Source organism: Ochotona curzoniae, unplaced genomic scaffold (assembly GCF_017591425.1).
Source record: "Ochotona curzoniae isolate NIBS_2020 unplaced genomic scaffold, NIBS_Ocur_1.0 contig_66, whole genome shotgun sequence".
NCBI classification, from domain to species: Eukaryota; Metazoa; Chordata; class Mammalia; order Lagomorpha; family Ochotonidae; genus Ochotona; species Ochotona curzoniae.
In genome coordinates this window covers 8,294,655-8,576,537 of record NW_024466512.1, presented here as the reverse complement: position 1 = coordinate 8,576,537, position 281,883 = coordinate 8,294,655, and the positions used below count along the sequence as shown (strand labels likewise).

Sequence of the window (281,883 nt, the reverse complement as noted above, 5' to 3'; positions counted from 1 at the left end):
GAGGGTTCTGCTAAAATGATTTAGATAGTTCTCAAATGCTGTCAATCTTACCAATCCAAGGATGAGAAAATCCTTCCAAGGTCCACTGGCTGACATAGTCCACCTCAGGGTCTCCATTTGCCCAGATATTTGCTGTTACCACTTGGCTAAAGTAGCTGTCCAATTTGTTCCCCCCTCCTCCCTCTGCTGTCCTCAGATGTCCTCTGCAGACCCCTATGAGCTGCCATATCCTCTGTGTGCATCTGGGCCCACCAGCCACTGTTCGGTCTTTTTCCATTGAGGAGGTCCAGTTCTGACACAGGCACTCTATGGTCAGACCACTCAACCTGGACATGGACCTGGACACTCAACCCAGACCCCTCCAAACCCACACACCAAGCCCCAATAAGCACCCAGCTGGGCAGCCAGTGGGCATGACCCAGAGCCAATGGCACCCAAGGCCACCTGACCTAGGCCCCACTGGACACCCCCACCACCAGGAATTCGGAACCTGTCACCCACCACCAGGCAGGCCAAAGGACCCAGGCCAGGTGCCACAGGCTCTGCTGGACCCCAAACCTCAAGACTAACTGATCTGGCATCCCCTCCAACATATCTTTAGAAAAAAAAATAGAATATGCTAGGCAACTATGCTGGCACATTGGTATTGTTAACACAGATTTGACACTAACCAAGCCCAAGGTACCTGCCAGCTATTAGCTGCTCTTCTCCCAGCAGTGTAACTTGTCTAGGTACAATGCAACATAGGCCATTGCCCACAGCTGGGGACAGAATTTTTATTTTAATGACATTTTTCCTGCTAAATTTCTTTTTAATGTAATACAATTACAGTGCTGGGTTCTTGGTGTCCCCAAACTTAGAGGAACACAAGAAGCACAGCTGCTTCTGGGGAACGTTCTGGAAGTTCACCTATGCTGGAAGTCAGCTATCTGTCAGGATAGAAAGGGGAGCGAATGAAGCTTCTTTGAAGCCTGAAGAATCTTCCACGGATGTTCCAGTTCCCAGGTCCCTGGGAGCCAATGTAGCTGTTCTTTTTCTCCATTCTCATCACTGAATTTAATCAAAAAATGGGGCACAGAGGTGTCACAGGGTAGCACCCCATGTCCACACGCCCGATTGGTGTGGACTTTTCTAATATGCCCATTTCCCAGATGCCACAGCACCTTGCTTTTTTCTCGGGAGCACAGAGCAAACAGACTGCATAGCAAAGAGCCAGTCGGCAGGCCTGAGCTTGGCTTAGGCTGCTGGCGTCGCAGGCGCTTGGCTGAAACCTGGGAACTTGGACTTGAGTGGTGTTCTCACTGTTCCCGGAACTGACATGTAATCATTGCAGCCTCAACTATTAGTGCAAACAACGGAGCTTGTGCCAAGGGTTTGGAATTTGGATAGGCACAAAGGGTGCCACAACTCTTGCCCTTCCAAGTATTTTAATTGTTTCAGATTTGGAATATATATAGGGGGGCCTAGCAGCTGAAGTCCTTGCCTTGCAAGAGTCGGAATCCCATATGGCAACCAGTTCTAATCCCAGCAGCCCTGCTTCCCATCCAGCTCCCTGCTTGTGGCCTGAGAAGGCAGTTGAGGACAGCCCAATGCCTTGGGACCCTGCAACTGCATGGGAGACCTAGAAGAAGCTCAATAAATATATTTTTTGAAGTGAATAAATATTTTTAATGAAATACATATGTGTAAGCAATCTACTGATATGGGCCCCTGATTAGAATCTGTGCACTGACTTCTAGTGAGTGTCCTCAGGTGTTGTCACCCCTTGTTACTGCTGAGGTAAGTGTGTGCCATTTGACTCTCCTGGACAAGGACTCCGAGCTCGGGCCTGGTCTCCTCTGGGGGCACCGTCCCTGCTCCCCTGACACTCTGCACCTCTCTGACTGTAGAACTGTGCTGCTCTCCAGCCTTGTAAGACATTGCTGGGTCCTGAGGTTTTCTGAGGGACCCTCTCCCGCACTGAAGGCTTGAGTTAGCCTGAAGATTTTTCCTGTTTAAAGTTCACTGTGAGAGGCCTGAGAAAAGACAGGCGAGCCCCACCGCAGCACTGAGGAAGTCCAGTGCTTAGGACAAAGGCTTGGGGCGTGCAGGCTGAGCGTCCGCAGCCTCAGCAGTCAGGTGTTCTCAGGCTTAGGGCCAGTACTTCCCTCTCTCCCCACCCCCACTCCTGCGGACCTGTCCAGCGGGTCTGCCAGCCCAAAGTGGTGAAATCGGAGGCGGGCCGGGTTCACCTCGGGCATCCTCCCACCTTCCCATAAATACCTTCTCCTATGCAACTCTGGGACCCAGCCTCTGGGAACCCGGGCAGAACCCTCACTACCCTTACTCTCCCTGCATGCAACACCCCTGTAAATCCTCCCAGTGGATATACAGAGAGGAGGAGAGACACTTTCCAATAATAAGTAAATCTTTAAAAAAAAAAAAAAAAAGAAAACTGATGATTAACATTTGAATATTTTCCAATGCTTCTTAGGCTTTTTAAAAAATTTTCTATTTTATTTTTATTGGAAAGTCAGATTTACAGAGAGGAGAAACAGGAAGATCTTCCTGTCCACTGATTCACTTCCCAAGTGGCTGCAAGGGCTGGTGCTGAGCTGATCCGAAGCCAGGAGCCAGGGGCTTCTTCCAGGTCTCCCACACGGGTTCAGGGTCCCAAGCCTTTGGGCTGTTCTCGATTGCTTTTCCAGTCCACGAGCAGGGAGCTGGATGGGAAGTGGAGCTGCTGTGGTTAAAACCAGTGCCCATATGGGATCCTGGTGCTTGCAAGGTGAGGACTTTCACCACTAGGCTACTGCATTGGGCCCTTATGCTTTTTGGGCCCTTTTATCCTTATTTGAAAGGCAGATTTACAGAGAGGAGGTTTACAGAGGTTATGTTATTTATATAGGTATGGGCATATATATATATATAATCTTTATATATATGTAGGTATGGGGATATATATATGGGAGGGTAGAGAGAGTGTGTCTTTTTTTTTTTGCTGAATGACACTGCGGAAAAGCCCAATCAACCCTTACCCACTCCAATTTCTGCTTGTACCAGTCGGAATAGTCAGCTCAACCTGGCTTCTCCTTGATCTAGTCCACATGAGGCCCACGGGTGCTATAGCCCTGCCTGGCCTGGTCTGCCCCCATCCCAACCCACGCTCTCCAGTGGGAGTAGCTGTCCAGCAGGGGAACCCTCCACATTCCCCCTGTTGGCTCTGCTCCCTCTCTCCCTGGTTCTCACGCGTGCTGCTTGGGCACTGTGGCCACATCTGATACGGGTCACCTCACCTTGGCATTCTGTAATGTGCACTGGTTTTTGTCACGACCAAACCTGGTTCAACCCACACTCTGTTCCGGTGCTCAGATTTGCCAGTGGGTAATGTAAACTGGTTCAGCCTAGTCTGCCCCCGACCCATGCCAAATGTATGCCAGTGGGAAACTTTATATGGCCCGTTCTGGGCTGTTTCCTATCACGCTTCTTGCACTTACCTGCAGGGTCTGTGTCCTGCCAGAGGAGTTGCCCAGGCTCCTCCATCAGAACCTCTCCCAATGCCAGATTTCGCGCATACGGTGGGTCCATGAGCCAGCCCTACTCAGTTCACCTCCTGTCTTAGCAGGAACAGTGACTTTTCCTAACTGGCTTTCAACCCATTCTGGTTCTTATTATTGGAAGTTTCAGCCCAGCCACGGCTTGTCCATACTGACATACAGCTCACACATGGTTCAGTAGGGGCTGAGACCTAGCCTAGTCTGTCCCACATCTACCCTGGTCCTCCAGGACACCAGAGGGTGTTGGAGTCTGGTCCGGCTCGGTGTGCCCAGTCCCAGTCCACACTTGTGCCAAGGGAGACTACAATCCTATCCTGATCAGAACGAAGCCCCCATTCCAGCCCCCGCGCTCTTCGGCGGGAACCTCAACTCAGCTTGGGTGTCCCCTTGGCTCCCTAACCGGGACTGTTCCCAGCCATAGGTCGCGCGCATGCTAGTGGTTGCTCTGACTCAGCCTGCAATAGTCTCTCGCTTGTCCAGGACCCTGTCTTTGGACTCAGCGCCAAGGACCCAGGAAGAGCACGCCCGGATCCGGAAGTCCGGGGGCGTGGCCCACCGTGGGGGCGTGGTCGGTGGGGGCGGAGCCCGGCGGCGGAAGATGGCTGCGGCCGAGGTGGCGGACACTCAGCTGATGCTTGGAGTGGGGCTGATCGGTGAGGACGCAGGCGCCCTGCCCCGCAGGCCTGCGACTCTCCTGGGCCCTCGGCGGCCCTGGAGGCCCAGGAAGGCGCGGCCCCTTCCAAGTGTGGCCTCGCACGGTCCCCGGGGACCCGGGGCCCAGCTGACCGCAGGGCCGGGCGGGGCAGGGGCCTCGGGGTGTGGGTCCACGGGACTGCGGGGGCCGCGCTGGGTGTGCGCTGGGTAGCGTAGGGTGGGGGCCAGGGTCCTTCGCCCTGCAGCCCACACAGCTCGCTCCCGCACTCCCGAAGTATGCGAGGTTGTGGGGGTCCAGGCCGGGAGTGGGGTTTCACTGGGGTCTCCGGACAGTCTGGTGGGAGCCGGCAGCTGCGTTTCAGGGGTGCGCTGTTCTTGTAGGTCCCCCGTCGCATCCTCCCCAGGTTTTTACACGCCTGTCAACCCCAGGAGCCATTCTCAGGCTTAGCTAAACTGCAGAGCTGCGCTCATTATTTTTCCGTGTCTCACAGGAGGGCGGTACCTAAAACTTTTTAATATTTATTTTTATTGGAAAGGCAGAATTTTTTTGAAGGTTTATTTATTTTTATTGGAAAGGCAGATATACAGAGACAGAGAGGAAGATCTTCCGTCCGGTGGTTCACTCCCCACGCAACCACAATGTCTGGGGGTGAGTTGATCCAAAGCCAGGAGCCAGGAGCTTCTTCCGGGTCTCCCACATGGGTGCAGGGTCCCAAGGCTTTGGGCCCTCCTCCACTGCTTTTCCAGGCGCAAGCAGGGAGCTGGATGGGAAGTGGAGCCGCCAGGATTAGAACCGGAGCCCATATGGGATCCCGGTGCTTACAGGCATAGGATTAGCCAGTTAAGCCATTGCACCCATCCCATTTCTAAATGTGGTGTTAAAACTGCCTCAAAGCAGAATCAAAAGCTCCTACTGTCTTAGTTCTGCCTTGAAGGTGCTGAATACAGCTCAGTTAAACTGTGGCTTTATCTGAGAACAAGGAAGAAAAAAAATGGTCTGTGACCAGATGTTCAATTCAGCAGCTTTTACATTTTTTTTCATATAACTTATTATTATTTTATTCACTTATTATTATTTTATTTATATATTTTAAATACATGTAGAAGTGTTTGTTTAGGATGAGATAGAGAGGAACTCCACTCAACCCCTAGGGTTCAATGTTTTCACTCAGGATTTGTTGTAAGAGTTTTTCACTCAAGTGACCTAAAACTCAAGGAGTGGAGGGTGGGAGCTGGACGCGGTAGGGGTAAGGTGGCATTTGCCGGCTGCGGGCTCTGCTTTGGCAAGGGGGTGCTTCAATGGATTGCACCGGTGTGTGGTGCTTCGAGGCCATGCTGCCTGGCGAGCGTTCCACAGTGAGCATGTCTCCACCTCAGAGAAGGACACGAACGGAGAGACTCTGTGGGTGTGGTGCTACCCTCGCACCACGGCCGCCCTGCGGAGTCTGCTGCTGAGGAAGTGCTGCCTCACCCAGGATGCCGCGCCGCTGCGTCCCTTCGTCTTCGGCCAGTACCGCAGAACGTGGTTTTACATCACCACAGTTGAAGTTCCTGATGCCTCGGTGTTGAAAAAGGTATGACTGCGAGGCTGGGCAAGGAAGCCCAGGTGAGGGGAGAGCGTGCAGGTGGCTTCCTGTCACGCCCAGTGCTTCGGGGATGCTCTCAATTTCACTGAGAGCGTACTCTTCAGCGCTCATTTCTTCTAGAAATATTCTCCACGGTCTCCATTACATGACGCCTGTCTCAGCCTGTCACCCTCTCAGCATGTTTCAGAATTTTCAAAACAAAATAGCAAGGTAAAATTCTTACAAGGAAACAAAATTGAGGAGCCAGGCGTTAGCCACCCCTGGGGATGCCATTTCAGAGTGCCAGTTGGAGTCCTGGCTCTGCCGCTTTGCATCCTGCCACTGTGGGTCTGTATGAGGCCGCGCTGGCAGCTCCAGTGCTTCGCCTGCTGCGGCATTGTGGGAAACCCAGACTGCGTTCCGCTCAGCTCGCATCAGGCTAGTCCAACCCTGGCTGTTGTGGGCACTTGGGAATGAGCCAATAGAAAGAATATATTTCTTGAATTTTATTTTTTATGATGTTTACACAGTTGATTAGAGTGGGAAGAGTTGAGGACTAGGGAAAGCGAGTGGAACGACTGTTTGTACAACTTCCTTATAGGATGAATATCTCTGTCACTTTGCCTTTCAAATAAGTAAATAAAAAAATTGGAAAGAATAATTAAGAAAATTCATGTATGAAGCAGGGTGTTTGGTATATTCACATACCCAATATCAGTGTGCTGTGTGGAAAATTATATATGGTTGGGCTCTGTGCTACAGCCCAGTGGCTGGGGTACTCGCCTTGCATGAGCCTGGATCCCATATGGGCACTGGTTTGTGTCCTGGCTGCCCCGCTTCTATCCAGCTCCCAACTTGTGGCCTGGAAAAGCAGTCGAAGACACCTGGGACCCTGCACCCGTGTGAGGGACCAGGAAGAAGCTTAGCTCCAGGCAGCTTTGGCTACTTGGGCAGTGAACCAGAGGATGGAGGATCTTTCTCTCTGTTTCTCCTTCTCTTTTATAGATATGACTTTCCCATTAAAATAAATAAATAAGTCTTTTAAAAAACATCATGCTTTGAATGGCGAGATTGGCAGCAATTCAGAACTGTTGAAATATCAAAACCACTTGATCAGTGCCCTCAGAGTATGCCTCATGTTGGAGACCTGGGATGGGTGGGAGGCTGGGTGGGGCTTCTCCCTTTATCTCCCCACTTCCCCCAGATACAGGAAAAAGAGAGAGAATGTGGAAACAGTGGTCTTACCTGCTTTCCTGTAGCCCTTGACCCTTTGTGCCCTAATCAACTATGTAAAGATCATCAAAATAAAATAATAATAAAAGAAAATAAAGTATATATGGTTGTTGTGGACTTTCCTAAGTCAGGCAGGTTTTTCAAACAGGAGCATAGTGAATGAAGGTGCTGTGCTATGCTGGAATACCAATTTAAACATGCAGAGTTGTGTTTAAGGAAGGCAGCAGTGCAGGACTGTGCTGGCTCGAAGACAGAACAAGACAGAACGGAGCCTCAGGAGGAAATGTGAATCTGGAAGAAGGTCTCCCTCTGCTGTGGCTCCTCAGCTCTCCACCCGAGGGCGTCCTGCGGGAAGCCTGGCTGCTGCCCACTGCCATCCTCCCAGGCTCCGCCTTCCAGCAGCGCCAGGGCCATGTCTGTGTCTCCCAGTGTTTTCAAGAGTATATTTCTGGATTGTGTCTTGTTGATGGGAGTGTTATGTGTGTGATCAAAATCCTGGGGCGTTTACTTGGGTCACACTCACTGTGACAGGAGCCTAGTTAGAGTCTCATTCATAAATACCAGGTGCTAGCATTTCTAAAAAAATGCATTTATTTTTATTGGGAAGTCAGATTTACAGAGAGGAGGAGAGACAGAAAGATCTTCCATCTGCTTGTTCACTCCCCGAGTGACTGCAGTGGCCACAGCTGAGCCAATCCAATTCCAGGAGCCAGGAGCTTCTTCTGGATCTCCCATGTGGGTGCAGGGTCCAGAGCTTTGGGCTGTCCTCGACTGCTTTCCCAGGCCACAAGCAGGGAGCTGGGTGGGAAATGCAGCAGGCGGGATATGAACTGGCACCCATAAGGGATCCGGACGCTTGAAGATGAAGGATTAGTTTGTTGAGCCATGGCAGTGACCCACATGTTTTGAAAATGTCTTAAGAATGTTGCTTTCTTAAGGAGAAAATTGAATATATGTAAGTAAATACATGTGTGGACACTTATGCAAACATAAAGTATAAAGAAGTAAGTGGGGACTCTGCCATTTTTGGTCTTCTTGGTACTGATATATCTTGTTCAAAGGTTTGCTAGAATGTAGTAATATGAATTCATTCTACAACAGTATGTTTAAAACATGTACTTTTTTTGTTTCTTTTGGGACAGGTGACTCATTTTTCTATTGTTCTGACCGCCAAAGATTTTAACCCAGAGAAATATGCCGCCTTCGCTAGGATATTGTGTAGGTCTGTATGAAAACTATTAAATGCTTATTTGCCAGAGTAAAGATCTCGCTCAGCACTGCACATAACCAGTTTGCACACTGAGGAAGCATGTTCAGCCCCTTCTGCCCAGCCTAATGGCTAATGGCCCTTCGGGGACGGTTACGCAAAGGGGAACTTGTCTGGGACCTTGCTGACACTGCTCTTACGTGGGAAAACCACATCTTGGTGAAGAGAAAAAGGTTTGCAGAGCTCCTGTAGTGCCTGCTTATGTGGGGACACTTGACACTTTTGGTCTGTTACTTTTCCTCTCTGCCCAACTAGAACTTTGCTTGGCAAGGTGGATAAATCTCTTCTCAGGTGGTCCATACATGTCGTGGTCAGCATGTTACAGTCTTCCTGGAGAAAGTGGAGATTCTTGATAATGCGAAACACGGAAACATTTCCTAGCTGGAATGCCCCTCATGAGGGTATTAGTCAGTCGAGTTAACTGATTAGTTGTGGTTGAAGTAGATTCCTCTGGTTTCATCCCAGCTGTAGAAAACACATATCTAAAATCAGCAGTTTGCTCTCCTGCCTTGGCATTAATGAAATTATGCCTTTGGTTTAAGGCATTGGGTCTTTCTGAAAGCTTTTGCAAAGTTTAATTTTGGGGGAATTTTGTGTTTGTTGCCTGTGTTACAGGATAGAATTAAAATTCTAGATGTCGTGTGTGGCCTTGAGCTCTGAGGCGCTTGCCCAATAAGTAACTGTTTATGCTTTTCCCTGTAAGAAAAGTAAATGGCTGACCATTTGCCATTTTTGCGCTTCTACATGCATAGACACATGCACTACACACACGATCCAAAAGAAAAGACCCTTGTCAGAATATGTGCTTGTTACTTAAGGGCTGCGGTTAACATTGCACTGGGACTGAATGAGGCTTTACTGTTTTTGCAGCCAGCTATGGTAACAAAAACTTACTGTGTAAGATAAAGTCCACATAAACTATGTGGCTCACGCTGGAATGTAAGCAGTTGTCAGCTAATGTGGCCCTGGCACAAAGGGAAATGATCATTGCTTGTGGAGACACTGTCTAGAGACCATGAGTTCAAAACACTGCAGGGTGTTTTTAAAGCACTGGACCACGCTGCAGTTGACTGAGTCAGAGTGAGGCTACTGACGGCTCATGGGGGGAATGTTCTAGGTGCAGAAGGCAGAGTGGCCTCCAGCCCCATCGCCTGCCCAGGAGGAAGCCTGGAGGATTCCTGGAGGCAGCTGCAGGGCCGTGGTGTCACTGCACACTGGCTTCTCACACAGTGCTGCAGGAGGAGGAGGGGCTGGGGGCTCCTGTCAGCCGCCAGCCCTGCCCCATGCCCCTCGGGCACCTGAGGGTCATCCCGTGTGCCTGCACGCCATGTGCCCCTGCATACATCCTGCACAGGTGTCTGCGTGCCCACGCATGGCCTCGTAGACAGACAGTTGCATGGTGGTGAGGTCATTGTGGATGGAGTTGCCGTTCTCTGTTCCTGGTGAGAGAAGCAAGCCAGTGTGCCCAGTGGCAGGGGAAGCCACACAGAGATTGCCCCTGCCCCCTCAGGCCCTGCAGGTCGCCTTCATGCAGCTCCCGGGACCCCCACCAGAGGCTGTTTCCTCCATGTTTAAGTATGTGAGTTCTTAGGTTTGCATGTATTTGCCTTACAAGAGAACTTACAGTATTCCTTATTCTTTACCTTCTTTCTCAATGTGTAAATTCAAAAGAAAGACTCTGATAATTGCCAGAATTTCCAGGTTGTTAAAATATTCGATCTTAAACTTAACATGGAGTAATCTGATATTCAGATTATCTGTCTCAAAGGATCAGTTCTATTTCCTCCCCACTTTTCTTTCATACGAGCTGGTGAAAGGCCCGAATGGACCCAATCCTGTTTCTCAGGCACAGTTTATTTTTAGTCGCTCATCGGAAGAGAAGTCAAGGGGAAGAGACTGGCTCCACACGTGAGCTCTGAATGCAGACAGTTTCCTGTCAGCATTTTCTGGAAGTTTTGACTTGATTATGAATGTCTCTAGTAACACATTTATCCCTGGAAACTTTAGAGTTTTTATTTCTTAATTATCTAAATATAGCTACCCCTGGGAACTCTGATGATAAGTATGGGTTCTACAGCTAATGACTGCTTTCTGTGTGAACAATGCATAAAACTGCTGTCTTGTCAAAGGAAACCCCAGCCATAAAACAGAGCTGGGTGACTCAGAGCGCCAGTTGGGAGGATCAGGTGTGAGAAGAGATGAGTAAGCGATGTTCCCTAGAGCACTAGTTCTTCCTGCTGCCTCGGTGGGGTGCAGCAGGCCTCCCAGTGTGGGCAGAGAGCCGATTTGATGGGAAGAATGGTTGGAGAGCTGTCACGTGGGGTTTATTCAACATATTCTCTAGCCACACTCAGGCAGGAACGTGGGCACACTCACGTGTCACGAACAGGTGCAGGAGCCTGCAAGGGCAGTAGTAATGGCTTTGCAGATGACCTGTGCCTACCTGGGTGCCTCTCCAAGTGACTGAGGTCAACGAGGGGCATGGTTGCTTTTTGTCCTTTCCTGCAGGATGTACCTGAAGCATGGGAGCCCAGTGAAGATGATGGAGAGCTACATTGCCGTTCTCACAAAGGGAGTATGCCAGAGTGAGGAGAACGGCTCTTTCCTCAGCAAGGACTTTGATGCCCGGAAGGCGTACCTTGCAGGCTCCGTTAAAGGTAACGAGAAAGGAGGGAAGTGGGAAATTCGCATAGCAACACTGGAATCCCTGAGCCCAGAATAATCTCTCCTTGAACTCGGGTGCACTCTCTTTCCAGCTGCCGTTCTGTCACCCTTGCTTTCCACACAGGACATTACTTTAGCTTCTGTTTTTCCTCACTCAAAATTCTATCAGAGAAAAACATTTTTATATTATTCTATTATTACAGAAATGTTCTTTTTTTTTTAATGTGTTTATTTATTGTAAAGACGAAGAGCGATAGAAGGGGAGATCTCCCGTCTACTGATTGATTCTCCAGTCCACACAAGCGCTGGTCCAATCTTAAATCAGTAGCCAGCAGACACAAAAAGATTGTCCATCTGCTGCTTCACTCCCCAGGTGGCTGCAGCAGCTGGAGCTGAGTCGATCCAAAGCCAGGAATAGCTTCTGAGTCTCTCACATGGGTGCAGGGTCCCAAGGCATTGGATCATCCTCTGCTGCTTTTACAGGCCACAAGCAGGGAACCTGATGGGAAGTGGAGCAGCTGGGACACGAACCCATGCCTGTCTGGGATGCCAGTGCCACAGATGGAAGCTTAACTTGATATGCCATAAGATCAGCCCCATCACCTGCTGCCCCTTAGCATCTGCCCTGACACAAAGCTGGCTCTAAGATCTAGGCACCCAAGTGACCTCTTAACCGCTATACCAATGCCTGTCTGTGGGATGTTTGATCAACCAGCTAGTTTGACAGCTCAAGGCCTCCACTGTTTGCCCATGGTTTTCTCTCTTTAAGCCTTAGCCGTGCTGTCTTCTACCTGCAGACATCAAGCCTTGGCCCAGAATTCTTAATTCAGCTCCCAGTCAGAAAATGCAAAGTGGCAGAGCCAGCCCAGAGCTAAGGTATACAGTTCAAGACGGTTCAAGACTCTAGAGCAGGAGAGGGAAGCGCTGAAGGTGACTCCTTCTCCTAACTTCTTCCCAGTCACCTGGCTTTGCTCTGGATCCTGCTACCTGTTGTGGTTTTTAAACATCCCTGTGAAGGTGTTAGGTCAAAATGATTTAAGTAGTGGTGCAAGCAAAGGGGTTAGTAGTTAGTCTTTTTCTTTAAAGATTTATTTATTTTTATTGGAAAGGCAGATATACAGAGAGGAGGAGAGACAGTGAGAAAGATCTTTCGTCCCATGATTCACTCCCCAAATGACTGCAACGGCCGATGCTATGCCGAGCCAAAGCCAGGATCCAGGAATTTCTTCCACGCCTCCCACACGGGTGCAGGGTCCCAAGGCTTTGGGCCATCCTCTGCTGCTTTCCCAGGCCACAAGCAGGGAGCTGGATGGGAAGTGGAGCAGCTGGGACATGAACAAGTGTCCATCTCGGATCCTGTATAATTTATGAGGTTGAATGATTGTTTGCTTCAGTGTCATCCTGTTCTGTTTCCAATCCATCTTCCTAACACACCTGGGAGAACTGTAGATGCTAACCCGAGCACTTGGCGCTGCCAGCCTGGTGCACTGGGTGGGCTTCCAAGTTCCTGGCTTTGACCTGGACGTGCCCTAGCCGTTACAGCCGTTTGTGGAGTAATCCAACGTGGGAAAAATTCTCTCTCTCTGCCTTTCAAAAATGTCCATACATACATAAATCTTTTCTTTTAAGGAATAATATTTGCTCCTTTTTTAAATTTAAGATTTATTTATTTTTATTGCAAAGTTAGATATACAGAGAGGAGGGGAGACAGAGAGGAAGATCCTTCATCCGATGATTCACTTCCCAAGTGACTGCAATGGCTGGAGCTGAGCCAATCCAAAGCCAGGAGCTTGGAGCTCTTCCGGGTCTCCCACTCAGGTACAAGGTCCCATTCCTTTGGGCCATCCTTGACTGCTTTCCCAGGCCAAGTAGGGAACTGGATGGGAAGCGGGACTGATGGGATTAGAACCGGAACCCTGGCATGTTCAAGGTGAGAACTTTAGCTGCTAGATCACCACGCTGGGTCTAATATTTGCTTTTTTTAGGGGAAAGGAGATAATGTGACCTACCATTTAAGACACTAGTGGGAAACCCACATCCCACAGTACTTAGCTAGGGCTCCTGGTACTAACTTCTTGATAACGCCAGCCCTGGGAAGCAGTGATGGGTGCCTAAGTAATTGGGTTCCTGCCCCCCCAGTGGGAGAGCTGGATTAAGTATCTGACTTCTGGTTTCAGCCTGGCTAGTCCCCATCACTGAGCTCAGTTCAGAAGGGCACTAGTAGATGTTAGCTCATATGTGGTCTGTTCCTGAAATAATACAAATACATTTGAAAAGTCATTTTTCATTTATGTGATAAATTCCTTTTGATAAAAAGTTCTGTGTCTTGGGCTGATGTATCAGTCAGTTCCATTTGGCAGGCCCACACCTACCAGTGTGCCTGGGTGAGTTCTGGCTCCACTTATAGTTACAGCTCTGTGAGACACAGCAGCTCACGGCCAAGACTTGGGTCCCTGCCAGCCACACAGGGAGGCTTGGGTAGAGCTGCAGGCTCCAGGCCTTGGCCTGGCCCAGCCTCTGCTGTTGCAGTCATTTGGGGAGTGAACCAGTGTGTGGGAGACATGTCTATTTCTTTCAAATAAATACAAATTAACTGTATTCATTTTTAAATGCTTATGTTCTTACATACTATCTAATGTGTTCATTTCTTTTTTAAAGACATTGTCTCTCAGTTTGGAATGGAAACAATCATCTTACACACTGCACTGATGCTGAAGAAGAGAATTGCTGCTTATCACCCCAAAATAGAAGCTGTCCAGGAATTTACCAGGTACTGGCTCTAAATATTCAGAAGTCGGAGCTTCCTTGGTGGCTTGTTGCATGTTTGATATAAATACAATTTGTTAGTGTCGGGGGAAATACCATTTTGGTCTGATGTTTCAGTTAAGATCTAGTAGTTCAAGGTCAACTGAATTTGGACAGATTAATTTAGGACTAGGACTGTTTGAGTGCAGGGAGTTAACAGACTGGGTGCCAGACACTTAAATATGTTAGGTCTGTAAGCCGTATTATCTCTGAGCCAGGCTCTCAACTGTCCGGGTAACACTAAAGCACCCATGTTAAATGAATGGGCATGGCTTGTTCAGAAAACTTTATTTAGAAAGATAGGCAGCTGGCCCACAGGCCATGGCTTGCTGTCCTTATTTGAGGTAAATCGTTCCTTCTGTTCTCTTTGACCAAAGACTTTTTTATTTTTGATACATATAAAAGTTTTTTTTTAATTATACATTCCTGTAAATATATATATGAGCTTACCAAGTTTTAACTTGCTTTTAAATCTTTTTTTTTTTTTTAACGCAATGGTGGTTGGCATTTGTGCTGTATTTACCATGTGCTGGGAGTTATATAAGACATCTTAAATTATTAAATTTAGTCGTGACAAGAACCCTATCAGGAAGTGTGTAATACTCTATTTTATGAATGAGAAAATGGGTTAGAGAGCCAGAACTTTCCCTCTCCGCTCTCTGGCTCCAAGCCCTTGCAGTCTTCTGCCCGGTCAGCTTGTTCCCACAGGTTGATGCTTCCTGCACACGTGGGGAAGGAACCCAGTCCCTGTAAGGCACACCTTGGAGGAAAGAACAATTAAAAAACGCATAGCAGGGCCTGGCGTGATGGTGTAGTGGTTAAGGTCCTCGCCTTGCACGTGCCAGGACCCCATATGGGCATTGGTCCTAATCCCAGTAGCCCTGCTTCCCATCCAGCTCCCTCCCTGTGGCTTGGGAAAGCAGTCGAGGACAGCCCAGAGCTTTGGGACCCTACACCCGCTTGGGAGACCCAGAAGAAGCTCCTGGCTCCTGGCTTCGGATTGACTCAGATTCAACCGTTGCGGCTGCTTGGGGAGTGAACTACCGGATGGAGGATCTTCCTCTCTGCCTCTCCTCCTCTCTGTATATCCTCTTTTTCAGTTAAAAAAAAAAACTAGGTTAAAAAAAAACTTCATAGAAAGAATTAAAAAAACACACAGACACACAGCAACACCGGAATTCCTAAACCAAGAACGATCTCTGGGATGGGGAGCAAAAAGCCCCAGATATATTTGGCACGTTTAAAAAACTGAAGGTTTTTTAGGAAATCCAACATGGCTTGCAAACTTGACTGGAATTTTAGATGTAGCTGGGAGACTTCCCGAAAGGTTCCCCCTCCCCCAAGAGTTTCTTGCTGCAAGAGGGTCATGCTGTGCTTTCCCCCCAGACTCCCTCGCCATGGCAGCCCGCAGGCTGTGTTGTCGGGAGGAAAACTTTGTGTCACTGCCTGCCACTGTGGAGGTCTTTGGAAAATTGACGAGCTGTTCGTAGCTCATCTGACCAGAACACATTTTTTTTTTTTTAAAGAAATTCATTTTACTTTTGATGGTGCTTACATAGTTGAGAAGGACGCATGCCCACATGGACCAGTCAGGGTGGGAAGGGTCGAGGAATGGGGGAAAGTGGATGAGACAATTGCTTCCTTTTTTTCCTTCCTGTATCTGGGTGCTGTGGGGAGCCAGACAGAACTTAAGACATGGCGTTGCTTTAATCTCAAGCTGGGAGGTGCTTGCCGGTGAAGTTGGGGTGTGGCTTCCCCCTGCCTGATGAGGCCTGCACAGCCCGGGCAGGAGGAGGCAGAGCAGCCAAGGGCTAGGCCAGCAGCCATTTGGGTTCTTGCCTTGATTTCCCCAGGACTCTGCCTGCCCTAGTGTGGCACCGACAGGACTGGTCCATCCTGCATCCCTACGTGCACCTCGATGCCGACGAGCTGGAAGCCTTGCAGACATGCCCAGGTAGACCAGAGGACCCGGGGAGGGAGTCATCGGGATCGGGGGAGGGGGTTGTTGTTTCGTTGTTTTTATACATATTGATTATTAACCTTTTTTTGGCAAATGCAGTTCACTTTTTATCTCTTTTTTAAGATAGATTTATTTTCGTTGGAAAGTCAGATTTACAGAGAGAAGGAGAGACAGAGAAAAAGATCTTCATCTGCTGGTTCATTCCCCACATGGCCGCAATGGCCAGAGCTGAGCCAGTCTGAAGCTGGAAGCTTCTTCTGGGTCTCCCACACAGGTGCAGGGTCCCAAGGCTTTATGCCATTCTCGACTGATTTCCCAGGCCTCATGCAGGGAGCTGGAAAGGGAGCTGGAGCAGCTGGGATATAAGCTGGTGCCCATATGGGATCAGGGCATGCAAGGCGAGGACTTTAGTCACTAGGCTACTGTGCTGGACCCCATTTTTTATTTCTTAAAAAAAAAAAAAAAAACTCCTGGGTCTGGCATAGTGCTATAGAGGCTAAGCCTCCGACTGGAATGCCAGCATGCCATATGGGCGCTGCCGTGAGTCCCAGCTCTTCCACTTCCAATCCAGTTCCCTGCTGATGTGCTGGGAAGACTGTGGGAAGACGGAGCAGGATGGCCCAAGTACTCAGGCCACTGCAGTCGTGTGGGAGAAGCTGGAGCTGGATTGGAAGTGGAGTATCCAGGACTGGAAGTGGCACCCCTGTGGGACACTGCTGCTCTGGGCAGCAGCTTCCCGTGCTGCACCGCAGCGCCAGCCCGGTGCTCGAGCCAGTCTGTGTGCAGCAACTCTGTGCCACTCAGATCTGAACGGAGGAAGCACGTTGACCAAAGTGGATCCTGCCACCCCCTGCTGAAAGGAAATGTTTGTCTTCAGCCCTGCTCCTCGATGTTGCAGTGTAATTTCTTTCTTTCTTTTTTTTTTTACGATTTATTTTTTAAAGATTTTTAAAATTTATTTATTTTGTTTTTGTTTTTGTTTTTTAAGTTTTATATCATCCAAGTCTTATAAAATTTATTTATTTTTTGTTGGAAAGTCAGATATACAGAGAGGAGGAGAGACAGAGAGGAAGATCTTCCATCCCGATGGTTAACTTCCCAAGCGGCTGTAATGGCTGGAGCTGAGCCAATTCAAAGCCAGGAGCCTCTTCCAGTTCTCCCACACGGGTGCAGGGTCCCAAAGCTTTGGGCTGTTCTTGACTGCTTTCCCAGGTCACAGGCAGGGAGCTGGATGGGAAGCAGGGCTACTGGGATTAGACCTGGCACCTATATGGGATCTGGGTGCGTTCATGGCCCTACATGAATGCTACGCTATCATGCCAGACCCTTATTTTTTTAAATGTATTTTTATTTTGAATTTTGAATTATGTGGTACAGTTTCATATAAACTGGGATTCTACCCCAAACTCCCATCCCTGACAGATTTTCCCCATTGTACTACAATGGTGTAGTCTTTCACAAAGAATCATAATTCTGTCAGTCTCTTATTTAAGTGTACCCTGACATTGCTGGTACAGACAATGTCAGCCAGTCCAGCATCCCGTTGTCTACACATGTCCAACAGTTTCATTGGGAATCCAGCTTTCGTCTGGAAGCAGGGATGCCTGTTGCATTATACTCCCACATCTGGATATGGTAGACCCCAGTACTCCATCACTATACATTTCCATAATTGAGAAGCCATGAAACAAGGTCAACAACTGGTATGAGTTAGAACAGCCACAACAACAGCAGCATCAACAACAAATTACAGCACCATGAAAAAAACGCCTCGCTGAGTGACCAACACATGAGTGACAGAAAGCAAACACAAAGGTGTCTTGGGAAAATGATGCCACTGAGTAACATGAGCCAGTGATGAATTCGACAAGAGAAAAGGGATTATTTGGAATAAACCAAACTGAAATAAAAAACATCAAAACACATGGATACAATCAAAAAATAAGCAAACAAACAAACAAAAAACAGTATGGATTGGATTATTGAAGTTACACTTTCCATGCTGGTTTTCTTAGATAAGAGAAAACAAATGGTATTTGTTCTTTAGTGACTGACTCATTTCACTGAGCAAAATGGTCTCTAGTTGGGACCACCTAGTTGTAAATAGTATGATTTCATTCTTGTTAATAGCTGAATAATATTCCATGGAGGAGAGGTACCACAGTTTCTTTAACCACCCTTCTTTGACCGCACATCTGGATTGTTTCCATGTCTTTGCTACTGTAGATTGTGTTGCTGCAAATATGGGATTACAGATCCCCTTCTCATATGCAGATTTCACTTGTATTGGGTGTATTCGTAGGAGCGGGGTAGCTGGGTCCTATGGCAGGTTTCTATGCAATTCTCCAAGCACCCTCCCTACTGATTGCAGTGTAACTTTGGAGCAGTCGATTGTAGGAATTTGTTCACGCAGTGTAATGCTAAGAAATGCTGAGGAGACTTAGTGTCTTGTGAATAAAGAAAATGGAGAACCACCTGCAGCTGATGACCTTGCGCACTTCCCCCTCTTGGGGCCCGGTCCTTCTGGCTGGGCGGCCTTGGTGCCCTCTGCACTGCAGGTTACGTCGCTGGCTTTGTGGACCTGGAGGTGAGCAACAGGCCGGAGCTCTATGACGTGTTCGTGAATCTGGCGGACAGCGAGATCACCGTGGCTCCACTGGCGAAAGGTCGGTTCTCCTCTGCTCCCCACCCGAGGTGTAAGCGGCTGTGGCTTTCAGGCTGATTGTTTAAGGCCAGTATTGGGGAACCTGCCAGAGCTATTTTTTTTCCAATTAAAAAATTTATTTTATTTTTGATGATGTTTGCATAATTGAGGATGCATGCCCGTGTGGCCCACTGAGTAGGGCAGAAAGAGACCAGGACGGAGAGAGAGTAGATGAGACAGTTGCTTCCAGTTTTTTTTCCTTCCTGTACTGGCGGGGAGGAAGGGAGAAGGGGAGAGGGCCGCAGTGAGCAGTTTAACCGCATCAGAACCGGCGGCTTCCTGTGCTCGTCTGGGAGGGCTTTAGTACCTCGAATGCTCAGCTGGCTGCCGGACTGTCAGTGCTGCTGTCGCAGCGATGCCTCCAGGAAGATAAATTCTTCTGCTGCTTTTTTTCTTTTTTAAGATTTATTTATTTTTATTGGGAAGGCAGATATCCAGAGAGGAGGAGAGACAGAGAGAAACATCTTCCGTCCTCTGGTTCACTCCACAAGTGGCTGCAACGGGCGGTGCTGCACCGATCCAGAGCCAGGAACCAGGAACCCCTTCTGGGTCTCCCACATGGGTGCAGGGTCTCAAGGCTTTGGGCCGTCCTCGACTGCTTTCCCAGGCCACAAGCAGGGAATGAGATGGGAAGTGGAGCTGCAGGGATTAGAACTGGCATCCATATGGGATCCCAGTGCATTCAAGGCGAGGATTTTAGCCACTAGGCCATGCTGCCAGGCCCCAGGAAGTTCAGTTCTTAACTGTGAAGACCTGAGCACGTCAGGCTCTTGGCTTAAAGAAAGCCATTTGCTCATCAGAACTTTTCCCTCGATTTTGTTTGGGAAGGAAAATAAAAAATTCTTATTGGGTGGAGGGGAGATTGCTTTGGTATTGATGTTTTCTTGGTGATGGTGTGTGCCCTGCTGCTCGTGGCCGTGTTTGTGGCCAGTAGTGAATGGGAAGGTGGGAGTGGTGGGTGATGTTCTGAAAAGTCCCTTCAGTTTGCAGGTAGAGGGGATGATTGTTTTTTATTTTTATTTATTACATAAACATCTCACTGTTCATGTGACATCTTCCTGCTCTCTCTAGAGGCCATGACGATGGGCAAGCTGCACAAAGAAATTGGGCAGCTGATCGTTCAATCTGCAGATGACCCAGAGAAGTCGGACAGCCAAGTTATACAGGTTTGTCTCTAGTCTTCCCACCTGGCAGCGATAAGTGAATCCCGCACTGGTGGGACAGGGGTTGGGGGACGGTCAATATGTGACAGCGCTGGTCACAGCTTCTGTGCCCACGTGCAGTGAAGGGACAGAGGGCTCCACCTGCCGTGCCCATGCACAGTGAAGGGGCAGAGGGCTCCATCTGCCATGCCCATGTGCAGTGAAGGGGCAGAGGACTTACACCTGCTGTGCCCATGCGCAGTGAAGGGGCAGAGGACTTACACCTGCTGTGCCCATGTGCAGTGAAGGGACAGAGGGCTCCACCTGCTGTGCCCATGTGCAGTGAAGGGACAGAGGGCTCTACCTGCTGTGCCCATGCGCAGTGAAGGGGCAGAGGGCTTACACCTGCTGTGCCCATGTGCAGTGAAGGGACAGAGGGCTTACACCTGCCGTGCCCATGCGCAGAGTGAAGGGACAGAGGACTTACACCTGCTGTGCCCATGCGCAGAGTGAAGGGACAGAGGGCTTACACCTGCTGTGCCCATGCACAGAGTGAAGGGGCAGAGGGCTTACACCTGCTGTGCCCATGCGCAGAGTGAAGGGACAGAGGGCTTACACCTGCTGTGCCCATGCGCAGAGTGAAGGGACAGAGGGCTTACACCTGCCGTGCCCATGTGCAGTGAAAGGGCAGAGGGCTTACACCTGCTGTGCCCATGTGCAGTGAAGGGACAGAGGGCTTACACCTGCCGTGCCCATGCGCAGTGAAGGGACAGAGGGCTCTACCTGCTGTGCCCATGTGCGGAGTGAAGGGGCAGAGGGCTTACACCTGCTGTGCCCATGCGCAGAGTGAAGGGACAGAGGGCTTACACCTGCTGTGCCCATGCGCAGAGTGAAGGGACAGAGGGCTTACACCTGCCGTGCCCATGTGCAGTGAAAGGGCAGAGGGCTTACACCTGCTGTGCCCATGTGCAGTGAAGGGACAGAGGGCTTACACCTGCCGTGCCCATGCGCAGTGAAGGGACAGAGGGCTCCACCTGCTGTGCCCATGTGCGGAGTGAAGGGGCAGAGGGCTTACACCTGCTGTGCCCATGCGCAGAGTGAAGGGGCAGAGGGCTCCACCTGCTGTGCCCATGCACAGAGTGAATGGTCAGGGGAACAGCCACTGGGGGCTGTGAGGGAATTGCACTGTGGCCTTGGTGTGATGAATGATCGAGTGTGGTTTACTATGGGGTCTTAGTAACATGTAATCACAGGTCTAGGGTCCCTGCCTAGTGCCAGCCAGAGCTTTCCCTCTCCTTTGAGAATGTTCAGGGAGCAGCAAACCGTGGAGCCAGGGTTGCTGCTGAACGTGGGAACAGATTGTCAGCCTGTATCCCATTAGACCGACTGCCCTCACACCCCATAGCCAGGCTGGCCAGAGTGTCATGTTCTCCAGCTGGCACCCTCTCTCTGTTCCTGCAGAGCCACCTGGCCTCTGCCTGAGTGCAGCTTAGCAGGACTCAACCCTCTGTCTGCTGCCTCTGTTTGGCCTGGTCCCCGCTCCTCTGGACACACCCTGAGCCCCTCCTGGGCCTTGCTCATCTGGAAGCCGGCCTTCCGCTCCATGGCGGGGATTGTTTGCCCAGTCTGCACCTGTGCCAGGCGGGTGCTGCTTATCTGGCCTGACCTGGCTCATTTCTTCACTTCTCCACTGAGCACTGGGCACGTGGGTCCAGAGGTGAGCATGGTCTCTTGGCCTGCAGAACCTGCACGTTAGTGGAGTGGCTGAGCGACAGTATACCTGGAAGTCATGGCAGAGCCAGGGCAGGCATGTGGGCAGGAGGCTCTGCAGGGCTTGCCTGGGACTTCCCAGCTGTGCTTTCTGTTCGGTGCCATGACCTGCCCAGCCACGGCCAGGGAGGGTGGACGGGTTCTGTCCCAAGGACCTGGCTTTTGAGGCTCTGTGGAGAACCTTTTTCCATTCCCTCCCAATGGGGGTTATTGTTGCCACCCTTCCTCCCATCCCAGGGGAAAGAAACTCCAGATGAAATATGGGATCCTAAGGTTTTTCTTTTTCTCCTCTCTTTTTTTGTTAAGATTATTCATTTATTTGAAGGCAGAGTTAAAAAGAGAAGCAACAAATGGGGAGATCTTGCATCTGCTAGTTCACTCCCCAAATGGTCACAGCAGTCATGGGCTGTGCCAGGCCGAAGCAGGAGCCTAGAGCTGCTGCTGCTGCTGCTGCTTTTTTAAGATTTATTTATTTTTATTGTAAAGTCAGATATACAGAGAAGAGGAGAGACAGAGAGGAAGATCTTCTGTCCGCTGATTCAATCCCTAAGTGGCCGCAACAGCCAGAGCTGAGTCAATCCGAAGCCAGGAGCCCGGAGCTTCTTCTGGATCTCCCATGCAGGTGCAGGGTCCCAAGGCTTTGGGTTGTCCTCAACTGTTTTCCCAGGCCACAAGCAGGGAACTGGATGGGAAGTAGAGCTGCCGGGATTAGAACCGGCGCCCATATGGAATCTCAGTGCATGCAAGGTGAGAACTTTAGCCACTAGGTTACTGCGCAGGGCCCTAGCCTGGACCTTCTTCTGGGTCTCCCATGCAGGTGCAGGGAGCTCAGCACGTGGAAGTACAGCAGCTGGGATGTAAACTAGCACTGCAGGGTGCGGCTTACCCTGCTGTGCCGTAGTGCTGGCCGGCCCCTCTAAGCTTTGAACACTTGTGTTGTTCATGGAGTGCGACTGGTGCACAGGTGACTCAGTGCAGTGCCGGGTCCTGGGCGAAGGGGAGTGACAGCGCTCAGAGGGCACAGGGGTTCAGAATGTCTGAAAGAACTAGTGCCATCAGTGAGCCAGGACAGACAGTCTGCGGTGCCCCCAGAAGGAACACACGCCCTAGGGGAGGGAGATATGTGTGGAAAAAACGGACAGCTTCTCAAAGAGCTAAAGATCGAATTTCCATATGGCCTAGCAGTTCTACCCAGGGTAGTACCGGTCCCAGTGGCTAAAGTCCTCACCTTGCAAGCACCAGAATTCCACATGGGTGCTGGTCCATGTCCTGGCTGCTCTACTTCCCTTCCAGCTCCCTGCCTATGGCCTAGGAAAGCAACAACAGATGGCTCATAGCCTTGGGACCCTGCACCCACATGGGAGACCCGGAAGAAGCTCCTGGCTTCAGATCAGTTCAGCTGTTGCAGCCACTTGGGGAGTGAATTAGCAGATGGAAAATCTTTCTCTGTCTCTTCTTCTTTCTGTAAGTCTGCCTTGTCAATAAAAACAAATGTTAAAAAAGGAAGAGTGGAAAGCAGGGACTCAAGCAGATCCTGGCGTGCAAATATGCAGAGGGACGTCATTCTTAATAGCCGAGAAGTTGGAGGAGCCTGGGTGCCCCCGGCAGATGAGTGGGAGCCACAGTGTCGTGGGTCTGCCCCGTTAGTCACTCAGCTGCAGATGAGCCCTCAGCATTTGTACTTGAAAACATCTAAAGTGTTAAAAAAAAAGTCTGTGACATTGAATTTTAGGTTTATGATTTTATAAAACTAATCTGATAAAAATGTAAACTAGCAGAAAAAATTCTAGAGAATGCTCCTCCAATTTTTTTGTTTGTTTTTGTTTTGCAAGATCGATTTGTCCTGAAAGGCAGAGTTAGAGAGAGGGAGAGCTGGGCGTTCTGTTCATCAGCTGGTTCACTTCCCAAGTGACCAAAACAGCCGGTACTGGCTGGTCCGAAGCCAGGAGCCAAGGGCTTCGGAGGGAGCCTGCTCCCGTGTGGGAGCCAGGAGCCAAGGGCTTGGCCCATCTCCTGCTGCTTTCCCAGGACCATTAGCAGGAAGCTGGATGGGAACTGAAGCAGCAGGGCCACAACCAGCACACCTAGGAGATGCTGGTGTCGCCGATGGCAGCTCTACCTGCCGCATCACGGGCCAACCCCAGCTGTTCTGATTTCTGGATACGAATGTATTACATATTTGCTTGTTCTGTTAAAGGACATTGCCCTGAAGACAAAGGAAATCTTCACCCACATGGCACCGTTCTCAGAAGTGTCGGACGATGGAGGGAAGGTGGTCCTCAATGTGGAGGCCTTGCGGCAGAAGCGGTTCCCACCAGCCACGGAGAACTTCCTGTACCACCTGGCGGCGGCCGAGCAGATGCTGCAAACCTGATGGCAGGTGCCCTGCCGGTGGCTGAACTGGAGCCCTGTCACTCTGACTTCCCATGAACCATGTAAAATATCAAAATTAGCAGAGAAAAGGTTATATTTCTAATGATTTACCTGAAGGCTTGAGATTTGACCCAAACACTGAAACCCATGAACACACCTGTGATTGCCTCCCAGCGGATCAGCTTCCTGCCCGTGGTCAGAGGTGGACAAAGTGACGTCACAGAGTGGCCCAGTGTCCTGGAGCCCAAACACAAGCCGTGGCTGCTGGGGCAGCCTTCGCCGCCCCTTCCCGTGGGTCTCCGGGCATAGGGCCCCGTCGCAGCTGCCTGCCACTTGGCCCTGCGTCCTCCTGGACAGACTGTTTCCCAGCAGGGCTGCCAGGTTGTCTGCAGAACTATCGAGAACATGTCTGGAGGTCCTGGCAGTCTCACTTTCTTGGCCTTTGAACATTTTGTCTTATAAGGATGTTGCGCAGGTTTTATACCTGAGTAGGCAGCTTTGATAATCCATATTTCTCTGGCCGCAGCAGCCTTGGTGACGACCTTGGGGTGTCACCCCCCGTTTAGCACTGCTGCTGGCAGTCCCTTTGGAAGACGCCAGTCCTTGTGTGACAGGAAAACCGGAAGCCCGTGGCGGGGCTGTCTGCTGCGAGCAGTGACTCCGGGTGAGGAAGTGCATCTTCACTTCCTGCGGGGGCCAAAACCAGACAGTGTCTTCCAGCCATGTCAGCAGAATCTGCCCACGCGTCCCGGCTACCTGTTCTTATCCAAGGGGGTACCCCTTTTTCATACTTGGAGACCTTGAAAATGCCGAGTAAGCGTGGAGGTCTGTTACCTGCTCGTTATTCTAGTCCATGTGTTTCTGTTCTTGTGGAAAGATGATTTTTCACTCAGTACTGCTGTCTGCCAAGTCTTACCTGGAAACACATATGTTTGCTTGAACTTTTGCTTTTTCTTGGTTTAAAAAAATTAGTCTTTTCTCCCTCCTTTGGGTGGGGAGAGGGGAGGCTCCAAAATGAGAGTTTACTAAGGCACCCAGCTGGGATTGACACCTGCACTTTATGAACATGAATACTAACATTTCTCACCCTTTTTTGGCATTATTCACTAACAAAATTGTTAAAATTAAAAATTTATGCTGTACAAATAAAATGAAAATATTTTGATCACAAAGTTTTAGTCAAGAACTGTACCCTCTTCCCCCCTAAATCTCCCGGTGTGTCAGAAGGGAACCCCTTCCCTCCACCTGCCACCCCTTGCGTGGGCCCTCTCCCCTTCAGCCACCCAGCCTCTGTCTGCAACCTCTGACTCTCTGGTTCTCTGCATTTTTCTTAGTGTGAGCCGGCGGCTGGACCAAGCCACATGGCAGCCCATGCACACCCATTCTATCTACAGATTGTGGGGACCCGGTCTGGAAAAAGCCGGGTCCAGGGCCAACTGAAAGTCACGGTGCTTGCTTTGGCTACTGGGAGTATGACATTCTGGAAGCAGCGCCCACACAGGAGGGGTGGGTGCTGTCTGTACCGTGTGTGCCATCCGGGGCTCTCATGGGCAAGGCAGGAGCTGCTCTGGAGGCTTGAGTGGCCTGTAGGGGAACAGGACTCACTAGTGGCTTTTGCAATAGCGTGGTCAGGGCTAGACCAGACATAGGAAGCAGGGTACTATGAGAGCACAAAGCAGGAACACCTAATTCAGTACCACGCCTCTGAGGCAGCAATTGGTGTCCACAAAAGACCTGAAGGTAAGCAGAAGGAACAGCCTGCATGAAGGCCTGGAAGAATCACAGCGCCTGCGAGGAGCGGAACGTGGATCCAGCGCTGGGAGAGCCAGTGTCAGAAGGTTAAGGCCCTTGTCTGCTGCGATGAGGGTCTGGGCTTGTTCCTGACTTCGGGGCTACTTAAGGCTTCCAAGCCAGTGTGGTCTAAGACAAGCTGGGCAACGGATAGAGGGGGCTGGGCGGCAGGAGGGAGCAGGACCAGCAGAGGGCGCTGTTGCACCAAGCCAGGCAGCGGCAGCCACATGCAGCAAATTCTGGGACTGGACCCTATCCCGCTGAGTTAGGGAGGGGTACAGGGAAGGAGGGACACAGCTGGTTCAGTGGGGGTACAGTTTCCCATCATAGAGAGCCAATCTCCAGTGCGGATGCGTGCAGTTTGTGGTGCTGTGGGAAGTCAGAAAAGCCCAGCAGGTTGCAGCATCCATGGTCATGGATGACCATGAAGGGGCAGGAGACAGGACAGACAACTCCAGTCTGACTATGCGCAGGTGGTTTTTTTTTTTCTGCTGATTTATTTGAATGGCAAAGACAGAGCTCTCATCTGCCGGTTCACTCCCCAGATGTCCTTACAGTAAAGCCGGAAGCCAGGACACAGGGCACGACTCCAGTGTGGGGTGGCATGGACCTAATCACCTGAGACAGCACTGCTGCCTCGGGCCCTGCGCCGGCAGGAAGGGCTGGAGCCAGAGACTGAATCCAGACGCCCAGAAATGGGATTAGCTTAACCACAAGGCTTAACAGTTACCTTGCTCATGCTTTTCCAATAGGCCAGGTAACTGTAGCAATTTATTGAACACTTATTTATTTGAAAGGTGGAGACAGAGAAAGATCTTCCACCTGCTGGTTCATTCCCCAAATGTCCTCAACAGCAGGGCTTGGGCGGGACGAATCTAGGAATGCAGATGGCATGGGACACAAGGAGCCATCGCTTACACCTCCCAGTGAGCACACTTCTTTCTTAAACAATATCGAAAATTTGGAACAGCTAAAATGACATGAAGAGGGCCAGTGCAATAGCATAGTGGTTGGGATCCTCGTCTTGAACACGCCAGGATCCCACATGGACGCCGGTTCTAATCCCAGCAGCTCCACTTCCCATCCAGCTCCCTGCTTGTGACCTGGGAAAACAGTCAAGGATGGCCCAGAGCATTGGGACCCTGCACCTGCATGGGATACCTGGAAAGAAGTTCCTGGCTCCTGGCTTCGGATTGGATCAGCACCGGCCGTTGTGGTCACTTGGGGAGTGAATCACCAGACGGAAGATCTTCCTCTCTGTCTCTCCTCTTCTCTGTATATCTGTCTTTCCAATAAAAATAAATCTTAAAAAAAAAAAAAACTTAAAAAAAAATGACATGAAGAAGCCAGCAGGAGGCTGGAACCAGAAAGGACCACAAGCCACACAGGAGGACCCAAAGTCTGGGGGACAACTGACCACACACGGGGACAGACTGGCTATGGGTCAGGGAGGCTTGCCAGCGGAGGACACTGCTGGCCCTTGGCCTGGGCTTTCGTGGTAAGAGAGGAGCCAAGGTTGAACATGAGGAAGAAGGAGCTGGGAGGAGCTGGCAAAGGCGTTCAGAGTTGTCCACAACGCGGGACGCTGAGTGGGCAGCAGGTGCATGTGGGCAGGAGGCTTCAGCCGAGGTTCACCATGTCCCTCCTGAGATGGGCGACCACCTTAGCACCTGTGTCCTGAGCATGGATGGCCATTCACTTTATTTGTCCAAGTTCTCAGACAAGTTTATTAGTAATTTCAGTTTTCTTTTCCCAGGCTGACTCCCATCACCCACCTGCCTACTGCCTCTCTGGCAGCCTCAAAAGCCCAGACCTGGCTGGCCTGGCCAACTGTCTGAGCACGTGGCGTCATAAGACACCTGTCACAGGTGCCTGTGGCATCTCTGGAAGCCCACTGGCAGAGGTCTCTAAGCTGGAACTGCCCCCTGAGGTCGGCAGGTGAGATAAGCCGCTACACACCCCTGTGATAGAAGAGTTCTGCTTCTTCTGTCAGCGCCTGGATTTCCTCCTCAAGCTTGGCGCGCTCGATCTGCAACCAAAGGCACACTGCTCAGAGGGACTGAGTACACTCACCTTCCAGAGGCAACCATCTCACGGTCATCTCCAGTGATGCCTAGTATATAGCAAAAATATCTTTTTAATAATTCTTATTTGTTTACTTGAAAACAGAGTGGGGGCATGGCACAAGGGCTCCATCGGCTGATTCTCTCCCTGCGAGCACCACTTGGGCGCTGGTTCATGTCCCAGTGGTTCCAATTCCTTTCCAGCTCCCTGCCTGTGGCCTGGGAAGGCAGTGGAGGATGGCCTGGAGCCTTGGGTGTGGGAGAGCTGGGGAGGCTCCTGGCTTTGGATCAGAGCAGCCACAGCTGTTGCAGCCATTTAGTGGATGGAAGTTCTTTGTCTCCTTTCTGGAAATCTGCCATTCCAATGCAAATAAACAAATCTTAAAATCAAAGAAGGAAAGGTAGAGTGACAGAGAGGGAGGGTGAGGTGTTCCATCCACAGTTCACTCCCCACAGCAAAGGGCTAGCTGCCAGTCAGGGCCCCAGGGGTACATCCCTCCGGCTCCATCTGTGGGTGGCTGGGGCTCAAGGACGTGGGTCTATCCAGGTGCGTCAGTAGGAAATGGATTGGAAGTGGAGTAGCCAGGGCTTGAACTGAGGCTCCAAGAAGGGAGACTGGCATCCCAAGTGGTGGCTTTACCTGCTGTGCCACAGTGCCAGCCTTCTCACCCAGCTTTTGGGGTGGAGAATTTAAAATATAAATTAAGGTAGAAAAAAAATGCAACATGCCCTCATGTGTTCACACCTGCAGGCACCATGCACAATTGCTGATCTTATTTCTACAAGCATCCCCCATGGAGGATGAGGTGTTTCCTTGAATCATTTTTTTTTTTTAATTGAGAAGAAATTTGCAGAGAGAAGGAGGAGAGACAGAAAGATCTTCTATGTGCTGGTTCACTGCCTAGGTGACCACAAGAGCTGGAGCTGAGCTGATCCGAAACCAGGAGCCAGGAGCTACCTCCAGATCTCCTGCGTGGAATCCCAACAGTTTGGGCCATCCTCTACTGCTTTCCCAAGACATATGCAGGGAGCTGGAAGGGAAGTGAAGCAGCTGGGGTATGAACCAGTATCCATATGGGATGCATCGCATGCAAGGTGAGGACTTTAGCCACTAGGCTACTGCTCCGGGCTTTCCTTGAGTTTTAAATTAGGAGAGACAAAGAGAGAGAACTAACTAGATCCCAGCAACCAGAAATCCCACCAACTTGAAAGGCTTCTGTAAAAGGGCTACCCTAGCCTTATGTGCGGGTGCTGATGCAATCATAAACCATGTTTTTTGTTTTGTTTTGTTTTTTAAGATTTTATTGCAGGGCCTGGCGGCGTGGCCTAGCGGCTAAAGTCCTCGCCTTGAACCGCCGGGATCCCATATGGGTGCCAGTTCTAATCCCAGCATCTCCACTTCCCATCCAGCTCCCTGCTTGTGGCCTGGGAAAACAGTCGAGGACGGCCCAAGGCTTTGGGACCCTGCACCCACGTGGGAAACCTGGAGGAGGTTCCTGGTTCCTAGCTTCGGATCGGCACAGTACCAGCCGTTATGGCTCACTAAGGGAGTGAATCATCGGACGGAGGATTCGTAAGCAGTATTTATGTGGAATAGGGCTTTTTACATCAAAGTGTAACATTAAGCCATCTACTTAGAAAACGTGGCTTCTGGGCCCACCTTGGTGACCTAGCGGCTGAAAGTCCTTGCCTTAATGCGCCGAAATCCCATAAGGGCACCAGTTCTAATCCCAGCAACTCCACTTCCCATCCAGCTCCCTGCTTGTGGCCTAGGAAAACAGTGGAGGATGGCCCAAAGCTTTGGACCCTGGACCCATGTGGGAGACCTGGAAGAAGCTCCTGGCTCCTGGCTTCAGATTGGCTCAGCTCCAGCCACTGCAGCCATTTGTAGAGTGAACCAGCAGATGGAAGATTCTCTCTCTCTGTAAATCTAACTGCAATAAAAACCAAAATAAATCTTGCAGCTTTTCCCCTTCTCTCCCTTTCTCCAGATACAGGAAAAAGAAAAAGAAAAATTGGAAATAATGGTCTCACCCACCTTGCCCTGTTCCTCAACCCTTCCCACCCTAATTCATGGTTCACATGGGCATGCACCCTTCTCAACTGTGCAATCATCATCAAAACTAAACTTAAAAAAATAATAAAAGTAAATATAAACATTTAAAAAAAGAAACTTATTTATTTGTTTAACTGTCACCACCACAAGATTTGTAAGAAAACTCTGGGATGGGGCAGGGGAGGGGGGAACACTTACCCGGCCGACCTGGGGAAACATGCTGAAAGAACCTGGCACCATCAGTCCCATGGCCAGGATGGTACAGGACAGCTTCAGCGGCCACAACGACTGGGGGTTTTTCAGGAAAACCTGGGTCCTATAGGAGACAAAGTGGAGCTCAGGAGGGCAGCAGGATAACAGGGCTGGGCTCTTCTGGCTGGCCTCGCCAGGGCTGGCTAATCCCGCCTGGCCCTGCTCACAGGCCCACGCCTTGGTCCCCACTTGGTCCCCAGAAAGGCAAGGCAAGCCTCATGGGCTGAGCGGCTCGGGATGCGTGAGGTGGGGTGCTGAGTACCTCCCACACCGGCAGGCCCCCAGCCTTGGGAAGTCTGCATTGCCATCGCGCAAACACAGCTCAAAATGGACATTGACCTTGACATTGACCTTGGTAAGGGGCTGTGACCTGGGTGAGGTTCTACAACTGACTGTTTCCTCGGCCAGCCCCTTTCTCCCTTTGAGCCCTGTGTTTTTTCACACACAGAGATCTGCGAAAGTCACTGCCACAAGGACCATATGGCAGCTCTGGGATGGCACATTTGTGAGGTCGCCAGCTGGCCCGTCCTATGCCCACTGGAAGCATTAGGCAGCCTGCACCATGCACAGAACAGAAGCCCAGCTGTCACAAGAGTTGCAGCTTTGAGGTCCTCCTGGTCCAGGAAGTATCTGACTGAGCAGGTGTCTGCACTCAGCCAGCCCCATCACCCATGAGAAAGCAGGGCTGGGCTGACCTGCACGCTGCTCCTGCTTCTGGGAAACACGGCCCATGTGCAGCTCCAGCAGAAGCTTCCTGGACTTGTCACACTGGAGGGAGGACTGGAGCAGCAACAGGCATGCGAGCCAGCGTGCCCGCAGAGTGTGGATCTGGGAAGGGCCTGGGGCGCCACATCCCACCAGGGAGTGCCAGCTCTGGCCCCTCACTGCCACTTCCTGCTTACACGGACCCTGGAGGCAGCAGTGACGGCTCAAGAGACGGACAAGCTGGAGAATTCCCGGCTTGCAGCCCCTGCTCCACTGCTGCAGGTATCTGGGGAGGAACGCTTTGTCTCTGTCTCCAAAACATAAATATTTCTTTTATTTATTTATTTATTTTTTAATTGCAAAGGCAGATACACAGAGAGGAGGAAAGACAGAGAGGAAGATCTTCCATCTGTTGGTTCATTGCCCAAGTGACCGCATTGGCCGATGCTGTGCCAATCCAAAGCCAGGAACATCCTCCAGGTCTCCCACGTGGGTGCAGGAACCAAGGCTTTGGGTTGTCCTCGACTGCTTTCCCAGGCCACAAGCAGGGAGCTGGATGGGAAGTGGGGCTGCCGAGATTAGAACCGGCGCCCATATGGGATCATGGCATGTTCAAGGCAAGGACTTTTAGCCGCTAGGCCACGCCACACTGGGGCCCCCCAAAAATAAATATTTAAAAGAAGACAAAATTGCTCCCCTGGGAGTCTGACCTGTGACGTGGTTTGCTGTGTTAATGTCTATGATAGAGGCAGGACGGAGGGAGGCAGGGTACAAACTGGATTGCTGGGTGCTCGTGTCCAGGACAGGGCAGCCAGAGGTCAGACCGACACCACAGAGGCGAGGAAGTGGGGAGCATCCTGCAGTGAAGCCTCTGCCGGGGCTGCCAGGGGTTCCACTGAATGCCCCTGCCTGGCACCTACACAAGTCCCTTCGGGCCTCAGCTCCTGCAGGTGGAACAGCACCCACTGAGGCCCAGGGGACCCCTGGCCACTTCTAGACCATCCTCACAAGCAAGGATTGTCCGGTGAGTCGGGGGCACTTGGGCTAATTTGGACTGTGCTGGGAAGTAGTATCAGCAGTTGGGGGGTAGGCTGGAGCACTGTTCATAGCACCTTGGAGATGGGAGAGCTGCAGATCATTCTAGAAGAAAGGGCATGAGCCTCTGTGTCCACGCCAAGGACACAGAGCCCTGCTAGGCAGTGCCAGGCTAACTGGAATTTGCACTTCTGGTGTTCTAACCTGCCTGCCCCTATCGTCACCCCACCCCAGTGTAATGACAGAATCTGGAGGTCACTGAGGCACTCCCTGCCACCTGGGGGATCACTCCCCAGGGAGATGAGTGTACCCCTTACCGCTTGAAGAAGTACATGAAGACCTCGGGAATCAAAGCTGAGGTCCCAAAGAGCACCACCCTGGACAGCGCTGTTTCTCTCACGGCCTGGAGGAGACGAAGCAAAGTGGCTTAGCACGGACCGCAAGTGCATCCCCAGGGGTCCTATGGCCACACACACTCACACACACAAACAGCTCCTGCATGAGACACACACACATACACACACACACACAGCAGCTCTCCCTTCTCATGTGCAACAACAACAATAAGAAATTTGCACAACTCCGACAGAGGCACCTCATGCTCCCCCTTCCGAGCTGGGGAGCCCCCTCATCCCACAGTGTCTGTCAGGCAGCCAGATTCTCCACGAAGCTTCCCATGTGTGCAAAAGGCACAAGCCAAGGAGGCACAGAGGGTTCTGGTGCAGAACCAAACGGTAGCCTCGCTGGCAGGAATGCTGGGGGCCACTCTGGGATCCTGCTCTCCCCACCCAGTACTCTGCCACTGCCCCCCAACCATGGCTCTCCAGGGGGCTCCATCCTATGGTGGAGGAATGCTTGGAAGTCCAGCTCTGAGTATGCCAGGGTCCGCCTGTGTGTCCCTAACTGCCTGTCTATCATTAAAATGCGGTGCCGTCAAACACTGCTGCACGTGCATCAGTATCTACAGCTTACCTCACTCTGCCATCACTGGCTGCACTGCCTGAGTCCTTATGCTAAACATGAAACTATACAGTAACCACTGCTTCTGACCCTGGGCAATAGCCTACTGCCTAACTCCTCACCTTGCATACTCCAAGATCCCATACAGGCACTAGTTCATATCCCAGCTGCTCCACTTCCCATCCAGCTCCCTGCTTTGTGGCTTGTCCCAAAGTCTTGGGACCCTGCACTTGCATGGGAGACCTGGAGCAGGTTCCAGGCTCCTGGTTTGGGAATGGCACAGCCCTGGCCGTTGTGGTCACTTGGGGAGTGAACCAGTAGATAGAAGATCTATTTCTCTGTCTTTCCTCTCTATAAAATCTGCCATTTATAAAAGTAAATACATCTTTAAAAATCAATCAAACAAACAAACAAACAAACAACCCCTGTTTCTTCACTAGACAGAACTCCCTGGTTTATTCCCCAAACACCCATCATGACCAAGACTGAATCAGGCAGAAACAACAAGGCAGGAACTCACTCCGGGTCCCCCGCATGGCCAGCAGGGACCCAGTTAGCAGGCAGCTGGAATGGGAGCAGAGGTACAACTTGAAGGCAGGCACTGCATTGTGGCATGTGGGCATTTTTACCACCACCACCAGCCTGGTATATGACACATCTGAACATATAATTTACTGTATAATTATATATGCAGAAAACCACAGATTTTTGAGGGCCAGTTAAAGGAAAATTTGCCTCTCGAAGAGCTTACGTGTTGCCTTCAGGATCCAGCTCAGGGCAAGACAAGTCCACAAGCTGCAGAGGGTTCTGTTCACAGCTGACAGGTGCCAGTCCCCACCCTGCCTGGAGCTCCAGTCCTTCCGCTGCAGCCTTGGTGACTTGGCTGTAGCCATTCATCTGGGACCGGCTCTCCGCTCATGCCATGGCCTGGCAGTGGAGCCACGCAGGACCTGCCAGCTCTGTACTTTGTCCTGCCCCCACAAGGGCAGCCAACGCCGGGGAGCGGAGTTTATGATGACTGCTTCAGGGACAAAATCAGCTGTGTCCACACACACGGGCTGTGTTCCCAACAGGACACTCGTCATCAGGGGCTCTAGGAGACACTTCCCAGGGTGCCACGCGGTGGCAAAACCACACGGGCCAGCTTCCTTGAAACAGGGTCAGAGGGGCCCTGTTACAATCAGATACCGCTGGTTACGCACTTTCTGAAATTCTAGCCAAAGAACATAAACTTTCCCACGACAACGATAAAGGAAGGCAGGTGCTTACGCACAGCTGGAGATGCTCCTTTCAGAACAGAAACATAAACTTCACTCTCAGGCTGAAAGCAGATCGTCAACTCTTACTCTAAACTGGGCCTCACCCACATCAAGTCCCTGCAGGGGAGATGGGCTCCAGATAATCTACAGGGCGTGAGGCCACAGCCCATGGGCAGCCCAGTGCCCGGGAGGGAAGGGATGCCCACAGGAGAGGGCTGGGTGCCCAGAGGCCAGCACAAGGCCCGCAGGCAGGTGGACGGGCAGCACTGGGCAGCCCCGGGTGGACTGAACACCGCCTCACTCTCCCGGCTATACCCACACCCACAGGTGGAAACAAATGCACGCACACAGTGTCTAGAGTCTGTGTGTAGACCAGCATTATGTACTATGGCCAAAGCTAGACACCATCAAATGCCAACCTCCCAGGGAACAAACAGACCGCAGCACATCCACGCAATGATGTCACGCGGCAGCAACAGGAGCAAGCGGCTGCCGGACAGCGCGAGCGAGAGCAGCCAGACCGATGGCCGCTGCCCTGACTCACGCGGATGAACTCTCAGGGGAGACACAGAGCAGGTGGCTGCTCCTCTGGGGCCGAGGCTGACTAGGCAGGCATGCCGGGAGGGTTCAGGCTGATGAAAATGTTCTATAATCGAACTGTGGTGCTGGCCACACGGCTTTAAATCGGCTAAAATTCATCATATAGTACATAATTTACTAACTCCTATAAAACTATGAAAAATTAGTATTTCTTGTGGTGCATATAGTCAAGCCCATATTGAAATTTCTGGTAGCATTTCCTAACTATTTATAACTACTCTGCCCCTGTTGTAATTCACTGAGAAAATGGAGCCATGCTACCTCAGAGGGAACAGCGGGAATACTGCGCACGCACCTCATGGGTCGTCGTGCAGCTCTGCTAACCAGATTCTGAGCTGAGGGATGGTTAAAAAAAAAGGTACAAATGAATGTCATAACGAAGTGTGGGGGAGGGTAGGCTGCCCTATGGAAGAATACACCTGGCTCAAACTGACGAGCAAGCTTTCCCACTCGGGGTCCCACGTTGTAGAGCAGCCAGTTAAGCTGATGCCTGCCACCAGTTCTGTCTTGGCTGCTCCACTGCCCATCCTGTTCCCTGCTAATGCTCCCAGGAAAAGGCAACAGAAGACACCGCAAGAACCTGAGCCCCTGCCACCCAGACAGGAACCTGGATGGAGTTTCGGGGTCCTGGGATCAGCCTGGTCCAGCCCCAGCTGCCACAGCCTCCCTGTTACTCTGCCTTTCAAATGAATACATCAAATCTTAGAAACAAGACCTCCCACTCTGCGAGGGAACCCATGCTAGACGCTCTTCTGTGACGTCAGCCTGGCACACATGCCGTTACTTCTTTAAATTGTGAACGACAGTTGCTGGGAGTGCCATTTCACCATGGGATGTCAGCTGACTAAGTGCGCTGGCATCACTCTCCCCCTTGGGGACAGACCCCACCCCGTCAGCTGGAAAAGCCACCAAACACATAAGTTTCCCAGAGGACAGCCCAGCGCCTGAGCATCCCAGCCCAGCCCCGAGCATCCCAGCCCAGCCCCGAGCATCCCAGCTGGCCTCCCACCCCCACCCCACAGCACAAGCTAATTCCTCAAGGTAAAGTTCTCAGCAGGTGTGTACCTCCATCCCAGGAGTTCTGCTTCCTTTGGGAACCCACCCGTCTACACTGGATGGTGGGGTCAAGAGTGCACACGAGGCTGTCACTGACTCATGAGCGGACAGTCCGTTCTCGGCCCACGGGGGCCACGGCGACAGCTCCGCCAGTCGTCTCCCTTACCTTCTTTCCTGCTCTTCTGGACTGGCCGAGGACGTTGCCTTCCTTGTCCATCACCTCAATCCCACGAACAGGCTCAAAACTTCGGGATGCAAAAACATTTAGCCCGCTCACTTGCGCTGTGGGCGTAGAAGATGAGCAGGATGAGTTTTGGATCCACCAAGGGGACATCTTTTCAGAGGTCTGTCACTTGGAGCTACCTTCCCGGGGTCACCTGCCACAGACTGCAGGTGTGACCACAGCCCAGGGCCCAGCCCAGCTCCCCAGCAGGTTTAAGCGAAACTGTAGGGTCCTGGCGATGCAGCCCCATCTGTGTACGCCCATGGAATCACACACTGCAGATTCCCCAGCTGACGGCCTCTTGCCAGCTGCTCGGACTGCGGGTTCCTACCGCCAGCTCCGAAACACTACGACCCAAGGGCACGCAGGCAGCGCAGCAGGGTGCCCAGCTCGGATCTCTGTCACTTCCTGTGAAGTGTGAGGATCCCACGTGCTGGCCCCAGGACCGTGGATGAGCTGTTGAACTTGCCTGGGCCTTAGTCTATAGATGGACATCTGTAAGAGACTCCTGCTAGTTCCTGCCTATGAACAGCTGTCAGGATTAAGTGAAATACGGTATGCAAAGGGCTTGTATGGCCAATCTCTAAACAGCACTAGTGGCGCAGGCACAATGGCTCAACTGGCCAATCTTCCTCCAGCAAGCGCCAGCATAACATTTGCATGCTGGTTCTTGTCCTGGCTGCTTCACTTCCAACTGAGCTCCCTGCCTCTGTCTTGGAAAGGCAGCAGAGGATGACCCAAAGCCACAGGCCCCTGTACTTGTGTGGCAGAATCAGAGGAAGCTCCTGGGTTCAAAACAGCCCAGCTCCAGCCATTTGCGGCCATTTAAGGAGTGAATCATGGGATGGAAGATCTTTTTGTCTCTTGTCTCTGCAGATCTGCCTTTCTAATAAAAACTTTTTTGTTTGTTTTTTTTAAAGATTTATTTTGTTTTTATTGGAAAGGCGGCTATACAGAGAGGAGGAGAGACAGAGAGGAAGGTCTTCTATCCCATAATTCACTCCTGAAGTGACTGCAACGGCCAATGCTGATCCAAAGCCAGGAGCCAGGAACTTCCTCTAGGTCTCCCACGCAGGTACAGGGTCCGAAGACTTTGAGCCATTCTCAACTGCTTTCCCAGGTCACAAACAGGGAGCTGGATGGGAAGTGGGGTTGCTGGGATTAGAACCGGCGCCCATATGGGATCATGGCACGTTCAAGGCGAGGACTTTAACTGCTAGGCCACAACACCAGGACCTCTAATAAAAACTTAAAAAGTCACTTGTATATTTCAGGCTTCTGGTCACCCTGGGACCACCAAAGGGGACAGAAAATATCATTTGTTAAAACTAAACCCTGATGTGGGTCCGGGGCCCTGGCAGGCTGCCAATGGCAGGTGTCACAGGTCACATGGTGGCCAAAGGACCCACGGGAGAGGCTCAGAGACACCAAGACAGCCCAGGGCACCTGCTCCCAGCACTTCTGCTCACCGATGAAGACAACAGGCAAGACTCTTTTGACCAGCAGGTTATCCAGGGGATACCTCATTCGGGCCAAATGAGGAATTAACTAGAAAAGAGGAGAAAACGAGCATTAGCGCCTGCGACCCAACCTTCAGTTGAACACACAGTTGCCAGCACAGCACCAGGCCTGATTCGGCTCCTGTCACCACCCAGGGCTCTCTGCCGCTTCTGCTTTGGTTCTTACTGCAGGAGGCACTGCCCCCAGGAGGGAACAGGAAACACAGCGTATGTTTCAGTCCAAGGTTGGCTGAGCCTGCAGGTGCCCATCTGTGGATATGGGAACAGGTGTACTCCCCTGGAAACCCTGGCTATTAACCTGATTATTTGGGGATGACAAGACGACAGGTGATTTTCCCATGCTTCCTATTCATGCATTCTGAACTGTTCAAGTTGGAACATAATAGGATGAACTTGCGATCAGAACAGTTTTTTGTTTGCTTCATGCTGGGAAGAAAGGATCCATCAGGGTTTAACACACCTACCCCAAAGAAGGCTGAAGAAACAAAGGCTCCTGCCCCAACGAAGATGCTCTCCAGGGAACTGTGGCTCTACGGAGAAATAACAGTTACAGAAATAGCAGCTGTGGTTGTGTTACAGTGGGTTAAGCAGCCACCTATGGTGCTGGCATCCCATGTGGGCGATGATTCAAGTCCTGGCTGCTCTACTTCCCGTCCAGCTCCTTGCAAATGCACCTCGGAAACGCAGTGCAAAATGGCCCAAGGTTCCGGCCCCTGAAACCACATGGGTGACCCACATGAAGCCACTGGCTGTTGGCTTCAGCTTGTCCAGCCCTGACTACTGAAGCCTTTTGGGGACTGAACCAGCAGATGGAGAATCTCTCTCTCTTTCCCTCCCTGACCCATTCTCCTATAACTCTTCCTTTCAAATCAGTAAATAAATAAGTAAACCCATGTTAAAAACATAAGTATTTAACATAGATGACAAATTTCTCCAAGAATAATTTTCTTTAAAGATTTATTTATTTTCATTGGAAAGTCAGATACACAGAGAGGAGGAGAGACAGAGAGGAAGATCTTCCACCCGATGATTCACTCCCCAAGTGACCACAACAGCTGGAGCTGAGCCGATCCAAAGCCAGGAGCTCTTTCAGGTCTCCCACTCGGGTTCAGGGTCCTAAGGATTTGGGCCATCCTTAACTGCCTTCCTAGGCCATAAGCAGGGAGCTGGATGGGAAGCAGGGACGCTAGGATTAGAACCGGTGACCATATGGGATCCGGGCGCATGCAAGTTGAGGGCTTTAACTATTATGCTATCACATCGGGCCTGATGCATTTATTTTTATTGGAAAGGCAGACATACAAGAGAGAAGGAAATACAGAGAGAAGTAACTTCTGTCTAATGACTTACTCCCCAAGTGGTCGCAACGACTGGAACTGAGCTGAACTAAAGCCAGGAGCCAGGAGCTCCTTCCAGATCTCCCACGTGGATGCAAGGATTCCAAAGGAAGGCTGACTGCTTTCCCAGGCCACAAGCAATGGGCCAGATGGGAAGTGGAGCAACTGGGTTTAGAACTGATGCCCATAGGGGATTCTGGCGTGTGCAAGGCGAAGACTTTGGCCACTAGGCTACCATATTGGGCCCAAAAATAAATACATCTTTAAGAAAGAAAAGAATAGACATTTTTCTCATTTGATGATTTGAGAGTTTTTAAAATAATTTTATTCCAGAAAGCAAGTATAAACTTTGAAGCAGATCACTAAGCACTGTGCGAGGTCTGCACACTGTACAGAATGGTGGGATCAGCCGGCCCTTGCTCACAGCGCTCTACCGCTGCTGAACTCTGCTCTTTCTCTGCGTGGGATTCTGTGGAGTACTGAGTGTTGGACCTTAATGTCAATTAAAAGCATGCTATCTCAAAAGTTAAAAAAAAAATTTTTTTAAGTAAAATAAAAGATACAGAGACACACAGAAGGCTCTGGGATACGTACGTAACTGGTGTTGCCATTGACAATGTTGAAGGCTGACGTGTAGGCGTGGAAGGAAACCTACGGAGGGAGACAAGGGCACCCGGTCACATCTCGGTTGCAAACAACAGAATCAGGAATCCCAGATAGAACCACTGCTCACCTGGGGTAAAACCAACGACTTCAGCCCTCTCGCTGGCATCATGGAGAAAAACACCTTTAAGAAGACAGAAGAGAAACACAGGAGGGCGAGCTTGCAAGAGTAAAGAACTTTCCAGAGGAGACATGGGACTGAGCTGGGCAGGACAGGAAAGTGGGTGCATGGCAATGCCAGACAGTGGCCAAGCTGGCACTGAGCCAGCAACGCTGAGGCTCCAAGGACATTTGGGATGCCCAGGGGTCCTGTCCCCTAAAGTCTGTAGTCCAGTAGGGCAGCTCTGTAGGGCACATCCACCAGGGGAGGCAGACATAGGACAGGTGACAGGCCAGTGTTGTGACTAGAAGCTCTTCCTGGGAGCCCAGGCAGGTGGGCTCCTTGGTGGTGACTGCAGGTGCGGGGCTAGACGTGGCGGACCTGGGCACAGCAGGTCCGATGACACGTGGGCTGTGACCAGTCAGGTTCTTTGTGCAGAACAGGGTTTTAAAATAAGGAGGATTGTGTGACATGGTGACCCCGAGAGGCCCCGGCACCCAGCTAGGTGGGGGTAGATACAGGACCACAGACATGGATCACGGGAGGGGTACAAGAACATGTTTTGGCACAGCCAGGAACTGAAGGCTCACGGGGTCAGGAGGCAGGCAGCGGCGGCTCACTCACCAGGGGCGCCGAAAGAGGCAGGAAAGCTGGCGGAGACAGAAGAGGCATCAGAGACGGCCATAGCCACAGCCCATGGGCACCGCCCTCCACAACCCCCTCCCAGGATCCCAGCGCAGGTGGCATATGCCTCCAAGGTTGTCCGGCTGCTCTTAACTTCCCAATAAGACCCACATGCACAGGGCAAACGACCAAAGCAGCATGGCTCAGACCAACCTTGTCAGAGACTGACCCCCTCTTCCAGCCCTGGCTCCCGGGACAACTCAAATGTTCTCCCACACACCACCCTTAGTGACACAAGGACAAGCCACAAGCTCAGATCTTCTTCCTTCACACTAGTTCTGCCATTTTCACAGGAACTGCCTGAGCAGGACGGGATTTCCCCCCCGCCCCACGGCCTGGGCCCTGCTTCCCAGTGCCCCACTTCCCAGAGCCCTGCTTCCCAGAGCCCCTGCTTCCCAGTGCCCCACTTCCCAAAGCCCCTGCTTCCCAGAGCCCCTGCTTCCCAGAGCCCCTGCTTCCCAGAGCCCCTGCTTCCCAGAGCCCCGCTTCCCAAAGCCCTGCTTCCCAGAGCCCCTGCTTCCCAGAGCCCTGCTTCCCAGAGCCCCTGCTTCCCAGAGCCCCTGCTTCCCAGAGCCCCTGCTTCCCAGAGCCCTGCTTCCCAGAACCCTGCTTCCCAGAGCCCCTGCTTCCCAGAACCCTGCTTCCCAGAGCCCCTGCTTCCCAGAGCCCCTGCTTCCTAGAGCCCTGCTTCCCAAAGCCCCTGCTTCCTAGAACCCCATTCCCAGAGCCCTGCTTCCCAGAGCCCCTGCTTCCCAAAGCCCCTGCTTCCCAGAGCTCCTGCTTCCCAGAGCCCCACTTCCCAGAGCCCTGCTTCCCAGAGCCCCTGCTTCCTAGAACCCCATTCCCAGAGCCCTGCTTCCCAGAGCCCTGCTTCCCAGAACCCTGCTTCTTACAGCCCCGCTTCCCGCAGCCCCGCACCAGGCTCTGCACTCCATACCTGGTCCTCTCCACCCTCAATCCCACCCCACCCGTTCTTTCTGTTTACATTTTATTTATTTCTTCTTTGAAAGACAGAGAGACCAAGATCTTCCGTTCACTGGTTTACTCTGCAAATGTCTGCAGCAGCCATGGCTGGACCCGGGAGAAGCCAAGCGCCTGGTGCTTGCTCTGAGTCTCCAGTGGGTGGCAGGGACGGACTACCTGAGCCGTCACCTACTGCCTCCTGGGATGTACATGAGTGGGAGGCTGGAATAGCGCGAGCACAGCTGGGTGTTCAACCTAGGCACCAACAGGAGATCCTGGCCACCCCAAACATGTCTTAACCACATTCTTTCTAAGCTGAGCTTTTCTGACTCACCAACTGACATCCTTCCAGGAAAACAACACTGAAACCACTGAGCAGTCTTGCCATCTTCCCCACCTGCCTCTGGCAATCGGAGCCAACTCACCCGCTGGCCGAAAAAGAACAGGGATCAGCTTGCCGCTGTCGGGATGCACCGTCGACTACAAGGTGACATGGAAGCTGAGTGGAATGCTCGCTTTTGTTTTCTTAGAGAAATTTAAAAATTAGAAAGGGGATGAAACTTACAAGACTCCTTTTCCATGCTTCTTGTACCTAAAAAGAGGAATAACAAATAACAGCTTCAAAAGGCAGCCTGAGGTCCAGTATGATAACCTAGTGGCTAAAGTCCTTGCCTTGCGCCTGCCAGGATACCATTCAGGCGCTGGTTTGTGTTCCGGCTGCCCCACTTCCCATCCAGCTCCCTGCTTGTGGCCTGGGAAAGCAGTCGAGGACGGCCTGCAGCCTTGGGACCCTGCACCTGCATGGGAGACTGGGAAAAAGCTCCTGGCTTCAGATCGGCGCAGCTCTGGCCTTCGCAGCCACTTGAGAAGTGAACCAGTGGATGGAGGATCTTTCTCTCTCTTAATCTCCTTCTCTCTGTATATCTGCCTTTCCAATAAAAATAAAACAAATATTTAAAAAAGGCAGTGTGGCAGGGATGCCTCCTGGTGAGACTTGTTGCTGGCGCCAGCTTGGTGCCACCTTTCCAGACAGAAGGCTGGAGCTGCTCTCGTCAATGTGGGTGGAACAAAAACAAGTAATGTGCAGGGCTGGCATTGTGCCACAGTGGGTTATGTCGCTGACTGCTACACCAACGTCCCTCGCCAGAGAACCAGTTTGAGTTCTGGCTACTCCACTTCCAGCCCGAATTCCTGCTAACGAGCATGGGAAGAAAGCAGACAACGGCCTCAAGTACTTGGGTCTCCTGGACCCACCGAGAGATCAGGATGGAATCCCCAGCTCCTGCTCGAAACCCGGCCTAGCCCTGGCAGTTGCGGCCATTTGGGGAGCGAACCACGAGACGGAAGATCTGTTTCTCCTCTCTATGGCTCTGCCTTTCAAATAAATTAAAATAATAATAAAAAATAAAAAGAATCAAGAAAAAGAAACTAAGAAAGAGATGCTTGAAGAAACTGACTTGCTGTTGCAGCCCCAGAGAAGACAGGCCCCCGAGGGACCTTCAGCAAGTCCCAGAGACCAGTTGCCCCCGTTCTTGGAGGCCCATGACACCACGCCGGGAGCCAACTCACTTGCAAGAGAGGCACACTGCGGGCACAGAGGCCCCAGGCGGCACTGAGAACAAGTTAAACTTGCGAGCCTGCCCCAGGCTGCCCCAGGGCCCGGGCTTGTGAGCCACAGGAAACAAGAGCACTCCAGGGCAGAGGACAAAGGTGGTCACCGTGGCCTCCTGAGCTGTACCCACCGAGTTGGCCGGTGGGAAAAGCCTGAAAAATGAAGTTATCCATATAGAACATGGACAGATTCCTTTTTTCCCTTGGCATGATTCCATAAACAACACAGTATGACAACTATTTACGCCGCATTCATGTTGCATTAGGTACTATGAGAAATCTAGAGACGACTGTATGCTGGTGATCTGTAAACACTAGGCCACTTTATTTTTTAATGTATTATTTTTTAAAGATTTGTTTATTTTTATTGGAAAGGTAGATATACAGAGAGGAGGAGAGACAGAGAGGAAGGTCTTCCGTCTGATGATTGCAAGTGGTTGCAATGGCCAGAGCTGAACCGATCCAAAGCCAGGAGCCCAGAGCTTTTCCAGGTCTCCCATACGGGTACAGGCTCCAAAGGCCTTGAGCCGTCCTTGACCGCATTCCCAGGTCACAAGCAGGGAGCTGGATGGGAAGCAGGGCCATTGCGATTAGAACCTGTGCCCATATGGGATCCCAGTGTGTTCAAGGTGAGGACTTAAATCATTACGCTATTGTGCTGGGCCCAGGCCACTTTGTTTTTTATCTCAAGATTTATTTACTTGAAAGGCAGACACAGGGAGAGGAAGAACGAGAGAGAGAGGAAGATTTTCATTCACTATTTCACTACCAAGATGCCATCAACAGCCAGGGTCTAGCTGGGCCAAAGCTAGGAGCTGGGAACTCCATGCTTGTCTCCCACACGGTTGACCTGAGCCCAGGTACTTGCACCATCCTTTGCTGTCTTCGCAAATGCAGTCGCAGGAGGGTAGATCAGAAACAGAGAAGCATGGGAATCTCAGGCCCTACGTAGTGGTACCATAAAATTAACAACAACAAAAAACCCAGAGCAGCGAGACCCGAACCAGGACTCTAACACAGATGCTAGCATTGCACATGGCAGCTTCACCTGTGGCACCCCAAAACAGGCCACACTTTGTCATTTTATAAAAGGGACTTTAGTATCCGTGGCTTTGGGTATCTGTGGGAGGTGCCGGCTTGGCTGGAGCCACTGTCCCATGGACATCAAGGGAGACGGCTGCACCCAGCCGTGACCGGACACCTGGGTACCCAACACCTACCCTGCAGTCTGCTGAGTCAGGTTTGGAGGCATCGCCATTGGAGAACAGCAGTTGCCGCGACTTTTCTATTTTCTCCTGTAATCACAGAATCGAGAACAGGCTGAGCCATAGACTCAGGACCCACAACTTGCTCACCAGCATAGGCTGTGTGTCAGCCACAGCACACCTGTTCTCCCTGCAGCACCCAGCCTCCGTGGCTCCTGCTTGCTCTCCCTGCTTCCTCCACGGTTGCACACGACCCTCTCTCCTGCTGCCCTCTACACTCTGATCGCAGTGGGCTCAGGAACAGTAGGCACGGCCACCCAGAAGCAACAACCAGACAGTTGCTGACATCTCCCACGCCTGTGTGGCCCTCAGTGGGAGCTGCCAGCCACGGAGGCCAGCGTATGTCGTCCACTGCACATCTGTCTATGTTGTACACACACATGTATGTGGGCTCTTCGAAAAGTTCATGGAAACAGTATATCAAGAAAAAACGATGCATGAATTTCAAGTTGGTTTTTTACAAATCTATATAATAAAATACTTTTTCTTTTAAAAATAAATTATTTGGTTCAATCTCCCACATGCTCGGGAGCCAGGAACTCCAACCAGGTTCCCCACATACATGGTGGGGACTCACACACTTGCTCCATGACCCAGAACGGGCATCAGCAGGAAGCAGAGCCCAGAAACCCAAACGCAGGCACCCAATAAGGGGTGAGCACCCCACCCAGCATCTTAACTCTTGTATCAAACATACACTCTATCAAATATGTTGAATTCCATTTTCCATGAACTTCTTACAGTGGCCTCTTCCTGAACATATGCGCCCATAAACGAAGGGCTTTCATTTGTTGTAACTTGTGCAGAGTGCTATATTTGACATATCTTAGGCTTCCTATTATCTAGCACAGGCATCAGTCACTTCCATTTAACGTTACACTGATAACTGGCTCTTCAGTGTTAACAGCCAGGCATCATCCCGCACCATAAGCACCCCACATCATGCTGTTCTCCAACATGCACAGGCATTCGAGTTGCTCCTTGGAGGCTCTGGTCCTAGGGGTAACCCCCCTGCAGCCCCAAATCTTCACCTGTCATGAGGTCAAACAAGCCATCCCGGAGTCACAGCCCTGCCCTGAGTCCCATCACTCTCCACGGGGCTACCAAAGACCTGTGGGACACCACCTCATCCCTGTCCACCACGGATACGAGGGACAGACAAGGCCCCATAAGACCTGACTCGGGCCCTGCACTCTAAGCTCCTGGCCGAGGTGATCAGCTCTCCTGCTCATGGCTCGGCCTGCAGTCGCCTCTGCCTGTCTGTGCTGCCCCTCCTGGCTCAGCTGCCATCCCAAGTGCCCCCAAGTGTTCCCAAGTGTTCCCATCTCTAAGTGTTCCCTTAGAGCCCCAGCCAAGCTGTGTGCTCAGCCTGCCCTGCCTCATCCGCACAGAGCAACCATGTAGATTCTCTTTTAGCCCCCAGCACCTGAACCGGGTGTGGTAATAAACAGATGCACTGCTTTGTTTTTTTTTTAAATCTCCTTTCCAACGGAACACACTCCTTCAAAACCAACACATGAAGTTTCTGTCATGTCAACTGCTTTCTACAGGGTCACAGTCTTCAAGTTGCAAAGTAAAACACGAGACTCACTCTCTCCAAAAAGAATACTTACAACCGAGAGGACCAAATTTGTAGGATCTAGTATTTCCGTCCACTGAAGAACTCTTCGCACAAAAGACTTCCAAGAAAGGCATCAGAGAGGTTAGAGGCAGCAGGAGAGACATGTGGCAATGCAACAGTTGACATTCATGGAGAACACACCCAAGTCCATTTCCTGGAATCCTCACAACACGCCCATTTCACAGGTGAAGAAGCTGAGGCCCAGAAGGGCAGGACAGGGCTCAGCTCTCTGTGCGATCTCAGTCTCAGAGTAAAACTGCTGGGGCCTGAGGCTGGTATGATGGGTCAACAGGCCAACCCTCCACCTCCGAGGGCCAGCATCACATACAGACGCCGGTTCATATCCCAGCTGCTCTATGTCCCATCCAGCTCCCTGCTTACAGCCTGGGAAAGCAGCAGAGGACAACCCAAAAGCCTTGGGACCCTGCATCCGTGTGGGAGACATGGAAGAGGTCCCTGGCTCCTGGCTTCAAAGCAGTTCAGCTACAGCGCTGTGGCCATGTGCAGAGTAAATTGGGGGATGGAGGACCTTCTGTCTCTCTGTAAATCTGCCTTTCCAATTAAAACAAATATATATATTTTTAATAGTTGCTGGGGCCTGTGTAGTGGCAGACAGATTAAGTATTAGAATGCTCATCTGAGTCCCGGCTGCCCTGTTTCCGATCCAGCTCCCTGCGTGTGTACCTGGGAAAGCCGAGGAGGACGGCCCCAGTGCTGGGCCCCTGCCACCCACGTGGGAGACCCAGATGGAGTTTCAGGCTCACAGGCCTCGCCCTGATCGTTGAGGCTGTTTAGTGAGTAAACTAGTGGGAGATGGCGGGCAGATCTCTATCCCTCAGCCTTTCAATTCATAAAAACAAATCTTTTTAAAAACAGGAAATGGATGAGTGCATCCCGGCTGGGTCTGGAGTAAGGAGCCTGGCTTGCTCTAAGCCCTCAAACTTGGAGCAGTGGCTGCGGCTTCACCGTTTAGCAACATCCAACAACTTGAGCTCTCTGTCCCTCCTCAAATTCACCTAAAAAATGAAAGAAGCAGCCTGAAAGGGAATGATTGCTGTGGAAACAGGGCTGGCCTGAACTGAGATGCGCCCCAGCATCCCTCAGCCTTTACACCCAAAAAAGGTCTCCCGAATGTGTGCCGATCATTCGTTGAAACGCTCACACAGCGCACCTCGTGGGCAGGCTGTCCTATTACAACCCACAGCACCTGTCTTCCCGGTGTTCGCCAGCCTCCAGCACTTGAAAGGCTCCCACCCGATTTCTACTGGCAGAGTGGCAGGGCCAGGGCTTCCGCTCCAGCGGCTCGGCCTCCCCAAGGCCGCCTGTGGGAGCCAGCAAGGTGAGGGCTCCTAGCAAGCTCTGCTGCTCAGCAGCTGTCTGGAATTCTCCACTGGATCCTAGTGCGGGTCACCTTGTGGAGCGCCACCCGGGGTACGCTGCTGCACCGCAACATACTAGGCGCCTTCGCCTCCAACCGGGCGGCGGGCGGTGCTCATCCAAGGCCAGTTCGGGGTGGAGGAAAGGCGTACCCGCAGGGCAACCACGTGGCCTGCCCAAGGTCACCTGGCCAGCCCAGCGCCACACGGCGCGGCCCCCACCCGACAAGGCCCCAGACGCGCAGGGCCCGAGCCGTACTTGGCGTTCGGCAATCCAGAAGCGCAGGTTGGGCTCCATGCGGGCGGCGACGCCACGCTTGCTCCTCCTCCTCCTCTTCTTGGGGCCTGCGCGGTGCTTGGGGTGGCGTAGGAGGAGCCGGCGGCGCGCCCCGCCCCGGCCGCCGTTCAGCTGCCGTTCCCGCCGGGCCCGCGTGCCCGCAGCCTGCCAGGTGCGGTCGCACCGCGGCTCCCAGTGTCAGACAGGGCAAGGCCTCCCAACCCTTCCGTGCGCTGCTGCGCCCCTAAGGGCATCCAGGGGCTGCCTGGCAAACGGGGATCATTTATGGAAACGCCACAGTAGGGCACCTCGTGCGAACACTCTGGAAAGCGCTCTGGAGTCCCTGCCTTCCTGCTCCCCTTACCTGCACTAAACTTTTGAGAATTCTCCCGAAAATCTCCTAAGTTGCCCATAAACTTAAGTTGTACACAACAATGCTGGGTACAGTCAAGCTGGCTACATAATCATAGCGCAGTGAAAACGTAGGTGCCCATTATCAAATATCATTGAGAATTTTTTAAAAAGATTTTTATTGGAAAGGCAGATTTTACAGAGGAGAGACAGAGATGAAAGATCTTCACTTCCCATGTGGCTGCAACGGCTGGAGCTGAGCCCATACAAAGCCAGGAGCCAGGAGCTTCTTCCTGGTCTCCCATGTGGGTGCAGCGTCCCAAGACTTTGGGCCATCCTCGGCTGCTTTCCCAGGCCACAAGCAGGGAGCTAGATGGTAAGTGGAGCAGCTGGGATATGAACTGACACCCATATGGGATCCTGACACATGCAAGGTGAGGATTCAGCCACTGAGCCATTCACTGGGCACATCATTGAGAAATTTTTTTAAAGATTTTATTTTTACTACAAAGTCAGATATAGAGAGAGGAGAGACAGAGGAAGATTTGTCCGATGATTCACTCCCCAAGTGACCACAACGGCTGGTGCTGTGCCAGTCTGAAGCCGGGAACCAGGAACCTCTTCCAGGTCTCCCACGCAGGTGTAGGGTCCAAAGCTTTGGGCTGTCCTTGACTGCTGTCCCAGGCCACAAGCAGGGAGCTGGATGGGAAGCAGGGCCGCCGGGATTAGAACCGGCACTCATATGGGATCCTGGTGTGTTCAAAGACTTTAGCCGCTAGGCCCAAGAATTTTTAAAATGTAACAGGGTAACATGAAACCATACTTGGGGCAACACTGCCAATGCCCTCCCTCAACAGCTCCCCCAGTGCTGGAGCAAATCCTGTACTTACAGTACCAGGGCAAACAGGACTGATTGTGACCAAGAACTCCCATGCACTGGCTACTCCCAAATGCCTGCCATGGGCAGCTGGGCTAGGCTGCTGGAATCTCTAGGTCTCCACACAGGCTCTGAGGATGCAGCCAACTGCCAAGGTCATTACCTGCTGCCTCCCCCTGTACTGACAAGCACACCTGAGCAGGAAGCTGGGGTCCAGAGCAGCTGCACAACTGGAACCCAAACAATCCAATCTGGGATGTGGGCATCCAATGGGCAGCTTAGCTACCAGGCAAAATACCTGACCCTGGTAAGCGCTGTCAGAGATAAACGCTTCTGTTGGTGGGTACTGTGTGTGTGAATCGTGCTTCCACCAGCATCATGGAAGGCACAGGTGTGCTTAGCATATCCTGGGGCTTAGCATATCCTGAGTTCCAGGCTGGGAACCCCGGTACCCCACATAAGGAGTAGCCTGTCATGTCTACCTCTAGGTGCCTCTTCTCATCTGTACATGTGGACAAGTGCACCATCTAGGGTTTTCGCCGCGGCTCAAGGCAGGCCAAACCTGTGCGGGCTGTTCCTGCCCTCAGCAGCCCCTCAGGAACACACAGCCAGGTCTCTCCAGGTGACTAACTCCTCTAATCTCACATGTGCTTGGTTCGCCTGACTCACCCTCCTCTAGCCTTGTAGCATGCCCATTATGTCCCAAAAGCACACCTGCCACACCCCAGGATTTAGCACACTGAGTTACTCTTTTGGGCCTTTGGTTCTATCTTTATTTAATTGAAATTCAGAGTTGGAGTTTCCATCAGCTGGTTTACTTCTCAGATGGCCACAATAGTCACGCCAAAGCCAGGACCTTGGGTCTCCCATTGGGTGCGGGGGCCCATGGGCTCATCCTTTACTGCCTTCTCTGGCGCATTAGCAGGGAACTCCATAGCTACACCGTAACATCAGGCTACCCGTGGCCTAGTTTTAACAAAGGAACCTCTTGGACCACTTCTCGCCCGACTCTTCTTGGGAAATTCCCCTTGTTTCCTATCCCACAACGGAGTTCCAGGCCCCACTTCTCTGCAGACCCCTCCTGAGATTTCCCCAGTCCCAGCGGCAGCTCTTAACTCTCGCTTGCCTCAGCGTCTTTGCACTGGCCACACCCTCTGCCTAAAACTCTAAACTCCCAACGCTCACTTTGTACGTATTCTTGCCCACTTGAGCCTCAGCAAAATCCTTTTTGTCTTTAAATGTATAGGAAAGGGGATAGACACCAAGTGGGTTTTTTGTTTGTTTGCTTGTTTTTGGAAGGCAGCGCAGCAGAGGGAGGAAGTGGCATCTTCCACCTGCTGGCTAACTGCCCACATGGGGAACAGACACCTCTGACGTGCACCCTGGCTCCACCCCACTTTCCTCTTCACAGGGCACTAGGATGCGGGTGTGTACATCAGGGCCTCATCCTCTCTTCATCCTCTTGCCTCTGAAACAGCGTCTGCCTGCCACGCAAGGATCTGGGGAAGTCACTGAGTGCGGGCCCACGTCTGTTTCCTGGTGTGGAACCGGCATCCTGCTGGCCTCCATGACAGTGACCATGTGCTGACGCCCTCAAGGGAGGAAAAGCGGGGCTGGCATTAACCGTCCCCACAGCTGCAGGCATTAAAAACACGAGAATTTTAAAATATGTTTATTCGATATCTTATATTCAATACTTCAAGAAAGATTACCATGATTTCAGAATGCCATCCCTGGATTCAATAAATATCCATTGTAATTACACTTCATCAGAATCTGGAGATGCACAGAAAACACCGAGAGAGCTAGAGGGTGCTCGGGGCGAGCTGCAGGCTCAGGGCTGGGGGCCGGGCTGGTGCTCAGTGGGACTGTGAGGCGAACTGCGGGCTCAGGGCTGGGGCCGTGCAGGGTCAGTCACCGCACTCTGCCGCCATGGCTTTGAATGACACAATTCATATTTGTTTCCACATCATTGCAGGAGTTAAACATGACTGCTGATTCAAACAAGTTAAAACTAGAATCTTTGAGATCTTAAAAAAAATCAGCTTACTACAAAGAAATTCAGGGAAAAACTTCCAGGACCCTTGATCAGAAGTTTGTCGTCTGGTGTGGACGAGGCACTGGATTAGGCTTGCACAGAGCGTGCGCCCCCCGCAGGAGCTGTGAGCTAAGGAGAGGGTGGACGAATGAGGGCTTCTGTACGAACAGACCAGCCCTCCCAGTGTTCCAGTACAGGCTCCTTGTGTCTGCAGCTAAGCACTAACTACCGAGCCGGTGTTCCAGAAGCAGAACGTTTAGATGGACTGTTCATCAAGCTAAGCAGAGCTGCCTTTTCGCCTTCTACAGCCCCCCACCTTCACAATGATAAGAGTGGGTACCAGGCGTGGGTGGGTTCTGATTATCTTCCGCTGTGACAAGGTGCAGGTACACATGGGATGGGCTACTGATGGACCTTCTCAAAGTACTCCTTGGAAGCAGTTGGATTTGGCTTGATCTGAAAATATAAAAAATATCTAACTGGGTGGGCAACAGGGACTTTGTGGTGCTAGCCTCAAAAGTTAAGTTGAACACTCCCAAACTCTGATGTGAAGTCTACAGTCTGTCAGATGGGGACCTGTTTCTTGATGTAATGCAGACCGGAGTACCAGGAATCCAAGAGGAATTACAGGATGCATTCCTACTCCCGAATAAAACGAGGCCCTGAGAAAACTGTTAAGTATACCTTGACGACAAAGTTCTAGAATGTTTACCGTTGTTTATACCTACAGTGTCATGACACATGTAAAGAACAGAATGCTGGAGTTACTACTACAGCTGAAGGACTAAGTTACTGCAAACCACAGGGGACCGTGGGAAGAGAAGGGGACCGTGCGAAGAGAAGGGAACCGTGGGAAGACGAGAAGGGGACCATGGGAAGACGAGAGGGGACCGTGGGAAGAGGAGAAGGGGACCATGGGAAGACGAGAAGGGGACCATGGGAAGACGAGAAGGGGACCATGGGAAGACGAGAAGGGGACCATGGGAAGACGAGAAGGGGACCATGGGAAGACGAGAAGGGGCCGGGTGAAGAGGGAGGGAAAGGGGGGAAGCCCTATACCTACAAAACTGTAAAACAGAAGGTGGGCCTGTTTCTTAACAGCCTGCCTGGCCCTGGTCATTCACCCTCCCCATTCCCCCATTGTCCCACCTCTTGGGCCCTGGCCAGGATCGGTCCCCTGCTGTCCTACCCCGGGCAGACAGCACCTGAATCTCCTGCTGGAGTCCTGTGATTTGGGGAGGTTAAGAAAAGGACCTTACTGTGGGAGAATTTGGTGTCCAGTTGGCCGGGCACACCTCGCCGTGGGTCTCCACGTACTGGAACGCCTTCACTAGGCGAAGGGTCTCCTCCACACTGCGGCCCACTGGCAGGTCGTTGACACTCAGGTGCTTGATGACCCCATTGGGGTCAATAATGAAGAGGCCTCTGCAGCAGAAGTGATCCCGTTAGAACCTAGAACGACTGGAACTAGGCACGGTGCATCAGGTCCCACCAGAGGGTTTAACAAGGGACCCTATAGCCGTGCAGGAAGCAGCCCCTTTGCCTCTCACTGAAGGGTGGGGCAGTCCAGCAGCAGGTGTCCTCGGGGGTATAGAGTATGCTCAAGTTTACAGAACTGCAGGAGAGAGGGCTGCTCTGCCTCTGAGTCGCTGCGGCAAGCCTGGCAGGCTTCCTCAAGCGAGGGAGAAGGGCCGGGGATGGCATCTCTGTGGCCTGCAGATCTTGAGCAAGTACGCAAAGAAGAGGGAAAAGCCCACAGGAAAATCTGTGCAGCCCACTGCTGAGCAGTGCAGTGCGAGCTATGGCTTGTCCCACCATAGGGTTCATCCGAGTGCATGATACACGCAGGTGGGTTGACGCACAGGTCTTAATCTGGCTTCAAGATGTAGGGAAGCCTGAACATTCATCAGTGCAGGACAGGGCAGGTTAGGAGAAAACCTCTCTCTCTGCGTGGCACCAGGGCTAGGCTTAGGGACCAGATCCTGTGGGGACCTGGGCCTGGAGCCAGTGCAGGCTGCAGGGCAGGGGCGGAGCTGGGATGGGGCCGCTGTGAGGCAAGGAGGCATCCCTTGGTGGCCATGCAGAGGCCCCCACGTGAGACTTGTTGGATGTCTGAATGCTCTGGTAAGCTCTGCACATGTCACCAGAGTGGATGCTCAGAGAGGGGGAGCCTCACCTCAGTGCCACCCCGGAGCCCTCCAACAGCACGCCGTAGTCTCGGGAGATCTGTTTGGTTAAGTCTGACAGCAGTGCAATGTTCATGTGGCCCAAGCCGCCGTTCTGTCAGAAAAAAAAAAAAAACAAAAAACAAAAACACAACACTGCTGAAGTGCTCGTCCCAGTGCCCCAGTGCGTACGACCCACCAGCAGGGGAAGCAGGTGAGGACCAAGGTCCCCGCACTGCTAGCAGTTCTATTCAACTCTGGAGGAGTCCAATTACTGCTGCCACCTTACAAGTGAGGCACCTGACACCCTCCAAGGTTGAGGAGTTTTTCTCAGGTCTTGGCTAGAGAGGGACTGAAATCAGCTAATACAAAGACCTTTCTCTAATTCTTCCTCTTCTTTTTTAAATGGTTGCAATGGCCAGAATTGGGCCAGTCCAAAGTCAGAAGCCAGGAGCTTCTTCCAGGTCTCCCCACGTGGGTGCAAGGGCCCAAGGCCTTGGACCATCCTCTGCTGCTTACCTGGACCGTTGACAGGGAGTTAGATTGGAAGTGGAGCAGCAGGACTTGAACCAGTGTCCATTCGAGACACCAGTCCTGCAGATGGAGCACTGACTTGCTGTGTCACACCAGGCCCTCTGCCTGATTCTTCCAGTGAACTCTCTGCTGAAGCTAACTTCTCAAACACAAAAATAGAATCCCTTTGTTTCACCAGGGGTCTGCAGCGAGCCCAGGGGAAGCAGGGAGAAAACACCCGTTTGTGACAGACCTGCCGAGCCTGACCCTGTCGTCCACCCGGAAGCCCAAGTGTACCTGTCCCTGTTGTCCATCTAGAAGTGTAGCTGGCGGGATATATACAAGGTACTTCAAGAAACTAATGGAAAATGACAGGAAAAGTTAACTTATTCTAAAATCCATGTCTAGCTTTTTCATAATATGCGTGCTTGGGGCAGTGGGGCACAGGCACGAAGCACCTGCTCTGGACGTCCACACCCCAGACCAGAGTGCCTAGAACCGAGTCCCACCTGTGCTTCTAGCTAATGCTCTAGCAGATGCTGGCCCAAGTGCTTGGATTCCTGCCGTTCACATGGGAGGCCCAGATGGAGCCCTTGGCTCCTGGCTCCAGCCTTGGCAGTTGTTTCAGAGAATGAGTCAGCAGATGGAAGAGATCTGTCTCTCAGCCATCAATAACTACCCAGGCTTTCCACGGGCTCCTTCCTGGTTTTCCAATCCCAAGTGCAAAGGTCTGTGAGCGTGCCGTACCTTGCGGGGCGTGTTGATCCAGGCAAGATGGCTGAAGTGGGAATCCACGGAGACGGCGACAACTTCACAGTTCACATCGTGAAACTCATTGGCTTTGTCACTAAAAGCCACGATTTCTGTAGGACACACAAAGGTGCTGCAAAGGAGAGAACAGAACCCAGAACACAGAAAATGTGAGAGTAAATCCTCTAAAACCAGCACCTTCCGCTTAGATGTGGGACCAGCAAAATGGCTACCCTCCCTTGCTGCACTCTAGGTACTGCTGGAAAAAACAAAAAACACCTTCTGTCATCTTTAAAGGAATTGCATCAAAAACCAAGAACAAAACAAATGAGGTTTCTATAAAGTAGCTTGGGGAGAGGTGGCAGAGCAGCTGAGACGTGCCCTGGAGATGCCTGCATCCCAGTCCCAGCCTGGCTTGCACGGGCTCTGCTCCCAACGCCAGCCTCTCAGCACAGAGCAGGGGGCAGCTGGTGATGGTTCGAGTTGCCAAGTCCTTGCCATCCTCCTGGCAGATTGGCACCCTTCTCCCAGCACCCAACTCAGGACGTCACAGGCATCTGGGAGTGAAACGAGACAAAGGAGATCACTTCTGTTTTCTACCTTCCAAATAAAAACATAAAATAAAGCAGCTTGGTGAAATTTTTCATTTTATTATCTTTAAAGACTTATTTATTTTAAAGACAGAGACAGAAGGAAAGACAAAAAGATGGAGAGAGGAAGAGGAGGAAGGAGGAGGGAGGGAGGGAAGGGCGAAAAAGAGAGGGAGAGAAAGAGAGAGACTTCCATCTCGGCCCTCCACACACAGCCTCTTCATCCTTCCTCAATGTTCTTTCCTCCAGGGGCTGCCAATAACCAAGTCTGGGCCAGGAGGAAGCCAGGAAATTCCATCTAGATCTCCCACTTGAGTGGCAGGAATCCCAGTACTTGGGCCACCTCCTGCTGCCTTCCCAGGCACATGAACAGAAAGCTAGATGAGCAGAGCACCTGGACCCTGACACCTGTCGAGGGCATCAAAGTAGCAGCTTAACCCACTGCGCCATGCCAGCCCTGCCAGCCCCTAGCCTTTCTTCCATGATTTTTTTTTCAGCAGAGCAGGGAAAATTTCTTCAGACCAGCTCAACGAACCACCGCTCCAAAGCGTAATCAAACTTCGGCACCTCAAGGAGAGCCCCCAGCCTGCTCCTCACTTGGAAATCAGCCAAGCAGTGACCAATGGGCTCACTAGCAGCAGACAGAGAATCGTCACCAGGAGACAGGGGATGCTGGGGGATGAGGGGGAAAACGGGAGCTGCTGGACAAGGGAGGTGACAGCACACTTACAAATCCAGCGGGTAGAAGAAAAGCACCAAGTATTTCCCCTTGAAGTCATCGAGGCTTAGGTCTTTGAACTCGCCATTGACGACGGCCGTACCCTTGAAATAGGGCGCGTGCTGGGTGACTGCGGGAACATGGTACGAGGAGCCTGGAAAGCAGAGAGCCGTGTGTGCACGTCATCAGCTGCTGCACCGAGCACCTGCACGGCTGCATTTAGCCTCGCCTCATGACCAAATGTCTACCAGCAGGATCGAGCCAAAGACGGCACAGGGTGGGGGCGTGTGGCCCAGCAGCCGAGACATCCCGGGGACACCAAAGTCCAGCTCCCAAGGGCTGCTGGGAGACTCGGCTTCAGTTATCTTTGTTGGCAAGGCAGATCAGCTTTTAATATGGAAGAGAAGGTGAGACAGATAGACAGATCTTTCATCTGCTGGTTCATTCCCCAAATGGCAACAACAGCCAGAGCTGAGCACATCGAAGCCAGGAGCCAGCAGCTTCTTCCTGATCGCCCATCCAGGTCCAGAGTCCCAAGGCTTTGGGCCATCCTTGAATGCTTTCTCAGACCCCAACCAGAGAACTGGATGGGAAGTAGAGCATCCAGGACACAAACTGGTGCCCATATGGGATCCTGGTACTTGCAAGGTAAGGATTTAGTCACTAGGCTATTGTGCCAGGCCCTCGGCTTCACTTCTAATCCACCTTGTCACTAACTCACATCCTTGGAAAGCAGCAGTGAGGGCTCCGAGTTCTGCTGCCCCCGCGGGAGATCAGCATGCAGGTGTGGGCTGCTTATTGCCACCAGCTGGGGACATCTGCAAAGCAGTGGAAGGAAAACCTCCAATTCTGCCTTTCAAATAAATAAAAACACTCTTTTTATTTATTTATTTCAATAGGAATGGAATTAAAGAAGACATGAGGCTAGATATGTATGGTCTAGCTGCTAAGATACTCCTGTTGGGGCTTGCGCTGTGGTGTAGTGGGTGAAGCCACCACACATGATGTTAGCATCCCATATGGGCTCTGGTTGGTGCTCCAGCTGCTCTACTTCAGATCCAATTAGGGAAAGCAGAAGATGACCCAATTAACTGAGTCCCTGCTATCCCCATGGGAAACCTGGAAGAAGCTTCTGACTCCTGCCTTCTGACTGGCCCAGCTCTGGCCATACAGCCATCTGGGGAGTGGACCAGCAGATGGAGGATCTTTCTCTCCCTCTCCATAACTCTTTTAGATAAATGAATAAGTTAGATAAGTATTTTTTTCAAAAAGGAATACTCTTGGGCCTGGCACCGTAGCCTAGTGGCTAAAGCCCTCATCCCATGTGCCAGGATCCCATATGGGCATCGGTTCTAATCCTGGCAGCCCCATTTCCCATCCAGCTCCCTGCTTATGGCCTGGGAAAAGCAGGTGAAGATGGCCCAAAGCCTTGGGACCCAGCACCCAGTGGGAGACCCAGAAGAGGGTCTAAACTCCTGGCTTCGGATCAGCGCAGCTCCAGCCAATGCAGTCACTTAGGCAATGAACCAACAGATGGAAGATCTTCCTCTCTGTATATCTCACTTTCCAATTAAAAAAAAAAAAAAAAAAAAAAAACAGGAAAAAGGTACTCTTGTCCTACACTGTATCCCCACGGGAAAGCCTGGATTCCACAGCTGTGCCTGCCCCCTTCCCCGACCCAGGCCCTCCTCCCCCTTAAGTAACAGATCCAGCCACTCACATGAATGAACTGCATGAGTTCCTGGCTCCTGGCTTGGCCCATCTCAGGCCCAGCTGCTGCAGCTATCCGGAGGATAAGCTGGAGCTCTCTCTTTCTCTGTCAACCTCTCAAATAAATACTTTAAAAATCTTAAGCAGCTTCAGATTTTGTCCAGTTGAGGTAGGAAATCAGGCATGTGCCCTCCATTGTCCCCTGCCCCCTCCAGCCCCAGGGAGAGGCGGAGGGGAAGGGCGCAGAGGGAATGGCAGTGGGGAAGCGAGCGGCCGAGGCCAGGGTGAAGGCTGGGCAGTGAGGGCCGTCACTATGGGCTGCCGAGATAACGAGGCAAGGTGGGAGGGATTTGACGGAGGAGATAGGAGAGGGGAAGGCTGTTTCCAGGAAGATTAGTACGGGAAGGGGGAAGAGACGCAGGAGGAGCCATGATGGACGCTAGGTGATTTCATTATCTCAGCGAGCACTGCAGAGGGGAGGGATGGGACAGAGAACGGAAAGGAAGGGACACAGGTGTGGTGTGGCATGGCCACAGCAGCGCAGGTGGCAGTGGGGGTCCGGCATGCAGGGCGTGGGACACAGAACCCATTTACTTTAATATGCATTTTACACTAGGCTGAAGTGATCTTAGGCAAGCTTTTATTTTTTTTTTCAATTTTTTTCATTTTTCTAAAGGGCAGAGAGGAGAAAGAGCTCCTACCAGTCGGTTCATTGCCCAGGTGCCTAGAAAACAGCCAGGACAGGGTTGAGCTCCAGCACAGAGCCAGGAACTCAACGCAGGTCTCACACCTGGTTGGCAGGCACCCAAGCACTGGAGCCACCATCCCCTGCTGCCTCCCAGGGTGCAGAAGGGTGGAAGCTGGACTCGGGTGCAGAGCCAGGACTCAAACCTGGCTTTAATACGGAATGTGGGCATTTCAAGCTGTGGTTTGTCTTGCTGCACTACACCCCTGGCCCTGAGTAACAATTGTAGCAATTCAAGTTCATGGAGTGGGATCTTTGCTCTGCATGGAGTCAAGGTATCACGAAGAATTTCAGATTTTTGGGTGGGGGATGCTCCACCTTGTGAGAAACATTTGAAAGTTCCAAAAGCAGCAAATTGCACGACTAATTGTTTCCTCCTGAAGGCTCTGAGTTTGTTCCTTTCTGTCCTCGCAGAATTCCTAACACATGAGACATATTAAGAGGAGACATTTTTCAATACCATAGGTATCTGCACCTGGCCTTGGCAAAGTTCACATCCTGGGTCACAGCTAGAGCTCACTGGGCTCCCACAGGATTCCAGCAGCTTCCACTGGCAGCCCCTCCAAACACAGCGAGCCCACAAGGGTTTCCACCCCGCCCACTCAAAGCAGGCAGCTGATCCTGGCGATTCTCAGGCTGCCCAGGGCAATCACCTACGCCACCTGGGGTGTGCCCAGCTGCACTTGGGGTAAGGCAGGATCAGAACTGCTGTCCTGCCCACAGAGGATGAACATGGCTGCCTTCACCTGAGCCCAGCCAAGGCAACACACTTACTGGTGCTGAAGGCGAGTTTTGCCTGAGCGGACCCACACCAGGAGAGGCTGGCCCAACAGGATCTTGCAGATGTAACAGGTCTGGGGGCTGAGAAGGCAGAAAGGCCCCGAGCAAGGGCACCCACCTGCCGGGCGAGCTGCGAGGAGAGAGGTGGCCAATTGGTAAGTTTTGCAAGAATGGTGACTGCAGGCTGGCTCTGCTGACAGGGCATGGCGCCAGGGGTGGCTAGCGCTCCATGTCCCTGAACCAAATGCCAACCCCACTCCACCCCTGCCACACTCTCTAAGGGTGGGGACCCAGCTTTCCGCACCGTTTCCCTCTCCTTTCAGACTCTGGGTTCAGCACGCAGGGTTCCTTGGTCAGGCCGTGGGGCTGCCACCCTTTCCCAACTCCATCGCCTACCGTGCCAAGCCTCTCAGCAAGGACTTGCTCCCCCCCAACCCCAGTTCCACACCGCGCAAACCCCGGGGGCAAGGTGCAGCTCCCGGAGGGTTTGGACCGGGCCCCAGGGGGCTGTCAGCTCGACTCCAACGCCCGGCACGACGTGGGGAGAACGGTGGTGAGAGGCCGCGGGCTCAGGCCAGCACAGCGGGTCATCTCTGCCTCCCGCCAGTCCATGCAGCAGGTGTGCGGGGCTCCCGTCCACACCCCCAGGGCAGAAGCGTGAAGGAGGCTCAGCAAAGCGAGCCTGCCCTCCTGCATGCAGGGCTGGACGGACCGGCCACTACGGGCTGAGCGGGGACCGTGGACAGGCGGCCCAGCGCAGGCGCAAGGTGCCTTCCCGGTGGGGAGGCCTGCGGATCCGTTACCCGATCCGACCTTCCAAGGGCAGCGACGGCCCTGCAGGATCAGAGCAACGCGACCTCGCCCGGGAAGCGGTTCCCGGAGTCCCCGCACCGAAAGTCCGCCTGTCCCCACTCAGCAGCACTCACCGAGGCCCGAAGCAACCTTCCTGCAGCAGCCGCCATCTTCAATGCACGCGGGCAGCCGCGGGGACGACCGGAGACCGAAAAGGCAAGGCCTGCGGGGAGGCGGAGCCTCCGGAGGGGCGTGGTCTCGGCGGGCGGCCCGGGCTCCGTGGGCGGAGCCGGTGGAGGGAGGCCGGGGCTTCGTGGGCGGGCCTCCGGGAGGGGCGTGGTCCCGGCGGGCGGCCCGGGCTGCGTGGGCGGGGCCTCCGGGAGGGGCGTGGTCCCGGCGGGCGGCCCGGGCTGCGTGGGCGGGGCCTCCGGGAGAGGCGTGGTCCCGGCGGGCGGCCCGGGCTCCGTGGGCGGGGTAGGACGTGCGGAGAGGCGGGACCTCGCGGAAGGGCGTGGTCTCGGCGGTCTGCGTGGGCGCGGCCAGGCGGTGTTTGCGCTGCGCGATCTCGCGGGAAAATGTCGAAGTTGAGCGTGCTGTCCTCTTACGGGTCGGCCGGTCCTGAGGAGAGCGCCCGAGGCGGGGATCCGGACGGTCATTCCTACGTTTCCCCCTGGTTTTGCCCGTGACCCGGGTGTGGGTCACCGTTTCTTCCTTTTCTGTGAGGTGACCATTTCCCTGTTTGGGCTACAGCTAAAGCCTTAACATCAGCGTGAGGTCAACTTTGTTATTCGTGCAGTTCTAGTCCTAGGGTAGAACACCCTTGTGGGAGCCTCTCCAAATGAGGAAAATCGGAACAAATGTGACAGCCGGGGTCCCTGAGCGCGTGTGGCCGCTCGCGTCTGGTTCCAGCTTACCGCTAATGGGCGTCGGGGGAACGAGCCAGCGGGCGAAGGTCTCCCTCCGTCTCTGGCTGCCTGTCAAAGCAAATGAAAATGAATAGATTTTAATTTTTGTTAATTCCTAGCCCTCCCACACCCCAGCGGAGAGGAATGGGAGTTTGAAGCAATCGCTTGGAGCGTGGAAGTCACACGGAAACATTAGCTGCAGGTGACAAATTTCAACTCCAAGTGTTTTCCCGCTGGTCATTCCATCCCCAACTTAGTTTTTCAGTCTGCACCACCTGGAGAGTTACTGTTGCCTTGAAACAGACTCACTGTTGAAAATTTAAGTGAATTTAAAAAGGGAATGGTAAGTGTAAAGTGTTGCCACCATAAATACTAAGTAACTTAAAATCAATACATTATTACCCAGGGTCATTGAGTTCGGGTTACAAACCTGCCCGGCGCAGGGAGTCCTTGCCTTGAACACTCCAGGACCCCATATTGGCATTGGTTCCCATCCAGCTCCCTGCTTGTGGCCTGGGAAAAGCATTTGAGGATGGCCCAAGCCTTGGGACCCTGCACCCACGTGGGAGACCTGGAGGAAGCTCCTGGCTCCTGGCTTCAGATCCGCAATTGTTGTCACTTGTGGAGTGAATCATCGGACGGAAGACCTTCCTCTGTCTTTCCTCCTCTCTGTATATCTGACTTTACAATGAAAAATAAATGAATCTTTATTATTATTATCTTTTGGCAATCTTTACATTGTTGATTAGGGCATAAAGTTACAAGGGCTGAAGGAAATATTGAGGCGAAGCCCCACCCAGTCTCCTACCCACCCCATGTCCCGGATGTAGGGCATGCTCTGAGATCCTTGCTCAAGTGGTCCCGGTAGTTCACCAGTTATGCACCGCTGCCAATCTCGCCTCTTCAGACACAATGAGGCCATTGAATAATCCACTGATTGACATAGCCCATCATAGAGTCTCCCTTTGTCCAGTGTTTCGTTGCCAATATATAGCTGTGGTGGTTGATTGACCTGTTCTATCTTCCATCTTTTCTTGGTTAAGGTTCTGAGTTCGCCGTTTCGATTGAGTGGATCCCCAAAGAAACTTTGAGGTGTTCCCAGACCAGATTCCTGTATGTACTAGCAAGTACAGGGCCCGCCACAGTCCATCTGCCTGATCAGCTGGTGGTTGCAATTGCTGGGTTGGCTCCGTCTTCTGCCCTGGCTTTCACTGGAACCAATGGGTGTTACAGTCAAGAAAGGGAGAGGGAGGAAGGAGGGCGAGTCAGGGAAGCCCCGCCTCTGGATGCAGAGGATGCCACAGGATGCAGAGGCATCTGACACCTCTTATCCTTCGTCATTTCCTCCAGCGTCTATTTCCTGAAATCATCTCGAGGACCAGCAGGTGTCACCCCCTGGGTGCCTGCCCTCAAGGTGGAGGAACACCTGTGCCTGGACCATGGCCCTTGGAGCCAGCCTGCCGGGACTGAGCAGGTGCCTGGAAAGGAGCAGAGGCCCATGTGGGAGACTCAGAGTCAGTGGAGCAGCACTCAGCTGTGAACTGGAACCAGCGCTGACAACCAGGATAGACCTCAACAACACGGGGCTTAGCAAGAGGTGCCAGACATGGCGGGCTACCTTGCAAACATTGTTTTTCTGTGAACTATCTAGAACTATCTAGAATAAACCAGTGTGCAGGGACAGTAAGCAAACTGCTAGCAGCCAGGCACAGGGAGGATGGCAGACGGAGGCTGACTTCAGCGACCCAGATGGCTCAGGGGCTGGTCATTGAACATCATGAATCTACTCCATGCCATGGGATCCTTCGCTTTACAGTAGTTAACACTAAGCTATGTGAATTTTACCTCAATTTTCTTTTTTAATGAAAAGAGGATATGGGGACTGTCTCTTCCATGAATTGTCTCTTCTGAAACACAGGGCCCAAGAAGTTTTTGTTTTAAAAGATTTATTTTAAAAAAAAGGTTTATTTTTATTGAAAAGTTAGGTATACAGAGAGGAGGAGAGACAGAGAGGAGGGTCTTCTGTTTGATGATTCACTCTGCAAGTGACCGCAATGGCCGGTACCACACTGATCCAAAACCAAAAGCTTCTGTCCTGGTGTCCTTGCGGGTACAGAGTCCCAAAGCTTTGGGCTGACCTGGACTGCTTTCCCAGGCCACAAACAGGGAGCTGGATGAGAAGCAAAGCTACCAGGACAAGAACCGGCATCTGTATGGGATCCTAGCATGTGGAAGGTGAGGACTTTAGCCACCAGGCTACTGCATCGTGTAATTCTTATCTCCATAAATCCAGGCATTCTTCACTTTGTCAACTCGTGTATGCTCAATGGTGTTTGGCTCTTTGCCTCACGCTGGGCACACATGCCCACACCCGGGGGCCTCCCAGACCTCCCTGCCACGGGAGATGAAGTTTCACTGCTTATCACTCCTGGGCCAAACAGGAAGCTGAGGCAGCAGCCTGTGGTTAAACAGCTCACCTCAGGCTGTGCCAGGGCACTTAGGCTCAGGCAGGCCTAAAGCCTGGCGCTCTCCAGGGTATATAGTGGGTGTCCTGACTTGGCAATCTCTGCTGCTTAACTTGACAGGAGCGAAATGGCCTGGAATCTGTGGCTTAGAGGCACAGAAGGAATTTTGTACGAGAGCCTTCTGATGGGCTGCTGGGATCCGCGGAGTGAGGGGCTTCCCGCTGGCCTCTGACTTTGACTGAGTTGAATGACCTCTCCTGGAAGCATCCAGATGATCTCCCTTTCTTTACCCAAAGGTCTGTTTTTTTTGCACTTTGCTTTGTGGGGAGTCAGCCCTGCTCTGCCACAGCTGGATCAGTCTGCCTGGTGTTGCTCTAACAAACTCCCGGAGGCAGGGTGCTTTATAAAGAGTTTAAAGGGCCTGGTGAGAAAGTCTAAGGCTAAAGTCCTTGTCTTGCCCATGCCAGGATCCCATAAGAGCATCAGTTCTAAACCTGGAAGCCCCACTTCCCATCCAGCTTCCTGCTTGTGGCGTGGGAAGGCAGTCGAGGACGGCCCAGGATCTTGGGACCCTGCACCCATGTGGGAGACCTGGAAGAAGCTCCTGGCTTTGGATCGGAGTTACTTGGGGAGTGAATCATCAGACGGAAGATCTTCCTCTGCCTTACTTCCTCTCTATATATCTGACTTTCCAATAAAAATAAATCTTTAAGAGTTTAAAAGGGACGCAGGTGGAGGGTAGAATGGAGGCTGACACTATGGTATAGCAGGCTAAACCTCTGCCTGTTTGAGCTCCAGCTGTTCCACTTTGGATCCTTCCCATTGCTAATGCACATGGGAAATCAGGGCAAGATGGCCCAGGCGTTTAGGCCCCTGCATGTGGAAGACCCCGAAGGAGCTCCAGGCTGCTTGCTTGGGATGACCCCGCCCTGGCCACTGAGGCTATTTGAGAAGTGAAGCAGCAGATGGAAATTTCTGTCTCTCCTCCTGTTTCTATAACTCTTTCAAATAATATAAACCTTTTTCTGTTTTTGTTGTTAAGGGTTTTATGTAGCTCACAGTCTTGGGTAGGGGGCTGAAAATCTAAGATCAGGTAGTCCCACGGGCTCAGCCTCTGGATAGAGTTTAATGGCCTCCAGCACAGTGTCACATTCATGGGAGGGCACAGCGTAACCTGGGAAGGCAGAGGGATTTGCGGTCAAGCACACTCCCTTTCTTTCTTCTTCTTCTTTTTAGATTCATCTGTTTCTATGGGAAAAGCAGATCCACAGAGAAAAGAGACAGAAAGGCAGAAAGATGCTCCTTCTGGTGCTTCACTCCCTATGTGACTACAACAGCCAGAGCTGAGCTGATCTGAAGCCAGGAGCCAGGAGCTAGGAGCTTCCTCCAGGTCTCGCACACAGATGCAGGGTCCCAAGGCTTTGGGCTGTCCCCAACTGCTTTCCCATGCTACAAGCAGAGAGCTGGATGGGAAACGGGGCAGCCAGGATTAGAATCAGTGCCCATATGGGATCCTGGTACATGCAAGGCGAGGACTTGAGCCATAAGGCTACTGTGCCAGGCCCTCTATTCTTAAAAAAAAAAAAAAAAAAAAAAAGATTGGAAAGGCAGATTTACAGAGAAGAGAGACAGAAAGATCTTCCATCTGTTGTTTCACTCCGCAGATGGCTACATCAGCTGGTCTGAAGTCAGGAGCCTTCTCCAGGTCCTCCATGCGGGTATATGGTCCCAAGGCTTTGCCATCCTGAACTGCTTTTCCAGGGCATAATCAGAGCTGGATCAAAGTGGAGCAGCCAGGACATGAACCAGTGCCCATATGGGATCCCTGTGCTTACGAGGCGAGGACTTTAGTTGCTAGGCTACCACACTGGGCCCCAGGCTTACTCTTTTAAGAACCCAATCTTTGTCTGTTTCTCTCTGTTAAGTTTTATTTATTTATTTAAAAGCCAGTCTGAGAGGGAGAGAGGGATAAAGAGAGAGGAGGAGAAAGAGAAGCTCCACTCAGCACCGGTTCACTCCCCACAGGGCCACAATAAACAGGACTGGGTCACTGTGAGCCAGGAGCCCAGAATTCCATTTGGAACTCCCTGGTGGCTGGCAAGGGTCCAGAACTCCAGGAGCATTAGCGGTGAGCTGAGGAAGGAAGGAAAAACGGAAGGAACAAAAGAAGAAAGGAAACGGAGCAGCTAGTACTCGAACCAGCACCCATATGGGATGCTGGTGTTGGAAGCAGTGACTTGATGTGCTACACCACGCTAGCCACTGTAACAGCCCATTCCCGAAGGAGCCAGAATGAATCCCTTTTCGGGATTAATTTCAGGGTGATGCCCATGACCTGATTACCTTGAACTGGACTCCGCTTTCTAAAGCCCCTCTACCCCCTTCTCAGCATAGACACGCTGAGCGCTCAGTGTCCAGTACGTGAACCTGCCTACATCCCAAAGCACCCACTGCAGTTGGAGACCTTTTTCAGGAGTCTGGAACATGCCTCTCCCTCCCAGGGCCCCCATCCTGTGGCACTGGAGCTTGCTGCTGCTTTGCCCGGAGTATCGTGGGAAGCTCTTGAGGCTACAACTCAGGTCTCGCCCACCTCTGGCCTCCTGGGGCTGAGCTCATGGCTGGCTAGGTGCAACCACCCAGAAAAGTTTGTTGAGTGAATCAGCTGCGGCTCGCGATGTGGCCAGTGGCCAAAGCGTTCTTTCCACACTCATTCTGAAAGAAACGGGGGCATAGGTTGTTCCTTCAGAGGGTGAAGCAACACTGAGCTTGATTAATGCAAGAGTTGAAAAAGCACAGAACATCTGTCCCTCTGAGTGAGGAAGACCGACCCACCCTTGGACCTAGCGGAGGAGAAGGCAAATGAAAGGATCTGTGCCCTGCTTTATGATGATTAGGAAAATACCCCCCTGCAACCACAACTTAATGTTCTGGTGGCCCAGGCTGTAATTAGAGATGGCAGCCATTCCTCTGGGTTTCACCGAATTCTTCCCCTTTCCATGGCAGAACACATTCCGTTTTTCTTTTCCATTTTTTTTCCCTACCATTGAAGAGGTCAGCTCTGTCTGGGGCTCAGGGAAGGGGAGGCCTTGAGACAGAGGCCTGGCTTTGCAGCCTCACCCAGGGTGTCCTCGTGTGGCACCTTTCCCTGTTCAAGGTAATCATGTCGAATGTCCCCCCGAGACCCACATGTTCAATATCCGGCTCTCTCCCCTGGATTTTGCGTTAATGGTACTAAGAGGGCTCCATGATGGTGTTTGAGGATGGGGCCTGTCAGAGGTGACTGGGTTGCATTGGGTGGCTGGGGTGGGGCCCTCTGGCTCAATCCTGGCAGCTGTGTGAGGACCCCATAGATGGAGGCAGACATTTCCTGCCACCATGTGGCGTTCTGTGCCACGTGGGAACTTCAGCCAGTGGGGACTTCAGCCAGTGGGACCACCTGCTCTTGGCCTGTGAACTTTCAGAGCCATGACCAAAATAAGGCTCTTCTGTCTACAGTCAAGTTTTCTCAAATACTTTGTTACAGGGATGAAGACCTGACCAATAATATGTCTTCTGAAAGACGGACAGGGAAGCATGCAACGAGTTGAGTGGGCCTCCGTTGAGCCCCCACGAGGCATTTCACTTTGCAGACTCAGAGTGTCCCCCTGAAACCCACTCACCTCCTTGGCTTTTGTGTAGACCTGCCACTCAGTGGGCCCCACGTGTTGTCCCTTTGTGCTCTCTGGTCCCGTTCTCTTCCCTCCCCCAGTACATCTAGGCATTCCCACTTCCTCTCTTCTTCCCTATCCTTCTTGTACCCTCCACTTCTTAATTACACTTTATTTTTCATGAACTTACTTAATCACTTTATTTCTAAGGTAGAGAGATGAACACATAGAGACAGAAATTGCCTATCTACTGGTCCACCTCCCAAATGCCCGCGATGGCTGGGGCTGGTCCAGGTCAAAGTTCGCAGTCAGGAACTCGCTCTGGGTCTCCCTGATGGGTGACAAGGCCCCATCTACTGCTTTCTCCCCGGGTGGGAGTTAGCAGCAGGCTGGAATGGAGAGCAGGGTAAGGAGTTGAACCGAGGAATACTAAAAACTTTTTTGGAGCAGTCTGAGGCTCACGGTAGAATTCAGCAAAGCACAGAGTTTTTGTAGACACCTGCCACCAGCCTCCCCTCGTCTTGGCATCCCACACTACTAGTGCCTGTTTAATACAATCAAGGCACTTGCATTGATGCCATCTTCCAAACCCACACTAAATGTGCCTGAGGGTTCGCTCTTGGTGTCGCCTGTTTCCTGTACTTGACAATGTGTGAGTCACTGTTACAGCATCACACAGAACGCTGCCCTAAGACGCCCTTGTGTTTCGCCTCTTTGTCTCTCCTTCCCCGAGTCTCTGACAGCTAACCTCCTTTCAGGACTTCGTCTTCAGCCCAACCACTCACTTTCCCCATGCGGATGTCTTAACAGGCCTGAAAGCCAACTCTTTCCCTTGCTCCTCAAACCTGCTCCCTGTAACCTCCCTTCCCTTCTTTCCCCCAGCTCAGTAAGCCTCCTGTACAGCCGCTCAAGGCAGAAGCTAGGAGTTGCCTTGGTTCTTACGTGACTCTATGTGGCACTATGGCATTAGCGGGAAGAGGTGATCTTCTCCCCTGAGGCCAGCAGAGGACGCTCTGGAGACCCTCGCTGCTGAGGTGCCCCATATCCTGGGGAAAGGAGCATCCTAGCTCTGGGGAGACAAGGACCCAGGCAGAATCTGACCTCACAGGCCCTTCTGGGCCCTCACCTCTGCTCCTGCTGACAACTGTTAGACCACATCCTGTTCCTCCATGCCTGCACCGTTGTCCGCTTGTCATCAAACTTAAGCACAAAAATACACACATTTCCTCTTTGCTTTGGGGCTTTATGTCTGAAGGCCCCTGTGAAGAAAACAAAACTTTCAATTGTCATGCCAGAATCCCACGTGGGCACTGGTTTGTGTCCTGGCTGCTCTGCTTTTAAACCGACTCCCTGTTAATGTGCCTGGGAAAAGCCACCCACATGGGAGATCCAGAAGAAGCTCCTGGCTCCACCCTGGTGATTGTGGCTACTTGGAGAGTAAACCAGTGAGCAGAAGATTTTTGTCTCTATGTTGCTTTGACTTTCAAATAAATAAACAAATTTAAGATTATGGGCCCAGCACAGTAGCTAAAGTCCTCACCTTGCACACGCCCTGGGATTCCATATGGGTGCCGGTTCTAATCCCGGCTGTTCCACTTCCCATCCAGCTCCCTGCTTATGGCCTGGGAAAGCAGTCAAGGACGGCCCAGAGTCTTGGGACCCTGCACCCATGTGGGAAACTTGGAAGAGGCCCCTGGCTCCTGGCTTTGGATTGGCTCAGCTCTGGCAGTTATGGCCGCTTGGGGAATGAATCAACAGACAGAATCTCTCCTCTCTGTATATCTGACTTTCCAATAAATAAAAATTATTTATTTTTAATTTCTGTTTTGAGAGACCGAAAGAGAGCTCCCATCTACTACTTAAACCTTTGTGCCATAACACCAGACCCAGTCATATTTTAGTTTTTAAACCTCCTGTGATGCTGGTTCTCGTTAGCAGATTGAATAACTGTTGTCAAAATAAAAGCCCTTCTGTACCTGAGCGTGTTTTCCAAGGACAAGGATGCTCCCTAAAAGAATCCCAACACCATAATGCTCAGACTCAGGGACTTCAGCTCTGGCGCCCAATGTTAGCACAATCCACGTTGGCCTTTCACTAGCTGTCCGAGCAGTGGCCTTCAGAGCAGCCAGGAGCCCCCACAGAGCCTCACACTGCGGTGGGCTGTCGTGTGCCCTTCGGCTCCTATCCTCTAGACCAGCCCCTCAGCCCTTGACCCTGGCAGTTTGTCAGAGTACGGTCTAACTCTCTTCTCGACTGCCCTCAGCTGGCTCAACTGGTGTTCTCTTGTGATTAGATGATTTTCGGTGCGAATGCCACTAATTCTCTTAACCCACCTGTGATGGTATTGTTGTATTTTATTCCTCATACTCCAACCTATTGCCATGGTTTGAACAGGATTTAACAAACACTTAGCTCAGACACTTCTACAAAGTCAGAAGTTAATGGCATTGGAAGGTGGAACTTCAAGATGCTGCTGCTTAGGACAGGGTCCCAGTGGGAGACCCTTCAGCCATTGCTTTCCTCCACTCCAAATCAGAGGTCTGAGCTAAATAAACCTAAATCAACCTTCACAAACAGCGTGGCCCAGGCACTTCATTGCAGTAGTAAGGAACTGGCTGATACACCTGCAATGCTCTTTTTCAAAAAGATTTATTTATTTTTATTGGAAAGGCAGGTTTACATAGAGAGAGAGAGAGAGAGAGAGAGAGAGAGAGAGAAACATCTGTCCACTGATTCACTCTCCAAGCAGCCACAACAGCCTGGAGCTCTGCCAATCTGAAGCCAGGATCCAGGTGCCTCTTCTGGGTTTCTCATGTGGGTGCAGGGTCCCAAGGCTTTGGACCATTCTCTATTGCTTTTCCAGGCCACAAGCAGGGAGGTGGATGGGAAGTGGAATAGTCAGGACACAAACTGGCACCCATTTGGGATCCCGGCGCATGCAAGGTGAGGATTCAGCCATGGAGCCATTGTGCCAGGCCCTATAATGTGCTCGTTTAAAAAAACATTTCTTCTAATCTACTTGCAAACAGAGTGACAAGATATGGGAGAGGAAGATATAGATTTTTCATCTGTTGTTTCACTGTCCAAATGACTCCAATAGCCAGCTTGACTAGGCTGAAGCCAGGAACCATCATCTCTGTCTAGGTCTCCCATACGGGTAACAGGTACTTGAGCCATCCTCTATGTCCTTTCAGGGTCCATTAGCAGGAAGCAGATTGCAAGGGAACAACTGGGACTGGAATCAGCACTGAGATCTGGGATGCCAGTGACCCAAGCAGTGGGTTAACCCAGTGCACCACAGATGCCCATCCTGCCCCTACAGGGACCAAGCTCTCATCCACCCAGCTCTCCATCCAGGCCTGCTCTTCACCGTGGCTTTGCCCACCACGAAGCGCACCTGCTCTGGGCCTCTCCACTCCCCTCTTGCTTCTGCCCTGGGAGCTTCTCCATGCCACTGTGCCCACAGGGGTCAGCTGCTTCTCGCTCAGTTTCTTTGCTCTCCCCTCCTTCTAGATCTGTCAGTTACTGGGCACAGAATCCAACTAAAAACATGCAACTTTCTGGGAGCCATGTTGGGGTAATTATCTTGTGTTTTATGAAGTCTGAAAACTGAATTGAACTTGGTGTACCTTGTTTCCTTTGAAATGGTGAGTTAGGGTGCTGGCCCTGTGACATAGCCAGTTGCTGAATGCCTCACTCTGTGTGAGGTGCTTGCTAAGAACTGCAGGCACGGGAATCCAAAGATGAACTAGGTTAGGTGGGATGTTGTGGGGCAGTGGGTTTGACTACCACTGAGGACAGCTGCCTCCGTTATCCAAGCCCTGGGATCGAGTCTGACCTCCACTGCAAGTGCAGCTTTCTGCGAAGGCACTTGGGGGATAGAGGTGATGGTGCACGTCCTTTAGTCCCTGCCACCTGCATGGGAGGATGAGATGGGTTCCTGGCTCCAAACCTCAGCCTGGCTCAGCCTTGACTGTTGCAGGCACTTGGGGAGTGAGCCAGTAATAGATGGCAGATAGCTCTCTTTTTGTTTCTCTGTTGAGTAACTAAAAAAGAGAGAGAGAGAGAGAGATTAAAGAGGACAAATGGTTGGCACGGCAGAAAAGTCAGCACTTGGGGTGCCCATATCCCATCTCAGAGTGCTTTGTTAGAGCCCCAGCTGCTCTTCTTCTTCTTCTTTTTTAAAGATTTATTTAATTTTTATTGAAAAGTCAGATATACAGAGAGGAGGAGAGACTGAGAGGAAGATCTTCCATCCGATGGCTCACTCCCAAAGTGACTGCAATGGCCAGTGCTGCGCCAATCCGAAGCCAGAAGCCAGGAACTTCCTTCAGGTCTCTTACGCAGGTGCAGGGTCCCAAGATTTTGGGCTGTCCTTGACTGCTTTCCCAGGCCACAAACAGGGAGCTGGTTGGGAAGTAGAGCTGGTTGGGAAGTGGAGCTGCTGGGATTAGAACTGGCGCCTATATGGAATCCCAGGGCGTGTTCAAGGTGAGGACTTTAGCCACTAGGCCATGGTGCTGGGCCCTGCTCTTCTTCTAATTCAGCGTTTTCCTAACACACATCCTGGGAGGTAGCTTAAGTACTTCCTGCTACCTGTACTAGACCCAGATGGTGCTCTGGGCTCTTCGGTCTAACTTAGCTCTGGCTATTTGGAGCATTTGGAGAGTTGAACCAGCAGATGAAAGGTTCCTCTATCTTTCACATAAAATGAAAATAAGTTTAAAAGAAGTTAAATGGTGAGAGGTCAAATTGATAATTTTTTTTTTTTTTAAACCGAGAGAAGTATCAGGCCTTGGAGTAGGAATGCAGATGCCTAAATACCTAGCTTCTCTAATTGCACGCTTGCCAGCTGACCTTGGGCGTCAGAGCTAGTTCTCGGAGGCTGGGTTTCCTCTACCTGTACTGGCAGTGAGTGTGTTCCACACCGGTGTCTGCCTCCTGTGCCGGGCCGGGAGCAAAACAAGTCCCGAGCACAGAGGTGGGATGGGTGCTAGGGAAGGCCCTGGGTGTGGACTGAAAAGCCTGCCTCATTAAATGATTTATTTTGGAGTTATTTATTATTTATTTATTTGCAAAAGTGACAGAGAGTGAGGGAGAGAGATAATTCTTCCATTCACCTGTTCTCTACCCTAAATGGCTGTGACAGTTGGGGTTGGGCCAGGTTGAAATCAGGTTGAAACTCCATCCTGGTCTCCAATGTGGGTGGCAGGGGCCACCCACTCAGGCCACCTGCTTTCCCAGGCCCAGGAGTAGGGAGCTAGATGGAAGTGGAGCAGGTGGCACTGTTTGGCAGGCGATCGCAAGCAGCGGCTTCACTTGCTGTGTGCAGCATTGGCCCCTGTCTCACAAACCTTGCACCAACACAGGGGCCCAGCAGTCTGCTGTAGGGACTAACCTAACCTGCCAGGCACCAGGCAGAGCAGACTTTGCTTTCCACTCAAGAGGACCAGGATAAATTGCTGTGGTGCCAGGAGGGAGACCACCTGCAGACCAGAGCATCTCAGCAGGGTGCCCTCCTCTGAATCTAGTGAGAACAGATGCCAAGGAGCTGCCCTGTGCAGTCTTGTTGCAGAGCTGGGTGGTCAGCCATGCGCTGACAGCCACCACCTGGGAACCCGGGAGACAGGTCAAGATTGGTCTTGAAACCAGAGGTGGCAACATTGTACACACGGCTGAGTGTGATCCATGTACAATTCCTCCTGTTCCCATAGCTATGGGAGAGGTGGTAAGGGAGAGTGGTGTGGCAGGCTGGGGAAGTCACCGGAGATGCTCGCATCCCAAATGAGCAAGGGTTTGAGTTCTGGCTGTTTCATTTACGATCCAGCTCCCTGCTAATGGGTCTGGGAAAGCAGTGGAAAATGGCCCAAGTGCTTAGTTCTGCTGTCACCTCTGTGGGAGACCCGGAAGAAGCTCCTGGCCATTGTGGCCACCTGAGGAGTGAACCAGTGTATGGAAGATTTTCTCTCTGTATGTAATACTTTTAAGTAAATTGTAAAAAAAAAAAAAAGTTTTAAAAATGAGTTTAGTTAAGTCAAAAGAAAAACAATGAGTGCTCTAGAGCAGGATACGTATTTCAAATATTTTGCTCCTGGCTTCTGGCTCAGCTCCAGCCGTTACAGCCGGAAGTGAACCAGTAGATGGAAGATCTTTCTCTCTTTATCTCCTCTCTGCAAATCTGCTTTTCCAATAAAAATAAATAAATCTTGAAAAAGGAAAGAAATGGGTTGGCTGGTGACCATGACCTTTAAAGCTCCGTCCAACACAAGCGCTTCCTTACTTGTGGGGAAGCCATGAGGGCTCCTCGTTCTCTTTGGCCTCACTCTGGTGGGGGTCTGAGGGCAACTCTGCAGGCAACTGATTGTCAGCTGAGTGTTGTTCACATGTGGTCCCGGGTTACCAGCACTGGGAGGTAGCGGGACCTTCAAAAGGCAGAGGTGGGTCCAGCGCGATGGTCAATGGCTAAATTCTTGCCTTGCAAATCCTGGGATCCCAGATGAGCATTGGTTCATGTCCCAGCTGCTCCACTTCCCTTCCAGCTCCCTGCTTGTGGCCTTGGAAAGAAGTGGAGGGTGGCCCAAAGCCTTGGGACCCTGCATCCGCATGGGAGACCCGGAAGAGGCTCCTTCATCCTGTCTCCAACTTCCGCCATTGTTGCTACTCGGGGAGCGAATGAGCAGATGGAAGATCTTTCTGTCCAACAACAACAAAAAAAAAATCTTTAAAAAAAACACCTCTGACTCACTAGTTATATCTGTGATTCAGCAGGAGAAGATAAGATGCCCTGTTTGTTTTACAAACCCTGGCCTCCAGTCACCAAGGATTTCCATTCTTGCTCTCAGCTGGCCCTACCCTACTGATTTTCCCCCTAAAGAACCTTTTTATTGACTTGAAAAGCAGAGTGACACAGAGAGAGGGAGGGACCGAGAGAGAGAACTTCTGGTTTACTTCCCGCGTATGTGAAACAGCTAGGCTACACTGAAGCCATGAAGCTTGAACTCCATCCTGGTCTCCCATGTGAGTTTCAGGGAGCCAAGTACTTGGCCCATCGTCTTCATCTTCTTTACAATAAATTTATTTTATTTCTGATGATGTTTACGTAGTTAAGAAGGATGCATACCCATGTGGACCACCGATTAGGATGGCGGGTCAAGAAATAGGGAAGAGTAGATGAGACAACTGCTTCCAATCTCCTTTTTTCATCCTCTATTGGTGGGAAGAGGGGAGAGAAAGGGAGAGGGGCGCTCCCAACAGCCTAACTGCATCAATGCCCGAGAATGGGGGACAGCCACCCAGGGTCCCCAAGGTGGAGCATGCTCCAAAGGTACTGCTTAAATTGTTTAGACAGTTCTGAGATGCTGCTTTCATTGTTCCAAGGTTGAGGAAATCCTTTCAAGGTCCATTGGCTGACACAGTACTTTAGAGTCTCCGCTTGCCCAGATACTGTCAAGGCTGGTCTGGGAGAGCTGTCCAATTTATTCTGCCCCTCATGGCACTAGACATCCTCTGCAGGCCTCAATGAACTGGCTGTTATGTCCCCCGTGAGCATCTGGGCATGCCATTGGACTAGTTTTTGTTTCCTTCCCAGGTGCGTTAGCAGGGAGCTTGACCTGAAAGCTGGGTCACAGGGGCTTGAACTGGCAGTCACATGCATGCCAACACTGCATGCCGGCAGTCCCAATATTGAATGGATTATTTTTTCTTGAGTCAAACTCATTAAAAAATATTTACTTATTTATACAAAGATTTATTTTTTTTATTGGAAAATCAAATTTATAGAGAGAAGGGGAGATAGAGAGAAAAATCTCCATCTTGTGATTCACTCCCCAAGTGGCTGTAACGGTTGGAACTGAGCCAACCTGATGCTAGGAGCCAGGAACTTCTTCTGGAGCTCCCATGCAGGTGCAGGGTCCTAAGGCTTTGGGCCATCCTCGACTGATTTCCCAGGCCACAAGCAGAAAGATGGAAGTGGAGCAGCTGGGATATGAACCAGCACAGTGCTTGTGTGGGATCTCAAGGCAAGGACTTGAGCCACTGGGCCAGATTCAAACTCATTTTTAAGAGAACTGTGTGTTGTTAGTTCAGATAAGTAAAAGGAATGAAACCACAATGGTGAAACTAAAGACTGAGTGCAAAGCTCCTTGTGTATTGGCCATGCTGACAGCACAGGTTTGCCATGGCAGCCCAATTCCCAGAAGAGTGACAATCAACTTGTACCAGGCAGCCTGAGTGAGCCAGGTTAAATTCATAGATGCTTGGGTCTGGCATGATAGCCTAGTAGCTCCATCTCTCCTTCAAAAAAGAAATAAATAAATCTTAAAAAAGAAAAGTTCATAGACTCTTAAGTCAGACTGTGGGGTTCCAATCCCAGGTCTTCTACTTATTAGTTCTGTGACCCCAGACAAGTTATACAACCTCCCCTTATCTTCAAAACAGGGCTGTTTCCTGTCCCATGTGGATGTTGTGTCCGAGGAGATACCACGTCAAAGACACAGCACATGGCCTGGCCCACAGTGGCTGCCGAGTAAACGCTGGCCCTTATCATTCCTTTCTCTATCAGGATGGCCTTATTTCCTTCAAGAAACACAGATAACCAGGCATAGCCATTTATTCTTCAGGCAGGACACATGACCTTGTTGCGTAGAGGGACCAGGATGGGCTGGCTTATTAGTAGTGGACTCACTTCTCCCTGGGTCAGTATGGGTCCCGACGTCCCAGATGCAAACCTCTCGGAGGTCGGACAGGTGACCTGAAGGCCACACAGCAGCTGTGGAGTTTCTGCTCCTAGCTGGGGTATACTGACTGGCAGGACAGAGTGTACCCTGGAGTCTGTGGGGGAAAAGGCCAGAACCTCAGGACCCACCCAGACTTAGCTAAACAGAACCTTCATTCTGACTACATACCCCTGGTGTGACTGAATATACCTTGAAGATTGAGAGTCTGGAGTCTGAGCTATCTCATTCAATTACATTCATTCATTCATTCATTTATTTGTATTGGAAAGTCAGATATACAGAGAGGAAGAGAGACAATGAGGAAGATCTTCCGTCTGATGATTCACTCTCCAAGTGAGTGCAATGGCTGGAGCTAAGCTGATCCAAAGTCAAGAGCTTCTCCTGGGTTTCCCACACAGCTGCAGGGTCCCAAGGCTTTGGGCTATCCTCTACTTCTTTCCCAGGCCACAGGCAGGGAGCTGGATGGGAAGTGGGGCAGCTGGGACACAAACCGGAAGCCACATGAAATCCTGGCACATGTAATGCAAGGACTTTAGCTAATAGACTACTGTGTCAGGACCCTCATTCAATTAACAAAAGAAAGAATAATGTTTATTAATTATTTCAATGGCAGAATGACAGAGAGTGACACACACACCGTGATCTTCCATCTCCGGACTCATTTCTCCAATGGCTGCACCAGCCAGGCGTGGGCTAGGATCTCCCAGGAAAGTGGCAGGCTCCTGATCACTGTGCACCAATCTCAGACCGTATTCCCAGGTCCACGAGCAGGGAGCTGGAGCTGAAGTGGGGTTAGTAGAACAGCCGGGATTCCACCCAACCCGGGGCTCCGTTACTTCCTAATGGCCAACCAAATAAACTGTGTGCTGTGGGAGGCCGGGGCTGCCGCCAAGGCAGCACTACACCTGATGCTGAACGATGCCGCCAGCTCTGTGACCTGCTCCTGGGAGACAAACGCGAGTCTGCCTTGCCTGTCTGCGGAGCCCTGCCTTGACAGGCCTTCTGCTGCTGCCGCTTTGCAAACAGGACAAGGGCGGCCCGGGCAGACCGTCGGATGCCCAGGCATACTGGCAAGCCACGGTGGGCACGCTCCAGCATTGGGAAGGAAGACCCAACGGTGGGAATGGGCAAGCTTCGCTGCGTGCAAGGCTTGGAAAGCCTGTTCCTTCATGCTTTCTGACGCAGAGTCAGTGATGGTTGTTCGTTTTTTTTTGTTTTTTCCGGTCACCTCCCGGCTGCTTCCCGGCAGCCACGGGGACAGAGGTGGTCTCCTCCGCCGGTCTGCAATACACAGAGGTGGCCAAGGCCTCAGTGTTCCCGGGACAGCCCGAGGACACAGTCCCCGGTAGAGCCCCTTTCCTGGGGCCAGCTGGTCCTGCACCGGGGCGAGTCCCGCTCGCTCCTGTGGACCTGGACGAGTTCGGTGGTCCGCAGAGTCGCCGGCCTTGCGGGATCGTAGCCTGTTACCTCGAGCACCCGCCTCCCAGACGCGGACCCCGAGTCCCGGGCGGCGTGGACTCGGGCCGCCGGAGGGCGCTCGTGCCGCGCGCGGCTCCCGACGCGGGACTCGGCGCCGGGTGGCTGCGCCTCTCGCAGCCCCTTCCCGCCCTCTGAGGAAACAAAGTACACCTTTGTCCCGGACCTGGCGCGGGCGCGTGCGAGCCGCCGGGCCGGGGTCAAGCCTGCCGCTGGGGGCGAGCGGCCCGAGCTCCCCCCACCGGGGCTCAGCCGCCTCGGGAGCCCGCTGGGGCTCTGAGGAAGCGGCCTCCGCTTCCGAGCACGCCCCGGCCCCGCGGACTCCCGCTTTCCGGGCTCCGGCGCGGCGGGGCCGCCCTAACTCTCGGCGCCGTCTCGGGGCGGATTCCCACCGCCGCGTGCCAGCCCGGCCCCGCCCCGGCCCCAGCCTCGCGAGCCGCGCGGCCCGGGGAACTACAAGTCCCAGCAGCCCCCGCGGCGCGGCGCCGAGGCGGGAGGCTCGCTTCCCCCCACCCCCCAGCGGCTTTCCCGTCCCCCCCCCCCCCGGCCGGCGCCGGCGCAGTGGCGCGGCCTGAGGCGGCTGGTACCACACCCCCGGGAGGGCCGGAGGGGAGCCAGAAGCATCCGAGGCGTCGAAGCATCGAGGCGGCCGGAGGGGAGGAGAATGGAGTGACAGAGGCTCGCGGAGGCTGGGGGGTGGCGGGGAGCCGCGGAAGGCGGGGGCCGGGCGCCCCGGAGGGAGGAAGGAGCGGCGGCGGCGCGGCTGGCCGCAGAGGGGCGAGCTCCGAGCGCTGCGAGCAGGAATCATGCGGTAGAGGCGCGGCGGGCTCCCAGCAGCGGCAGCCCCGCAGGCGCTGACAGCCCCGCCGGCCGGCTCGCGCGCTGCCCGCCGGCTGTCAATGGAGCTGGAAAACATCGTGGCCAACACGGTCTTGCTGAAAGCCAGGGAAGGTAGGTGAGCGCGGGGCGGCGCGGGCCGGGCCGGGGATGCCGGGGACGACCGGCCGGGGTCGGGGTGAGGACGAGGCGGCGGCCGTGGGTCCCCGACCCCAGCGCAGCTGCTGCCGAGTCCGCCCCGGCGGAGTCTGGCTCCGGGCAGCGGGCGGGCGAGCGAGCGCGCGGGGCGAAGCGCGAGCTCCGAGGGGCCGCACCGGCCGAGGCTCGGCGTGCGCGGCCGGCGCGGACACCGACCCCGACTGGGCACCGGCCGCTTCTCTGGGCGCCCCCGCGGTGTGCGAGCAGGGAGCGGTCGGCCGAGGCGCGGCGGGATGGCCGTGCCGGTCACCTGGAGACGCATTCCCGCTCTCAGTTTCCTTGCTGCGCGGCCCGAAGAGTGTGATGAGCTGCTGCTGGTGGCGGTGGCGGTGAGGGCGGCAGATGCTTGGACTGTCTGGGCTCACTTCGGAAGGGTGAGAGTGTGTCGCTGCGTGAAAGGGGCTTCGGATGCAAATCGTCCGGTTTCCTGCGCTCAGCTGGCAGGAAATTGCGAGTCAGTGTAGCTGGTAAGACCCCGTGAGTAAACCTGTGAGCACTCGTTTCCCAGCCTCTTTAGGCTAAGGGAAAGAAAAGCAGCCGGCAGCCCAGAAACTTAGGTGCTCTGGAGGTGAGTGGGGTGTGTGTGTGTGTAAACACATGCGCTCAGGAACAGTTGGAATTTATGTAACACCTCTCCTGCCAAGGGTGCAGCTGTTCTGGGAAAGGGGAAGTGGTTTTCCCCTTTTATGGATTGGGGTGGCGGGGGGAGATGGTGGCTTTCTTTGAGACCCAAGGTAAGAGGCAGGACCGTGGGAGGACACTCGGGCCGCCGCGGTGAAAACGCCTTACCTGCTTCTTAATGCTTTCATTCACCGGCTTTGATGAATGAAGGAAGGACTCCTGGCTAGCCATAAAACGGCCGTGTTTACCCAGCCCATTCCATCCCCGTGTGGCTCGGACGTGGTGTGCGGTGTGTGTGTGAGAGAGGTGCACACAGCCCACCAGGAGCTGAGTCGCAGGGTCTGGACAAACCAGCCCAGTGGGTCGCGTTGGCCTTGTGTGGCCACTTGCCGCTCTTAACTGCGGCCACCCCCCTCCGCCCCCAGTCAAGGTTTACATCCAACACCCCAAGGGAGGAAGGTGGTGATTGCAACTCCAGAGCCAGTTTAAAATATGCTGTTCGGCCCCTGCTTCCCTGCCGAGCCCGTTTTTACGAGAGGCCGTTCCTTGGTGCCAGTGGGTTCCAAGGCCTGGGCTTTGGTGTGTCCGGCTGCCACCTGACATTCTTCGTTAGCTGGGTCCAGGTGACAGCGGTGAGTTCCTCTGGACTGCGCAAGTGTTCTGAAGGCAAGAAGGGGAGCTGACCCCTGTAGGCAGCCTGTGCAGCCGGCCACCTAGTGGCGGGACCCAATGGGACATGTGGCATTGGGGCTGGAAAAGTTTTCACTCTCCCTCCACTCTGAAATTCTGTCTTGGGAATGCTGTGGTGTGATGGTGCTGGAGGCCCTGCAGGGCCCTCTGGTTCCTCCTGTTGTCGGGTGGGAGCTTGGAGCCTCTCCCTGGATTTTCTGCTGTGCTACGCATCCCCTTTCCCCACATTTGGCTGCCACTTTTATTGCTTAGAGTGGGCAGAGTGGTATCACCCACCCCTTATACACCTCACACACACACACACCACATGCACAGACACATGCAGACACACACCACTGATACACACAGATGCTCCACACACACACCCCACATATACACACTCCATACACGCCAACATTCCACCCTGCACACATAGACACACACACACCCCACGCACAGACACACCACACTCTTCTGCTCAGTGTCCCCCCCCCCCCCCCAAATGAGTTTACCTGCTGCTGTTTCCGGCAGCATAACAATGTTTTTTTTTTCAGAGCTCCAGGAGGACACTGCAGGCGGCAGATCGCCTGGGTGACCAGTTTCCATTGGCCAGAATGACAGTGACTAAAAGTGCTCCAGATTGCACCTTTTGCTTTTTTTTTTTTTCTCCTTTTAAAGTCTTTTTAGGTTTTACTGTGAGAGGTTACCTTTTGACAGTGGCTTTGAAATAGAGAGGGACAGTGTGGAACCTGTAGAGCCTGCCTTGGGGTGAGAAATATTCACAGGAAACTTCCTTTTAAAGTGTGCATTTCTCCCCCTCTTTCTCAGAAAACCCAGGATCTCAAGTGTTTCCTTTTTGAAAGATCTGAGTCCATCCAGCCTAATTACTGTTGCATCTCTTAGAAATAAAAGTAACTGATTTTTCTCTTCTCAGTTTTATACTTGGGCTTTTTCTATTAAGCATAATTATCCAAATATCCAGATATCCAGAGGTGAATGTTTGTGTCAATATAGCAATATACCTGGCATAAGATTTGGAGTACAAGGGAAAATCTGAGCTGTTGGAAGTGTTTAAAAACGTTCCTTACTTAAAAGTCCTTGTGAATGGTTACAGATGAGAAATACAATTGGGGAATGTGAAATTTGATTTAGTTCACTTAACAAGGAGACATTGAAAACAATTTAAAATGTGGCTTTCAAGTAAAAGTCACATTTGTCCCAAACAATAGAGAAACAGACTTTGAGGAAAGGCAGGCACACTTTTGCAGAGGCTGTAAAGCGATTTGTGGCTGTCCATGTCACGGGTGAACGAGGGCCTATCTTTTGTTGTGCGTCTGCATCCCTGATGGCTGCTGAGTTTGCTGTATGTTCAGATTCTCACTATAGCAAAACATGTAGACGGTGGAAAACAGTCAAGTAGCAACAAAACAGAAGGCCTGGAAGAGGATTAGAGTAAAAATGATCATTGTTAGTAATTCAGAAAGTGTTGCAGGCAACTTACACCTTGGTGACAGGTTTTCCAATAAAAAAATACCAAGATCGGAGTTTAACATTTTAAACTCACAGAAATGTATCTTGTGGGTTGTTTACTTGTTCTGGTCTCGTAAGAAAACATTAGTTGCTTGTTCTTGGGAATGTTAGATTACTCTCCTAAAAAGTGGCTAAGGAAAAAAAAAAAAAGGAATTGAGATTGAATTCCTGCCAGTTTATGGAAATGAGCTAAGTGATTAAGCATTTAATGAAAAAGAGGGCCAGGCTAACTTTTCTGTCTATCTGTTTACATTTCAGAATCAGAAAATTGGCAGGCCGGCTAGTGTTGAAATAATGGTAGCGAGGAGTGTTTGCAGAGTGCCTTTTGTGTGTTGCTTTTGGTTTTATTGTCGCAATAAAGGCTTTTGGTTTGTCTCATGCTCTGGATCTGTCATTTTACTTCTGGGTGAGCCGTGCGCAGAGGATACTTTGTAGGGCCACCCCACATCCTTTCTGCACAGGCAGGTGGTGACCATAGCTGATCAGTAAAGACATCAGAAGGAATATTGATCGTATGTTTTACTGAGCTTAGAACCGCCAAGCACCAAGTGCTGGAGCTGAGACCTTGGAAACACAATGGCTTTACCATTTGTCGCAACTGCTGAAAACTAAAATGGGCAAGAAACGTCTTCACAGATGGTTTTGGGATTCCTAGTTGGCCTGAATCTTCCAGATCATTCAGATAAGGGCGGGGGAGGGCGGGAAGCAGGGAGAAGGCCCGAGCCGGGAGCCTGGGTAGGGCAGCTGGGCCTTGCCGTGAGTGCTGGCACCCCTGGTTCCTGGGCTGTCTGGGGAAGCTTGGGGGACGGTGCAGGATGTCTGAAGTACCCCACCCTGTCACTGGCTGCAGCAGGCCCACCCCCTCCGCCGGGCAGCCCCTGCCTCCTGTGGACACCTTGGGAGTGTGAGAGAACCTGGCCTCTTCCACCCAGGAGCGTTAAGCGAAACTGTCTTTTAGGTTTTGAGTTTCCTTTTCAACACTGACAGCTGGGAGGTGGAGAAACCAAAAGCTTGCAGAGGGCCTTGTTCGGTCAAAGGAAGGTTTTAAATGACGATTGAGGTGAACCTTGCTGCCTGTTTCATTTTGTTTTTTAAATCATCAGAGAAAAATGCTCTGAAGACTCAGCTTTCAGTAGCTGCGTTGTTCCTAGTCAGAATCTAAACTCTCAGAGCTTGGTTCCAGTGCCCAGATGGATCCTCATTTAAATTCTGTCTTCCGCAGCGAGCACTCTTGTCCTGGCTTGCTCAGGGACACGCTCTGGGCTGAAGGCTTCGGGAACACCCAGGTGTGTTTCAGGGACAGGCTGGACATGTGACTTCAGTCCCCATTTCCCAGGCCAGGGACCTCTCTGTGCTCCCAGGAAGCCATTCAGACCTGTGCAGCTAGCCTCTGTTGCCAGTGTGTCTGCAGCTCAAGTTATAGCCTGTCATGCCAGGCATTTTTACAGAGAATCTCCCAGGCACAAGAAAGGCATTCTTGCCCGAAGCTCCTGCAGCACATGTAGAAGAAACAGCAGAAAAGGAGGAGTGATATGTGATGTCATCAGAAGAATATCAGGGATTTTCTTCAGTACTACCACCTTAGCCCCTGCGTCTGATGTCAACATAGGCTATTAAAAGGCAAGAGACTTTAAGATATATTTTTAAATATTGTTAGTGTGGTGGTGCACTGGGTTAAGCCCCAACTTGTGGAGTAGACATCCCCTTTCAGAGTGCTGGTTTGAGTCCCAGCAGCCCCACCTCTGCTAGCTTCCTGCTAGTACTCCCAGGAAAGGAACAGACAATGACCCCAGCATTTGAGTTCTTGCCACCACCTGGGAGACCAGAGTGGAGGTCCTGGCTCCTGGCTTCCCAGTCATTTGGAGAGTAAATCAGTTAGAAGAGGAGACAGTGGATAAAAGATCTTTGTCTCTGTCACTCTGCTTTTCAAATTAAAAAGTGATTTTGAATGATTAAAAGTGGATCACAGCCTTAAATAATAGAGTGATTTCTATTTGGAACATATCTTGTTATATATCAGTGAAAAATTTTATTTGAAAACATCCTTAAAGATTGAAAAGATTATTTTTGGAGGGTGAAGACAATGTTGTTCCTTCTGTTACAGTCAGGCACTGGAGGGAGCATTCCATTTTGTATAAATCATGCAGCTTCTTAAAGAGGCAGTGGCTGCTTCCTGGCTGGACCCCGCCTCTACCCCTACTGCTCATTTGGAGAAGGTTGGTCCCGAGTCGTCCTCTGAATCTCTTGCAAGGGGGAACTCAGTCACCCAGCATCCGGTGGCTGAAGGGCTCTCCGCAAAGCCGACACTGGACAGATCAGTCTTGGACAGGCCTAGCAAGCTTAGAAGATGCAGCTGGAAACCACCACTGTTTTATTTTTTACATTTACTTCTCTGAAAGGCAAAGTGGCTGAAGGAGAGGGAGGCAGGGAGTGAAGAGGAGGGAGAGTCCGACCTTCCACTTGCTGGTTTACCCCCCCACGTGTCCTTAGCGGCCTGGGCTGGGTCAGGTTGAGGCCAGCGATGGCACGTGGGTGGCAGGGACCCTCCACACTTGCTCTGCTTTCTGCTGCTTCTCAGGTACACTAGAGGGAGTTGCATCAGAGGTGAAGGAGCCAGGACTTGAACCAGGCCCTGCTTTTTAAAATGTGGGCCTCTTAAGCAGCTGCTTCACATGTTGCACCCTAATACCCCCCTCTCCTCTCAGGTTTTTCAACTGGTAAATTGGATACAAGCAGAATTGAATTGTTTTCTTCCAAAAGCTGAGCCTGACTACTGTGTGTGACCTTGGCCGGGTAGACCCCATTACCTTTGCTTTGCCAAGGATTCAGATAGTGGTTTGAGGAACCTGTATGTGATTTAAGGAAAATTAGAAGGCAATGTTTGAAGGATAGGCTGGAATCTGAAAGACAAGTGCTAATTTTCTAGGCCGTTGGGGTTTTCAGGGAAGTTGGTCCTGGAGATGACCAACAATGAGGCAAGGAGGCCCTCTGGTTGAGCTCCAAGAAGAGAATGGGGGGTAGCAGCGCTCTCCAGGCCGAGCTGGGGTGGCTTCTCCGGGCAGAGTCCCTGGTTGGAGGAAGAAGGATGACCAACTTCCTGTCCAACTTCTTGTTGGGTGATGTGTCCTTCCTCTCACGTCCTGGTTCTTGAGGAGGACCTGGAAGGGCTGAAGGCATCCACTCCCCGAAAGGGACTCTGTCCAATGAAGTAGCCACTGATGGCATGTGAACATGTAGATTTAATTGCAATTTAAGAAATTCGGTTCTTCAGGTACAAGAGCTGCATCTCACTTGTGGCTAGTCGACCCTCTTGGGCTGGGAAGTGCAGAGCATGCCCGTCCCAGGGGCCAGCCAGTGTGGACTGAGCGGCTCTAGAGGGTGCTGCATATTGGATGAGTGTGGTAACCTTAAACAAGCTAAAAAAGAACCATAAAAAGGGGCGAAAGGGAGGGGATGTGGAGGTGGGAGGAATCCGTGGGGAGGAGCTGAGGAGGGAGCCGCCTGGAAAGGTGGACTTGGGCGTTGAGGGTTGGGAGCAGTGCTGCTAGGAGGGTAACTCGCTTACAGGACATCATGGAATTGAAGCATCATATTCTTTCTCCTTCCTTTTTCCCTCATATTTTTTTGGGGGAAATTGGTCTATATTGAGCCAACTGACTTTGCTGATTCAAATTAAGTGCATGACATTACCATGCACAGAGCCTCTTGTTCCTTTTTGAACAAGGATATTTTAAGAATTTCTTAATTCTTTTAAGAAAAAAATTCAGTGGTGTACAGTAGATCTTCAAAAGGAAGAAACTCCACACACTTCTAAAAGTGATATAACCCGAGGTGGGAGCAAAGCAAAACAATTTTAAATTCTATTGACATATGATCTTGGGGGGGAAAGTGTATTTAAAGATGTCCAAGGCACAACTGCTTTTGTATCCACTTCTAAAAGGTCGCCTCCCTCAAAACCCTTTTGAGATTGGAAACATTTTAACACTAACTCAGAGTGCCCTTAGGAGAGAAAGTGTGCTTTTGAAACAATGAAGCAGTTAGCTGCTGATTCTAGGGGTTCTGTAGTCGGTGGTAACAGGCAGCCACAAGTGAGACCAGTTTTAATGGGGCCTGTGGTGTCTCTAGGAATTTGTAATCTGGAGCCGTGAAATGAACCTAAGAGGACAACTTCCAGGGTCAGTGCAGAAAGCTAAAGGAACCGATAAGGAGATAAGGACATTCCTGTGTGGTGAAGCGGCAGAGGCCACGGGCCACCAACGCCTGGGCTGCCCTCAGCTGTCTCTCGGGTTCTCATCTGAAGAGAGGTCACCCCTGGCTTGCCAGATGGGGAACTGAAAGAAAGGGGGTCACTGAGTTTAGGACTTCTCTGGAACAAATGAAGGTGGAGCTCTCTTGCTAGCCCCGCCCTCCTCCACCCCCAGAGTGCTCTCACATTCCACAGTCACGGTCTTCCCTTCTGTAAGCTCGTAAGCTGGAGTGCAGCGTAAGCACCTGGGAGGCCACATCCATGCAAGAGAAAGGATCTGTCAGATTCCCAAGAAAAGAAGTCTGCTTCGTGAGTCTATCCAGGTGCCAGTTTGAGAGAAGTTGGGTAAAGTAATTTCTACTAAGTTGTGAATGACTGAGAGGCAAATCCTGGAAATAGGTGTTTCCATTTCATTCATTATGTTTTAAATTTTGTACTGGGGGGAGGCATGATGGCTCAACTGGCTAACCCTTTACCTCCAAGAACAGCATCTCATGTGGGTACTGTTTTGTATTCCAGCTGCTCCACTTCTGGGCCAGCTCTCTGCTTGTGGCCTGGGAGGACAGTGGAGGAAGGCCTAAATTTTTGGACCCTGCACCAATGTGGGAGACCTGGAAGAAGCTTCTAGAACCTAGCTTTGGATTGGCTTGGTTTTGGCAGTTATGGCCATTTGAGGAGTGAGCCAACAGATGGAAGATCTTTAGTCTCTCCTTCTGCCTGTAGATCTGCCTTTTCAGTAAAAGTAAACAAATATTGGGCCCGGCGCGGTGGTGCAAGTGGTTAAAGGTCCTCGCCTTGCACGCCCGGGATCCCATATGGGCACTGGTTCTAATCCCGGCAGTCCCGCTTCCCTTCCAGCTCCCTGCCTGTGGCCCGGGAAGGCAGTCAAGGACGGCCCAAAGCTTTGGGACCCTGCACCCGCGTGGGAGACCCAGAAGAGGCTCCTGGCTTCGGATCGGCATAGCATCGGCCCGTTGCGCTCACTTGGGGAGTGAATCATCGGACGGAAGATCTTCCTCTCTGTCTCTCCTCTCTGTATATCCGCCTTTCCAATTAAAAAAAATAATAAAAATAAATCTTTAAAAAAAAAGTAAACAAATATTTAAAATTTGTACTCATTTATTTCCATTTTATGTGAAAAGCAGAGAAAAGGAGAAACAGAGAGGTCTTCCATCTGCTGCTTTACTCCTTAAATGCGGCAAGAGCAAGGGCTCGGCCAGTAGCTAGGAGCTCATTCTGGGCCTGCATGTGACTGGCAGGGACCCAAATACCAGAACCATCGCTTGCTCCCTCCCAAAGTGTGCTTTGGCAGGAAGCTGGGATTGGAAACAGAACCAAGAGTTGAACTCAGTCATACCAATATTGGATGGGGAATAAGCAATGTCTTAAAAATATATATATATATATGTATGTATATATATGTATATATATATATCTTTTTTAGGAGTTTTTTTTTTTTTATTGGAAAGACAGATTTACAGAAAGAGACAGAGGTAGATCTTCCTCTGCTGGTTCACTCCCTAAGTGGCTGCAACAGCTAGAGCTGAGCTGATCTGAATCCTGGAGCCAAGGACTTCTTCCAGGTCTCCCATGCAGGTACAGGGTCCCAAGGATTTGGGCCATCCTCAACTGCTTTCCCAGGTCACAAGCAGGGAGCTGGATGGGAAGTGGAGCAGCTAGGACACAAACTGGAGTCTACCATGGGATCCCGGTGTGTGCAAGGTGAGCATTTAGTCATTGAACCATTGCACTAGTGTTCCAAGCGATGTCTTAACCATTGTGCTAAAGCCCCACCCAGGTGTTTGCATTTTAGCATTAGAACTGTGTATCAGGCGAAGGAGAGGATTGGATACACGCATACATGCATGTGGGATCACATGTGTGCTCACACACATGTGCACACACACACAAGGCTGTGATTCTTTCTGTAGCCTTCACCTGGGCCCCTGGGCTCCTCTTGCCCACTCATCTGACAGAATACCAAGACCAGCCTCTTGGTATTCTCCAAACAGGGCTATTGGCCAGAGCATTGGCATTGCCCTGAAGAGACAGGTATTCAACCCCACTGGGTGGTGGACCGCAGGATTGGCAGCAGTGTCACTTCCTGTCCTTGACACGGCCAGCAGGTGGGCAAGGGGCAGAGCAGTCCCTGCTGGCACTGGCTCACTGAGGTCAGGTCACTTCCTTGGTTGCCTGCCCCTTTCTCTGGGGGGGCAGTACTCTCAGGCACCACCACCTGAGGTGGCACGTCTGCTCTTTTCTTAATGGTGTGGAAGAGAGGTGGGGAGCATTGCTCTGCCGGGATTGCAAGACAACCCTTCTCCCTCCTGTGGAGAGCACGGAGGGGTCCTGCATCGCAGAGCATGTGGCTCAGGGCTGCCTGCTGACTTCATGGGTGCTGGCGTCTAGAAACCATGCCAACACATCTATGTGTGCTTTCCTGTGTGTGTTTCACATTAATTTAGCAACTTGACTTTTCAGGGCTCTTTGGGAGGCTGGAGAGTCCTTTTCTTCCTGGAGGATTTGCCGTCAGGAAACCAGGGAGGAGGCGTGTGATACCACTGATAATAAGGGGACAGAAGTCAGGCCTTTGATCTGTTCCTGCTGAGAAGGTGCAGCTCTGAACTTAACTCTGGGGAAGAGGAGGGCGGGGGAGGGGTGGGATCACTCCTGCTGCATGATGGAGGGAAGCCAGCCAGGAGCTGGATTTGGCCAGTGCAGCTGTGAAACCACGTTTGAAAATGGAATGCCATCTTGGTCCAGTCCTAGCCCCGCTTTGGCAGTAGAAGCCAGCCGAGGAGCCACCCCCTGCCCTTTAGAAACAGCTCTAACTGGCTGGTGCCAAAGTTGTCTGTTCGTACAGGCAGGAAGAGCTTATTGGGATATGCAGATCACCAGGAAGAACAGGGGTGGGGCGGAGTTGAAGACGTGGCTGGTGATCTGAGTGGCAGGCCTGAGTTAGGTAGGGTGTGTGTGCAAAGATGTTTCCAGAATGAATGACCCATGTTACCCCTAATTTACGTGAAGAGCCTCAAGAAATGGCCTTGATGTCACAGCAGATGATAAATTAGGAAATGTTTCAAAAGGGTTAAGAAAGATTAACTAAGGGTATAGGGTGAATTGGAAAATGTTTTCCAAATGTTTGTCTTAACTGTGAAAAATGTTTGGCAAGCCCCTCCCCATCCCCCCCTAACTTGGAAGTGGTTTGTTTTAGTTGTTTTGGAAGAAATAAATATTTGCATGAGACCCAGCGTCTGGGGCAGACTGTCCTCCCCCTCTGCAAGGCTCTGCGTGGGTTGGAGGCCAGGCTCCGTGTGGCTCACACGACTCCCTTTTTGGGTCAAATCGAAGGTAGCTTAGGACACACACTTCATGTGCTTTTGCCATCTCCACCAGAGCGGCCCTGGGCGAATGTAGAGGAAGGAGGAAGCCAAGCAGTGAGCCTTGCAGACCTGGAAGTAGCTGATGGCCTGGCATGTCAAGGATCTAATCGTTACAGAAAAATGGCCCTTCTACTCATGGGCAGGGAGGCTGGATCCAATTAAGACAAGGGAAATGTATGTTAACTCGAAGGCAAAACTCTGAGCAGTCAGTTCTATAATCCTCTCTGAAGAGCAGGAGGCCCAGCGCGGTGGGGCTTTCGGGATGCTGCCAGACCCTGTGATATATAATAATTAGTAACCACCAGTTACTCTGCCGCACGTTCGTGCTGCAAACCACTAACCAGCACTTGGGATGGAATGCTCCAGGCCCAGATATTTGCCCCAGATGTCTTCCCGTCCGCTGTATCCAGTTGGAGGGAATATTTAAAAATTAAACCTTATTTCTCTGTATGATACAGCACAATATCAACGAAAGATGCAAAAATATGAGTTCCTGGGTTGGTTTAGTGGGTGACTGAGGTGCAGTGGCACTTGGAGGTTCACGGCCTGGTAGCTGTTGAGTGGCTGGTTTCTGTTTCTGTGGCACTAGTCTCTCACTAGTCTTTTCCATAGCTTATAACTGTTTCAGGAATGATTGTGGAGGATGAAAGTTGGAGAAGTGTGCTCAGAGCCAAGTTCTTATTTTGAGAAGGGGATCTGTGTCTGATGGGACTGTCCACCTCCCAGGGCCAGCCGAGAGCACTTGAGAGTTGATGGCAGTAGATGTGGTGGGAAGAACCTCTAACCTAAGGCCGATAACCTAGTGTTCAGGCAGCACTTACTGTGTCTTGGGCACCGAGGGAGGCTCTGAGAGGAGGATGGGGGAAATGGGCATCTCTCCCTCTGTCTGCCTTTTTTTTTTTTTTTTTTAAAGATTTATTTATTTTTATTGGAAAGCCAGTTCTACAGAGGGAAACAGAGACAGAGAGAAAGGTCATGTATGCACTGGATTACTACCCAAGTGGCCACAATGGTCAGAGCGGAGCCAATCTGAAGCCAGGAGCCAAGAGCTTCTTCTGGGTCTCCTCCATGGGTGCAGGATGCCAAGGCTTTGGGCTGTCATTGAGTGCTTTCCCAGGACACAAGCGGGGAGTTGGATTGGAAGTGGAGCAGCTGGGACATAAACCGGTACACATACAGGATCCTGGTGCTTGAAGATGGAGGATTGGCCTATTGAGATGGCACTGGCCCCAGGCATCTTCCAAAATAATAATTAAAAATTAGGAAGTTCTTTGTGACCATCATTTGTTTTGACTTTTTCAGTTCTGTAATTTATTCTTCCATTTCATTCATTCATTTTCATTTTATTTGACAGGCAGAGAAACAGAAAGCTATTTCCCACTCGTTGGTTTACTCCCCGAAACACTTACAACATCCGTGGCTGTGTCAGACCAAAGCTTCTTAGGATCCCAGAACCCCATAGGGATTTCTTTCTTTCTTTTTATTTTCAAGGATTTATTTATTTATTACTAGAAAGATAGATTTACAAAGAGAAGGAGGGTAGAGAGAAAGATCTTTCATCCACTGGTTCACTCCCCAAATGGCCATCATGGCTGGAGCACTCTGAAGCCACGATCCAGGAGCTAAGAAACTTCTTCTGGGTCTTCTATGTTAGTGTAGGGTCTCAAGACTTTGGCCCATCCTCTGCTGCTTTCCCAGGGAGCTGGATCAGAAGTGGAGCAGCCAGGGTATGAACTGGTGCCCAATGGGATGCCAGTGGCTGAAGGTAAAGGATTAGTCTTTTGGGCTATGGTGCTGCCCCTTCACCCCCATTAAGGTTTCTTACATGGTTGGTAGGAACATGAGTATTTGATCCATGGCCTTTGTCCTCCTAGTGATGCAGTATCAGGAAGTTGGGCCTGAAGCCAGCAGGCTGTACCTCAAATTAGGCACCCAGGTGTAGGATACACGTCCCAAGATAACCACCGAGCCAAACATGTACCCTCCTCTCTGTTCTCACAGAGGAGGAAACTGAGACTCAGGAACATAACTGACCCCGAGCACCTGCCGGAGCCATAGCCTGGGTCCTGCAGCAAGCCCAGCCGCCACTTCTGGGGTTCTTTCTAATCTGTCGCAGCTGCTGTTCCCAGCAACCACAGCAGCTCTTCTGAACCTCAATAGTAATGTGCAGAAGCATTGAAACATGAATCAGGTGCACAGCTGGAGCTCCCAGTTGAATGCGAGTCATTCTGTCTAATTTCTATGATTTAAAAAAAATTTGCACAATGCTTGCTTGCTAAGGAAAATTCAAGCAACAGCAAGGCATCTAGAGGCAAAGACAAATCTTGCGTGCCCGCTGGCTGATCCTGCCGCCCACGTTAGCCTTTAGGTAGATGTTCCCTCAGATTTCCATGTCCGTGTGCACACGTGGACGTATGCTATTTTCCGCACATGGGAATCTGGCAGCCATGCTGTTCTGCAGCTGTTTTGAGTCAGCCTGTACTGTGGAGCCTTCCCATATCTGTGTTTATATATTCCCACGGAATGAATGTGTGCTAGGGAGCATTGTGAAAGACTTTGGGGTCACTGGAATGCTGGGCAGGCCTTTCTGCTAGACCCTTAGGGGGTGATCCCTGTTCCAAAGGGGTCTGTGTCTTTGATTGTCACCCAGTTGTTTTACAATACAGTTAGCCAAACCCCTGGGGTGAACCATCGAGGCTTGCCAGTTTGCCCTTATATGATGAACAGTGTAGGAAGAACCTACCCATTGTGCATGCACCTTTAAGCACTCATTCTACAGACTTAATGTTTTGTTCTTAAGGGTGTGTCTGCCGAAAACACCCGCTGTCCCTTTGGGGGGAGTGCCGGTCATTTCTGAAATAGAGTTAAGTGGCCCTGGGGATGTGCCGAGTGCATCTTCTTAGGATAAAGGAGCATGATGCATGTGCTCTGACATTTCTGAGAGTGCTGGGATTTGACACCCTGACCTCGGAACAGTCAGTCATCTTTGCTGTGGTATTCAGAGCTACGCCAGGGGAATCGAGGGTGAGCTCAAAGAGTCGGTCATTTCTTCTGTGACTGTGCATGATTTTTCACTTGGTTGTGGCCAGGCAGGAAATGCCGGCTCAGAAAACTAACCCCCAGCATTCTCACCTCTGCTTGTGGCCACAGTGCTGTGCCACAGAACTAGAAGTTGCTGTTCACATTGTTACTATTCTGGAGAAAGACAGAAATCAAGCTCAGAGAAGTGAAGTGGTTTTCCCAGTGAGGACTCCCCTGCCCTTACTCCTTTGGGGCTAATCCATCGTGTCGTTTTTGCTAAGAGCTTTTGTGCCTGTACACAGCTTGAGTTTAGAGGCCATTGCCCTCCTGGAGCCAGCAACTGTGTGAATGTGGAGTCGGGGATTGGGCAGAGGGTGGGGGAGGCATCTGACTGTCCTGGGGAAGGGCAAGCTTCCCTGGCCCTCTCCAAGGTGCTGCTGTCTTGGCGTGGGTTCCACTACTGTCCTTTGCTTCTGTGACTCATCTGGCGTGATGCTGTTTCCTCTGTGGAAATCGGGATAACTACTTCGACTGCAAGTTTGCGGTCCTACCTGAGCTGCAGTTCCACCACCCCCACAGTAAGAATGACAAGCTCCTGTAAAACAGCACCCAACAACTCCCTGGTCCTTTTTCCCACTCTCTCCAGGAGAAGCCTGGCACAAGGTCTAGTCCAGTGTCTCTAGTGATTTTGTGGTAATTTGAGGAGAGTGGCCTTTCCCTCCTGGAGATACGTGTGTGTGTGTGTGGGCCCATGCTGTGGCACTCGCCAGTCGGAGGGCAGCAGGCAGAATATAAATGGGAAAAGCTGCCCTTTCATGGCTGACTCACGTGGTTGAGGGATCCGTGTCATCATGGCATGCAAGAAAAAAACCTTCCTTCCCAGAGGAGAACTCTGAGAACCAGAGCAGAAGCATGCTCCCTGGTCTCGGCAGCTCGTGGCATGCTGAGCCCTGGCTGTGCGCCTTTCCCAGGGCTGTTGTCCCACAGTGCCACCAACCAGTGGCTTCTAAGGACAGAGATTTGGAGGTGGAAGGCCTGGGCAGGACTGCACTCCTTCCGCAGGGGCTGCTGAGTTGGCTCTGAGTGGGCCTTGCCCCTCCACGTGGTGACTGTCCTGTCTCGGCATCTGCCCGCCATCGTCCCTTGGCAGCTCTGCATCTCTGTCCCCCCTCTCCCCACCCCCTTAAGAATGTGACCTGCCAGCGTGACCTTTTATTGACCTGATTGTCCCATGAAGACCATAAGGTCACATTGGGGGGTTCTGGGGTATCCTGTGGGGGATGTAACGGAACCCATAGCACAGGCAGTGAGTCAGCAGCTCAGGGCGAGAGCCTAGAAAGCTGAATTTTATTTTAAAGTTTTATTTCTTTTGAGAAACAAAGGACTGGAGAGGGGGGAGTGTCAGGGGACATGAATTGATTCACTCTCCAAGTATCTGTAGTGACTGGGGCTGGCCTAAAGCTGGAAGCTGGGAGCTCAGCCCGGGTCTCCATGTGTGTTAAGGAGCCCAGTGATTTAAGCCATCACTGATGTGTTCCAGGCAGCAGAGTCAGGCACTGTTGCTGGGAATCCAGGTACTCTGATACGGGATGTTTTAGCCACTAGACTGAACACCCACCCTGGTGATACTTATTTTTATTTTTTCTAATTTTCTTTTGAAGATTTATTTTGAAAGAGTTACAGAGAGAGGGAAAGACTGAAAGAGAGAACAAGCTTCTAACAACTGGTTCATTCCCCAGATGACTGCAATTACCAGCGTTGGAACAGGCCAAAGTCAGGGGCGGCTTCTGGGTCTCCCATGTGGGTGGCAGGGATCCATGTTCTTAGGCCATCATCACTGCTTTCCCAGGCCATTAACAGTGAGCTGGGTTGGAAGTGGAGCAGCAGGGGGCTTGAGCTGGCTTGCATATGGGATGCTGGTATCACAGGCAGTGATTGTATTTGTTATGTTACCATACTGAATCTTGGAAATCTGTTTTAAAACTTATGAGGGGCCAGCTCCCCTGACAGGTGGTTTCTGTCTCCCCCCCAATATCTCCCTAGTGATGGGGAGCTGACTCCCTTTCTCAAACAGCCCATTACCTTGCCCGCTAAAGGCCCAGGTGCTGGGGCTCAGGCCTCCCTCAAGGCAGAAGGGGCCCCTGGTCTGCCCTGCCCCACGATGACCTCTTTAGGTCCTGGTTCTGCTTCGTGGCAGCATCCAGAGTGCATGCTCCATTCTTGGCTGGGTGGATGCTGTTCCTGAGTGACAAGACGCCCAGGCTGCAGCTCCCCAGGCCGGGCTGGCATCGCACGCCACAGCCAAGCAGTGGATCCAGTCCCCTCGAACCAGAATCTGCTGGCAGAGGCGTGTGTGGTTAACATCTGGCAAAGGACATGGACATAGTGGTTTAAAATTCTGCCAGAGTGGGATTAAGACATCCACTTGTTTTTTTTTGAGGCAATTTAGTATCTTCTGTTGCTGTTGTGTGCACCAGAGGCTAAGGTGATACAGCAGCGCCCATTGAAAGCTCTAGCAGCTGTTGTTTTTGTTTTTCATTGTGTGTGTGTGTGTGTGTGTGTGTATGTGTGTGTGAGAGAGAGAGAGAGGGAGAGAGAGAGAGAGAAGCAGGCTTGGAGGTGAGGGAGGGCTGTGTCACCAACCGTCTTTGTGGCCTCAGGAACAATGCTTGGCTTCTTCCCCCTGCACATGTGCAGCGTGGCTCAGAATCTCCTTGGGGCTTTTTCATCCTTCCAACCTTGAGAGCTGTCTCCTGTAGTGTCCACCAACAGGAATTCAGCTGTGAGTACTTCCTAATAAATTTGAATGGAAATTTGAAGAGCAGCCATTATGCATTAAAATAAAATTTACCTCAAGGAAAGAGAGCCAGGAGATTTTTCACATGTGTAATAGAAACGGTGAAAAAAAGAGAAAAGAAAAAGAAAAAACAAAGTCACTTCTGCATCATTAACTGATTCTTGCAATCTAAGAAAGACAAATGTGTGATTCTAATAATTTCTTCAGTGTATTATAAAAAGGAAAATTAAATGAAAAATAATAAACACTTTGATTGTTTTGCACCACATTATCTTAATAAACAATCTTCCTGGAAAGTTTAAAAATACACAGTGCTTCATCTGGCCAAAGAAAACACTAAGTCAATATTGTTGAGAAAATGTAAGAATTTTCCATGTAGACACACAGGGTGCAAACGCAGCAGTGTGGCTTTGGAGCCATCCCCCGGGGAGCCAGAGATGACAGGCAATACCTGCATTTTGAGGCTTGTATTTGGGAACTTGTTACCCATGGGGGAAGACGCTGGGGACGGGCTCCTGACAAGTCCCATCCCTCTTCTTGGCTCTGTTGCAGCGTGGCCGGCACGACCCTCATGACCAGCAACACGCAGGTCTTATGGTCTGGGTGATCCTACAAGCCTGCTAGCTTTCTTCGGGTTAGTTTTTCTGCAAGTGGAAGTGTCAAAAAGGTGGAGTCTGGTGGCACAATTCTGTGCCAGCTTCGGTGGCTGCCTTCTGTGGGACCCCAAGACTAGCAGCTGAGTCCCCGTGTCTGTCATCACGCAGGAATTATGCCCTGGTGACCACTGAGACCTAAGGAAGAGCGTAAGTGCCACAGGAAGATACAGATCCAAGTCTGTGTCAAACGTCAGCTTCTGACAAAGGAAGCACTTCACAATGGGGAAAAAACGGCCGACCCAGGGAATGGCGTTACTGTAACTAGCTGATCATTGCAGAAGGCAGGATTGTTAGAATCCTACTGGATCCTAACTGAAATAGAGCAGAGCTGTGTTGACTACTTAGATAAAACAAACAAACAAACAAAAAAGGCTGTAGGCATTCTCAAATAAAATCTCAGTGAATGTTTCTCTTGGTTTTGGGATACCATGTGAGAAATACAGTGGGCCTGTTCGACAATTAAAGGAGTGAAGTTCTCTGTGACAAAAAAGATCATAAGAAAAGCTACAAGTCAAGTGACAAGCTGAGGAAAGAGCTGGAACACAAGGCTTCTAGAGGTTTTCCGGAAGGAAGCAAGTGCTGGTTGATGGGTTGCTACAATTTAGCCTAGACTAATGTGCACAAGTGAGAATCTGCAGGGAGGACACTGGGCATGTCTTACATTTGAAAGGAGGGGTGGCTCATGTGAGGACCAGCTTACTGGACACTCCATTAGCCTGGGAACGTTTCTCGTCTGCCACCATCCATCCACCAGCATCTTGGTTACTCACTGTTTTCCCTCTATTTTGAGGAGCCTTGTTTCCCATTTTCCAGCTTCCATCCAGCTTCAGCCAGAGACTGACATTTTCTTCCCCAGTTCTGATTTGAGAAATTCTTCCTTCCACTGGTTCACTTCATAAGTGGCCACAATGGGTGGAGCTAAGCCAATCTGAAGCCTGGAGCCAGGAGCTTCTTCTGGGTCTCCCACATGGGTGCAGGGTCCCGAAATTTGGGGGCATCCTCTACTGCTTTCTTAAGATGCAAGCAGGGAGCTGGATGGGAAGTGGGGCTGCTGGGATTAGAACTAGATACCCAGGTGGTATCACGTGGGCTCTGGTTTGAGAGTTCGTGGACTTGACTCTGCCCTGTCTTTTGTAAGTGTAGTGTTGTGGAAGAATGAACTTAGATTGTAGGTATCAATTCTTAGGTTGTGACATGTAGGTATGAAGCCACATCAACACGTAGGAACTTGTGTTATAGCAGAGGGTGAGGCAGTAAATGCAGAGAGTAGAAGAGTCTTGCTGATTTAGGCAGCATGTAGGGATTTAAGCACATGGAAGAATGCCCAGTGTCAATGGTAACCAAGGACTATGGGCTGCCCAGCCTTCGGCACTAAGGCCAGATACACCCAGAGAGGCTCCCACAAAGACAGAAGTTGATTTCACTTCCAGTGTTGGAGGTTCAAAATTCAAAGCTGGGCCATATGACTTAGTGTGGTGTGTGATGGAGGTACCAGGAGGCAGGGAGCACCTGTGTCTCTCTCCAAAGCCACCACGGCCTGATCCTGGGGGCTGCACCCCAGCGGTGTCATCTCGTAGACTCCGCAAAAGTCCTACTTCAGAAACCATGGTTGAGTTAAGTGTGTACCCTAACCCATTAGAATGAGCTTAAGAAATGGGCCTGTGGGGGACACTGCAGTGCGTAGGACCCAAGACTGACAAAATAGAACATGCTGATAGAACTTTATTAAGAAACATTATGTTCTTATTGCTGATAGGAGTATCAACTGATAAGTCCCTCTCAAGGACAGTTTGACATATGTACATCAGGAGGCTTAAAACTGTGTAACCCTTGACCTTGGGATTTGTTTCCAAGACTTTATCTTAAGGAAAAGGCAATGTACAAATGATATGCAGCAGGTTGTTCCACAGAGTGTTTATAACAAGTTGGAAGTCAGGTGCAGATTCTGGGGCCACCCAGATCCCTGGGGTCAGAACTGTTTCAGTGTCCACCAGGAGAGGATTGGTAGCCAAAGGGATGATCATGGTTCAGGAAAGCGCAGATGTACAGTAAGCAGGGATCACACTTACAGAAGAGTCAAGATGGTTTCCATTTAGGGAGGGGGAAATGGCAATTAGTGGCTTGTAAATGTAGGCCACTTGCTGGAACCATAAAGGAAGATAAAAGAAAATCCTTAAAAACATATACACACCAGTGCTTCTGGATGGATAGAACTATCCTCTTGGGCACCTCAACTATGATCATTCCTGTCCTGTTGGCCCAGGGATTCTTAGAGCTGCTCTCCAGGGCCACCTGTTGACTTTGGAGCTAGAATACCTGCACCCAGCACAGCTCTTCGACTCTGCTGCCTGGTGACACACAGCTTTGTCAGATGTGAGTTTCATTCTGGGGGGCATGCCTGCATCATGTCACTGTCTTGATGTACAATGCATGTGCCCCTCTGGGTGGCAGTTATGGAGCCAGAAAATGGGGATGTGGGGTCAGAAAAGAGAAACACAAAGAAGAATGACCCTGGGCTGGTGCAGGGATGGCATTCTCTAAAGCCCTGCAGGACGGTTGCTAGGCTGTGCTCCTTTGGGGAGAGGGGCGCTTTAATAGGCACCACCATCGTGGGCTTGACTTTAGAAGACGGAGGAGGGTGGGTAAGCACCGTGACTCTGGCTGGATGAGCTGAGGAGCTGATGAAGAGGCTGCAGGTGCCCAGGATCCAATAGCCAGGTGCATGTCCAGCAGGGGCTGATTCCTGAAGGCTCTGCCTAGTGAGCTGTGGTCAGCTAATGAGCAGGCATGCTTGTGGTACACAAAATCTGAGTCCCCTGCATGTAGATGATGTAAGAGCCCTTGAGTGTCTAGTGTTGGGCAAGTTACCCCAGGAGTAAAAAGGTGAGAGACACTGCTCTTCCCTTTCAGGTTTGTAATCTTGCTGAGGGAAGGCCAAGTATAAGTCCAGCTCCATTAGCAGTTGGAATCTGAATACCAAAGCAGTCTTGGTTGGCCTGGAAGGCTCCTGTCACAGAGTTCCTTTCAGGTACCAGTCTCTGTGGAGGGGGGTTATAAAAATGCAGCTATTTTTCACTTTGACGTGATGTGTAAGGACCATCACGATTTGTGTGTGACAGAGCCACAAAAGCTGAAGTACCCAAGGACACAGGCAGGCAAGCACTGGGGGTGGGGAGATTGATGCCACAGTGTGCACTGTAGGGGAGTTTCATTGCAAGCTTAGTTTGGGCATCGTCCACTGGTGGAATGGCCACAGTGGAGCCTCAGAGGATGCAGAGCCCTCCCGGGCTAAGGCATGGGCACAGCGGCAGCTTTGAAGAGCATGGTTGCAGAGAACACCCATTGATGTTCCCTGCTCAGCGTTTGTTCTCCTCTGCTACTAATCCTGCCATTTTTCTTGGAGGGAGTTGTCCCTCTCATATTTAATTGCTTGGGTTGGGTGGGGATGATTTCTCATTGACTCCGTTAGTAGACCTGTGACCTTGTATTGACCAATCAGTGCACTGTAGGGATTAGTTTGGGGCTGAAGTTGAAATGTTTGGTCCAGAAAGGGTTGCTATTCTGCTGCTAGGGTTGCCAAACAGGTGGCACGGGGGCCTGTAGCTGCTGGAGGCTGGTGCCAAAGCCTGGAAATAAAGGCATAGTAGTGCAGTGCTATGTGAGTAATATGGGGGTGGAGTAGTGAGAGTGATGGACAGAGGCTGTGATTGCTCACTGCATTGTTTGATCTGGGAGCCAGATGTGTAACCCCTGACTTCTTCTTTAAGGGAACTGATGACTTGATGCTTACAGTCAGAGGGTCCTGACTCACAGCTAGTTACAAGCCACATCATTAGGGGATAACTGCCCTAAAGGGCCTCAAAGGGGTGGGGCATGGGTCAGGAGGACAAGTTCCCCTGAGTCAAGGTAGGCTGTGTGTGACTGTTGCCCCAAGACTTTTCTGGAACACAGCAAGTGGCAGGTGCGTTTGATGTTTGCCATGAACAGTTGGCATTCCCCAACCTGACTGTCTTTGTTGGACCAGAGTTGTAGCACAAGGAAAACAAAAGGAAAAAGAAGAAAGCTTAGGAAATAGGTAAACAAACATTCCAGTCACCATGGAAATGTGAAACCAAGATGTTAGGAACAATGATGTGTGTGAGTCCAGAAGTGGATTCTGTCCTCCTACACATGGCTTTGATCCCAATTCTGTTTCCTTGTGGGAGCCTGGGCATGTCCACAAACTCGTTTTGTAGCTGGCTCCTCAGGACTGGGTGACACCTTCCATGATCCTGGGGTTTATTATCACAAAAATAACTTTATACTTAATGCTCTGCTTGTGTGTGTCCTCCTTGCTGCCTCTCTTTAAGGGAGATGTTATCCTGACTCCATGGGAGACAGATTCTTTTGCTGGCCCAATGTCGCAGTCATTAGTGGAAGAGCTGCGGTATGAACCCTTGCCCTTGAGTCTGCCTGTTTTTTTTTTTTTTTTTTAAGATTTATTTTAATTTGAAAGGCAGAATTACAGAGAGAAGAAGATACAGAGATTTTCCATCTCCTGGTTCAATCCCCAAATGGGCACAATGACTGGAGCTAAGCCTATCTGAAGCCAGAATCCAGGGGCTTCTTCTGGGTCTCCCACATAGTTGCAGGCTCAAGCCCAAGGCTTTGAGCCATCCTCTGCTGCCTTCTCAGGCCATTAGCAGGGAAGTAGAGCAGCCAGGATTTGAACTGGCACCCATAGGGGATGCTGGCATTGTAGGTGAAGGTTAGCCTACTACACCAAGGCACTGGAGTCTGCCCTTTCACACATGGGTATTGAAAAACAATTAATAAAAATAGTTCATCCTTACCTCACAGATCTTACTCGTTTAATCCCTGCCACAGACACAGGTGGGTACACCTGGTTAATCTCACTTTTAAGTAAGAACACAGAGACACAGAGACTTAGGAATCTTGCCCAGGCCACACGCTCAGCACCCTCAGGAGGAGGCAGAGTGTGTGTGTGTGTGTATAAATATAAATATAAATATATATATTTAATTTTTAAAAAATGTGTGTGTATGTGTGTGTGTGGTGCGTGTTTTTCCCCCAAGATTGATCTGAACTCAGTTCTTTAAACCATACACAGGAATAATATTAAACTCCCCTTTCATCTCTGCTCTGTCTGGGCCCGCTCTCTTGCCATGAGTTTGGGAAGGAAGACACAGGCCTTTGCTTTGTGGGTTTGTTTATTTGAGTTGCTGGTTTTTGCTCACTCACGGGGGCCTGTAAGCCAGTTCAGGGCTTTATGCTCCATGTGTCTGGGCCACCTCCCAAGGTATCCATCTCCTTTAGATCTCTTTCAGCAAAGCTGGCTGTCAAGGGAATTTCTGCCAAGAGCATTTGAGTGAAAGAAATGGCAGTAAAGTGAGTCCTATTTCCTGGTTAACTTTTATTTTCTTTGCTAAGATTTATTTATTTCAAAGTCAGAGTAACAGAAGGAGAGACAGAGTGAGAGATCTTCCTTCTGCTGGTGTACTCCCCAGATGGCCACAAGGACCAGGGCTGATCCAGGCTGAGGCCAGAAGCCAGGAGCTTCATCCAGGTCTCTCGTGTGAGTGTAAGGGCCCAAGCACTTGAGCCATCCTCAGCTGCTTTCTCAGGTCACTAGTAGGGAACTGAATTAGAAGTAGAGCAACCAGAACTTGGAACTATTGCCCATATGGGATGCCTGTGTTAAAGGGCAGGTCTTTGTGAGCTGCACACAACAGCCCTGGCTGTCTTTCTTAGAAGTATGTTGTTCCCAGATTTTTTTTTTTTAATTTAAAGATTTATGTATGAACTTGAAAGGTAGAGTTAGAGAAAGAATCTTCCTCTGTTGGTTCACTCTCCAAATGGCTTCATTGGCTGGGGCTGAGTCAGACTGAAGCCAAGAGCCTAGAGCTCCAGCTGGGTCTCCTGCATGGGTGGCAGGGGCCCAAGCACTTGGGCCAACTTCTGCTGCTTTCCCAGGCACATTAGCAGGAAGCTGCATCAGAAGTGGGGCAGCCAGGAGTTCAGTCGATGTTCTAACGGGACGCTGTTTTTGGAGGTGGTTTAATGCAGTGTCACAACGCCAGCCCTGGGATTTGGGCTTCGGGCTTCGAGGAGCAGAGGTCTGGGTTTGTCTATGGCCACGGGCTTGTTCTTTATTCGACCTGGTTATTGCCCCTCTCACAGGTCAGGTGCTCCTGCTCTGGGCACTTTTGTACAGATGGTAACTGAACCCCAAGGTGCTGGGCCAGTGTCTCAGCTGAAGCTACTTTTCACCTAGCCTGGAGAATGCAAACTGGTGTACATAACATTTTAGAAATCAAAACATTTTGCTAACCTTCCTAAGACTTAAAAAATTGGAATTTTGGGCAATATTTTGGCAAGAATTCTAATGTAGCAACATCGTCTACAGTTGAACATTGTTTATTTTGGAGCAAAATTCCAGGCTCTCCATTTCACTGCAGACCCCACTATTCCCACTTGCCTCATTCTGAGTCCACATGCGCATCTGTGTTAATGGACTGGCTTCTGCCCTCAAGGCTCTTGTCTTGCCTTATGTATTTACCTCACAAATGGTGCATGTTATATAAAAAGAACACATTTTCCTTAAAGAAGCCAGTTTGAGACACAGGATTGACTAAAAATGCAGTTTCTTCTGGTGGACTCTGATTTTGTTGATTTCCGCTGGGAACAGGCTATTGCCCTGTGTGGGCGCTTAGCGTAGGACTGCTGGCATGGAAGGGGTGCCAGGCTTACCTGGGGCTGTCAGCCCAAGATGGAAGGATTTCCTCAGAAGAAATGAGAAGTGGTGTGCAAAGCTGAGGTACGGAAATAGTGTTCAAGGAGAAGGGAGGTTGCTCAGGAGGGTAGGTGGGGTGGGTGGGTAAAGAGACCCTCACTTCAGCCTCCTCCCGCTTCCCGCCATTCCAGGACAAAAGAAGTGGCAGCCAGGCAGCTGGGAAATATCCACTGGAAGCTGGAAGGATGGTGTTTACGTGTTCTGATAGGAAGGACCATTATGGGTGAGCTCTTAACAGGCTGCCTGTCGGGAGAGGCATGGCCAGGGGAAGGCTCCAAGCTTTGCTTCTTGCATTTCCTGTCTTTCCTTTCCATGTTGCCTGTGAATAAAGGGGTGGAGACAGGAAAAGGTGCTGATCCAGTGAGGGAGGAAGGAGGGTGTGTGTGTGTGTGTGTGTGTGTGTGTGTGTGATAGATAGATCCTGAATATCTCCCCAAGAGGGCACCCTAGGGTGCTAGGGGCCAACAGGGTTGCCCTCTGCCCAGGCTACAGGGGGCAGATGCTATGGGTTTCCTGGGCGGAGGGGGGCCTTGCCCTAGAAAGCTCAATTAAATTTTGGACTAGCTCACCAGGGAGGTGCTGCGATTTCTTCTGGAGGTTTAAAATCGTGCAGGGATTCCATTTGGAGAAAAGGGTGTGGTGAGCGCAGTGTGGGGTGGGGAGCGTGGGGGGTTTACTCCACCTCCTTTGTCCTGAGTGCAGCCGCCCACTCTCCCTCGCAGGAGAAGGGGGTTAATCTACTGCCCAGGCTCACTGCTGTAAGAATAAATCAGCGGTATCCTTTAGCTTTATCTGTTGAGGACAGACTTGAGAGCACCAGGGAAGCCACTGTGCCTTTGAGGGTTCTGCTGACTCTTTGGAGCCTGGGAGTGGCCCTCTTCACTCTGCTATCTGCTGGTGGTTAGCTGCATGAGGACCAGAAAGAGAGATCAGAACAGTATTCCTGTGGCCCAGCACAGTATTCCCAATGGCCCCTCTCATTTCTGAATTTTATTGTTTGGAGAATATTACTTGGTCATTCTGCCCTGAAATGACAGAAAAGGTATATGAGATAACTTTATTTTGGGGATCAGTGCCGAAGCATAGTGGGTAAAACCACTGCCAGTTGGTGTCCTGGATGCTCCACTTAGCAATGGAAGATGGCTAAGTATTTGGGCCCCTGCCACCAACACGAGAGACTGGAAGAAGCTCCTGGTTCCTGCCTTGGCTGGCTATTGCATCATCTGAGAAGGGATTTCTTTCTGTAACTTTGATTTAAAAAAAAAGAAAGAAAGAGAAAGAAAGAAGGAAGGAAGGAAGGAAAGAAAGGAAAAGAAAAGAGAAGAAAAGAAAAGAAAAGAAAAGAAAAGAAAAGAAAAGAAGAGAAAAGAGAAAGAACCTTTATTTTGGAAGGAGTGGCAGGTGTCTTGAAGCCAAGGCAATGGAAAAACAAATGTATTTTCTCATTTTGTCATTTAAATGGAAGATAGGAAGTTTTGTTGTAGAGAAACTTATTTAAGGAAAAGACAAGAGGAGTGGACGTTTGTGTTAGGGTTAGGCTCCCATGCCCTGTATCTGAGCACCCGCGTTAGATTCCTGCTCCAGCTTCCTGCTGATGTGGACCCTGGGAGTTATTGGTGATGTCTCAGGAAGGTGGGTTTGTTATTCATAAGAGAAGCCTTAATTGAGTCCCTTGTTTCTGGTTTTTGCCCCAGCCAAGCCTGGGTTCATTGTGGGTGTTTGGAGAGTGACTAGCAAATAGAAGCTCTCTCAAATAAGTTAAAAGATCTATAAAGTATCTTTTTTTCAGGTAGGAGATTCAAAAAATTATTTTTTATTTATTTATTTAAAGGATAGAGTTATGCAGAGAAAGGATAAGACAAAATGGTGTTCAATCTGCTGGTTCATTCCCCCAAATGACTACAACACCTGGAGTTTGGCTTGGCTGAAGTCAGGAGACTGGAGATTCTTCTAGATGTTCCATGTGAGTGCAAGCCCTCAAGCACCTGGGACATCCTCCTCTGTTTTCCCTGGTACATTAGTAGTGAGTTAGATTGAAAGTAGAGCAGTTGGGTCTTGAACCTCTACCCATGTGACGTTACACTGATCCTGTATAAAGTCATTTTAAGAAAAGAATGCAATACAAGACTGCAGAGTAACAGACAAGGAACCTTTCTGTGCCTGGGCTTGAAGCTGTCAGAACTGAAACTGTCTGCTTTTAGTGGGGGAAGTCCCAGGGAACCCAGAAGTTTTGCTTTTTTTAAAAAGAGAGCGCGCGAGAGAGATAGAGATATTGAAAGATATTGTCCATCCTTTGATTCACTCCCCAGATGACTGTAATAAGTCAGTGCTAAGCCAGGCTGAAGTTAGGAGCCTGGAGCCCCATCTGGGTCTCTTAGTTCCCTGGCCGTCATCAGCTGCCTTCCAGGCTCGCAGCAGGAAGCTGATGGGAAGTGTAGGGTATCCAGGACTCAAGCCAAACACTCAGAAATGGGATGTGGGCATCCTGGGTGGCTTAACCCACTGCACCGCAGCACCCACTCCTGGAGCTTTGCTTTCAAACTAAAAGCTCGAGAAGTACATGCTTCAAAGCTGCACATCTGGAATATCTGGGAATGCAGCCAAGGGAACAGGAATGTGTCTGGTCTTCGTCCTTTGCTGGGGCCCCTTGGTGTGTCCTGTATCAGGCTGGTCACAGAGTGTGGGGACTAGCACTTAGAAGAATCTGGAATGATTGATAGCAGTTCATTCGGCTCCTTTGGTTCAGTTTTCCTGTGTGTAAAGTGGAAATGGTGCCATTGCCTGTTTCCAGGGCTTCCGGGAAAACCCGATGGAGGAGCGACAGAACAGGAGGTGGAGATGAGCCTGCCCATGGGCCCCCGAATGCCCACATGACTGTCGTTCCCTCTGGATGGAAGGGGGAGGTGACTCCTGTATGCCTCGGCGGCAGGACACCTGTGACAGATGGTCTTCTGTGCAGTCTTTTCTGAGGCCTGCAGCAATGGGCATGTTCAGAGGGGGCTTTGTCAGTGCATTCTAACAGCTTTCCCTGGTATGAGGGGCCCTTCCATCTCCACAGTGCCTCAGCACAAACCACAGACTTCCAGGGCAGCACATCATCTTTGGCTGGAACAAAGCTGGCAGAGCTGTGGGCAGAAGGGCTCTGACAGTGTCGTGTGTGATTGTGAAAGACGGCAGAGGCTGGCACACAGGGGATGTTAATCCATGTATCCGATGAGTGTGTTTTGAGCTTTTCCCTGTGTCCAGGAACTGGGATGGTTGTGTGGCCAGACGGTTGTGTGGCTGTCTGCCTTGGTTCTCTAGGACCTAGTCTACAAGGATGAAAGTGCAAGGAGGAAGAAACTTGTCTCTGCCTCTTTAGGTCTTGTGGCTGAGTGCTACAAATTAAATTGACAAAAGTAGGATTAACAAGGGGAAAAAACCCCAGATTTAATAATATGGGATCTCACCGAGATGTGGCCCATGGTTGCAGCTAATTTGGGGCTGATTAAGAAAACAAAAAACAACAGAAGGAATTTGCGCCCATGTACCATCTTGGGCTAAAAAAGAAGAGAAGAGCAGGTGAAACCTCTTCCTACAGGCCTGGCACTATAGCTTAGTGACTAAATCCTCGCCTTGCATGCACTGGGATCCCATATGGGTGCTGGTTCATATCCCCACTGCTCTGCTTCCCATCCAGCTCCCTGCTTGTGGCCTGGGAAAAAAAGTAGAAGATGACCCAAAGTCTTGGGACCCTACACCCATGTGGGAGACCTGGAGTAAGCTCCTGGCTCCTGGCTCCTGGTTTTGGATCAGCTCAGCTCCAGCTGTTGTGGTCACTTGGGGAGTGAGCCAGTGGATGAGGATGTTTCTGTTTCTCCTTCTGTTTGTATATTTGTCTCCCCCCCCCCAAAAAAAAGCAAAAAAACAAAAACAAAAAAAACCCACTTCTGCCTGTGGCTCCAGCATCCCATATGGGTGCCAGCTGATGGCCTGGGTTGGCAGTGGAGGATGGTCTGAGCACTTGAGCCTCTGCACCCATGTGAGGGACATGGGAGAAGTTCTTGGCTCCTGGCTTCAGATCAGCTCAGCTCTAGCAGTGACCCGACCTCTCTTTATCTGTGATTCTGACTTTCAAACAAATAAATTTATCATATAAAAAAAAGCAATCAGGGACCTAAAAAATATGATGACTCATTAAAAAAGGGAGGTATAGGGTTTGGGAATCCTAGAAAGAAATGAGTTACAGGAAGTTGAGGGGAGGAAATGAAATCACAGTAAGGGCTGGCTAGCTCTCCTCCTGTGACATCTCAACCAATGGTTGTGTGCATTTAGGGTAGAAAGTCACTGTAGCAAAGAACAGTTCTAGATGGAAGTGGGGTGGCATACTCCAGTGCCCTTCCTAAGTAACTTCTGTTCTGTTATGGAGGGCAGTGATTGGGCACTGGGTGAGCAGGGCTAACTGTTACATGAGGGCTTGGTCTAGCCTGGGGTCTCAGCTCAGAGAATGATGTCAGGGCAGCTTTTCCCATCCGAAAGCCGCTGAGCTGTGTGTCCCTCACACTGGGAGGCGGGCTCGCTGAATGTTGGTGCTCAGCTGACACTATCTGGCACCTTGCTGGCTGAAAGTGGCTCCTGTGTGCCAGGGCTGTCTTTTATGGCGACCTGCTGTGTCTGCTGCACACAAGATTCTTGGAGTCAGAAGTGTGGTGCCAAATGAGGTCTTCTGCTGGGTCAGGAAGCTAAGAGATAGGTTGGATTGGTCCCATCTGATGGGATATAGACTGCATGAACATGAAGGTTATTAAAGCCAGGTAGAGCATGGAAAAGACTGTAGCGACTCTTAAATGCAAAGAGTAGAGTGCCGACAGCTCCTGACTGTGGTGCTCAGAAATGCCCTGGCAGCTGATGATGGAGGAAATTCAAGCCTAATTAGTTTAACCCAAATGAGGGTTTGTGGACTCATATGTCTGGGAATCTGATGTATTCCTGGGTTTCTGGATCTAGGATTCAAACATCATCCCTGGTGTTGTTCCTTCTGTCCCCAACTGGTCTCTCCTCTGTTTAGTTCTTGGCTGGGTCAGGGGGTCAGATAAGGCCACTTAGCAAGGCCACAGCTAATCAAGCATCTTGTGAAAACCAACAGAAGGCTCTGGAAAGTTTCTGGTATCTCCCTGTCTCTGCTCTGCTGTGACAGTGGGCTAGGGTCTTGTGCAATGGCTTTTGTTAGAGTAGGGGGTGGAGGGAAGAAGTCTGACGTGGTGAAGCCACCACTGTCCCCACAACCATGCAGGGACAGGTGCTGCTTGCTGGGACTCTGGCCTGTCAGTAACGTGTCTACCTGGGTGGTAGGAGCTTGGATTTTAGGGCTGTTCCCAGCGATAACAATCACTGTTTCAAAGAAAACGATCTGACCCAGAAATGTCCTTCCTGTCGCATTTTGATGAGGGCCAAAATAGACATATGCTTCTAAGCCTTGATCATATACACCGGGGGTTTGCTTACTTCCTCTGTAAAGGGCAGATAATAAAAGCTTCAGGCTTGTGGACCATATGGGCTCTGCAGTGTTCAATCTTACATTGTAGCTGACAGCAATCATGGGCTATTCCTGAGTAAAAGGCCTGGCTGGCTGCCAGTAAAACTTCATTCACAAAAAGTGGCTTGATTTGGTCTAGAGGTCTTATATTGCTGACCCATGGATATGCAAATGAATTATATATTGATCCAAAGACACTGCAGTACAGTAAATTGTGTATTTCAAACCATGTGTCTAATGAGTTAATATCCCGAATATACAAGGAACTCCAACAACTCAGTAACAAACATCAACCCATCTGATTAAAAACGGGCAAAGAGAGGAGGCATAGAACCTCATGGTTAAGATACCTGTTAATAATCCACACTGAAGTTCCTGGATTTAATTTTGGCTTCGGCTGGATCCTGGGAATCAGCAGTGATGGCTGAAGTAATGGGGTTCCTGCCACTGATGTGGGGGACCTGAACCTAGCTGCTAGCTCCTGGTATCAGCCCGGCCTAGCCTTGGCCATTTTGGTCATTTGGGAAGTGAACTGACAGTTAGGAACCCTGTCTGATTGTTTTTCAGTCTGTGTCATGGCCTCTTGAAAATGGGCAACAGACTTGAGAGACATTTCTCCAAAGAGGACATACTCATGGCCAGTAGGATTAACAGGCAAATGTAAGCCAAAATCGGGTGAGATGAAACACTTCATACCTGTTGGGATGGCTATTATTTAAAAAGTTAGAAATTGTGGGCCCGGCGCGGTGGCGCAAGTGGTTAAAGGTCCTCGCCTTGCATGCCCGGGATCCCATATGGGCGCCGGTTCTAATCCCGGCAGCCCCGCTTCCCTTCCAGCTCCCTGCCTGTGGCCTGGGAAAGCAGTCGAGGACGGCCCAAACCCTTGGGACCCTGCACCTGCGTGGGAGACCCAGAAGAGGCTCCTGGCTTCGGATCGGCATAGTATCGGCCCGTTGTGCTCACTTGGGGAGTGAATCATCGGACGGAAGATCTTCCTCTCTGTCTCTCCTCTCTGTATATCCGCCTTTCCAATGAAAAAAATAATAAAAATAAATCTTTAAAAAAAAAAAAGTTAGAAATTGTTATTGGTGAAGATGTGGAGAAATTGGAACCCTTTGTGCTGTTGGTGGAGATATAGGATGGCGCAACTGATGTGGAGACCATTCTGTGATTTTTGCAAAAAATTCCAAGTGGAATGACTGCATTGTCCAGCAATCCCACTACCGAGCAGTTATCCACAGGAAATATACATCTCAAAGAGATATTGGCATGCCTGTATTCTTTGCAGCATTGTTCACAATAGCCAAGAAGTGAGATCAGTAGTCTAAGTGGATGGATAAATAAAATGTGTTGCCTACAGAGAATGAGATATTTACTCAGCTTTAAAAGGGAAGATCTTGTCACAGCCACATCGTGGATGAACATGGATGATGTTTTCCCAAGAGCAATAAGCCAGTCATAGAAAGGCAAATTCTGTTGGACTTTGTTCATGCCAAGATCCTCCAGAGAGTAGGATGGTGTTGGCAGAGTAGGATGGTTGGAGGAGGTGCAGGTGAGTTGCTGTTCAGTGGGAGACTTCAGTTCTTTAGGCTGAGAAAGTTCCAGAGGCCTGCTGTGTGTGGGGTGATGCTTAGGGTTACAAGAATACGATACTAACACATAAAACTTTGCTAGGGGGAAAGAACGCATGCTTTTTAATCACAACAAAAATGTCTATAAATTCGTATCAAAGAAACCCAGTTTGTCTTTTGTTTCTAATTTGATGGGAGAAGGCATAAAATTGACCCCATCACAAAAACAAGGAATTAGACTTGCCTGGTCCTAAGGAGAAAGTGGTGTCTGACCACAGGTTGGCCACATCCAAGAAGAGGCACTTGTGGGGCACAGTGTGATGGAGGAGTTTTGTCTTGCCAGCTTGTGCAGTTCCTAGCATGTGTTTGGAATTAGTATAGCATGCATGTTTGGGGCAAGGTTCTAAGCCCCTTCTTGCACCTTGTACATCAGCTGTTGCTTGAGATGGCAAACATTCATTTTTTGGTCAGCAGAAGGTCCTCCCGTCTCCTCAGGGGTTTGTGTTTCAGCACCTTTGGACTCTTTTAGCCACAACGGACTGGCTGAGGGTGTCTCCCCTCCCTTGCTCTCCTCCCCTTGGATCCAGCCCAGTCAGATCCATGCACTGGGCTCGGCTGGAGGAGGTGGGGTTCTGGATCCTCCTACTTTTCACAGACATGATTAGGTGATATGTAGAGATGGCCTGGAGCCTGGGGTCTGTGTGATCAGTCTCCTCGGACATCTAACTCCAGGCCAGCGAAGGGTGGAAACTCTGAGAACATTCCATTGGAATAAGATGCATTTAATCAGAGCAATGGAAAATGGCAAACCTGGCTGGGGGAAAGGGAATGTGCTCTTTCATGTAAAACAAACAAAAAAAAATGTGATTATGAGACACGTCCAACAAAATAAGATGACCTGGAGGCTGGATTTAAAAGTTGGCATGGAGAGCAATCTCATTTCCACTGCTGATGACCCCCCCAGTCCGGCTCCAGCAGCGTTCATTCCGGTGGAGCACACCGAAATAACCTCGTGCTGCAAGTTGACGCAATCCTGACCGCCACGTGGGACTGTCACACTCCAGGTGAAGCCTTGACGGCTTTGTTTACTGCTGACATCCTTGTTTGTAAGGCTAATGGTATCTGCACAGGGTAAGCAAGTTTTAAAATCAACAAAGTGGCTGTGTTTACTTAACTGTAGTTGATGCCACCTTTGTTTGTTTGTTTGTTTTTCCTTCTGGAAAGAATGTCTTCGTCCTGTAATTAATTATAACCAGCTTTTGTTTAGATTTAGGGATCCTGGAAACTACTTCCCTGCTCAGTCTGTTGGCAAGTGGTGGCTTGTAACTAGGCCCTCAGTTTTTCCCTTTTATTACACACATGTGACTAGAGTGCCCTTGGCATGTGAAAGGTCCAAGGCACAGAACCACCTCTACACACGGGCAAGGCCTGAGCCCTCTTGGTCCTGCTCGGTGGCTCCTGTTGCCAGACCTCTTTCTCCGTGTTGATTCTATGTATGTGAACATCTGTGTCCATGTATGTGCACAATCAGCTTTAGTTTTGATACATAAATGAAATTCTGACATGTGCTGATTGTGACTTACTTCTTAACATCTGTCTGACCAGCTCCTTCACGTCAGCAGTGTTTGACTTTTTCTTCTCAATACTGCAGAGCATCCCATAGTATGAATTCCACTGTGATTTACTGCACCATTTCCCTTCCTCTCTATTTTAAATGAGATCGTGAAGCCTGAACTGCCCAACATTGATTTCCGACTAAATGAATGAGCTGGGCAAGAGCTGGCTAACTATTTAGTGGGACCACATCCACCTTCCTCATGTCTTTGTGTGGCCTGAAAGCCAACAGTGAATTTTCATTTTACATTATGGAAAAAAGAACAAAAGATAAGTATTTTCTGACATATGAAAAAGTACACAAAATTTAAGATTCCATGTCCATGAGCAAAGCTCTGTTAGAGCACAGCCATTCTTTTGTGACCTCTTGTCCAGGGCCACGTTCCAGCCCTGACAGCCGAGCCGGGTGGTTTGACAGAGACCAGATGGCTCATCTGAAATGTTTGCCATCTGGCCTGTTACAGAAAACATTTGCTGACCCCTGACCTGGAGCAAGTTACCAATCTCTCCATGCCTCAACTGTATGTGTGTAGAGATGATAATGCCTGCCTTGTGGGGTTAACTTCGTGCAGCTCTCTAGTGAAGACTGTATGAAGAATACCTACTTTGGAGGGGATTACTTAGATTACATCCTAAATAACAAAATAAATATCCTATGTGGAACAGTCCAGACATTTACCAAATATACATATATAGATTATACATATAGCACTTTGAGCCTTGTAAAGTCTCGATAAAGTTGAGTTACGATTGTTGCATCATTGTTATCACTGTGCGAACCGTTTCCGTTGGCAGGATGTCACAGATCCTGGAAGTGGGTCTGCTGGTGAGGCTGTACTGGTGTCCTCCTGGCCCTCCCGTCCCCCCCCCCCCCCCCGCCACACCCCAGGTCAGAGCTCCGCTGCCTCACAGTCCCAACAAGAGTCAGTCAGGACTTGGGACTTCGAAGAGCCAGCCCAGCCTTCTGGGACTTGGGTCTCTCTGATGAGGAGGAATGCTGCAGCTGGCCCTCTGGGCTGAATCTCCAGTGAATCCATCTCCCGCTGAGCTGTGCTCCACACTTGTGAGCCTCCCTGTCCTGAACACCCGAGGAAGCCTAGGAGTTCACTCAGTACCCAGAAGTGGAAGGAGGCGTGAACTTCCTCGTGGGGCTTCCAGCTCCACGCTGCCCAAGGTGCCCAGGCTGGGATAAGGAGAGGTCGGACACGCCACGTGTTCTGTTTGCACATTTCAGTACTGAGTCACAGCTACAGGAAGAGCTGGATGTGGCCCTGGGAGGGAGTGGCTTCGTCACAGCTCATGTTTATCTCCTCTTTTTCTGTGTCACCTTTGGAATAGCATATGTCCCTGTATCAGATGCCCGTGTCCTGGTCTGCATGGTCAGTCACACTGGTTGTAGGCACTTCCCTCTTCTCCCGCTGAGGAGTGTGGCAGCAGCGCTTCTCGTTACCCCAGCTTGTCTGAGGGTCCCCAGATACTCCTGACCTCAGCAGGGGAGGCATGTCTGAGTCTGTGTTCCAGTGACCAGTGCTTGCCTTCTTCTCTGTCCCCACTCCTCCCCCTTCTCATGTTGCCATCAAGGAAAAGAAAAACGAAGCTTTTCTCCAAACAGTCTGGATTCAAGACTTGGATTGTAATCTGCATAGACAGTAGTTCTCTGTGAGGAATGCGAAACATTTCACAGAATTTCCTGAAGGAACAGAGAGCCGTGATTGCCTGATTAAAACCACATTATGCCCAGCAAAAGCGCTTTCCATTTAACCCAATTTCAGAGGCAGCACCAGTTGGATGTTTATGGCATCCATCACCAGGGCCTTGGGTGGTGCTTTAGTTTGCAAAGAACGTGCTCGGAACTTCCCCAAGCTTCGTTACCAAGAGTGACTGACTGTGAGAAGAAAAACCAAAGCTTGCCTCTGGCAGCCTACAGATGTGTATCGGAGATGTGATTGTCATACTCCCACAGTGTTGTTTTCGTGCTTACAGAGCCATGATGAAAGGTGTCAGGGTGAACAAACATGAAAGAAAAAATCTCCAGCGGATTCGTGCCCAAAGCAGGATTTGTCAACCATGACACTTAAGAAAGATTATTTATTGGGCTTAGTGCGATAGCCTAGTGGCTAAATCCCCACCTTGCTTGCACCAGGATCCCATATGGGCGCCAGTTCTAATCCTGGCTGCTCCACTTCCTATCCAGTTTCCTGCTTGTGTCTTGGGAAAGACACAAAGCCTTGGGACTCTGCACCCACATGGGAGGCCTAGAAGAGGCTCCTGGCTCCTAGCTTTGGATTGGCTCATCTCTGGCTATTGTGGCCACTTGGGGAGTAAGCCAGTGGACAGAAGATCTTTCTCTGAATCTCCTCTCTGTATATATGCCTTTTCAATAAAAATAAATAAATATTTTAAAAAGTTATTTTATTTGAGAGACAGGAAGAGAGAGATGGACATAAAGAGAAAGGCATCTCCATCTGCTTGTTTTGTCCCAAGTGCTTGCAGCAGCTCGGCGTAGGCTGGGCTTTAAGCTGGGAACCAGAAAGTCAGTCCAGGTCTCCCACGTGAGTGGTGGAGTCCCAGTTATTCCCGCCGTCAGCTGTGCTTCCCAGGGAGCTAAAATTGAGGGTGGAGCCAGGACTTGAACTCAGGCATTCTGATATGGGATGTGAGTCTCCCAAGTGGTTTTGTACCTGCTGGGCCAAACATACATTCCTGGAAGAGGCTGCTGGCTGCCTCCCGTGGCCGGAGTGTGGGAACAGGGAAGAAGGGTCCTGGGCCAGGTGGTCTTAGGGCTGGAGAATGGTTCCATTTCTGACCTGAGTGGCAATGTGGCCTTGCATGTACTTTGTATTCCTGCTGGGTCTTTATTACTCAGAAAGCCGCTTTCCAACTAGAACATTCTGCCTGGCTCCTTTTCTCTTGGCATAGAGACCAAGGTGGTGCTGGCAAAAGATGAAAACAGGGTTTGTCTAGATGCACTTTTAGTCCTGAATGGCTGGTGGGGGCCAGGAGTCTTTCAGTGGCTGTTACTCCTGTCTGTGGTACCCTTCTTGCCTTCAGCCAACTGAGCAGAGCAGCCGTGGGGCAGGGTTTGAACTTGAGTGTCCCCAGATGATTAGGGAAGCCATCTTTTTTCCATGGACCAGTAAACGAAGGGCCCAGAAGACCAGGAACCCTAGGGAAAACAAAGGCTACTCGGAAGCTGGAGTTCAGGCCAGCTAGACTGCCCAGGCCTGTCCCCACTACAGGTAGGTGAGGGCATTCTGCTTTTCCCTGGGCTCGAGGCTTAGTTCCACCCTGTTGTACTACCACTGGTGCCTCCCAGCCTAGAGATGGCACAGCAGTCATGGCTCAGGCTGGCCTGAGCCCAGCCCTGGGGGAGTTGTGACATTTCCATGGCCTTTTGATGAAGTGCCACAGTTCCACGGAATTGGCATACCTCCCCAACTATCTCAAGTTCAGCCTCTCATTAGATGAGGACTCGCCCCAGGTGACTGGTGCCTCTTGATGGCTTCAACAGCCTCCTGGGCCTTGCCTGTGGCAAGCTTGTTCCCAATCCCCACTGCCTTTTTTTTTTAAAATAATTTTTTAAAAGATTTATTTATTTTTATTGGAAAGGCGGATATACAGAGAGGAGAGACAGAGAGGAAGAACTTCTGTCCGATGATTCACTCCTCAAGCGGCCACAGCTGCCAGAGCTGAGCCAATCCAAAGCCAGGAGCCTCCTCTGGGGCTCCCATGCGGGTGCAGGGTCCCAAAGCCTTGGGCCGTCCTCGACTGCTTTCCTGGGCCACAAGCAGGGAGCTGGATGGGAAGCAGGACCGCCAGGATTAGAACCGGCACTCATATGGGATCCCGGGCGTGCAAGGCGAGGACCTTAACCACTACACCATCGCGCCGGGCCCTGCCTTTACTTTTATACCAGAAGCTGGGATGTCTCCATGCATCTGCTCTGTTTTCTGTGCTCAGCTACTCGAGGCCAAGCCTGCCTGGGCCTGTTTCTGAAGTGCTCACAAGGTACCACTTGGCCACGGCATGTGCAGCAGCCCACTCTGCCCTGCGTGCACTGGCTCCTTTGGAGGAGCCCAGTACCGAACAAGTGGTGAGAGTGACCAGCTGTCACTCCACTGTGGCCAGGACAGCCCCACCCTGCTCTCGGGAGGGCTGTGAGCCCTGAGCATGACCTTTGTTGGGAAGCATGACACAATGCTGGAAAAATGCAGCTTCTTCCAGGCTTGGCTTCTGAGACTTTGACTGGGGGAGTGTGTGGATTCTGTTCCCCTGAGTTGTGCGTGTATGCATGTGTGCCTGTGTGTGCAGTGCGTATGTGCTGCTTTTTCATGGGCATACTTGTTTTCAGATGCTCTCATGTTCTGACAGTCCCCCGGGAAGGAGGCTGCCACACTTGAGACACCTGCTGAGCTGGTGACACACCCTTAATTCTCCCACATGGGTTCAGAACCCTAAGGCTTTGGACCATCCTCTGCTGCTTTCCCAGGCCACAACCAGGGAGCTAGATGGGAAAAGGAGCAGCTGAGACACAAATCGGCACCAAAATGGGATCCTGTGGTATGCAAGGTGAGTATTTAACTACTGAGCCATCGTGTTGGACCCCAACCCAATTCAAAGAAAGAAACTGGGGAGCAGGGAAGGCTGTGATCCACCGAGATTTAGAACTATGTCTAGAGCTGTTAAAACTTGAGTGCTGCCTCTTGATGCCCAGGGAGGTGTTTGTCCCCTCCACCTCATTTTGCTTTTCATTGTATTGGCATGGGGTTTAGACAGGAAAATTGTGGGTTTCCTTTTTTTTTTCTTCATTCTGATTTATTCATTTAGCAGTTGAGCTCTGGGACTAGAGATATAATAAATGCTAAGCAGGCAGACCTACACCCATGGGGCTATATAGGGAGAACAGCTTGGGAGCAAGATACCGTGCCATTACTGTGGGAGCCCCAGTGATTGGAAGGTTGGGGGCTGGCCTGGTGGGGTCACTGGAGGTTAGGGCAGGAGGTCGGGCTGACCTGGTGGTGGTCCCAGGAGGTCAAGGCTTGGGGAGGGGCTGACCTGGTAGGGTCCTTGGAGGTCAAGGCTGGGGTGAGGCTGACCTGGTGGGGTCATTGGAGACCAGGGCAGGGAGGCAGGAGAAGGAGTTGGTAATGAGGGATGGAAGATGCCATTCATCTCGGGGATCTGGAGCCAGTGTCCACGCCAAATGTGAGTGCTCTTCTAAGAGGAGGCAGTCAGACACTGAGAGAGCAGGGACATCAGGATGCGGGATAAGTGGATGCTTGTGCAGGAAAAGCCAGTGGGAGAGAGAAGGCCGGGAAGTGGACAGCTGAGTAGCTGGGGGCTCTCTGGCTCACCTGGTGCAGGGAGAGAACTGTTTGGAGCCACAAGACTCCGGGAGAGAGGTTGTTGTACAGGCTTCTAGAATGACAACAGCCCTGGTAAGAAGTCACCCCTCTTTCTCAGTGACAGAAGGGATCCAGGGCATAGGACAGCAGGAAGGCTTTGTGGCCAGCAGGGTCGGAGCCAGTGTTGGCTTGTGAAGAGAGGGGCTTCTTGGAGGGTCTCCTGAAAGGCGGAAGGAATAGTCCCTCACTCAGCGTGACTGGAGGAACTTGTCCACATCTTTTAGTCCCAAAACACTTCTGAGTCTCTTGGCAGTCACTGCCTTTGGCCTACTGCAGTTGTGGGTCCTCGTCTGTGTGCAGTGACCCGTTCTGAGTGTTTCACATAAATGGAGTCATAGAAAATGTGGCCTTTGGCCTGATGCGATAGTGTAGTGGTCAAAGTCCTCGCCTTGAACGCACTGGGATCCCATATGGGCGCCGATTCTAATCCCAGCGGCCCCACTTCCTATCCAGCTCTCTCCCTGTTGCCTGGGAAAGCAGTCAAGGACGGCCCAAAGCCTTGGGACCCTGCACTCACATGGGAGACCCGGAAGAAGCTCCTGGCTCCTGGCTTTGGATTGGCTCAGCTCCAGCCATTGCAACTACTTGGGAAGTGAACCATCAGGTGGAGGATCTTCCTGTTTGTCTCTCCTTTCTGTATAACTTCCTTTCCAATAAAAAAAATAAAGATTTTTAAAAATGTGGCTTGTGTGTCTGGCTTCTGTCACTTAGCATCACATTCTCACAGTTCACCCAGTGGTGACAGGTATCAAAATGGCCTTCTCCCTGATGGGCTTGGTTATGAATGTCCTATATTTTGTTTATCCATTCTTCTCTGGATGTCCCTTTAATTTAAACTCTGCTTACAGTCCCTGACATCTCCTTGAGTTATCGGGTATATAACAGAGTGTTCTTTCTAATGTCTCCAGGAGAAACTTGGGTCATTCTTGCCCACCTGGTAGGCTGGCTGTGTATGACTCGTTGTCCAGTGGCATTAGGAGACCCCCCAGTCATGTTTTCAAATTGTAAAAGTGACCACATCTCTGCTGGCCTCCAAGTCCCTGAGGAGGGGGTGCTATGAATAAACTGTGACCTGGTAGGAATCTTTCTTTACAGCCACACCCAGCTGGTCCAAGTTCATGGTTTGGAACTCTTGCTTACAGTATTGCCTCTGTTGTCTTCCATTTTTCCCATTTGTTTAGTTAAGATATAAACTATATACAGTAATATTTTCCTCCCTCTCACCCTCCCTCCTTTATTTGCTTCATCTCTTTCCTTCCTTAATGCCTGTCTGCGTTTCTTTCCTCTTTTATCTGTTTCTTTTTTTTCTTTTTTTGGAAATATTTATTTATCTGTTTGAAAGGCAGTGTTAGAGAAATAGATCTTCTATTTGCTTACTCCCCAAGTGGTTGTGATGGACGGGGCTGGGCCAGGCTGAAGCCAGGAGCATGGAACTCCATCCAGGTCTCCCATGTGGGTGGCAGGGGCCCACCTGGACCATGTTCTATAGCCGTCCCAAGGCACATTAGCAGAGTGCTAGGTAGAAGTAGAGCTGCCAGGGCTCAAACTGGTGCTTGTGTGGGATTCTGGCATTGTTGTTGGCAGGCTAATGCACTGTACCATCACACTGGCCCCGACATTTACCTTTCTAACAAGCAAACCAGCCTTGTCCCAGTGATCACCAGAAAGAGCACGTTCATTCGCTGCGCCCCACTCAGTGCTCCCCCAGCCTCTGGCACCCGCTGCTCTGTTTCCTGTCCCTGTGTTTGTCTTGACAAGAATGTCACACAAATGCAATCAGACAGAATGTGGCCTTTCGGGCATTTCACTTAGCACGAGGCATTTGAGATTGGTTTGCATCGTTTTGTGTATCAGTTGCTTTGGATTTCTGAGGAGGAGGCTCTGCTTTGTTTATCTGTTCCCAGTTGAAAGACGTTTGGGTGGTTTCCAATTTTGGGTGATTATGAGCAAAGCCACTATAAACACTCACGCACAGCTTTTTGTGTGAACATAAGTTTTCATTTCACTTGGATAAATAGCTAGCAATGGGATTTGCTGGGTCATATGGTAGGTGTATGTTTAACTTTACCAGAAACTTCCAAGCTGTTTTCCTAAGCCGAGTCTCGTGTTGCATTCCCACTAGTGATGTGTGCGCATTTGTTTTTTCTCTTTACATCTTGGTCTCCCAAGTTGGTCAGTGCCGATGTATTGGGCTTTGTAGTGGCAAGGAGCGAAGGTTTGCTCAGTGTACCTTTTCCCTCTCTGGCTTGCATTCCCTGGAAGTGGACACCAAGGCAGTGCCTTGAGGGAAGATAGTTTATTTGAAATTCTCTGGAAACATCAAGAGGAAAAGGGCAGCATTCTAGCAAAGAGTGTATGGCCGGTGAGGTGCTGCTTGGGCAACTGGTCCTCTGTCCCACTGAGATCTGAGAAATACAGCATACGCTCTGAGTTCTCAGCAGCTGCGGGGTCAGGAACCGGGGTGTCTGAACCCTGTCTGCAATCCGTTCTTAGGTCAGGGCTGCTGCCAGCCTCGCAGCCATCCTGTGGCACTCCCAGGTTGCCCATTGGTAACCGGAGTGGCCGGTGAAGAGCATTTAGAAACTGGCTGAGGTGAGGCAAAGCCAGGGTGTTCCTTCCTCCTATGTCCTTGTGCCTTCTTTCTTTTTAAAATTTTATTTATTTATTTTTATTGGAAAGACAGAAAGAGGGAAAGACACAGAAAGAAATATCTTCCATCCATTGGCTTACTCTCCAAATGGCTGTAACAGCTAGAGATTAGCTGATCTGAAGCCAGGAACCAGGAGCTTCTTCCAGGTCTCCCACATGGGTTCAGGGTCCCAAGGACTTGGGCCATCCTCTACTCCTTTTCTAGGCCATAAGCAGGGAGCTGGATGGGAACTGGAGCAGCTGGGACAGAAACTGGTGCCCATGTGAGATGCGGGCGCTTTGAAGGAAGATCTGCCAGTACAACCAGTGCACCGTCCCGCGCCTTCTGTGCAGCTCGTTCCCTGGGCCGCCTTCCCTGCACAGCGTTCTGTGACTGTCCGCTCGTGTTCCCACTGCCTGATAACTGCACACTGAGCTCACACTCCCCACAAAAGCACTTGGTGGGTGAGGAGTCAAATGTTTTCTGTTGGATAAAGCCTTTGACTCAGGTCATCCTCCAGAGACCCCAGCCTGCTGTCACTGCCACGGGCACTGTGGCCTGCCCGAGGATAGCCTGCCAGGACCGCGGGGTGGGTCAGAGAGTGGACTGACACTGGGAGTCTGGAAATCCCTGGAAGAGATGCAGATCTCTTCCATACACAACAGGAGGCTAGTCACAAGCCCTCATCTGTACTTTCAAGAATCTGCGTTAGCTAGCACTGGAATTGGTTGCCAGAGCTGGGACGCAGACGCCGGTACTCCAGTATGGGACTTGATATCTTACCTGTTGTACATGACATGCACACTTGAGCTTCCAATGTAATTATTGTGCTGAGTGAAGATTTATTAAGATTGATTTTTGCTTTTATTGGAAAGGCAGATATACAAAGAGAAGAAGATACAGAGAGAAAGATCTGTCCACTGGTTTACTGCCCAAGTGGCCACAATGACCAGAACTGAGCTGATCTGAAGCCAGGAGCCAAGAGTTTTTTCTGGGTCTCCCACATGGATTCAGGGTCCCCAGGTTCTGGGCCATCCTCTACTGCTTTCCCAAGCAGGGAGCTGTGGGGAAGTGGAGCAGCTGGAATATGAACCAGCGCCTATGTGGCATCTTGGCGAATCTAAGATGAGGATTTAGCCACTAGGCTATCACATCAGGCCCAGATGAATGAAGGTTGAAATCCATATTCCACATGTGGCTAGTGGCCACTGTTGTGATTTATAGAGATTTAGCTCACAAGCTGCAAAACGAACTTGTTCAATTAGAACTTGTTCAATTGTTACAATGCTATGCTAACATTGTGATGTAACTTTTCTCTTGAGGCTGATTTTTCAAAAAGTCAATGAATATTGGGATTTTCAAAAAAATTTTTTTTAGCCATTTGCTTTAAACGTTGAAATATTTTAGGCGGTGCAGTTAAAATTGATCAAATGAGATATTGGCACAATGTTTTTCAAGATTTTTATTTTTATGGTAAAGTTAGATATACAGAGAGGGGGAGAGACAGAGAGGAAGATCTTCCGTCTGATGATTCACTCCCCAAGGGGCTGCAATGGCCGGAGCTGCAGGGTCCCAAAGCTTTGGGCCGTCCTCGACTGCTTTCCCAGGCCACAAGTAGGGAGCTGGATGGGAAGTGGGACCTCTGGGGTTAGAACCAGTGCCCATATGGGACCCTGGTGCATGCTAGGCGAGAATTTTAGTTGCTACACTATCGCGCCAGGCCCAAGCAGAGTTGTTTTTATCGAGTGCATTTGACATATTTACATTTTAATTTTGTGCCATGCACTGCACTTGTTTGTGTTGTCAAATCCAGGAGTGGGAGTGGCTCACTTGCCCCATCATGCATGCAGACGCTTGGCAGCCGGTTGGGCCGGCCAGGAAGTATGGCTGAGGTCCTGTCTTGGAATGCAGACACACAATGGTGGCCCTGTGCAGGATCCTGAAGTCTGATCCCAGTTAGGTTCTGTGCAATCCGAAAATGATTAAAAAAAAAAAAAAGTCAATTTTCCTTTGCTTTGGGAGACAACCAAAACACATGTGATGGAAATGATCTCGGGGTGCTGTTGTGATGGGCTGTAGCTTTGAGGAGCACTGGCCAGGGAGCCGAGGAGCCAGGCTTTCTCCCCAGGCGCTGCTGATGGTCCTTCTGAGCATCCACGTCGTCATCTGCAAATGTGGCACTTCAATCAGATGCACATGGAAGAAGTAAATGTTCCATGGAACACCAGTGCAGAAGGTGTTAAAGAAGGATTCTGTGGTCAGATAAGCTGGGAAATATTTCTGCCTGTATCTCTTTCTTGGATATTCACAAGACATAATCTGATATCATTACTCTGATAAGTCCTGCCCAGGAATTTAAAAAATGTCTTTTTTCTCTGTATTAATCAAGTTTCCCCAACTAATTTGAACATTGAACTCCATGCTGGTTTTTTGTTTTTTTTTTTGTTTTTTCTTTGCAAAAATCTCTTGGCTCTTGTGGAACAGTTTGGGAAATGGAATCAGTGATTTTTACTTTTCTTACCTTGTAAGTCTGAGCTCCTTTTATGGTCATGCTTTCTCTCCCCTTTGTCCTCCTCCTCTGCTCCCACCCTGTACCAAGACCCTGGATTCCTTGGGCTTGCTTCCTCTTTTGTAGCACGCGTCCTGTGAGAATGCCACCTGCAGGTGGGCCGCATGTGATCTGTAGAACCAGCCACTCCCAGCACGCTCACCTCTGGCATCGTCTGCAATCTTGCCCCTTGCCCCATGGCCTTTTTGCAGCCCTTGCTTTTTTGAGTTCCAGCCTTCCATTATGAGTAACAGAAGCTCAACTCCAAGTAGTCCAAGCAAACCCAGCGCCTCCCACATGTCTGGAAGGTTGGGTCCTGGATGGGGCTTATGTGCTGGATGGGACACTATCGCACTTTGAGTCCTGCCTCCCTCTTGTGACTGCTCTGGCACTGTGTCTCTCTGTGGTGGGTGTCTACTTGGGTCACTGCTCTCCTTTTCTGCATGTGGGAATTTGATGGTAAGTTGCTGGATGTTCTGGAGGATTGCCATCTCCTTAAAGGAAAACCCCCTGCCCAGCTCCAAATATCATGTTATGTGTACAGCTCCGCCCTGGGGGGGGGGATTATGAGCACACCTCGACTTGATGGCTGTGGGCAGGGTTCAGTGCTCTCCAAGTCTCAGGCCTGGGTGCTCTGTAGGAGCAGAGCCACGACAGTCCTTGATGGAGTGAAATGGCAGGCACTTGCCAAGTGACCTTTCCTTTCTACTCTTGGCCAGGGATCCCTTGGGTAGCCTAGGTGTGATGTTGTTGGGGAAAGAATCATTTGCTCAGGGTAGTTGGGTCCCCAGAGAAGGGTCTGGACCTGTCCCTGGGAGTTTGGCGTCCATTTGGGGAGACCAGCTCAGAGGTGCCTTCTGGCCTGCCATGCCTCTCTACCCTGGGTCAGCTGGCACCTGTGACAGCCTTCTTTATCTGCCTCAGCTGTGCGGCCAGGAACCCAAGCTACTGTGTACCTCACCCGCATTCCTGGCCTCAGAGTGCTCCTTTGCAGCCCAATCTTTGAGGCCCTCCCAGGTGCTACCTCCTGTCGTCTCTGGTCTCCATTCCTTCATTTTCTCCCTCCTGCAACTCACCTGGGAGCCAGACACTGCTGGCATCCCTTATAGCTGAGAAGACTGAGCTCACAGTGGCAAAAGTGTGGTACTGTGAGAGCCTTCTGGCAAGTGAGTAGCAGCTCCAGGGTTTGGGCCTCAGGTTGGAGTTGGGGATTGAATGCTTGAGCCTCTCCACCTCCAGTTCGTAGAGGTGGAAGCCTAAATCATCAGTGTGAGCTAGGACCTGAGTGTAGAGAGGGTTAGATGAGCTCATGCCAGGGGAGCCCCAGGATGAAGTAAATGAGGATCCTGCTAAGAGGAGGAAGAGACCAGAGCTTCCTCTCCACCATGTGGGGACATAGCCAAGTAGGTGGCCATCAGCAAGGCAGGAAGCTAGCCCTCTCTGGGGAACTGAATTGGCTTACACCTGCATCTTGGGGTGCACACACATTGCTCTTGTAGTGACCTGGGCTGCCATGCTTGGTTGTGGCAGCCCAAGCAGACCAACACAAGTGGGTTTCAACCTCTTTGGAGAGCCTGGGCTCCTCTGTGCTCCTCTGACACACATGGTTGTTTCTAGACATTCTGTGTGCCCTAGGGCCTGATCTGGAACCACTCACTGGCTGGCCATGTGACCTCTCAGCCACACTCAGTACAATGGGGTTCGGGGCTGCTCGGAACAGGTGGCTTGGATTCGGTCTCTGGGCCCCAGAGATTGCGATGTTCTCAGGGGATCCCTTTGGAGACTAAGGCATCCCTGGTGTCCTTCTGAGATGTCTCAAGGTGGGCCATGGTGCCCATTGGTACAGGGAAGTTGACCTGGTAACTGCCGCGGGCCTAAGAACCTGGTCTCTTAACCTGCTTTTAGAAACAATGATGATTGTTTTCCCCAAGGAGAACCCTTCCCAAAGGCTTAGCCACCCGTTGGGGAGCTTTTCCTTCCCTTCAGAACAGGGTGAGGAAGTTAAGTAGCCAGACTGAGGGGAGGGTCAGCACGTGGCTAACCTAGCAGCAGGGACCTGGAGATGCCTTCCTGGCTTCTCCTTCTTTCTAAAGGGTTTATTTTGTTTGAAAGAGGGAGAGACACAGAGATCCAGATGACAGGGACCCAAACACCTGTGCCATCACTGGCTGCTTTCCAAGGCAGCTGTGCAGGAAGTAGAGCTGCTGGGACTTGAACTGGTGCACATATGACATGCCAGCACAGCATGCAATGGCTTTACCTGTCGTACCACAACATGATCTCCTGACTTCTTCCTGGCTTGTTGGGGAACATCGGAGCCTTTCTGCCATTCCCCTCCGTCCCTGCTGGGTGTTGTTGATTCAGCAGTTGGTGCTAGTCAAAAAGAGGGCTTTGGTCATCTGGAACTATGGATGGCTTCTCCTCCAATTTCCCAATCTGGTGACTGGGGACCAAAATTGCCATGGCATGGGGTTCTGGGCTTGTGACTGAGGCTGGTGAAGGGTTGCCACACTGGGTTGGGTGGTCCCACTGGGATTGGAGGCTGAGCGGATGGGCCCTGACTGAGGGTCTGAGGAGTACAGGAAGTAGAAAGATCAAAGACAAGCTGGCCCAGAGCTGGGTTCTGCAGCAAATTGGGTCCAACTGCTGCTCTGCTTGGGAGCCCAAGATACCTGCAGGAAGCAGAGCAGGCTGAGTAGACGACCCCCAGATTTGAGTCAAGTCAGACTGACCAGGGACTTCGTCCTGACTCAGCCACACAAACAAGACCTGGGCCAGGGACACTGCTGTAGTACCAGAAATGGATGCTCGTGCACTCCACCCAGCCAGGTCTGGATCCCGAGGTTCTACAGAATGAGGAAGAGGAAGGCTGAATACTCCCACGAGTGCTTAGCTCCAGCCAGGCTCCTGTGGGCTTTGGGGACTCACAGGGTGGGCTACTTAGCTGGCAGAGAGGGAAGCAGAGACAGCTGGCACTGACTCAGACCCCATGCTGGGCACTGGCTTCACCATGCCCTGTGTGAGCTCACATACGGGCAAGTTCCCCTTCTGTACTGCTGTTCCTCATGCCTGAAGCAGCAGTTGGGAAGACTGATGGGCCTAGTCAGTTGAGCTTCCTGGCACGGGCGCATCTTTTAGTTCTTCAGAATGAGCCCCGCCACAGTGCTTTTTGATTGAGAGATGGTGAATTTGTTCTGGGGGAAGCCCGGACTTCTTTGCCTCGGGGATGCCCCATGTGCTGGCTTCAACCACATCTCGGGCCCTGTGCCATTGCTACCAGTTCCCCTTTGGTTTCATGCACCATGTTTGTGGGTGTGACTTGGTGGGTGAGAGGTTAGGCTTCCTCGGCTGGGTCCTCAATCTTTTGGGGCTCAGTTAGGGCCTCTGACAGCTCCCTGAATTCCCAGGCCTCTGTATGCTTGTGTGACATGTGGAGCTCAGGCACATGGGTACCCCGTGTCTGCTGTGATCATGGAAGTGGTCACAGCAGTCTCCTGTCATCACCACTGCCCACTGGGGCCCTGAATTGTGAACAGGTTGTAGTGGCTCTGGAGTCCACCCTGGGCTCCCCTGGCCTTCACTCCGGGGCTGACTCACAAATTGGATGCCATCACCTTATAGCCTCGATTTGAGGTAGAATGGGGCCTTTGGCTACTTGGCAGGCCCTTCCAGGCAACATTCTGTTTGTTCTCTGAGAAACACCAACAAGGGTGGTGTGCTTTCTAGACAAAGAGGGACTTTTCCCAGGAAGCTAGACGACCCCCGCACTCCCTTGCACCTCCTGGCTTGTAGGAGCATGGGCCTCTCTGACAACTGGCGAGACTGGCTGCAGAACAATGGACAATCGAGGTGGCCTGCTTCCTGTGGGAAGGAAGAGGGGCACAGGGGGGTGTCCGGAGTCCCTTCCCCATGGATGGGATGTTTCCGGAGAGCGCTGTTAGCCTTGTGACTTGTGCCCATTGAGCAGCGACACCTGTGTGCTCAGCCTTGGCGTGGGAGCAGCCGGGCTGATGGTCCCAGAGCTTTGGATGCTGTAACCCTGGAGAGGGGGTTTGGACTGACAGGAGCTGCTGAATTTGTTCTCCAAGTCCTTTCATGAGAACCACCTCCAAGGGGCTTGCCCTTCTGGAGGGAAGGGTCTTGTTGGCCCTGGCCGTGCTGGCTGTATCTGCCATTGCCCATCCCTGTCTGTGCTTGCACTTGCTGGTATGTTGTCCACCTCCCTGAGTGGACTCTGTGCCTGAGCTTGGTGGAGGGCTCCTGCGTGCTGCCTGATTGCAGGAATGAGTTGGGGGGAGGCAGGCCTGTGGCAGATCCTCAGCTGTTTCTCTGAAGAGGTGTGAAGTGTAGAGGTAAGTGTGATTTTTGTGGGTAAAACAATAGGCTGTGTCCTTCCAGCAGTCCTGACCGCTGAGTGTTTGGCTAATCAGTTCAAAGAACAAAAACTCCTGCTGTTCTTAAGAAAGCTCTGGAAAGTTCATCTGTGTTGGAGCGGACATTCCAGGCCTCTGGAGGAGCATAAAGTTGGAATTTGAACTCTTCCCCGACACCTCGCAGAGCAAGACGAAGAGCAAGGCTGAAGCAATAGAATGAGAGATGTTCTTCTTAGTCCTAATCTTATCTTTATTAATAGTAACAATAAGAGCACCCGCCTAGATGGTGCTGAATGTCTACCGGAGCTCTGCCCTCCTCACATGGACAGCCATGCTCCATGCCCCCCACAAAGATCCTTCTAGACACTTCCTTGGTCTCTTTCATCCCTGGGGCCCAGAGCAAGGGAGCTCCAAGGCCATCCTGGGCCTTCCCCTTCCATTGTTTGCCCTCCCAGCGTCGGCCACGGCCATGTGTTTCCTACAGATTTTGTTTGCCTCCCTTAACTTCTTTGTTTGGCTCTAGTAAACAGACATGTAGCATATACAGAGCTGCTCACTGGACAAAGAAATCTGCAGCCCTGGCCAGCCAGGGCAGCTGCACTGAGTCACCGGCTCCTGGAGTCTTTAGCCTCTGGTGGGCTGGAGCTCGTAAATGACTCACACTGTCAGCACTGGCACACCATGGGTGTGCGGGGCAGCCCTGGCTGGCCCTGGCCACAGACGGGGAGGTTGGGAAGGAAACAGATGTTTGAGCACAGGTTAGTGACCAGACTCAGCATGTATGGACTCCGGACTGGCTCCTGGAGTACACGTCTAAGCACCAATGTTTGTATCTTGCAATGTGACTTGGGGCGTTTAAGCCTCTCAGAGTTAATATTTGATCATCAGCGTGACCTTGTGACGTGCGCATTGGGCCTTTTCACAGTCTCAGTGATACCACAGGTGCATTTGACCTGTAAGTGGAACCTGGGTATCCATCCCAGTGGGCCAGCCCTGTCCTCCAGATGTGGCAGGCATGACCCACTCATCCGATGTGGTCTGAAGAACATCTGCCTCATGGGGGACCCCATGTTGGTCAAATGCACAGATGCTGAATGGGACGAACCTAGATTTGCACACTGCCTCCTCCTGTTAGCTGCATGTGGCCTTGGAAGTGCTTATTATCTTCTCACATACAGGAGCCAGCGCACCTGATCCCTGCTTCACGGGGTGCCACCAATGTCAGCTGTGCCAGTGTGTGTTTGTAGTGTGTGTGTGTGTGGGGGGGTGGCCTGGCACAGGGTCAGCATATAGTAGGAGTTTGTCCTGGTGGATGAGATGAGCCCAAGATACCTTGGATTCTGTAGTGGGAGCCAGAGGAGGTGACTGCAGGCTTTAATGTCCCAACAGCTGATGTTATCAGGTTATCAGGATTGGCTGTGTCCCCCACTTGAGGGACCTGGAGTGGCAGGGAAGCATGACCATTCCAGAGGAGACTTGGCTGGCTGGAGAGGGATTCCTAGCACGAGATGGTGCCAAGTAGAAGCTGGGTAATGCCTTGGCTGGGGTACAGCAGCTGCCTTTTGATAGCCTGGAAAGTCCTTCCCAGTACTTCTAGGATTCCTGTCTGGAACCAAGAATAATTCTCTCTGTGCCTTAGAGTATGAATGAAACTAGACCAGGGCTGGCTTTGGCCTTCTGAGGTTTTGGGGTGGGAGGTGAATGGGAGATTTCCTAGGGTTATGGACAAACAGAATGTAGATTTCCAGGAGGGGAGATGGGGATTGGCAGCTGAGCTCTAAGTGCGAAACAGTTGACTTTCAGATGCATCTACTAGCTCCTGTCCTCACACTGGTAGTGTCAGGGCCATGGTTGACAGTGGTGGCATAAAGGGCATAAAGGGGGCTCTGATGTGGTCTCTTGCAAGTGGGGCTGCCTTGTAGGATTCTGCCACCTGCGTTGGGATAGCAGAGTGCAAAGATCATGAGTGGTGATGTTGAGAGCAAGCAGACTATACGACTGTTGAAAAAGGATATGAAATAAATTCACCCATGACTCATCCATGGTGTTAAGAGTGTTTGGGCAGAGTGCCAGCCATTAGTGCTCCAGCCCCCAAGGTGCTGGGGTCCTGGCCATCTCAGACCACAGCTGTAGGTTTGATACTGCTTTGTTTCAAGTACAGCCAGGTGCCTCCCCTACCCATCTCTAGCTGCTGTCTAGAGCTGGAGGCAAAGCTGTGCAAGACACTCCAGCTTAAGGGTCCCGAGCCCTTTAGCAGAGGGACTCCCAGGTACTTTAAGAGAACATCAACACCCAAGGATTTCAACCTTGACTCTAGCTGTTACTGGGCGGCCTAGGCAGCTCTCCAGGCGATTGGTGGTGCCAGGGTTCCTGTTATTATGGGGAAGTTGCTATGGAAATGCAAAGATGCCTTGAATTTAAAATTTCAGAGATAGAAAATTTGGGCACCAGCAGAGGTCTCTCACCTTTCAAACATACCTTCAAAGCACTGCAAAGTGGTGTAAATCTGGGACTCAAAGTATGGTTTGGTTAAATGTTAACTTCCTAAAGCTCTCAGAATGGGCCCAACGCGATGGTTCCATGACTAAATTTTTCCCTTGCAAGTGCTGGGTTCCCATATGGGCACCGGTTCATGTCCTGGCTGCTCCACTTCCTGTATAGCTCCCTGCCTGTGGCCTGGAAAACCAGTAGAGAATGGGCCAAAGCCTTGGGACCCAGCACCCATGTGGGAGACCTGGAAGAAGCTCTTGGCTTTGAAATGGTTCAACCGTTACAACCATTTGGGGAGTGAACCAGTGGATGAAAGATCTTTGTCATGCTGTCTGTGGATCAGCTTTTCCAATAAAAATGAATCTTAACAAAAAAAGAAAAAAAAAAGAAAAAAAAAGGCTTCCCGTTTACTCACCTGCAAATGGGTTAGTGTCTGGGCTTGGGGAAAACTTGAGCGGGCAGGGTTCCAGGCATTGGAGAGGCTCAGTAGGTGGCAGTCTCTCGTTATCAACCTCATGGGTGTGAGTTCTTGCCTCTTTCTGGGCTTGCAGACCAGACACGGGAGAAGTGGACACAGTGATGTCTTTGGCTTCTTTTCTCCAAGCAGTGACCTAGCCCTGGCCTGTTAGTAACAGGGTTAAGGCCACCCGCAGGAGGAACCCACTGAGCTCCTTGACGCAGGCCAGGCTGGGTCTCCAGGTGAGCCCCCTGGTGGAGTTCTCGGCTTGGCCAGTGCCTTTTCTTCCGGTTTCACTTGCTGAAGGACACTTGGTAAGACAAAGGGAGGTGTGTGGTGATCTCCTTTTCTGGTGAGAAGTGATGACCTCTGACTCCAGCCTCCAGTCCGAATTCCCCAAGGCAGAGCTTTTTCTTGCAGCGATTTTAAAGCCATGACATGGCGTGCTTTGGCTGCGGCTCTTTCTGACTGAAGACCCCAGCGAGATGCCAAGAAATTAAATGGGTGCCTTGGCATTCAGAGATTACTCACTGCAATAAAAATGCAACTGGGGGGCGGTGGAGGGCCAAGCATGTGTGAGAGTGTGTTTTAATGCCTGCAGTGTTCCCAGTTCAGCGTCAGCGAGGAGAAGGAGAGCAGATTTCGGGGACATCTTGTTGGATAGTGCTCAAAGGCAGATGGGGCCAGTCGTCACAGTCTTCCCTGCTCCCAGGCAGTATTCAAGAATGCACCTGGCTGAGCCCGTCCCTTCTGTGTCCCTTCCTTCTTCCCTTCACCTTTGCCACATTCAAATTTTCTACCCTGGAAATGGGAGAGGCTGGGCTTCTGTCATGAAGACGCAGGGGCTGAACTGTTTTGCAAAGCATGCGATTTTAAAGTGAGATCAGAAAGTGATTTGGGTTTTCTTGAAGTCGCCTATGACGTTTAAACAGCATAATTAGCAGAGCAGGGCAGAAGACTCGCGAAAGATGTGAGATGATTGCCAAAGTGCACTTTGGCACATGCGAAGTGCTCACTTTACTTATGACAAGACCAAGGTCCAGAGAGGACACGTGGAGGGCCTGCAGCACACAGCTGGCCAGGGCCGAGCTGGGGCCAGAGCCCAAGTATGCGTTTCTAATCTGGGGCTCTTAGGGGAATGACCTATGGCTTATGGCACTTTGTAAGAGTCACACATGGTAGTTATGTCATTCATCACTGCTGCACTGATTTATAGGGCAAATGAAATTGGTGCTTTATGATGTGTTTTTTAGCATATAAAAACGTGACACAATGAAGATTACAGAAAATCTTTACAAGGTGCAAAGTCCACCAACTTGCACCACCAGGCATGGTTTTTTTGACACACTGCTTTCCTTGTTTTGTGTCTGAGCACATAGGCACAGAGGAAGAAAAAGGCTTTACAGTATTCTACAGAATAACCATAATAGTGTCAGACATATTTAGGTTGCCCTTGAAGTTTATTAGATATCGAGTTGGAGTTCTAGGATAGCCACACGTCCATCCCTCGTCCTTGTGATTTTGAAAAATTTATGATTCATTGGCAAGACCTGCAGATCAAGTGGCCAGATTTCAGTCTTATTTCATGGACACATTTTTAACCTGAGTGTGATCAAGCTGAGAATTAGGTGCAGTGGGATCCACATGTTAGCTTGGCTAGGCTCCTCTCACCAGACCCCTTACATCTGCATGGTACCGACGCCTCTGTCAGTTTAACTGGCCCCTTGGCAGCTCCTGGGCCACTTAGCCAAGTGCAGATGGCAAATGGCCACCTGACCACATGAGCGTCTCTTCCAGTGGGTCTCCAGGCTGCTGATGAGGACAGGCAGTGGTTGTCAGATTGAAAGTAACAGGGCCTCGCACCGTGGCTTACTGCTAAAAATCCACCGACCATGCCGCCATTCCCATTGTGCAATTGGTTTGTGTTCTAGCTGCTGTTCTGCTTCTGATTTAGCTCCATGCTAATACGGTTGGGAAGGCAGCCGAAGATGGCCCAAGTGCTGGTGCCCCTGCCGTCCACATTAGCGGTCCAGATGGAATTTCTGGCTCCTGTCTTCGGCCAGCTCAGCTTTGGTCATTGTGACCATTTGGGCAGCAAATGAAAGATCTCCGTTTTTTTCTCTCTCCATCTCTAACTCTGCCTTTCAGATATACAAATCAATAAATGATTTGTGAAGAAAAGGAGAAGTGAAGAACAATGTTTGCATGGTTTTCTGGGAGGAACTATGGACGATAGAGAGATGAGATCTTTGTGTGTATTGTATCAGATAGCAAACGGAGGGTGGCAAGGCTAGGCGCCCCAGGGTGGGAGTCTTTATTTGAAAGACAGAGTTTGAAAGACAGAGAGAAGGAGACACACACACACACACACCCCCCTTCCATTTGCTGCTTTATTTCTTATATGGCTACAATAGCCAGGACTGGAGCAGTGCATTGCTAGGCCGGTCCACAATGCTGGGATCTGAGGAAGGAGAGCCGCAAAGGGATGGACTTGTTGCTGGGGGATGGGGAAACAGATGGCTATACTTTACTCCTTGGCAACAACGGGGCCTCTCACCTGTTCACACACATCTTCCACGTGGGCTGTGGAGCTTGAGAGAAAATTGTCAGTGACCTGTGGCCCCCTGGCCTTCTATGGCCAAGGGCAGATGGGTTAATTGGTCAGTTTGTCTTGGAGACACATTTGTTTAAAGGATTTGTCCCCAGATATTCGTACTAAAACCTACTAAGCCCCCAAGTCAGAGCATGTTAGTTAGTAGGAAGTTGTTTTGAAATGTACAGTAATGGGGAATGGAAACATTACTTACCCATCTGTCCTGCCCTGTAGATTTGGCCGGGGCTCGAGAAGGAAACGTAATGAACCCTCGGGTGTTGCATTTGACCTTACCTTTGTCTCTAGATGACCAGATGTTCTGGGTCTGCATGCGAAGAGGTGACAGGAAACAGAATTGGGATCTTAATGGTGAATCTGAGCATGTGGGCTACCAGAAAGTAGTAGCGTGATGTTAGACCCGGCAGAACCTGGCTCAACTCCACACTGCAAACCATGCAGCAGGCTTTGGACCAAATTGCCACCGACAGTTTCCTTATAACCAGCAGCTGACTCACGGCAGCAGCTATGACACCAAAAGCCCGTGTTTCACCCTCCAGGGAAGCATCTGACCTGCAGAGACAAGTCACTGAAATGAAGGAGAGATTGCTGCATGGAGCCCACCTGCTTTTGCCCGACAAGGTGGCAGCCTGGGGTGGGTGTCAGCTGCTCGGTGTGTGAGCAGGGGCTCTTGTTGCAGATGACTGTTATGCCTGTCCAGGAGCCGGGAAGTGGAAGAGATGTATGTGAGACATAGTGTAGAGCAAGGAAAAGAGTGTTGAATAACCAGTTATCTCAAGCATGCTTGGTCTGGCTGTTAACAGCAATAGGATAAACAATAGGATAAACATTCAGGTCTTGGATGCACAAGCTGACTTCAAGTATGCCCACACACTTGTTGCCACATTCCTGCTCACAGGAATGTGTGGTCAGCTTTCTTCAGGCAGCCACACTGATGCCACCCATCCATCTTTGTGTTATTGTTCAGGAGTGGTTTCACCTTCCTGGTCCATTGTCATGTGCCTTCCAGCAGCCCTAGCCTTTGTAGGTGGGTACCTCATTCTTTTATTGTTGTTGTAGGAGTCAAAAGAAGGCTGGAAATACATGGGTAGACCAGTGTCAGTTTGCATCCCTGTGTTCAATTCTCTTGGGTCTGTACTTACAAATGCAATTGCTGGGTGATACAGTGATTCTATGGTTAAGGTTTTGAGTAGCTGCCAAACTGTTTTCCTACCAGAATGCTTTGGAGGCAACAGTTTCTCGTAGGATCCAGCCCCCATACATGCCTCTTGCCTTTTGCTTTCCAGACTTTGCTCGTTCTGGCTCCAGGGCCAAGATCTGCCCCTTCATAGTGACCTGCCTCATGGCGCAGCCTCCACACTGAGCCAGGTCGTTCCTATCACTGGGTTACCCCTCCAGCACTCTCCCTTGCTCTGTTGGAAAGAATCTCTCCGCCCTGCTGCCCTTAAAACAGTTCTTAGATGTCTGGCTGGCGAACCCCAATCCTCATTTACTACCCGAGGTGGCTGTTTCTGCCCTGAACACTTCCACCTCTGCTCCTTTGCTCCCATCAGGCTTTGAACTCCCAGGGGCAACTGTGGACTGTGCATATTGGCAGCTCCTGTGCTGTGTTCACCTCCAGCAACATGTGTGATGCCTTTGACTGTGCTGCCAGACCCAGGACTCAGCTCTGCAACCAGTCTCTCGCTCCATGGCATGACTCCCAGGGAAAGCCGGCTGCACCCTGGGTGCTGGCTAGCTCTGTGGATTCCTGAGCTGATGACTGGCTGCCTCCCCTCTTGGGTCCCTGATTATTTGAATGCTGCCATCCTTGTTCATCAGGTGGCTGTGACTCCTGGTAAAGGCCTCTGCTTGTCAACCAGGGACTCAGTTTCTGCTCTTTTCATAGGAGCCACTGGAGGGACTGTTCGCACGCAGACACCCAGCACTGTCTTTGAACCAGCTCATGTCTCAGGAATTTAGGGAGGCCCTGCCAGATCTGCTTGTTCCTCTCCCCTCCCTGGGTGCTGAGGCTTCCCTGACCACTCCAGGTTCCTCTTCTTTGGACCCCTTCTCTGGCCTGCTCCCTGCCTGCCCTCTCCCCACTCCCTGACTGCCTTCTCCTCCTGCACCTGCTTCTTCTGTGCACATCTGAGCCTTAAGGCTCTGGCAGGGTGCTTCCTGGGCTCCCTATCTCACTGCCTTGATTTGCAAGTTCTGCTCCTCCCTGTGGGCAGCTTAGCTGTCACCCCCTGGGAGACACTCCTCTGACCTCTGTTCTTCCCACGGCTTGCACTCTTACTGTCTCCAGAGCCCACCTCACCTGCTGTCTGTCTCTCTTATCCGTGTCCCTCACCAACCTAGCTTTGTCTGTGTTGTATGTCCCCAACTCTTAGCCCAGGGGTCAGGCATGGAAGTCATGGGTACTGTGGGGGGCTGAATGGGCTGTGGACTATTTTTTTTTAAAGATTTATTTATTTTTCTTGGAAAGACATATATAGAGAGAGCAGGAGAGAGAGGAAGATCTTTCGTCCTCAAGGGGCTGCAATGGCTGAAGCTGAGCTGATCTGAATCCAGGAGCCCAGAGCCTCTTCCAGGTCTCCCACACAGGTGCAGGGTCCCTAGGCTTTGAGCCGTCCTTAACTGCTTTCCCAGGGAGCTGGATGGGTAGCGGGGCTGCTGGGATTTGAACTGGCGCCCATATGGGATCCTGGTGCATTCAGGGCTAGGATTTTAACCACGAGGCTATCACGCCAGGCCGGGGAGTGGACTGTAAAGGTCAGGCTTCTTGCCTGAGCCCGAAGGCTGTCCCAGCTGATCTCTGCCGGCTGTTACAGTCATCAGCTGAGCACAATCCAGCTGGTGTGGAGGTGGGTGCCTGGAAGTGGTTAGCAGGCTGGTAGAGGTCCTGAAGCTTTTGGGAGGCTTTCTTGATGAGTGCAGGCTGAAAAGTAGGTCCTCAGAAAGAGGCAGGACAGTGGGAGGCTGTGGCAGGGTCAGGTTCAAGACTTTTGGTGTGACTTAGTTGCTCCTTCCCGCCAGTGCCCCCTGCACCCTGGTTCTCTCTGCAAAGTTGGGGTGCAGCTCAGGACTTTGCAGAGGGCCTAGGGGCCTAGCCTACTGTTAAGTTTTTGTTTTGGCTTTGAGGTTCCCAGTTCATTCAAAAAAATTAAGATGCCACAGAAAGTCTGTCAGAGTAAGCTTGGATGGGACAAATGTGTCCCATAGCCGTGTACATGAGCATGGCCACATTTGAGGTGACAGGACCTCTGATCTTGAGGTGTCAGTGACAGTGGGCTCACAGCCCCCTCCCATTCCCAGCCTGGTCTCCCCTCTCCCAGAAGACTCTCCATGTCCAAGAGGAAGCAAGTCACACACATTTGTGGCTTGCCCGGAGTTGTCAAGTGGGGACTGCTAGATCGGTGCTGATGCTGCCTGCATGAAGGATGTGGTGCCTGGGAAGGCTTGTGCTTAGGATGGTCAGACACGTGCTCAGCGTGCTCTGACTCCCTGATGGCTTCCATGAGGTTGTGAAGTCTTCCAGGGTCACTCTTGACCAGGAACCCTGCTCCCTCTCACATGTGGCTTACCCTAGATCACCCAGGAAGAAGTACAGCTGAAATGCAGAACTCAGTTCCTCTGAGACCTGAGTGGGGGTGCCTTGGTGGAGAATGTCGTGGAGCTCTTCTGTGTGTGTGTCCCCAAGCTTAGCATGGAGCCTGGCATATCGCCGGGCAACTGTGACTGGCTCCCGGTTGAGCATTGGCAGCCAGCATTGGCGGGGCATCAGGAGCTAAGGCAGCTGTGCCTGCCTCTGCCATCTCAGTCACCCCTTGGCTCTATCTGGGGGTGCTCCCAACCACTGAGGGCAGCTGAGGAAGCAGGAACATGGGCAGGAGATGCCTACTGAGCGACAGATAACTGGTTGGCAGTGAGGTTTGGGTCCAGAGAGCTTTTGCCCAGCCAGCATCAAGAGTACAGCTGTCCAATGGAAATAGAGTGAGACTCCCATGAAATTAAAAACATTCCAGCAGTCACATTAGAACAGAGAGAAAACAGCTGAGGTTATTTCCCTAACACATTTTATTGAATCCAGCATAAACAACTGCTTACCATAGTATGAATATAAACATTCTTGGTGAGATGTTTTATGTTCTTATTGGCATGCTAAGTATTCAAAACTCAGCGTGTATCTGAACCTACAGCCCATCCGAGCTAGTGTTCTCTACAGTTCAGATGCTCCACAGTGCCTTGTGCCTGATGGCTTTGATGCTGAGCAGGTCTGTGCTGTAACCAGAGGATGAATGTGGGAAGTTGGAGCTGTTGGTTGTTGAGGAACTTGTGAGGAAGGCTGTGCATGTGTATTGCACTCCCAGTGACTCCCTGAGTCTCCCCAAGTCTCGTCAAATGGGGCTGCCTGGCCAAGAGATGGGTCTCACTAGTGGAGGTCTCTGCAGAGGAGTGGGTCTGGCCAGGGCTGTGTGGAGTGCAGGCAGCCCCACTTCCGGTCGCTAAGCTGCGGAGAGGGTTTGCTGGTCTGTGTGCAGACCTGGCTCTGAGCTCTGTTGCTTTTGGCTGGTGGTTCTTGCAAAACTCCCAGAGCACAGAACAGGTACGATGTGTTCCTCAGAAAAGGTTATGAGGTTTCAGACACAACAGAGGTTCTGAGTGTTTGTACAAAGAAAGTTCATCTCCGCCCTGCATCTGGAGTGAAGTCATCAGACCCCTGCATCACGGGGTCACCTTGGCTAATGTCTAGAAGGGTTCGGAGGTGACCAGTACTGGGGAGGTTGGGAGTCAGTGACTGCTGAGGGAAAGGAGCCTAGGAGCCAGTGTTTGTACCAGTGGAAGAGGTTCCAAACCTGTTGCTTAAAATATTTCCTATGAGGTTAGTGTTTAGTCTGGTGTTTAAGATGCCAGTTATGACACCTGTACCCCACATGGGAGTACCTGGGCTCAATGCTTGGCTCTAGCTCCTGTTTCCAGTTTCCTGTTAATGCAGATGGTGTGATAGCTCAGGTGACTCAGTTCCTGCCACTCTCAGCGGGGACCTGGATTGTGTGCGCAGCTCCCAGCTTCGGTCCTGGCGTAAACCCCAGCCCACAGCAGACTGGGGCGAAGGAGGTCTGAACCAACACGTGGGAGTTTCTCTCCCTTGCACTGTCTCTGCCTCTCAACCAAATGTTCTGAGGTTAATCTTAAGGTGGTGGGCGAGGGTGGGTAGCCAGGGTCAGGCCCCTCCATTCCCCACTGGATACCTGGGTTAGGGGCAGAGACAGGAGGAATCTGGCCAGTTCCAGCCCAGACAAGGCTGTAGAAAGGTCTGTAGCAGTTGGGGCTTGGGAACATGTTCTGTCATGACTTGGTTTATGCCATGGAGGTTTCTCCTCAGAATCACTGGGGGATTCAGCAAACTGCTGTCTGAGGTCCAGCAGGGAGGGTGAATGCTGGGCCAGTGGTTAGCACCACGTGGCTCACATGGCATGTGGCTAAAGTTCTTATAGCCCCACACTGGGATGCAAGCAGGATGCAAGGGTAGAAGTGGGGTGGGGGAAAGAAAAATTAATACAACCTTCTCCCCATTTGATAAGTTACATTCATCAAGGCAGGAATTGGGGAGCGAGGGACCACTCAGTGCTGGGGCCAGAGTGGGGAAGGATGACCAAGTTGGGTCCTCCCCACATGTCTTTCTGGCAGGAAGTGCTTCAGCAAGCCTGAGCCTCAGCCTCCCTATGTGCACAATGGGGCCAGGAACACCTGCCTCACTTGTCAGGTCAAATGTTAGATGCTGTACATGGAAGTGCTCTAGAGCAATGCGCCCCCAAATCCTGGGGTTACTTTTACTAACTTCTCAGTGGGTGTTTTATGGTTTATTCATTCAATGGCCTTTAGGTATTGGGATATTTCATCAGATTTGAGATCTTTTTCATTATGAGAGATGTCAAATATCCTAAAGCATGCTGAGGACAGGGTGAGGGCTCTACCCTGTCCGTGACTCCTCATACATTACCAAGCCATTGTAGTTCACTTTGCAACCATTCCTTTCATTAGCTGAGTTTCCCAGAGCTCTAAGTCCTTTGAAATAAAATCTTCCTGGGGAGTTTCCACAAAACCTGTCCTCAGGTTTGGGAGCGTGGATGCTTTTGTGTTCCTAGCTCCCAGCTTTGTCCTGGCCAGAGAACCATCCTGGTCCATTGCATGGCCATCCTATCACCATCTGGGATTGGGTTTTCTGCAACATCAAATTGTTCGCTGCACAGTGTGGTGCAGCCCCAAGGATTCTCCTCACCCTTCCAGAAGCCACGAGGGCACACTCAACCCTCTTAAGAGTTTGGGGGACCCCTGCTTTTCTTTTTTTCTGTTTATTTTTTAAAGAAGATTTCTAATTATTTTTATTCCAAAATCAGATATACAGAAGGGAAGAGAAACAGACAGGAAGATCTTCCGTCCAATGATTCACTCCCCAAATGGCTGCAATGGCTGGAGCTGAGCCAATCTGAAGCCAGGAACCCAGAGTCTCTTCTGGGTCTGCCATGCAGGTGCAGGGTTCCAAGGCTTTGGGCTGTGTTCAACTGCTTTCTCAAGCCACAAGCAGGGAGCTGGATGGGAAGCAGGGCTGCTGGGATTAGAACTGGTGCCCATATGGGGTCTTGGCGCATGCAAGGTGAGGACTTTAGCCGCTAGGCTACTGTGCTGGACCCGAACCCTGCTTTTCAATTTGCTTTAATTTGAAAGGAGAGGGTTGCTTTGGAGCCCAAATGATTATTTACCCAAGAAAGGAGTGGCTGGTGGGAATAATGAGGGAGCTTGGAATTTGTTGTCCCCGACTCTCTGTCTCCGTCACTGGAGCCGCCACAGAGGCGCCCCTTGGAAGTGGCAACTTTGGGGACAGTCACCCTTTCCCCTTCCTGGTTTCAGTGGGGAACGTGGGGGGTCGCTTAAGATTTGAGGACTGTCAGATAGGCTCTTGTTCATTCCAAGGGTCCAAGGCAGGAAGCGTGTGTGTGCGTGTGTGTGTGAGATCAGGCTAGCTTGTGTTGTTCTTTCCTTACCTATGGGACTGCGCTGGGGACAGACCTTGGCCTGATGTGAATGTCAAGGGTGAAGGCCAGGAGAAAACTTGGACCTAGAACAGTATCTGGCACATGGGAAGCACTCAGTGCATGTTTTTGTTGAGAATGGGAGGGAAGGAAGGAATGGAAAGAGGGAGTGATGGAGAGCAGAAGGAAAGAGAAAGCTATATCTGTCCACTTGTTATTAATGATTCGTCACAAATCTTTCATTCCAGGATAAGGGAATGTCATTAGGAGGCCCCCAAGGGGGAGGTGAATGCCTGTTTCCTCTGGGATTGGAATGCTTTTCTCCATTTTTCCTTCCTATAAAAATTGTATTCCCATCGTTGGGGCTTAGCTCAAGCCAAGTCTCTCCTGAAGAAGTTTTGGACGACTTTTGGCAAAATCCATCCTGCCCACTCCATTGCACCGTGCACAGCTCTGCAAGGGGTTGGTATTCTTTGCTGCAGCTCCTCAGATGCCCTGGCTGGTCATGGATGTGCAGCCGTCGGGACTGCTGAGGCTCAGACACAGCAAGGGACTTGCCCAGGTGGATGCGGCCAAGCCACCATCAGGCTCACGTCCAAAGTGAGCCTTGTTGGTTCCAAAGCTCCTGCTGCTCCCAGCTTCCTCCCAAGCCTTTGCTTTTGATTCCCTCTCTGGTCCAGGCAGCCTTCCAGGAGGAAGAGACCTGTGCTCTTGGCCAGTGTTCCCAGGGTTTGCCCAGAGCTGAGGTGCCATCGATATGCAGTCGTCAACAAAGGGCTCCTCCTCCAGGCTGGCCTTCTACTGACCTGTATAACACGTGGCCGTGAGCAGGTCGATTCCCCTCCACTGTTTCGGGACAAGGACCTGGGTCCCCCACTGTTCTTGGTTGGACTGTTCTTGGAGGAAAGTGTGGAGGGCTCCCATCCTCACCCCTCCACCCCTGCTGGCCAGGGTCTGTCTGGCTACTGCAATCACTGTTTCTGTTCAGGCGCATAATCAGTGCACAGTGAATGTCAGTTGATTTCCCCCAAACTTGCATGTGGGTCCTCTGTGAACTGCCAAGGGGCAGGCGACCACACCAAGGAGCCGTCCAGGATGGGTGCCCCTGTCCATAGTGGACGGCAGCTCTGCCACTCCATGCCTTGTGCCACTGCCGGGCCGCTGGGGTGGGCTCTACCTGCCTGGGCTACATTCTATGTCCCATAGCACATGGCTGCCCTGACAGGTGTCCTTTCATGTGGACTGGCCCAAGCTGCCCTCCTGTTCTCCCTGGGGATGTGGGCTAACCACACTCCTTCCTTGTCCCTGCTCCCCACCCTGCGGCCTTCTCCACCTCCAGGATGCTTGCTCTGGTCATCTGAGGGGAATGTGGTGTCCGAGCCTCTAATCCCTGGCCTCGGGCATGCCCTTAAGCTTCTCTTTAAACAGAGCTGTCTGACCCCAGCAGCACTGGGGTCACATTCCCAGAGAGCCTGCAAATGAGGCCTGGGTCTGTTTATTTTCTGAGATTTCGGAAAACATGCCTTTTTTCCCTTCTCTGACCTTAAACAAGACTTTGTTCTTTTTTCCCCTCCGACACTTATATTTTTAACTTCATGAGAAAATACGGTAAGGGAGCGGATTCTATTTTCAGAAACCTTCATTCTTTTCAAGATTTCAAAATTTAAAGCAAGCTTTGGGGGTTGGGGAGAGTGAGTGTATTCTGTTTTGGTTTCAGTACTGGGTGGGGTAGGGGCTTCTTGAAGCTATTTTCCATCCAGACCTGTGTGAAAGTGGCCACTCCTTCCAGAAGTTTCTGTATGTGGAGCCTGCCATGCCTGGTTGTTGTCATGAGTACATTTTCATTTCCCAAAGACGTGAAACCAGGTTGGCTTAGGGTGAGGGCCATGTGCCCTGCTTCTCCTCCACTGCAACAAGTGCTGAAGCCTTCGCTTTGGGGGCAGACACTCTGACCTGGGCAGGTCACAGCTGCCGGGCTGTCGTGTCTGTGGCCCTCCTCCCATGATGGGGGCCGAGAGATGGTGCAGTTCTGAATGCTTTGTCAGCCCTGGGTTGTCACCTGGTGGCCCGCAGGAGCCAACTTAGAGTCCTCAGCAGCTTGGTGAGTAGAGGGCCTGTGTTCTCTTGGCCCAGGGTCTGAGGACTCCCCTGGCACAGCAGGGCTGCTCGCTGGTCCTCTTGCAGGCTGCTTTTTTTTTTCAGCACCAGCTCCCTGCTTCCACCCCCACCCCCAGGTTCACCTATTTCTTTGTTCAGCCTCTGGCAGGGTCAGGATGCTGAGACAGCTAAGTTTCAGGATATTTCCAAAAGGGAGAAGTTTGCCCTTTAGCAAACCCTCACTGGTTGACATAGCTGTAAGAAAGACAGTGACCTCAAACCTGGTCACTGTCTGAGCAGCCCAGCTCGGGGAACCCCACTGGCTTCCGTCTTGGCTCCCTTCTCACTGCCCCTGGTCCCTTCCTGCCTTCTCACTGCCCCTGGTCCCTTCCTGCCATTCCTTCTCTGCCCTCACCTGCTGCTACCACTGCTGTCCAGCCCAGTCCTGGAAATACCCTCTCTTCTGGACTTGCTTGTGTCTTGATGGTTTGCGTTCCTGCCTCTGGCTGGGTCTCCCTTCTACCACCTGGCTTCAGCCTCTGCCCCCAGCCTCCTTTCTGCTCCCCAGCACCCCAGAATCCAGCCATTACCCAGGATCCACAGCCCCAAAAGCTCTCCTCTGCTTGGCAGCCATTTGCTTGACCTTCCGGGTCCTGAGGAAGTGTTCCTCCTCCAGGGAGCCTGCCAGGCTCCTTGGGTGTGGCTGAGCTTGTCGTTCTCACAGGGACAGCAGCCCCTCCCGTACAGACCCAGTCTTCTTTTCCTTGTCAGTCTGTCTGTCTTCTGGACTGTGTTCCTTGGGGAGTGCCTGCTCCCATCCCTCTGCTCCTGGCAGCAAGCCGGTGCCCAGCCCGACAAACTTGAGAGCATGGTTCTTCTGGGCATGCCCAGGGCAGCGTGGCGAGGGCCGGGAGCAGCAGGAAAAGCAGAGTTGTCGTCCTGCGGTAATGTAGTGGGGAGCTCAGCATAGAGTTGATGTCTGGGCTTGCCTTGGGGTGTGTGGACACTGCATTGCGGGTACCCTGGAAGGGGGGCTGCCACAGGTAGTGGGGCAGAGTGTTTCAGGCTTTGCAGCTGCTGCAGGTGGTGATAGTCAGGAGGCTGAGCCACAGTTGGGGCAGAGTGGGCCAGTCCCACCTGTGGAACTTTTTCTTCAGGACCTCCAAATTTCTCACACTTTCTAAAAGCTGACACCAGAGACACAGGGGATTCCTGGGGGTTCACAAGGCACCAACGATTGGGTAGGAAGCTCAGTGAAGTCTGTGCCCCTCTGAGCCACACCCAGGGTTGGCACTCAGCCTGGCAGTAGCAGGTGTCTGGACACGGCTGGCTCTTGTCCCTGGCAAGACTGTAGTCCAGCCTGGAGCTGGTGCGCGGGTGTGACAGCGGCTGCCAGGGCCCGTGGGTATGGAGCTGCTTCCTGGAGCCAGGAAGGAACTGTCTCCTCTTCCCCCGTCTTGTCACCTGCTGTCTTGGCCTCGTGGAGATGCTCCCACACCCCCACGCTCATCCGCTCATTGTTTTGGGGATTTCAGAGAATTCTAAAGAAAAACCACCCCAAAGCTGGGTGTGAGCATCAAGGAGTGAGAACAGGTTGAAGTTGTTGACAAGCTTGAGGCTGCTGTTGTGTGGGGCAGGACAGGGTGCTGGGTGGTCTCCTCTAGTTAAAGGGTCTCAGGGGCTTACAAAGAGCCCCCCCCCCTTTTAAATGAGAGTTAAAGAGATTTTCCCTCTGCTGCTTCGTGTGTTGGATGGCCACACTGGACTGGCCAGGGTGGGGCCAGGTCGAAGCCATGAGCCAGGAGTTTCTTCTGAGTCTCCCATGTGGGTACAAAGGGCCAAGTGCTTGAGCCATCCTCCTCTGCTTTCCCAAGGTGCATGAGCAGGGAGTTGGATCAGAAGTGGAGCAGCTGGGATGAGAACCAGTGCTCACATGGGCTGCCAGCATCATAGGCAGAGGCTTAACCACAGTGCCACAACACCGACCCCACAAAGTGCCTTTAACTGCGCGGTACATCCGCAGTGACCCACAGCACATGCTCCGTGCTGGTCCTGTTCCACCTGCTTGGGTTTCCTCAGCTTGGTGGCCAGAATGATTCTTGCTGTGTTTAAGAAGTAGAGTTTAAACTGCTTCTTGGAACAGGAAGCAGCTGAAGTGTATGACCTGCTTAATCTGTCCTTTAAATCTAATGCAGACTTGAGAAACCAGTGGGGCTTTTTCCCCCTCCCCCCCGCAACCTCCCATTTGGCTGGTGAGAAGCTTGAACCTCAGGAGTGACACAAGCATGCAACCTGCCTGCGCGCAGGCTGCTGAGTTATGGTTCAGTGTGCTTGCCCTGGCCACGTGGATGGTCACCTGGCAGCTCTGCTCCCAGGCATGGGAGAACAGAGCAGGGCAGGCCTGACCTCAGGGAAGAAGCGGCCCTGTGGTTGACAGCCTGTGCTCTGTGTGGAGTTCTTGATGAGCGTCCCCTTGTCCTGCTGCCTTAATGTCCATGGGGCTATTTCCTGCTAACCTTGACCATGGGCACTGCCAACAGGTCATGTCCACTGTCCAGGGCCTGATGTTTTTCTGGTGAGAATGGGCAGCCTGCATCTCTGTACCTCCCTTCCTTTCCAGCCATCTCCTTTCGGCCTGGAAGATTGTCCCATGATGTGGATAGGAACAGATGGTGGCCTGGAGGCCAGGGCCATCTATCAGGCAGTCAGCTGCCCCATCCCTCTCGGGCCTCTGCAGGATGGCATCCAACTTGGGAGCTGGGTCTGTCCTCTCGGGTGATGTTTAGCTTGAGCCAGACTCCTGTAGGTGCAGGGGTCTGTGTGGACATATGACAGTCACCTGCTAACCCTCTGGAGTCTGGGAGCTGAATGTGCTCACGTCACACCCTCTGCTTTATGGCTCTGGGAGTAGGATGAGACCCAGGTTACAACAGCGGGGACACTCGACCACAACCCATCCTGGGGGCCAGAAGGTGCGTGTGGGTCTGGGTAGGTGGTGTACATGGTGCTGGGTGAGCTTCACATAGAACCAGGTTTGAATTCCTGCTCTGCCTTTTCGGCCGTATTTCCAAAACTGTCCATGGTCCCATCCTCTTTGTGAGATAAGTCTGTGCCCAGTTCTAAGTGCTCTGGGTGGGAAGCCCACATCCCTCCACCACTGCCAGGACCCAGGGGTTGGAGTGAGTTCCTGGGGGGGCCAAGAAATGCTGCATGTGAAAGGGGTTTTCCCAGGCAGGGCTTGTCGCAGTGGGGCGCTGAGGGGAATTCTCCCCTTCCTGCAGCTGCTGTCAGGCCTAGTCCCTGGGTCTTTCCCTCCTGACTCCCCATTCTTGGTAGGGGCCCAGGGCCCAGAGCACATGGGAGGTAGCTGCCAGGGGATGTGGGTCCAGCCGCTGTATGATCAGGCTTCCTCTCTATCCCCATAGCCTTGAGGAGGACGGGGCAGGATAGGAGGAGGGAAGGGCTGGGATAATTTCTAGTACCCGCGAGGCTCTAGGTCGGGGCTGGCAAACCATGGCCCAAGGCCAAGCTGATGCTCTCCTGCTTTTGTAACTGAAGTGTAGTTGGAACACAGCTGTTCCTGTGTGCCCAGCCTCTCAGCTGCTCCCACCCTGCAATGTCATAGCTCAGTGGGTTCAACAGAGACCATGAGGTCTGTTAGCCCCTGATGGAGACTGTAGACCCCCTTTGGACGTGTCCTCCTGCCCTCCCTTGCTGTATAGCCTGTTGATCTGGACTTAGCCCCTGTGCTGGCACAGTGGGCACTCACCAGATACTAGTCAAATCAATAACTAGAAAACTGATAGGGATGGAGTTTCAAGTAATAAAATGGAACAAATGGTTTAAACAGTAGCAAGTGTTTATCACCCTATGTAAGAAATTTGGGGCTAGGTAGCCCCAGGACTCCCTCTGTGGCTCAGCAGGGTCACTGAAGAGGCCTTCAGTACTCCCCTTCTTTCTCTACCAGCATCTTCAAGCTATTGGCTTGGTATTCAAACTTATCCCCAGTCCCCATGGCAAAATGGTTGCCGCAGTTCCAGGCATCACATCAATTTCTATCATGACATTCAGCTGAGGAAAGGACTTGACCTCTCATTTCGCTTTCTGTGAAGAGTGGAACCCTTTCTTACAGTTCTTCAGCAGATTCCCGCTCCATCCCACCAGCCAGGACCACATCACACAGCATCTGCCTTAGCTGCAAGGGAGTCTGGGAGAGTATGCCCTAGGCTGTAGCAGGTGGATTCTGTCCACCAGGAAGAAAGGCAGAGGAAGCACTTGCTGTGGCACCGGCACTTTCTGGAGAGTCCTAAGTTCTGCTGCTGAAGGAAGAAGAGGCATACTGGCTGGGGAAGGCAACAGAAGTGGGAAAAGCTCTGAGCAGAGCCTGGAGCAGTTGCTCAGAGGCGAGGTGGTTGTAGAGGACTCCTGGCGGCTGGCAAATCCTGGCTGCTGAGGGGAGCAGTTGTATGCGCAGCTCTTATGGTGTTAAGGTTTGAGTAGGATTTGGCTCTAGCCAGTGCTTCAGCCCCAATGTCGTAAGTTAATGTACTCCAGCGGGCTTGACCCAGTGACCGTGCTGCAGGTGACTGAGACACAGGGTAAGCACGGCCCCCGTCTCTGCCCCTGGTTCATGCTGTGATATCCCTCTGGCATGCCTCTTACTATCTACCACCCTCAGGTGCCAGACCAGGGTGATACTGGTAAGGTGGCTTGCCTGCTCCTAGGCTGTGGGCCTCCAGAGCTGGGAGTCAGGATAAATCCTGGTCCTTCCTAAGGGGCCTCTCCCAGCTGCTTCAGTCAGTGATGCAAAGCTGATGGAGCGCATGGGTTTGGACTGTTTTTTTCTTGTCCTAAAATCAGTTTTGCATTTGCCTTCCTGTAGGGTCCTTAGAACCAGCCTTCAGGGAGGCTAACTAACTTTTTTTTTTTTTGACAGATGAACACCTCCCCTCCCCCCACACACAGATAGGTCTTCATTCGCTAGTTTACTCCTCAGGTGGCCACAATGGCCCGAGCTGGACCAATCTGAAGTTAGGAGTCAGGAGACAGGAGTCAGGGGGGCTTCTTCAGGTCTTCCATCTGGGTGCAGGGTCCCAAGCACTTGAGTTATCCTCCAGTACTTTTCTGGTGCATTAGTTGGGAGCTGAATTAGAAGTGAAGCAGCTGGAGCTTGAATTGGTACTCATATGGGATACTGGCACCATTGGCAGCAGTTTTACCTGCTGTGCTGTAGGCACTGGTCCCGAGACCATAGATCTTGTCTTATTTCACATCAGACAGCAGAGGCCTGCATCTCCCTGCAGGGCCTTATGCTCATCTAATCCCACAATTCCCAAACTTTCATATGTGCTAGGAATCCCACTCTGAGGGCCCTGGTAGAGAGGCAAAACATGAGCAGTCTAGTTCAAGCTCTCGTTTCCACCTGAGGGGTGGCTGATAGGCAAGGAAAAGCTGACTTGTTGCCACCCATGGTTTCTCAGTAAGGAAGGTGGGTATGGGATGCTGGGCTCCCAGCTCCCTTGGCAGGAGCACAGGTAACCCTGACAGGCGAGAGGTAGCAGCCCTTTGTCCTTCTGGTATGCCCAGCTCAACTGCTGTGAGCAGTGGCTACAGAGGCCCGCAACCACCAATTTGGAGTTTTGTCTTCAAACTCAAGCGTCATTTTGCTCAAACAATGTTCCTGACGGGTGGAAGAGTATGTGTGGCCTCTGATTCTGGGTGCTATTGCACCCCAGGTTTTTACAGGAATTGGCAAATGTGTTTTTGAAATCGAGAGGTGTGCAGGCAGCAGGCCCACAAGGAAGGAAAAAGACTTTCTGGGTTGCAGGGTACGAGGTTGGCACTAGTCTGTGGTCTCCTGAAGGACTGGGCCCAGGGTTGGCACTGGTCTGTGGTCTCCTGTAGGACTGGACCCAGGGCTGGGGCTTCCGTCCAACTCATCAGGCCAGCGCTGCCAGCAGCTTCTTAGCTATAGAAGGCGTCTTCATGAGAGGCAAAGTGTGGGGGAGTGACGTGTGTCATGATTGTGGGTGATGATGAGGGCAGTTCGGCCTGGAGAATAGCATCCAAGGGCAGTGGGGGCAGGGCAGGGGTGCCTTGTGACACTCACACATGATCATGGGCAAGAAGACCAGGTTTCCCATCGTCTCCCCCAAATCAATGTGTGAACAAAGCTAGTGGGAGGTTTTCCCAGCTGCCTTTCGTCTCCAAGAGATTGGTAGCACCTGCATTTGAAGATGTGCATGCCAGAAGCTTGCAGGAGGCATCCGGCTGGTTAGCAGCGGTGTGCTTGTGTGGAGGAGTGCTGTGCATTCAGGAAAGCAGATGCTCTGTTGGAAGGACTTGTGCAAACCAGACTTTCAAGAAAACAGAATGGTACCAGCTCCCTGGGGCTCTAGTGCCCCAAGGTGGCTCCAACACCCAGCAGGGGGTTGCATCCTGGGGAACCGCATGCCGGTGGAATCAGGCCTTGTGTGCCCTCCTGCGTCCTCCTCTGTCACGCACTGCAGCCTCTGCAGTAGTGCAGCCACTCTTGCAGATGAATGTGGTGTTCATGGCAACTCCAAGGAGTCCAGGGTTGGAAGTTGTTCCTGGTGTTTACAGAGAAGGAAGTTCCGACCTGTGGCTTCCTCCTGTCAGCAGGGAATGGCCTCCAGTGCGCCTGCTTCCTACCTTGCTACTTCCCTGCCGTGCTGTGGCTCTCAGACTGCAAATCCAACTAGAACCTCCAGCAGGGTACTTTGTGGGGCACATGGTCTCCTGGGGCCAAAGGGACTTCACTGTCCTCAGAAAATGCCCATCAGAGATGCTCCATTCTCTTTCTTGGAATTTTTTTTTTTTTAAAAAAGATGTAGAGGGAATGACCAACTTCCCATCTGTTAGTTCATTCCCCAAATGTTTGTGAGCCAGGAACTCTATTCAGGTCTCCCACGTAAGTACTTTGGGTCATCTCCTGCCTCCTTGCAGGTGTGTTAGCAGGAAGTGTTTCAGCGACTAAGGTGAAGCATGATCTAGCATTCCAGAATGGCTGTAGGTGCTTCCCAGGAGTGGCTTAACCCCCTGCACCATCATGCCCACTTCCTTTCTTTTAAGTGGAACCTGTTACCCCCAAAAAACTGTTCATAGCTCTGCTTTTTTATTTTTTTCCCGCTTTGGTTACTAATCGTCAGACACCCTCCTGTCTCTGGCACGACTCCCACTGGGAGTGGGTTGCAGCTGAGGGACATCCTGGATGGGACTGTGTTGTACACTGTCTGTGGAGGTGGCTCTGGGACATGTCCTGTCTGGCAGCTGCTGAGGAAGTGACTTGCCCCTCGGGGAGGGAGGTGTCCCCCTGCCCATGAGACCGCCCGTGGCCCTGCTTTGTTTCCTTACTGTCCAGTCCTGGACTTTCTAGGCCCCCACTGCTGTGTTTGGCCATTTGCTGAAGCAAACCGGGAGTATGCCCAGCATTTCTCCATCGCCTTTGGCTCTGTCAGACATCAGCAGTCCATTGAGCCTGCACCGTCTTGAGTGGTCGCTGCAGTAGTCACTGCCATCTGTTTGGAGCTCATTGACTCAGATTTTTTTTATTTTCAGCATTTCAGCCCTGAGAGGTGTGAGTAGAATTCCACATGCTTGGGAGGAGATGTAATTTACAGAAGGGCCCAGAAATGGAGCAAAGACATGTTCCCCTGCCCCATACTGCCCAATATTATCTAGCTGGGTGATTTTGTATTTTTCCCTTATGTTTTCAATTTTTATACAACTTTTTTGACTAAGGAGTAATTCGTGAACAATTTTTTAAAAGATTTATTTATTTTTATTGGAAAAACAGATTTACAGAGAGGAGAGACAGAAAGATCTTCCATCTGCTGGTTCACTCCCTAAGTGGCTGCAATGGCCAGAGTTGAGCCATTCCAGTCTGAAGCCAGGAACTTCTTGTGGGTCCATCCCACATGGGTGCAGAGTCCCAAGGCTTTGGGCCATCCTCAACTCCTTTCCCAGGCCACAAGCAGGGAGCTGGATGGAAAGTGGAGCAGCTGGGATGTGAACTGGCATCCATATGGGATCCCAGCACTTGAAAGGGGAGGATTTAGCCATTGAGTCATCACGCCGGGCCTGATACATGCACATTGTTATAGGGTACTGTGCAGTATTTCAACACATGTGCACAACGTGAACTGATCCAATCAGGCAACTAACATTTCTTTTTCCATATCTTTTCTTTGTGTTTGGAGCCAATCAGCCTCTGCCCTCATTTTCTGTGTACAGGGGAAGACGGTTTTGGAGTGGTTGCTCCTGTCCCGGTCCCTTTGCATCTGCAGAGAGAGTGGTAGGGAGCTGTTGAAGCATTGTCCCATGCAGGAGGAGCGGCACACACAGGAGCCCACAGGTGTCATGCTGCTTCCAGAGCACCGTGTTGAAGGAGAGTTGAAGGTTGTCAGAACAATCTCCAGGCTTGTTCCTCCTGCCAGTTTCCACACTCTGCACATGGTGGAGCCTCCAGAATAATTTTAAAGCAAGGGTTTAAAAATGTGACTTTGTGCCAACCCCACTTCCTGCTTCTTGGGTGATACCACCCGGCAGAAAGGGTCCTGGGGGCATCCCTCTTGCATCCCCTTTGGTGATGATTTGCTTTTTGCCCTGTGTGTTTCTTTGCAAAGCAGAACTCCAGGGTTTCCTACACCAGACCTACCTCTGCTTACCAGATCTGCTTACTCCTTTTCCACAGTGGAGCAGGACAGAGGTGGTCCGGGAAGTCTCGGGGAACTGGCAGTTCCCCTCTCAGTTCACATTATGTACCTTCCCTGCAGTGCAAGCAAGTTGCTGGGCCTTGAGCTGGTCTGCCTGGGCCTTTGCAACCAGGCTTAATCTGAGCGCATAGGACAGCTGGGAGTCCAGGAGCAGGCCGCCTCTCTGGCTCCTTCTACACAGGGATGCTGGGGTCCCCAGGCTGCCATTCAGTGCCACCTGCCCCATTGCTACGTGTGAATGCTGTCGCTGGGGCAGAGATTGTTCCAAGTGGCAGCATCTGCACCTTTCTCCTTCCCTGGTTACCCAGCAACCCTTGTCCAAGGCAATGGGGTAAGGGGATTTAGATAACGATGGATCCAGCCTGGGCATTTTACAGCACGGTGCAGGGGTGGGGACTCTGGGCGTCTGTGACCTTCCGGAGTACACAGTGAGGAGGAGATAAGCATGAGCTCCATTCTGAGTGACCAGGGCGGGTGCAGGTAGGTGGGATGGCGGCCTAAAAGGAGACCAGTGAACAAATAAGACTGAAATTCTGTTTATAAGTAAGTAACCTAAAACAGGTGAAGCCTGCTGCTGTGGTGCAGCAGGTAAAGTTGTCACTTATGATGCTGACATCGTATTTGGGCACTGGTTTGTGTCTGAGCGGCTCCACTTCCGATTTAGCTCCCTGCTAATGTGCCTAGGAAGGGCAGTATAAGGTGGCACAAGTGTTTGGGTCTCTCCATCCACTTTAGAGACCTGGAAGAAATTCCTGACTTCGGCCTGGCCCACCTCTTGCTATTGGGCCATTTAGGGAGTGAACCAGTTTAGGAAGATTTCTCTCTTTGTCTGTCTCTTTGTACCTCTTTAAAAATAAATAAATAAATAAATCTTTAAAAACTCATAAAGAATGTGTGAGCCTTTAAGATTTATTTGTTTTTTTAATCAAAAGGCAGATTTATGGAGAGATTGAGAGACAGAGAGAGATCTTTCATCTGCTGGTTTACTCCCCAAATGGCCATTAACAGCCAAAGCTGAGCCAATCCAAAGCCAGGAGCCAGAAGCTTCTGGGTCTCCCACATGGGTGCAGGGATCCACAAACTTAAGCTATCCTATGATACATTTCCAGACCATAAGCCGGGAGCTGGATTGGCAGTGAGGCAGCTAGGACATGAACTGGTACCCAAATGGGATGCTGGTGCAGCAAAGTAGAGGATTAGCTGGTTGAGTCACTGGGCCAGCCCTGCAAGTTTCTTTCTGAAGGCTGACTTCTGTGAAGGGCCTGGAGGCCACAGGTGGAGAGAGAATGGGATGTGCAATGTAGGTGCAGGGAATTCAGGAGCATGCGTGGAAATGGAGGCAACAGGTTGCAGGCCAAACCGAGCAAAGGCTGGGAGGCAGCCTGTGCTATAGGAGATATGGGGGGGGGGTCCAGTGACAGGGAATGTGGTATGGGCCCTGGGCACACACGTGTGTCCATGCATGTATGTGTGTACACGTGTCCATGTGTGTACATTGGAGAGGAGGTGGGGATGGTAAGTCAGGGCTGTTTGATTTGGGTGTGAGAGACTGAGACTACTGGTGGCCAGGGTTTGAAAGGGGCACAAGTGAAAGGGACAAAATGACCAGGTAGGCCTGGTCCAGAGGACAGCCATGGAGACAAAGGAGGGCACAGATGTGGGATAGACCCAATGTGGAATGGGACATGCAGGGAAAGCCAACAGTTGTGGAGTCTCCAGGCTCGGGCTGGCAATGGCGCCTGTGTAATTGTGTTGCATGGTGTCCCTTGCCTGCCAGATGTGGTATCATAGCTCACCCTCAGGTGCCTGCCTGGATCCAGAAGGCACAAGGGTGTGGTGTTACTTGAACCTGTGGATGTCAGCACACTCAGGCTTGGCCTTCATCCCAACTGAGTTTAGTGACAGCACAGGTGCGGACTTGAGGACGTGAGCCCGAGGCTGCCTGCATTGGATGGGGCTGAGTGGCGGGCAGGGTGCCTCTATGAAGGTGATGGAGGTGCAGGTGGCTAGATACTGGGCGGTTCTTGGGCCCCGAGTCTTTGTATGCATACATGGCTGTGCCCACAACCCTGGGCGGTAGAGTAGATGCACCTGTCTCCATTTTGAAGGTGCAGACACCAGGGCTGGAAGAGCATTTGGCCTGAGGTTGTCCAGCTAGTGAGCGGCTAGGTTCTGTCCCACAGGGCAAGCCTTCTCCTTTTATTTCCTTCTTATTTTCCCCCACCTTTTATCTATCTATCTATCTATCTATCTATCTATCTATCTATCTATCTATCTATCTGATCGCCCCTACCCTTCAGAGTTCTTATTTTACCTACACTTCTTTATAGAAAAATTCCCAAGAAGGCTGGCTGCCAGGGCTTGGAAACTGCGGAAGCTGCAGAAGTGGAACCTTCCTGGGGAGGTGGGTGGGGTGGGGCACACAGCATCCCCAGCTCTGGAACCTGCAGGGGCTCACCTGACTCAGCTCCACCTGGCTTCCTGCAGGTGGCTGGGAAGTATGGCTGCCTCCTTAGGGTTGGGAAGAACATGCCCAAGGCCTGAGGATGGAGGTCATGCCAGGAAGGGGTTGTGCAAGTTGCTCTTTAGCAGGCAGGGCAGTGATATTTATTCCAGAGGAATAAATCCAGTGAGTGAATGAGCCATTCCCGTCTCCTTCGCTAGGTAGCTAGTACCCAAAGCCTGCAGTGTGCATTGCAGTAGCCACAAACCCTGTGTGACTGTGCAGATTACAAGTGTAGCTGGTCTGAACTGAGCTGGGCCAGGCTGTGCAATATGTGCGGGACTTAAAAGACTTGGTATGGAAAATCTTGCAGTGTCCCGTGGATACATTTTGCACTGACCACATGTTTTAATGATATGTTGGATCTATTGAGTGAAACAGGGTGTGGTGTTAAACTCATTAGTAGCTCCTGTCCTTTTTGCACATGATATCAGGTTGCTCACATGGCTGACATTCTGTTTCTGTCAGGTGGTACTAGCCTGCTCCCAGGGCAGACTCTTTTTAGCATTACAGCCTTGGCTCATCTGTTCCCTGCTGTGCTACGAAAGTATGACCCTAGCCCTCAATTTCCCCATCTCTGAAATGGGGGTAGGGTGGCAGACCCCTTGGAACTGCATTCAGAGTTGGCTGGGAGAAGACAGAAGGAGCCCAGGGGGCATTGGCTTCTCCGTCTCTCCAGAGGCAGGCTGCAGGTTTGGGGGGCTGGGGTGAGCCCCATGTCTGAGGCCTGTTCCTGGGTCAGGTGCTAGCAGCTATGAGAGGCCGCGGGACACTAGGACTGAGGAACGATAAGGGTCTGCTGCGGCATGGGCAGCTGCTGTCTGCAGTGTTGGCATCCTACACGGGCACCGGTTTGAGTGCTGGCTGCTCCACTTCCAATCCAGCTCCCTGCTGATGTTCTCAGGAAAGCAGGAAAACATGGCTTGAGTGCTTGGGCACCTGTGTCCACGTGGGAGACTTGGAAGAAGCTCCTGGCTCCTAACTATAGCTTGGCCCAGCTCTAACTTTTCAGACCATTTGCGGGAATCAACCAGCAGATGGAAGCTCTTTCTCTTCCCCTCCCCCTCGCCCCCTGTAACTCTTTCAAATAGATTAATAAATCTTTTTTTTTTTTTTTTAATGCTAGTTCATTTCCCAGGTGGCCACAGTGGCCAGAGCTGAGCTAAGGAGTCCGGATCCTCTTCCGGGATCTCCCACATGGATGCAGGGTCCCAAGGCTTCAGACCATCCTTGACTGCTTTCCCAGGCTACAAGCAGGGAGCTGGATGGGAAGTGGAGTACCTGGGACATGAACCAACGCCCACTTGGGACCCTGGTGCATGCAACCCAAGGACTTTAGCCACTAGTATACTGCATCAGACAAAAAAAAAAAAAAAGAATAAATATTAAAAAAAAATGATAAGGTGACTGCCCTGAGGCAGAGGAAGGATACAGTCTGAAGGACAGAATGCACAGAGGGGGTTTCCTCCTGGGGCCACCAGCCTGGATGTAGCGCAGGAAGCAGGGAAAAGCTGGGATAGCTACCACTGCTGTCACAAGCCACATGTCCAGGGCCCCATGCTCCAGGCATTCACAGCCTGGACTTCCCAGGGGACTGTGTGGGTGCATGGTAGCCCTCAGCTTCTGTGTCAGGGATAGGCCTGGTCCTGTGCTATGAGTGCGAGGGTGACAGAGAAGGTATGAGTGTAGGCAGGTGTGCATTTGAGTGTGTATAGGAGTGTGGGGCCAAGCCTTGGCCTAGACTTCATATTGGGGCCCACAGTCTCCCACTGCCGTAGAGCCCACAGCATCATGGCAGGTGGGCTCTACTGATGGTGGCCTCTTGTTTTTAAGGAACGCATACTTCCCATGTCCCGGCTCCTCTGTGCGGCTGGCTGTCCCCAGCCCCCCTTGTTGGCCATTTCATTCCTCTGCTCTGGCATTGGACACCTCCAAGAGCAAGAGAAGGTGGCATTTGGTGGTCCCCAGGGAGTTCTGAATATCCTGCTCCACCAAGCCACCTCCTCTCTCACTCACCTCTTTGGCAATGGGGGATTCAAAGTCTGGGCTCTGCCGCCAGTCAGGCTGACTGTGTCCACCACCCACCTCTTTGGCAGTGAGGGTTCAAACCTGGGCTCTACCACCAGACAGGCTGTGTCCTCTTTGTGCACCCCAGGTTTCCCTGGCCCTTCCATTCAGGTGAGAGAGGTCTCAGCGAGGCTGGCCTGCAGGGGGCGTCCCTGAGTCACAGTACTAGCCAGGTCACAGGTAGCCCTTATCCTCCCAGTGTTTTCCATCCCCAGGACTTTGTATGGAAGTGGAAAGAGCTGAGACCCCTGGTGACTGGGAGCAAGTGCAGGTTGGGGAGGGGTGGGAGTGGTGGAAGTGGTCCGGCAGTCCTAGCACAGGTCCTGTGGGGAGCAGCCTACTTGATGAGCATGCCCAGGCATTTGTTGGTGGTACAGGGTGGGCTGGATGAAGCAGTTCTGAGCCTTACCTTGTGCTCGGCATCAAGGGCCTGACAGAGCCTCGTGTTTAGGGTCTTCTGGCTCTCAGAAGTTCATCACTCAATTGTGGTCACACAACAAGGTGGAGGAATCCACCATGGGGGGAAGGTTATGGGAGGGGTGGTGGGAATCCCAGTACCTATAAAACTGTGTCACATAATACAATGTTATTAAAAATATACATATATATTAATCTAATTAAATTATAATTGCTAATTAAAGCAATTATACAAGAAAAATTCAAAATAAAATAAAAAATTCCAGGCATTAAAAAAAAAAAGTTCAGCACTCACTTCCTCCTTCTGTCTGTTCAAGGCAGGGCAGAGGCAGAGGGTGGGTTTAACACTCACACTCCTGAGTGGAGTGCGCTTCACAGGGCTGCTTTGCAGCAGCAGCTCGGACAGCCATCACAGATGTTTCTTTGGCCCACTGGTGCTAGCCAGTTGCCCAGGTGCTGGCCAGTCAGTCACTCAAGGACAGAGTTAGGATCTACTGACGAGTCGGGCAGGGGCAGTGGGGGCAGGGAACATAGAGCTCTCACTCCTGGGAACCCCAAGAGGAGGCCAGGCCCTGAGCCCCGAGGGTGTGGCCACATGAAACAGACCTTGGGAAGGGGTGTATCGGCATGCTCAGAGCACCACTTTTATTTTTATTTCACTTTGTAAGCTTGAAGTGTTTCCTTAAAAAAAAAAGAATAGTCTACATCTGGGCATCTGGCAGAGGGAATAGCATTGCAAAGGCCCTGGGGCAGAAAGTAACAGGTGAGGAAACAAGTGAAAGTTCCCCTTTTGCCCTGGAGGCCTCCTGCTTTGGTGTCTTTCTCTTGGAAAAATCTGCTCCCAGCTGCCCTGAGACCATGCTGGGTGTCAGCAAGAGGCCTGGGTGGTGGTGCTGGGAAGCAGTGGAGGCCAGCCAGGTTCTGCCAAGGACTGTGGTGACCCTGCTGGCTGTGAAACTGGCCCTTCTTGTGGGCTGAGTCACTGCTGTCCCATTGTCTTACGTCACAGACACCCTGGAACAGGTCCTGGCCTGCAGTGTGCACGTGCGCTTCCGTGACGCGCCGGGAGTGTTCCCCTTAGAGGAAGGCCACTGATTTCTCCGAGGGAGAGAGGCGTTGTGACTGAAGCTGGCCCCTGAACCTGGCCGGCAGATAGGGTGGGAACGGTGGGTGTGTCTGGAGCTGCTGCACCTGCAGGTACTTGCTGCCAGACGTTTTGCTTCAAGCATGTCCTTCTTCCTGTGTGTCCCTGGCTGTGATCTCCTCCAGCCTCTGCTGGGTGCAGGGCCCTGGGGAGTCCTGGGGGACCCTTCTTCAGGCTCTGTGTTCGCAGGCGGTGAGAGAGTGCTGGGGGTGCCCTGAGAAATGCCGTAGGACTCTGGGTCCCCCTGCTGGGGGAGGGGCAGACTCATGACCAGCTCTGACGTCTGATTTGGGGTATGGTGGGAGTCACTGAGGTGCTTATCTACTTAGCATGCCTCATTGTGCTGCATACTTGATGTCCATAAGTGTCTAAGGGAGTCCACTGAAGCACAGAGAGACTGAGTAACTTGTTCAGGGTCACACAGCTAGCGACACAGCTGGGATTTGAACACAGGCTGTCTGGCTGTGGAACGTGTGGTCTTACTCACCTATAGTAGTCTGAACCTTGCCGCGCTCTGCCCCCTGACTCACCTGCCATGAGATGCTGATCTTCAAGTCCCCAAGCTTTGGGAATCTGTGACCTACGTGGCTGGGGACTTGTCGGATCTTCGTTTAGGGACTTGGGGTGGGGCGGCCATCTGGATTGTCAGGGTGGGCCTAGGGGCTTCACAGGAGTACAAGAGGCTTTGACTACAGTAATGGATGTCAACAGTGCATTTTGACAAAGTGATTGGGTGGATGGAGGGCCACTTCCTGAGATGGAGGTGTTTCCTGGGGAGAATTGTGGGGAACCCCAGTTTGGGGAAGTCTTAATCTCCATGGCAGCAGGAACTCTGCAGGCTGCGGGGCCTGCTCCCGTGTGTTCCTTTGGCTAACTTCTTGGACGTGGAGAGCCAGGCTTGGGTCCACCGGGGTCCAGGCTCAGCCCCTTAGCAGCTGTGGGACGCTGGGCTGCACACCTGGCGTATCTGTGTTTGTTTCCTCATCTGTAGATTCTGTCTAAGTGGCTGCAGGGCCTTGAAGTTCACCCTGAGGAAGCAGAGGCGCTCGGGCCGGGGCCTGGCTCCCTGACCTCTTCATGCGTCAGACTTCCCAGGCCCCATGTATACGCAGTGGTCACGTCCATGTCACAGCGTCCCCAGCACTGGGTGGATAGAGACTCAGGAGTTTCCAGAAAAATCCTCAGCTTCATTATAAATAAGTGATGCAGACATTCTGGGGAGAGTAGAAGGAATCATTACTCACAGGGAAATGCAAATATTTTTGTGAATATCTTATGAAAAAAAAATGAGGCATTTTTCCTGAGCAAATATTCTTGTTTATTTCTCTAGCAACATAGCCACAGTTGTGCTGCAGGGGCCTGCCTTCCACTGCCAAGGGCATTTCTCAGGGGTCAGCTCTTCTCCCTTCCCCTCACTTTTTCTTCTGCATTAGCCCAGAGAAAACATAAGGAAGACACCAGTGACCAAATTTGGGCTTTGCTGAGAGGAGGGTATTACTTCTGTAGCAAAAAGCAATTTTTGCGGCCAGACTTTCTCAACTGTGAAAACTGGTGTGGGCAGAGGCACAGCAAACACAAAAGTATGTGAAAGAAGTTGGTCTACTCACCAGCATGTTGCGACGAAGGCTGGCTGTGCTTGCAGGCGTTGCATTGGGATGGGAGCAGGGGGCAGGGGTTGCTGCCCACCCTGAGTCTGGCACAGTGCAGGGTGCTAGGTATGCTTTCTGTTCCAGCTTTGTGGAGGACACTGATTGAGTCACTAGTTAGGAAAGTGTGGCTCCAAGAGGCCAGGGAAGTGGCCCGTGGTTGCTTGACTTGGGGACAGGACTTGGAAGTCCACTCTGTCCAGCTTCTGAGGGCCCTGCCTTTTCCACTTGGTCCTCAAAGAAGGGGTTCTTGGTTCAGCATCCAGCAGACTGACCTGGTGAAATGGAAAGAGATGCCCAGGGCAAGGCGAGGGGCCTGGCTGTACCCACCCCAGGTGGGGAGGGGGATTGCGTTTTCATTCTCAAGGGGGATAGTGGGGCTCAGGGAATGCCGGGCTGGCAAGGTGTTTTTTTTGCTTCCTAGTTCATTTGGGAGTCATCTCTTCCTTCCCAGTGTCCCTCCTCCTGCCACTTCCATCTGTCCATCTTCCATGATGAGCACAGCAGTTGCTGGGTGCTGGGCAGACAGCAGGAAGCAAGAGGAGGACAGCTGTCTGCCTCAAGTCCACCTTCTAAGGACAGGGAGGTGGGGTTGGGCAGGAAGCTATGAGTGGGTGGACTCAGGAAGCCATGCTGCAGGCTGCTATGCAGTGGAAATGAAGCAGGGTCAGGTCGTGGTGTGGAGAGGGTAATGGGGGTGGACTTCGGAGCGTGGGAAAGTCATGAAACTGAGCAGAAGTGGTCTCAGCCTCATGCTGAGAATGAATGGAATGCCCTAATTGTTCATGGTAAAGCATTTAATTTAGGGCTGCTGTTTGGCACAGTGATTAAGACACAAGCATCCCGTATAGAATAGCCTCCCCTGCCTTTTTTTTTTTTTAAACATTTTATTTCGTTTATTTGAAAGAATTAGAGAGAAGAGGTCTTCCATCCTCTGCTTTATTCCCCAAATGGCCACACAATGTGTTGAACTGGGAACTTCTAGTTCTCCCACGTAGTGAAGGGGCCCAAGGCTTTGGGCCATCTGCTGTTTTCTCAGGCACATCAACAGGGAGCTGGATCAAAAGTGGAAAAAGTTGAGCAGCCAGGACTCAAACTGGCTCCCGTCTGGGCTGCTGGCATCACGGGCAGCGGGTGCATGCCTGACGTTTTGTCCTTCTCTGACAGCCTTGATGCAGACTCTTTGATGTCATGCTAATGGGGAAGGTGTTTGGGTGTGGATAGAGACTTGGCTGAACTTGGAATGACGGGCTTGGCCTGAGAGTGGCTCTTTGTCCCTCAGCACTCTGCGTCCTTAGTCCTCTCATGCAGTTGTAGCCTGGTGGGAATGATGGCAGTGATGGTTGTGGAAGTTGTGAAGGTGCTGGTGAAGGCCGTGGTGGCAGCGGCTTTGTGGTAATCGTGATAGTGAAGGTGGTGATGGGTGTGTTTTGTGGCACCAGTACAACACTGCAGAGTGGGTAGCAGCATCCTCGACTGCAGGAGACCGCACACAGCCAGGCTGGGGCAGGACTCAGAGCAAAAGGGTCCAGGGAGCATGCCTGTGAGTCGCAATGAACAGTAGTATGGCTCTCACTCCTCGAGGGTTGGGGGATGGGACAGCTTTTGCGGGGAGGTGGCCCTGCGGCAGCACTGCCCCAGGCCTGAGGCTTCCCTGGGAGGGACTGTTCCCAGCCTCTTCCTCTGCCCAGGCCACACCAGGTCCAGTGTGCTGAGGAGGGGCCCTGTCTTTTTGTCCCCATGACAACCAGTCACTGGGCCTGTGTGGGTTTGTGTTTTCCTGACTTGAGGTTGTGGCTCTGTTGGTTGTGGCTGAGGTTTTCTGCCCTAGCAGCCTCAACTCTGGTGTGGTCACGGTGGTGTCCGGAGGTGCTGGGACCTGCCCATGCTGACTGACCACAGGCCCCACGGGCCCTGAACTGCGCCCCCACCTCCCTTTACTGCTATTGTCCTCAGAGCCGAGGACTGCCACCCCATTGCCCTTTTTGGACGCAGCAGTGCTCTGTGGTTTGGCCGTCTCGAGGGATCCACTGAGAGGCCTTGGAGTGCCTCAACTCCTGTCCCACCTGTTCCCCAGTGCTTTTGCTGACCTTCCTGGTCAAGTCCTCCTTATTGCTAGTCCCAGCTCAGCAACCAGGCAGCTGCTTCTTGGGGCTGGAAAGGCTGCTCTCAGGGGCTCCCCTTCTTGCCCATCTCCTGCCCTCCTCACCGTGCCGAGTTCTGGTTGGTTGCCTCTGGCCTGACCCTCCCATGTCATAGTGCAAGTCTCTTAACTAGAGCTCTTACCATTTAGTCCCACATGACTGGTGCACCCATTCCTTGGGTCTCTGAAGTAGCCTTTATAAAAATGGAGTCATTTTACCCCCATGGTGACGCTGGGGGTAGTGTCAGGCTGTGCGGAACTTCCTGGGGCAGGCCTAGGCTCTAGGGCCACCCCAGTCTCCTGCTGCCTTCTCCTGCCCAACCCTTGGGATTCTTTGCCCTGCCAGGAAGGTTCTGGATACACATGTGATACCAGGGTCTGCCCAGGCCTTGAGGAGCCATGGTCTGGAGCCCCCAGAGGGAGTGGCACAGCCTCCTCTCAGGGTCTCCATGTCTCCTCCAGGATTCCTCTCTTGGCCGAAGCACACCGTGAGTGCTGTAGGGCAAGGAAGGACCAAGAAAATTATCCCTCTCTGTGCCACCTGCCCCATGGCCTCCATAACTTCTGTCTAAGGGGAGTGTCCAGTCCTGCTGTAGCCCTCCTGGATCCAGATGGGGAAAGGAATGCAAAAGGCTGGTGCTTCCTCCAGCCCTCCCTTTCACAGTGGCTGCCAAGTGCACTGAGTACAGAAAGTCCACCCTACAGGGCACCTGGAGTGTGCCCAGCTTAGCTTGTCACTTCTGAATGGCTCTGAGTCTCTCTTGCCACCAGCTGTTTCTAGGGTGCTGCAATGGGATCTCACCTTGTTCGTGCTGCCACCATGGGCAGATATTTTCTGGACTTCAGCCCTGCCAGCAAGCTGATGCCCTGGGCATGCTGACACTCCGTTTCACTTTGCCTGCACATTTTTGGTGGGAGTGGAGAGATATTTGGCATGCATAGTCACTGGGACACCTGAGAATCTCCTAGACCATGACCTTGAAAGCAGTACCTCCAGTCTCTGTGGCTGGGTTGGGAAGTGGACCATTCAGACATTGAACCAGCATCTATATGGGATACTGGCGTGTGCAAAAAAAGGACTTCAGCTGCAAGGCTACCACATTTAGCCCTCTCCTACTTGAGTCTAACCCATTTGACCCCTCCCTAACATTAGCATAATGCTGCCTTGCTAAGCCAACTGCCTTCATTGGGCCCTGCTGATAACACCTGGCTTCACTCCCTCTCTTCATCCCAGCCCCTGTCTGACTCTGTTACAGAAGCCACAGCTGCAATTTTGTGCCTCGTGTTGCCCAGGGGCTTCTGCCTCGCACCCTGTGACTTGACCTGCTTTCCCATTACAGTTGCCCTAACACCCTCTGTGTGTGCACACGCTTATACGTGCGTGTGTGAACACACACACACACACACAGTTCTGCAGCCACCACTGACTGGGTCATCTCAGACTCTATGCTGGTCCTCAGAATGTGACCTGAGAGGACTGGGGAACTGACCAGTCCGATGTGCTCCTGGGGGCTTGAGAACTTGGGTTCTGGAAACTGGGCAGGCAGTTGGGACACAACAGCCTTGGGATGGGGCAGCCTTGGGTGCCACTCGCCTCTGCAGCTCACTGCCAGTGTAGGCACAGGCACCACAGGATGGCCTTGATGTCAGACAGCAACTCCAGGTTGGGGTCCTGCGTGCTGGCCAGGCTGAGCTCCTCAGGTTCGATCCCTCATTAGAAATTCACACAACTCCAGGGAGCCCTCCATTCAGCATCAAGCTTTATTGCCACAAAAGGCTGCAAATCTGGACCAGCCAAAGGGAGACATGGGGAAAGAGCTAGATGAGTCACAGGTGTGAAACTGCCCCATTCTCGGGCTGTGCCACCGGCCAGGTGCCAAGCAGGAAGCTCTCCCAGGCCTGCGTGTCCCTGGTGTTTGTTGGAGTTTCATGAGGTAGGTCTGGATGACTGATCCTCAGGCAGTTATCTTGAACTCGGGTTAGCCTCCCCTCCCTCTCTGGAAAGCTCGGTTGAGATCGCCCGACTCAGTCCCAACTGATCACGCAGCTCACGTTTCTGGTACAGACAACCTCAGCCCAAGTTACTGCAAAGGCCAGCCTAACACCTTGCCCACACGGAGAAAGTCATGCAGCTACCTCCAGGGGCATCTATAGCTCTAACATGTTCCCCTGAGGCTGAGTGGCTCTGCAGGGACTGCTCAGGGCTTAAGAGCATAGAGGAAGCTCTTTCCGACAAGCAGGTTTCTGCCACACAGCCAGCCATTGGTCATCAGGGGAAGAGAATTTGAGAGTGAGCCTCCACACACCCTACCCTGGTGTTGGCTGAGCCACACACTGCCTCGTAGACAGGAGGGAGACCAGGGCCTTGCTGGGACTCTCTTCCCTCCCCTGTGAGCTGGATCTGGAACAAGACCTGCCTCATGGAGCTCCCATAGGTGGTGTGCTAACAGATCCCTGTGTGCCCTGACCTGCAGAAGCCCAGCCCTGGGCTCAGAGGATTCCAGTAAATCCCCCTGAAGTCACCCACATCCTGTCATCCTGAGCTCTGTCACTCCAGGTGGGATCCTACCACCTCTGTCCTTTGGGCTTTCCCAGAGCCCAGGGCCCGTGGAGCTGCTCTGGCTTCCCCCTGGGATCTGCATGCCAGCTCATTTCAGAGCAGTTTCCATGCTCAGGAACAGCCCAGGGGCATGAGTGACAGACTTTGGACAGGGCGCGGAGCAGGTGTCGGGAAACACATGCGCTTACGTCATAGGAACATAGGAACCACTGATGAATGTCCCAGGACCTTGCCCTGTGGCCAGGCCTATACTGTCACTTGCTTTCCTCTGCTGGGAGGGACCCCACTGCTCTCTGTTCCCATGTCTGCCAGGGGCACGTGCTGGAGGCATTGCTAGGGGCCTCCCCCTATGCCCTGTGCCCAGGGTGGATGAACCACTTCCTTCTTCGGGCTGCTTCAGAAGAGCACGCTGGCGCCTGCAGCTGTGAGTCAGGGCACACACACCTTCCTGTTGTCTTGGCGTCCATCACTCCAGGTGGAGCCCGTGGGTCCTGGTCCTTTGTGCTGGCAGAGCTGGTGGAGCTCAGCGCTCCTGCTCCTCAGCCCTGTGTCATGGCCTGGACAAGAGTCTTCCTGTTGGTTGTGGGTGTTGTTGCAGCCATCTAACTCTTCCAGGCAGTCTTTCCACCTGCCTGGCAGTTACCCTCCGCCTTGTCTTTGATGCATGGAGTGAGCTGAATGCCCACAATGGCAGGCACCATGTCCTGGCTCAGACACTTGGGCTAAGAAATGACTAAAAGCTTGGGGGCGTGTAGCCCCTCTGGATATGTGCATTGTTAGTCGCATTAATTCCTTGCTCAGAGCCTCAGCACTTTATCAATGAATGGGGCTGGTGTCACCTAATGAGAGCCATTGTCCAACACCTTGTGGGCAGGCTGACAGGGTGCAAGGAAGGAGATTGTGGTTGGGCCCTGTGAGCATTCATTTACTTCCCAGGAAGCCCACATGCACAGGGAGGCTTGCAGTTGAGCAGCCAGCATGTCAGCTGGTTACATGGACACAGTCCCATCCCTGCTTCCCGGAGGCAGGTCCAGCCTGGGCTGGGCAAGGGCTGTGGGCCAGGTGGTAGGCTACTTCTGCAGAGCATCGGGGTGAAGGGCACTTGGGATGGGGCTTCTGCAGGTGGATGGGTCAGGAGGGCTGCTTCTGGTAGAGAGGACTGCATGCACAGGATTGCGGGCTGGGGTGGGGGGTGAGGACGCTTACAGGGACCACCTTGGGGCCGAAACTAAAGCACAGCACTGGTTTCCACTCAGCTAATCCTACCTGAGTATCTGCAGGGACCCGAGAAGGGGTTAGTATGTGGCAGAGTAACGCAGGGCCCTCACCCTACAGGTGGCAGAGACATAAGTAAACCTGGTCATTTCAGGTGGGACCTGTGGTTGTGGGTTGGACCTGGGGATCACAAAGCCTTTTCATGGTCCGAGTTGAGTGGGACTGTGACAAAACATACACTCACGTGTGGAGAGATGGGCCTGCTTCAGCTAGTGTGGTCAGAGGAGGCTTGGACATGGCTCTTTAGGTCAGGATCAGACTCAGAGGTAGGGAGAGTGCACTGCAACAGAAGGCAGGGGTGGTGCAAGGACCAGGAGCCGTGTGTGTGTGTGTGTGTGTGTGTGTGTGTGTGTGTGAGCACGCACACGCACGCATGCACACGTGCGCAAACTTGAGCAGCCCATGGCCAAGAGCAGTGTCAGAGTCTGACCTAGATCTGGGCATCCCTGGATGTGGGCCCCCGTCTGTTGAGAGGCAAGCAGGGAGGTGGGCCTGGGGTAGCTGGGACTACAGGACCCAGATGCAGGTGGCAATTCTGTAGGTACATGGCTGGGCCTCGCTGCCTCTCAGGATCCAGAGAAACAAACAGGTCCCACTGAAATGATCAACAGGGTCGACACTTTGGTGATTAAACCTACAGTTGAGCAACTCAGCAGCACAGTTAGCAGCCAAATGTTTTGTCTGGAAGCGATGACCTCTTTGAAGTGAGTTGTTTGTTTTTGAGATGTGCAGGTTTGCCCCAGCCTTAACATGAGTTAGGGAGGCCTGACATTATTTCATGGGATGTGGAGGGAAACCAGAGGCCACCTGCAGGGGTGGCACTCAGGGCCCCCAATGCCCTTGAAGAGGACAATGTGCCAAATGCACCCTTCTGTTAACTTCCTGTCGCCTCCATGACAAATGACCATAAACCAAGCTCATGAGAACAGTGAAGACTTACTGTCTCACTGTGCTGAGGGTCAGGATTGTGGCTCGGGTTTGCGGGCTGGGATCAGGGATGTTACAGGGTTGTTTCTTTTGAAGATGTTAGGGGCATCTGGTCTCTTGCAACATTGGTTGGTGGTCCCTTCCATCTGCACAGCCAGCAATGGCTGGGCTGGACTCACTTGCCTTGCTCTGAACTGATGCCTCTGGTCCCTTCTGACACATTTAAGGACCAACCAATGCAGGGCACCACTTCTGTCATTATCAGTGGTTCATTTTATAATCCTGGCCCCTCCCACTCTGGTCATGTAACCCCACATGCTCACTGGTTATAGGGATGGGGGAGTCAGCAGCTTTGCAGAGAACTTTATTTTCCTGAGGCTGGAGAAATGATTAGCAGGGAGGAAAGGAGCCCCAAGTGGTGGCTGGGGAGATTGCATCAACAAGTGCAGAGTCTGGGCAGCGCCCCCCTGGTGCTGCCCTCGCTGGCCTTTAGGTCCCAGCCTGGGCATCATCACATCCCCCAGATGGGTCACCTTTCCTTACCTCTTCCCCTAACCTCATGGAGGCCCCGGTAATAATGAGTCCTCCTCTGCCCCAGTTCCTTTCTGTGTGTTGGCCCGGCTGGTCATCCAGCCTGCATGGAAGCCACAGTTCCATCCACAAGGCAGCTGCTGTTGGGCTACAGCTGGTTTTTGCTGTGTGGTTGACCAGTTGTGACTGAGACGTTCAAGGTCTGGGGTCATCTGTGAATCTCCAGTGCTTAGATGTTGGCACCTGCTTGGCTCCATACACAACCAAGCAAGCCCTGCAGGCTTTGGTCTGGGTATGTGCAACTTGAGTCATAGCCAGCCCTGCTTCCTGGCCCCTGTTAGCTGGGTGTTGCATCGCCTCTGACCCCAGCTGGCTTGTTCATCTTCTGTTTCTCTAGCTCTCAGAGCACTAAGAAGGGAATGTGCAGACAGAGCAGCACAGACTAAAGCCCAGGGCCAGAATTTTATCCCAGCCAAGGTCATGACTCTGCCCTCTGTGAGTTCAGAGACCTGGTGACTTGCTTCTTTTTGTCCTGTGCCTCAGTTTCTGCATCCATCAAGTGGGAAGAGAGCAGCTCTCACCTTGGAGGAGTAGGAGAATTCTGTAGGAGGGTGCAGGGGATGGGGTTGATTGGTGTGTACGTGTTTATGTGTGTGTGCTCATGTGTGTGTGTGTTGGCCCTAGCAGCATGAGAGTTGTGAGTACAACAGTTCACCCGTTGCAGAGTTATGCAAGCTTGGACATCTGTTCCTGCACCTCCAACACAGGCCCAGGGGGTTTTCCCTCAGCATCATCTGAGGATCAAGCGTGGTGGTGCCCAGATATTGCCTGACCACATGTGCCCAGTATTGGCCCCTTCTGTCACTCAGGTTTGAGGCCTTTGCCATCTGCCGAGACTTGAGGGAAGAGAACTGGGGCTGGCCAGAATGAATTCAGTGTACTTCCTGGTCATCTGGGGGGTTGTGCACCCCTAAAACCAGCTTATTCACGGATCAGGGCCTCCGTCTGAGTTCCTGACCACTCCTCTGACTGTTAACAACCCCTGGCTATGCATCTGCTTGTGAACGCACTCTGCCTTGATGCACCTGTCCTGAACCCTGTGAGTAAGGCCGTCCAGGCCCAGGTTGCTGAGGAGGGACCTGCAGGCTTGCATGGGTGGGGCCAAAGCAAAGTGTGTGAGCTGGCCACACTGGCTTGTGGGAAGCCAGGAGCTCCACCCCCTGTCCCTGGGTGTGCTGTTGGGGCAGAGGATCTTGTTCTACCCAGACCCGCCCTACCCCAGGAGGGAGAGCAGGGAGCCATGGTACTGCCCACAGACAGGATAACAGGCCCTTGAAATCCTGAGATACCAAGCAGTCCAGAAGAGTGTGGCCTGTGCTGAGGTCCCAACAGGTGTGACTAGAGGCGTCTCTATTCCCAGAGCCCTGCCACATGACACAGAGATGCCTCCAGATCCAAGACACCAAAGTCTGGGTTCAGGTGCCCTGAAATGCTGGTGCAGCATCCTAGCATGCTGGCACACTTACGCCTTCTGTCTGCCTGCCTTGCATCAGGATGGTGGGGGTGATGGGAGTACCCAAGCACAGATGCCAGTGTCACATGTTAGTTACACATGTGTGCTTGCTACATATGTCTACTCTGCAGCCTGTTCACATGTGGGTTCTTTAAACATCTCCACTACACACTTCATTATATATGCAGACTCAGTGTGTGTGGGGGTTAATAACACATGCATTTTCATTACTTGGGTCTACTTATTTCGTTGTCACTGTATGTGCAGGTGCACTTTGGATGTGTTCTTTATGCGTCTTTATAGCATGTATGTCTGTCATGCATGTGTTTTACATGTGTATATTACATGTTCACAGCACATTCATTATTGATGTGCTCATTATGCATGGTATTTATCATATTATCACCATGTGCCCATTATGCCTGGTCATTACTCATGAATCTGTTGCACTTGAGTTCGTCATGTGTGTATTCATTTTGGATTTGTGACATGTGCTTGCTGTTTATGCACAGTGGGAAGGGACAGGCCCTTCAGGTGCTCTTCCTTCCAGCCTGGGGAGATACATCCTCTGAGGCTCCAGGATTTGTGAGGAGATAAATGGAACATTCAAGGCAGGTGGAAAGTGAAGTCGTTGTCCCCAAGTTCTGGTCCCATGCTGGGGAAGGAGACTCCAAGGAAAACATAGAACAAAATCAAGTTGGGAGGAGATCATAGATCACTCCCTTTGGATTCATTTCATGAAGGTTGCCTGGTCCCTAAGGGGCAGTGTTAAGATATGGCCATCCAGGCCTCTGCTACTGGAAGGTCCCAATCTAGTTTGAGGGCTGGACAGCAGTTGGGCTGCTGAGGGAGAGTGAGGTGCCTGTGTGCTTGGAAGGCACAGGAACACCAAGAACTCACTACTGTGGTGGAGATGGGCACCAGGGACTCACCGCTATGGTGGGAAGGGGCAGGGGCACCAGGTACTCACTGCTGTGGTGGGGAGGGGCACCAGGGACTCACCGCTATGGTGGGGAGGGGCAGGGGCACCAGGGACTCACTGCTATGGAGAAGAGGGGCAGGACCAGGACTCTCTGCTGAAGGGGGCACAGGTGCAGGATGCTCAGGCTTGAGGCCTGCCTGGAGGAGCTGTAGGAGTGTGGAGTGTTTCTGACTTGGCCATGTTGCTGGCTGGACCACTGTCTTCACTACCTTCAGCCCTAGAAGCAGGTGGGCTGACTCTCAGGGCTGGGATACCGGCTCAGCACCAGGGCCACACCCACATCAAACCTTTTTCTTCCCCATCTCTGCAGGGGGCGGAGGAAAGCGCAAGGGGAAAAGCAAGAAGTGGAAGGAGATCCTGAAGTTCCCTCACATCAGCCAGTGTGAAGACCTACGACGGAGCGTGGGTAAGCAGGGCTGCCTCACTTGGGTTGTGCTGGCCAGAACCCTCAGGCAGACGGGGTCACCGATCACAGGGTTGGCTTCTGGGGTGGAGCTTGGCTGCTGAGTTTGCTAAAACAGGATAGAGGTATGCTGGCATCCCTTGAGTACTCCCTGCCTTTGGTTGGCCTTGTTCCTCCAGGTTGCCCTTTCAGAGTGGGTGCTGCCATTTCTTATCACCTTTCACATAGAGAAACTGAGGCATGGACTGATAAGTACCAGGGCTCCATTTCCTCTCCTTGTAGAAGCTCAGGGCCAGCCCAGTCCTCTTCATCCAGCTCCTGTGTAGTCACCTCCAAGAGGTCTGGCACAACCCAACATGCCAGATGGATTTGCTTGAGGAGGAGGCCGGGGAGGCTGGTAGGAGCTCCTGGAGGGGTCCCCCATTCCTGTAGGAAGGCGCCTCATCTGCTCCTGACTGTGGGAGCCACACACATGCCAGGTGTACTTCATAATGCTCGGATCCACTGAGGACCGGACACACTGCACATGCTCAGTTGTTTTAGGGACTTGAGCTCAGGTCTTGGGGTGACTGCCCCGAGCCTGCCTAGGGTATGTTTTTCTGAGTGGCCTCTCCCCTAGTCCCCCAGGCAAGGTGGGACTTCCTACATACCCAGGCATGCGCCATGCTGACCCTGGGCTGCTCAGTCCAGTCCCTGCAAACCCTGGCTTTCCCACAATGAGAGAATGTGATAACTCCCAGCCCCATGGCCCTGCCCTGCCCGATCCAGAAGGCACCCCTTGCACCCCACAGAGGTAGTTGTGAGCATGTCCAGCGAGGGAGGTTGCTGCAGGAGGGGAAAGTGTCTTGGGTATTCATCTCCCATCCTTGAAATTCTGGTCAGGTTGGAACCTCTTATGATGTGCTCGAGGCTGAGAACAGAGCAGGCCTACGAGGTCAGGGCTCCAGGCACAGTAAGCCATGGGTTCAAGTCCCACTGATTCTGGGGGCCACATGAGAAGTTACTCTGTCTTGCTGAGCTATAGTTTCGCCTGTTGTCACACATGGCTGTTAACCCAGTCTGGGGTGTTAGAGTAGATTACATGAGACTATGTATGTAATGAGTCTAGTGGGGTACCCTCAATGGGAACACTGGGCCCACTGCACTAGCATTCTGGCTTTCTTTCCAGAATTGCCACCAGCCAGCCTTGGGGCCTTGGACACCAGGTTGATGCTTGAAATCTAGCCTTTCTGCTTCAAGAGCAAGGTCTATTGGCCCAGCCCCACAGCCTTTCTCTTATAAGATGCCCACAGGGTGATGGGAAAGAGCTGCTTCTCTCCTCTCACAGTCTGGGCACAGGAATGGAAGGATTCTACAGGGAGCCCCAGTGGGACTCCAAGGGACCCCACCCCATCTGACCCTGGGAGGTTGCTAGGAGCCTCGGGGGCTAGTGTGTGGACATGCAGCTGTGTTCTCCCAGAAGGCATTAAACATGCTCTGAATGTGTGCAGCGAGGAGAAGCCTGGTGCCAACAGGGAGACCTCAGAGGCAGAGGAGTAGCAGGCTGGGCCAGGGTGAGGGCAAGGGGCAGGGTGCAGCAGTGTAGGCCAGGCCTGGGCTGGTGGGTTTGGCAGCAGAGCAGGTTGGGCCAAGGCTCAGAGCCTTCCTGCCACCTGGGTGCCCAGCCTCCATGGGTCCTGCTGGAAAGAATCTGAGTGACAGACTCCACTGCTTTTATAGACTGGTACACAAACCAGAGGCAAACACCACATTTGTGCTTCTCATGGACACATGAGCTCACTGACTGAGGCTCAGTGGACATGTGCCCTGGTGCCAGCTCCCTGCGAAGGGGACAGGGTCCCAAGGGTGTTTGGAGTGGTGCAGTGGAAGAACTGCATCGGTGGGAAGAGCAGAGTCCAGCGGGAACACAAGATACTGCTGCTCAGGATGGCTTAGAGGGGAGGTCAGTTAAAGCTCTTGACCTTTCTTATCCCCAATGTCAGCCCGGCCTGCCATGTGTGCCCTGACCCACCTGCAGTAACCCTCCAAAGTGCTCCTGAAAGTTCAGAGCGCTGCGGCCGGCAGATGAAGCCTGTGGGTTCCTTGTCAGAACAAAGCTTCCACAGGGAAGTTACTGGAGTCACAAAGAAAAGCCAGCTGTTCTGTCCAGGAGCTCTGTGATGACATCCCAGGGTACTGTGCACCTTCCAGTCACCAGCTGCACTGCTCAACTCTTTGCTGCTGTCTTTTCTTTTTTCTCTTTCTTTCTTCTTTTTATGGTGAGAAATATATATTTAGAGTTAGGCAGCTGGATGCAGTTTAGCTGACCCCAATTTTGTTGGCATCATAATCAGGCATCAGCTGCATGTCCACCTTCTTTTCTCCATCAGGTCTGATCAGGGTGTTGACTGTGACCATATCCGTGTCCTAGAGCTTCTTCGTGGCTTGTTTGGTCTGGTGCTTGTTGGCCTTGACATCCACAATGAACACGGGTGCGTTGTTGTCTTCCATCTTCTTCCTTGCAGACTCTGGTCACGGGGAGCTTGATGATGGCATAGCGGTCAAGCTTGTTTCTCCTGGGGGTGCTCTTCTGAGAGTATTTGGGGTCTTGGGCCTCTGGAGCCTGGATGATGTGCACATCCACTTGTGCTCGTGGACACCTGTTGGTGCCCCCTCCTCAGCCTTCAGGCCTTCGCTTTGCTTCAGCTTTGGGAAGGGCAGGAGCTTCCTCTTTGCCTTTGGTGCTGTCTTGGTGGGGGAAAAAAAAGCCAGCCCTTTGTTCTGGAAACACCTCTGCACCTGCCTTTTTCTCCATCAGCCCTCCTCTCTTCCAGCAGAATTTTCTACCATGATCCAAATTGTAGCTCCAGAGAGAAGCCCGTGTTCTCCCTCTGACCGTGCTGTTCCTCCCCATGGTGCTGCTCGCTTTATGCTTGCCCACAACTCCACCTGAAGTCTCATTTTCTTTAGCTGTTTACTTGAGTATTTTCTGACTCCCCCACTGGACTGGATGTTCTGTGTTAACAGCAAGTGTGTCTTGCCTAGCTTGCTATTAGAACAGCGCCTGGCACAAAACAGGGGCTCATTAAACACCAGGTGAATGAAGGAATGAATGCGGTGCAATATCTGAAATGAGGACTCTTGTTGAAAAGAGTCTGACATGTGTTTGTCATACCCAAGTGTCACCTTAGCCCACAGCTTCAACTGAAAGCAATGGGAATGTTGCCTTAGGAGGCCCCTTGGAAGGCGCCTCCTTTAACCACCCACCTGCATCTTTCTGCACAGATGGGGACTAAAGCGCAGTGATAGGAGTCAGGCACATGGTGCAGCCACGACTAGGGAGGCAGACGGGTGGCTCTGGGCCCAGGGCAGTTTCGCCTTCAGCAGTTGTTTGCATAAGGGTCATAGCAGTCTTGGATGTTCACAGGATCCTTGGCCAAAAGAACTGGAGAACATGTTGTCTGCCATCACACCTGGCTCCCTGAGGGCAGTGAGAGCCTGGCCTAGAGCCGCTGCTTCTCACGCCCAGGCAGCCTACCATGGGGCATCAGCCCCAGCCCTGCTGAAAGGGGCGGTGATGGTCCCATCTCTCATCACTCTATTGGGTAAAGCTGTGTTGCAAGGTCATCTGCTTCTCCAACAGATGCTGCCGGAGTACCTGCTGTGTGCCCACCAGCTACAGGGAAGCAGTGTTGCTCCAGTTCCCCTGGCGTCAATCCATGGTGGAGCCCAGTGGCTGACTGTGGCAAAATGACACAGTCGCACCAGGGTGTGGGATGGGTTCCTGAGCTAGAGGACAGGGATGCCCATCAGAACTTCCCCAGAGGAAGTGGCATCCGTTTGTGGACCAAGTTCTCTTCACCTGGGCATCTCTGTGGCTGGCACAAGTGAGTGGATGGACTTATGGGCAGGTGGACACCCCCACTTCCTCATTCTGGAAGCCAGGACTGAGGTTGAAGGCAGTGAGCACTGAGACACAGTCCTTGCTACACCTGTCTGCTTCTGCTGTGTGACCACACAGAACTGGCAGGATGGGTCTCTGATGCCTGCTCTATAAAACAAGGGGCAGTGACCTCATTAGTTAATAGACTAATTGTGTCAGAGCCAAGGAAGTACTCAGAAGGTGTAGAACTTGGAAAGGCTGGGACGTCACCATGCAGATGAACGGACCGCTGAGGTCTGCAACTCTTTCTCAGCATGCAGAAAGTTCTGTTGGGTGAAAGTGTGGCATTTTCATGTATTTAGCTTGGGCTCATTGCCTACTTTAGTCTTTCATCCAAAAAAAAAAAAAAAAAAGTAGAGGGGTTGAGAGAAAGACTTGATTATTCTACTGTTTGGCACTTTTCTGTAGGAGCAGTCCAAAAGCTGTGTAATAAATCAAGGCCCCCTCCCCAGGCCTGGCAGGCTGACATTTACCAGGGGGTCAATCACAGAGTGAGTGTGGGGGCTATGTCTGGCTTGTCACCGCCGTGTGCCAGGCCCTGGCAGGCAGGCCAGGGAGCTTGACTTACCTTGAGGGAGAGTCTCTTGCCAAAGCCTTAAGTCCTTCTAGGAGTGGAAATGCTAGGCAGTGGGGACATTCCTAGCAACAAGTCTAGAATCTTAACGTGAGAAAACAAGCCAAAACCTGTAAGAAACTCAAAACTTCCTGGAACTTGTTTGCTACTTGGTTATTCACTCAATATCACCCAGGTTCTTTTTTTCTTTTTTTTTAAGATTTGAAAAATTTATTTATTTGAGGGTTATACGGAGAGGGAAGACACAGAGAGAGAGAGAGAGCTGTTCCATCCACTGGTTCACTCCATAAATGACTGTAACAGCCAGGACTGAGCTAGGCTGAAGCTAAGAGCCTGGAGCCTCCTCTGTGTCTCCCATGAGGTTAAAGGGTCCCAAGCACTTGGACCGTCTTCCCCTGTGCCCAGGCACATTAGCAGGAACAGAAGTGGAGCAGCTGGGATTTAAATTGGCACCCATGTGAACTGGTAGCATTGCAGGTGGCAGTGTAACCCATTGTGCCTTAGTACTGGCTGCATCCAGGTTCTTTAAAATTTATAAAGAGATGGGGCACCAGATGCTCCCTTGCACCTTGGCAGGAGTCTCAGCCGTGTCATTGGCCACCACCTCACCGAAGGATATCTGTCACTGTGGTCAAGGTCAAATCGTGGCTTGGGCGTGTTACTTAATTTCTCCGGGGCACAGCTTCTTTGCCTATAAAATGGAGACATTATGGCACCAGTGTTGTGGCATACTGGGCTAAAGCCCTGCCCCTGAAGGTGGCCCAGACATTGGGCTCCTGCTAACTGAATGGGAGATGTGGATAAAGCGCCTGGTTCACCCCCATCCATTGTGGCTATTTGGAGAGTGAACCAATGGATCAAAGATTTTCTCTCTGTCTCTCTTACTCTGTAACTGCCTTACAAGTTAATAAATAAATCTCAAAAAAAGAGAGGGAGAGGGAGAAAGACGTTAGTACTTGCTTGGTAGAACTGTTGGGAAGCCCCGTAGAATGTCTTACATATGTCGTTGTGTCATTATCTTCATCATGGTGACAAAGATTTTGAAATAGTGTTTATTTGAGAGGCAAAGGTGTTAGGAGGAGCAAAGAACATGTCCTGACTGCTGAGTCATTCCCCCAAAATGCCCACCTTAACCAGGACTGGGCTAGTGCCGAAGCAGGTACCAGGAGCCAGGAACTCAATTCAGGTCTCCCAAATGAGTGGCAGAAACCTAAGTACTTGAGCTATTACCCCTGCTTCCCAGGTCTGCACTGGGAGAAAGCTGGAGTTGGGAGCCACAGTGGGACTTGAACCCCAACACTCTGAGGCACTCTACTGCACCAGACACCCACCTTGTGGAGAGTGGAGGGTAAAGACCCTTTGAGGAGATGGCACAGGTTTCCAGAGTTGCTGTCTGGATTACAAACAAGGCAAGAGAAAGGGCTGGGCTGGGCAGTTGTTTCAGTGCCAACACACTGTGCTTCAGGCCATAGGGATGCTTGCTCTGGCATCATGTGGCCCCTCCTCTTCCTTGACCCTCATACCTCCAGCTTTGTCCTTCCAGAAGCTTGTGCTGATCCTTCACAGGGTGCTGGAATGTCACAGCCTGCACAGACCCTTGTTCTGCCCTTGAGGGGTCCCTTGGGAAGGACACATGTACCTGTGTGTCTGGGAAGGTTGTAGCCTGGAGTCCCAGTGCTGGTTCCCCCAGGAGAGACCCGGCGGGCAGAGAGACATTAGCTGTCTGTAAGGTGATTTTGAGAAGCAGAGTGAACTGCATGCTCTTTGTGCAATTAGCGGCTGAATGAATCAAGTCTGGCTCCACTGCCTGATTCCACAACGGGGCAGGGAGGATGGTGACGCTGTTTCCCTCCTTCCTTATTGACTCTGTGCCCCCGGAGGAGTCTGTGGGTTCCAAGAGGACAACGTCCTCGTGACCCAGTCCCCTCGGGCCCTGGCTTCCATCGTCAGGAGCCTGGGTCTCTCTGCAGACGTCACCACTGTCCTTGGGGTGATAAGGGCACGTCACGCCTGTCGTTCTGCCACTTCACTGTATTGTGATAAGGCACAGCGTCTGCTTGTCCTTGGAAGGTAAGACAAATTCCGATGTGGCAGATTTGGGACATCAGGTGACCTGCTTGCAGCTGGCACTCTGGGGAGACGGAAGGTGGCCCTGCTTGGCTGCCCGCTGCTTTCTTGTGTCAGCCTCAGCATTTCCTGCCCCATGGCTGAGGGCACATAGGGTGCTCTGTGATGACTGGCCAGGGGCTGCAAGCGGGGGCCTGGTGGGGATTGCCCGGTGCTTTTCCAAAGCTGTTCTGCAGGGAGGGGCTGTGACCCAGGCCAGGCTTTGGTGTCAGATTTTATTCCAAATCTAAAACTAAAACCAAATGTGAACCCCATTCTTCTAAGCCAATATCCTGCTTTCCAGATAAGCCAGCTGGGTCCCAAATAGGCAGGTGGTTGCCCCTTGGTCCTCTGTGTTGGCTCCCAGTGCAGTCGCAATCAAGTGGTTCAACTGGGGTGTGTTGTCCTGCTTCCCCTGTCTCAGAGACTGGATGTGCAATGCTGCAAAATGTCAGCAGGGTCATGTTCTCCCAAGGGCTGTGACAAAGGGCCTCCCCCAGCCAGCCGGAGCTCTGTTGGCACATCTGCCATGCCTGGGCTTGCCCAACATTATCCTTACCTCCATCTTACTGTGGGGCTGCCCTTGTGTGTGTATGTCTCTGAGCAGCCCCTTTATATAGAGAGTCCATCCTATCGGGTCAGGGCCCACCCTAATGACTACATTTTAAATTGATAACCTCAGGTGTAGTGGCTTAGCAAGCTAATCTGCAGGCAACATCAGACTTCCATATGGGTGCTAGTTCAGGTCCCAGGTGCTCTACTTAGGTCCAGCTCCTTGAATGTTGCCTGGGAAAGCAGCAGAGGATAGCCCAGCTCCTTGGACCCCTGAACTCATGTGGGAGACCAGGAAGAAGTTCCTGGCTCTGGCTTTGGATCAGCTCAACGCTGGCCACTGGGGCCATTTGAAGAGGGAACCAGCAAATGGAAGATCTCTCTCTGTAAATCTGCTTTTCAGATAAAAATAAATAAATCTGAAAAAAAAAATTGATGAGTCCAGGGCCAGGTTCTGAAGTCCCAGAATACTTCCACACATTATTAACATTCTATTTAAATGTGATTAGGGGTTTTCTGCTTGGCATGTATTTGATGGCTGTCACGCATGGGGGACACACGAGTGAACAAAACTGGAAACGTCTTTCTGTTCTTGTGGGGTGCACTCACCTGTTGCCCTCAGCCCAGCAGCTGGCCAGGTCCCCCTGCCCCCTAACTCATGGCTCATTTCCCTGTGTATGACTTCTTCCTTGAAGTCATCTTGAAGCTAAGCCCTTGGCTGTGAACTCAGCCCAGACTTGCCCTGTGCCCCAACACAGGAGAAAATCGAGGTGGGTTCTGCAGCCACACAGGAGGCCAGCTGACCTACAGCAGTCTGAGAACAACGGTACTCACTCCCCTAAGGAAGCCACAGGACAGCGCTTTCCAGGGTGTCTACCCAGTCTGTTTGCAGGGTTTATTTCCCGGAGCTCAGCTGGATGACACCTTGACAGTGGAATTGCAAGGAATGCTGCGTATGCCTCCCTTAGCACCTGCCTCTGTTCCCTGTACCCGGGAGCTAGGAGAAGGAAGACTGGGGAGGCAGCTAGGTGGGGCAATAGGAACTTTTCAAACTGGCAAAGTGAGACACTGCCACGCTGTGTAACTGCTGCAGGCTTCGCACGGCCGCCATTCCCACCTCGTCCTCCTGGCCATAGAAGGGAAATGAACAATCCAGAAACATCTTGAGCCATGCTTTCTTTCTTTTTTCTTCCATATTCTGTACTTGTGTCAGCATCAAGAACTATTTTTTTTTTGTTATCTTTTAGTTCTATTTCTCATTACAGAATAAGGTATATTCATAGGTGAAATTTCTAAAAGTTAATTTATAAGAAAAACAAAACAGAACAAAACAAAACAAAACACAACACACAAGCAGAGACTGCCAGTGAGCTCTGCATTGGGCCCATGGGGCCTGGAGCCCTTGCTGTGTGGGCTCTGCCTGAGGGGAGGTGCGTCCTCCCCAGTGCCTTCTATCTCTCTGCCCCAAGTCAGATCCCATCCAGGTAGAAACAGGGGTGCTAGAGTCCCCACTGGCTGAGGGGCAGGGGCCCAGTGCAGGTGACCTTGGGGGAGTCACTTGGCCCTGATGTGTTTATCAGCCACGTTGGGTGACCGAGGGGCTAGAGGGGCAGTGACAGCAGATCATTGCCAGCCATTTTCTGTGTGATCCTGTGACTCCTTCAGTGGTATCAGTGGCTGGAGTTGTCCTCTTGTCTGGACTGCCACCTTTCCTTTAAAGCTGCCCGTGTCTGATCTCGGTGTTCCAAGGCTGGTTGCCTCCCCACCTCACTGCCCCCTCCTCCAGGACACTGGCTCCCTGGGCGTGTTCAGCCTCCTGTTTGCCCTGAATGTCACAGGGGCACCCTACTTCCTCCAGATACCCTCCTCCGCTTCCAGCCTGGCACTAGGCAGCATTCAGGAGGCTCCTCAAATGCCCATTTGGTCTTGCTACCCCTGCTTTATGGCTTCTGTTGCTGGCAGAAGGACCCCACGGGGCTTGTCTCAGCCAACTGCACCTGTCTGCCACTTGCTTACTGTTCTGTCTCCATCCTGCCAACTTGTCACCCTACTCAGCCATTCCTTCTCTTGCCTGACCCTCTGCCAGAGCTGGTCAACTTGTCAGCTTCAGTCCTCCAGCCTGCACGTCACCTCTTCCGGGAAGCCCTCCTTGGTGACCCCTCAGTGCAGCCATGCTCCCTACCCTCATGTCATCAGCTCTGATGACTCTTCTCTGTCCTCTGCTTGGCCAGGGGCTCAGAGGAGAGTGCAGGGACCGGGACCTGCCTGGCCCTGCTTCCCCAGCACCCTCCAGGACACTTCTCCTCCTTGCTGGGATATTTTTGTACTTCCTAGGGAATGAAAACATCAGTCAGTCTCTCCTGGAACTGATGGCTGATGCATGGTCTTGTTCTCTCTGGGTTCCTTTAAGAGCCTGGAGGACTTGAGCTGGGAACACTGTTGCCACTCCCATCCTGAAGTAGCTGTTCTCATAGGGATGGGTTGGGCAGTGATGTCCAATTAAAGTGCCCCTAAGAGGCCACTGCAGTGGCACATCAGGCTAATCCTCCTACCTGTGGTACCAGCATCCCGTGTGGGTGCCAGTTTGTGTTCTGGCTGCTCCACTTCTGGTCTAGCTGTCTGCTTATGGCTTGGGAAAGCAGCGGACAATGGTTCTGGTCTTGGACCCCTGTACCCAGAACGAGACTTGAAAGTAGCTCCTGGCTCCCTGCTTCAGCTCAGCTCAGCTCTGGGTGTTGTGACCATTTGGGGATGGAGAAACAAGCGGATGAAAGATTTTCTGTCTATCCGTTTCTCTCTGTAGAATCAGCCTCTCAAATGAAAGTAAATATTTTAAAAAGTTCCCTTAAGATGGGGAGCTCGGCTGTCGTTGATGCCCTCTGGCTGCCAGAGCCCACTGACCTGTGGAGGTTGGCACTGAGGAGGCCCCCCAGCTGAGAATAGTCCCCAGACTGGGGGTCAGCATTCTGGGTGCAAGAGGGTGCTGGGGACATGTCCTGATGTGACAGGCAGGAGGGAGCAGTCGGAACAGGATTAGCCGTGAGGTGCAGGGCTCCTGGGGCCCAGGGGGCAACTTGGAGCCATGTCCTGGCTGTGACTGTGATGGGGAGCAGGTGTCATCATTCTTCCTTAACTCCCAGATCCTTTGTCTGCTAAATGGGTAGGGGGGTTAGCAGCAGTGAGGAGGAGCACTCGGAGAGTTGCAGCCAGGGCCCCGCACTCTGATGTGGCTTCCCCCTCAATGCCTTGGCACTGTCACAGCTTTGTCCTTGCCGGGGTCGGCTTCTGTCCCATTCGGTTCAGAGCTGTTTTGGTCCCTGCACCGTTTGTTGCCAGGTCCTGCTGGGCTGTTTATCTGCTCATTCATTCATTTCTTCATCTGTTAAGCCCTTCCTCTGTGCCAGGGACCCAGGGAGCTGCCAGGCGGTGGGGATTGGCTTTCTGAAGTGGCTCTTGGCAGCTTGGGCTGGGCCATGGTTCTCAGCTTTATGTAACCCCCTTTGCCCCCGCCCCCCTGCTCATGTCTCTCTATTCACGGAGTCTTGGCAGACTTGGAGGTGTCTGATGGGACCCCTGTCCCCTTATCTCATCCACTCCTCTGGACCTCCTGTGCTATAGCCCGTTGTCAGGTTTTCTTCTGGACAGGTGCTATGCAGGGCCCCCAGGGGAGAGCGGGAGCTAGATGGCATCCCTTAGTAAGTGCCTAGTTGGGAAATGAGGCAGAAAGCTCAAGGATGCTAGGAAGCAGCTGTGGGGAAGGCAGGAGGCTGCTGGATGTCTGCCCTTGGTCAAGTGCCTGGGGGGTGGGAACAGGGGCATCCACGTGCTAGTACAGCATATGAGGTCAGGAGGCTCAACCTCAGTGGTGGCAGTGTCAGCCCGCATTTTCTGGGCACTTACTGTGGGCCGGGTACTGGGCTGCAGGCTTTGCAGACACTCAGTGAGTCACTGCAGCCCCGTGGACTGAAGATGCTTTTCCCTGCATTTGGGCTTTGGATGAGGAGGTGGAAATTCAGAGTTACAGAGCTCTGAGAGCTACGTGATCAATTTTGGACCTGGGCAGGGAGGCAAGGCCATGCAGCACGTGGATTTCTTCTAGGTTGGCCCTGCTTTCCCCATGGAGATTGACAGCATGGGACTTACATGGGAGGTGGTGTGTATGCCGTGTTGGTGGACTCTGAGTGGAGAAGTCATAAGCAGGAAGTCAGAGAGCCTGGGCCAGGGGTGCCATCCTTGCCAGCTGCCTGGAAGGCTAGTTCTCCATCCTGCTGGTAGTTGGGAGCCATGGAAGATTGCTGTAGTTTGATATTGGTTTGTCCCCCAGAGGTTCGTGTGTTGGGCACTTGTTAAGAGGTGGGACAGGACCATCCCATCCCTTCATTCAGCTTTCACATGGTGGGTGTGGTTCTTGGCCTTGCCTAGAGCTGCTGCTTTAAAATCTCATCCCTCCCCCTCGTGCGCCCCACTCCCAGACTCCTGCTCTCTACAGTGGCTTTGCTGGCTGGGCCAAATGGTAGCCTGGGAGCACTTGTGCCCAGCTGGCTGGCTCCACGTTCTGATCTGTAACTCTGTGCACACTCCTCCCCACCTACCCCGAGTGGATGCAGCAGCCACCTACTTGATCCTCTGTTTCATCCTGTTTCTTTGGCTTTCCTTCCAAGTCTGGCCTTCCTTGCTGTTCTTAAGCACTTCAAAGGTTCTCGATTTTCCTGAAGACATCAGAGTTGTAGTTTCTGGCAGATATAAATGGCCTGTCCCTGCCTTCCCTCATCACACACTCTACCACCTGTCCTACCAGAAGGCTTCGCCCTCGAATGACCCCCTCCCCTCTGGCCCCATGCATGCTGGGCAATGGCACCAAATCCTTTGACTTCTGCCTAGCAGCTGTGTGAGTTTTGGATAATTTGCTTTACCTTGCTGAGCTGCAAACCCAGAACAAACATGCTGATGACCGTGATGGCTATCATTGACCAGTCTCCTCTGGGCAGCAGAAGCTGCCCAGTGCTTGTCATAACCACTTTCTCCCCACTTCATGTAAATAAAGAAATGGGACTGGGGCAGTGGTGGGGGGGGGGGGACACTTGAGCCAGTGAAGCCCCCTGGACCAGGTCGCACACCACTAAGAGATGGAGCCTTACTGCTTTGTCTGTGCCCTCCTTCCCCTGCACACATGGGGACTTAGCCTGCTTTACATAGCACCGAGTTCCAGGAATACAGTATGTGTGGAAGCACCTGCCCTCTGCTGTGCACCCTGAAGCAGCCCACAGTTTAGATGGGGTTCTTCTAGGTCTCTGCTCAGGGTCCATCCTCTCCTTGCCACTTGACAGAGTCCTGCCTTTCAAGCCAATGGACCCCCTGCCCAAGGTAACCACCTATCCCTCCAGCTGTGGCCCAGGATGTCCCCTGCATGCTGCCAAGGTCTCCCCACAGTGCCCTTACCATGGGTGCCTAGACCTCTGTGGTGGCCCAAGGGTATGCATGAGGAAGGGAAGGGGAGTGCTGGGCCCCACGCCAAGGGCCTGTGGAGCAGGTGGAACGGTCTTGGGCAGAGCTTCCTTGGCCCTCCCACTTTCCCTCCTGCCTGCCCCCCCCCGCCCCACTACAGTCTAGTTTGGTTTAGTTTTTCACTGACCATGACCTGCTGGTTTTATGAACAATACCTCCTAAAGTCAGACTTTTTGTTTACTAGGTTAGGAAAGAAAGAGCCACACAGAGCCAGTGATTGAAAGCCATTGGAGAAGGCAAGCTGCCTCCTGCTGGAAAGGCTCAGAGGGACTGAGGGGTCCTTCCTGGTCATCCTATGATCCCCTAGCCAGACCAAGGCCACTGGCAAATCAGCTCCTCAGAAGCTCAGTCACCAGGAGCTGCCTTCTGGTGATTTTCCGCATTGTCGTCCCCTCTGGGGACAGCTGGCTGAGCCTCCTTGCACCCAGGCAGGGAGTACTGACTGGAGTCTCTGCTAGAAATGGAGGGAGGCTATCTAGGGGCCACTGGCCTGATTTGTCGTCTGTGGAGTCTGTTGTGCCGCCTCCACATGGCAGAGCCGTCCTTCGTCAGCTTTCTGCGCAGTCCTGGGGCTTCAGTGCACCCGGCATGACTGAACGCCAAACAGGCTTGCACGGTTGCTTCCTGACCTGCCCTGTCTGTGGGGATCTCTCTTGTTGATGGGACAGTTTGACATTTGTGCGCACATATGTGTGTATCTGTGTATGCATATTTCTGTGGGTGTAAAACATACATGTCTACCACCAGCCTGTGTATCTCCTGAAAGCAGGTTACTGGCTGTGCTGGGTCCTTCCCACCTCAATAGGTGCAGGGGCCATGACTCTGACCTGGCGACAGAGCTGTAAGGAAGGGCAGAGGGACGTGGAGGAGAGTCCCTGGGGCCAGGAGCTACATGTTTCAAATTCCCCCACCTTCAAGCCAGCTGCCTGCCTAAGGGAGCTCAGGCTGGCTCCTCAGGTCTTGCTGCCCAGGCTTATGTTAGAGAGGAGCTCTCTCGGGGCAGGGGACTATCTCCCCATTCCTACGGAGGTAGCCAGGCTGATGCTGAGTGGCATGGCCATTCGTCACTTCTAGCCCCTGTTCTCTTCTCGCAGAGGGCTGGGCAGAGGTGTCTCAGCCGTGAGCCCACTTTTTGCCCACTGCGCTTTTCTCACCCTGTCTGTGTCCTTGAGGGTTGAGGTGTGTGCATCAGTGCTGTGTGCCCCTGCAGGTGGACCAGCACATGTACACGGTAGGTGTACTGTGTGTGTGTCGGCGGGGGGGGGGGGGCATGACAAGGAACCCGAGACTTCGCTTTCAATGCATGTTCCACCCCCAGCCACCCACCTGCAGCCCTCTTGGTTCAGATGGCAGGAAAAGATGTGACCCAGTTTTAGCTGAAACAAAGCCCTCTTCTCCTGTCCCACAGGAGCTCGTTTTATTCTCTGTTCTCCCTTGGCCTCTTTCTTTCCATCCGTTGTCTTTTCTGAAACAATTGAACCTGCGCTTGTATTGGATGATGCTGTGGGTCCTATGGGGAAGCAAGCAAGTAATGGATAAACCAGTGTATTTGGGAAGGGAGGGGGAGCAAGCCGCTGCATGCCTGGGGAGGCTTTGTTTTCCTGGAGAGTGGGAAGGCCAGCACCTGCCTGGCCCATTTCCAAGGAGCAGAGGACAGATGCATTTCGACTGTCCAGTGTCAGGCTGACCCTTCCCCAGGGTTCCAGAAGGTGGGTTATTCAGGGGCTCAGGATCAACTATGAAACAGCTGGAGGGGCCTGAACGTGCATGAAACAACTTCCCATTCTGGAGCACCTGGCTGTGGACGTGGCCAGTCAGGGCAGCGCCCCGGTGTGAGTCTTTAATGGGAGCCTCAGCTGCAACCAGCCATGCTGCCACTCTGCTTTTGTTTTCCATCTCTTGGTGGAGACAAAACAGCCATAGAGCTTCTGCACCAAGACAGTGACACTGTCCAAAAAAGGAGACAGCTCGATGGCGAGGTATAAATAGGAGTGCTGGGGCGGTGGCCAGACGATGAGGGCTCTCGGCTCACTCCCTCGGCCACCGCGGGAGGGCTGCTGACGAAGTCAGGCCGGGCGCAGGAGGCAGGTTTTTTAAGACACTGGCAAGAGTTACGAGTTGAGCCATCTTCCTCTGCTCTCCTCCTACCCACCCTCCGAGCCATCAGGAGTGTCTGGGAAAACAGGCCCTAGGTGGACGGGTTAGACATGCCTGATTGCGTGTTCAGAGAGAGCTTGTGACTCTGGACCAGAGTGGGAAGACAGGAAGGAGGAAGGAGGCGTGTGGGGAAGGATCAGAAGTGGCCGCGCTTGGTTGTCATTTGCACTGACAGAGAAGACATTGCAGTCCCTCTGTGGGGCATTGGAAGGAAATTGTGATGGGCAGGTGCTGGCCTGCTCACAGCCCTTTCTGGGATCATCATCTGGCACCTGAGTTTTAAGCCAGTTCTTCTGCCAAGTCTGGTTCAGTGGCCACCACCTCTTATTCATCCGAGATCTGGGGAGTCTTGCAGGCCTGCAGCTCACCCCTACCTTGGTGTTCACATGCACAAGCCATAGGCTATGTGGGGAGGGTACCAATCGCTGTGTACCCTGGGAAGCTCTCTTCACATTCCCTGGGCCACACCCATGGCATCACCAGCCCTGCCACACGGGTGTTTTCACCCTCCATTTACAGACAAGGCTCTGAGAAGCTGTCTCAGTTTCCCAGTTACAGGCGAGGCCTGGCCTGCGACAGCCCACTGCTGCTTCTCGGGGCATGCTTACGGCTGTGAGCACCGGCCACAAGCCCCTTGCTGGTGTGGCGGGCTTCCTGCCTGGCGCTGGCCACCTTCTACGATGGAGCTCCTCCAGCTCAACCTCCTTGGCGTGTGGGTCTTCAAGTCTGTGATTCTGGTAGGCCACCGACACCTGTCTCACCTTTTCAGTGTAGTGTCTGGCACGGGAAGGGGAGTGGAGCAGAAGTGACTTAACTTCAGGTCTGAGTTGGCAAGAATTGGCCAAATAAAACATTTAGGCTATGCCAAAAAACATCTGTCTCAGTTCCTTAACAGGCCAAGTGTACACTTTTCCATCAAAACTTTTCCACTGCTGAGATGTGTCTCTGACACACAGGCCAGGTCCTGCAGCATCCCTGACACAGCTCACATTTTATTTGGAACCTGGTGTTTTCGGGATGTCACCACCTCTTGCTTTGCATAAGACCCTGCTCCCTGATGGAAACATTTTCCGAGTATGTTTGCAGCTGCTGAGGTGGTGCAAGCTCCTGCAAAACGTTTTCTTTGTCCAGCTTGGAGAAGAAGCCCTTTTTTGTGAAGTCCCTGCCACGTCAGGTTGGCCAGGACCAGGGTTTGCCAAGCTGCCAGGAAGTGGATTCAAATCCCATTACAGCAAAAGCTGTGTGGGTTTCAGGAGAGCGTTTGTGGAAGCAATGGCGGCTGTTGCGCTGACAGCCCACTTGGAATGTGTAACTTTTCATAGAACACACATCCAGCACAGCACAAGAATTTGGACAGCTCTCAAAACGCTCTGGAATGGAATTTGGCTGGGCCATCTGTGCAGGTCTCTGATAGGACTGTGAGAGAATGATTGCTCACTAATTAGGTGGTTGTTAATGGGTTCCTTGTATGTTCTAGACACTGAGTTAATCGCAGAGATAAGAGCAGCCCTCCCCAGCCTGCAGGGGCCTCCTTGCTGGGAATAGGAGACAAGTGTGCATTTCATTCCTGAGTTCACTAGAATCATGTTAGGAAGGGCGTCAGCGATTTAAGGGGGACACAGAGAATACTGTGATACATCTGTTTTACTGTATGTCATTTAAGGGGAAAAAAACAGCCATTGCAGCCCACCCAACTCCCATGTGTTATTGCTTTAAAAAAAAAAAGGTGACATGGGAAAAAGGCAGGAAGGGGAAAATATTAAAACTCAAGCAAATACCAAATAAATCTTGTAATAACTGTACCTATGACAGGTGGCCGATGATGGTCCAAGTGAATGGCTGATGTCTCCGTGTCACATGCTGAAGGGCAGGCGCCAGATGTTTCCAACCTCTGTTAATATCCAGTCCCCAGGAAGCCCTGGGCCATGGCAGTCAGCATGCCAGCCATCAGCTGCTGGGTCTGAGGTGCAAAGACACCAAGTGGTTTATTAGTCTAAGGTCACTCGAGTGGTCACTGGGAAGCCCAGGGGTAACTAATAAGGAAGTAATAGTTCCTCCTCAAGCTGCAATCCAGGAAAGCTCCTGGAGGAGGGTAAATGTTTGCATAGGAAGGTAGGAGCAGGAACCTATGACTGTGGGGTGAGTGGTTTGATTTAGGGTGATGTTGGCCTTGCATCTCTCATACACATAAAACCTTAAGGAGGGCTGCAGTTGGCTCGTCTATCAAGGTCCCCAGGTTATGCTACCTTTCTGCTCCACCAAATAGCTCTTGGCCCAAGATGACCCATGAAGCTCCAGCCATCACGTTCTCATTCCAGGCAGTAGGAAAACTGAAGAGGAGGGATAATGGTGAACCTTTATTTCTCTTACTGTGTGAGCCATTTGAAGGAGTTTTCTGGAAGCTAAATCTTACAACTTATCCTTACAACTTGTGGACTAGCCTGGTTACCAGAGGGGCTGTCCCTGGGTGATGGACAGATTGCTTTTCCTGGGCCAAGCCACTTCCTGAGACTGAAAAAGGGCAACATTTGAATGGGGAGGAAGAAGTCTGCTATAAACTGGGGCTTGCTTCTGGAGTGCCCCCAATAGCACCCTAGGTCCAGTTGGGTTTATGGGGGCCAGCACTTGGGGTTGCACAGGAATATGGAGTGGTGGCAGTGACACTGCCGAGGCATGTACCATCAACCTTTCAGCTCCCTGTCCTGGTCTCCCCTGTGCCATTACAACAGGAGACCAGACCTCACATGTCGCTGATGTCCGAGGCCTCTTGGGCTGTCATTTAGCTCATGATGGGATTCTGTGCAGCTCATGGCAGGATGGGCGCCAGCCCAATCGGGGCCTTAGTTTTCCCTGCTCCACTGACCAGCTCCAAGATGTCTGCTTTGGAGAGTTTACAATCAACAGTGTTCTTTGGGAGTGCTGCACCTCTTCTGCTGGGCACCAGCCGCTCAGATAACCAAGTCTTTCTCACCCGGGGCTGAGATTTACCCTTGACATTAGAGCTGGCATGGGTGTGTTGGGGACCGGGCTCCTGGCCTCCACTTTGCTCATCAGGACACGGAGGCAGCAGTGAGGAGGGCCAGCTGGCTTCCCTGTTCCACCCTCCCACCTCTGCCTTTGCACCATGATTATAGGGCCAAGAGACCTCCCAGGGCATTGGAAATAAATGAAACAGCTATTAATGTGCTGACCACAGCAGGTCCCGGCAGCTTGCCTTGGAAGCACCATGGGACAGCTGGCTCTTGACATGGAGAGCTCCCATTATCTCCTCATGAGAGCTCTATGTCCTTGGAGTTAGTGGGTCCAGCCCTGGTCCACCCAACAGGGCTGGCTGAGCGGGGAGAGGTTGGGAGGAGGACGTGATCCCCTTCAGAGAGGTGGCCCTGAGAACCACCAGCTGGGGCCAGGCACCTGCTGATGTCATTGCTTGTCCAAGCTGTATTTTTAGCAGTGGCATCACTGAGCTAGCTTTATTTTTAGATTCATGATGCAAGAGCTGCTTGGAATGTCTAACGTTTCTTCCCCTCACATCACTTTTGTCGTGGAAGGAGCCGCTTACGGGAGAAAGCAAAATGGCAGCTAGCCAGCCCCGAGCAGTGCAGGTCCTTGTTGGGAAGCAGGGTTACAAGTGGCCTGTTGACCTTGGGGGCAGATTCCAGAGCAAGGATGCTCTCTGTTCCACCTGTTAGCTTTCTGAGGCCTTGGGTGGAGTAGGGTCCCTCTATCTTTGAGGTAGGGACTTTTATTCATTGATAAACAGGAGCATGATCCTAGGTTCTAGTCCAGGATTGATGACATTGGGGGAAGAGCATGCAACCTTTCTGAAGTGGAAGATGCCACCAGTGCATTTTGCAAGTCAACAAATACTTATTGAATGTCCACTGCACATTAGAACTAAGTCAGGCACAGAAACACTCCAGGGAAATTCTGGTTACCAAGACTGAGTGATGTGGCGTAAAACAGTCATGTGTTACATGGCTTAAGTACCTGACTTCCTGCTCTTCATGTGGGAGACCGAGGTAGAGTTCGTGACTCCTAATTTCACCTTCCATTTGAGGAATGATTCAGAACATGGAAGATATTTTTCTTTCTCTCCCTGTTCCTCTTTTGCACTGTCACTCTGCCTTTCAAATGGATAAATAAACCTCTTGAAGAATGAGAAAACTGGTGGCTGATGTTATGGCATAGAGTGTTAAGCTTCTGCCTGCAGCACCAGCATCTCAAATAGGCCCTCGTTTAAGTCTCATTTACTCTATCTCCAATCCAGCTTTCTGCTAATGCACACTGGCTTTGTGCCTCTTTGGGGAGTGAAGCTCCCCTGTCTGTAACTCTGCCTTTCCAATTAAAATAAAATAAATCTTTCATCAGCAAATGTGGAAAGAGGAAGGTATATGCTAACCAGTAAGCTAGAATGCATCCCAGAGACATGCGAGGTGGGACTGAGGAGACAGGGAAGGGGCAGGCAGCACGCTGTGAGAATATATCCAACTGCATTTGCAGAAGACAATAATGTGGAAAAACAGGAAAGAGGAAATGTTTTAAGAGAGAATGGCTGAGAGTATTGCACACTGTGCACGGTATGGAGCCTCAGGAAATTCAGGGTCTAGGGCAGAGAAAGTGGCACTCAACCTACTCCTTGGTGCGTATTCTCATCCGTTTTCAGTCACTGTAACCAGATACCTGAGGCTGAACAATTCCTAAAGAAAAAGCTCTGTGTGCTTCACAGCTTGCGCCTGGGCGGCTGTGTCTAGTGAGGGCAGTGCAGATTCTCTAGGGGACAGGTTCCCAGTGCAGGCTGACTGCCCGAGGAGTCCCCGAGACCCTTTCCCCAGTGATCCTGGGGTGCCTTCCCCCCTTCCTGCTCTTTCTCTCACAAGTGCGTGGTAGTTCTCCAGAGTGACATCACCCTGATGATTCCTGCATCGGATACGCTTGCATGTGCTCTTTGCTTTGCATTCTTCTCAACTTGCTTCTTTTTTTTGTGAGACAACTTGTAGTTTAGTGTGAATATTCTTTCATTTTTTCTGTTGAGATATTGCTGTGGTAGATTTGGGGGTGGTTGTGATGGATTATTGTGCATTCCTTTACCAATCTAAGCAGTTTCAAATGAGAAAGTACATACGATCTAGAAGAGACCCCCAGTCTTTTTTAGTGTGATTATCTCTGTTTGAGGTACATAATATGACGTTTTGTTATCATGCACCTGGTGAAATGGTTACTGCCATCAAGCAAATCGCATCCCTGTCCCGTCATGATCACTGCCAGATCTCCTGTGGAACAGCATGGCATTGACAGCCTCATGCTGCACGTTGGCCCTTAAAACCTTTGTCCTCTGTCACAACAGCTTTGTCCTCTGACCCACATGTTCTCACCCTGTGCCTGGCAGGCCCTGTCTTCTGTGCTTCTGTGTACTTTATGGAATCCATGTGACATGCCAACAGCCAGGCCTGGGTCAGGCTGAAGCCCAGAGCTTCTGGGTCTCCCATGTGGATGCAGGTGCCTAGGCAAATGGCCCATCTGCTCCTTTGCTATTGTGTTACCAAAAGCTGGATAGGAAGTAGAACCCATGTGAGATGCCAGCTTCCTGTGCAGTGACTGTATCCGCTATTCCACAATGTCACCCCCTACCTTGGGGCTTTCAAGCAATAAATAACTTTCCCTAATCAGAGTCTCTGGGTTCAGAATTTATACATATATATAAAGTATTTTTATTGGAAAAGCAAAAATTTTTAAGAGGTTTATTTATTTGTATTGGAAAGTCAGATTTACAGAGAGAAGGAGAGACAGAAACCCCGTGCCCTTCTGCGCCAGGGACTGCCCAGCTCTGGCCAGCTCTTCCTAGCTCCGTTCTCTGCTGTCAGTGCAGGTCTCTGACTCCAGGCCCTGGACTTGAGACTGTGTTCCTGGCTCATACCTTTTGGTTCCAGGGTCCTGCCTCCTTGATGTCTACTCTCAGCATTGCCTAAGTCAAACTTTGGACTTTTCGAGCTGCTTCTCTTCCCTTTCACTTCCCTTGTGCCTCAGCAGGCAAGAGAAAACCATCACAAAGGAAAAACGACAAAACAGAACCACAAGCCCCCAGTGCATCAGCCTCTGGCAGCCTTTGCCCAGACCACATTTTGTCCCAAGTTTTTCTTGCAATCTAGTGGATGATTTGTCTTTTTGTCACCTGGGAACCCTTCTCAATGTCTACAAAAAGAGAAAGGCTTTGCTTTCCCCAAATTTACTTGGCCAGCCCTCTCCCTAGCAACCCTCCCATGCTGAGCTATTGCGTGGTACTGCTATGCATTGTCAGAGATGGCAGGGAGTGTCCGCGCCTGCCAGGGAACAGCATGTGGGTTGAGGGCCAGGCTAGGGAAGGAAAAAAAAAACCCTTAACAAGCGGTGAGGTGTGAAAACGGCTGGGAGCCAAACGGGACCTTGAGGCCAAGCAGATGGAATTATGCCAGATGCCTTGCCTCCCTAGGCCATAGAGTGATCTGTAAGCTAGGCAAAGAGTGACGGTCTGACCATTGGAGTGGGTGAAACTTGGTTATGCTGCTCAGATGTAGCAGCCACACAGCCAGAGTCCCTGAAGACAGAGGCCATCTCATCTCAGCACTACAAGGAGCTGCTTTTGGAGGCACCTGGGTCTCCTCTGCAGATCTGATACCCAGGAGCAGGAGGCTCAGGTGCCCGTGGCATCATCCGGCTGCCAGTTGGCATGCAGGACGTAGATGTTAGGAAAGGCGGGGTCTTAAACCAGGAGGGAGTCATCTTGCTGGGCTTACCCTATCCTAGCATTTGCCTTGCTCTTGGGGAGGGCATCAGTCCACATGGCTGCTGACCTTTCTGCCTGCAGCCACCTGCATGCAGGTGCCGGGGACTTTCTGCCTAAAGTTCCTTCACTGAGAGCAGAGGCAGCTTGGGCTCCCACTCTGCTACTCTGCTTATGTTTCTTTCCCACCTTCTCTTCCTGTTTCTCTGGCCACAGGCGTGAAACCCCTTCCTCATGTGCACGTCTCTGGCATCTCCATCGTTGGTAGCCTGTACCAGTGGAGTACAAGGGTGAGCGTGATGGACAGCTTCTGCCTTTGGATGCCTTGGCCCCATGGCCACTGGGGCCTGGACAGGCTGGGCAGGTCCCCGTCCTCTGAGGGTGGCTGCGTCCATCACAACCAGAAAGGGGAGGACTGAGGTGGAACTTGAGCAAGCCTCAGCACCAGAGACAGCCCAAATGACTCTTGAGAACCACACACATTGTCTTCGGCTACTTGGCTGCTGGACCCAAGCACTGCAGACAGCGGCAGAGGTTTTGGGGGATAGCGGATAGGGTGCAGGAGGGCCACGGGTTAAACAGGCACTTACCTTCACACCTTTCTGGAGCTGGCAATCTAAGGCACAGGTGTGTTTGGGCTTGGTTAGTGGTGAGCCATTGTAGATGGCTTCTTCCTTGCTGTGTCCTCGCACGCCCTTTAATTGGGCCTTGCAGGGACACTGGCCCTATCAGGTGAGGCCTTGCTCCCTGACCTCACAGAACTTCAGTGACCTCCCGAAGGGCCTGACTGCACAGGCATGTGAGGCCAAGGCTGCTTCAGCATGTGAGTTAGGGAGATGATTCTGTCCATTGCAAATCTGTGGCTGTGCCTCTGGAACAGTCTGAGTTGGGGATGTGATCTCAGGCCACTAATGGTATAAGGGATCCAGAGCTGTCCCATGAGGTCACAGTGGGTGCCCGGCCATGAGGCTGCAGTTGGCTGAAGGCCTCTTCCCTCCAGGTAGGACTTCCTGTTTCTCTCATTGGCCTCCATGGAGGGCGCAGAGCCGTGGTCTGCTTGGAGCAGTCTGGATCCTGGGTTCAGTCTTGGGACCCAGAGCTATCTTCAGTCTCTCTCTCTTTCTATTTCAAGATCTATTTATTTATTTGAAAGGCAGAATTACACAGGGAGAAAGACACAGGAAGAAAGAAATCTTTCATCTACTGGTTTACTTCCTAGATGGCCACAATGGTCAGGACGCCTCATCCGAGTCTCCCACGTGGGTGCAGGGGCCCCAGCCCTTGGGCTGTTCTCTGCTGCTCTCCAGACACATTAGCAGGGAACTGGATTGGGAGTGGGGCAGCTGGGACTTGAACTGGCACCTATATGGAATGTCAGCATTGCACATGGCGACTTTACTTGCTTTGCCATGGTTTCAGCTCCTTGACTTCTCTGTTACCCACCCTTCACTTTGCACCTGCATCCTGCTGGGTCACTGCCGTATGTACTAGGCACTTTCCAAAGCTGAGGCCTTCACCCACAGTAGGCAGGTCTACAGGGAAGCCCTTGAGGCCAGAGAAGAGGAGCGGGGCTGTCTACCTACCCCAGCTGCCCAAACCCTGCCTCTTCTCTGCACCTGCTGGGGCCTGCTGTCCTGGGTCAGGCTCTGTTCCCAGCCCTGCAGAGAATGCTGGGAGCACTGGGATCAAGTCTCCTTCCTGCCTTGTTTCTAGTCCACGGCTGCACTGCCCCTCTGGTGGGAAACAGAGGTTTCCCTCCTCTGGACTCTGTGTTCTCTGGGCACTGAGATGGTGCGAGAAGGAACAGATGAGGTTTTAAAACATGGCTGTCAGTTCTTAGCCTCTCTGTGACAATCTGTGTCCAGTCTGGGCCTTGTCAGGGCCTGCCTGGTTTTGTGTGCAGGTGGCTATGCCCACACCTCCACCCTCTCCAGCCCTGGGCCGTGGAGGTGCTGTCATCTCAGGTGCTGCATGGCTAGCTCAGGGTCGCCTCACTGGGGGAAGTCTAGGACATTGGAGCCGAGTGACCCGCAAGGGCTGGGACAAGGGCAGTCTTGCACAACTCCCACATCTTGGGAAACCAGATGTGATTCCTAAAGTGTTGCCTTGAGTTCCTGGAATTGGGGTGTTTATTTTATGTAATATACAGCAAAAAGAGTTCTGTTGACTTCAGAACCTTTCAGCATCTAAACTGTGTCTCTGAGCCGAGTGAAGATTAACTAGGAAGTTGCAGGGCAGGCAGACTAATTAGTGTTCCAAGGGGGAGACCTGTCCTGCATCTCAGGTCACCCTCTCCAGAACGGATCATGTGTTTTTGGGGATCCGGGGACTGTAATTCCACTGGAGGGAAAGACTGCTCCAGTTGCTCAAGTGCAGGGACTATCCAAGTGGCGTGGGACGCCTTTGGTGCCTTCTTACAAGGCCACACGGGTCAGGCCAAGGAAGGCTGGTGGAAAATTCTCTTGTGGCCACTGCATGTGCCTTCCAGGGTATAACCGAGACCCGCGATTATTGGCGCAGATTCCTTTGGCTGAAGCTGAGTCTCTACAGAGGAAGCTGGAAAATGTAGGCTCCCTTGTGAGTGGTCAGGTGTCCAGTTTTACTGCTATAGAAAATGTGATAAAGAGCCATGGGTGCCATCGATTGTTTTTGTACTCAAGGAAGAGCTGAGATTTAAGGACTGGTGTCTATAGATGGCTTCATGCCCTTCTTCCTCTACCACTTTCTCCGAGCCAAGTTCTGGTTCAGCATCAGGGATGTGTCCAGAGCTAGGCTGAGCTCCTTCGCAAGGCCTGTCTGCTGATCCCTTGGTGCCCTGGGCCCCACACTGTAGGTGCTCAGTGAGTCAGTCTGAAAGGGAGGGAGCTACTTGCCGGCTCTGCAAGCTCAGCCAGTTGGAATGCTCATCTAGGGGGTAGGGAGGGAATGTGGGAGGTCCCACAAGCCAAAGACAGCTAGCTCCACAGATGCTGGGTGTGCTGTTGACTTCCCTGGCTTGTCCCCAACTTTGTGAGCTGTGCTTGCAAATGTAAATTGGATTTCAAACCACCTCTGGGGGGAACTGGAAGTTTCCAGCGTTTTCTTCCCGGGTGGGAGTGGCTCAGGCTCTGCCGTAGGCATCCTTGTCTCAGTCTCTGCCACTTGCGGGTCTGGCTCTGTCATATGGTCCGTCTTGTTTCAGACACCACTAGCAAGTCATCTCTGCCTGGCCTTCCTCGGCACAGGGCCCCCTGAGTTGTCCTCAGGGGCTTCCTGAGGCAGTGTGCCGCAGGTGGGGCGCCTGGAGCATGCCTGGAGTATGCCTATCACTGGGGTTATATTTTCTGAGTAAATTCTCCCCAGGCAGGTGCTCAGAAGGAAAAATAAGTAAGCATCTCAGGAGGTCGCAGTTTGGAATTTTTCAGTGTGAACATTGTTGTTGGCAAGGAGTGGCTTAGAACAAGCAGCCGCTGTGGGCCATGCGTGTACCTAAGGCTCCTGCTGCAATCCTGCTCTCCGGTCAGCCCAGTCCTTTGCCTTTTCCCAAGCTGTCTTGCGCTGAATCACGGCGGAGCAAAACTTTCAGCTCTCAAATGAGTTCACTGTCACTATCTGTTTCCAATCTACCATTGAAATCAGAGAGACATCATCGGACGGAAGATCTTCCTGTCTCTCCTCTCTCTGTATATCTGACTGCATTAAAAATAGAATAAATCTTAAGAAAGAAAGAAAGAGAGAGAGAGAGAGAGGGAGAGAGAGAGAGAGAGAGAGAGAAAGAAAAAAGAAAGAAAGAAAGAGAAAGAGAGAAAGAAAAAGCAAGCAGAGACAAAGGGTAGCAGGAACAGCGCCCCAGGCCGTGGCAGATCTTAGGATGTCTGGACTGCTAGAATGGGGCTCTCCAGAGGGAAAGCTTGCCAGGAGCGCATGTTTTAGGTTCTGCGAGTTCCTCTTCTGTGTTTGTATCACTGAGAAAGCTTTAGTTTAAAGTAAGTGGTATTTGGCAAGAAATGCCAGTGCATGCTGACAAATGGATTGTGCTCTTTCCCTTAAATAAAGATGAAAATGCATGAAGCAGTTTGCTTTTGTCCCTCTGGTGGGTGATTAACTGCTCCTGCATGGCGTTAGGCAGGAGAACTCTCCAAGGCACCTGTGGGGCCCGGGTGCCTATGGGGTTCGGCTCCCTGGCCTGGGAGTATCGCAGAAGTAGCTGTGCTTCTTGGAACTCCAGACCTTGTTAGGACCCTTGGGTGAGGGTCTGTGGACCTTGATTAAGTGCTCCCCTTGCCCTTGCCTGTCCTCATTACTTTGGGGACACTGGAAGGAGACCAGTCCCCAGGGAGATGACCACCAGAGCCTCTGGGAGATGAGGGAACAGGCCAATGTTCCTTTGTGTGTTCCAGGAGGCCTGAGACCATGTTGCCCCAGCGTTCCTTTTTTCCAGCTCAGACGTTATTGATCTGGGAGGACAAAATGTCAATGTCAAGAAGAGGCTTACTTCCTGTGCCCAGAGACAAATCTAGAACGAGCGTGCTGGCCCTCGATGCCTTGGGTCATTAATTTACGGATTCATTTGCTCCCTAAATGTTGCTGCTCACCGGCCGTGTGCCAGGCTCTGTGCTGGGCGCCGAGATGCCCGGCCCAGTCCCTGCCTGCTCCCAGGCGGGTCCAACCCTGTTTGGACTCCTGTCTTGTTAGCTTAAGGTCCTGTGGCCTCCACGTAGGTCCCAGCACAGGAATGCGCTGTGAAATGCAATTCCAACACCCTGTTAAAGCCAGGCATTTACTTCTGGACACTAGGGGCTTGAATTTTTTCCCTTAAAGGAGCCACGGATTTGTTTTGACAAAAGAAGCATAAACAGGATCCTGGTGAATAACTTTTCTCATGACTGCTCCCACTTTAATCAGTCGCATATTTATGGGTGACCTTGTAAGTGTCCAGACTCTCCCAGCCTGCACAGGGGAGTCACAGAGGTGGCTGTGGACAGAGAGAATTTATAGCTCTGCTGAGGAGCGAGCCGAGTTCTCAGAGGCAGATGACAGCACAGAAGTGACACAATTCCATGGCCTGTAGACCCCAGAACTGAGGGCCCCAGAGCAGAGCCCAGGAGGGACCGGTGCACTCAGACCAAGCTCTCCAAGTTAGCTAGAGGAGAGAGGGCATTTGGCGGAATTCTCCTGGGTCAGCCCTGCTGTGCATGCCAATGGCCAGATGACAAACACCTGGGCTGCCATGCTTCCTGACTCCTCACACCTCGGCTGCTGTAGGCTCAGCACTAGATTCAAAGGGCAGACCACCTCCGGGGTCCATTGGCACCTGCTCTTCTCCAGGGTCCCAGGAGGCAGTCACATGGGACATTGGTGTGATATGCTCCACCTCTTAGATTCCCAGATCTTTGTCTGGGATCCCCAGAAGCAAGAAGAGGCACAAAGTAATTGTTCTGCCAGGCCAGCACAGTGGCATAGTATAATACTCTGGCTGCACTGCAAGCATCCATTATGGTTTATGTCCCAGCTGTTCCACTTCCGATCCTGTTCCCTGCTGATGGCCTGGGAAAGCAGCAGAGGATGGCCCACGACTTTGAGCCCTTGCACCCATGTGGGAGACCTGAAAGAAGCTCCTGGCTTTATACCACCTCAGTTCTGACCATTACAACCATTTAGAGAGTAATCCAGCAAATGGAAGAAATCTCTGTCTCTGTCTCTTTCTCTTTCTCTCTCTCTAACTCTTTCAAGTAAAAATAATTAAAGATTTTTTTTTAAAAAGGTTTGAACAAATAAATAATTACTCTGCTACCAAGAGCTGAGTTCAGATCCCAGTTCTGCTTCTTGCTAGCTTCAAAACCTTGTGCTGGTTCCTTCTCCAATCCCTTATGCACAGGCATTGAAAGTTTAGGCTGACAATGACACCTGCATTGTGGAACTGTTGTGGGGGCTGCATGTGTGAGGTGTATAAGGTGCCTGGTATGGTGCCTGGTGTGGTTGGCACCCACCCTGTGGGGGCTGCATGTGTGAGGTGTATAAGGTGCCTGGTGTGGTCAGCACCTACCCGTCATGTTGGCTGTAATTATTTCAGAGATGATGATGATAATATCTACTATTGTTGCACATCACATTGCAAAATGGTCAGGGCACTGTCTGATCCTAATAAGCTGGTGTCTTTCTGAAAGTCAGCTCTGCCCTACTCCACACAAATCCGCGTCTAAGGCCCTGGTTCCCCTGGTGCTGTGGTTCGACTAAGAGAGGGCCCAAGCTGGGTCCTGCTTCCCCTATGTTCCATGCTGCTAAGGTGCCATGCCTCCCACATTTTGTCTGTGCTGTAGGAGCTGGGTGAGCAATACTGAGACCGAGCACTGAACACTCTGCAACAAGTGCTCCTGCCCTGGGGATGCATGGACTGGATTGGCTGAGCCTTGGTGGGGGATCATGTCTGGAGGATCGGCAGTGCTGGGGGCTTTAGACGTAGGACTTCAGCAGAACACCTATTACCTAACTTTCCCATCTCAAGTCTCCTTTGGCCAGCACAGCTGGGACTCTTGCCGCGCCCTGACCATCAGCCTGGGAAAAGGCAGGGTCACCTGTCAGGATCATACCCTGACCTGGCTCTGTGTTTGAGTCAAGACTTGTCCGATGAAAGCAAAAAGGTCTTGGGATTGGGTGTCTAGGGGAATGGAGGAAAAAAACATCCTTAAGGCCCTGTTGGAGAAAGGGGTAGTAGAAAGAACAGTGGATAGAAGAGTATAGGAGTGACTGGGTGTATGGGAATGACAGTAAGGTCTTGGATCAGGTGGTAGGTTCTGTTGGGCTTTTTTTTTTTTTACCGCTAAGATGGAGGTGTTGTAGGGAGAATTGGTGTGGTGCAGGAGACCCCCCCCATCAAAGAGTCTGGAAATAATGGTCTTGAGTCTGTGAAGACTACACAAAGGGAGTGGATATTAAGACTGCATTGGGTAGTGAGTTGTGTCCTTGAGTTGAATGATTACTGGGGAACAGAGGGGCGTTGGATATCCCATATGATGGGGTTTACTTGGGAGGCAGTCAAAGGGAAAGAAGCTTACTTCAGTTGGAAATGTGGGGGCAGTTATGACCACGCAGGGTAAGTATGAGGTGGAGTGAAGCCGAGTCAGAAACGAGGCAGGTGTGCAGAGCAGAAGAAATAGATGTTGCTCTTCTCCTTTCGGCCTTCCCCCTTCTTCCCCTTTTCCTTTGCTGCTCTACCACCACCCTGTCCTGTTCCTGCCCCACTAATAAAAAGAAAAAAAGAAAGAAATAGATGCTCCCAGTTTGGCTAGGAGATCCCTTCCTATAAGAGGAACTGGACAATGGGATATTATTAGGAAACTGTGGGGAAAAGAAAGGGTTTGGAAAACACAGGGTAAAGGCAAGATTTACAGGGGACATTGTGGAGTTCCCTCTACCCTGGCTATCGAGACTGATGAGAGGGAAATGGAACCCCAGAACTCCTTTTACAAGACCCCTGAGTACATGGCTCCCATGTCTAGTAGGAAGGAGATGGACCATCCTGCTAGGGCTCCTTCAGGGTGATGTGGGCAGTCAGTGGCATAATCCCTGGGCCTCCTCAGTCCTCAACTGCCAGACTCGACAGGTCAGTGTTTGAGACGTGGTAGGTCAATGGCCCCTGGCATCTAGGTGCTAGAGAATAGTCAGTGCTCCAGTGTCCTTCCTGATGGCAGTTGGGACAAGGCCTAAGTGATTAGTAGAGTATAGGACATGTCCTGGCACAGGGACCCTCTTGGCCACCCTTGAAATATACCCCTAAGGGAGGCCTGGAGGACCCCCCAGGATGGGAAGCACCCCCAGATCCTGTGGTGGTCCTGTGGTGGTCCTGTGGTGGCAGTCTGCTGTATGGCTTTAGCCAGTAATTGAAGTTTATGTTCATGGGCTCTTTCATCCCTTCCATCATAGCCTTTGAAAGCCACATTTAAAACTTCCGCCTGGGGAGGTAGGGGGCTCCCTCTGTAGTCTCTTTAATTTAGCCTTTATGTCAGGGGAGTTTTGGGAGAAAAATATGTCATCAGGAGTCGCCTCCTGTCTGGTCCAGATCCAGGTTAGTGAACTGGAGGAATGCCTGAATAACGTGGTTAAGGAATGTTGATGGATTCTCATTTTTATCCTGGATGACTTTTAAGAATTTATCATAATTAATAGTTATTTTGGGTGGACCTCTTTAAGCCCACAAGGACACAGGTGATAAAATGGTCCCAGTTGAGGATTCTGTAATTATAACTATAGTCCCAATTGGGGTTTCACTTGAGCATGGCACCCACTCAGAGGATATAGTCTCTGTTAGTTTGGTGGTTTTTGTTTGCTTGGGCATGGGTTTGGTCTCAGACTTGCCTTCTCTCCTCAGGGGACAAGGAGGTGGTTATTAGGGTATGAATATGATGATACGTAAGGTTATAGGATTGGGTAAGGAACTAGAACTCCCTGATTTTAAGTGGTAAGGTCAGTGGTAAAAGACCCCAACTTTTGCTGTATTTGGAGACATCGCCAAAGGAGTATGGCCTTGGATGATGCCTTTGGCACCCACTGCCTCTCTTGGAGGGAGGCCGGGAGCTTGGGGTGCCACCCAGGAACAGGTAGCCAGGAGAGGGGGGCTAAAGGAGGAAGGCAGTGGTGATTGTGGAAAAGGAGCTAAGGGTTGGGTTGGGGTAGAATAACGATAGGGAAGGGGTTCTTTGGGATCAAAATCAGGAAGAGTCAGGGACCTGATTCAGGTGTTTGTGGGCCAGAAGAACAGGAGAACAGGAGGAGTAAATAGAAGGCTTAGATCAGAGATAAAAGAGGCTTGGACTTAAGGGATCTCTTTGCATTTCCCCATGCCAAAGTTAGAGATGTCCTAGGATATTGAGACCCAGAGTGCCATTAAGCAGCAACTTGGAGGAATTACCTGGGCGGTGCTGCGGCCATACTGTGGTTACACAGGTGAATTAGCCTTTGGATTTTACATCAAGCATGGGTTGGAGTAGGCCTAAATTTTCCAGGAGGCAAGCCCAAGGGAGAGCCAGACGGATTGGTTGAGGCAGTTGTACCCAGGACAGGGAAGGATCTAGGCAGAAAATAGCACTCTATATGGGTAACAAAGGCATCCCCAGGTACTCACTGGGAGAAGAGGGGCAGCCCACACAAGGGGTCGTTACCACCTCAGTGGCAGTGGGAAGGGCTGTGACTCTCCAGTCCCAGACTAGTGAGTCTACGAGAAGAGTTCAGTGTCCAACGTTGGGGCTTAAAGCAAACTGAACTCCTAAAAGCGGGGCCTTCCCATCAAGATCGAGCACCGACCCAAACTCCTCCCCAGGCCCCACAAGGAGGAAGGAAAACCTTACACAATTTGCTGGTGTTGTGTGCTAGGATAGCACTCAGTAAAATGGAAGGCAACTCGTGGGGTGGTGGCTGGCTTGACATCCCAGTGGGAGAGCCTGTCCAAGTCATGGCACCAAAATGTGTTGGAAGAGAAGCCAAAATCACCACCCAACACACCAAGAGTTACATAAAAAATTTTATTGTCCAGAGCCAAGGCTAGCTGATGGTGACCATTCCTAAAAGGAGAGAAATGGCACATATTTCTAAGGGCAAGTGAAACTATATAGGGAACTAACACTGGGATGGGATATGAGTCTGATGCTGGTTGGATGCCTGGGGTAGTAAATATGGCACCTAGGACTAATTGTTGGGGAATGTGTGTCTTGCCAAACAAGGATATGGTACCATTAGGGGCTGAGGTGCAGAGTGGAAATTTCCCAAAAGCCGTATTCTGGCATGGTGAAACTTAGATGGGTCTTTCCAAGACAAAGAAAATTTTTTTAAAAGATTATTGGAAAGGCAGATTTACAGAGAGAAGGAAAGACAGAAAGAAAGATCTTCCATCCACTGGTTCACTCCCCAAGTGGCCACAACAGCCGGAACTGAGTCAATCTGAAGCCAGGAGCTTGTAGTTTCTTCTGGGTCACCTCTGCTGCGTTCCCAGGCCACAAGCAGGGAGCTGGATGGGAAGTGGAGCATCCAGGATATGAACCATAATCCATATGGGATCCTGGCATGTAAAAGGTGAGGATTTAGCCACTAGGTTACTGCACTGGGCCCGACCAGATGAAATTAAGGGAAATGAAATCTAAGGCTCTAAGATGGTGGTGACTTACAAAATGGCATTCCTTATGCCAGAGGCACAGTTCCCACAGAGGCAAAGCCCATCCCCCAGTCCCAGGCCCATAATCTGATGAGTGTTCCAGAAAGAAGAGAGTCAGGCAGGGCCCTAGGGCTCAGGTCACCAGGTTCCTGGGGTCTCTGGGCTGATTCCGCTGCTGTAGCTGTCGGCCAGGACCTTGGTCTGTTTAGACAGGAGCAGTCTCTCACTTCCAGTTACTGCAGGGAGAGCCTCGTTGCTGGCACACTGGCCAGGGAGCTGTTCCAGGAGGACTGCAGGCCCGAGAATTGGACACACCAGTTCGGAAGCTGGTAGAGCTGTCCCTCCCTTTGTTCACATGTGCCCCTGCTTGGGTCCTGTGGCTGGTGCTGGGAGGGAGTGGTGGCCAAAGCGTCACAGTAGCAGTGTTGCTCTCCCTGAGGGAGCCTGGAGCAAATGCTCGCCATCCCTTGCTGGGAGGGCGGGGGTGGATTGCTGTTCTGATGCAGCCAGTTTGGGATGGCTAGAGCCTTCCCGCTTCTGAAGGTGTCTGTGTCTGTGTGGAAAAGCATGCTGGTAAAGCGGTGAGATCCCCAGGGAGGTTGCAAGCGGGGGAGGCCTTAGGCCACCAGGGTGGGAGAGAGCAATGGCCACTGCCGGCCCAGGCCTGCCACACAGGGTGAGCGTCGGGGCATCTCCATCCGTTGGCAGTCACAGCTGTTGCTTTCCAGGCTCGCCAGTGATTTTTACAACGATGCTTTTACATGAGCCATTTCCTCCTCATTTATGAAAACGTGAACATCTACAAAAATAGAAACCAGGCAAGGTCACGCTTCGGTGTGCTTCCTCTGGGCACTGCTGCTGTTCCGGTGGCTATACTGGTTGTGATGCCACGTGGCTGTCCCAGGCTCTCGGGGCAGGTGCAGAGATGAGGGTCCATGGTCGTAGGTGCCTGAACTTCAGACTCAGCTCTAAGCCTGCCCAGCCTCTGCATCTGCCTGCCTGTGGCCCTGCCCAGACCTCGGTCTCCCCTCCATCAGCACTCTTCCACTGACTCACCCCAGTTCTGCATCCCATTTTCCAATGAAAGAACAGTCCTTTGCTTTTCCTTGGCCTTGAGGACAAGTAGAGAGGTCCCTGCTGGATTCTTGGGGTCCCTTGATCATCCAGATGACCCTGTGATAGCTACACATGGCCGTATCCTGTCCATCAATGTCCCCAGTCTTTGCCCTAGACCCTTTCTCCTCCTCCTCTTGGGACTGTCTCTGAGGGATTCAAGCCATCAGAAAGCCAGAGCAGGCAAGGGCCGCTGCCCGGGGCCCCCAGAAGCACCCTGCTCCATTCTGCTCTTCTTTCACAAATCCACAGACCAGAATGTCCTGTGCTTTTCTCCCTCCTCACCACCTGGCAGCTGGGGGCCAAATGTCCTGTAGCCCAGAGTGGTGACATGTGGCTTATGCAGGTGCACTGACTTTTGTCAGGTCTGGGCTGAGAGACCCGAGACCAGCTGAAGACACTGGAAGACCAGAGTGAGACCAGAGTGAGGGGACGTGGGGCACAGGAGGACGGGGCTGGGTTGGGTGTGTTTGTGTCATCTTCACTTCACAGCAAGGCAGCCTTCTTGAAGCAATGGGAACACACAGAGCTGTGGCTGACCCAGAACCAAATGCTCCCCTGACCCCGATCCTTGTGCCAGGCCTGTGGCTGCGACACTATCTCACCAGACCCCACGTCACAGAGCTCTTTCCGCCAAGCAAATGCCTGAGATTGTTTTTGCCAGTTCTGGCAGGACTTGGTAGGAGAAAGCTGATTCCAAACCACTTCTTGCGTGCATTGTTTCAGACCTGGAGTGTGGCCTCGGCATGAGAAACCCCTTACATGTTTCCTAAGTGGCTTTCCGACCCCTGTTAGAGCCCCACCCTGCTTGCCCCAACCCCAACCTGGTATCTCAGAACAACAAAGTTGGTAGAGAGGTGGCTCCTGGCGCCTCCATCAGCGCCCACCCCCCAACCATGTGGTTTCACTTCCAAGGGCTCCGATGTTAGCGTTTCCATTTCCTCAGGAAGCCCAGTGCTTTCTTGCTCTTAGCTCTGTAATGGAAGGCGGGTTTTCCTTGGCCCAAGTTCAAGGAGTGCCTGCGGCAACAATGCAAACAGGTCCAAGTAGGCTCCATTCACAGCCACCTTCCCCACCACAACCTCCTCTACTCCCTTGCTCCCCTTTGCAGGGACTGACGCCAGCCACCCCCACCCCACCACACCCAGGTTGAGGGGGGGTGCAGGCTCAGCACTTGGGTGTTGTGGCTGTTAGAGGGGGGCCACACTGTCCTCACTGCCTTCTGCTGGAGAGAACTGGTTGCCCTCCAAGTGTCCACATGGCACAGGCTCCTAATTAAGAAAGTGTGTTCCCGTTTCATGTCACCGGGAAAGAATGAAAACAATGACAGCATTTATTTCTATCCACTATCCGTATCCTGCCCACGTCTGAGACCACTGGGCGTTATGTGTCCTGAAGGAACTGGCTGGGTTTTGCGGTTTTGCCCTTAAGTATGTCCCCTCTGGAACATGTGGCTCTGTCCCCCTGCCCTGTCACAGCCTTCAGGGGACAGCAGGGTCACTCTGGGCCACCTTTGGGACCTATGGGAAGCCAAGTCCCCTTTCACTGGCTGCATTCAGAGTGTTCAGAGGAGCACAGGCCAGATTCCAGAGGAGCCAGGATCTATGTAAATGGCTTCTGTTTATGAAGGGCACACTGTGTGCTCTGCGGGGCTGAGGTTCATAGATGTTGTGGCTGGTCATTGGCAGCCATGGGCCAACTCTCATCGTGCTTTGGGGATTTGTCTAAGCCTGTGTTGCAAAGCTGGCCCTTCCAGTGAGAGGCAGGCACTCTCCATGTAGTTGGGGCTGCCTAGCTGTTTCCCTGGCCTCCATGTCAGCAGTACTCATGGGTTCCCCAGCTCCCCCACTCAAGGCCAGTGTCACCCCTAGTTGAGAGAACCTCCAATACAGAGAACAGAGGTAGGATCTACACCTGTGCTGGCTTGAGACAAGTTCTCACTTGGGCAAGGCAACCAGGCCTACCTCCAGGCACTGGCAGAGCGGGCCAAGTGCTGTGGCTCGGAGGATCCATAGAGTTCTGGCATCAGAATGGGGGCACGGGACAGAAATCCCTTAGCCGAGCTGTCCCAGCTGGTAGCAATGACCATGTGGTGTAGTGTTCTGCTGTCTGCTGAGGCCTTAGGTACAGGTTTTCACTCTTAGTCTCCCAGATGCTCTTTGAACTCAAAAGGTTCATTAGCATGTTTCAGATTGTGAGTGATTGAAACTCAAATCATGGCACCTTGGGATCAAAGGAGATCTCTCAGTTTATGAAATTGCCGGGTGCAAGGGTAGATGCTTCATGTGCAGCTGGATCCAGGTCTCACATGGCAGGTCTTCCTGCATGACCACAAGGCAGCACTTCTAGCCCTGTATGGGCTTTAGGGTTCAAGACACTAGAAAGAAAAAAGTGACTTTCTGTAGAGTGCCAGTGGAAGTTCAAGAGAAAGAAGCCAATAAAAAGAGGAGAATCTGCATGTTCACCCAGGTAGCATGGATGTGACCACACCTGGAGCTGTACCATTCTACAGTGAGCCAGCGATTTGAATTTTTCTGTGTAATAGGTGAGAACAAAAGCTTAGAGAAATCAGACAGCTTGCCTTAAATATTCAGTGTTGTGTTTTCCTTACAACGCTCATGAAAACTCAGGCTGCCGAGGCCTGGGGCGTCTACACCAGTGAAGCTAGCTGGCACTTTCCTTGGAGAATTATTGCAGCTGGGGGAAAGAGGTGGCTTACCTAAGAAAGGGATATCAATGAAAGCATGATTGTGGGTCAGTGTTTGATGATGTCATAGTTAAAGTGATGCTTTGGACATCTGCATCCCATATTGGAGTAGCTGGGATCAAGTCTGACTCCCAGTGCCAGCTTCCCTGCAGCATGCACTGTGGGGAGGCAGTGGGTGCTGACCCAAGTCCTTGAGTCTCTGCCACCCGAATTGGAAGCCAGAATGGAGTTTTGGCTCTTGGCTTGATCCTGGCCTTTGGGGAGTGAACCCAAAGGTTGGAAACTTCTGTCTGCCTTTTTAATCTTTCAAATAAATAATTTAAAAACATGGGGCTTCCTGGACAGGACTGTCCCCAGTGTGCCTCAGCAGGATTGGGAGACTGGGATCCTGGCCCTTAGGAGTGGTCAGACTCGCATGGGAAGTTGTGTGTGAAGTGACCTTGGCAGAAGTGTCAGCTTATGCTGGTCTTCCCCAGTGAACCGTCAAGAACGATCCTCCCCAACGGAAGGTTGGGAAAGCTGCATTTTACCCAGGTCCTGGTGACCTGGGCTGCCCCTACTTGGAGCAGAGCCATCCTAGAGTAAGGCAACAGTCGGGTTTTTCTAGTTTTGTAGACAAGGAAACAAGCGCAGAGAACTCTGGTGATTTGCAAAATTTCCTGTTTTCTTTGCTTCATTTCTTTTTATTAAAGTTTTAGTACTTATCTGCAATAACAATCACCAATGTTAAAATGTGCCCAGCAAAACCACTTCTAGGAATATATCCAAAAGATGTATTACACGAGAAAGCAATGTGCACCCCAATGTTCATTGCAGCACAATCAATAATCGCAAAAACATGGAAGCAACCTAAATGCCCATTAACAGAGGACTGGATAAAGAAACTGTGGTTCATCTACACTATGGAATACTATTCAGCAGTTTTAAAAAGTGAAATGCAATTGTTTGTGGCCAAATGGGCTGAACTGAAGACCATTATGCTAAGGGAAGTGAGTCAATCCCAAAAGGTCACATATCATGCTTACTCTAATATAAGATAATATGATGTCAAATCTAAGGATTTTATCTGTGCATTCTGCCTTATTGCAACTCCTAGAGAGAAGTAAGTCATCATGCTTGCACTGCAAGGATAGATTCACAACAACATGACTGACAATCTCCTACATGGTTGGGAGACACCCCAGTGGCATCATGATGGACTTGTGAAAATCCATGAAACACACTCATTGTAAGACTGGAGGGGAGGACAGAGAGGAGAGGAGGGAACTTGGGGAGGAGGAAGAGAGACCCCAATGCCTATTAAACTGTACCAAAAAAATTTTTTTAAAAGTCCAGTTCAGTGACTTTTAAGGTTTATTTATTTTACTTGAAATTCACAATTACTGAAAGAGATAGGGAGAGACAGGAAGAGAGATCTTCCATCCTCTTGTTCACTCCCCCAAAATGGCCACAGTAGCCAGGGCTGGGCTACTCCAAAATTGGGAGCCAGGAGCTTCTTCCAGGTCTCCCATATGGATGCAGGAGCCCAGGGAGTTAGACCAAACTCAGGAGTAGTAAGGACATGAACCAGTGTCCATATGGGATACCAAAGCCACAGGTGGAAGATTGACCTGCTATGTCACTGTAATGCACCCCCACCCCCAACTTCACTACCTTTTGACTAGTAGATACAAGGCATTCATTCACCACCACCATCTTAACATAGAACATTTTCATTTACCCAAAAAGTTTTCTCCTTAAGCCTACCCTACACCCAGTCTCTGGTCTGCTTTCTGACCCTCCTGGTTTGCTTTTTGTAGAATGTCAGGTGAGTGTACTCAACAGGGCATCTGGCCCTTTACTTTGATGCGGCACTTTGGAGAGAATCTGTGCTGTGTGCGAGCCTTTCTGTGGCTGAGTGTTGCTGGGTGTTACTGTGCTGCTGTCTGACTGTCCCATCTACCAGATGATGGACATGTAGGTTCTTGGCAGCAAGCACCTGACTTTGAAGACTCTGGACTCTTCTGGAATGTAGCTAGGTCTCCTGATTTCAGCTCAGCCCCCTGATCACAGCATCATGCGACAGCAGCTGCTCTGGCCCTCAAGGTGCTTCCTTGGTCCTCTCCATGTTGCCGTGGGGTCTTTGTCCCAGGAAGCAGCTGTGTCACCATCATCTTGTGCAAGGCTGGAGGACTAGGGTCCAGGGAAAGAGAGACTGTGCAGAGTATTGGGCCTGGCACTGAACCTGTCTCACTGGATCGTTGCCATGCCTGTGGGCAGCATATGTGCTGTCTGGGGAGGTCGTCACTGCAACAGCAGAGCCGAATCCTGGTGAGAGAGCCCCATGGCCCTCTGGGTCTCCATCTTTACTACTAGTCCTTCCCAGGGAAGGTTGGTGATCCCTGCCTTAGAGCTGGGGTCGAGAAGCCAAGCCAGGACTTCAGAATCCTGGTTCAGGTCTGGCCTGTGTGGGTCCCTGTGATCATCTGCCTTTGTGATGCTGGCACTGGCTGAGAAGGGATGTGGAGGTTTTCACTGTGACTCCTGGGCCTGGGAAGGAAACTTGACTTGTCCAAGGCCCACAGAGTGGACACTAAAGGCAAATGTGATCGCTGCCCAGGACTGTACACTGTGATGTTCTTGGCCATGGGCACCGGTGCTGCTCTGGAAAATGAGGGCAGGTCTGGAAGATGAGCATCAGGACATCCTCAGTGAAGGGGCTGAGGGCAGGGCCTCTTGTCTCATTGCACCCTCTGTTGGCTGACAAGTGTCACTTCCGACCTGCAGAGGCAGAGGTGGAAGTGCCGTGACTCAGGACCTGGACCTGCAAGTTGCCTGTGCATGTGTGTATGCATGTGTACGTCCTTATGGACCCCTCACTTTTCATGCTGACAGCTGCCCTGTCATGCCACGCCATCTGTACACAAAGAATTCACCACTTTCTGTCCATCTTCTTTTTTGCCTGGGAGGGGAGACATGATTTATTTATTCGAAAGACAAAGTGAGGGGGAGAGGGAAAGCAATAGAGGGATGAAGGGGGAGAAAGAAATCTTCCGTTTCCTGGTTTACTCTTCAAATGCAAATTTACATTGCAAATAGCTGGATCTGGACCTGTCTAAAGAAAGAATTCTGGAGCTTCTTCCAGGTTTCCCACATGGGTGCAGAGAAACTGGGTCTCAAACAGGCACCTATATGGGATGCTGGCATTATAGTGGCAGCTTTGCCTCCTATGCCACAAGGTAAGCCCCTCTGTCCATCTTTTTTAAGCCAGTCACGTCCTGCAGGGGTTGTAGGCATAGTCCTGAATTCTTGTCCCAATGTGCCTTCTCCCGTCCTTCAGCACACCTTCAGGGCCTCCAGGGTCTCTCTTCACCACTGAGGCTTTTCCTTGTTCCTTGCGGTTCTAGCCCCACTTCTCTCTGCCTTTCACTACTTCTTTTCCTGTCCTCCATTTCAGCCTTGCCTGTGTTACCTTCAGTGACACTGCCATTCCACTCTTCATCCTCACAGGTTTTTATGGGTACCCCTGAAACTAACCCAGCATCCCAAAAGGATGGCTGCACTCCCTCTGCCAAGATGCCCTCCTGGGAGCTTTCCAACTGGTTTATGTAGTTTTGTTTTGAGAATATGGTTATGTGGCTAGTCTTCCTAGCACATTCACAGATCTTTCTCACTCTGTGGCCAGGAAGTAGACTGTTAAAACCCAAGACTTGGCAAGTGCCTGTTCTACTTGCTAAGGGATTGCTCTTGGTAGGAACAGTCTGGCTGAGGGTATGGCTGGCATCCAGTGTGCCACAGGAAGATGGCAGTCCCACCTCCCTAGCCCAGCTGTGGGCATCTGTGGAAGGAACAAACCAAATGTGGTTTTCAATGCAGGTGCTTGTGAGAAAAGTGTCCCCACCCTTTCTGCAGGCAACAGGGACTCCTGAGCTGGTAGTGGCTTCCTGCCTGCTCCATGGGATTGTCTGCCCCATTTCTATGGACTGTGCTTGAATCCATTTGCTACCAAACCCTTGTTCCCCAAGTGCAACATTGAACCTGTTCACAACTCCTTTCCTAAGTCCACCCTGCTTTCCCAGCGTGCCTACTGTCACTCCCCTGGGTACAGAGAGGGCCCTAGTGCCTCCCTGGGGAACTCTGCCTGGTGTCCTAGCATTTAGGATGGATACGTACAGCCACGTATTGCATCCCCGAAACAATGTCTGTCCCCTTCTCATCTCAGCTGGCTGTCAGCCCTTCACTCTGATTCCTAGACCATACACCTGCCTTGGGCTGTCAGGTGTCTTGCCTCCTGCCTGCCCCAGGGGTCAAGTTCAATAAGAGACTTAAAATGGAATGTAGGAGACCTTAGAGTTCATGAATGAGCAAAGTACCCCAAAGAGCAAAGCAGAAAGTCTGGGTGGATTATGGGTGGATACTTTGGGCAGGTACTCCCTGGTGCTTGCTTGCATCTTACACAGTGACAGCAGGAAGAGTCCAATGAGACATGTGGCCTGAAGCAGGGTATGCACATGTGTGCAGTGTGTGCCTGTGGGCAGCAGCCCCACAGCATCCCAGAGTGAGAGGCAAACAGCCCCTCTGGTACCTCTTCTCACCACCCAGCAGACCCTGTTCAGGAAGGGGTGTGGGCAGGTGCCCTGCCAGCCTGGATCTCAGCCCCACTGGCAGACAGCCCCTGGGGAAGCAGCCCAAGCCAGGAGCAGCTCCAAGAAGTCCCCTGCCCCTCAGCTTCGCCCCTCCCACAGTGGAAACTTCCATTTGCACTTCCTGTCCCCTCCCCACTTATTCCCAAGTTCATCTTCCTTGTTTGCCAGCCTTAACACAGATCCCTTTCTAAAGGGCCTGCAAGTGGGGTGCTTGGATTTTATGGGTTTGGTGGGGGGACTTCCTGCAGGCATGGGCCCATTTATCTGAGGGTGAGGGAGGAGTCTGAGCAGATGACTACTGGACCTGTTCTTCCCTCCTGGGCGGCAAATCAGTGGCTTTTCCACCTGCACTCTTCCATGCTGGGAGAGGCAGGGAGCCGAGGCGCTGACAGCTTGTGTAGGAACCACACGGTGTTGGCTGCACTGGGAGTTTGTAGCAGCCTTGTTTCCATACTGACAGCAAACGCCATATGGAGAGAGGAGAGTGCTGTCAGATGAACTGTTAAGGAATCACAACGTAGTGCAGGAAGCCTTATACTGCTGTTGGAAATGGGGACAGGGCTTGCTGCTGTCACACTGCGCACTGGTGCTCATTCCCAAACCAAATAAAACTGGAGCTTGGTGCAAAGGAGTTTACTCTAGCCCTGTGTTTGTGCTGGGGAGCAGGGCTGATCGGAAAAGGATGTGAAGGTTTGTTTTCCTCCCCCTGGGGGAGCAGGTGGAGTGGGAGGTAATGAGAAGCCAGGCTGTGTTGCAGGGCACCTTGCTAACAGGTGCAGGTTGCAGACCTGGCGCAGGCTGTGGAGACCAGGTGTTCCACCACGGCTGACAGTAACACTCATCCAAGTTGACATTTTATAACTGTCACTTAGGATCTTGTCTGTTCACCCGCACAACCCCCCTGCTGCCCCTTCCAACAAGGCAGCCCGCCTGCCCCTCCTGCTTGGAAGCTGCTCACACGGAGGCTAAATGCTTGTCAGAGCACCGCCTGTGAACTATTCGGGCCTGCAGTGGCCAGGCCCATGCTCCCAACTGAGGACCAACGTGAAAGCAATGCTCCCTGAGCAGTCTGAGCCAGCCTACTACTTGGGGAGGGGACCAGCGGTTGCTTGGCAAGTGTCTCATCCCACTGGTCAAAGTATCCACTGGAGAGAAGATGACATTTTTGAACACTTTCATCTACAAGTGATACATAGAATTGGCAGATTCCTACAAAGTAGATCCTGCCCTTAGTTTACCCATGAAACGGGCCGTGAAACTTCCCAGCCCATGTGCCCAGCTCCGTGATTCTAAGAGCCAGATGCCCCACACCACCTGGCTTAAGCACTGTCCCTGTCAGGTTAATGGAGGTCCAGGCACAGGCTGACCTCAGGCCTCTCTTCCCTCAGCTCTGCTTTTCCCTTGGCTGCCTTTGTTCTCTGTGTGGAGGAAGGATGGTCCCTGTGTCTTTGCCTGGCCTTGGTATCGTGGCCTTGGCATCCTGGATGGATGAACAAGAAGTTTTCCAGAAAGTTCTGGCAAATGCCCTGGGAGGATGCCACCCGGGGTCTGCTCAGCTACATACCCTGACCTGCTTGGCCAAGGCTGAGTCCCATACCTGGCTCTGTGCCATCAACTCCACTGGGATGGAGGAAAGACTTGGCTGGGCTGGCGCAGACTTGGGGAGAGCAAGAAGGAAGATGGAATACATCCATGGTAGAACTAGGTTATACAGTTTCTGGTCTGAGTACTTTCTATGCATTTATTCCATTGTCATGATAGTCCTGGAAAACAGGGAGACCTCACTGCAAACAGCACGGGAAGTTGAGGCCCAGAGAGGGCCAGTGAGTGACTTGAAGCAGCACAGCAAGTCATTGGCCCGGTGCCACGTCCCTGGGCCTGTGGAGTTCTGTAGTATACTCTTCAGAGCCCTCCTGGCTACTGTGTCACTGAAGCTGGATCACTGCCCGTCCCTGTGCCTCTGGCCACTCAGCCAGAAAGTACAGGGCTTTCGTCACTGGAAACGTCCTGAGACTGGGCTTTGCTCCAGTTGGGCAAAAACAAGCTGGTTTTTTTCTAAAAACCATAGCCACTGGGATGCTATGAATTACAAGTAACTCAAGGATGTTTTCCAACTTCCCTGAACAAAGGGAATGTGTTACCTCATAAAGCAGCTTTTCCGATGTGGTTTGGGCTGCAGGCGTGGAATGAGCCAGAGATGCATGACCTCACCAGGGCGCCAACTAGACCCCAAGGCTTCCTAGCTCTTCTGTTGTCCTGCGCCAGCCCCACCCTCAAGGTCACTCTGAGGCAGCATGGACAACACCACAGCAGACCCTGCAGGACCTCAACCATGCACCACAGCCCCTATCCCACTAATCAGGGAATGCAACGTGCTGATTGGTCAGCAGAAGCACCATCTCCAGAACTGCTGGTCTTTCCGTACAGACAGTGAGAGGCTGGTGTCTTCCTCCAGACTCACCAGGATCCTGGAGGATGAATGAGGTCCCGGGAGCTTCTGGTCACCTGTCTGCCTCTGGCGGTAGAGGGGCTTGGCACCCAACCTGTCCTCCCTGGGTCTCACCATCCTCTTGTTGTCTTTCTGCAGACAGAGACTACTGCAGTTTATGTGACAAACAGCCCATCGGGAGGCTGCTTTTCCGGCAGTTCTGTGAGACCAGGCCCGGGCTGGAGGGTTACATTCAGTTCCTGGATGCCGTGGTAAGTCCCTGTGGTGGGGTGGCAGTGGGTGGGGGTGGAAGGAGCCTTTGGGGCTCCCAGTTTTGCCCAAGAGGAAAGGCATACTTCAGGACTGAGGAGCACGAAGATTAAACAGGTGGCCAAGAAAAAAAAAAGCTGCCTTAGAATCTCAACCTGGCAGGTGGCCTCGGCTGGACTACAAACTTTGCTGGGCCTTGTTGCTACTGTTATAAAGTGATGCTATCAAATCCCGCTGCCAGGAGCCTGGGTCAGCAGGAGAAGCCTTGCCCAGGAAGTGGGGTCATCTAAGGTCCTGTGGTCACTTGCCAGCTGACAATCTAGTTCAATGTTGGTTGGCATTTATTTGTCTCCGCTGTGCTTCCAACTCGAGTGCCAGCTTCCTGAAGGCAGGCCCTGAGCTCTGTCCATCTCTGCTCAGCATGGTGCCCCACACATGCGGACACCCAGTGTCCATGGGATGACTGTGTGCTGGCCATTTATAGGTCTGGAGGAAGTGTCATGCCACAATGAGTTCATTTTCTCTTTGACTCCCAGCTCCCTGTACCTGCAGCCCCTTGAGGGGACCACTACCAGGGCTCACTCCAGTCTACTCTGGCGCTGCCACTCCAAGCCATTTGTCAGATTCTCCACTGCTTGTCAGGGCGTTTCATCCAGAAACTTGATCACATTCAGTCGTCCTTTCTGAGATCTGGAGGGTAAGAGTGACATCAGAAGGGGTAGATGGGACAGCGGGTATCTGTCTCCCGCTCCTCCACTTCAAGATTTATTTGAAAGGCAAAATGACACAGAGAGACAGACAGAGCTTCCATTTGCTCCCCAGGTGACTGCAGCAACCAGGGCAGGCAAGACCAAAGCCAGGAGCCTGGAACTCCACCTGGGTCTCCCTGTAGGTGGCAGGCGTCCATGTACCTGGGCCGTCATCCGCTCAATGTTTCCCCAAGTGTATTAACACAGAGCTGTGTTGAAATGGATTCGAACTGGCATTTGTATGGGATGCTGGTCTACCTCACCACAACACTGGCCCCTGAATCGATCTTTCTGAGCTGGTAGCAGCCATTGGTAGGCAGAACCCCAAGTCTGTCCACTGGCAAAGGCATGTGGGCTGACCTAGAGAGATCTCATCCTGTGGTCCTTGCTTGGTTTGCTGACTAGAATCCTAGCCATAATGATTCAGTCAGCAAGCAGGCAAGTCCACACAGGAAATTCCAGATCCTTTCTCCCCACTTATGTTTTCAGGACATGAGATGCGCCCACTAGCATGCTCCAGGGGTAGTACTTCGCAGTTTGACCATGTTGGGTGCATGTTGATGCTCAGTAGTCGTTTCTTTTCCTTATGTTTCTTGGGCTCGTCACTGGTCAGTGGGAGCCCCTTCTGTTGGCTCCAGAGGCCTCAGTGGCAGCTCTTCCCTATGGCCTGACGGCGAGGGGTGACCGTGGGCAGCTGGGTGGTGGGAAGGAGGACAAGGCTGGGGCAAGGTCAGGGGCTGCATCAGACACAGTTTGTCCCCTAAACACCCTGATGGAGCTGGTCAGGGGCACTGGTGTTTGAATACATGAAGACTGAGAACAGAATAGGCTAGAGAGCACTGGAACTTGTCAGCTGCAGGCTGGGTGAGCTCAGCACACAGGTCACTGTGGATGGAGAGGAGCCACCAGAAACAAAATTAAAGTTCCAAACCAAGGGCTACTGCTCACTGGGACAAGATGAGGTGGAGGCAGCTGGGGGACCTGTCCCGTGATGTGACAGACAGAGCAGGGGTGAGGCAAAGCCTGAGAGCCAGTGGAATTTTCCAGCCCTGAGTTTTGTTAGATGCTTATGGGCAGCTTGGAAAATGGGGGAAAACAGTCCGATGGCCACCGTTTTCCTTGTAGTCGTGCAGTCATTCCCCTTCTCTGGGCCTACACCAAGTGCTGTTTTTTGGAAAGGAAACGTGGGCCTGGCTGCCTGCGTTAATGCGTCCGATGCCCGTGACGTCCGCCTCCACAGAGCTGCCACACACACCCGCCCTGGGCCCATCCCTGGGAATGAGCGCGCCTGTTCATCGCCCGTCCTGACGTCAAGCGACAGCCCTGGGACGCCTCTTTTACGCATGAAGACTTTATTGAGTTTTCCAGGGCTGGCGTAACTTCTCGTTTGCAGTCTGTTTTTTTCCCCTCTCTGCTGCCTGCAACTCAAGAGGAAAGAGGCAGTGGCATTGCCCTATGGGTGTCGCAAACCTGCCCGGGTACCCTGCATGGCTCAGCCAAAGCTACCATCACCTCATTTCTGCCTCATTGCTGAATTTCTGCCCCCACCCCCAAGCCATGGAGTTTCTTAAAAATAACCTGTGTTGCCAGTCTCTCCTCTTGCCTGGTCCTCATGTCTGCATTTTTTTGGGTTAGGTAGAAACCTGCAGCTGCTTTTAAATAGGGCCCAGGTGACCCCCTGGGCAGTGGCACTGTTTGTGTCGAATACGGCAGGAGTAATTCAGCCTTCAGTCTTGGGTGTCCAAGGGCTTCCAGAAAGCTGAGGAAAGACGCCTCGCCCCCCAGCAGCTTCCACCATTGCGCTCCCAGCAAGAGGTGGTGTCAGTGGCCTAATCAGGGTTGTGACCAAGTGTGGTCTCTGGAGGACAAAGAGGGCATCCCCAGCTGGTCAGGAGACTGGAGGGTTCTGGCAGGACTCAGCTCCCACAGGATGACAGAGCCTTGCTTTGGGCATCTTCAGAATCCATGAGCTTCTCTCCAGCCTAGAGTTCTCTAGAGGCTGGCTCATCAGAAAGTCCTATCCACACACCTGGATGAGCCTTCAAGCTCCCAGCTCACCTCTCTAGGCTTGGGGTCAGAGGGCTTGGCAGATACTAAGTGTCTCCTACAATGCCAGGCCCAGGTCCAGCAGCTGGGGGCCACGTGATGGACAGAAGAAAATCTCTGGCCTCACAGAGCTTGCTGTCTGATGAAATGGAAGAGAGGAAAATACACAAGGAAGGGGAGCCTTGAGATGATACAATAAGCAAGTCAACAATGGATTGAAATCACAGTAGATAGCCCGGCATCTCATGAGCTTGTGGGCTATTGGTTTGGAGATGGTTTGGCTGAGATGCTGCTGGCTTGAGGCTTCCAAAAAGGCAGTGTTGCAATATTGAACGAGGCTGCAGTCAGTCACCTGCAAACTTGACCATGGCCTGAGCATCTGCCCCTGAGATGACTTGTGTGGCTGTTAGCAAGAGGCCCCACGTGCTCTGGTGGTCCCTCTCTATGGGATTCCCCTCCCCGGGCATCCTCGCAGCAAGGCAGGCTCTCTCCTGAGCGAGCCAGGCAGGAGAGCTGGTTAGAGCAGCAGTGACTTTTATGATGGCATCTTGGTGTCCACGCTGTCCAGTTCCCCTCCGCCCCCTGATCCCACTTCCCTATCACCCCAGTCACTGCAGGAGCGCACCGTGCACTGTGCAAGAGACTTTGTGAAGGGGATGAGAAGGGGGGCAAGGAGGATGACTGACAGCCCTCATGGGGACTACAAACACGAGGGTGCCACAAATGAAGTCCTGGATCAGGAAATATGCTAAAGCCTTTCAGGCCATTCTGGAAGCTAGAGCTGTGGAAGAGCACCGGAAATGGGGCGGGCCATCACCTGGCCTTAGACATGCCTGATTATCTGGCGTTTCACTGTACAAGCGTTTGCTTGTATAGGAGCAAGCACTCCACTTCCCTCCCTTGTGGGACGCACCCAGCATCCACTCATCTTTTTTTTTTTTTTTTTAATTTTTATTGGAAAGGCAGATATACAGAGAGGAGAGACAGAGAGGAAGATCTTCCGTCCGATGATTCACTCCCCAAGTGAGCGCAACGGCCGGTGCTGTGCCGATCCGAAGCCAGGAGCCTCTTCCGGGTCTCCCACGCGGGTGCAGGGTCCCAAAGCTTTGGGCCGTCCTCGACTGCTTTCCCAGGCCACAGGCAGGGAGCTGGATGGGAAGCGGGGCTGCCGAGATTAGAACCAGCGGCCATATGGGATCCCAGGCGTGCAAGGCGAGGACCTTAACCACTGCGCCATCGCACCGGCCCATCCACTCATCTTTATCCTATCACTGCTGGGAAGAATGGAGGTGGCAGTAACTACAGAGGCACCAGGAGACCCCTGGGGCTGCTGGCAAAGCCAGTCTCTGGGAGAGAGTCACCTTGAACATGAGTTCCCTTAGGAGATCTCTATGGGGTTACCCAGTCTGCTGGGCACCTCACCCCTGGTTATCAGGACACTTCCATGTTGTGAACGATGTTGCCCCTAAATGGCAGTTGAGGGGAGCAGGGCTGAACCTATGGTCCCAAGTGGCTGGCAAATCCCTTCTCTGGGACTGACAGAGTGGAGGGAGAGTCGTCCTCTCCTCTGGTAGAGAAGATGTCAAGTAGAAAACCAGACACCATTGGCTGTGAATGCACACACTTACACATTCAGACACAGATGCAAGGGGTTCCGGAAGAGCCTGTGTGCCTGGACCCAGCTTCCTTCTCTTGCTCCACATGTCCCTGCATTCCGAAAGCCAGGAGATTCCTGTTTCACCTGCACTTAGCCCAGTGCATATACATCGGCATCTGTATGCTCTCCTGGCAGTGCCCTGGCAGCAAGCATCTGTATTGTGTCCTGGCTAGCGGCAGTTGTTGGGTAAGAGGAGGAGGGAGAAAGGCACGGTGGACCTCCAGGTGGGAGAAACCTGCCTTCCCTCAGGGGGAGCAAAGATGATGATAGCTCCCACAGTCCTGTGTCAGGGGACTGTGCTGGCCTGCCTGTCTGTCCCAGGACTCCAGGAGAGGCAATCCTGAGTGGCACCCTCTATCCCCACCCTACCTAGCTGCTTTCCCCCTAGAGCTACTTCTCAGCCTCCCACCCACAACCAATGCTCCTGAGGACCCCATGCCAAAGGTCTTTGGTGTTCCCTATGATTTTTGTGATCCCAAGTGAGAAGAATTCTCTGTTTCTGTTCCATAAGCTGTCCAAAGGTATACCAGTGACATGTTCAGAGGACTCTTCAGCCTGGGCAGGTGGGGGCACAGGCTCTGGGGCTGACACCAGGTCCATGGGGTGCCCGCTGCTGCAGGGCTTGTGTGTGCTGGCTGGGGAGCCAAGGGGAACCCTTCAGGTGTGCGTGCAAAGAGGACTTCATAAGGGGCTGTTGGCAGTACTTCCGCCCACTAGAAGCAAGGGAGTGACTGACAGTGCCTTGGAGCCAGCACCACTTTCCAATCTGCAGGCTCCAGGGAGGGACCTCCTAAGGAGGTGGCAGGTTCGGGCCCGGCGCGGTGGCGCAAGTGGTTAAAGGTCCTCGCCTTGCACGCCCGGGATCCCATATGGGCGCCGGTTCTAATCCCGGCAGCCCCGCTTCCCTTCCAGCTCCCTGCCTGTGGCCCAGGAAAGCAGCCGAGGACGGCCCAAAGCTTTGGGAACCTGCACCCGCGTGGGAGACCCGGAAGAGGCTCCTGGCTTCGGATCGGCATAGTATCGGCCCGTTGCGCTCACTTGGGGAGTGAATCATCGGACGGAAGATCTTCCTCTCTGTCTCTCCTCTCTGTATATCCGCCTTTCCAATGAAAAAATAATAAAAATAAATCTTTAAAAAAAAAAAATTTGTAAGGAGGTGGCAGGTGGCAGAAGCAGGATCTTCAAAAGAGGGATCCACGGACCCAGGCAGGGAATAAGCCAGTCGGCAACAGCCGTGACCTCACTCCCTGTGTGTCCACAACAGGCAAGAGAAGGGTGGGAAGAGACTTCTCCAGGCAGCCATATGATCATCACAGGCAATATGCCTGGGCCGGTGTGGGTGGATCTGGGTGTCTTTCCAGAAAGGACCCTGGGGAGCCATGCTGCCTTCCAATCACGTCACTGCCCCTGCCTCGAGGACTCTGGGAAAACTAACCACATCGATAATTTCAGGACCTGGAGGTGGCAAGACTCCTGGCACTTCTGACTTCAGCTTCCTGATGGGGCCAGGCAAGCACTCTAGGGAGAAGATGACATCTAAAGTCAGGCCAGAGCCAAGAGGAATTCAGCTTGGACTCTGCCTTGACGCCAGAGCTAGCTCTTTGAAAAATGTGGCAGGTTTTAGAAGTTGTCAGAGGGGAGTGAGTGTGAATGGCCAGGCTGTATTTTCTCTGGCATCTTCTGAGCCCAATGACGCAGAGAGAGCAGCCAAGAGATGGAGCTGTTGTAGACCAGGGTGTCGTGGGCACAGACACTCAGACATCAGCAACCTGAGGTTTTGCTCTCCGTGTTATAGCAGCATGCCCTACTTCTCCTTGGGCCAGCCTTGGGTTTTGCATAAATCACATCACATTTGTGGAGAGAAGCCTGTACTTTCTAGTGAAAGCTCCCTCCTGCAGCCTGAACAAGGGGCTTGCCTGAGACGTGGTTGCCTGGTGATCCCAGCCTCCTTTAGCGCATTCTGCCTGCAGCTTCTGTGGGTGTAGCCAGGAGCCCCACCTGGAGACAGGGCCCAAGGTCGCTTGCTCGGTGTCTGGAGCCTGGCTGCAGGCCTTCCTCTGCTCTGCCTCGCCTTGTGACACAGATGCTCTTCAGGCAGCCAAGGCCTGTCACAGACTCTTCACAGAAAGGCCTTTTGATCCTGGACTGGGGAGACCTGTCCCATGTGCTCCGAGCTGTCTCCGTGGGAAGCAGTGTGTCCATCCACCTGGCCGGGCTTTTGTCGGGAGGCCACCAACCTGAAAGTGATGCTGTTTGTCTAGCCTGGGTTTGAATCCCAGAGCAGCAGTTTTCTCGGTGTGTTGTAGAGGCCAGCAGTGATCCGTGGGCCTTCGAGACAAATGTCCTTACACACAACCAGTAGTCTCAGTGAGACTGAGCTGCCCCTCAGGCTCGGCCCTTCGCCTATAGCCTGGGCCCTGCAAGGCAGGCTAGCTACATTCCCCTGGGGCTCCCAGGGGCAAGGCATGCTGGGTGCTCCTCTCCTCCCGCTGGAGAAGGGCAGCCCACTGGCTCCTTAAAGGACACAATTGCCAGCTCTGTCACTTAGAAGCACTCTTGTACTTGAACTTCTCGGAGTCTGTTTCTCCATATGCAATTTGGGGAAAATAATGCCCACTGTGGGAGGTGAGGCTGTGGTCACTGCCCCAGGTGGCATGAGAGTGTGTGTGTTTTTGGTTTTAGGGGTTTAGTGGAGAGCACAGAGAGGAAAAAATCATGGACAGAATCACGAAGGAGCCACTTTCCTTAGTGTGTGTCAAAAATCAGCAGGGCCAAGTGCTGTGGAGTATTGATAATGTCGGTGCCTGTGCTACTGGCATCCCCTATAAGCACTTGTTCGAGTCCTGTATGCTCCACTTTTGATTCAGTTCCCTGCTAGTGCACCTGGGAAAGGAGCAGAAGATGGCCAAAGTGCTAAGCTCCTGCATCCATGTGAGAACCTGGGAAAAGCTCCTGGCTCCGTTCTGGCCCAGTTCTAGCTGCTGTGGCCATTTGGGGAGTGTACCAGTGGATAGGTCTCTATCTCTGTCTCTCTTTCTGTAATGTTGCCTTTCAAATAAATCATCTTTAAAACAAATAGCCCTCACTCTTTCAAGGCTCATACTGGGGAAGAGGCTCCAGGGAGAGTGGCTCTGACCCCGTGGCACAGTGAAGTCCGGAGTCCAGCACGCCTGTTTTGCTCTGTCAGGGCCAGCCGTGTGACCTTGGATGAGGTCAACGCCTCTCTGGGCCTCAATGTCCAGCCCTGGCATCCTTCCAGAACCACTGTCCTGTTGCCTCAGATCCAAATGACTGTGCTCACTCTTCTCCTTTGGAAAAAATACAGGGTCTTAGCTGCACGCTAGAAGAGATGGGGGCTGGGTGTGGCTTCTCCCCTTATCTGCCCCTTTCCCCCAGATACAGGAAGGAAAAAAGAGAATGTGGAAATGGTGATCTCACCCACCTTCCTGTAGCCCTTGACCCTAATCACCCTAATCTATGTAAAAATCATTAAAAATAAAAATATTTAATAAGTTTTAAAAGATGGGAGACAAGGAAGCTCACTCACTCGGCCAGCTCTGTGGGCACCCTCGGGCTGCCTGAACTCTCCCTGGATCCATGGGGTCTCCTGGACTGGCCTGGGGCACGCAAAGCTGTGTGGAAGAGGGCTGGCCGTCTTAGTCCCCAGCAGAGGTCTGGAGAAGGAGCTCCGTGTCCATGCCGGCCAGTGCCTGTGTGTCCTTTAGAACAGCTGTGCCTGGGGATTGAGGCAGAATCCTTGGGTGGTGGATTCCAAAGTGGTAATAAACAATATGCAATTAGTTCCTTTGTCCAAATGAAAAAGGCAAGCTTGCTCAGGCTGCTTGTTAATTCCAGGCCTTTCATCCACTTGGCAAGTGCGTCAGACGCGAGCCAAGGCGCCCCCCTTGGGCCCAGGGAAATGAAAAGGCTGGGTTGCAGAGCCTCACGCTTCCCAGCTTAGATCCCTCTGACGTGGCTGGGGGTGTGAGGTCCTACACTCCTTGGTGTGGCGCTGAGCAGGGTCTGGGCTTGCAGGTTTGCATTGCTGTCCTGCTGCCATGCTCCCGTGCTCCCATGTGACTTGGGCCAAGTCACTTTCAACTACAGATCCTCCGAATCCCCAGTGACAGATGAGCAGATTTTATAGCAGCCCCTGCCCTCCCACAGTACTTTCATGGCTCTGATAGAAACCTCTAGAAAATCTGTGAAGGCAAAGGTAAGGCAGCCAGAGCATTGCTCTTCCAAGCCAGGTGTCATCAGTGGTGGTGACAGTGGCGTCTGTCTGCAGTGTCTGTTACATGCCAGGCCCTGGCTGAGGGCTTCAGCCCCTTCCATTTGCATAATCATTACACACGGCAGTACCAGTCCCATCCGTATTTTATAGAAAGGTCAAGCCCCGTGGCTCGGAACGCACAGCTTGGGAGGTCTGAGTGACAGTTCCTGGCCTCTAGGGTGATGGCTAGTGGTCTTCTTTGGCTCATCTTAGTCGGTGGTCCTCAGCCCTAGCTGCTCAGATGCCAGGCATCACGGCCCCCCAAGGAGGGCTGAGTCTGAGCAGCGGGGCCAGCCCCAGCATTGGCATGTGGCTCCCTGGGGGTCTTTGTGGTTCGTGTGGAGCAACGCTCTTCCAGAACTGTTGTGCTCAGAGCAGCAGAGCAGTTTGGGAGTGCCTTAGCCAGGTTTCCTCTGTTCTTTGTCCTCCTCCCCTGTGGAAAGAAGGGCTTGTGTGGGGCAGGGTACTTACAGGGGCCTCTGAGAGTCTATTCTCTGAGATGCTCATGAGGAGAACTGCCACTCTTTTCCCCATTTTGTTTTAGGCAGAATATGAAGTCACCCCGGATGAAAAGCTGGGAGAGAAAGGCAAGGAGATTCTGACCAAGCACCTCACCCCCAAGGTAAGACCCCCTCAGACCCCATCTTAGGAAGCCCCCATAACCCCTGCTGCAAGACGAAGGGTCCCAGGTGACTACCAGGGAACATGGGATCTGGGAAGCATTGGGACGTGGTGGCCTCATTCATCCAACCCAGAGCGTGCCTGAGCCTGGTGGGGCCAAGAGGTGAGGGGTCCCAAGCCAGGCTCCCCAGGGGACATGGAGTCTGCTTTCTGGGACCCAGGTCCCTCCAAGAGCCTGGTGCTACCCACCCTCGTGATTGTGGCAGGACAAGTGGCCGCCTGGCCGTGGCAGGGTCAGACTGAGCAGGAGTGATTGTGAGAGATTGATGTGGAGGGGCGGGGGTGGGGTGGCAAGCTTTTTCAGCAGAGCACACCACCCGTGGCTGCAGCAATCAGGGGAGCCCACAGGAGAAGGGGGCAGCTCTGAGGTGTGTTCCCTGTGTGCCAACGGGCAGGGCTGCGTGCTGAGGGCTGAAGGAACGGGGTCCTCAAGGCCCTGCTTCCTCTGAGGCCAACTTGCTAGGACAGTGAGCCCACAGCCCATGCTGAGCCACACCCCACTCCCTCCCAGAGTGGGGTCTCCCCTCCAGACCCCTCACTGAGGCTCTCAATGGGCAGCTATGGTGGGCAGCACCACCTGTCAGCAGAGAACCAAGCATGTGAGAGTAATGGGTGAGTAAATAAGCTGCAGCTTTCTTACCCCCTCCACTCTCAAGCAGGGACCATTGTCTGTGTGTTTGGCACTGACCACGCAGCCAATACTGTGGAATGTCTTGTAGATGATGTCGGGCTTGTCAGTTCCCGGGAGCTGGCCAGGGGGCTAGCTGGACAGTCCAGTCAGATGTGTGTGTTGGGCCCTGTGATGGCAGCCCGCCTTTCATCACCACAAACCAGGAGTGATGCAGGTGGCAGGACAGGTATCCCGAGGAGGGGAGGGTCACTCTGAGCTAGGGTAGACTGGGTAGTTTTTCTCAAGATGTATTTATTTTACTTGAAAGTCAGAATTATGGAGAGACAGAGATATTTTCTATCTGCTGGTTCACTCCCCAAATGGCCACAACAGCCAGAACTGGACTTGTCCAAAGCTGGGAGTCAGAAGGTGCTTCCAGGTCTCCACATGGGAGTAGAACTCAAAGGACTTGAGCTTCTTCTGCTGTTTTCCCAAGCCGTGAGCAGGGAGCTTTAACAGAAGTGGAACAGCCTGGACGTGAACTGAGCCCATATAGGTTACAGGCACCACAGGCTGAGGATTAGCCACTGCACCAGCCCTAGGCTTTATTTTTTCTTTGAGATGTATGAATTTGTTTGAAAGGCAGAGACACAAAGAGAGGAAGAAAAAAGAGAGAGGGAGAGAGAAATCTATGACTTGGGTCTTCCACATGGGTGGAACGCTTGGGTCATCCTCAGCTGGATTGGAAGTGGAGCAACCGGGACTTGAACTGGGACTATACAGGATGCTGGCATCACAGGTGGCAGTTCAAACCACTGTGCAACAACACCAGCCTCTGACTATATTATTATTATTGTTGTTATTGTTGTTATTGTTGTTATTTTAATACTGACCTTATTGAACTCTAATTCACAACCATCAAATTCACCTTCTCAAGGTTTGTAATTCAGTGATTTCAGAAAATGTTCAGGGCCTGGCGCAGTAGCCTCCTTGCATGTGCTGGGATCCCATTTAGGCACCAGTTAGAACTGCTCCACTTCCCATCTAGCTCCCTGCTCATGGCCTGGGAAAGCAGTCAAGGACAGTCCACGGCCCAGGGACCCTGTACCCGTGTAGGAGACCCAGAAGAGGCTTTGGGCTCCTGGCTTTGGATTGGCGCAGCTCGATGGCCATTGCGGCCACTTGAGGAGTGAATTAACGGATGGAAGATCTTCCTCTCTGTCTTGCCTCCTCTTTGTATATCTGACTTTCCAATAAAAATTTAAAAGTAAATCTTTTTTTAAAAAAAAAAGTGTTCAGTCATGTAACCATCACCATAGCCTGATTCTTGAACATTTTATCACCCTAAGAAAATATTCCATCCCCATTGGCACTCACTTCTGGTCCCCCTTTCTCCCAGTCCTGGCCACCATCTGCTTTAGGTCCATGGGTCTGTGTAAATGGAGCACCATGTGGTGTGTGGCCCCTGAGACTGGCTCCATCCACTTGGCATGGTGTGGTGTGGTATAGCGTCTGTTCCTTTTTATGACCAAATGATGTTGCCTGTTGCCTGGAAACACCAGGCATGTTTGTCTTGTCCTCAGTGAGTGGACACATGGCAGGATCTGCCCCTTTTGGCTGCGTTGATTCATGCTGCGGCGACCATGAGGCACACGGGTTTGTGGAGCACAGGTCTTGCACGGCCCTGGTGCGTTTCCAGGGTGCAGTGGCTGGTCGTTTAAGACCCCATCTGTGTGCTGCGCCGTTTGGAAGCGTCTGAGGACTCCCCTTCCCCACGCCCTCGTCTACACTCGCCCTTTCCTGTGTTTCTGCTTTTTCCGTCCCAGTAGGTGGAAGGGTAGCTGGGTGTGCTTTTTACTGGCATTTCCCTAGTGACTAACAGTGCTAGACATCTTTTCCTGTGTTTCTTGGCCATTCTTTGGAAAATGTGTGTTCCAACCCTTTGCCCGGTTTTCAGTCGGGTTGTTTTGTCTTCAGTGTTGAGTGGTAGGAGTTCTAAGTTGGGGGTCAAATCTCTTATCAAAGTGTTGAGTGTTTTCTCCTAGCTTCTGAATGGGTTTTGTTTTTTCACTTTCTTGATGGTGTCCTTTGAAAAACAAAGGTTTTTGATTTGAATGAAATTCTCTCTTGTTTAACAAAAAGATTTATTTACTTATGTGAAAGGCAGAGTTTCAGAGAGAAGTGGGAAGGTCAAGTAAGAATGCCAGAAAATAACCGTTTAATTCATGCTTATGGCTCAGTGTGATTGCATTACGGCTTGGAACTTCATAAGAACTTCTCATCATCCTTGGAAGTGACAGGCTGACTTCCACATCCTGTTCTGGCAAGCTAGGGAACCCCTGGCCGAAACTTCAGGCTCACCCCTGGACCTCATTTACCTTGAGGGAAATAGCCTGGAGTCCCTATAAGCATAAATCCAGCCCAAGGCCTCCAGGATGTGGCTGGCTTGGCCACATCCCTCCCTTCCAAGGACCTGCTGTGTCCTCTGGTTGGGTCTGGACGCCCAGGTGATGGCCCCAGGCCCGGCTTGTCACCTCTGCTGTGATGGCTCTGCCTCTCCCACAGCACCCAGAGCAGCACTCCCTCCTCCTGTAGTGAATGCTGTGAACCAGCAGAGGGAAGATGTGGGTGGGACACAGCTCCCTGCTCCCTCCATTTCCTCAGGCCCTGACTGTGCAGGTTGCATGGAACACACCTTGAAAACTATCAAGTCTGATAACTTTGTGGTGTAACGATTTCGGCCTCAGCCTGCCACAACGTTATCAGACTATGGTGATCATTTCGGGGATGAGCCAGAGGGTGGAAGATCTCCATCACTCTGTCTCTCTGTCATTCTGCCTTTCAAGTATAAAATAAATAAATAAATAAGTAAGTAAGTAATTTAAGACATTATGCTAAGTGAAATGAGACAGACAGGAAAAGCCACACTTTATGCTGCCCAGAGAATAGGGGTCTGAATTAAACAAAGCTGTGGAGACAGACAGGAGATTAGTGTGCTGGGAGGACAGGAGCGGAGAGTCATGTTCATGGGGTCACTGTTCAGCAGGACAGCATATTCTGTTCGGAATGCTAAAACATGTGGGAAGCATTAGTGGTGGTGGTTGGCAGGGGGATTCCAAGGAATGCCACTAATGGCACTCTTTACAGTGGCTTAAGTGGCAACATTTATGTTGTGTCTTTTTACCACAGTCAATGAAAATGACAAGAAAGAGGGAAGCCAGGATTGCTGCAGCCCTGGTCCATCCGTTCGGGAGCCAGTGGTCCTTCTCTGTGCCTGCCTTCTCCCAACTTAGCGAGTTTGCTTTGAAGACATCTGAGATATAGCCAGGCCAACAAGGCCTAAATATGAACAAGTCCCAGAGATTAGATGGGCTTATAACCCAAGGATGTCCACACTGGTTTCCCTCAGCCCCAAGCCCAGGTCTTGGCTTCCGCTCTGCACTGTGTGGGTAGCCAGTTCTCACACTGCAGTTTCCATGGGCAGAGCTTTCCACAATGCATTTCTTTGAGTCACAGATAAAAGCTTGCACTTAACCACCTCATGCCCCCAGATGCTGGCAATGGCCACCGGCAGGCCCGGTGGAAAGTGGGAGTCAGGGACTCAATCCGAGTCTCCCATGTGAATGCTGGAACTCAGTCACCCGAGCCGTTACCTTCGGCCTCCCAGCATTCGCTCTGCAGGAAGCTGGAATTGGGAACTGATGCTGAGAACCAAACCTGGGGACTCCAGTGGGGACAAAGAGGTCTTAACCTTCAAATGACTCTACAATTATTCTGGTTTTTTGTTTTGTTTTAAGATTTATGTATTTAAAAGGAAGAATGAGAAAGAGAGAAAGAGATCTTCCATCTGCTGCTGGTTCACTCCTATATGGCCACAGCAGCCGAGGCTGGGCCAGGCCAAAGCCAGGAAGCAGGAGCTTCTTTCAGGTCTCTTATGTGGGTGCAGGGGCCCAAACACTGGTGCCATCCTCTGCTACTTCCCCTGGCACGTTAACGGTGGGAAGAGGAGCAGCCAGGACTCAAGCCGGTACCCATATGAGATGCCAGCCCTTGATGCAGCAGCTTTATCCACTATACCACAGCCCTCCCTCCCCTGTGTGGTACGTGTCATTATTGTCCACACAGCAGCAGCAAGCCCTCCCTAACCTTTCTCTCTGTCCACACCCTGACTGTGTCCCGCGTCCTGCTGATATCCTTGGGCTGGCGTGTTGGGGGCTCCTCACCCCTGGCCAGGCCTGTGGGGCCCTCTTCCTCTCTCGTGACCCTCCAGGTCAGAAAGTGGATCTGCCTGTGATGTCAGAGGGGCCACTGTGCCACTGACCCCATTCTTCTCTCTGTATGCACATGTCCCACATACCTCTTTGGAGTTCTGGAGGCAGAACCCAGGCACCGGCTTCCTGCGGGCACCCCTGCTGCCCTCAGCCCTGCCCTGGCGGCAGGCGACGCCGGTTCCCATGCCTGTGCCTGTTCAGTTTCCTGTGTGGCCCTCCCCGTCTGCAGGCATGGGACAAGGGAGTGAGATCACACGCTGGATAGAGGGGTTTGTGTAAAAATCCCCAGGATCTTGGGAGGTTCCTGCCCCTCTTCTCACTCTCGCTCCGCAGGGATAACATCGTTGCTGGAAGAAAAGCCAAAACTGAGCCAGGTGGAAACTGTGTTGAGTTGTGGACCAGGCAACTGGCCGATGTTCTGAAAGATGAACAGTTGGCTGGTCATAACCATGGAAATAGGAGACCCTCCCCCAAACCTTGAGTACTTTGTGCCCCAGCATCACCTGGACACCAGGGGCCACGTACTTCACTTGTATATGTTGTGCCAGCCCTAGGCAGAGCTGGCTGTGCCATAGCTCAGGGGAGCTCTGTGCCGGCACTTCAGCTTGGGACAGCCAGCAAGGGCTTGTGCACTGCCTGTATAAACAGCATCATCTCCGGCTGCGCCCTGGGGACCCGCAGGTCACGACTGGGCATCGTCAGGCTGACAGCTCAGCTGGCCCCCGCTCCACGTCTGGCAGGGTGGCGTTTTGTTAATTATCGGCCTCTGCTTTTGACGTAGAGGGTTACGGTTGGGGTCAGGGTTGCAGCAGATCTTCCTGTGTTCTCATTGAAGCTGCCTGGCTCCCAGGGAGCCCCAGCTTCAATTATGTCTGGGGTTTAAAGAAGCCCTCTCTGACCTCTTGCCCCAGGAAGCCTTCATCCTGAGGAAGTGTGGGCTAGGGTCTTTAAACCCAACCTGCTTTCCCCTCCATCAAGGGCCCTGGGGGGTTTTTGGAGGGTCAGGGCAGCAGGGCGTTCCGCCCTCCCCCCCCACACACCCCGCCAGCTTGGTCACTGATACTGGAAGAGGTGGCCTGCAATAGTCTGGATAAGTGTCCCTTTTGCAAATGTGAATTTCTCTGTGTGGAGTCCAGGTCCACTTGGCAGAGTTTACCTTGTGTACATGCCAGGAGTTAACGGCTGGGAGGGTCTCTCTCACTGCCCAGCCGGGGTCCAGCCTCACTCTAGTTGTGGAGCTGCCTGTGAATGGCGAGACCACCTTCATATCTGAGCAGCTGCCCAGCCTGGGCCTCCAGCCACTGGCCTAGTGAGCTGGTCTGTGAAGTCCCTGAGGGGGCACAGAATGAACCGAGGGATGTGGGCAGCCAGGGCTGACTCAGTTTGGGCCTCCACTGGAAAAGCTTCCAGCCCAGTGGTGTCCCCTCCTCGAGTTCCATGCTGCTGGCCTGCACAGTGATCAGCTCTCTGTGGGTGCTCACCAGGGGGACACAGATGAGGAGGAGTGGCCCTGACCTGCAGGCCTTAACCAGGCCACCAGGGCATCATTCTTCTTTTGTCCTCCCACCAGCCACACTCCAGAGGGCGATGGCAGATCAGGCAACAGCTTCCAGAAGCCCTGAAGCCAGGGGGTGGATACAGGAAGCTAAGGAGACCAAAAGGTGAGGCTTCAGTAACTTGACCAGTGTCCTTGATAAGAATAGAACATTACTGGAGGCTGGGAGCTCCAGGTTGCTTCTACCTGACCTCTCCATTTACCCAGGCCATTTCTGGAGACACCCCGGCCCCACTCCAGCTTAAGCGCCTGTGGCTCAGCACTATGAGCCTAGCACCCTGAAACTTCCTGGTGACTCTGGGGGCCATGTCTATACCATTTGCCTTAGAACCCGGAGACGCAGCAAGTTGTCCGGGAGCAGGGAACTGTTCATTTTTCCAGCTTTTACCCCAAGAGCTCCCAGGTCCCAGCCACCAGCTGCCTGTCTGGCCTGGTGTGTGGGCCTCACAGCCTGTCCCCTGAGTTGCCGTGTGGGGCTGGGAGCACTCCAGCAAGGCCTGCAAGACGCTGACATCAGAACAAAGCAGAAGTCACCTGCCCTGGCAAGCCTGGAGCTGGCCTTTACTTATTTCCTTCTGGTGACCCAGGAAAGCAAGCTCTGCCTTCGCCTCTGGTCTGCCCTTGTTTGGGGCTCATGGAATGTGTCTCCTGCCTGCCCTGGGTGGGGAGCGGAACTGATCCAGACGCCCACAAGAAAGGCGGACAGCTGGTAGGGGTTTGATTAGAAAGGTGGACACATGGCACTTGTTCTTTCTGTCGGCCAGACCCTAAATCAATCCTCCAGGGAGGAAAGGCTGCTGCTGTGGCTGCCGATCAACAGACTTTCTCCTTTGTGTTGTGGCTCTGGCTGCATGCTCACACACACCATACCTGCACACACTCATGCACACACACGGACACACACACACGCTCACACCTCCTTGAGAGCCAGGAGCACCTTCCCTATCACCTCTTGCTTCCTGCAGCCCAGGTCCTGACCCTGGGAGCTGGCCGGCCAGTTTTGGGGTGGGAGGAACATAAGGTAAGAGAGTGCCTGGTCACGGTGTTGGAGGAAACCCCTAATTCCCTGGCCCAGTTCACCACCAGTCTGGATTCATGATGCCCGCGGCAGGTACTCGCCTTCTAGGTGCCCAGAGGGAAAAGTTACTACAAGGATGAGCAGGTTTCTCTCAGTGAGACACAGTGGTACGTGGGCAGGGGGAATGCCTGGTACCAGGACACTTCTCCCCCGGGCAGCAACACCCATACCTCCAACACACAGTTGCTGTCCAAGTTGAGTACTAGTTCCCTCCCTGCCCTGCCAACTAAAAGGTGCTCTGATTGACCCATTCTGTCACCGAGGCAGGAGTAAACCAGATGGCCTCAGAAAGTGCTCCTATTAGATCCCCTCACTCTGCTTCCTTCCTCCCTGCTGTGTACCTGCATGTGGGCTCCACCACTGCGCACACTTGCTCAAATGCATTAAGCACCCACACATGCCAGAAGCATCAGACATTCGCTCTAGGGCTTGGACTAGGCAGGCCTGGGTTTGTCCCATGGATCCACCATTGATTGTTCTATCACCATGCGCTTCTGGAATACCCACTACCCACATGCTGTGTGCTCCATTCTGGTGAGACGGGAGTGAAACAGCAGCGCTGCTTCTCACTCAGCTTCTTGGAGTCAGTTTGCACACCTGTGGCTTTGGAGCAGTGAGCCCTAGCCAGCAGCCTTGCCCTAGAGAGCCACAGAAGCCTGCACAGAGGACCCAGCACACACCAGCCACGCTGCGTGGGGCCCCTGGCCACTTTGACTCTACCCACAGTCAAAGCTGCCGCTAGCCCCCTCACCCGCCCCCATCCCCCGCTGGAAGGGTCAAGGGGCAGGGTGCAAGGCGGGAGGGTCCTTGCCCAGCCTGGTGCAGAGTCGGAGCTGTTCCTTGGTCCCTGCTGAGTGACCACAGCGTCGCCATGGGTTGGAAGGGCGGGAATCCCCTGGAGCAGTAACCCTCTACAGTCTTGCTGTTCCCTGCCTGGCTCTTCCGGAAAGCCCTGTGCGTCCACGGTGGGAAAATGCAGATCGTTTACATGGGGATGTCAACAGCCCACATAGGAAAATATACACATTGTTAAGCCCTGAGCATTCCCGTCTGGAGATAGAACAGGCGGCCTCCCAGGGTGACCTTGTGTCCACGACAAAACCACCACTACTGAGCACCGGGCTTCTCCATGGGCTGTTTCTGAGTGTTGGAGGGGAGTGTGTGTGTGAGACACTTAGATACATGCTGTGTCCAGGGCTATACACAGTATGTATCTAAGTGTACAGCGTGGATGCCATCTCCTCACCCAGCCCCCACAAGCCTTCAAGTAGGGCTTGCTTGTCAAGGCAGAAGTCACGTCCTTTGCACACCACCCAGGAGAGAATGTGGTAGCCCTAGGGGAAATTGTGGAGTGTGGCGTAATGCTCACTTGGTCAGATTACCTGGGCATGAACCCTGTCTGTGCTCCCAGGCTAGCTGTGTGAGCTGGGGCAGGCTCCTTAGCCTCTCAGCCTTTGTCCACCTCTGTAGAATGGGCACAACAATCATGAAATGCACTGAGAGGATTAAACAAGCCCATGGTTGTAGCAGTGCTGATTATTGTCACAGCAGTTGGCTCTGGGAGAGATGAGGGCAGATGGTTCTGCCTGTCTCGGAATGGTCTTAGGTGCAGCTGTGCCGGAACTGCCCCTTGAACACTGCTGAGGCTGAAGAGGATGGGATTGGGTGGTACAGCACCTTTCAACGTAGCAACATGTGGACAGCCAGACCAGGCCCAGGGCTCCAAGGGAGCTGAGGGCAGAACAGAGGCAGTACAAGAAGGCCCTGGGCTTGGTCCCGTGGGCAGCAGGGACCCCTGATGCTGCAAGGGACAGGAAGTCTCCCTTGGGGGCCATTGAGGCAAATGCACAAGCAAGTGACAGCTGAGACCTGTGAGGAAAGTACCAAGTGACCCCAGTAGAGGGGAGTTCTCCAAGCCAGGGTGGCGAGGTGGGGGTGGAAAGTCACAGTGGGTTGGGCCATGACTGCTGGGGGTGCATATGTCCCCATCTGTGAAGTGGGACATTGGGCACAGCGAACCAAGGACCTGGTGGCAAGCTCTCTGCCCTGTGTGGCATGGAGGGGACCCTTCTTGCACTGAGTGGGTTGGAGGCACTGAGCCTGGCAGGGTCCTTTCTGGGGAACCCCCTCTGGCTGCTCACCCCTCCTGTCTGTGGGAACCCAGGGTCTGAGCACCTGTCGAAAGGCTTCGTGGGTGGCCATCAGGCAGGCCTACAGAGCCTCGCACCAGCCCCAGGTGCCTCGAAGGACACCAAGCACGCAGGGCTGATCTCATTTCCCCCTCTGACGTCTTGAAACAAGAGCTCTGATGCCAGGACATGCTGCCGAACAAGGGCCTTGGCCATCTGGAGTTGCTCAGAGAGGCAGATGTCCTTTCCATCCTGCCAGGCACTCACAGAGCAGAGGAGCCAACGCAGTCCCCAGAGGGCAGGGGACCCAGGGCAGCAAGCAGCCTGCAAGATGCAGCCTCAGGACTGAAGATTCAGTACCCTGTGCTGCCCAAGAGGGGCGGCCTCCTGAGATGGCAGCCCCGCTGCCCACCACACCTGTATGTCCCTCTCGCTGTGCTCTGCCCTGCTCTCCTCACCCCCGGCTCTCAGTGCGCAGGCCACAGCACTCGGGTCTGGGGGTGCTTGCATGGTCCTTGTCCCTCCCAGGTGTACGCATCTTGGCCTCCCTGCCCTTTAAGGACAGGAGGCCCATCTTCCTGTGAGCCTGACTGGTGGTGTCTCCAGGGTGGGCTGCTTGGAAAGGCCATATCCCTTGTACTCCATTGCGCCACCTTGTGGGCTGATCACTCTGTTGGCCTTGGCTTTGGGTGGAGGCTAGCCCGGAATGGGACTGCCTCCTGCTCCGGGGGCTTACTGCCTTCTCCGTGCAGTCTCTGCGGGCGGGGTCTGAGCACGAGGCCGTGGGTACGGAGGGATGATCTGCCCAGGCCTCCCTCCCTGTCTTCTTGCCCTCCTCCCTGCCTCAATGCCTGGAATACCCCATGCAGATGGCTGCAGCTTTGGGTTGAGTGCAGAGGGCTCCTGTGACTTTGCAGTTTTGAGTGCAAACAGATGAGGCTTTCTGCGGGCAGTCTCCCTTAACCACCAAATCACAGCCCAAACCAAGCACACAAGCACTCTGAGCCCACTTGCAGTCCCAACACAGCCCTAGCACAAGCCCTGACTTGAGTCCCTGGGCTCCCCGCCTTGGATCTGTACCCACCATCCGTGCTGTTCCTGGACAGAGGCCCTGGTGTGAACAATGGAGCTCTGGCCTGGATGGCTTGCCGAAGTCTAGGGTCACGGGCAGGGGAGGATGCAGAAACTGAGGTGGAGGAGGAGCTGCGGTCAGGGCCTTGCCCTGTGCAATCCCCGAATGGCCTCAAGGGCTTCCTCCGGTGCAGTGCACTGCCCAGGAAACCCCCTTAGGCTTCTTCTCCCACTGCCTGCAAGCTTTCATCTGGCTGATGACTCCAGGAGCACCCCTGGCACAGGCAACAGCAAAGCAGACAGCCTGGCTGGGCTGTAGGGAGGTGGGTAAGGAACCAGCTGGCAGGGATTCCACCAGATTCCCTTCCCTGGCCCCCTCACCCTTGCAGATGCCCTAGTGCCTTGACCTCCCCCAGGGCTTCTCTCTGGTTGGACATACCCTTGCCCCTGCTTCCTCATCCTCTCCCCAGAGGGACTGTCCCCTCCTGGCATTCCAGAGACCCCCAGGGTAAGGAGGACATTGCTGTTCAGAGCTCACCTGACCTGCACGCTGTGTCCCTCCCTTTCCTAGGTTCTCCCCAAGGCCTGAGGCTGGGATGATTTGCCCCGCTCCTTTGGTGGGGGCACTGCTAACATGAGAGGGGGATAGCCACAGGTACTGGCTGTGGTTGCTCAGAACCCAGAGCCCTGGGCCTCACATTGCATCCCAGGCTGTGCCATGCCTCCACATGGCTCTGTTCTTGCCATTAGCTCCTCTAGGCTGGAGAGGAAGGCCCTGACACCCCCAGTTCCATGGATGCAAACGCAGCAGCTGCTCACCCCATACCCTTGTGGCAGGGCTGGCTCCAGTTCCAGACTTACCCTGGCCAGCAGCTTCTTATCCCCACTTCTTGGCAAGGGCTGCAGTCCCTGGAGCCACTTGAAAGGGGTTGGTTGGAATCACTTAATCTGTTCATGTCAGGCCAGACACTGAATTTAAGCCAATGGTGGCTAAACCAAAGGCACTATTATCCACTCATTACCTCCTCTGTAAGGCTTGGCCAGCTCCCCAGGGTGATGTGACTGCAGGACCCAGCAGACCCCTCAGACCCTGGTGGCCCCCACCATCCACTGAGAAGGGAGCATCCTGCCTGCAGGTGCAGTGTGGGTGAGGAGCAGGAGGCCGGAGGCCTCCCTGCCTCGGCTGCCCCCACTGGCAGGACCCTGTAATACCTAGGGGCTCAGTTCACACCCCGGGCATCTCCTGTGAAGTGGGGGGTTGAGAGCCGAGCAGAGTACAGGGGCCAAGCCAGTGCCCCACCTCACCTCCAGTCAGAGCTTACTCTAGCTTTTCCAGTCAGGGCTCACATCCTTCCCTGTCACCTACTAGTTGGTGGTGACCTTTTGAACCTTAGTTTCCTCACCTGCAAAGATGGTCATCATGGCCATCCTGCCTTGTGGAGCCATCCTCCAGACATCAGCTGAGCATGGCACCTGGCTGGAGATAGCCTTCAGCACTCACATATCTATACCTTTGTTGCCAAGTGTGTTCTTTTGATTGGTCTTGACTATTTGGTCTGTAGTCAGATTTCATTTGGATAAAGAGAGAAGTTTGCTGCTCTAACAGTTTGAGGCCACAGAGTTCTGCGTGGCCTCTTTGCTGTGTGACTGAGACACTAGAACTCTTGCTAGGATGTGGTCTTGGTGGGGCATCCTGACCAGAGAAGAAGCCCTCAGCAGTGGAGGACCACCAAAATCCCACCCCTGCTTCATGCCAACACCAGGCTTAGCCTGTGGTGGGGGTAGAAGGGTAGGCTCTTTCTAGGTTGGAGATGCTGAGAGCTGGCAGGGCCAGGGTGCCTGAGTGCCGGTAGCGGGGGACCTCACAACTCACCCAGCATCTCTGTTGGGTCATACAGCCCACTCCATCTTCTCACTTGTTGACACGTTGAACACCTGCTCTGTGTCAGAACCATCTTCCAAGACCCAGGCTGCCTGAGGCAGAGCTGTCACAGCCCAAGGTTCCTATAAAAGGTTCCACTGTGCTGGGGGAGCATGGAGTCAATGTATTCCCAAGTGTGTCAGCTGCCAGAATTCCTCCCATTTTTCCAAATCATAGAAGAAAACGCACCCAACCCTTAGTTCCCAAAAGTGACCTTTGCCCACTGAAGGCAGCTCCGCTGTTAAAGCAGAGAAGAGCAAGGCACAAAACGGCCAAAGTCAGGATCTAGGACTGAGCACCCACACACACAGCCTCACAGAGTGGGGGGGAATGGAGGAGTGGGACTGCAGCCTTCAGAAGGAGGGCCCAGGGCCAACAACAAGCCACAGAGAGTGGGGTCTGGGAGGAAGGAGGCAGGAAGGCAGACATTTGGGCATTGCAAAGAGCCACCAACTTCACTCAGCAGAGATGCACCAGTTCCAGGATCCTGGCCTCACAGACACCACCCAGCAGCCAGCCCCAGGGTCAGAGTTCAGCCTTGGTGGCAGGGTGGGCAGGGGAAGGCCTTGCGGATTCCCGCATCCCCTGGGGAGAAGGATGTGGCTGCACCCTGCTTTCTGAACCTACTCCCAGCAATTTCCTCAATCAGCCCTGTAATTTATTAAAACCCACCTCAAAGCCCAGCTGGTGAATCAACCCCAGGAATGGGTGGGACAAGGCCGGTCAGGACCCTGGGCAGGGCCGCCTGCCCCGGCAGGGGGATTGTTAGGGGTTGCCTCCTGTGTGGAGAACTAGATCCATGAACCGCTCAGGTCTCCTGGGCATGAATGAAATGACTTTGACGGTGCTGATGTCGCACTTGCTGCTGAACACAAGGATGTGGGCCCAAAGCTTTACCTTCTGATTTGAGGGGTGAGGGGGGCGGGCACACTAGGTGCCCCACAGTCTTCCTATAGACAATGAGACCAAAAATAAGGACGCTCCCCTCTGACAACTGCACAGCTGCCCGTGCACTTGCTGTTGTCTTTCTGTGTACCCTCTAAACCTGTTAACTTCTGAACCTTAGGACTAGCCTGATCCTGGCCCTCAGAGGACATAGGCTCGAGCAAGGCCAAAGCCGTCACCAAACTCCATGGGGTCTCGCTGCTGAGCAGGCATTTGGTTTGCACAAGGCCCCAGAGGCCTGAGGCTCAGCCGTGCTCCCTGAGCCCACATAACCTGTTGGGGCAGAGCTTGCCATCTCACCCTCAGTTTAATTTGTTCACCTTCAGCCAGCCCAGCCTGTGGAGCACTTCCAGGCTGCCCAGGCCACCCTGTTCCTCGCCCTCACTGACCAGCCCCTTTTTCTCATCCTCCAGTCCCCAGCTTTCATTGCCCGAGTTGGCCGAGACCTGGTCTCCCAGACGGAAGAGCAGTTGCTACAGAGACCCTGCAAGGAGCTCTTCGCGGCCTGTGCGCGGTGAGTGCTCCTGCCCCAGCCCCACCTCCTTGCTTGGGTGGGCGCGTCCTCCCCCTAGGAGAGGGTCTGCCCTTGGACCTGCACCTGGAAACCAGGGCAGGTCTTCGGTGCCCAAGGGTCCCCAGCCAGGCCATAGAAGTCTCTCTGTCCACAGCTCACTTCCCCCATTCCACTTTCTGAGCCTACTCCACACTCAACCTCTGCCCCAAAACAGAACATAGAGCATCCTGGAAATGAATGCTAGTGTGGCAGTGCATTGCTGTGGTTGTTATACTGTTACTGCAGTCCATCTCCTAGTCTGATTACACTCTGTTGTGGGTCTGAATGTGTGTCCAGAAAGAACACTGTAGAAAGGTTATTTGGGGAGGTCTTAAAGTGTACCCCCGTGGACAAGGGGGATGCCTGTGCACAAAAGGAGAGAGAAGTCCAAAGAAAACACTTACCCAAGAGGTATTGGAAGCACGTGGCTCTCTGGGCCATGAAACAAATGAACCCGAAGCTTTGACTGTGGCCAAGTGGTTGGGAAATCTTTCCCATGACCCCAATCTTCACCACTGCCACCAACCAGAGTGGGGCTGCCGGCACACGTGTGTGTGGGCTGTGTATCCACTCCAAGAAAGGCAAGACAGGCCAGTCTGTGTGCTGCCTGCCACACGCCCTGAGCCTCGCGCCACCCAGCACACACACTCCAAAGGTGTAAGTGCCTAGGAACACACCCCCTGCTGTCAGCTCACACACACACACACACACACACACACACACATGTGCTTGTGTACCGTAGGGCCATCCATAGCACATTGAACCTCCCAGATGGGAGTCTGGGTGCGTCCTGTGCCTTCTTACTCAGCACTGCAGACATTAAGCGCCTGCTGTATACACCAACACATTGCCAGTTGCTGAAGAGAACAGATAAGCAGGCGGGGCTCTTTCAACCAACACCAGCCTGTTGGTGACCTGCCCTGGGGCTACCTTGTAAGTGCCAGGGCAATACAAGCAAAACCAACCAACTCGCTGGCCAGGGACCAGTCTGCCAGTGGGTGGGGTCTTGGCTGTTGACCCTAAGGGAATGACCTTCCTGGCCTTCCAAACTGGCCCATTTTCAAGTCCAGCAGGACACAAATCCTGCCATGGTCACCCACCTGCCCCAAGTCTCAGTGCCTGCACAGGCTAGTCAGCCCAGCCAAACAGCACAGAATTCACAGTTGCTCAGATGGGATGCCAGAATCTCAAGCAGCAGTTTAAACTACTGCACCACAACACCAGCCCCAGCACTTTTCAAAGGAAATATACCCGTCCCTTCCTCCTGCCAGGCCCTGTCCTGGTGGCCTCAGAAACTCAGCAGTCTGCCCTGGCACCTGGCCCACACTGGGTGACCGTGACTTCACTGGCCTGGACCAGATCCAAAGGCTGGCCCCTGAGTGCACCTCCCTACTCTACTCCCTCACCCCCCACACACCTCGAGTCCCAGCTCGGTGCCGCCTTCAGTCTGCACGTGCTCACAGCCGAGCTCAGGGGACCCCTTGCAGAGACCACATTTGCGATGAGGTGTGCAGTGCAGAGGAGGGGTTTCCTTAACATTTGGGACTTCCTGTTTAGCTTCCCATCTCCATGTGCTACCGGCCACATCACATCGCAGGTGCAAGTAACAAGTGTTGAGATCACCTGCTTAGAATCTACCCTGTGGCTAGAAGGACCACATCAGGGCCAGGCGCCTGTGGTGCATTCCCAAAGGCTGGGAAGGCATGGGCCCAGGTGGTGGCAGCACTGTGAAGTGCCTGTCCCTCTGTCCCCTGCGGGCCAGGTCTGTCCACGACTACCTGAGTGGAGAGCCATTCCTCGAGTACCTGGACAGCATGTACTTTGACCGCTTCCTGCAGTGGAAGTGGCTGGAAAGGTGAGTACGCCAGGTGAGGGCGTTGGGGGATGGCGAGCTGGGGGAGAGGGGAGGATCTTCCATGCAGAAATGATGCTTGATCAAGGCCCCTCCCTCCCCTGGGCCCAGGGCCCAGAACCTGAACCATGCTCCTGTTTCCACGTTCTTGTGCATCCTAGAAACGTAAGAACACCTGAACAGACTGAGTGTTTGCACCATCCTTGCTTTCCTGGCTCCCTGTCTCAGGGCACCTTCCTCTGCCTGCTATAAGAGCTACCATATTCTTTGAAATAGTTGCACACCTGATGTGCAACCCACGGCACTGTGGGTGGCCATTGGCCTTGTGCTCAATTTTTTAATGCGACGTTTCCTCCAGATAATGGGTGGCTTTGTACAAAAATCCTTGCAATGGTTTAGCAAGTACATCCCTAGGAGCTGCCAGCAGTGGACTGTGGGCATCCTCAGGCCGTTTTGTCTGGGTAGCAGCAGACCTCCCGTTCTGAGGTCCCCCACTGCCTTGGGACCTGCTTTCCCTCAGCGTCATCAACCTTGTCCTCCAGCCTCCCTCCACTTGTTTATTTCCTCCTCTCTTTGATGTTGCATGTTCCTGTTTTATTGGCTGCTTTGATCTCTCAGGTAGAATTTATTTATCTATCCTTAATTGTTTTTTTTTTCTTTTGAGAGACATAGAACTAGACAGGAAGAGATCTTCCATCTTCTGGTTTACTTCCCAGATGTCCCCAGTGTCTGAAACCAGGCCAGGCCGAGGCCAAGCACTGGGAACTCTATCTAAAAATCCCACGTGGATGGCAGGGATCTGACCACTTGAGCCATCACCACTGCTTTCCAGAGTCTTCTTGGGTAGGAAGCTGTGAGTGAGACTCATACCCAGGCACTAAAGAATGAGGTGCAGGTATCCCAACCAGTGTCTTGACCCCTACACCAAACACCTGCTCCTGCAGCCCCATTCCCTTCAAAGTGCTCTCCCATGCATAGGCACAATTGAGCCTAGCAGAGATGGCCTCCCTGTGACTGAGGAAGTGGAGACCTGTCACCTCAGCACCTGATTGTGGCCAGCAGGACTGTTCCATTGTAAGCCCCAAGCGTGGTCTTGGGAGAACTGGGCTGGGCCAGCTGGTGCTCAGTCTGCTTGAAACATACCAGGATGTGCCTGCTCTGCCTCCATGCTGGGTTGAGTTGGTAGTTGGAGTGGGAACTTCTCTTGCAAAAGCCAGGAAGGAGTCCTGGTCCTGGTGGCCACCTCAGAGCGCTGATCTGCATATGAGTCATACCACCATGGCTCAGGTCTCCTGCAGCCACTAGCAGATGTCACAGGACAGGAGCCCCCTCAAGCCCAGGCTCAACCTTGCTCTGCAGCCTCTGGACAGGCTGTTTCTCTGCTGGGTAAGGATGATGCAATGCCCAGTGGATGGCATGGTCCATAGGCTGCTGACCACCACTGGGCACCTGTGACTTCTCATTATCTGTGTGTGTAAAGATAGGAGGCTCAGAGAGGGTGGTGAGGGAGTCCCAAGCCACACAGCCAGGGCCCGCAGGCCTGGAATCTGAACCCAGATCCCTTTTCTCAATCCTGGGCTCTTGGCCCTCCCTGATACACTAATCCCACAGCCTCAGGCTGTGACCACGGGCTTCCATTTCTCTTGTCTGTACCAAGCCCATAAGATGGAAGAACACATCAAACTAACAAACGAAAAGTATCTGTGCGCTAACCAAAGGAATTACAAGTTCTCTCTCCCAAAGGCATCAAGTGGTGAGAGCCAGGAGGCAGGATCTGAGCTAAGAACCCAAATGGCTGACAGCACCCTGCCTTCCTCCCATGCTTTTTTTCCCTTGGCAAACAAGATCATGGGCTGCCAGTGCTGCCCTGTGGAAATATTAAAGGGATTTTTTTTCCTCCCAAGGTTAACCAGAAAATTCCGGGGAAATCGTATTACACTCCTTGCCCCGGTGGAGCAGCCCTGCGGTCGCTCGCCTGGCTGCTGCTTCTCCATGTATCGTAAACTGTTGGGCCTTGGCCGCCTTCATGTGGTCTCCGGGCAGCCGGGAGGAAGGCCGCCCCAGGCCAGCCGCAGGATGATGCAGGCACACGGTGGGTTTTCTCCACAGCCGCTGGGCTGCTCCTGTGCGTCAGACAGGAGCGGGGCAGTGAGGAAGCCAGCTTTCACTGGCTCTGGACTTCTGCCAGGGACTGGACCCCACTTCCTAAGCAGACACCCCAAGAAAGAGCCCCACACGGGGGTGCCCATGAGTACCAGGATTTCAAAAAAGAGTCAGCCTTGGAGCTAGAGATGGGATATCCGGGGAAACCCATACCTTCCCCAGACCCAAGGGTGGCCGGGGTGGGGGGTAGGGAGTATTTTCCTTCATCCAGGAGCTGCTGTGCTACCTACTGAGGCTCATCGCTCCCTCTCCCTACCAGTTCTCTGGCCCACAGCCTCTTCCCTGGACAGGATGCTTGGAGTAGTCTTGAGGAGTCAGGAGCCCACCTGACTTTTGAAGCCAGTTGCCCACAGCACTGGAGTTAGACACAGAGATGCACAGATTCTCCAGGCTGCTGTGGAGTCTTCTGCTTGAACAGATGGCTGTTCATTTGCTTCAGTACCATCCTTGTTTCACTCTCCAAGTCCTATCTCAGGGCCAGTGTTGTGCACCAGGTGAAACTGCCATTTGTGATCCCAGCATCCCGTATAGGCACCTGTTCAACTTCCAGCTGTTCCACTTCCAAGTCAGCTTCCTTCTGATGCACCTGTGAAAGCAGCAGGAGATGGCCAAGAACTTGGGCTCCTGCCACCCACGCAGGAAGGAGACCTGGGTGAAGTTTCAGGCTCCTGACCAGACCTGGTCCAGCCCTGGCTATGTTGTCATTTGGGGAGTAGATGAAAGATCTTTCTCTGTTCTCTCTCCCTCCCTCCCCTTAACTCTGTGTAATACTGCCTCTAGAATAGACAAATATCCTTTAATTTAAAGATAAAGTCCTGTGTGACATTGTAGAACAGTATGGTCAAGTTAGAAAGAACGTGCAGACACACATCAGTGATTACTTTTCCAGCACCATGCTGGGCACCCAGGATCCTCCTGTGCCCTGCATCCATGGTGGTGGATTGCCCAGGTCAGGCCTAAAGCCAGCAGGTGGCATCTTCCCTGCATATAGGCTGTGACCCACCGACCCACCAGACTGCAGATTTGCATTTGGGAAAGAGGGAGCCACAAAGTTGAGCATCTTTTTGTTTTACCCTCTGAGAAAGTGAGGGCTGCTCTGCCTGGCCCATGGGGCCTGAGCCTTGGATGCTGACCCCCAGAGGAAGCCCTCAGATATGTTCTCCGCAGCAATGGTCCCCTGGGGCTGCTCAGGGTGTCCTGGGATGGAGCCCAGTACACAGGTGCTGTCAGTGTCTGGTTCTGAAGCTTCACCCCAGGGGACCACTGTCAATTCCTGCTTCTTTTCCAGGCAACCCGTGACCAAAACTACTTTCAGGCAGTACCGAGTGCTGGGGAAAGGGGGCTTCGGGGAGGTGAGTGGACCCCATACTCCCACTGGACAGCTCCCATGGGCCCCATTCCTCTCCTCCTTTCAGGATGCCCCAAAGCATTTCCCCCCGCAAGTTTCTGCAGAGGTTTTGCCCAGGACCCCTGGAGCAGAGAGAGGGGAGGCCCAGAGACCTGAGGCAGGTGGAGGGAGGTAGGGAGGGGGCTGCACAGCCAGACCTGGGGAGGGTCCCCGTCTGTGGATAAAAAAGGGCTGCTCTGTTATGTGTGGAGAGGAGGAAGTAAGGGCGTGGGAGTGTGGCCACGTGCAATGTCCTTAGTGTTGTTTGAAGGGATGTGTGGAGTTGCATGGGATCAGAGATTTACTTGCGTGGCATCTGGTGTTCCCCGACACAAGGCAAGCCTCCCCACTTCAGAGGTGGGCAAAGTTGAGGTTCCACAGAGTTACATGTCACAGCCAAGAAGGGGCAGCACTTTGCCTGGAGCCCAAAGGCCTTGTTCTAAAGTCAGGGATATGGAGTGCCTCCTGCCACTCTTCCTAAAACAAGCCTGTTCTGCCAGCATCTTGCAGGAGAGGACTCTAGGGACAGCCTGAGGCCACGGCTATGAAAGGCTGGTCTTGCACCTTCACAGCCTCAGGCTCCCCAGAGGGGAGGAGGGGGCAAGGCCCAGTGTGGCAGGGGTCCAGAGTCAGGTGGTCTTACACCCTACGGGCCGGGAGCACTCACAGGCAGGCCCAGGAGGCTCTTGAGACCCTGACACCCAGACTTGGGGTAGTCCAGTGCACACCAGCATGGTACCCTGTGACTTTGGTATGTCTCTGGCATTAGGTCTGCGCCTGTCAGGTCCGAGCCACAGGTAAAATGTACGCGTGCAAGCGCTTGGAGAAGAAGAGGGTCAAGAAGAGGAAGGGGGAGTCCATGGCGCTCAACGAGAAGCAGATCCTGGAGAAGGTCAACAGCCGGTTTGTGGTGAGTGGGTGGCCATACCAGGCTCCGCTGCTGGAGACCGGCTCTGCCCTGCCTGTCCAGGGCCCTCCCTGCAGGCATAGGAGAGACCGTGAGAGGGACAAGCTGTGAGAAGGCAGCCACTTGCCCTGCCTCTGAAGCATGCACTATGGCCGAGGTGGCTGTCTGTCCTGTTCCCAGAGCTGCCAATGCACTGCACCCTCTGTTTGTGAAGCTAGTGCTTTAACATTCTCTGGAGCTGAGTGACTTTATAAAGTGACTTTGCAAGAACACAGACAGTTGGGCCTCTGGGTGCATTCCCAGGCTGCCAACCTTGCCCAGCGTGAAGGGGAGGGTGGTACAAAGGCACCATGCCATACGCCAGCTACAATCATGGCTCTAGGCCCCCTTGAGTCCAGACCTCCTCTGCAGGTTCTCCAGGTGTGCAGGGACCACTGACCACTGCTTCAGCACCACCCCTCGAGCCCCCCCTCACTGAGGGGCAGTGCCAGAGTTGAGGCTGGTGGGTCTCACATGGTTATGGCTGAGCCCTGGCTGCGGTACAGGCAGGAGTGTGCCCACAATGGCACCACCCAGAGCCCGCCCTCAGCACCACCCCTTCCTGGCAGGTGAGGGAGGAGGCTGGCACCTACAGCCCCAGACCACAGGAGCTCAAGCAGCCTTGGCAGTCCACGTAGCTCCTTGGCTCAGAAACAACCCATTCCTGATGCTTGTGTGTGAGCTGTCCCCTGCCTGGCCCATGATGGCCCGGTCTTATCTGTGTAAACTCTGTGGGTAGAGAAGGGGATGGTATGAGTACAGCGTCCACCCAGGACCACCTGCCTTCACCGCTGCCCCATAACTTCAGTCCTCACCCCAACAGCCTGGGCTGGTGGTCCTGTGGAAGGCACAGTAGGTGCATCTTACATGCTAGAGAAGGTCCCGGCTGAACGCTGTCCCTGTAGCTATCTCCTCGTCCTCTCCCCCGCCCCCCAAGAGCACAAACCCTCACAGCCTGGCATTTAACCGAGTGATGCTCATGAGCTTCTCTGGCAGGAATGTGTGATGATGTGCCATCCTGAAGGCCAGGGTTCACCGTGCCTTGCCTCAGCCCCTCACCTGGAACCAGTCATTGGAATGGGAGGGAGAAGCTGAGCCTGATGGCCCCAGACAGCAGGGGACAGGGGAGCAGCAAGAGGCTGCTCGCTCTTCCCGCCCAGCCGCAGACTCAGGCTTCCTGGAAGGACCTTGGAGTGGGCAGGAGGCCCCATGACCCTCACCACAGTGCTTGCTCTTACACTCACAGGTCAACCTGGCCTACGCCTACGAGACCAAGGATGCGCTGTGCTTGGTCCTGACCATCATGAATGGGGGAGACCTCAAGTTCCACATCTATAACATGGGGAACCCTGGCTTCGAGGAGGAGCGTGCCCTGTTCTATGCGGCAGAGATCCTTTGCGGCCTGGAAGACCTCCACCGCGAGAACACTGTGTACAGGTGAGTGGCACCATGGAACCCAGGTGTGGGTGGGAGGGGAGTCCAGCACAGGCTGCAGGTACATGAGTCCCAGCAGGTGCAACGGGCTATGGTCCAGCCACTGTTTTCCAGCCTCTGTGGCTTAGGCATCTAGGGGTTTGTGACTGCAATAATCCACCCCTCACCTAAGGGTGCATGAAAACGGTCCCCTTCCATGGTGAGGAGTCCTGTCCCTCCATCTGCTCTCCTGCCCTGCACAGAAATCTGTGATGGTGTCATGTACTTTTTTCAAATGTCTTGGTTGACCAGCATACATCTCTGGAGTAAATACATACATCCACAACTATTTAAAATCCCCTTTGGCTGTGAGGCCTTGAGTGTTCAAGCCGTTTCTCAGTGGAGTTGCCATGATCATTTCTGTGAGTGGATCTGGGGCTGCGGAGTGTCTGCTGTGGATCTTCCCATGCAGTGGGGGAAGGGCAGGTGGAGGGGACACAAAGGGTTCTGGGAAAGAGCGTGAGGTGACTGACACATCCCTGGGTGAGCATCTGGCCTGGCGGTTAGGACTCCTGTAACACATGGCTGGGTTTGAGTCCCCACTTGGCTGCTGATGTCCACCCTGGGAGGCAGCAGGCAACGTCTCAAAGACCTGGGGACCCTGCCATCAGCGTGGTCTGCAATTCCCACCCTCTGGCTTCAGCCTGGCCCCGCCCCTGCTCTTACTGTCATTAGGAGAGTAACCAATACATGTCTCCCCTGTGGTCTGCCTTTTAAATGAGAAGGAAAAAAAAAAATCAGACCCCTAAAAAGCTGCCACCAGTTAAGGCTGGATGTTGGGTGGAGGACTTGAGCCGACGCCATGTGTTCTGTGACTCAGCCGAGTGGCACACGTTCCTCTCGGCCTTTCTCTTGCCTCTCAAGAAGACCGTGGCCCATCAGGCCAGGCCCCTGCTGCCCTTGTCCTCGGATCCTGGCACTGTGGAGCCCCTGGAGGTCACGTGGTGCGTCCCAGCTGTGTCTCTGTTTTCCTTTGCAGAGATCTGAAGCCTGAGAACATCCTGTTGGACGATTATGGTGAGTCGGGCGGCGCAGGAAGGCCAGGTGACCAGTGCAGTGCACAGGGCACAGTGGCCTCCTGAGGCTCCGGGAAGACCAGGGGAGGGGCAACCCTGAGAGGGAACAGGTGGACCCCAATCCTCCCCTCCTCTGTGGGATCAGACTGGAGGCCGTGGGCACACCATGGGTGTGGCCGGGCCAGGAGCAGCCCAGAGCAGCTCTTTGACACCCTCTGTGTCCTCATTCTGCTCGTAAGATGGACACAGTGTGTCCCGCCTGCCTGCACAGGGGCGGACACGGTGCTGAGGCTCCTCCAGGTGGCATCAGGGGACACCGTACGTGCACGGCTCCTGTCTTGGGTGTGAGTGTGAGCAAGGAGCACAGCCTCAGTGACTACCTCCCCACCCAACCCGTCTCTCCTCTCACACCCGTTAAATGGTTTTGCCTGTTCTGCTTAGAGGGGGCAGGATGGCCTCCTGTACCCATCTTACAGATAACAGGACTGAGGCTCAGAAGACTCAGCCCACCAAGGTCACAGCAGTGTCCAGGTAGCCTGCCAGCAGGCTGTAGACCCAGACAGGAGAAGCAAGAGGAGAAAGCAGGGAGGCAGGCCATGGTGACTTGCAGGGAAGGGCTGCGTGAGATGCTACCCTGTGGGGAGCAGGTGGGAGTCTGGACATGCTGTGTGCCCAGAGGCCACCCCTCTCCTCGTCGACTCCGCACCCTCAGCCCTGCACCTGCCTGTCCAACCCTACTGAGTTAGAGGAAGCCATGCAGCTTGGACCTGGCAGGTGTTGCTGGAGTTGAATCTTGCTGAGGTCCAGAGCGCCCTAAAGTCCACAGACAAGGAAGGGAAGGGGGTGTGTCCCTTCCTGCAGGGTGAGATGTGGCCGTGACCCTGCTGGGTGGGTAAGACGAGGGGATGGGGCGGGCAGGGCTGTCAGTGCGGGACTGTCGCCAGGGTCGAGGGGTCAGTCCTGCCCCGTGAGCTCTGATCGCCTCTCCAGTCTGGGCCTAGCCAAGCCAGACGTCTCCTCCCTTTTTGCCTCTGCAAAGGGAAAAAACAACCTCCACAGGCCCAGGCGGCAGGCCAGGGCGTTGCTTCCTAAATTGCTTTATAACATTTTCCCCTGAAGCAAACTGTTGCAAAATGTCAGGAGGCTTTCATACTTTTCCCATGAAGCAAGCCCCGAATCAGGCCGAGGCATCTGAAACCTGGTGACCCAAGCCTTCAGAGAAGCCCATTCTGGCACTGGATGGGGCAGGCGGCCTGTGGCCAGTGGGCTCAGGTGACCTTGGCCTCTTGGCCTCACTCCCCACACTCCTCCTCTCTCGCAGCTCTCCCAGGCCCTGCAGGCATCCTGAGGGGCAGCGAGGGGTCCCGGTCCTCACTGCACAAGGAACAGCAGGGCACCTGCAGCACCTGGCTACACTGCCACCTTGCTCCCCCACCCCCACTGACCCTGTTGTCCATCCTCAGGCCACATCCGGATCTCAGACCTCGGCCTGGCTGTGAAAATCCCCGAGGGAGACCTGATCCGCGGCCGAGTCGGCACCGTTGGCTACATGGGTGAGTGCCGAACCCCACCCTCGAGTTCCTGCGACTCCACTTGGTGGGAGGCCTTAGCCTGGCCCTAGGTGCCATGGGGTTCAACCCAGCCCCACCCTTGTCTCAAAGTCAAGTTATTTAGTGGTGCTAGGGAGCTAGGGAGAGGGAGGCCATGGTAGAGAAGGAGTCTGGAGGTGCAGGAAGGCAAAAGTTCTTTTGCAGAGATCCCCTCCAGAGAAGGGAGGTGCCTGGGAAGGGCTCCAGAATGAGCCTACACACAGCCTACTGCTTCACCCAGCATGACTGCCAGCAGAGGCCAGCCCTGGCTCTCTGCCCTGCCTCTCTTCTACCTGCTCTGAGACCAACAAACTGGTGCCTGTGAGATTGGGGCTCCAAACTAAAGCCAGTGCCTAAAACCCCTCCTCCCCCACAGAAGCAGGGGGTCCCAATAAGCTGGCAACCAGACACATTGCTACCCTCTGGCTGGGTTGGTGCCAGTAGCAGGTGCACTGGCCTTGTACTGTCTCTGGTGCTGCAGGCTCCCATTCAGTTGGGGTGGCATCTGACCACTGGAAAAGCAAAAGAGTGCATGACCATGTAAATGTAATGATGGATGGATGGATGAATGGATAGGTGGATAGATGGATAGGTGGATGGATGGATAGATAGATGGATGGATGGATAGATGGATGGATGGATGGATGGATAGGTGGATGGATGGATAGATGGATGGATGGATGGATGGATGGATGGATGGATGGATGGATGGATGGATGGATGGATGGATGGATGGATGGATGGATGGATGGATGGATGGATGGATGGATAGATGGATGGATGGATGGATGGATAGATGGATGGATGGATGGATGGATGGATAGATGGATAGATGGATGGATGGATGGATGGATGGATGGATGGATAGATGGATGGATGGATAGATGGATGGATGGATGGATAGATAGGTGGATGGATGGATGGATGGATAGATAGGTGGATGGATGGATGGATGGATAGATGGATGGATGGATGGATGGATGGATGGATAGGTGGATGGATGGATGGATGGATAGGTGGATGGATGGATGGATGGATGGATGGATAGATGGATGGATAGATGGATGGATGAACAGACATGAACAAGGATGAATCTGTCCTCACAGCCACCTGAACTTCTGCTGATGCATTTACACATGTCTGCTTTGGCACAGTGTCTCAATCTTGTACAGCCTCTGTTGTGTGCCTACCAGGGCATGTATAGATGCATTTGCCTCTGGCCTGCTCAGTGACCCAAAGCTGTCCTTTATATACTTCTGTGGTGAATCTATAATTTATTTCATCAAAGTAGTAAGGAAGTTAAGGTGAGAGACTGGTACATTTAAATGATCATTGATTAAGGCAATCATTAATTTGGTTCAGCATACCTTTAATCACAGGGATGGAAGTGTGCGATAACTGAAGTGTGCCAGGTGTTGTGTGTGTCAGCTGGGACTTGACAGGGAGCAAGTCAGCCTATGGTACCATGAGGGAGATCACATAGGAACATGGCATTTCCATCCACTGTGGGCTGAGTTCTGAAGTCACAGTCAGTCTTTCTAGGAAGCGCAGAAGAGAGCCATCACAGCAGGCTTCCTGGAGAAAGTGGTATTAACAGAAAAATGCTGGAGAGGAGTTAGCGGGGAGGAGTGACCCAGCCGAGAAACCACAGGTCTTCTGTGAGCGACACTATAGGTGCAGGATGGCCAAGGGCCCGCCAGGGTGAGGAGCACCAGTGCCCTGGTTCTACCCGTGCCCAGCTGCTTCTAATGCTCTCCTCCCCTCTCCGGCCCCCAGCTCCTGAGGTCCTGAACAACCAGAGGTACGGCCTGAGTCCCGACTACTGGGGCCTGGGATGCCTCATCTACGAGATGATTGAGGGCCAGTCACCCTTCCGTGGCCGCAAGGAGAAGGTGAAGCGGGAGGAAGTGGACCGCCGGGTCCTGGACACCGAGGAGGTCTACTCCCCCAAGTTCTCAGAGGAGGCCAAGTCCATCTGCAAGATGGTGCGTTCCTTTCCACCGGATGCTGCTGTGTCTCCCTGCTCCCAGCCTGACCTCAGGACAGCGCCCAGGCCAACAGGCGGGGAGTCAGGCAGCTAGAGCATGGGAGGGGCAGCCCAGTGAGCTGAGCCAGAGGCCGATGCTCCCTTCTGTGTGTGGGGCAGCCAAGGAAGGAGCCGGAAAGAGCCTGGGTTGGGAGGCCGGGGGGTCCAGGAGCCAAGGGAAGGGGCCAGGGCTGCACTGTGTGGTTGGAGCACCTTGTAACTGAGTTACCCACCAAGCAGGGCACGAAACATGACTGCTTGGGTTCAGTATGACAGCGTCCACACATGGTAGGGCATAGGGGGGATCATGTCTGGACAGGAGGGGTGGCCAGGGCCAGAAGTGGGAGCTGGGCCAGGACCAGGGAGAAGGAGTGGCGGAAGTGTCGCAAGCATTGGATCTTGGAGGTATCCTACCACGGGGCCAGCTCAGACCCTACTTTGGGCTGTGCAGGCAGATGGGCACTTCCTGTCTTACTGACCTCAGGCTCCCACGTTCCACTCATGCCTCCTTGGGTCTCCCTTCCCCTGCACTGGGCCCAGCAGTACAGGCAGCTGCCCTCTAATGCCAACCACACAGGGAATGGGAAGGGCCTGGAGTGACAGGTGCACAGACGGAGCTCTGGGGAGATGTTCCTCTACGCCTGCTTGGACCCTCGGGGGGCCTTGTAGCAGGCTCACTTGTGCATGGACAATGCAGGCTGGAGCTTAGGGGAGAGTCAGCATTCAGCATGCTGGGGCTCGCCGTCAGCAGCCCAGGAACCAGGTAGCTGAGCACAGCTGTCTGCCCTCTCTGTGGCTTTCCCATGCTGGCTTTTATCCTCAGGTCACAGGGCACTGAGGACAAGGGTTTGGGGCTGGGTCTGCCACAAACCACAGTCCTGTCACTTACATGTCACTGAAGCAAGAAGGGACAGAACACTCTGAAACCGCAATGCCCAGCCATATAGCCAGCTGGGGCCTGAAGGACGCCCAGTAGTCATAGCAAAGGTGAAATGGGGGGCAGGATGCGCTGTGCCATAGTGCCTGGTTAAGCTGGGACGAGGTGTTTGCCCATTGTGCCCAACCTGGACGTGGATTAGGGAATCCTAATGAACCTTCATCAAATCCAAATGTCCTTCATCAAGCTCAGGAATTCAGAGATCTGAACAGGGAGGTGGGATGTGCTGTGAGGGGGAGTCAGAGAGGGAACTCCTCATCCCCCAGCCTCTCAATCATCTTGGCTGGGTGGAACCAGGTGCTGCTGTGTCGGCTGCCCCCTGGTGGCCACCAGGGAGAAAGCCGTGGTGAGTGACACTGAGTGACAACTCGTGGCTTAGCTCTCAGGAGCAGGACCTGGTGCTGTCCACTTGCATTTCTTTGGAAAGGGGTATCTCTTGCCACAAACTGTGAGCTGCAAGAGGCTACTGCCTACCCACCGTCTACAGTTCCCCATCCAGCTCAATGCCTGCCCCACCCACAGTGGCCAACCGGCAGGATATGTGCCTCCTAGGAAGGCAGACACAAGCAGAGTGCAGGTGACAGACAGGGCTGAACTCCCTCACCTTGACTTTAGTCCAAGCACCCATTGCATACCAGAGCTGCACTCAGTGCTGCAAGAGAGAAGAGAGGAGCATGAAGCCAGGGCCCTGGGGGTCCAGGGGAGGGACAGCAGCCCCTTGGTCCTGGTGACTACAGCCAGGTGGGGCCCCTCCATGCCTGCTTCACCCCCCAACCACCTGTGACCTCCTCTGCCTCCAGACAGAGGTCTTCCCCACTGACCTGGCCTTCACGACCCAGTTGTCTCTCCCTGCCCAGCTCCCTGCCCAGTTCCCCTGCCCAGCTCCCTGCCCAGTTCCCCTGCCCAGCCCCTGCCTGGCTCCATGCCCAGCTCCCCTGCCCGACCTTCTAGAGCTCAGACATCTGGGGGTTCTCCAAGCTTACCTATAGGTCTCCACTCTGATTCTGCTGGTGCGATTCCTGCTTGATTCCCCATCTTCCAGGGCCTGTTTGACAAGGAGCAGCCTGAGTGCCCCTACCCTCAGGAAGTCCCCCAGGCCGCCCCTTCTCTCAGCCAGCCAAGGGCGATGCAGAGACCACCAGCAGGCCCCACCCCTGTTGCTTCCCCATAACAGTGGCAGGCCCAGAATCAGGGGACCTGGGGGTATTCACTGAGCTGGAGACAGGGGTGAGACCCTGCCTTCCTTGATGGAGTGGGGCATCTTCAGGGAGCGAGATGGGTGCACACAGAGCCGAGGCTGGCAGGGGGCACTGGGGAGAACTCCAGGACCCTCGCAGGGAGGACGATGACCACAGCTGGCCCCAGACTCCACAGGCCTCCAGGCCCAAGGGTGTGGCCTCACGTGGCTCTCTTGTCACAGCTGCTGACTAAGGATGCCAAGCAGAGGCTGGGCTGCCAGGAGGGGGGCGCCGCCGAGGTCAAGAGGCACCCATTCTTCAGGAACATGAACTTCAAGCGCTTGGAAGCCGGCATGCTGGACCCTCCCTTTGTTCCAGATGTGAGTAGCCTCTAACCCCACACAGCTCTGAGGCACCTGCCCTCTGCCATGCTGCCCCAGAGGCTAGCAGCTCCAAGTTTTTGTGGACTCGGAGTGTCCCTGCCCCATCCGTCCAGATCACTCCATTCCAACTCTGCCAGTGAACTGGATGCCAGACATCCAGGTGCCACGTGGACCAGGCAACCCCACACTGGGTGTGCAGACACTTGGGAGCTAGCCAGGGCCCTGACCTGTCCCATTAGGCCCATGACTCACAGCACCAACCTGCCAGGAAGGTTTGCACATGACCCCAGAACCAATCTGAGACAGTGTAGTAGCTGTGAAGACTCACAGTCAGTTCAAGATAGGTGCCCTGAGCACCTGCTGTTTATACCAGGGGCTGGGCCAGGCAGTCAGTCCCCAAGGCAGGAACCTGGTGCAGGTGGTTTTGTTCATGGGAGTCCCCACATGGGGTGGGGCCCAGGCTCACGGGCAGCCAGCCCAGGGTGACCAGGGGGAGGAGGGGACCCTGAGACAGACAGTGAAAGTCGCTGAGGGGCCCGGGCCCTGAGATCATGGGCTGAGGATTTTGAAAATCTCCGAGGATAGTCTAGCATAAAGCCAGGCTCGGGGGCTGCTGTGTATAGGAGATGCCATATACCAGGAGTTTGCCATTTTGTTTCGGATGTTGAACTCGGCTGCCGTGTCACTGGGTCAGTAGTGGCTGGGACAGGAGCCGAGTGCCAAGACTGGGCTGTAACGGAGGTTTTGAACCCAGTGGCTGTCCTCAGACCCCCTGGGCTGCCTGTTGCCATGGTGACAGGACGGGGTGAGTCATTCATGGCACAGGAACCATTCCTTCACTCAGACTCGTTCCAGTCCCCAGAGGACCCCACAGAGAACAGCAAACTTGCTTGTTTCCTTCACGGGACTTGTGGGATGAGGGAGTAGGCAAACACCCCTGAAATGAAAGATTTTTATTCTCCTTGGAGAAGGTGGGGGTGGGGGTGGAGCTGACCAGGGAACATGAAGGTGGGGTGTGGGAATGCCAGGCCCGAGGGGTGTGGGACAGGTTTCCTGGTGTGACCTGTCCCTGATTTGGCCCCAAAGTTCTGCATCCTGGGTGAGCAGACGTGGCCATTCACCTGGGTATGTCGAGGACCAGACCCAGGGCACAGTTCAGAGTGGTGCATGAGGGCAGTGAGCAAGCAGTTGGTGGGCAGCTGGACCCCTTCTGTGCTGGCAGAGTGGGGGAGGGCATGCAGCCAGCCCTGGAGAGGGAAGCCCCTGTGAGCTGGGCACCAGACCCAGAGCCGTGCTTTCCCTCTCCATGGTTATGCCTTGTCGGGTCTGCAGCCATGGTCGTAAGTCAGTGCAAGCATCAATTCATGCTTTGCAAAACCACAGTAAGCAGATTCCAAAAGGAAGAGCGAAGGCAGTGCCCTGGGAGAGGTGGGGGATGCGTGTGCTGGCTGCATCCCTGTCACAGGTGTGACTCAGGCTCTGTTCACCTGTGTATGCCCCACAAGCAGCAAGGTCCTTGCTGCCCTGGCCTGGGCCCCCACCCTTCGTCCTGGCTGAGAGAAGTGCATCCAAGGCCAGGGACTGAGATGCCAGGAGACATGGTCACCTCCTCTAGGGGAGCCTCTGCTGGGGGCAGGGGATGCCCAGAGGAGCCGGGGCCTGTCTGTCTGGGCCACCCTGGAAGGAAGCCTGCCTGGACACCCCAGGCTCTGGTTTCACCCCAGCAAGGGGTCTCCATTTGGAGGTATCTCAGGAAGGTGTCTCCTCTGTCCCCATCAAAGCCCACGGCCTGGCTCGGGGAAGGCAGAGCTGCCCACAGGCCGCCCATGACCCAGCCCTGTCCCCTGCAGCCCCGGGCCGTGTACTGCAAGGACGTGCTGGACATCGAGCAGTTCTCTACTGTGAAAGGCGTCAACCTGGACCACACGGACGATGACTTCTACTCCAAGTTCTCCACCGGCTCCGTATCCATCCCCTGGCAAAACGAGGTACGTGGGGTGGGTGGCTGCTAGCCTCGCTCTGGGTTGCAGGGGTGGCCACCACCCCTACACCACTGGGAGGAAGAGGAGGAGGAGAAGAACTGGCTGCTGGAGAGGGATGGCAGGGGGCCAGATCGAGGGCCCTGTAGAGAAGGCTCTGGAAAAGGAAGGCAGCGCCAGGGCGTGTTGGTGGCTTGGGCGGAGGTCAGTGCTGCTGGGGATGAGGCGGGAGGGCAGGAGGGGGGTAAGTGAGGGCCAGGTGACGGTTTGGTGGCAGGAAGCTGAACGCATCCCCAACATGGTCTCCATCTCCTCGGAGGTAGTATGCATGGTGCACATGGGCAGTTACGACCTGGGCCCGTCCACGGGTATCACAGGGGGCGGGAGAATCTTGTCCTGGCCCTGCTACAGGGAACAGGAAGATCCAGGAGAAGGCCTCGCCACCAGGCCTCCTTCCAACAGCAGGCAGACGAGGGACCCATGTCTGTGCTGGGCCCCACAGATGATCGAGACAGAGTGCTTCAAGGAGCTGAACGTGTTTGGACCACATGGTACCCCCTCGCCAGACCTGAACCGGAGCCACCCGCCTGAGCCACCCAAGAAGGGGCTGCTACACAGGATCTTCAGGCGTCAGGTGAGGGACCCATCTGGGCCGGGCCTGGCCTCAGCCCTGGACCTCTGACTACTCTCCTGGAACAGGAAGCCCTGCCCGAGAGTCCAGAGCTGCAGAGGGCTCGAGGGAAGGGGGCTGGTGGCAGCAGAAGGGACAGCCAAGCTGTGCACAGCTCCTGATGCCCCCGTGGCTGATGGGACCCTAAGAGCCAGATGGGCAGGGCAGCCCAAGCTCTCCTCAACATTCAGGCCTTTGCACTTTGACCTTGTGTTCAGGGTGGGAGTGGGAGCTGTCTCATGTGCTGCAGGATCCCTGTACCATGGAAGCACCTCTGCTCCCTGGCTGTGTCAGCCACGAACGCCATCACACAACACCAGGTGTCCCTTGGGTGGCAAAAGCACCCCTGATTGAGAACCACGGCCTCATAGGACCTTGTAAAGACATGGATACAGGTTGCACCTGGAGGAACCAGGAGGGTGGTGGTGAGCCTGCAGGTCCTCACGGCAGTGGAAGCTGCCCTGGCAAAGACCCACTCTGCCCCGAAGTATGGTAGAGGTGCCACCCAGCGGGGCCCTGCAGACCTGGGGTGTGGGAAAACTCGATGACCTGCACCCCACCTAGCAGCCATGGAGACAGCCACAGCAGCACTCCTTAGCCTGTCCCTTCCTGAGGCCACAGCACCCGCCCAACCCTGGTTCTCACCTGGGCCCTCACAGGAGCATGAAGGAGACAGGCAGGTGCAACTCTGGCCCCAGGCTGTGGCAGGTAGCCTGTGCTGGCAGAGCTGGGCTGGGGACCAGCCTGAGACCAGGGGGGCTTTTAAGAGGCTCCTCCTGTTGCACTCCCAGCAAACACAGCGCACTCACTCAGCGTCTCATCCACTCTGCCCAAAAGCTGGAGGAGGACCTGGGCAGGGCAGGAGCCCCACCCAGAACCCCAGCCGTGTCGGCTGAGGTGCAACCACAAGGCCCTAACTCTAGTGTCTCTCTCTCTCTCCCTCCCTTCCTCTCTGCTCCCTCCTCCCTCCACCCCAGCAGCATCAGAACAATTCCAAGAGTCCACCCAATTCCAAGGCCAGTTTCAACCACCACATCAGTTCAAATCACGTCAGCTCCAACTCCACGGGAAGCAGCTAGTTTTCGCCCGGGCCATGGTGCCCACCAGCGCCAGCCTGAGCCCCCTGGGAAGCAGAAGAACTTGTGTCCCTGTGGGGCTGCGCCCACCCTCAGTACCAGAAGGACACCGCCCACGCCCTGGGCACCGGACCACGAGGTCCCTCCAGGAGTCCCGCACTCAGGTCTGTTCTCCGCGGCAGCCCCCGCAGCGCCTGGTCAGGGCGATGGGCTCACCCCGCTGGACTGAGCGGCAGAACCCAGCTGGACCCAATGACTTGCACACGTTTTCACGGCATCCCGACTAGGACTGAATTTTGTCTCTATTATTTTTCAAGACAAGTTTTGTAAATTTCTCTACTGTCTCAGTTTACATTTTGTATATTTGTATTTAAATGAGAGTCGGACTCCGAGGGTGTATATTTTCCGTGCAGCCACGTAAAGCCATGTGTTTTAAAGACGTTAGGGGTGGGGGCAGGGGATTTACCCAGACAACACCAACACCAACAGCCAAATCGGCTCCAGATGTCTGGAGCCTCAAGTGAGTCAGCGTTTTTATTAAATGTAGACGGCCATCCATGTACTCCTCTGCCTGTATCCACCTTCGCAGCCCCTCTGCTTCGTCATGGCTCTGTCCATCACTGACACACCTGGGACCCTCTGCCCTCTCCCCTCTCTCAGGCCACCATCAGAAGACCATCCTTGGGGGCCGAGCCCTTCTGGAGGGGCACACGGTCAGCCCCTTGCTTGGCCTCTGCCTGTCCTCAGTGGGGAAGCCGGCTGGTGCCCCAAGGCACTGCCTTCAGCCCTCTGCCTCTTCTGCACAGGTCCCTGCCACTGGAGCCAGGCCGCCTTGCATTCAGGGCTTTCTGTTGCATTTCCTAAGGGAGGCACAGAGACGATGAAGATTGCTTGTGGGACTCCGGGTGTCTCGCTCCCAGGAAATGCAAGGCCATGTGTAGTGCTGAGCATGCCCGCCCACAGAGGAGGGCCCCAGCCAGTGTCCTGGTGGCCTGAGTCCTTCACAGGCTCTGCCCTGACTGGCCACTTGTGTACCCCAGCTGAGGTAAAGGGGGTACCTGGGGCAGACCCTACCGCCAGCCACACACATTATTACTGTCACTGCCCAGGAGACAGACGCTCCGGCCCGAGTGCCCCCCACACCCCACAGGACTTGGTGGCCTGCCCAACCAGGGGTTCACCCCTGATGCTTCCAAGAGGTGACAAAGAACATCCCTGCCAGGCCAAGCCCCTGGTGTCCAACTCTGCCCCAGGACCAAGCTCAGCTACCCATCAGCTGCCAGATTTCTCGTCATGTGGGGCCTGTGCTGTTGAAATGAAGATTCCCAGGCTTGCCCCATCCTTCAGATTGGGAGCCTCTGGGGGTGAGGCCCAGTAATCTGTATCTTTCCAATATCCCTGAGGCATGAGAAATCCTGCCTTTGGCCAGGCTTTGCTGCCACCATCCCCAAGCATAGTCTCAGGACCCAGCAGCTCAAGCTTCCAGGGGAGGGTTGTGAAGCCGGCTACCACAGGCCACACCCCTGCACCTGCAGCGTGATGTCCTTCAGGGCCAGCCAACATCCTCAGGGCCTTCAGGTCACGGGGCCCCACCCCCGCCTCTCTCGGGCTGCAAACCAAGCAAATGCCAACTGCCATGCTCAAGTCTTACCAAGGAAGTGGTGGGGGGAGGGGTGTGTGTCTTGAAACAATATTGAAAGACCGTCCAATGACACCCTCCCCCGTACACACTCACAAACCCGCCTCCCACTCAAAACCCTGCCCCTCTGTCCAGTCCACAGTGACTCCACCCTCTCCAGTGGGCTGGGGCTCTGTGCCCCCAGGCCAGGCACTGACCACTGGCCACCAAGAGTCCCAGCACAGCAAGGGCCAAAACAGCCCAGCTGCTGCGCCCTGCACCTGTGAGATCTACAGCACAGGCGCTGTGTGACTCCCAGCGTCCTTCACGGTCAGCACCTGTCCCCGACATGCCAGTGGGACAAGGGACAAAGCCATGTGGCCTTTGCAAACCTCTTCCTTCTAACCTGTCCTGGCTTTGGGGCAGGAGAAGTCTAAAACAACCCCCCACTGAAGCCCCGGGGCCCGTTCCTTCCCCCGCCTCACACCTCCTCCAACCTAGAAAAGCTTTTTTGTTATTTTGTTTTGTTGTGGTTTTATTTTTTTAAAGGCAGATTTACAGAGAGAGAAACCAAGACAGAAAGAGAAAGATCTTCATCCACTAGGTCACTAGTGGTCACCCAAGTGGCTAGAGCATCCAGGGCTGAACTGATCCGAAGCCAGGAGCCAGGAGTTTCCTCTGGGTCCCCCACACAGGTGCAGGGTCCCAAGCACTTGAACCATCCTCTGCTGCATTTCTAGGCCATCAGCAGAGAGCTAGATCAGAAGTGGAGCAGCCAGGACTGGAACTGGTGCTTGAAGGTTGAGGATTAGCCCACACAACTGCAGCGCCAGCACCTATAAAAGGCTTTTAAAGCTGGAAACTGTCTCTTCTGCCACCCACCTCTCTGGGACAAGGTGTACCCAGACAGCAAGCCTCCCTAACTCCCCAAAGGCGCCTGAGCCCCTTGCAGAGGGAACGCCCGTGCTTGCCTGAGCAACATGTACACCAGATGGTCAAGATGAGATGGAGTAGAGATGCTTCTTCCGGAAGCACTCCTGCATCCGCAGTTCCAGGGACAGGATGCTGTTTGCGTGGTCAGAGCTGGTCCCACCACAGTTACCATGGCCTGCAGGGTTTATGGAGCCCACTGGGGCTCTCAGAATATAAACAAGATCCGACCCTCACCCTGTTCATGGAAGATACATCCATACCCCCACATCAACTCTTGTTGCAATCTTCTTTGGCCAGGAATATCATGCCTTAAACCTCCTGGGCAGGAGGGCTGCTCTCTGCACAGTAAGCAAGCTCTCCTGAGGATGTCACCAGATTCGGCACTGTAGCCCAGCTGAGGGTAGCCCACAGGCTGTGCTTTCCAGGAATACACACCAGGACACCCCTGGGGCTCAGGGCAGCCCCCGAGGGGGGCTGAGTGAGGGTATGCTTCCTAAGCCATGGGCCTCCAAATACAGGAGCACGCCTGCCTCCCTGGACCTGGTGTCCTAGCTTGGCCTAAGTGGGCAGGGTTCCGTGGATGCCTGGACGGTCTCCCGAGAGCAGGCTGCCTGGGCACATCGCTTCTCTCGGCTGGTTCCTGTCTGGTGACCCAACACAAAACCTAGCTGCTTAGCTGTTGCTGTGGAACGATCATGGGTGTGGAACCTTTGTGTGTTTGCAGGTGACAGAACTGAATCTGAGCGACTGAGAGCTCGCATCTCCCTGGTCACTGCCCAGCCGAGTCCCCCAGTCACCTCTTGCACTCCTATAGCCAGCCTTGCAGCCCAGAGGGGTGCATCACAGACCCCACGCAGGGGCAGATAGATCTGCAAGTCACGGCTCATGCCGTGGACAGTGACTTAAAAAACCCTTGAAATATTTGCAGTCCTTGGAGACAAGCCTCTCCCCTAAAGAAGGATCTCTTGTCTTCCAGAGTCTGTCATGACGTCATTTCTTTATACTTAGATCAAAAGCCAGTGTCCTCAACTAGAAGGGTTCAGTGGCTGTTGGTGTTGTTAAAGTAATAATAATAATAATCTTCTGATAGCCAAAGGTCTATTTTTTTTTCAGGGAGATTTTAACACGATGAGTGGACATCGTTCCACTTCGGGGCTTGCTCCTGAAGATGGCGGCTTTTGTCCCCGGCTCCTCCATGTCCCTGTATGTCCCATCTAACGTGTCACAGTGCTGCTGTATCAAGATTGAACCACTGTTGCTTTTTTTTTTAAGACCAATAAATTCCTTAATGAAAATCCTGTTTGTTGCCTTTCCTTGCTTCCTTCCGCCAACAGCCTCTGAGTATTCATCCTGCATGTGGCAGCCATGCACAACGTGCCTGGAGCTGTGCCTACTCCTCCCCAACCTGAATCCGGCCACCACACTGCCCACTGCCTGCACTGCCCACAGGAGACCCTGTCCTGCCAGGCAGTGCCCATGGAGACCATCTGAACACTTACCAAGTTATCGTCTTTTGACCCAAAACCCAGCAGGTGATTGTAGAAGTCCTCTAGCCACCTGGCAACAAATGGGAGTGACGAGGGCCAAACCAGTGCCGGGAGCCATCCAGCCAGGGTTGGATACATGCTGGAGACTGGGTGGTCAGCAGGGAGGGCGGGCCCCCTGCCTCAAATCCAGGCCTCAGCCCCACCACCCCTTTCCAGTCTCAGTCCTGAAAACAAGCAGGGCTCTGGACTGGGGCAGCCCCTGTTGGCTGTGTGACCTTAACCTTGGACAGGTCTGTAATCTGAATGTGCATGATGCCCCACCCCAAGGTGTCCACGGCAGCCGCCCAGGCAGCTTCTGGGGCCCTTCTGAGCCTTAGGCAGGCCCTGCCCTGACCTCACACTCCGTCACAGCCAGCTTGGCCAGGCAGCTGGGCAAGGGCAGAGTCAGCTGGGCATTACCAGCTGGAATTTGGTTTCTGCCCTGCTTATGTGGCCCCAACTAAAGATGGGGACTACAGTGCTTGCTTCTCAGGCTTCTTCCAATGGGTTCCACGCCCCAAGGCTGTAGGCAGTCTTCCACTGCTTTCCCAGGCCACAAGCAGAGAGCTGGATCAAAAGTGGAGCAGCCGGAACTTAAACCAGAGCCCACATGGATGCCAGTGCTGCAGGGGGAAACCGGGCTATATAAACTGTTTTTAAAAACTTATTAGGGGGCCTGGCAGCATGGCCTAGCGGCTAAAGTCCTCACCTTGAACGCACCGGGATCCCATATGGGTGCCGGTTCTAATACCAGCAGCTCCACTTTCCATCCAGCTCCCTGCTTATGGCCTGGGAAAACAGTCGAGCACGGCCCAAAACCTTGGGACCCTGCACCCAGTGGGAGACCTGAAAGAAGTTCCTGGATCCTGGCTCTAGATCAGCATAGCACTGGCCGTTGTGGCTCATTTGGGGAATGAATCATTGGACAGAAGATCTTCCTGTTTGTCTCTCCTCCTCTCTGTATATCTGACTTACCAATAAAAATAAAATAAATCTTAAAAAAAAAAAAACTTATTTGAGGACCCGGCACATAGCCTAGTAGCTTAAGTCCTCGCCTTGCATGTGCCAGGATCCCATATGGGTGCCAGTTCATGTCCTGATGGCCCGCCTCCCATCCAGCTCCCTGCCTGTGGCCCGGGAAAGCTTAGGGACCCTGCATCCACATGGGAGACCTAGAAGAGGATCCTGGTTCCTAGTTTCAGATTGGCTCAGCTCTGGCTGTTGCGGCCATTTGGGGAGTGAATCATGGGACAGAAATTCTTTCCTCTCTGTCTCTCCTCTCTGTATATCAGCCTTTCCAATAAAAATAAATAAATCTTAAAAAAAAAATCTATTTGAAAGGCAGAGTTATGGGGCAATGCAGTGGCTCAACAGGCTAACCCTCTGCCTGCAAGTGCGTGGCATCCCATGTGGGAATTGGCTCACGTCCTGGCTGCCTCACTTCCCATCCAGCTCCCTGCTTGTGACCTGGGAAAGCAGAGGAGGATAATCTAAAGCTTTGAAACCCCATAGCTGTGTGGAAGGCCCAAAGGAGACTCCTGGATTTGGATCGGCTGTGCAGCCATTTGGGGAATGAACCAGTGGATGGAAGATCTTCCTCTCATTGTAAACTATCAAATAAAAATAAATGTATCTCAAAAAAGAAGAAGAAGAGTTATAGAGAACGAGAATTCTTCTATCTGTTGGTTCACTCCCTGGAGAAACCAGGAGCCTGGAGCTGCTTCCAGGTCACCCACATGAGTAGCAGGAGCCCATAGTCTTGGGCTGTCAACCACTGCTTTCCCAGACACATCAGCAAGGATCTGGGTGGGAAGCAGAACAGCTAGGACATGAGCCAGTGCCCAGGCTGGATGCTGGCATCACAGCTTAACTCACTGAACCACACACCAGCCCCCAGAGGGTTTTCTTTGGAACAGAGGAGTAAGCCAGGAAGACAGGAGCAGGGAAGCGGAGCGAGAGAGGCCAGCGTATGCCATGGTGGGCTTTCGGCTGATCCTGGCTGCGGGTAACTCAAGTCCAGGGCCTGGAGGGAAGGGGAGGGACGGAGCCAACATGTGGCTGACAACCATCGATCCCAGGGGTCAGAGAGACGCACTGCTCAGCTCGTCATCACCTGGTCACTGGGAACCTGGGCCGTGTCACAGGTAGACCAGCTGCGTGTCCCCGGGCCTTGTGGTATCAAAGTTCTCCCAGAGCACTGAAGGATGGGGGCAATTGCTTCAACCCTCGCTGACTTCCATCAGCAAGAGGCAAAGGTAGGCTTCAACATGGTTTCCTGTAATTGCATGAGACGATTATGAAACAAACTATAACGTTAAAAAACAATCCTTAGGGCCCGGTGCGGTGGCACAAGTGGTTAAAGGTCCTCGCCTTGCACGCCCGGGATCCCATATGGGCGCCGGTTCTAATCCCGGCAGCCCCGCTTCCCATCCAGCTCCCTGCCTGTGGCCTGGGAAAGCAGTCAAGGACGGCCCAAGGCTTTGGGAACCTGCACCCGCGTGGGAGACCCGGAAGAGGCTCCTGGCTTCGGATCGGCATAGTATCAGCTCGTTGCGCTCACTTGGGGAGTGAATCATCGGACGGAAGATATTCCTCTCTATCTCTCCTCTGTGTATATCCGCCTTTCCAATAAAAAAAAAATAATAAAAATAAATCTTTAAAAGAAAAAAAAAAAACAATCCTTAAAAACCTCAAACTAGGGCTGTCGCCCTGGCACAGGAGGTTATACCCCACCTGCCATCCAGCACCCAGTATAGGCACCAGTTCAAGTCCCGGCTGCTCTACTTATGACTCAGGTTTCTACTAATAGCTTGGGAGAAGCAACAGAGGATGGCCCAAGTGCTTGGGTCCCTGCACACACATGGAAAACCCGGAGGAAGCTCCTAGCTCCCGGCTTCCGACCAGGCCAGGACTGTGGCCATTTGGAGAATGTTCCAAGGCAGAATTACAACACTGCACTGAGACAGCACAATTGAGAACAATTTAAAAAGATGAAATTATGCTATGCTAATGAATTGTGAGGTTCAAGAATATAAAAGTATCAGATGTCCCCAGATTTAGCTGTCCACCCTATCAGATGTAAATGCAATCCTACTATAAATCTCAACAGGATTTTTGTAAAAATTGGTATTCTGATACTAAAATAAATATGAAAATGTAACATACCTAGAATAACCAAAACGATCCTGGAGAATACCATGGGGGAAAGTTACATTGTTGATTTTAAGACTCATACAAAATGACACTGTTTGAGACAGTGTAGTGGTGGCATTGTGTTGTTCAACAGACACAATTATCCAAAAATAAATCCTGACTTAGATGGCCAACAGACTTTGACAAAGCTGTGACTACAATTCAGGTGGCGAAGGAAAACTTGCTCACCAAATGACTCTGGATCAACAGAATACCTGTATTGTACCTTGAACTTGAATGGCCATACAATACAATGAATGGTAATGGTATAATTTTTAAGATGATCTTATAGAAGGGTACACTTGGGGGCTGGCACCATGGCACCAGCATGCCATATGGGCACTAGTTCGCATCCTGGCTACTTCCCTTCTGACCCAGCTCCCCCCTTATAGCCTGGGAAAGCAGCAGAGACTGGCCCAAGTCTTTGGGACCTGGTATCTGAAACCTCGAAAAAGCTCCTGGATCCTGACTTCATCTCAACTCAACTCAGCTCAGCTCAGCTGCTGTGATCATTTGAATGGTGAACAAGCAGATGATAGATCTTTCTCTATCCTTCTCTCTGGAAATTGCCCTTTCCAATAAAAATAAATGGATCTTTAAAAAGAAAAAAACGATGTCACAGCTCCTTATGAGTGCAGTGATGTCATGCCTCACTGTTGCTTTAGCTGGATCAGGGAGCAAGGAGGATGAATTATAAAGAGAAGACGGGTTGGAGGTGTTGGTCCTTGGAGACCGGATCATCACACAATGAACCCCGCTCTGGCCTGTGTTTACAATGCTCTACCATAAGCTGTGATTTTTAAAAATTTTTAAAGATTCATTATTTATTTTTATTTTTATTGGAAAGGCAGACATACAGAGACAAGGAAATACAGAGAAAGATCTTTCATCTGCTAGTTCACTCCCCAAGTGGCCATAATAGCCAGAGCTGGGCCAATCCAAAGCCAGGAGCTTCTGGGTTTCCCAGGATGCAGGAACCCAAGGCTTCAGGCTATAGTAGGTGGGGCCCAGCCCCAAGCCCGGACCTCAAGCAGGAACTGAGTGCTGTGTGTCAGAGGGGACTTGATCCTGGGCTCATTGTCCAAGTTCCTGGTCACTTGTAAGAACACCTGTCACTTGCTTGGACTCATCAGAACAAGCACCAGCACCTGGCCAGAGGCTGCCACATGTGTGGGGTGCAGGGCAGAGCCACTCCTCTGTTCACACCCCTACCCGAGCCTGATCCACCTGCGACTGGCCTCTTTCTGGTCCTACTTCCTCTGGGGTTGCTGCAAATGCAGATTCCTGGGGTCTCCGGTGAAGTGGGGGCTTGATGTGTGCCGAGTGCCCCCTGATGGCCGCCCCGGTGCCCTGCAAGTGGCACAACCACTACCAGGGCTCCAACACACATGGAAAGTGTCCCGAACCACCTCACCTTCCGCGTTCCAGCCCACAGCACAGCCCAGAGCGTGGCTGCCAGGCCCAGCGGCAAAGAGCTGCAGGGCTGCCCCCGCTGCTGCCATTCAGGACCATGGGAAAGGATCAGACCACACAGCTCTTCCTCCTGGGATAAGCTGCAAATGTCAAATGCCGAGTGCAGTTTCCAAGCAGGTGTGTGGCTTCTGCACCACAGCAAAGCTAGAAAGCTATTCAGTCGCACCATGTGGCTGGGAGCGTCCACAGGAGAAGCGCAACATGAACACATAGCACCACACCAAAGGTGCAGCAGCTGGTACCTTTTCCCCAGCAAACAAAACCAGTGGCATATAGAGCTGGTATTGTGACATTGCTGGTAAAGCTGTCAGCTGCAGTGCTGGCACCTCACATGAGTGTGAGTTCAAGTCCCAGCTGCTCAACTTCTGACCCAGCTCCCTCTAATGTGCCTGGGAAAGCAGGAGAAGCTCAAGGACTTGAGCCCCCTCACACATGTGGGAGACCCGAAGGAAGCACCTGGCTCCTGGTTTTAGACCAGTCCAACTCGGCCATTGCAGGCCATTTGAGGAGTGAACCATTGGATGGAAAATCTTGATCTATCTCTCAAACAAAGAAAGAAAAACCAAAACCAACACAAACAAGACAAAATTAAGCCAGTGGCAGAGCTTGGAGGGGATTCTGTCTCCCTCAGCCAGTGAAGGCCGGATCTGGATGCCCGGGCTGCACAGCTGCATTTGGGCTCTGCAGTTCTAGGATGGGGAAGAAGCGTGGCAGGGAAAAGCCCAATCGGGCCCTGGATGTGCCAAGCCAAGGCAGAGAGAAGCCCCTCTGTGCTCACCATGGGAACTGGAGGAGGGCAGAAGGTTCCCTCTCCTCTCCCAGACCTACCCCCAAGATGCCCTGCCAAGAGGGCCAAGAGCGAGAGCTTGCATCTTTGCTAAAACTTCCTCCTCTACCCGGCTTGCTGGGGAGGACAAGTTTTCCCTCCAGCTCTCTGGGTTCTCTGGCTGGCCTCGTATGTGAGATGGCAAACAGAGTTCACAAGAGAAAAGCCAACAAAGGCCTCTTCGCAGGTGCATGTCAGACACGTGGGAGCACCCAAGGAGGAGCAACCTTTGGGGTGGTTGGAACTCACCCGGCCCCACCTTCATTTCACAAATGGCGCCTGCAGGCAAGCGACAAGCCAAGGGTAAGGGGTCCCCGTGGCCATCTGGGGTAGCACCCTGAGGCCTACAGAATCATGGGGAGGCAGCTGGGAGGAGACAGTGAGGACAGGTGTCAACAAGAGACCAGAGTTGGCTCAGGAGCTGAACGCCAGCCCTTCCTAGGAGAGAGGGGAGGAGACCTCTTGGAAATTCATATCAAGCTTTAGGGCCACAGTGGGAAGGTAGGAGATCTCCCATTGTTCCTTCTCAGTTGCATTCAGCTTGAGGTGCAGGGTGTCCTGGGCCGGGGCTGTGGGATTAGTTGGGCATTTTCTGCAAGGCTTTTCCTCTTATCCACGCTGTGGCGTCTCAGACCAGTGCACCTGCCAGAGGAGGGGTAAGTTCCCTTTCCCAGGTTCCTGTAAGCCTTCCACATGAAAACCATGGCTGCACAGTCCTGTTCTGGCCCTCTGCCCCACTGTTCTCTGGGCTGCACCTGGGAGCTGGAGCAAGAAATGGGAGATTTGGGGGGAAGCCTGCCGGCAGACCCCAAGATCACCAAGGGTGAGCCCCCGGTGTTCTTCAACCGCAGAACCACCGGAGACAAGCTGGTGAGGAATGTCATTTATTCAGCACAAATTTCAGGTTCTTAAAGGTTAAGGAAGGGGAGAGCAGGGAGCATCTTCCGGCAGTCCTCCTGCCCAATAATGACACTAATTGGCTAAAGGGCAATGTCATGTCAGAGGTCAGGTTGTGCACACAGGGCTTGAAGTTGGGTCACACCCACCAGATAGCAGGCAGAGCCCCGGGGGCGACTGCCCACAGAAGCTGCTGGTCAACGGTGCATATCTGATCTAGAACACCTGACAGTGGCACCTCAGGGGCCCACAGGGGAGTGGTTTCAGAACTGTCATCAGGGTGATGGCCAGTCCTCCTGGGGCCAACTGAAAGCCATGGTTCTGTCGGTTCCCCACCCTTTCTTCTGATCGCAGGCCTGATGTGGTAGCCACAGGATGGATCATGCCCCAGGCCTGGTTAACGGTTGCAGCCCACCCCTTGGCAACAAGCTCAGGTCAAACATGACCATGCTGGCCCATTAATGTCTTCCCTGCCACCGACCCAGGGACAATGCAGGAGGGAAATTCTTCACTGTCCATTCACCAAAGCTGTCAGCTGCCATACTGTGGGTTCTGCACACACAGGAGAGAGCTTGGCCAGTGTGAGCCCAGGCTTCTGTCCCAAAGGCTCCAGGTCCTGTGGCTGCAGGTGAAGAAGTCCCAGGCCTTGTCCCATGAGCTGACTGCCTCTGGAATCCTGCCTCGTTCAGGTGCACAGCCAACTGCTCACACACACCAGCTGCTCTGGCCAGCCCCGAGGGACAGGTGAGGAGGCTGGCACCTGTCCTGGTGTCTGAGAACACCAGGCTCCCTGATGGACACGGACATGACAACCATCCAGTCTAGGCCTGCCACGTGTGAGCCACACCCCTGGGATGTGCCCCCACCCTGCTCCCCAAACCACCTGTGCCAGGTGCAATGGGTTTCTTCCTCTATGTTTGGAATTATATGATAAATAACAGGTGATGTGTACTGTGAGTGTATGTTGGAAGGGTAACTATTTCTTTGATTTCACAAATTTTTATCCTTTCCTGACAATTTTTAACCTAAAATGTTGAAAGTGGGGCAGCCCAGGCTGCTCTCCCCCATTCCCTTTAGTAGGCCCCTGGGTTCGCGGAGCCCGTGGAATCTACCTTCCCAGGCGCCCCACACTCACAGGCTCCACAACCTGCCCTGACTCCACCAGGAGCCACATGGAAACCCATGAGGAAATTTCACCTTGCCAGCATTCCCCTGCGGCGCCCCATCTGGGTCAGAGCCACAACCCACACAGCTGGGGTGGGCGCTGGGCGAGGGCCTCCCCCAGGAGAGATTCTCTAGTACCCAGAATGAGGGGAGCCGGGATGTGACCTCAATTTGCTGCCAGCTTTATCACCCTGAGAAAGTCCCCCTCCTCACGCTCAACGTTCCCATCAATGAAGTGCAGTCTGGACAAGCCCCACCCCTCAGCTCTCAAACTGTTGGGCACACGGGCATGAGGCGAAAGGGTGATGTTTCCCAGAACACCGGGTCTCATGTTTTTCTATATCCATAAACCAATGATTTGTGGAGAGAAATTCAAATGAATACAAAATCATAAAACAAGAGGCTCTAGGAAATGTTCTTACTTTAGCCCTTGGGACCGCACTTACTGCTCCCCTGAGCATTTGGGATGCTCTCCCTGGGCATGGGAGGGCCGAAGCTCTGGGCTTGGGTGGCAGGGCTGGGACCACCTGGGTCCCACAGCTGCAGCTGCTTCTGCCTCCTCCTGCCTTGCCTCCCTGGGACTCTTTCATCTGAGAGCTGCCACGTCTACCAACAACAATAATAGAAGGAATGAAGGAAAGCTGAGCAATCCGAGAGGTGCTGTTTATACAACAACCTAAGCGTTCCCTGGCATTAGGAAACCCAGATGCAGTTGGACTGGACGTGTGAGTGTGTACATGCTTGAAGGACGGGTGGATGACGGATGAATGGACGGATGAATCAGATGCTCTGTATCCAGATCCAGCTGCTTCAAGAGCAAATGTCCAGGCTGGGAAGACCTTCCCCAGGGCGTGTCCAGCCTGTCTTGTATCTTGTGTTCATAAAGGTGGCACTTGGCCCACTAGCAGCAAGTGTGGGGGTGGTCAGTATCCGAGGCTGTGCAGTGAGAAGAGCCACCCCTGCTTACTGAGGTGGGGGCCCATCACCATGAAGGACCAGGAAGATGTGCAGGATTCAGCCGGACCCCACTCCTCCTTCTGGACAGTTACAGGTACACAAGGGACAAGAATTCAGACTGACGTGCTCACTGGGGCCAGAGAACCCTGGCAGGAAGGAGAGAGAGGCTCACTTCCCAGGCAGACCCACACACAGCCCCGACCTGGCCGCAGGATGGACTGGCTGCTGAGAGGAAGGGCCAGCCGTGTCCCCAGGGGCTCCCTACCAGCCCCTCTGCTCCCTCTCTTTAAAAACAAACAAAAAAAAAGAATCAGAAGAAGAAAAGGCGCTTCGTTTATAAACTCAACATTTGCTAAATCCTCGTGTTTCTCTTGTTTGTTTCCCTTTCGGCTTCGTGGGCTGTCGGTAAAGTTCCATTTGGAAGCCCCTGCCAGCATCCTGCAGCCAAGGCAAACACAGAGCTGGAAGCCGGCTCAGCCCGCCCTGGGCCAGACAAGAGCAGGACACGGGTGGGGCTTGGAGTCGACAGAGCCAGTGCAAGACCAGACCCCAGGCCCCCACTGGCTCCATCCATGACCCTGGACAAGTGACCATGCTCCCTAAATCTCAACATCTTTAACTGTAAAATGTGTTCAACATCTGGGCCACACATGGCTTTGCACCGTGCTGTGTCTGGCCCCAGAGGCTTGACAAGGCACTCCGGAGGTGAGAAGTCCCTGCTCTGGCAAATGTCACCTGGCACAGGGGAGACCAACAGGAAATGCAGATGCACACAGCCTCTCTCCTGCAAGTGGGCTCTGCCCCATGCATTACCCAGGTGCCCACCAAAAGTCAGCCACGCAAGGAGGCCTCCCCACCTACCAGGGTGCTGGTCGGAGATCTGGTTGCTCGGCTTCCCAGCCGACCTGCTGCCAATTCACCTGGGAAGGAAGGAGATCGGCCTGAGCACCTGGTCCCTGCATCCCTGTGGGTGATCAGCTGGTTTCTACCTGACCCAGCCCCGGCCATGTGGGGAGTGAACCCCCCACTTCTGCCTTCCAAATCAATCTTTGTTCGTTTGTTTTGAAAATTGAACAAATATCACATCTCTTGTGAACACATGTGGTAATTTTTCTTGTGGTAATTTCCCACACAATAGCATATAACAGTTTTTACTCAGCACCTACATGGTGGGAGGTGTCACAGGTCCTCTAGAGACGGTCAACAGACTGTCTTACAATAGTGACCTTACGTAACAGGGATTCTCAAAAACTTCATGGTAAATGTGTTATGGGGGGGAAAGGGGGAAGGGAACTGTATGAATTCAGAATATGTGCACCCAAATCAGCTTACCATTCTCCGTAAACTTCCATGGAGCCTCAGTCTGCACTTGGCTTTTCCCACTCCCAAGTGCTACTCGGAGAGGATGCTGGTACAGGCCCACAGGTGCAACTCGCCGTTTCCGGTCAGCCCGAGGTTCTGCAGGCAGGCCTGCAGCTGCGTTTCCAGGCAGAGCTTCACAGATGGCCATGGGGCGGGGCCCGATGTGAGGCCAGCGCTGTGCTGCTTCAGCCCCTTAGCCTACCCACTACCCTTTGAGCCAGTTCCTGTCCTTGGGCTCAGGGTCTGCATCAGAGCAAGGGTGGATCTCCAGAATTCCTTCTAACTGATGACGGCTAGGTTGCGCCCTAGACCTGCACCCTTCCTTCCTCGGCACACGGGCCCTGCTGGGTGAGGCTCAACCAGGAGCTGAGCTGGGCAGGGCCTCAAAGACAGCCAGCACCTGTCTCAGATGGGTGGCAGCTGCAACAAAGTTGCCTACAGCAAGATTTGCTGACTTCTGCAAAACCAGGTGTGTGGGTGTGCGTTGAGAAGTGGGTGCGTGTGGCCGGGCCACAGATGAGCCAGGCCCCTCTGGTTTCCACGCCCCGGTGTCCCTACAGGGGCCCCAGAGGGGCAAAGGGAATGGGGCATCCTCATCTCTCGCTACCTGAGCAGTGACCATCCTCCAAACCGCCCCCGTAGCTCCACGTTCCTGGAGGCTTGGGGAAGGGGGCCTCCCAGAGTTGACACCATCAGGGGCTTCTCCTTGGTCCCCGGAAACATCACACATGTAGTCACGAAAACCTTAGGGAGCACTCTACCCGGGGTCCCTCCTCTCAAGAGACCGTCATCCCAGGCCCTCCAGGAGAACAGAGAAGGATAGGGCGGCAGGGTTACAGCCAGTTGTCTGATTGGGCCTTATGGATTTTGTTTGTTTCCTATGGCTTGTCCAGCCTAGTGCAATTTGGAGCTAGGGAGGGTGTTTGGCACATGCTGGGTCTAGTGGTGTCATGCAGGTGAAACGCCTGGGACCATGAACACGGCATTGCTCCGCATGCTAGGGAGAGCCTTCCCTAACCCAGAAGCACACTGGGCCCCTGGGCTTCTGGCCAGAACGGGGAGGCTGGTCCTGGCAGGATGTGTGGCCTAGCCCCAGGCTTCACACCCAGGCTGACTTGGATTCAGGTGGTGAGACTGGGTCATATTCAATGTCTTGGCACCGCCCTGACATTCAGCTCCACCTGACCCCGTGGACCAATGCCCGAGACCTTGTGATTTCCAATCTGTGATTGCCCAGCCCCCCAGCTCCCCGCCCCCAGGTTAACTAGAAGCTTGTGGTCAATCCCACACCATCCTGCCCTTGTTTGAAAGCTTTGTCTGTGCCTTCCTCTCCAGCAAGGGGAGGAATGGAGGCAGTGATGGGCAGGGGCTGCACCCCAGTTTTTGGGAAGCCTAGAGGACAGCTGGTTCACACCAGGTCAGAGCATCTCTGACAGTCCAGAGCTGCTGGTCCCACGCTGGGGACTGAAGGCTTCCCCATGGCTATGGCCCCAGGCTCACAGCTGATTCCAGACAAGCAAGAGTGGCTGCTAAGTGTCATTCCAAGATTCTGTGTGCTTTTCACAAACACACACATAGTCATCCACGAAACTGGGAAACTTTAGTGACTGAAGCCAAATAAAGCCCAAGAGAACAAGGCTGGGGTGTGACTGACCAGCTCAGGCTGGAGATAGATTTCCAGAAGAGACCAAGTCCCCTCTGGTTGTGAAAGTGAGAGCTGGAGGGACCGAGGGGTGCACCAGCACAGCTCTCTGCAAAGCTCCAAAGGGAATGACTTTCCCAAATCACCTGTTTTGTTCTTTGCTGAGAATTAGCTGGGCCTTGTCTCTGCTCTGCCCCCAGACGTACTTAACAAACGATTCCCTGTTCTCCAGTTCTTCACATACCCACCGCCTCCTTCTTGGTTCAGAATGTGTGTATTTTGTTCAGTTGCCTAGAGTTCAACTGGGGACCCATTTCCGGCTTCTATGAACCCAAGTCTATGTTGCCTCAGGAGATAAATACACAAGAGTGAACCTGCTGGGTTGTAGAGTGATGCTTCCTCCCTGGCTTTTGTTTGTGTTTGTTTTACGAAATTGTTACTGTGTTTGCAGAGTGGTTCTATCATTTTGAACTCCCATTGGCAACAGATGAATGATCTGGTTTTTCCAATTCCTCGCCAGCACTTGAAAACTGGCATCTTTTTTTTTTTATTATTTTTTTTAATTTTTATTTATTTATTTTTTTTTAAAGATTTATTTTTATTATTTTTTCATTGGAAAGGCGGATATACAGAGAGGAGAGACAGAGAGGAAGATCTTCCGTCCGATGATTCACTCCCCAAGTGAGCGCAACAAGCCGATACTATGCCGATCCGAAGCCAGGAGCCCCTTCCGGGTCTCCCACGCGGGTGCAGGGTCCCAAAGCTTTGGGCCGTCCTCTGCTGCTTTCCCAGGCCACAGGCAGGGAGCTGGAAGGGAAGCGGGGCTGCCGGGATTAGAACCGGCGCCCATATGGGATCCCGGGCGGGCAAGGTGAGGACCTTTAACCACTTGCGCCACCGCGCCGGGCCCGGCATCTTTTTTTTTTAAACCAATATCTGTTCTGATAGGTGTGTATGGTTACACTTCGGTTTGCCTTTCCCTAATAGCTAGTGGGCAAACATCTTTCTTCTTTTTGAAGAGTTATCTGTTTTGAAAGTCAGTTGTAGAGAGAGGGGGAGAAGCAGAGAAAGGGAAGGAGAGAGACCTTCAATCTTTTGGTTCACTCCCCGGATGGCCAAAACAGCCAACACTAGACCAAGCCAAGGCCAAAGCCAGGAACTCCGTCTGGGTCTCCCACATGGGTGGCAAGGGCCCAGATGACTGGGCCATCTTCCACCGCCTTCCCACAGGCCACCATCAGGGATTAGCTAGGGCGTGAACCAGTGCCCAGGTGGGATGCTGGTGGCAGAGTGGCTTTACCTATTACACCACAATGCAGCCCAAACACAATTGTGTCTAAAAACAAAATTTTTATTTACTTATTTGAAAAGCAGAGTAACAGACTCAGAGAGGGACACACATTCACACCCCATCTGATTCGCTCCTACGCAGCTACAACAGCCAGGGCTGGCCCAGGCTGAAGCCAGGAGCCCAGAACTAAATCCTGATCTGCAGGTGGGTACAGGGGTCCCTCCTGGGCTACCTTCTGCTGCCTTCCCAAAGTGCATAAGCAGAGAGCAAGATCGGAGTGAAGCAGCCGGGACTTGAACCGGGCTTACCTGGGATGTTGGTGCTATAGTCACCAGCCTTTCTGTGTGTGCCTTCCTCTCAGTTTCTTTTTTTCTTTTTTTTTTTTAAAAGATTTATTTTATTTTTATTGGAAAGGCGGATATGATGATTCACTCCCCAAGTGAGCGCTATGCCGGTCTGAAGCCAGGAACTTCTTCTGGGTCTCCTGCACGGGTACAGGGTCCCAAAGCTTTGGGCCGTCCTCAACTGCTTTCCCAGGTCACAGGCAGGGAGCTGGATGGGAAGAGGGGCTGCCGGGATTAGAACCGGCGCCCATATGTGAATCCGGGCGTGCCGCTGCGCCACCGCGCCGGGCCCCCTTCCTCTCAGTTTCTAACTGGAGTATTTAGCTTTGGATAGTGAGGTTTTAAGAGTTCTTTAGAGATGCTAGGTCTTAGTCCTTGCTGCTGCATTTGTTATGAGCTTTTTTAAAAGTACATACATTTTTATTTTAACTTTTTTGGCAAGAGAGAAACAGAACAGAGTCCTTCCACTCCCTGCTGCATTCCCCAAAAGTCCACAACAGCCAGTGCTGGGCCAGGCCGAAACCAGGGGCTGGGAGCTCCATTCTTGTCTCCCTTCTCAAGCGGCAGGGACCTGAGTGTGTGAGCTGTCAGCTGCTGCCCTCTCAGCCGTGCCGCAGAGGATGCTGGCGCAGAGCCAAGACTTGAGCCAGGCCCTCCAATACGGGTGGCAGGTGTCTCACGTGGGAACTCGGGGAGGCCTCAATCCTATGCTTATATGTGGTGCACGCTGGCCAGTTTACCATGGGGTAGGAGAGAGGGGCTGACTGCTGCCCACCCCAGCTGCCCTTGCCAGGCTCCAGAACCCAGAGAACAGACTCTGTCTCCGTGACAGGCACCGGCCCCACAAGGGCTCCATCCCCCAGGGATACCCTGTGCTTCAGGGCCCCAAGCGTGCTGTAGTCTCAGGGGAGGAGTGGGGAACCCTGGCAGGTCACGTGAGCTCCGTCCACCTCCCCCAGGACCCCGATCTGATCTGAGCTGGCAGAACCCAGAGCAGGCAGTGCCTTCCCATCACGGGCCTGATGCAGTGCCAGCTTTGCAGATTCCAGTGCATCTTGGGATCTTTTGCTTTTCTCAGAAAAAAAAAAAAAAAGCAGTGAACTGGTTTGACCCTATTAGAAATTCTGCGGTTTCCACAGCTGGACCCAGAGCCAAACTGGAACATCAGAGAAAGCTCCCCTCTGTCCTGCTGTGAAATCTCCCCATGGCTGCCTGGGTTAGGTCTTCCCCTGTGCCGACTCCACACAGGACAGGGTGAGTGGGGTGTGGCCCGCTCAGAACACTTGCTGCCTTATTGCCTGCCTGCCACCTCTGCCTTACCCGGGCCGGGCAGGGGGCTCTTGTGTGCCCTTTCCGATGAGCTGCCAAGAGAATGCGTTGGCCCCATGCTCTCTAAACCCCTAGAATGCTCAGCACCACAGCTTTCCCCAGCACCTGCTTTGAACTGGCTGCAAATGTAGCCGAGGAGGGCTCCGTGTCTCCGTCCAGGTCGGTTGACTTCCTCCACTCAGCTTTCGCCCTGTCTTTCCCACTGCCTTGTCAAGTAAAGTCAGGGAAGATAGGCTCCAGGGCTGGCGGTACCCTTGCCGGGCTCCCTGGGGCCAGCAGGCAGCCCATGGCACCCTCGCCCTCTGCACATGGGCTCCTGCAGCAGCCACAGCTGCCAAGCTGAAGCATGGGGGGCCACGGGTGGGTCAGATGTCATCAGCAGCCTCATTTCTTTGTGCGTGTGGAGGAGACGGGGTGCCGTCAGTCACTTCCATAAACAACATGGTAGGGCACAGAAACACATGGGGGAAATCAGACACCGATTCAGCTACAAGTTCCAAAGTTGGGCTACAGTGGCTCTGGGGACAGAGAAGCCAAGCAAATGTGATCCCTCTTCAAGTCCAACTTCAGAGGGAAAGAACCTGGCATCAGGCATGGGGGGCAAGGCAGCAATGCATCGTGGGAGGCGTGCCAGCTTGGATCATCCATGTTCATCTTTCGGCTTTGACTGAATGCCCTTGGGTCTTGCTTTCCCATCTGCGTAGTGGGCATATTGACACAAGGTGCCTCGCTCTTAGAACAAGACGTCCTTGTGATGTGCACAATGGGGAGGGATGTGGTGAAGGGGGGGCTCCTCAAGAGTCTGCCCCCCCGAGGCAGCCTCATCCAAAAGTCAGGCAGAAGAACCCACAACCAAGGGGCATGTCCTACCCCAGGACACTCACCCTACCGCTACTGTCACAGTCCGAGAACCTAACAAAGCTACCCTCACTCAGCCCGGCTCCTGCTGGCCCAGCCTCCAGCAGGTGAAGGCACACAGCCTGGAGCACTTCTCTCCAGCTTCCCCCACACCCCAAGGGAGAGCCAAGTCACCGAGTCCGCTGCCTTACCCCCACTGTCCTTGTCCTGATGGCCACCTTGGTGCCTCCCCGGCTCCTGCCCTCTAGTTCCCCTTCCTGTCGTGTGTGGCTCAGCGTCAGGTCCCTGCACGGCACTGGGCATGCCTGGCCAGGCCGGGCTGCTGGCAGGGAAGGCTTTCAGATACCCCTCCAGGAGCCAGGGCCACCCTGCCCTCAAACTCTCCAAGCCTGAAGCTGGCCCAGGACTAAAGCTAATCCTGCCTTTGGGAGACCCCTCTCTTAGAAATCTCCCTTCCTGCTTCCCCTGCGGGTGAGAATGCTGAGGGCGCCTGCCTGTCTGGAGCAGCATCTTCCAGAACAAACTGCACAGCTCGCCCAGCTGGAAGAGGCTCCCGGCTCAGCTGGTCCAGTCCCGGGGGTGCCTGCACCAGAACAGCTTCTCAGCAGGTGACAGCCCCCCTCTGCGTAACCATCTCCTCGAATCGAACCCCAAGCCCTCCCAGCAGCACTCTGGCCCTTCCTGCCCATAAGCCAGGCTCCCAAAGGCAAGTGGAAGGTCCCTCAAGCTGTTTTTAGTTTCCATGGACATAACACTTATGGAAACTGGAAGGGATATTAAAAACACATGGATTTGTCTCATTATTCTTATTAAGTAATCAAAAGCAAAATCACAGACGGCTCCAACATTTCCATTTATAATCTTAAAAATTCACAGAGAAAATATTGATATATTCATAGAGAAAGGCCTCAGACTCTTGCTGCCCCCTGAGATCTGGGACCTCATTTGGGGTGTAAAGGGTGGGGATGGTGGATTCCATCGGTATTGCAAGATGGGCAGTGACTGTTGGATCTGCCCACACCTCCATGGACCCTGTCTCTGTGTTCTTGGCATAGGCAGGACCTCGGGAGCATCCTGGCCTTGTCCATCTTGGGTCCAGCCCTTCTGGGGTTCAGGTGAGCTCAGTTCAGGTGAGCAGTTGGCAGCGGGACATTCACAAGGCCACTGTCACACTCGGTGAATCTGCCGTGAGACACACACCCAGAGGACCTGTCCTAACAACACATGTGAGGACACCAAGGGTAAGGCATTATAAAGCTATGGTGCATTTGCCCCCAAGTTCCCAAGGACCCCTCAATCCCCCAACATCCCTGCAGGTTTGGCAGCTCATCAAATCAGACGTGTGTGGCTGGAAGGAGCAGAGGTGGCCATGGGAACCAGGGAGCAGGTGATTCCGGTGGAGGGCTCAGCTAGAGTCTTGGGCCCCACATAGCACTTTGACCTCTGGCAGGGCTGGAGGTGGAGGAGGTGAAGCTCATGGCTGGTCCAAGCCGAGGTGGCTGAGCCGCCATGAGAACGCTGCACTCCCAGGGTGAGCTTCTCCCATTGCAGATACTGCACACTGGGCCTGGGAGGAATAGGCACTGTCCACGGGTTCACCGGAAGAGGGCAAGCCGCAGCTCACCTGGCTTCTCCTGGACACTGCTGTGTGCCTTCTCCATCCCCAATCTTAACCTGCATCCTTTCTGGGTGTAACTCAGTTCTGAGTTCTCTGGCAAGCCAGCTAAACTGAATGATTTTGAGGAATGCTAGCACAATGTCTTTGGATAATTCAGATCCACCAGGTGGAGCCCTGTTTAGATGGAGGCCTGCGGCCAGAGCTAGCCGGTTGTCTGGGATCGGCTTAGGAGAACTCTTTCTAGAACAGTCCCAGACAAGTCTGACACACAGGAAGCCAGGCGTCCCTGCTCCAGGGACAGCTGTTTGCACAGTCTGGACACCTGTCCCACCGCAGAGTGCAGGGGCCACTCCAGCATCCTGCTAGAAGGCAGCAGGTCCCTACATGGAGACACAGACCGAGGTCCAGGCTCCTGGCTTCAGCCTGGCCCAGCCTGGACTCCATCTGGGCACTTGGAGAGAGCCCGCAGGTAGCAGACTCTGTCTGTCTCTCCCTCTGCCTTTAATAACTAAACATGCTTTAAATAAACAAATTAAATTTTAAAAGAAGCACCACGTTCAGCGTTCTGTTGAGGCAGATCCACTATAAAGATAGAGCTAGATAGGGAGAGACAGAAAGGCATGTTGTTTGCCTTCAAACTGTCTGAACTTCTGGCAGATGGAGTTACTAGAATAGAACTCTTGCTCTGGTTCCCAAGCTGCCCACCAAGGCCCTCAGATGCTGTGGCAAAGCCACAGAGCAACCCTGGTCCCTCATCTTCAAGGGAAATTCAGGGACAGGGGACACCAGTGGTCAGGACTCCCCAGTCAGGTCCTTCCAGACGAGATGTGTCTGTGCAAAACTGTGCTTAAGCGGTCGTTGTGACCAAAAAGAAATGTCACACCGAAATCATATAGACCAGGAGACCAGGGCGGGGATGCTGTGACCAGCGAGGCTGGGGCTCTGACAGATACCCACAGGTGCACACAATACATTTGCAGGTAACTTTGGTTAGTTCAAATAGAAATGCTCAGCTTTCTTGCAATATGCATCTTTCCAATTAGCTATTCACACTCACGACACAAATACCAAATCGCCTTCGGGTCCTGACTTTTTAATAACTAAGACTGTTAGCTTTTCCTCTGTCGGCTGTAAGGATATCACAAAAAAATTACTGAAACACTAAGGGCATGAAAGAACATTCAGGAGCTGCGGGTCTAAGAGGACCAGGCAGCCTGAGCTCTGTTGTTTTCTTCTTAGAGAAAATACAAGGGACACCGAGAATAACCAATAAGGCCAATCGAGACACTGTAAACAGCTTGGTCCCTTCCAAAAGCCAATGTCACAGGGCTGGCCCTGGAGTTCACATACTAATCCTCCCCCTGCAAGCACTGGGATCCCATACAGGCACTGATTCATACCCTAGCTGCTCCACTTTCCATTCAGCTCCCTGCTTGTGGCCTGGGAAAGCAGAAAGGGATGGCCAGAAAGGGATTCTATACCTTTGTGGGAGATCCCAAAGAAGTTCCTAGCTCCTGGCTTTGGATTGGCTCAGCTCCAGCCACTGCGTCTATTTAGGGAATGAACCAGCAGATGGAAGATCTTTCTCTCTGTTTCTCTTCTTTCTGTAAATCTACCTTTCCAGTTAAAACATAAATTTAAAAAAAAAGCCAACTGGGGCTGGCGCTGTGGCCTAGCAGCTAAAGTCCTCACCTTGAATGTGCCAGGATCCCATACGGGCTCCGGTTCTAACTCTGGCAGCACCACTTCCCATCCAGCTCTCAGCTTGTGCCCTGGGAAAGCAGCTGAGGATGGTCCAAAGCCTTGGGACCCTGCATCTGCGTGGGAGATCTGGAAGAAGGTCCTGGCTCCTGGCTTCAGTTAGGCATAGCACCAGCTGTTGTGGTCACTTGGGGAATGAATCATGGGATGGAAGATATTTCTCTTTGTCTCTCCTTCTCTCTGTATATATCTGAGTTTGCCATAAAAATAAATAAATCTTTTTTTTTAAAGCCAACGCTGTGAAGGGTTGGGAATGTGGCTGTGTCAAGGTCTGTCCCAGTGCAGGTTCCCTGAGTGCTGGTTCGATAAACGGCCGTATCAGTGTTCTGTGGCTCAGGGCGTTTGAGCAGGTCATAGGTATTAGCAAAGATTGGGAAGTATTGGTTATTTCCTCCAGTATCAGAAATACCCTGTTCAATTGTCTTTACCATAGTTTGACAAAAAAAAAAGATTGACTGACGAACACTCCGCATTGTTAATCATTGTTGAATACAGGCAACGGATTCTTGTGACTGCATTTTTACAGTTCCAAAAGTTTCAAAGTCTTCCCAATGAAAAGCATTTGTTAGGAGTTGGGCGAGTGGGAAACAGGAACACAACCTATTCCCACCGAGAAGTTGGGAATGTTGAGATGTGGACAAATCCCCTGAAATCATGCCCAACTTCACTCCCAAACAGGAGGGCTATTACGTCACCGACCTCCCTAGATGCCCACACAAAAGGCTGAGGCCTCTCTGTGTTCACGCCACGCAGATGCACAGGAGGTGGGCACGAGATACTGCTGGGCCTTCTCCACCCGCTGAGTTCTGAGACTGGCGGATGGGTGCAGCATGACAAGCCCGGTGGGCGTACGGAGGCCTGACCTCCACCTGCAGAACCAGGGCCCCCGTCCAACTGGGCCTCCCAAGAAAACCCTACAGAGATTCAAAAGTTCATGGGCCCCCAGGTCATGCTCAACCCAATCCTTGGAGCCAAAGCAGCAGGCGGAGAGCCTGGGCAGACAGTGCTGCCGTGTAGACGTCCCAGCCTCCAGAGCCATGAAAACTCTAGCCTCTGCTGTTGAACAGCCGTCCAGGCTAAGACGTTTCATTACAACCATGCAGATGGACTAAGGCAACGCTCTTCCCAACCGTGCTTGGGGGACGTCCACACTGCATAGCCAAGTGCCCCTGTGTGACTCCAGCCTCCCCTCCCAACTCCAGGGTGCACCCTGGGAAGCAGCGGGCAATGACTCCAGTATTTGGAGATCTGCATTGGGTTTGTGGGTCCTAGCTTCAGACGGACCCAACTTTGGTAGTTGTGGACTGTCCAGCTGAGATCTGTGTCTTACTAACTTCAGTTCAGTTCAGATGGAAAAGTCCCTTCCCCAAGAATAAATGCTTCCCAGGGAGCTGGAGAGGATGGAGTGGAAGTTTAGTCTCTTATTGGAAGCTTATAAATATAGAAGTCAACACTACTGGGCCCAGCATGATAGTGTAGTGGTTAAAGTCCTCGCCTTACACGCGCCTGGATCCCATATGGGCACAGTTCTAATCCTGGTGGCCCCACTTCCCATCCAGCTCCCTGCCTGTGGCCTGGGAAAGCAGCTGAGGATGGCCCAAAGCCTTGGGACCCTGCATCCGCGTGGGAGACCCGGAAGAGCTCTTGGCTCCTGGCTTCAGATTGGCTCAGCTCCATCCGTTGCGGCTACTTGAGGAGTGAACCATTGGATAGAGGATCTTCCTCTCTGTCTCTCCTCTTCTCTGTATATCCGCCTTTCCAATAAAAAAAATCTATAAATCTTAAAAAAAAAAAAAAAAAAAAGAAGTCATCACTACCTCCAGAACAAATCCGCCCTGCCACCCTCAAGCCCCGAGATGAGGATTTGGATTTGTGCTTGTACTGTAAAGCTGTGGGAGAGGAAGACCCATAGTGTCTCATCCAGTGCCCCAGACACACTGCCAGTCACTCCTCGGTCCCTTTCTGAATAGGATTTTACTGCCAGGTGGTTTATTGTACGAAAATTTGCAGTTCTTTAAGTAGTAAACCCACACGAGACGTGATTTCTAAGCATTTTTCAAAATTAACATTCATTTTAAAATGAATAAAATGAACCAAATTCTCTTACTGACGGATCTGAGGGACACTTGGGGTCTGGGCAGCCAACAGAGGTCAAGTGGGGCTTGAGGGTGGGAGGAGATTAAGGACCATTGGCAAGGAGCATAGAAACATCCACTGTGTGGAGGGAGTCCTGCCAGAGCGGCCCTGGACCACCGCGCAATGGGAGCCCGCCGTGTGGTCCTACAAACACCTGCCTAGACCCGGCATTTCCAGGGCTGGGTGCTCACCCGGGCTCTAGCAGCTGTCACCCCAAGATGCTTCATGACTGGAAATGGGCAGGGTGCTCCACAGGCATCTTCCTGGGGGGCAGGGAAGTTCCCACACAGCTAGGTGTCCTGGGCTTGGAAGGGTCTTGGAAGCCAACGGGTCCCTCCTTCCATAGCTCACCAGCTCCCCCCTGAGGCAGAGTTAGGAACTTCAGGAAGGCCATCCTGGTGCCCACCGTGTTTGCACTTGCCGAATACATTCTCAGCTATTGCAGAAGAAAAGTCACCAAGATCCTAGTGGATCTTCCAAGGAACAGCTGTGGGACTCCCAACCCCTCCCCCAGGGCACAGTGTCCAGAGAGGAGCCCCCGGCCACCAGTAGGACACATCCTGGTTGCCAGGCACAGGCTACCATACTCACATTCGTGGCCACAGCCCCTCCTCAAGGCTCAGGGCTCTCACCCTGTCTGCCCTCACACCTAGCAACTGTTCGACCCATGCTCAGATGCAGCCACCTGGCCCTTGAAGGACAAGAGGGACACACGTCTACATATGTGTGCCTGGGGAAAGGAAGGTGGCCAGGAGATAGCCCCAGCCAGGCTGAGAATCTGCTGCCTGTCCTGGGGTGACGTGGGCAGACAAACCCACCTCCGTGTGGCCAGTAGCCCCACCACACTCACTGGCCAGACCCTGGTCCCTGACCGCCAGCATGCTAGGTTGCCTGGGCTGGTTAGGTCAGCAGGACTCAGACCTCAGGATGAAATTAGGAGTTTGCTGGGGCTTCCATCTCAAGGGATCACAGGAGTAGATACCATGAACTTAGCCCTTCCCACCACCACGCCAGAGCCATGAGCATTGAATTGCTGCTGCTCAGTAGGTACCTGATGGGGACAGGGGGTTCTAAGGACTGTCCAGGTGGACCAAGGCATAGGAGCCATATACCCCCACCCACCAGGGTATGTGTGGCCCCCCAGGGTCCCATTGGCTCCGGACTCATGCAGCTTCATTCTGACTATGGCACGATCATCATAGCCATTTAAAATCATGATCACCGGCAGAGATCTCTCCACAGCTAACCTCCTGGGAAAAGCTGGCAAATAAAGATGGGTCCCTGTGTCCACCATTGCTGCTTGACTTTGCAGAAAAACATTCCCCGAGAGAGGGTATGGAGGGTTCCCGGGGACCCAGGCTGCCCTCCCCCAGCTCAGCCAGGACCTTTCGGGGGGCCTGCGGTATCCTGCCTGTCCCCACTCTGAGCAGGCTGAGCTGGCGACAAGAGACCCAAGCCACATACTTGCAAAGCCAGCCCCCCCCAACCCCCACCCAGAGAACCAGCCACTGTGAGTCCTGTTCCTGGGAAACAGTCCTCCAGCAGACATCTGCTTGTCTTAGGCGATCTGTACACCATAACAGTTTAAAAAAACAGAGTTTAAATGCTTAAATAAGAAGAAAACAGTTTGCCTGCGTTGCCAAACAGCACATAAACTGGGCTGGAATTAGCACGGGGAAACATTTATCTTTCAGAGCATCTCAAAATAAGGCTTCTGTGAGATGGCGTGATTGTGTGGACTGGCAGAGAAAGAAGCTCATGATACAGGGCTAACGGGGGGAAAGCTCGCGACCAAGGCAGAACCTGGCGTACCTGGAGCCACCTGCAGGGGAACGAGCAAGGCCAGCTTCAGGCTGCTGCAGCCACAGTCGCATGTGGCCAGCTGGGCATGCCGGAGCTGCAGGGGAATGAGCCCCAGGCCTAGTCCTGGCGCCACCGACCACACGTCCCGACGGCCTGGCGCAGAGCTGGTGACTCATGCTCAAGAGCAGTTCCCATACCCACACCAGGGAGAAGCTCCTCCGAGCCTGTGCTTGCGTGCCCATCCTGTAGCTGGGGCCACTCTGGGGTGGCAGGCTGTAAATGAGTTCGACCAGCGCCTTAGGTCCTAAGTGGCATCACGTGCTCACTTTCAGTAACCAACAGTGGTACCTGCTAGGCGGTCATAGGGGGCTGGCACTGGAAGCACAGTGAGACCAACCAGACCCATCTCTGTTTCTGGGGACAAAATGGCCACAGATGGACAGTCATGGGAGCCCTGGGGCTGGAGAGGCTTCGGGGGGCTCTCTGGAGCCCAGTCTGAGACTCAGAGTGTGATGTGAAGGAATTCGCCAGGCGCAGTGGGGAGGGGGCCCTGGGGCTGGCAGAGTGGGCCTTGGTGGCCAGCAGGTGACGTAGGACTGAGCCCATTTCTTCCTGGATTTAGGGCTTCGGTCTAAGTTTGTTTGGGTTTTAAAAACTTTCTCATTCAGAAAGCAGAGCTATCGAGAGAGGAGCAGAGACAGAGACATTCCACCCTCTGGCTGACTTGACGGCCAGCCAAGCACTTCCAATCCTCTGTTGCTTTCCCAGGCACAGGAGCAGGAAGCGGGAGCAGAAGTGCAGCAGCTGGGACTCCAAGCGACCCCTGCATGCAATGCTGACGGCCCGGGTGACAGCTTAGCTCACTATGCTACAATGCTAACCTCTGGTCTGAACTTCTGCTTGGAGGAGAAGATTAAGGAGGAGCCTCAGCAGAGAAAACAGCATAGGCAAGTTGGAGCTGGTGAGATGGGGAGGGGTGCAGAAGGCCCACCGGGGCTGCAGTCAGCTTGGTCACGGGCTGCAGCTAAGGAGCTAGGAGGATGCACTGTGGGAAAGAGCTCACTTCACTACCAGTGTCAACATCCTGATATTTAGGGAAAAGGCGAACCAGCCCGGCAGTGATGAACACCAGCAGCAGCTCATGTCCCATGGGTCCCTCCTTGACGGGGAGGGTGCAGGACACTTTCTCTCTTGTGGGAGCGATCCATGCCTCCCTGCTCAGGGCACCTGGGACGGAAGCATGGCTTTTGGAGCTAGCAGACAGTGCACAGAAGTGTGTGAGGACTTGCTATCAGGTGACAGGGAACTGTGGGGCCTGCAGCCACCTGGAGAGGACACTGCAGGGACTGCCCCTTCCAGGGCTGGCAAATCCATGGAGACAGTAAACAACCCAGAGTGCGTTCTTCATACGTGAACCAACCTTCATCAGCCACCTGCCCTGCTCATGCCAGGGTCAGGGACCAGCCCGCCAGGGACAGTCCCTGTGCTCCTGAGCCCACCAAGAGGATTCAAGCAGACCAGTTCACACTGCGCTTGCCCCACCGCTGTCCCGGACAAGCCCCCACATGGGATTCCTGCCTCACACTCTCCTTGCTCTGCCTCCTGCTTGACCCTGGTCCTTCCCCTGGGGGGCCTATGAGGCAGGTGTTTTCTCCTCTTGGGAATGAGGAATCCATGGCCTTGGCAATGGCAGTGGCAGCCAGGACTCCTGACCTCACTACACCTGAATGCGCAGGGAACCACATTTCTAAATGTCTACAGCGGGTGGACGTTGGGGACAGTAGTTGGATGCCACTGGGAGCCCTGGTCTCCTGTAACGGACCCTGGGTTCTGCTCTCAGCTCCATCCCGGAGCACAGGCAGCAGGCTCAAGTTCTCGGGACCCCCACCCACCAGGGAGAACCACACAGATTTCCAACCTCCTAGCTTTGGCCTGGCAGAGCTTTCCCGGGCATTTGGGGAATAGAATAGTGGGTAGAACATCTCTGTTTGCCTCTCTGCTTTAAAGTAAGTAGAAATTCATTTTTAAAAATATGTATAAGCTCCATAGTTGCCTAAGTTCTCCCTACCACTGGCTCCTGGCCAGCCATACAAAGTCTCCAGCTTATCACAGGTAACAATTTACATGGAAGGACAGACAGACGTAGGGATGAAGGCAGGGTTTGGTAGAAGCACTCACTTGGCCACATGGGTTCCCAAGGCTTCAGTCTCACTTATGCAACTGCTCAGGACCCTAGATTCCGGGTAAGGCCTCAGCCCGCCACGCACTGTGACTGGTGTCACTTTGGACAGTCAGGAGGAGGCAGACAGCTGAGATTTAAAATTCTGCAGCTCCTAATGGGGTCTGAGTGTGAAGGCTTTTCTTTCCAAGCTTCTGGCCAACTCTGGCTATTTCTTTGATTCAAAGGCTTATCAGTGCTAGAAGGAGTGAAGTCAAAGAGAGAACCCTTTGGTCATCGGGTCCTGCCCGGGACAGGCTCTCCAAAGGCAACTGGCTGGGTTGCCCTGTACCTCCCCTGTGTTTGCAATGGGACACGGTGGATCTGCACCCCTGTATGTTCCCAACTGGTCAAGTGCAAGTGGAGTTCTAGCACTTGTATTTTTTCACCTTTGCTCTTAAAAGTACATTGAGAACACTGCTTGACAAAGGACCGAACATCTGAGGACGAAGACAAGGTCCTTGGACGCCAGTGTCGCTGCCTCACTCTGGGTCCTATAATGAGGCAGGGAGGGAAGAAGAGGCAGCCGGAGGCCTACATAGGAGCAGCAGCCAAAGGTGGTCTCCTTTACTCGCTGAGGTGCCACTCAGCAGCGAACGCAGCTCCCCAAGCCACTACTCCCCCAGTCCCACGGAGGGAGGGCTGAAGCCCAATGAAGAGACAGGCCATGGGATCCAGGACTCTGTCTGAGGGTGCTGCTGTTGGGGAGGGGCCCTGCAAGTTGCCTACCCAGAAAGTTCCACCCTCTGGTTTGACTGCTAAACTGCAAAGCCGACAGGGGGGACTGGCAAGTCGGCAGGTCCCATCAGGAGAGGCAGCAGTAGCAGTGGAAACCGGTGGCCCTGTTTGCACCAAAAAAAGTTCTGAGTTTAGCAAAGCTTGCTGGGGGGCTCTGGCAGCAGCACCCCACACTTGCATGGCAGAGGCACTTGATGTTAGGGATGCAGCACCCTGGGCTGGCCCAGACACTGGCAGAGCATGCGTAGTCACAGCCTCCTCTCCTGAGAAGGGAAGACAAAAAACTGGCCCTGCTTCTCTCTTGCTGGAAACTCAGCAAAGGGTTAAGCAGCCCAGCAATGGCAGGAGCAGCACAGGAAGGGTCACGGTGGGACTCCAGGAGGCAATGGATGGCAGAAGAGGACTGTCTCCCCCAACGCCCCATCAGTGTCTGGAGCTCCAGGACGATCCCGTGTGTCCCCTTGGCCACGCTGCTGGAGCTCCTGCTTCTGCCAAGGTGAACGGTCTGAGTGGCAGAAAATGTCAGGAGGGCAGGCAGGTCCCGCACCAGCCCACGCACAAGAAAGCAGCACCCTTGGACACACTCACACTCAAGCACCCCCACCCTCACCCCCGAGCCACAGCTGGCGGTGACTTGTGTCTTCTAGAACGTGTTCCCAAGAAGTATGTAACTCAGTGTCTGGCCTGATGTCTCAATTGGCTAATCCTTCACCTGCAAGTGCTGGCATCCCATATAGTTCCCGTTCATGTCCCAACTGCTCCATTTCCCATCCAGCACCCTGTTTGTGGCCTAGGAAACCAGTAGAGGATGGCCCAAAGCTTTGGGATCCTGTGGGAGATGTGGAAAAAGCTCCTGGCTCCTGGCTTTGGA

The 281,883-nt window shown here is 52.5% G+C and overlaps 4 protein-coding genes and 1 long non-coding RNA gene across 8 annotated transcripts; 2 read left to right on the top strand and 3 right to left on the bottom strand.

The window, feature by feature from the left end:
* The first annotated feature begins 4,131 nt into the window (after positions 1–4,131).
* On the top strand, positions 4,132–24,839 carry DENND10 (DENN domain containing 10). Of its 2 annotated transcripts, XM_040992026.1 has the most exons (9): positions 4,132–4,189; positions 5,568–5,764; positions 8,131–8,210; positions 10,764–10,912; positions 13,578–13,689; positions 15,578–15,678; positions 18,243–18,350; positions 19,460–19,554; positions 23,498–24,839. In XM_040992026.1, exons 1-9 carry the CDS (start codon positions 4,135–4,137, stop codon positions 23,672–23,674), a joined length of 1,074 nt encoding a protein of 357 aa, XP_040847960.1. In that variant the 5' UTR covers positions 4,132–4,134; the 3' UTR covers positions 23,675–24,839. The 2 variants fall into 2 exon arrangements, with proteins under 2 accessions (XP_040847960.1, XP_040847961.1); XM_040992027.1 differs by lacking the exons at positions 4,132–4,189; positions 8,131–8,210 and having other exon boundaries at positions 5,679–5,764.
* Positions 24,840–27,031: 2,192 nt separating this feature from the next.
* SFXN4 (sideroflexin 4) lies at positions 27,032–47,159 on the bottom strand. The gene is made up of 14 exons (XM_040991761.1): positions 47,073–47,159; positions 45,430–45,495; positions 43,772–43,846; positions 41,506–41,532; positions 41,366–41,420; positions 39,918–39,943; positions 39,264–39,317; positions 39,125–39,181; positions 37,658–37,723; positions 37,143–37,221; positions 35,617–35,732; positions 31,893–31,978; positions 29,782–29,899; positions 27,032–27,493 (listed from the first exon to the last, which is right to left on the bottom strand). The coding sequence occupies exons 1-14, from the start codon at positions 47,109–47,111 to the stop codon at positions 27,416–27,418; spliced, it is 942 nt and encodes a 313-aa protein (XP_040847695.1). The 5' UTR covers positions 47,112–47,159; the 3' UTR covers positions 27,032–27,415.
* A 2,818-nt stretch (positions 47,160–49,977) lies between these two features.
* Positions 49,978–59,331, bottom strand: PRDX3 (peroxiredoxin 3). Of its 2 annotated transcripts, XM_040992024.1 has the most exons (7): positions 59,254–59,331; positions 58,322–58,457; positions 55,105–55,246; positions 53,782–53,917; positions 52,533–52,636; positions 51,616–51,781; positions 50,661–50,812 (listed from the first exon to the last, which is right to left on the bottom strand). In XM_040992024.1, the coding sequence occupies exons 1-7, from the start codon at positions 59,287–59,289 to the stop codon at positions 50,759–50,761; spliced, it is 774 nt and encodes a 257-aa protein (XP_040847958.1). In that variant the 5' UTR covers positions 59,290–59,331; the 3' UTR covers positions 50,661–50,758. The 2 variants fall into 2 exon arrangements, with proteins under 2 accessions (XP_040847959.1, XP_040847958.1); XM_040992025.1 differs by lacking the exon at positions 51,616–51,781 and having other exon boundaries at positions 49,978–50,812.
* Positions 59,332–77,088: 17,757 nt separating this feature from the next.
* On the top strand, positions 77,089–253,222 carry GRK5 (G protein-coupled receptor kinase 5). 2 transcript variants are annotated; one of them, XM_040992021.1, is made up of 16 exons: positions 77,089–77,298; positions 166,181–166,276; positions 209,002–209,114; positions 218,382–218,459; positions 232,512–232,612; positions 234,414–234,506; positions 237,955–238,018; positions 238,823–238,963; positions 240,246–240,436; positions 241,452–241,489; positions 242,952–243,041; positions 244,854–245,062; positions 247,461–247,598; positions 249,452–249,589; positions 250,083–250,214; positions 251,231–253,222. In XM_040992021.1, exons 1-16 carry the CDS (start codon positions 77,247–77,249, stop codon positions 251,327–251,329), a joined length of 1,773 nt encoding a protein of 590 aa, XP_040847955.1. In that variant the 5' UTR covers positions 77,089–77,246; the 3' UTR covers positions 251,330–253,222. The 2 variants fall into 2 exon arrangements, with proteins under 2 accessions (XP_040847955.1, XP_040847954.1); XM_040992020.1 differs by having other exon boundaries at positions 251,228–253,222.
* On the bottom strand, positions 244,430–247,084 carry LOC121164106. Its single transcript, XR_005885018.1, has 3 exons — positions 247,024–247,084; positions 246,645–246,692; positions 244,430–244,652 (listed from the first exon to the last, which is right to left on the bottom strand). It is a non-coding gene; the product is annotated as an uncharacterized LOC121164106 (long non-coding RNA).
* Positions 253,223–281,883: the final 28,661 nt, after the last annotated feature.

Bases quoted from the DNA above. Each gene is read 5' to 3' on its own strand.
- PRDX3 (XM_040992024.1), bottom strand. From the start codon at position 59,289: ATGGCGGCTGCTGCAGGAAGGTTGCTTCGGGCCTCG. The intron at 55,247-58,321 runs GTAAGTGTGTTG...TCTGCTTTCCAG, and splicing joins AAAACTCGCCTTCAGCACCA to GCTCCTCGTACCATGTTCCC. The intron at 52,637-53,781 runs GTACGGCACGCT...TTTTTCTGACAG, and splicing joins GGATCAACACGCCCCGCAAG to AACGGCGGCTTGGGCCACAT.
- GRK5 (XM_040992020.1), top strand. From the start codon at position 77,247: ATGGAGCTGGAAAACATCGTGGCCAACACGGTCTTGCTGAAAGCCAGG. The intron at 238,019-238,822 runs GTGAGTGGACCC...CTCTGGCATTAG, and splicing joins GGAAAGGGGGCTTCGGGGAG to GTCTGCGCCTGTCAGGTCCG. The intron at 250,215-251,227 runs GTGAGGGACCCA...CCTCCACCCCAG, and splicing joins ACAGGATCTTCAGGCGTCAG to CAGCATCAGAACAATTCCAA.
- SFXN4 (XM_040991761.1), bottom strand. From the start codon at position 47,111: ATGGAGCCCAACCTGCGCTTCTGGATTGCCGAACGCCAA. The intron at 45,496-47,072 runs GTACGGCTCGGG...CTTTCTTGGAAG, and splicing joins TCTGGATTGCCGAACGCCAA to TCTTTTGTGCGAAGAGTTCT. The intron at 41,533-43,771 runs GTAGGTGTTGGG...TCCTCTTTTTAG, and splicing joins CTGACTCAGCAGACTGCAGG to GTACAAGAAGCATGGAAAAG.
- DENND10 (XM_040992026.1), top strand. From the start codon at position 4,135: ATGGCTGCGGCCGAGGTGGCGGACACTCAGCTGATGCTTGGAGTGGGG. The intron at 8,211-10,763 runs GTCTGTATGAAA...CCTTTCCTGCAG, and splicing joins TTCGCTAGGATATTGTGTAG to GATGTACCTGAAGCATGGGA. The intron at 13,690-15,577 runs GTACTGGCTCTA...TGATTTCCCCAG, and splicing joins GCTGTCCAGGAATTTACCAG to GACTCTGCCTGCCCTAGTGT.